Source organism: Acomys russatus, chromosome 20 (assembly GCF_903995435.1).
Source record: "Acomys russatus chromosome 20, mAcoRus1.1, whole genome shotgun sequence".
Lineage (NCBI taxonomy): Eukaryota > Metazoa > Chordata > Mammalia > Rodentia > Muridae > Acomys > Acomys russatus.
In genome coordinates, this window is record NC_067156.1 from 41,794,381 (window position 1) to 42,082,738 (window position 288,358).

Genomic DNA, 288,358 nt, shown 5'->3' on the forward strand with positions numbered 1-288,358 from the left:
AGTTGTGGATCTGGGGTATCACCCAAGGATGCAGTTGTGGAAAACCTCAGTCTGAGGTTATTGGAGGACAGTGGGTGAGTCCTGGTGGAAGGGTTTTGGTGTTTGAGGGCACGCCTTTGAAGGAGATTTGGGATTTTGTTTATTGTTTCTCTGTCTTTCTCTGTCTCTGTCTCTCTGTCTCTGTCTGTCTGTCTGTCCTCCTCCCTTTCCTTCTTTCTCTCCTCTCAAACAAGTTATGAGGCCAATAGCTTCTCTGCATATTTCTCTGAGCACGCACTGCTTTGCCCATGCCAAATAACAACAGTCTGCAACCTGGGACAAAATCAACCTCCCTTTTCAGGTCTGATTGGCTTGCTAGTGTGTTTTACAACAACAGAAAGCCATCACAATCCCTTTATTGCTTAAATGGTTTGATACATGTCAGCGCAGGAATACCATCTTACAAATTAAGATGTAGCCCAGTTGGCTAAGAATGATAGTAACTGGGTGTATTGGAGGTACGGGACATTGAAGTTAAGACCCTCATCAGCTCGAAACCACACAGAAGGTTTCAGATAAGCATAGGCTACAACAAGAGACCCTGTCTACATTTTTTAAAAAAAGAAATAAAAGAGACATAGAAGGAAAGATGCAGAAAGCTAAACAAAAGCAGCAGTAGTTATGACTACTTCTATGGGGTGTTGTAGGGAATGGGAAGAGAGACTAAATAAGGAAATGTCTTCTCTGTACTTTATAGACATTGGTATATCGATGATTTTATGTCAATCACATTAATTAGATCGTAATTATGCACAGGTCTGTGTAGTTCTCGTAAATGACATTTTAATCTATCTACTATCTGGCTGTATAAATGTCTCCACCGGACCTATAACTTTTTAAGAGACAGTGTGGGATCCAGAGGAAGGCATGGGATTTGAGGTCAGAGAAATCAAGTGTTTTGTAACCCATACTCGCTACTTGTATAAAGGTAAGAAAATCATATCTAACCTATCAATTCCATATTTCACCCTGTGCAAGACAGGCAGAGCATCACTTCCTCGGGCTAGTAATGGGGGTCAGGGTATTAATAAATGTGAAATATGCAATGTACCAAGTAGGTCTCTAGTAATTATGATAGATAACCTATCCTCGGACTCCTTCAGACACTGGCTTTATTTATTAGCCATCACCACGAGCACAGAACATGGGGCCTGAAAATAGAGAGCAAACTCAAAGATGGGTTTTGGAAAATAGCAACCTTCAGAAAAGGTTGGGAGATCACTGCAGAACTAAGATCTGGACAATTGCAGTGGCTCTCAACCTTCCTACTGCGGCGGCTCTTTCATATAGTTCTCCATATTGTGAAGACCCCACATAAAATTATTTCATTGCTACATCATAGTTGTCATGCTGCCACTGTTATAAAATGTAAATATCTGATATGCAGGATATCTGATATCTGGCTCCTGGGATGAGGATGAGGGGAGGTGTGTGTCCCAACTCACAAGGTTGAGAAAGACAGTTCTAGACTCTCAGATTAGCTATGAATTTCATGCTTGCTACAATGGGCAGTGACTCAGTTTTTGCTTGGTAACGTAATTTGCCACCACATCTTGGGGAGACAGGGACGCTCAGTCTCTGGCAAATCAAGATAGCTGGTCACCCTATAATTGATATTTTACATGACATTCACCTCTCCACCTCAACACACACACACACACACACACACACACACACACACACACACACACACACACAAGTCTTTTCTGAGATAACCCTGGCCCTTTTCCCCAGGTGCTTTCCCAAATCAGCCAGCAGCAGAGAAGGCAGCTTTTCCCAGCAAGGCCTGCTGGAGGAAGCTTTTCAGAAACCAAGCCCAGTGTCCAGGACCTAATTTGCACGTCAAAGCCATCTGAAAGAGCAGCGCTGCCCTGGCTGGTCCCTCCCAGGGACAAATGGAAAGGTTTGTGTGTGCTTGTGAATGCAGGCCATTCTCTTCCCGTTGCTGTGCTATCTGTCACCTCGGATGGTGAGGGTTAGACAAACAGGCCCTTGATCTGTTTAAAGGAACACTAGCCCTGCCCAAACAAGGCCAGCTTGGATTTTCTCAACCCAGGGATAATGATAAAGAGATTGGACTTTGGCCTGTGAGTCCCATTCCGGGGCCTATTGAGGGATTGAAAGAGAATGTACTTTTCCTTAAAAGTGGCCACCAAATGAAAGGGAGAAAAGGCTTTGTTTAGGTCTGGGCTTGTTTTCAGCTCCTCACAAGCCTGGCTTTCAGGCACACCAACTGTGCAGGTCAGTGGCCACAAAGTGTCTCCCTCAGTGCCTCTCTCCACAGCTGCCTTCCAGGCTGCTTTGCTGGCTACAGTAGGCCCAGCATTCTCCCCTCTCAAAACATCAGCCCTTGTTCAGAGCAGACAATCAGGTTTTTTGAAATCCCCAGCGAAGCCAGCATTCCTTGCTCCAGCCAGGGAGAGGGGAGAGACGGGGTGGGGTGGGGGTGGGGGGAGTGAAGGGGTGGGAAAACACAGACACGACTACACACGTACACACACAGAAATTTTGAGCAGTGACAGTACCCATCCCCCATCCCTCTGCTGTCAGGACCATTTCCCAAAGAAGCAGAATCCAACAAGATGGGGCGCTGTCCTAAAACCTGGGTGGCCCTGCACACTAAACCCCAGCAGGGTGGCAGTGAAATGTCCTGTGCCCCCCCCCCCCAAGATCTATAGGCTCCATTCTTTTCTGTGTTCATCAGGAATTTGCAGAGCTGCTGTGCACAGGCAAGACCGGTTCTTTACTTAAAGGTACTGTCTTATGACAAGCAGCTAGTTTGTCTTATTTAGCAGCCCAGGCGCTATAATGGGGATGCAGGCCCGTTGTTTTTATTAAAGGGGTTGTCAAGATAGATAATTCACACATCATTATCTCCTTCATTAGGACAACAGTAGCCCTGTGGGCCCTAAACTTGTAGATATTTAAAGACAAAGCGAGTGAAGACACTCCTTGTCAAGAAGCATCCCCTACAAAACCTCCATCCGCGGGAATGTCTTAAAAGCTGCTGTTTTCTAGCAGGGGTGGGGGGTGGTAAGGTGCAGGGAGCCTTTCCCTGACTCTGGAGCCTAAATGTGTAAAACATACTCACTTAAAACTGATTTGACTTAAGTTAAAAGCATTACTTTGCAATGAGCTGCACAGTCCCACATCATCCATCAAAACCAAGCCATCACGGGCTGCAATGTGGAGCTACTTAAGCATTTTCATATGCCTGAACCTTTTTGTGGAGTAAAAAAGCAAGACCATGAAATACACAGAAGGGAAAACATCAAAAAAAAAAAAAAAAAAAAATGTGTCCATGGCCCATGACATTGGTATTGCTAGAGCATGGATTTGCCTAAGCGGCATTTATACAAACAGTGGAATCAAATCCTGTTTTTGTTCATAATGCATGTTTTCTCAGCAGTAATTCTGCAGATCTTGAAATGCAATATGGGGGCTCTGGTTTCCCTAGTGAAATCATATGGTTGATCTGTTTTCTCAAAATACAAGTGCCATATGGAGCCGGCCCCAGGGCACGGCTGCCTCAAGCTGAGAAATAGCTGATGGCTCTGTACCTCTTTAGTTCAACCAGCCAATGTACAGGCCAGGGCTTTTCAAATTCAATTCTGATGACTTCTTTCACATGCTTTCCAACTGGTTATTTGTACAACACTGCCTCTGCAGGTTTTTGTTGAAGGCCAGATTCTATAACCAAAGTTAGTCTTAAATGTTTGTATTACTGTTGTTTTGTTTGTTCGCTGTGTTTCCCTGACCAGACTTTACTTTTTGTTGATTCCAAGATGTCCTTCAAAGATTCTTATGTTGCCAACTTAATCCCCAAATTTATAAATTAACCATTTGGGGGTGGCCTGGATTAGATGAAGTCATGGGGGTGGGGCTACCATGATGACATTAGTGGCTTTTTAGAAAGAGAGGTGGCACTAGCAAATATTATTTAGTACAAGCTAATACGTTCTATCTTGCCACGCAATGCCTTTGGCACGCTAGGGTGCAGGAATCCGGCCTCGGCCACCATAAACTAAATAAACATCTGCTCCTCATAACCCCCCCCCCCAATCTGTGGTATTAGTTAAAGTAACAGAAAGCAGACATCACCTCCCTGGCCTTCCCTGCCTTCTTTCTCAGAGGTATACTGGGAGACTGGAGAAGTACATCTCACTACAATGGAGCTGATGCAGGAGGGGAAAGACACTGCTCTTGTGTGTTCTGGGTACCATTTGAACTTAAGTTCAGTCTTCATCCTCCTAATGAAAAAGAATCAAATACAAACGACAGGTCCTAAGGGGTGGGGGGTGGGGGGATGCCATAGATGGATTTGGAGGAGGACCTCTCAGCCCTGAAATCATACCGCATTAGTAACTGCTAGAACAGCAATTGAGTCTCCGTGAGTGACTATACCAGCCTCAGCCGAGAATGTGTGCGAATTTGCCAAGTGGCACCCCCAATCTGCCATTTCAGAAATTCTGAGATTAGAGTCCAGAGACATGATTTTAGACAGCTCTCCAAGTCACTTACATTGCATATCAAAATTTGAGAGTCACAGAACTACACTGATGTTCTAGGTCACCTAGGAGCAGAGAGCCTGAGTTCAGATTCCCATAAGTATACTGGGCCTTGAAAAGCTGCCTCGGTGCTTCAGAGCACTTACTGCTCTTTCAGAGAACCAAGCTTAGGTCCCCAACACCCACATGCCAGGCTCCCAGATGTCTGTAACAAGCTCCAGGGAGGGGACTCGGTATCTCCTCTGCCCTCCTCAGGTTCCTGCATGCATGTGATGTGGTGCACATACATACACTCAGGCGCACATGCTTACATGTAAAACTACATAAATAAATAGTCTTAATTTTTAAACATGCTTTGTTAAGGAGCCCTAAATAGTGGCACATGGTTGTAATCTCAGCACTCAGGAGGCTAAGATAACAAGGTCAGCCTGGGTTGTAAAACAAGACCTTGTCAAAAAGAAAGAAAGAACAAAAAGAAGACATGGAAGAAGGGGGCCATGGAAGAAAGGAGAGAGGAAAAGACAGAAGGAGGGGCTTTGGCCTTACTCAAAGGCAGAGGGCTCTGTTACACACAGCACAGAGAGTCATCCTACCTTGGGCAAAGGAAACTAACTGGAAGGCTTCAGGTTTGGGCTTCAGAGGAATACTGAGGCAGATTTATTAGAAGAGTTGTTAACACCAGAAACAGACAGACAGACAGACAGCATGACAGTGGCTCTGAGGGAGTTTAGGCCCCCTTAGCAGAATGAAGTGGAGTGGGGAGGTGTAGATTTCAGAGGAGGTTCCATGCTAAGGCTGATGGATAATCTGTCATGTTTGCTCATAATCAAGTTTATGTTGCTGCTGGCCAGGCTGCAGGGCTGGGTAAAAGTCTCTCTGGTTCAGGATGGGAAGAGTTTCATGTGTCTTCATCACAGGAGGTGTGTCACTGGTACTTCCTGCTAACTTGGAGTCTGTTAGCCTGGGGATCCTGAGTATAGTCAGCTACCACAGCTGCAGATGGGCTTGGTCGGAGCAGCATCTGGTTTGGGATCTCACACCAATCTTTTGACAATAAATTACGGTTCTTAGTCACCAACAGTGGGGAGGCAGGAAGCCTCTCTCCTGAGCTGAAGGAAGGTCTCAGAGGAAGAGAAAGCTGCTTATCACTGACAGCTACCCCAGTCACAGTAGCCTGCCGGATGACCATGTTGCTATGGCTTGACTGTGTGCCCCCCAAATTCATGTGATGGGAACGTACTCCTCAGTGCAACAGTATTGGGGGAGGGTGGGAGTAAAGGGGAAGTTTAACTCACAAGGGCTCCACCCTCAGAAATGATTGGAAACCAATTATAAACTTGCTCGAGGCTTAGAGTATGATCTCTTGTTCTTCTCCCCTCTCATCTTGTCTTACACTTTCCACAGTTGGATGATGCAGCCAAATGGTCCTTGATTGATACAAGGGCACATTAATATTGGCCTTTCCAGCTCCTAGAACTATAAAAGCTCAATTTCTTGTCTTGATAAGTTGTCTATTTGGTAGTATGTTCTTGAACCCAAACTAAACAGGTTAAGTCAGCAAGTATTAAGAGAAGGTGTGTGTTGATGCTATCACAATATATGGTAAGTTGTGGGGCAGTGGTGGCGCACTCCTTTAATTCCAACACTTGGGAGGCAGAGGCAGGCGGATCGCTAAAGGTTCAAGGCCAACCTGATCTACAAAGCAAGTCCAGGACAGTCAAGGCTACACAGAGAAACCCTATCTTGAAAAACAAAAACAAATTATATACATATACATATACATATATATATATGTGTGTGTGTATGTATATATTAAGCTTGAGACGCATCCATGCCCCACTGTTGTCACAGGGAATCAACTGTTCCTTCTGAGGACCCAGGACTGATAGATCATGGGTCTGCACCATTAAGCGGCTGCCCACTCTCAGCTGAGGAGGGGATTGGACATGCATCCTCTACCTGCAACTCTTTCATGTCACTAAGCCATTCTCTATCATGACTGTACAACCTCTAGTTTAGGGTCTTGCCCAGTCCCTGGCTTCTCCATGGCCCTTGGCTCGTAGGCTATCCCAGACTAAACCACGTGAACTAGAACATCGCACTATCTCCTTAAAGGATACGAAAGCCGAATATCCCCCATGTCCTGTTTGTGAAGGTCATCTCCCTTACTGTTAATGTAAGCTGTCCTTTTGGTCTGTTCTGGTTTTTGAAACAGGGTTTCTCTATATAGCCTTGTCTGTCCTAGAACTCCCTTTGTAGACCAGGCTGGCCTCAAACTCAAAGATCTACTTACCACTGCCTCTCAGGTGCAAGATTAAAGGTGTGTGCCACCACGATTGACTTGAGGAATCATTAAAAAACCAAATCAAAACAAAACAAAACTCTTCTCTAAGTTTTAAAGGGAAGGTTAATCCTGGTGTCCCAGGTGCAATGTACTTTCCCATTTTAATGTTTTCCTACCCATAGGTTTCACCGTGGCTCACGTTGTTCCAAGACTCTATCTTCTAACAATGTTCCTTGAAGGTCGTCAGTGCCAGCTCTTTTCCTGCTATCGTCCTCTCTGTTGAACCAAGTCTATTTGAATGTATGTAAATACGAAGCAGGAAAGACCAGAAAATGTGGTTCAGCTTTGAGTAGCCACTACAACCCTATGCTACTTAGATCATACATTTTGATAACTATAGAATAAAATCCATGTGAGCATGAGAAGAGGCCTCATTGGAACTATCATTCCATCTCATTTGGGCTTTAGTTGCCCTGTATCTGTTTCTCCTTTGGCAAACACGACACCCCAATCCTCTGCGAGCTCCTACCCCTTCCTGTTTCACCTAAGTCTTGGTCAATCCACAAATCATTCTGCCTGTCTTGAGCTGGGTGAGGGCCGGGGTCCCACTCCTTGCCCTGGAGTTGATGGGATGTTTGCTTCGAAATTCAAAGGCTTGAGCAGAATGATCCAATCATGATCGGAGAACCTTCAAGAAGTGATTGAGTCTTGAATCACAGTTTTAGCAGTCTCTTCTACCAAGGCCTCCAAAGCACCTCCAGATCATGAGTACTTCCTTATGGCCTTCCAACCTCTTCGCATTCATCCAATAAATTCTCTCTCTCTCTCTGTCTCTCTCTCTCTCTCTCTGTCTCTCTCTGTCTGTCTCTCTCTCTCTCTCTCTCTCTCTCTCTGTCTCTGTCTCTGTCTCTGTCTCTCTCTCTCTCTCTCTCTCTCTCTCTCTCTCTCTCTCTCTCTCTCTCTCTCACACACACACACACACACACACACACACACACTTTTTTGAGTGTTCCTACTTCTAACAAAAAAATTCTGCCCTGCCTGACACATGTTCCCATATTTCTTGAATTTGGTAACCCTTGTTTTTATGTGTTTTTAAATGTGGTATAAAATCCTGTTGGCATTATTAGTAGCACAAGTCACTTCAAAACCTACTGATGTAAAGCAGATGTTTTACCATGTTCTGGCACAGGGCTTAGCAAAGTGATTTCTTTCTCTTTCAAAATGTTCAACACCCAAACTCCTAAGACGGAGGTGCCTGGGGATACAGGGAATAGTGTTACTCAACAGCTAGGGCCTGGGTCATCATGAGATGTCTGGTTTTCTGCCCTGGTGACTGGACTAGGGTGATGAGACTAAGATGACTCAGAGACTCAGCTTAGCTGATCCACCTCCAGCCTTTCCTTGTCACCTGTGTTTCCTATATATGGTAACTTTATAATATTAAAATATATATACTGGCTCAGGACTCACAGTTAAAGTGTTCTAGCCAATGAAACAGAAATTGATTGCCACTTATAGCCTGGTTTCCAAAATAATAAAGCTTTATTTTCAATTTACCCTATTATCTGAGCAATCAGTCCAGATTTAAGAAAGGGTAACGATGTTACTTCTTTGGAGCAATGGGGATAGCTCAGTGTGTGAAGGACCTGTTGCACACGCAATGAGAACTGAACTCAGATCCCCAACAGAACCTAGAAAGCTGGAAGAAGAAGTATTTTCCTGAAACCCTAGCATCAGAGGCCAAGATAGGAGGATTCCAGGGATGTAGCCAACTGGTGAACTCAAGGTTCAGTGAGAGACCTCACTGTCTCAGATGATCAGGTGGAGAGCAACAGCTAAGATATCGTCTCCATATAGCATAACCATGTTGATACATTTTAAAATAACAATAATAAGGTACAGAAAATGAGTACGTATAAATCACCAAGTGAGGAGTTGAGAAAGTTTATATGTGAACTCATTCATACACTTTTGTCCTTAAGACCCTAGAAAATTTTTCTCATAACCCTGTTCAATACAGCCTAAATATGAATTACCCCTTTATCTAACTACTGTATCCACGTTTTCTGTATGACTCCCCCCCATAATTATCATTTATAAGTCTTTACAGATGTCAGATTACAATGTGTTCAGAGTGACCTCATTTCATTTAACAATGGTCCCAAAGCACAGGGCAAAAATGTGCCAAGGAGGAAAACAAGAAGTACTTCCTCCAAGTCATGTCACCACAAGGGGATGAGTGAAGTACAGTAAGATCTTTAGAGACAGACCACACTCAAATAACATTGATTATAGTATCTTGTTATAATCTTTATATTTCATTTAGGGGTGCAAACACACTTCTTTCTTTAAATTTTCTTTAATTTTTTAGATATATTTATTTATTATTGTGTATACAGTGTTCTGTCTGCATGTATAACTGCAGGTCAGAAGAGGGCATCAGATCCCAGTATAGATGATTGTGAGCCACCATGTGGTTGCTGGGAATTGAACTCAGGACCTCTGGAAGAGCAGTCAGTGCTCTTAACCTCTGAGCCATCTCTCCAGCCCTAATTTTTATATGCATGTTGCGTTTGCATATATGTATGTGTGCCATGTGCATGTCTGATGCCTATGGAGTCTAGAAGAGGACTTTAGGTCCTCTTCTAGATCTGGAGTTACAGAGGGCTGTGAACCATCACGTGGGTGCTGAGAACTGAACCCTGGTTCTCTGGAAGAACAGGCAGTGCTTGTAATCACTGAGACATCCCTCCAGTCCCTGATGTGATGTGTGTGTTTGTGTGTGTGTGTGTGTGTGTGTGTGTGTGTGTGTGTGTGTGTGTGGTGTGTCTTAGAAAGCATCCACATGGACAAGTAGAGAGACCTAGCTTCCAGACTCCTGTCTGAGTCCTCAAGGCCACTCAACACGTTTCTTTCTCACTCTTATTGTACTGAGGTCAACTTCCCCTGCATATATAAACTCAAGTACAATTTGAGTTTTCTGGACTGTCTACCCATCTTTTTAACATGTCCCATTCTTCCTTCTTACTGCCTTTCTGGGCTTTACACTTGGAATGGGTGTTTTAAGGCAAAAGAAAGCTACAGGACCAGCCCTTGATCACATCTCCTTAGCTTTTGCTTTATTGTTGTTAAAGTCACTCAAGTCTAGATGTGGAGAAATCAGGAGAACTGCATAGACTGCTTTATGGGACTGCACACTATGCTAAACAAAATGGATGACGGTATACTGTATGCTTTGATATTAACCTAAGAGTGCCAGGCAGAACTTAATTGATTGATGATATGCCAAAGATCCATCTGAATTTCTGCTAAGCTCGTTTATTTTAGTTCTGCTGACCACAAGAATGGCATGTTTGTTAGCGTTAAGTCAGACTCCAGATAAATCTTATGTCAGCCATGATGTCGTACAGTCTTTTGACATGAGATAGGAAAACTCCTCTCAACTATTTTTAATGGAAATAAATCTCAATGTCAACCTCTATAGGCATTTGTAAGTAACTAGAGTACCTATCTCTCTCTCTCTGTTTAATCATTTTGTAGCTGGTCAATGTAATTATAATCTTCAGGGGAAAATACAGAGAGACAGACTGGTGACAGGGGTGCTCTGATGTGGAAAAAAAAAAACCCTTTAGTTGACAATGAAATACAGATAACTACTTCACTTTGTTGCCTTTGTATATAGGTCAGAAAGCATAATAGAGCCTTGGTGTAATTCATCACAACATGCATGCTACAGAATCACAACTCATGAAAAGATACCATTAGCCCTCATTTAGAAACAATCACAGTGTTTCTTTTCTCCCAAATCACCTCAAGAATCTATTTTATTTTCCTGAATTGGCCCTTCATCTTCCCCTTATTGCTTATGTTCTGCTAGGCCTGATGAGAGTGGGTTCCTCAAATCTCCTTATATTTGTCTGTAGGATGATTGCAACAGCTGCTCATCAGAAGGACCAGGGTGTCCTAACTAATATTCACCACAGAGAGACTCATGGAAAGAGATTACTGCCTTCCTTGACTTTCCATGTCCCCTCCCCAGTCAGTACCACTCTGGGAGGGAAGGAGGGAAGGAGGGAGGAAGGGAGGGAGGGAGGGAGGGAGGGAGGCAGACTGACAGTCATGCTTGTTGATCTAACATCAATTCACCCATTTGCACATGATAAACAGAAGCCTGGACCACCTCTCATATCACAGAAAGAGGGCCTTGCTGACTCTAAGTAGCAGCTAACAGCACTCAGCTTAATTGCCGTGCTTTGATGCTTGCACTGGATAGATAGGCTGATTCTGAAGTACCTTGAAGATGCCCGGCAGTTGCATGAAAATACTTGGTTATAACAACAACGAAAAAAATCAAGAACAATATTCTAAACCATAAATAATAATAGAATGCTTCCACCTGAGACAGTTCAACATAGATGCATAGATTCTGATGCTCCAAGGTTTTATTCTTTTCAGTGGGGCATGTTTTACAATTCTTACAGTGTATAAATTTATTAGCCTTTGAACAGGGCTGTGGGAAGCATTAACTAGAAACTAGGACTGCCTCTTTCCCCATCATTAGTAATACTCCTTGACGGAGACGAAGCCCTACTCTGCACTTGCATGCCATTTAGATTATTCATCCCAGTGTCATATTCAAAATAGCTTCTCCATCAAGTCTCGAGTAGATGTGAGTTCTGACATTGCTAAGGCTACATGCCTTGAACCTTGTCCTGATGCTTGGCCTGCCTTCCTTATGTAGGAAGTCTCCAAGGTTTTCAAACTTTGTGGACACATCAATTGTAGACTGTTTCCAAAGCACAAATATAAGCAGAATCCTTTTAATGATCTGGGGAAATTACTTTACCATCAAGTAATGTTCAGTGATGTTATGATATAAAATGATTTTGTGGACAAGGCTTCCTGTTTGTAAACCATGTAGCTTTCCATCCTGCTGTTACTGCCCAAGTCAAAACCCAGAGAAAGGGTGAAGGGGATGGCTAAAAGTGCTTGCTGTAGAATTGTGAGGACCTGAGTTCAAATCCCCAGAAAGCACATAAAGTTGAGCATAGTAACATATCTGCAAGCACAGTGCTTCTATGGTGAGATGGGAGGTGAGGCTGTGAGAATCCCTGTAAGCAATAAATAAATAAATAAATAAATAAATAAATAAATAAAAAGAATCTCTGTAAGCTAATTAGACAGCAAACCTGGAATAACAACAAGAGCCCTTGTCTCAAATAAGATGCAAGACAAGACAAGGACCATGAGCAGACATTGTCCTCGAACCTCTTTCTAGGTAGATGTGGTGCTTATGTTTCAGTGTGTGACCTGTATTTTCATTTTCTTAATAGTGTATTTGCAGAAAAGAAATTATATTTATGAAGTCTCAATTTATCTTTTTTTTTTTTAAATGTTGGATCTGTGGTGCCATGTCTAAGAATTCTTTGCCTTATGCAAAGTTTCAAGATTGTCTTTGACTGCTTTCTCTAGAAGTTGTATAGTTTCATATTTTACCTTTGGATCTAGTATCTGTTTTTACTATGGTTATGTAGTTTGAATTTAAACAATAGCAAAAAGAACTGAGCAAAGTTGCTAACTGATGGAAGACCTTGAACGAATGGCCCTCACAACTCTGTGTCTTATGGGCCTCATAATCAAAGAGAACCAGGCAAGAGGGAGAACTTGTGGCCATAGAAAAGTGATGAGTGTAAATTTGGGTGCTGAATTTTCCATTATACTTTCACTGAGGCCTGTCTCTCTTTTTCCGGGGTCTATGTATACCCATGAAATTTCCTTTTGGGATCCTTAATTATTCCTTTCCCTGGGTTAACCTTGGAGAGTTTCTGAACTTTGACAAGAGAACAACTTTTATTTTTAAGAGTCTTCTTCTTAAAGATGTATTTATTCATTTTATGTATACAGTGCTCTGTCTGCATGTACATCTGCAGGCCAGAAGAGAGCATCAAATTACATTAGAGATGGTTGTGAGCCACCATGTGGTTGCTGGGAACTGAACTCAGGACCTCCGGAAAAGCAGTCACTGCCCTTAACCTCTGAGCCATCTCTCCAGCCTGGCATAAACAACTTTATACAACTCATGACCAAGAATTCTCTGTGGTGTGTGTGTGTGTGTGTGTGTGTGTGTGTGTGTGTGTGTGTGTGTGGTGTATGTGGTGTATGTGGGGTGTGTGTGTGTGTGTGTGTGTGTGTTGTGTATAATAAAATTTGTTATATAGAGAAAATGTGTATTTTATCCTGTGCCTTTGAATGGCATGTCCCCTCCTAGGCGTTCTGTTGGATATAGCATTAAAGCTGGCCCTGTAAATGATGTTGATTCTTTGAGATTGGCTGGAAGTGCAAATCTGTCAGATAACTTTGCTCCACTTACCTGTGGAACATGCACTGGTGGAAAGTACAGAGAAGAAGGAAGAAAGGGCCAGTCTTTCACAGTCTGATGACACTCGAGCCTAGACAGAAAGAATCTCAGCATTTGAGTGCTACCATCTCCAGTGGCATTTATGTGGAGTTATTAACACTGGCTTCTGTTAGACACACCTAAGATTCTAGGCCCTTTTAGCATTAACTACACTTCCCAGTGGGCCCCAGCTTGAGCCCAGCTTGAGGTCTACAACTTTTAGCACGGGCACCCTGCTTCTACTCCAGCATACCCACCATCAAACTCATCAACTTCCAGGTTCTATAAAAATCAGGAAAGTTTGGGCCTTAACTTCAAAGTACACAGCCCCAAATAGCAAATCCTCAATATTGGAATCCCAGAAAATCAAAATCCCCACGTTTAAATCTAAGAAGAAAAGTAAAACAAAACAACAACAACAAAAAACCCTATGCTGAAAAATGGTTTTCAATTCCTTTTAAATCTTATTTTAAACTATATTATAAAGAGAGTCATTATAAGATGGCGGCGGTGGCACATGCCTTTAATCCCAACACTTGGGAGGCAGAGGCAGGCTGATCCCTGTGAGTTCAAGGTCTACAAAGTGAGTCCAGGACAGCCAAGGTAACACAGAGAGATCCTGTCACAAAAAAAAGAAAGAAAGAAAGAAAAGAAAAGAAAGAAAGAAAATCATTGTAAATTAAAGATCACGTTTTAAAATTTTGTCTTAGATAGTCGATATGAAAATGTCACAATATACTTTACAAGCTAATTTCTGCAATAAAATAAGCAGTAAGAACAAACATATTTTCTCATGCATAAACCTTCAGCTATTCCAAGTCACACTGGTGTCCATGGATGAGCAGATAAGTGACATTTATTTAAAAAAAAAAAAAGAAGCATGAAGGAAATAGAGCTCTATGGTTGGTATGCTCATCAGTTGTTTTCTGTTGACTAGGAAAAGTAACTCAGCTTTTGAGCGCTGCTCCAGATCTCCTTCCAGCTGCTGTCGGGTTATCTACCTAGGCCTCAGCTGCTGCATCAGTCTCAATGAGCTGTTCCCGACTATCTCCAAGATCCAGTTCACAGATGGGCTGTGCCTGGAGGTGGAGGGTGAGATGGTCATCGGGACAAGGCTAGCAGGGATGACTCAGTCACTGGTGGAAATGTGTCTGCTGAGGGCCAAGGGTGACAGGACCAGATGCACAGTAAGTAGCCATGTTGATACTGTCAGGAGTCATCCCTTACCGGAAACCCATTTCACTAAGGAGACCCACAGAAAGCACCTGAGTGGTTACACTACATTAAATCACGCAGAGGAAATGCAAAGAACCGAGGCCAGAGGGAGTAAAGCCCTCTCGGATGGGGGCTGCAGAGCGGATGAAGAAGCTCCTTCTTGCTGATGTCACTAACTCACCAGTGAGAACTGGGAGGCAGATGGCCTGCACTCTCTTCTAGACGACTGAGATGATTGTGTGACTCAAAGAATGATTTTCTTTGAGGACAGTTGAGAAGTGGAAACATGTTAACAAACTGAGCAAATGACTTTGCATCTGTCAACTGTCACCATAACTGGATGCTGCTTGTCAGTCACAGACCATCCGCACACCATGAGGGATACTGATGTCAATGTCACCATGAGCTCCTTTATTTTAACTGGGCTTCATTGAAGCAGAGACCTCCTTGTTGTCATTTGCTTTTATGTGTGTGTTTATGCAGGACTGTGAGTGTGGTGTGTATGTGCACAGGTGTGTGCCTGTGCACTCAAAAACCACAGGGCATCCTGCTCTAGCACTGCTCACCTTATTCCCTTGATACAAGGTCTCTCACTGAAGTGGGGACTAGGCTGGCAGCCAGCAAGTCCCAGCCATCTTACTGTCTCCACCTCCAAAGCAACTGGGCTTATAGGAAGAGGGTGCCACGCTTAGATTTTCACATGGGTGCCGGGATCGGATCTCAAGTCCTCAAGTTTGTATAATAAACACTCTGACCACTGAACCATCCCTCCAGCCCCTGTGCAGTGTTAAAATATATATATATATCATTTACAGTGTCTAAAATTAAAGTGAATTTAAACTCAGAAGAAGAGAAGGTAAAAAGAGGGAGGAGGGAAGAAGGGAGAGGGAGGATGGGGGAGGAGGAGAGGATGTGGAGAGAAGAGGGAGGAGGAGGAAGTTCATTGTTTGGTTTCCAATTTCAGTTTGAGAGAGTGGGTGTCTGCAGCTCTGGGCTATGGCACAACACAGCAGAGGTGTGCGATGAAGCAACTGGAGCAACGCACCTCAGTGCAAGGCAGCTGGGAAGCAAATCAGAGGAATGAGAAAAGCCCACTGTCCCCATTTCAAATGCACGTGTCTCTGGTGAGGTGACGTAACTTCCTGCCACTCCCTCACTCTCATCACACCTCAGTAGTATCATAGGCTGGGGTTCACACCTCCAACACATGCCCTTTAAAGGACATTTAAGATCCCAACTCTCCCAGCTGGATATTGTGTGCACCAGCTTTAGGACTGCAGTCGGCTGTAGCAATGCGTTTCAATGACCCAGTCAGAACTGGAACAATTCCTCTCATAAAGTCACCTTAAGAGCTAAGACTTAGGGGGAGAGGGAGGGAGAGTGGGACTGGGAGGTGAGGAGGGATGGTGCTATGACCAGGTTGTAAAGTGAATAAATAATTAAAAAAAAGAAAAAAAGCTAAGACTTAGCAAGATTTGTATCTTTCACTGCCGCAGCTGTGCAAAAGGAAGGCTACCTCTTCCCTGAGAAAAGGACATTTGACTAAGAATGTCATCGTAGTCACACGTACTCACACAACACTTGCAGGCAGAGTCGGTGGCGCTAACACACTTTCAAAGGGAAACCTTACAGAGAAGAGGAGAATGCATAAATGAATCGCAGCGCTAAAAACACGTCCTTACAGCAGGGATAATAGTCTGGTGTGGCTACTCAGAGTACAGTTGTGTCAGCATCCCTTGTCTGCATGGAGGTAGAACGCCAAGTATCCAGAACAAGGAGGGGCCTGACCTGAAAAAGCAGTTACTCATGCCAATGTGAAATTTCAAAATATGGCGAGTGCATTTGTAGAGACCACCTTTGGGGGGCAGAGGTAACTTCCGGTGTCTTCCTCATTTGCCCCTCCACCTTAATTTGCACAGGGCAGAATTTCTCTCTTAACTTGAAGCTTACAGTGCCAGCTAAACTGGCTTCTGTCTCTGGCTCCTTAGGACTAGGAGAGCAAGCCCCCAGCTTCTTGTGTGGGCCCTGGAAGAGGAGGATGAGCAACCCGCGAATATGGGAGCCATCTTTCCAGGCCCCAGATGGCATCCTTCAGAATTAGGCTCTGCGCTAGAGAGAAGGACAACGCTGTAGGAACAGACTCAGGACTTTTCTCTGTGTGAACGTGCTGGACTACACACTTACCCTCTTGCCTCACTTCTGATGGCCAGAGGCAGGCAGTTTCACCGCCTTTTCACAGGCCCCAGATAAGTGTCAGGAGAGTCAGGCAGACCAGGCCTGCGTTCTTACACTCGCCTTACTCACTCACTCAGGTCAAACAGCCTGAAGCTTCTCCTCCCTACTTCCTCCTTCCCTCTTCTTCCTCCCAAGTGCCTGGAGTTAGAACAGTCACGATGTTGCTATCTGACCTTTGCATTAAGAAGTTGCCTATGGCCAAGTCCTTGGAAAAAACAAAGGAAACCACATTAAACAATTATAGACTCTTATTCCTACCCCCACACCATCACCATAGGACATCTTTACCTACGTCTACCCTCGTTTTGCTTTCTTTTTTTTTAAGGTTTCTTTTCTTTATTATTTATTTTTATTTATTGTGTATGTATATATGTATATACATATATGCACATATCATATATGTGTGGGCGGGTGCCTTCTGAGGCCAAAGAGAGCATTGGATTTCCTGGACCGGGCATTGCAGGTAGTAATAAGACCTGGGAACTGAGCTCCAGTCCCGTGGAAGGGAGTCACATGGTCTCACCCTGGACTGCGGAACCGTCTCTAACTCATTGTGATTCTTATTATAACCTCAAGTAACTGTTAATTTACTTGCCTAGCCCCCACACAGCTCAGGATTGAAAAATTTCTGAGGGCAGGCACCACATGTTGGGTGTTTTTAAATGTCTGTCTTGAGGCAGAATACACAAATGAACTTTACATTTTGACCCCCCCCCCCATCTCCCAGAACCGAAAAGGGCAATCGTTCTAACCTGTGAGAAATTACTAAATGGATTCTAAATAAGCAACATTTGCTGAACTATAGCAGTATGCGGTTCGGCAGCTGCTTGGGAAAGAGGGATGCTCCTGAGGGATGCTCCATGGAAGACAACAGAGAAAGGAGAAGACCACAGCAAGTGAGGGGAAAGCCAGAGTGGAACATTGTGAACACAGAGCTGCCGTTTCACTTTAAAGCCATCCCAAGACCCAAATGCAAACAGGTGAGGTATTTAAGGGCAGCTTTAAGTACTCAGTCTAATGTGGAAGTCAAGACGCACTAAGCAAACAAAGCGGAAACATATCTGAACGGAGGCCCTGGTGGATTAAGCTAAGTGAGCTGCCGGTTTTCTAAGGTGGGTGATGGAGAGCTGCACACAGAAGCTCTCTGCTGTCCCACGCTCCAGGTTAGGCAGAGGAACACTATGTCCTCTTGACTTGCTTGTCTCCGGAGTGATCTGCTCAGCTTGAGCTTCGGGGCAAATGAAATGCATGCATGTGTGGCTTGCCTTCTGAATGTGAAAAGGGGAGCGATTCTTTAGGATGGATGGAAACAAAGGCCACATCCCATGGTTTAGCTTTTCTTTCTGAGGGGTGGAAGCAATAAGCCGTACTTTACAGTCCACTGATCTGATTTCCACCCTGACACTTTAGTTCCATGAGGAACGCTACGGTCATGGCTCAGCTTGGTCAGCAGCTTTGTGGTAAGACAAGTTGAACCGTGGTGAGCCGCTGGAGGTGTGCCACCCGGCTCCAGTCCCTCGTGGACTTTACTCAGAATGCTTTAACTACCAAATGAAGGACTCCTTTTCAGTGAGGAGAAAGCGAAGCACTGGTCATGTCACCAGAGCTGGTGTTGGTCTACTAACTCGTGGGGCACCGGCTCATTTCTTATGGCAATATAATATCTACCTTCCAAAAATATCTGTGAGGGGGAAACACTGTATGTGAATGAAATTACCAAACACATGATGAAAATGCCTGTATGAAGTGGTCTCTTCTTTAGACCCCTGGTATCCTTCTTTTTTTTTCTCTCCCTTTTACTCGATCTGTCTTTTGTCCCCCTATATCCCAACAATAAACATTTCCAGATAATTCTGAGCCTTGGTTTTGTTCTTTGTAAAATGGCCTCTAAGCTAGCTAGTTTTGTAGTTTCAACACCCCCCCCCCTTTTTTTTTTTTTTTTTTTTTTGAGACAGGGTCTCTCTGTGTTAGTTTTGGCTATCCTAGACTCTCTTTGTAGACCAGGCTGGCTTTGAACTCACAGAGTGCTTATATTAAAGGCGTGCGCCACCATGCCCAGCTCATTGATACCTCCTTTTATGACAATAAAATATTAAAATGTGCTTGGGTCTCACTGTACACTGAACTCAAGCAGTCCTTGCTGTTTTCCCTTTTGTGTTTCACTCAGTGAGGGCCCCATGTGACATGGGAGTGAAAGGTTCTTCTACAGGATTTATACTTACATGTAATTAAAATGTACATTTCTGGCTTTTCATAGGACAACCCAAACTAATTTAGCTACATTTGGCTAAAAATAACCATAATCTTCAAAACCACATTTAGATTAGAGCTCAAGATTCTCCTTTATTCAAAACATCCTATGTTCTGGGTTTCCTTTTCCATATATGTGTGCATGCATGCTTATATACATGCATGTACATATACATGGACACATATGCACAATGTATGTCCCCTATTCTTGTTTAAGGTATTTTTTTAAAAGTACATTTCTTATAATACTTCATAAAATAACACACATGATAGGCACTCAATAAAACTTGTTGACCTTTGAATTCGATGTGGGCTACTACTATCTAGTCCAGATAATGATTAAAAATGTTTCTTCCTTCCAGTTTCATATCATACATTTGGGGATGTAGAGGGGAGAGACAAGACAACTAGAAAAGGCACCAGAAGGTCAACCAAAAGCAATGATATATGAAAAAGCCATGAGGAAACTTGGTAAGCTATTTTTAAAAAATTAAGTTTAAACGTAAGCACCCAAGCTGGGTGTGGTGGTGCATGCCTTTAATCCCAGCACTCAGGAGGCAGAGGCAGGCAGAGATTTATGAGTTCAAAGCTAGTCAGGTCTACACAACAAGCCCAGGATAGCCAAGGCTACACAGAGAAATCATGTCTCGAAAAACCAAAATAAAGAAATAAATAAAATAAAAATTAACTAATTAAAAGTAAGCACCCTTCATGAGTTCATGAAGCTTCTCCCAGAAGTCATGAGTTATCAAATAGAAATCCCCAACCAGGAGGGGGCCACTTTCCCATAGGCTACAAGTTAGGGAGACCCCTGACGCTTCAAAACCAATGCACGAATTGCCATTGCTACTGATTGTTCACCAGAACAGCAGGGGAAAACCCTAGTGCTGAAGACACAACTTGCTCCCATCACCGGACATACAGAAAGCAAGCTGGAACTAGGCTAGAAGTGTCTTCTCTGCTGAATATCCCTCATAGTGCCATGAATTATGTGACTCCTTTGGAACACAGGCCATCAGACCAGCAGTGTGCAGGCTGGCATGAAAGGAGAGGTGGGAAGTAAGAGGAGGGGCTTTTTTTTTTTTTCTTTCTTTCTTTTGGTTTTTCGAGACAGGGTTTCTGTGTGCAGCTTTGGCTGTCCTGGACTCACTTTGTAGACCAAGCTGGCCTCAAACTCACAGAGATCTGCCTGCCTCTGCTACCCGAGTGCTGTGATTACAGGTATGCGCCACCACCACCCAGCTGAGGATGGGCTTTGAATGGAAAGGTTGAAACATAGACCCAAGTTCAGCATTTCATAGCATATCCACTCCCTGTAGAAGTGGGACTCTGCATTTCTGGATAGCCAATGGAGCTTGATCTATTATGACAAACTCCATTTCTGGGGGTGTGGGGGGAGTGTCTTTCTTCGCCTGATCTGGGGACCCACATATCCCCGAAGGATCATCACATAGCCCTCAGGGAAGGTGACAGACCTGACCCTTTCCTGAAAGAACCTATTCAACAAGCACCTGGAGACTCCTAGAGATATTCCCACCCTATGCTAATGAGATCTTAGCTTTCAGCAAATGACCTTTGATCATACCTGGAAGTTGATTCCCCAACCACAGAATCATTAAGTACTGTGTTCTCCTTGTTGTGATAGTTCCCCGTGCTACCCCATGTAAATGAGGTGCTGTACCACTGCATGGAAATCAAGTATCCCTAGCACCTCTAGCCCCATCCAATCAAACACATTCACTCTTGAAACCCCGCCCACTGCCCAAGTTCTAGAAATGTCTCTCATTCATGAAATAAACTCTCTCTCCTGCTTGCACCATTCCTCCATCATGACCTTCTGAGACTCTATTGTTCTTGGGAATGGAGACCTCCCCCTCCTCCCTTGAGAATAGCTATTGAATGATGGAACTCCAGTGCCAATCAAGCAGCTACCTGCCCAACCACCACAAGCTTCTGGACCACATGGTCAGTCCGCCATGTGCTGGGAAATGGGTGCTGGTCTCCAGCAAAGCATCCTCAAGACCTGCATTAGGCCTGCCGGGCCTGTGCCTCACCAGACCTGCTTCTGGCTGGTTTCAGGCATCTTGCCTGTACCCTCTGTTGTGCTTAGCATAGCAGCTTAACCAAGGGCCTGTGACAGTTTGGTAGCATCACAGGCCTTTGGAATCAGAGTTTCTACTGCTGCTCATACTGACAATTTCATTCTAAAAGAGCTAACGATAACACCCAGTGGAAAACTTGTTTCTGCCACTGAGACTGGGAGCCTTGCCTAGTGCACGGGCCTCATCCTGAGGTCTCTAAGATGGTACTAAGAGAAGAATGAAACCTCTGACCTTGAGGTTTTCTTCCTGTCTGGAAGCAAGCAGCACCTGGTTCAGCTCACCAGATGTGGAAGCCAGGATACCTCCCAACTCAGGGGAAGCCTTGAATCCATGCCTTACAGATTGTCCTCCAGGGACCCCTCTCAGGTAAACTCCACCCTAACTTCCCCGCAAGTAATGTGCTCAGCTGTGGGGGAGACAAGGCATGTGAACTCATTTTTTATATATATAATTTTTTAAAAGATTATTTATTTTGTGTATGAGTGCTCTATTTGCATGTACACCTGCATGCCAGAGGGAGCCATCAGATCACCTTATAGATGGTTGTGAGCCATCATGTGGCTGCTAGGAATTGAATGCAGGACCTATGGAAGAATAGACAGTGCTCTTAACCTCTGAGCCATCTCTCCAGCCATGTTTGTAGAAACCAACAGTTTCTAGAGGCTTAGACTGGTTTTGCTTTGTTTTTGTTTGTTTGATGATCGGTTGGGTTTTTTGTTTTTGTTTTTGTTTCTGTTTCTGTTTCTGTTTTTTGAGACAAGGTTTCTCTGTGTAGCCCTGGCTGTCCTGGAGCTCAGTTCTGTAGACAAGGCTGGCCTTGAACTCACAGAGATCTGCCTGCTTCTGCCTCCTGGAGGTGGGAATTAAAGGCGTATGCCACCACTGCCCTGTGGAGGCTTAGATTGCTATAGGTCTGGGGTCATTCAAAGACTCACCAGTCAGACCATGAATAAATTTTAATAAATACTATACTTTATTAAATACTGGCCAGGTCCATAGCTGAGACTCATGCTTCAGAATATAGCCCTGAATTGCATCAGGTCAAGGGTTTATAAAGGCAAAACCCGCAAAAGGCCCCTCTTCATCCAAACAGGGGCAAACATACACTCTGACATGCTGCCAACGTGTGATCAAGCATGCGTCCTGTGCAGTTGGAACAACCAAGCTTGTTTACAGAAACCAAGCCACGTGACTTATCTTATATGAACAGCAACTTCCAGCATTCTAGAAAGTTATCTGTCCTTGGGCAAGTGGGGCTTACAGGTTAGAGGTGGGTGTTTTTGTTTCCGTTTTTACTGATTTTGTTTTATTGATCTCCTAAGCATAGTGATTTAAGCTGAAAACATATGCTTAGCATTCACAGGCCTGGCTTTCCCCATACCTGACTCAGCACACCCAGGCTCATTGTTGCTATTTATCTTTGAGCTGTGAATAAAATAGAGATCACAGCCCCAATTTGGCAGTATTAAATGTTAGCAGAAATTAATCTAAGTTCCTTGCTTTAGGTAGGGACATCCAACCAGGGAAATTACGTGAAGTATTGCCAAGAATGTGTGCAAGAAATAATCATGCAGACATTCCTTTGTTATCTATTAATATCAGCTGCCTGGCACTCTATCAGCAATAGGAAAATAAGTGACCCTGATCTTTCAATTTATATATTCTGGAAGAGATAAGATGAAACAATAGTTTCTATTTGGGATCTATTGGCAGGCTGTTATTTTTGTGGTAAACAGAATAGGCCTTGAGTAAAGTCCTGTTATCATCAGATAAAGAGCAGGAAAGATTGGTGGCTGAGATTAGAATTCCAAGGCATTTATTCTGAGTTGAATTGGTAGGAGAGAAAAACAGCAGATGTGACCTGGGACGTTGTTGTGAACGTCAGGAGGACAGGAGCCAGGGGCTGAGTTAGCTCCAAGGACATAAATGAAGAGGGTTGGAGCTGTCCAGACTGCTGGTCCTCAAGGCAAGACAAGAATGGAGGAGCCTGCTCTCTGCCACAGACCACTCAAATGACTGCACAATAAATTACTAGATGTATTTTATGTATTTAATTTGTACCAATATATCAAAGTTGATAAGCACTTAGGTTGAAAGCCGGTTATTCTTACTTCACATTAGTGGGAAACTCTAGCCGAGTCTCAATAAAAGAGAGGAATATTATCCATGGAATACAGTCCCGTGGAGTCTTCCGAAGATCTGGGTAGCCAACCTCAGCCACACCGAGGACGCAGCAGGGAAAGGCGGATGTCATAACTACTTCAACATTCTGAGTCTTCTATATTCAATAAAAGCTGTATATTCCTGAGTTTTAAAAGACACAGTCACACCAGATGCTAATAGGTTAGGAAGAAAGGTTTAGATCTTCTTCTGTATTCAAAATATGACAATGAAAAACTTTCTTTGCTAGCAATAAACTGCATTAGAATACTTTGTTGCTCTTTTTCTTCCAGGTAGTCTCACTCCACATAGCCCTGGTTGGCCTGGAACTTGCTATGTAGACCAGGATGGCTTAGGAACTCAAGACATTTGTTCGGCCCTGCCTCCAGAGTGCTGGGATTAAAAGCATGCACCTCCCCTAGGTCTGAGACCGAGGAGGACCTCCTCCTCCACTATACGGTCACAGGCTATCAAGTCTTATCTTGGTAGCCTGCTTATTCTTTCTTTGAGTGCCATCAGGTCTCCCCACCAAGGGGAGGTGGTCAAATATGCGGCACCAGAGTTCATGTCAGACTCAGTCCCTGCTCTCCACATAACTGGAGAATGTCTTCTCCGTTGGGTACATCAGAGTAGAAGGTGATAGCAGGAAGGAGGGAGGAACGGGAGGATACAAGTGATGGGATAACAATTGAGTTGTAATCTGAATAAATTAATTAAAATTTTAAAAACACACACACACAAAAGGGGAAAAAAGATATCTGTAAAGCTGTTAGCACAGTAACCAGTTGACTAGTGTTCAATAAATACTGCTCAGATTCTTTGTTATACTAAATAAGGCTGTGCAGATATTGTGTTTAGTAATAAAAAATATTTTAAACATAAAAAATAAAAAATAAAAGCATGCACCAATGCTTGCAGCAAAGAATAATTTTAAATTCAGCTTGACTACTCTCCAATACCACCCGTGTTACAAAACAGAGTACAAGGTAGCAGTAGTCAACACAAAAGAGAGGAAAATTATGAGTTTATGATGATGTTACAAGGACTCCAGGGTGCTCAGTTTAATATATATAAATGCCATTTTTCTATAAATTCTACATATTTACACATGCCAGAATGTCAGACTCCCAGGATTTGAAGAAACAAGCACCACTCCTGAACCTATTTTTTATTTTCATAAAGATAACAATAAAAGAATAATATGCTAATAGTCATAAAAAGTATGGAAACACAGGCACAGACATCTGCATAGCCACAACTGTAGCCAAGTGTACATAGCTGCTGTTCTTCCTTCATTTATAGACACATACGGAGTAATATTAATGGGTTCACATTTCCTAACTGGAAAATACTGGGAAGACCTTGTTTTCTGAGATCATGATTTATGAATATGTATAGGGGAGTAAGGAGATGGTTCCATGGTTAAGAGGACCTGAGCTTAGTTCCCAGCACCCACATCAGATGGCTCAGAGCTGCCTATAATTCAGCTTTAGCAAATCTGATGTCTAGCCTCTGCAGGCACATGCTCTCAGGAGTATGTATATTTACACACACATAAATAAGATATAGACAAATTAATTAAAAAAAATAATAAAGTCAAATAGACTTGGGGTCAGACACCTAGCTAGCTGTTGTACCAGAAATTGTACCCACCTACAAGGCTTTTGCAGGGACAAGATAGGTTCAAGTTGATAAATATTTCCTGGTAGAAAGTATAACTCAATACAAGGTAGGTATCGCGCCACTGCTGTGAAGAAGAGTTTCAGTACCCTAGAGTGGTGACATGGGGTTGGCCAATACTAACCAACAAGCAGCTAGTCAGGGCTTGAGGAAAGGCTTCCTGAATGCTCACCCAAACCTGTTTCCACTAAACCACAGCCACCACTTCTGTTTCGTGCAGTTTTTAAGGTCCTATTTTACAAAATTGATGAGTGCGGCCTATCCTGCTCAGCTTCACCGCAACTGTGCAGTGAAGCCATGGGACTTGGGTGCAGTGTGAGAGGAAATTACATCTGAATGGGGTCTTTAGGGCAGCTGGAGAAATTCCTCTTGTGCTCCATTAGTTTAATTATGACATAGTTCAACAGACTCTGAGAAATGTCCAACCTGGGAACACTTGTCCTTGGAGGCATGCGGGCCATGGCTGTGCCTCTTAATCCCATTCCTCGGTCAGGTGTCAGAGCGGCACAAGCATACAAGCACGTTTTGTTTAGAATACTTCCAAAAGCTGGCCAAGTGGCAAATGTGGACATCTGCGCTAGACTGTGGCTGTCCTGTTCCTGTTTTTTCAGTCTAATCTGTCAAGATAACCATTTCCCCATTCTCTTAAACAAACACAGACTTCCTTGTTTAAACACTATAACAGCTCCAACCGAACACACAGCCTTTAATCACTCGGTGTTACATACATTCGCAAGGGCCTGAGAAAAGAATGAAAACATCTTCAGTATAAAGTGGCTGATTCGTGCTACATAGCAAATCCTCGGAAAGAGAGAAACGTGGAATTCCAGATAAAAGGAACACAGCAGCAGTGGGGGGAAAATTATCATGGATTTTTAAATCACAAAAGAATTAGGGGCTAGATACACAATTGCAAGCAAGCTCAGAAGAGAGAGAGGGCAGGGGAGAGAGGGAGGGAGGAAGAGATCTTATATTCACAGTGTTGAGTTTCACCAAGTCCTGGTGCTCCGGCTGTTTTGCATACACTTCTAGCAGTTGTGTTGAGTTTAGAGAGTTGCTGTTCTTTGGAAAGCTATTTAAAATCGAAGCCAGGTTGCTGCTCCCTGTCAGCTCCCTCCAGCAAGCCCTTCAACAGAAAGCGCTGTCACTTTCCTACACATTCTTTCTCACCCATGAGGCGTTCTGGGTCATTTCCTAATATCTGAGACTGGAAGTGTGTAGAGGTGGGGAGGGGAAGGCAGAACTTGGCAGCGCTGACATTCAGGCACCACGCCTTTACCTTGGCTACGCTCGAGTTTACTGGTAAAATAGCCAGATGCACCCTCAGAGAGGAAGTTAAACCCTACATTAAAAAAAACTGAACCACTTTCTATTTATAAAAACAACAAAACAAAAAACCAAATGAATGTTAAATAATTCAAATTCCTCATTGTCTATGCTTGACTTTGAGACTTAACCAGCTCTGTCACATCCAGGATAGTTGACATGTTAACCTCCTGAGACTTACTTTCCTTATCTGTGAGATAAGATAAAAATCTCTACTGAAGTTCTTGAGAAGATGGAAGGACACTGTATCCACACTGGTGAGTGCTTTATAACATTAGCCGCTTACTACATAGGCTGTCATTAACACCTATCGTAATTGGATAACATTCTGACTAACATAAAATTTAGGTTAATAGAGTTTATATATAACATGGATTGCCAGCTTCATGCAATTACAGATTAATTTAATATTGCAATCGTAAACCTGTCTCAGAGATGTGACACCCTGAATGTCAGTCACATGAAATGTCCCTATGGAAGAAGAAAAAAAAAGTAACCAAAATGTTCAGTTTTCCCAGCTGCCCTGACACAGCTAGTCCATTGCTGGCCTCTGGTGGGGCCCAGTGTCTGCACTCTGGCATCTGTCCACTTTGCACAAAACAGTGTGAGAGTACAATCTACTGCCCAGAGAGCAATTAAATTGGGTGTCCCTATCAGATCTCCTTGAAGAAAAAGTCAAGATTGAGTGTCAGCAAAGATCAACCAGAATTAAGTTTACATGGTGGCAAAGTAGGCTCTGGGGACACCAGAGGCCTGTGCTGAGGGGCATGGAAATCTGTCCAAGAGAGCTGAATTCAGACAGTCCAGAAGGCAAACATTGTCAGTAAACAAGATGAGTTTTAATCATACTTTATTGTTTTATGGCCGCATATACCACATACCCTAATTGAAGTAGTCCAGATCGATAGTCACTGTTTTGCAATATGAATTTTCAGTCTTGATTGTATCTTCAATGGCTCTAAATGCACTTGGATACCCTGAAGTCTACATCAGTGGTCACCCAAGTGCATACCTCTTATGGCTTTGACTTAAGATTTTATTTCTGCATGCTGATAGCTGCTACCAAAGAGCAAATGATGAAACTAATCAGGGTCTCTCAGATTCAAACTATGTACTTTAGTTAAATATTAATAAATATTAATGTAAAAGCCACATTGTTAGGTATAATAAACAAGTAAAATTAAAAGTTTTATTTGACTCTTTTTCTTGTTGAGTTGTTTTGTCCTGTTATTCTGACTCGCTTGCTTTAGGTTTGTTTGTTTATTTGTTTTTTCTTATCTTTTCTCATTTGACCTTATTTCATTATTTGTTAGATGCCTATTTCTTTTCTAAAGAGAGACAGAAAGGGTATGGAACCAAATGGATGGTAGGCAGGAGGAACTGGGAATGGTGGGGGGTGGGGGGGAGGAACTGGGAGAAGGAACTGGAAGGAGTGGGGTGGGGAGGAACTGGAAGGAGTGGGGCGGGGAGGAACTGGGAGAAGTGGGAGAAAGGGGGAACCCTAATTAGAATATATTGTATGAAAAAAATATTTTTTCAACAAAGGGGAAAAATGGATCATATACTTTCACCTAAATGCAAAACTATAAAACAGTTAATGGATTTGAGCCTCTTTCCCCTCAACCTCCAGAAGAATGGAAGTCCAGGGAGCAGTGTGCACCTGTTATTTCTCCATTAACTAGTCAAGGCTTGTCCTTAAGGCTCTCTATTCCACATACTTCTGAGTTGTGAGGACTCCTTTCAATTGCCAATTTGACAAAGCTTGTCTATAAGCCAACCCCATAAGTCTATGGGGCGGGGTTTCTTAATTGCTTTAATTTTTTTTTTCTTGATTGATGTGGGAAGAACCTTGTCTGAAAATAAGTGGACGGCACCATTCTCATGGATTTGTGTAAGTACAGACAGTTAGTTGGACACTAAGTATGCATGCATTCATTCTCTCTCTCTGTTCTTGACCATGACTGTGTTTTGACCAGAGGCTTTGAGTTCACGCCACCTTGACTTCCCTGATGTAATGGACTATAACCTGTAATTGTAAGCAAAAATAAATGTTTTCTCTTCCAAAACATGATGATGATGATGATGATGATAGAAAAAAGGGTTTCCCTGCCAGTGAGATGGGTCAGTGGTTAAAGGCAATTACCACCAAGCCAACAACTTGAGTTCCATTCCCAGGACCCATGTGGTGGAAGAGGAAAGCCAGCTGACTTGCACATGGGCACTGTGGCATGTATGCACACATGCATATGCATCTACACTCCCACAAGCACATACTCACATAAACAGTCATACATATAGGCACAGAAAATAAATGTAATTTCCTGTTTAAATTACAACTTGACGGAGTTGATGGGTTTACAAGTATTAGCTGTTAGAGGACAGTGGATGCTTAAGAGGAGAGGAAAACATCTGCCTCCCGGGACCATATACCTGTAAACATCTTGAAATACAAGTGAGATTTTCACAAAGCAAAGCCCTAACTGGGAAGAAGAAAAGGGCTGGGTAAGAACAGTGGCTGTTATTTAGAGAACAGCAAGTGTCATTGCTTGGCTGGTGTACAGGCAGCTTGCAGAGAAAGATAAAGATGAAAGGAAGTTTGGAGCCAGGGAAGGAAGGACTTGCAATGTCAGAACACAGAAGTCAGTTGATTTAGTAGGTAATGGAGTCTGGGTGAGGGTTTGAGCAGGGAATGATAAAATCAGTGGAGTTGGACTCTGACACATGCTTCCACACTTGAGAAACTTTCCTATGAAAATACGCCTTTATCAAGATACCTTTATGAATAAAATAATGCACGCTACAAAATATGAATAAGCAATGGAGGCACAATAAGAACTAAGGGAGTAAATAGTGTAATATCTAGGCACGGCATGTCATCTGTTTTGCCTCGGCAGAGAAAGGTGTCAATGTTCTCTCCAAATAATGACTCCAAATTGCTTACTGCAGCCATCTTCTCTCTTTAAAAGAGTGCGGGGCAGGCTCTTGCTCTTCATTTGGTTTTTCCTTAGGCTGCCACATGGAGTTAAGCCCTACACGGAGAGGAAACTCAGTGTCCATTCAGAATTCCTATGTATAGACTGCCATGGCCTGTTTTATAGTAAGCAAACTGGCATGTGTGGTAAGAGCTATGAAGTCTTCACGTCCACTGGCCCAGCACACCCATGTCTGGATGTCTAGTCCCGGGGAAGGACACTTAGAAACAAACAAACAAACAAAAAGAACACAAAACAAAAACAAACAACGACGACAACAAAAACAGAAGAGGGGTTGTAAAGACAGCTCAGTGCATAGGGTACCAGTGTTTAATTCCCAGCACTCGCGTGGCAGTGCGCAACCCTTTGTAACTCCAGTTCCAGAGGTACTTGGTACCTACTTCTGGCCTTTAGTGGCACAAGGCACAAAAGTAGTGCACAAACATACATGCAAGGAAAACACCTATCGCATTATAGTAATGAGTAAATTAGAAACAAAGTAGAAGGAAGTGATGTGAATTAATAATAGTCAAATATTATGTACCGATATTCATATATTATGTAGTAATCACAGAGGCAATTACAGTAATCAAAGTATTAGTTATACTTATGGAAGAAAGTGAAAAGGAGCTTCAAACATTTTAAACAGAAGGAGTCTTAGATACTGAACTGGGTATTTCACAAACCATTACATACATATATACATACATACATACATACATACATATATACACCCTGAAGACTGGGTCAGAAATATAGCAATATAGCAGAGAGTCTGTGTGAAGAATGGATGTAAAAAGACTGAAGGACAGTTGATTTAAAAGAAAAACAAGCCAGGCGTGGTGGCACACGCCTTTAATCTCCGCACCGGGGAGGCAGAGGCAGGCAGATTGCTGTGAGTTCGAGGTCAGCCTGGTCTACAAAGTGAGTCCAGGACAACCAAGGCTACACAGAGAAACCCTGTCTGGGAAAAAAAAAAAAAAACCCCAAAAGCAATAATACCAGTTGTGTGAGCATTCCTCTATTTTATTTCCAGAAGCTGTTATGTTTTATTGTTTTTAAATGCTAAAGGAGAGGCAGGGGGAGGGGGGAGGAAAAACAAACCTCTTATGACACAACATGGAGGAAAGAATCAAGTAGCCCTGAGTGGTTTCTTTCCCAACACACCACACAGGAGCTCAGAGTGCTGTGGAGGGCCCAGGAGACCTTAGACTGCCAAAGGCACATAGCATCGAGTAAAACATGATTTTCATAACTTGGTTCCCTTTGGTTCTAAAGAGGAGAGTGAAGGGCAAGAGGTGTGCATGTACGGCACATGGTTGGGTTGTAGAGTTAGCATGTGTCTCTCCAAGGCTGCACAGATTATGCGTGGCTTCCTCCTTCCTCTGAGGAGAAACATGAAATAAGCAATCAAACACTGGCAATAAAATCAGCTGCCAGTTGATGTCAGCCCTGCTGATTTAGACACAGCACTGTCTCCTTCGCTTTTTAAGTAAGCCAGGGAAAATGAAACGCTTTCCTCACAATGAGGCCATTAGCTGAAACAATGATAAAGACCCTTAAATGTCTTATCATTTGATAGCCGTTGGCTTCAGATGGTTAACAGCATTATCTGTAGATTTCCAAGAGTAATCTTTTCTAAAGAATTACTGATAATTCTTCAGCAGGTACAGCAGCTAAAAGAACAAGAAAATAAATCATCGCCATATACAATCTAGCAATTTAATTATTAGTTCCCCGGGATTTAAATATTACTCAATTCTTAATGTCCTGCTTACACTAAAGCAGTTTTTAAAGTGAAGGTCTGATGCAAAGACATTTGGTACCACTCAATGAAAGATTCTGCTTTGGGAACTTTTATTATGTACAGGAGATTTTTATCATTAATTTAAACTAGACCTCTGGCAAAGCCGCTACTATCTATAATATATAAGACAGATATTCTACCTTGAGCCTATCTTGTATGTAGCTTCTTCCTGCCTGCTGGAGCCTCAGACCTGGTTCTCCAGCAGTCTGGAGTTACTATCTGTGTGTGGTGCAAACATCTTTAACCCTCTCTCTTGACTATTGTGAGGAAGGTAGAGGGAAAGTAGGCAAAGTCTCCAGGGTTTCACACTTCACGCCAAGGAAGAGGCCAAGGTTGAGAATGAGGAAGCGTAGCCAGGCAGGCGTGCGTGGCTGAGAGAAAGGCTTCCTATTCTGCCAAGGCGTAAGAAAGGCCGGTGAATGGGATCACGTTGGCTTCCTTTGCTTGCACAGTGATGCTGGCAGTCTTTTCTTCAGAAACACAAGCCATCCATGCAGCGCAGTAGAGCCGCATTGTAAAATGTTCCCGTATTCCCGGTGACAACATGCTGACACAGGTCCAAGGAACAGGCCCTAGGCGACTTTTCCAGGCCTGCCCTAAGAGTCCACTAAGTTCTCAGAGCTAGCCCTCTGCATGCCAATGAAATCCAAGCCCCCAGTTATGCAATAGACCACGAAGGTCTGAAAACACGTGCTAAAGGAATGAGCTCTGAAGAGGAAGCGTGTCTTCCAGAATTTCATGATGGTGTTGAGTTCATATGAGGCTCAATGATTATTATTATTTTTTTTTTTTAATGTTCGAGGGAGGTGATTCTGGGAATCTTCGATGCTTATACTCACTCGGGACAGGATACAGCAAAATCGTTTCAGAGATAAACTCTAAGTCAGAAGCAGGGGTTGTGTTGTTGTTGTTGTTTTGGTTTGTTTTAACGTTAATGCATGCATTAGCACACACAATTTCCTTCATAATTCTTGATAAATTATTTTTGTTCTCCCTTGGTGATTCTCTTTAGTTATGACATCAGTTCCCAGACTCGAGATCACAATACCTTATACAAGAACAGCTAATGTTGCATATTACACTGTTGTTTACAGCCAAACTGGCCTCTACTTTACTGAATAATTTAACAGGAAGTCAGATGTCGCTACAGAAATTACACATTAAAAGCAGATGTGTACAAACGTCTTCATTTAATTTTTTGGCATATATGAACTTTTAAGTCTCTGCTGAAAATTAAAAGTTGAAAAGACCTTGTCGCTTGCCTTTTTCCCTTCTCCTTTTTTTTCCTTTTTTCTTTTTTTTTTAAATGACAGCTGACCAGCTGCCATGCTGCCTAGATAAAAGTTGCTGTGGCTAGTTTCCAAGCACATTCCCTTCCCGCATTCAATGGAAGGTACCAGGAAATCAGTTTATTTTCACAGTCTGACATATCCTTTAAAGGTTCCAGAAACAAAGATATTTCTCCCAGGTCATTTGATGGTACAGGAGTGAGATGCTGTTAAATTATCCCCAAGTGGCCAAGCCTGTAGACTAGCCCTGGTTCTCAGCCACCACACACAGATGGCTCATCTCATCACTCACAGATCCCCTCCTATTCTATTCAGAATACCTATGAATACATTACATTTGCTCCCAAATTTGCTTGTAATAAGGTGTCTTTGTTATGGTAATTATATCATCTATTTAGTATTTAAAACAAACAGATAAAAGTGACAAGAAAGTAAGTTGTATTTTCTTTGAATGAAGTTGTTGACTAATGTCACGGATGCGGATGCGTGTGAGTGAGAAAATTCTAAATACTTGCTAGGATAGCATACACATTTCCCCCTCGGTTAGATTAGAAAAAGCTTTAAGCACCTTTTCCATTTTAAAGTGTATTACATTAAAAAATTTTATTTTGTGGGTGCACAACACACACATACATGTATGTATGCATGTATGTATGTATGTATGTATGTATGTATGTCATCATTGCATGTAGTCAGAGGATTTGTAGGACTTTGTAGGAATCAGTTCTCTCCTTCCACCATGTGGATCTTAGGGACCAATTCAAATCTTGCGTCTTGATAGCAACAGCCTCAAAAGCCTCAACCTGTTTTGCCATCTTTGTGCTTACCAGCATGTGTTGTCACGTATTTTCTTAGTAACTGCTACCCTGACTTGGGTTATAAGTACCCTCGTGTAGTTCTAATTGGAATTTCTCTGGTTGCTAGTGAGACTGAATAGCATTTTACATGTTCAGTGGTCACTTATGTCTTATTTGTGGAGAATTGTCTGTTGTTTCATTAGCCCACTTATTGATTGCATTGTTTGACCTCTTGTCATTTAGTATTTTGAGTTCCTTATGTATTCTAGATATTAATTCTCTAACAGATAATATAACTATAGACTATTTTTTACATTTCATAGGCTATCTCTTCACATAATTAATTATTTCCTATGCCATTGGGAGCTTTTTAATTTCTTAAGATCTCATTTGTCAGTTGTTAACATCATTTTCTAAGCAACTGGAGTCCCATTCAGAAAGTGCCTTTCCATGGCTACATCTTGCAGTATATTCCCTCTAACAGACTGGAAGTTTCATGCCTCACATTAAGGACTTTGACCTGTTTGGACTGAATTTTTATACAAGAGGATAGGTAGAAATCAGCCTTGTTTTTCCAGCTTTCCCAGCATCATTTGTTAAAGAGGCTATCTTTTCTTCAATATAGACTTCTGGTATCACTATAAAAAAATCAAGTGACTGACAATCTGGCTTTATACCTGGCTCCTTTCTTCCTATTAGAACATTTCTCCTATAATATACAGAGTGCCTAAAATTATCACACGTAATGCAAAAAACCCAAAGTCAATTAAAATAAGAAGGAATGTGCAACTGAACCATGGTTAAGACCAGGAAGTGGGGCTGGAATGTGATCAGTTTGGAGAGCACTTATCTACTCTTCCTGAGGCTCCAAGTTCGATCCCCGACTCCTCAGTAACTAGATGTAATGCAGCATGCATGTAATAATCCCAGCGCTGGAGTAGAAAATGACAAATTTCTGAACGTTTAAGAGAAAGAGTTAGGAGCAGCCCAAGGATTCAAAATAAGTGTGGGAGATAATAACTTTAAAAGACACAGAGACTCTAAGAGACAAAAGCTCACGGCTCCTATTGGTAATCTGGGGCACGGTGGAATGACACAGGAGGATTACCACGAGTTCAAGGCAAGGTTTTGATGTTGTTATGTGTGTGTGTATATATATATATATATATATATATATATATATATATATATATATATATATATAGAGAGAGAGAGAGAGAGAGAGAGAGAGAGAGAGAGAGAGAAAGGGAAGTGTATAAAATCATTATATATATAAGTATATGTACATAAATTTATATTTATATATATCTGAAACTTAGGAGAAAATTCAGTGATAGAAACACACATTGGTGGGCTGGAGAGACAGCTCAGAGGTTAAAAAGCACTAACTGCTCTTCCAGAGCACCTGGGTTCAATTCCCAGCCCCCGCATGGCAGCTCACAACTGCTTGTAATTCTAGTTCTAGGGGGATCCAACACTTTTACACAGACCTATATGGAAACAAAAAACCAGTGCACATAAAATACAAATGAACAAAAGTATTGGGAAGGGGTGGAAATACCATAGACAATAGCATTTAACTCCAGAGGCTTAAAGAAACCTAAAGGAAATCAAGAAATAAATGGCTTAAGAAAAAAAAAAAAACCTATGATGGAGGGGGAAAGTTTGAGAAGAGCCACTAAGGAAATAAGAGAGTTCAAAAAGCAAAGAGGAAAATTAAAATTCAGAATTCTAAAATCCTGATCTTAGAAACCAAGGGAGCACAGAACTGGGGGAAGTGACAGATGGGCAGGGACATGGTCTTCAGGTAAGTGTCATTTAATCTGCCAATCACCAAGCTCTCAGTGGGAAGATGAGAGAATACAGCAGTGGTCCAAAGGCTAAAGATTTAGTATCAAGTAAGGAACAAAAGACAAGGACAATAGGAAGTTTATTAACTTTGATGATAAACAGAAGAGAGACAAAGATTGAAAGATTAAATAACTAAGATTGTTGAGGATAATGGAATGAGGGTGGGGCATATAAGATGGAGTCATCAAAGGAGAGCCAAAAGAGTGGCTGGGGAGATGGCTCAGCAGTTAAGAGCACTTGCTGCTCTTACAGAGGACCTGGTCTCAATTCTCAGCACACACATAGTGGCTCATGACTACTTGGAACTATGCTTCCAGGGGAACTGATGCTTTCCTATGGCCTCTGTGGACATCAGACATACAAGTAGTACACACACATACATGTAGACAAAACACCCATACACTCCTTTTTGTCCAGATGATCTGTTTATTAAAAAAAGGGAAGTGTTAAGATCATCTACTATTAAAGGGTCAATGTTAATCTTTGTATTTAATTCCAGGCATTTCTTAGGAGATTTAGTGCACAAGAGTTGTTTAGGATAGTAATATCTTCTTGGTTAACTATTTATTTAACTAGAATGAATGCCCTTCTTTATCCCTTCTGTTTAGCTTTAGCTTAAAGTGTTTATCTTGTCAATACCAAGACAGGAACATCTGCTTGCATCCTGGTCACTTTTGTACTCTTATCCTTCCTTTTACTCTAAGGTGGTGCCTATCTTTAAAGCTAAGATGTGCTTTTTGTAGACAACAGATAGATGAACTTTGTTTCTTTATTCATTCAGTCACCCTGTGTCTTTTGGTTGGAGAATAAAGGCTGTCAATATTTAAAGTTATTATTGAAAGGTGTGTATGGGTTAGTCATTGGATTGTTGATTTTGGGTGGTGGTGTTTGCTCTCTGTGGGATTTTTTGTTTTAGTAATAATGGCTTCATATTTCTTTCTACTGTCTCTTGGCTATTTTTATTCCTCTCTAGCTCCAAACACTGATGTGTGTGTGTGTGTGTGTGTGTGTGTGTGTGTGTGTGTGTGTGTGTGTGTGTGTGTGTGTATGTGCGCGCGCGCGTGCTGTAGTTTATTGGATATATTTTTTGTTTGTTTTTTTCAAGAGGCTGGTGTCTCTGTGTAGGCTTGGCTCTCCTTGACTCACTTTGTAGCCAGACTGGCCTCGATCTCACAGAGATCTACCCGCCTCTGCCTCCCTTTGTGCTGGGATTAAAGGCGTGCTCCACCACTGCTTGTCTGGATATAATTCTTTAGACAGTTGATATCATAGAAAGGTTTTCTTTCTTCACCCATGACAAGGAATTTTCTGTGCGTATTAGACTAGGTTAGCCATGATAGTGTCTTAGGAGTTGAATGCATGGCTTCAGACTCCTTCGGTGTTCAGAGTTTGAGTCGAGACGTCAGAGGTTATTCTTATGAGTTCCCTATGTTTTTTTTTTTTTTCTCTTGTAGCTTTAAATACTCTTTCTTTGCTTTGTGTACTTAGTGTTTTAACTATGATTTGCATGGTGTGGCAATTTTTAGTCTTGTCTATTCGATGTTCTTCATGCATCTTGTTTCTGTGTATGTTTTTCCTTAGTTTGGGGAATTTTTCTTCTGTGATCTTGTTGGAGATCTGGTATATGCTATCGATCTTGGATTCCTCTCCCTCATCTGTTCTTACAATATGAGGGTTTGCTTTTACATTGTATCCCACACATCCAATATGTTCTTTCCTGTGTTTAATTTTTTTCTTTTTTGTAATCTTTTATTTCGTCTAGATGCCCTTCTCTATGTTTGAGTCCTGTTTGAGTCTTCTGCGTGTAAGGCTTTCCTTTGAATTTTCTAGTTGGGATATTGGGCTTTTCAATTCAATTTTCGTTTCTGCTTGAGCCTTCCCCAAAGTTTCTTTCTCTTTACTGAAGTCCATTTTTAACTTCCTTTCATGGATTGTCTTTATCATGTCCATTGGCTCTATGTTTATGTTTTCTTGACATCACTCAGGTAGAATTTATTATATTCTTTCTCCTTAATTTCACTGAATTAGCAGGGCATGGTGGCACATATATTTAATCCCAGCACTCAGGAGGCAGAAGCAGACAGATTGCTGTGAGTTCAAGGCCAGCCTGGTCTACAAAGAGAGTTCCAGGACAGCCAGGGCTATTACACAGAGAAACCCTTTCTCAAAAAGAAAACGGACACACACACACACACACACACACACACACACACACACACACACACACACACAAAAACCAAAAGGTTCACTAAGTTGTTCCTTTCAATACCTTGAATTATTTATTTGATTTAATTTGTGGTTTTTCTTTTAAATTCTGTGTCTTGTTGTTCAGCTAGGTAATTCTCACTGGCAGACATTTCTGTAGGACTTGGTGGGATGGGCGGAGATTGAGGGAAATACATACTTGATCTTTTATGTTGTTTGTAGTCTTTGTAATGAGAACTTGGCACATGGACTCCTTTTTTCAGTTATGTGCCTGCTACAGACAGAGCAGGTTGGGGCAAAAGAGAGGATATTTGGGTCTGGTTGGGCCAGGTTGAACAAGTCTTTGGTGGAATGAAATCAGGAGACACAGGGACTTGTAAGTAGACTGTGCATCCTGGTCCAAGCTTAGAGTTTGGGGTTTGGGGCTGGTGGAAATAGGGAAGGATCAGGTGCTGTCAGCTGGCTAGGTCCTAGAGAAGAATGTGTGGGATTTGGCTAAGTGCAAAGGTTGGATGTGGCTTGGGAGGGGCTTGTAGGTTGGAAGCAGGCAGAGTGGATCCCAGAAGGAGCCTAAAGACTGATGGCAGCACAAGCAGTGATGGTCAGACCACATCAGGGTACTGGATAGGGGACCCATCTAAGTCTACAGGGTTGGGGAGATGCAGGTGACTGGAGGGGAGGATCAGGTAGACTCATCTAGCTAGATCCTGGAGAAGGAACTACAGGATCTGGCTAAGTGGAGAGGCCAGGTTCAGATAAGAAAACATATACATTAGAGAGAGAGAGAGAGAGACAGACAGAGACAGAGACACAGAGAGAGAGACAGACAGAGAGAGAGACAGAGACGAGAGAGAGACAGAGAGACAGACAGAGAGAGAGAGACAGAGACAGAGACACAGAGAGAGAGACAGAGAGAGAGACAGAGAGAGAGAGAGAGAGAGAGAGAGAGAGAGAGAGAGAGAGAGATCACAAAAGAGGGCAAGGACTAGCCTTGGCTGCTATATAAGAAGTTCAAGGCTAGCCCAGGTTACATGGGACTGTCTCAGAAGAACAAAACCACAAAACCAAATACACAAGAAGAAAAACTTCAAATGAACTCTTGTGCTTTTTGCCACTGTCACAAAATATATGAAATCAATCACCTTCAAGAATGAAGGGCTTACTTTGTCCTACAGTTTCTGGCATCCCAGCCCATCACCATCAGTCCTCCGCTTTTGAGCCTGGGGGTGGTGGTGAGCAGAGTATTGCGGTGCAGGAAACTGCTCATCTTGTAGCTTCTGGGAAACAAAGACAGAAAGGACACTTGAAGAGCGCACCACCAGTGACCTCACATCCTCCTGTAAGGCCACACCTCTTGAAGCTTCTGCCCATCCTCAATAGCACAAAGTGCTGGGGATCACGTATTTGTGGGGGGTTCCAGAGATGAACCCCTCCTTTCTCTAAAGCAAGAATAAGGGAAGAAACAGGGAAAGGAACAAAGGTGGTTGAAGCTTCCATGTCCACTAGCTTCCATTTTCACACTAACTTTTTTTATTTAAAAGGGGCAAGTTGGCATTTACTGAATAAACATCATGAGTGTAGTATGATTAGTTAAGGTTAAGGGTTGGGGATTTCACCAACACATGGTATATAAGAGATGTATTTACTAAATGGGCAAGCCATTATTAGGTCATGTGATGATATAAATATTCCATCCCACTCAAGCATAAGACAAATATCTTTTTTTTTTTTTTTTTTTTTTTTCCATTCTGGGTAAACATTAGACAATCACGTTGTTGGTAGGCCCAGGAAAAGATTAAATTCAAAGTTTGGGGTTTTTTTTTCTCTTGAAGTTTGGTTAGGTGGCATAGTCATCCGAGTTCCATTTTTCATGGGACAAACACAGTGCAGAGTGGCATGTGTAGCAGCATAATTGTCCGGTGAGGCTTATTTTGCCAATTAATCCCTTCCTTCCATTTTTACATGAGCCAGAGTTTGACATACAAGTTCCCTATAGCTGTAGTTGGCGTTTCTCAATGAAGTTTTGCCCGTCTACAAGGCTGTTTTGAAAAGTAAAGCCTTGTATGAACAATAAGACTCTCCAGCTCCCTCTGTTAAAGCAGTCACCCTGAGGTAGGTACCTGTTGGTCCAGGCACAGCTGCCTACAAAGGCGCCAGGTTTGACCACTAACCAGGTAGACCCAGTTGTGCCCTACAGAAAACCTGCAGAGTCAAGGCATTTGGTGATAAACCTGCAAGGACTCAGGGCTTGCTAGTTAATTTCCATCTTACAGCAAAATAAGCACTGAGTTGTCAGGACGTGGAAAGAGCTAAGACGCAATTTCCGGTGCTCAGGAACAAAGCCCTCCCCGATAAGAGGAGTACATGCATCGTGTTTGAGGCAGGCTGGGGAGCACTCTCCCAAGACCTTGCCTCTCCCACGGGGCTGTTCAAGTCCCACATAGGCTCATTTCACTGTTGCTGATGAAGACACTGTAATGAGTCGCCTCTCTTTATGAGTCACCTTTTAAGAAGAGGAAAGCCCCAGAGAAGAAATTATCATTAAAAACGTTATAAATTAGTGGATCAAATTAGCCTATTGGCTACAGAGACTTAGATCGAGAACAATTAAGGACAGAAAACAAGGGGAGCGAAAACGTCTTCACTCTAGAGGACCCAAAGAAGAGCCATACTGGGTGTTAAGCTCCCTACGGTGGAAGATTCCTGAGTCATCAGCGGGGCTAGGAGTGCTCACATGGGCCTTAGCTGCCAAGGGACTCAGTGGCCTGTAGATTGAGCCCATTCCTGAAGAAACCACGCCTGGCAGTTTTTATTTCTTTATTAATGGAAGTATTCTATTAGAAATCAGAAGTTGGCAAATGTACTTACTCCTTTATCAGGTGAGAAACCTATCTTTTTTATTCACTACTTAATGTTTTAAGTTTTTGTTTTCAATTAAAAGGGTATTTAAAGAAACAGAAAATGAAATACATGGAATGGCTGTTACATTCTTTTTTTGTTTTATGGTTTTTCAAGACTTAACCTTGGCTGTCCTGGACTCACTTTGTAAACCAGGCTGGCCTCGAACTCACAGGGATCCACACCTGCCTCTGCCTCCCGAGTGCTAGGATTAAAGGTGTATGCCACCATGCCCAGTGGCTATTACATTCTTCAAACTCTCTCTCTCTCTCTCTCTCTCTCTCTCTCTCTCTCTCTCTCTCTCTCTCTCTTTCTTTTTTCTTTCTTTTTTTTTCTTTTTTTCTTTTTTTCAAGACAGGGTTTCTCTGTGTAGCCTTGGCTATCCTAGAGTCCCTTTGTAGATCAGGCTGGCCTCGAACTCACAGTGATTTGCCTGCCTCTGCCCCTCGAGTTCTGGGATTAAAGACGTGCACCACCACACCTGGCTCTATTTGCTTGTTTAAGTCTCTTCAAGCCCAGGTGGTTTGGCTAGTCACATTTTTTAGATGAGGTAATAGATGTCGTTGAGGTTAAGTAACTTGTCCAGAGACACAGGATTCAGACTGTAACAAGAATGTTACATACATATAGGGAACATATTCTGTCTCATACTTTAAGCTACAAAATAGACACTTTCCACAAATCACTGTGCATTAGGTGCTGATCCACAAGTCACTGTGCATTAGGTGCTGAAAGTTCCATGTGAGTTGTAGATGCAGCTCTATAATCTAAGACTATTCCTGGCACATGTAGGGTTCTTAGTACTTCTTATCAAATGGGGACGTTTGGGGACCAGTTCTGTCCATAGAATGAAGTCCAATAAGTTGAAATGTGGTAAACCATTCTAGAATGTAAAGTGCTAAGTTGTGGAAATGAAGGTTTGTTTGTTGTGCATGTTAAAACAAAGGTTGAAAGGCAAAAATAAAAATGGGACACGATCCTTTAAGTTGAATGCCATACTCTAACATGTTTCCAGTATGAACAGCCATGCACGTCCAACTCGGATGTTTGAAATAATAATGACCTGGAATAGAAGACTATTCCTGTTCAAATCACCATTTCAAATCTTCCCTGGTGTTTACCTTAAATGTTTACTAAGCTGATAAATAGATTCCATTGAAATATAGTATCAGACTTGCTGGCAATTATATGGTCATTATTTTTTAATCTTTCCTGTGGAACAGAACAAACTAACAAAGTAGGTCATGGATTTCCTTAAGTTAGAAGGAAAGAAAAAAAGCAAATAGGTTGGAATCATCCCATACGATTTGAAAACGGTTTTAAGTGGCATTGAAAAAATATAGATATTTATAACCACCTTGGCCATATTATTTCTCCATTTTTGTGTTTTGTTTTGTTTGTTCATACCTGGTTTATTAGAGGCATCTTTTCACTTAAAAAAAAAAAACTGGAAGGAGTATTGCAAATATTGGCTGATACTTCAGCTGCATACAGGTGTAATCTGAGTCAGCAGCTACTGGATTACTCGAGACACCCACACTTCTGAGGCAGAGTAAAGCAGACCCTGGTCAGTATCACGGGAAGCTGTGCTCCAGGTTGTGACACACCAGACTGCAGGGATTAGGGACAAGGGACCTCTGATGGCAGCAAGATGAACAAAGTTTGCAATTTTGTTTTAGAATCTGAGTGTGTGTGTGTGTGTATGTGTGTGTGTGTTAGGGGAGATAGGAAAGGGAGATTGTAATTTTTAACCACTAGAGAAAAGGAGATGGGAGCACATTTATCCTTGCGTGGGATTTGAGGGGGCTTCAGAGAGCGTAAAAATCAAGGAACCCCAAATGTGTGATTTTTCCTATAAGAAAAAACAAAGGGAGATGAATCATGAATTGTTTGACATTTGACCACTTCTTTGATTCAAAGCTAATTAATTAAAAAAAAAACAAAAAAACGTCCACAAAGCCAGGCACGTTGGCGCATGCCTGTAACCCCCGTACTTCAGGAGGCAGAAGCAGGCAGATCTCTGTGAGTTCGAGGCCAGCCTGGTCTACAGAGCAAATCCAGGACAGCCAAGGCCACACCCTGTCTTGAAACAAAACAAAACAAAAAATATCCACGAATCAGTTCATAGATCAAACCTTACTCCGGGCTCCTTCTGACCCTCTCTAGCCATCTATGAACAGGCTTATATGCCCTTATTTTTAGAATCATTAACAAATCTAGCTACCTCCCATGGACTTGGTAAATGCCTGAGCCAAAAGAGAAAGTAAACTCTGTCCACCTGCTGACACTTCCTAGGCGTTAACCATCCTTTTCTGCAAAGATGCCTTCCAGGTGCATCCCAGAGTGGAGAGAGGCATGCCAAATGCTTCAGAGTAACCATTGTTGTCCTATAACCATTTTTGAGTTAGTATCTTGGGAAATTCTTTACCATGGTTACACATCTGATTTTATAATAGATATCAATAGGGAAATGGGATTTGTTTGTGCAGAAATTCACTTTATAGTCAAATTTACTAGTGTGCATTTCATAAAGTGAGAAATGAATTTACGTATGTTGATATCTATCATTTCTACATGTGCCTGTCTCTCTCTCTCTCTCTTTTTTTTTCCCCCCTGTAGCATCTGACAGGAAAAAATTGACTGAGAGGAGAACATGGTTAATTCAGCAAATATACTGAACGGCAAACGGGAAAGTACAATGCAACCTCCTGACCACCTTGCAGAACCCTAACAGACACAGTGAGTCATGTCATCATCTCCTCACTACATATGGAAAAAGTAAAGCAAACTAAATAAACTGTTATTCCCTGTATGCTGTTCCCACCCTGACTCTACGAATCCCAAGATAAAGCTTTGGCGAGGTCATTTGATCTTCCTGTGATCTTGGAGTTAGGAAGTGCACCAGGAATACTAAGACATGATTTTTTCATGCCTCCTACCCCCAGCTCCTGTATTTCCTTTATCCATGAAACCACATTGCCGGGCTTATTCTATTTAACGGCATACCGACTGTTCTTTCTTCTCTTGCCTACATGCAGACCTGTTTTCCTTTCTACCTACTGAATTTCAGTATTACCTTTTTCACCCACCTGAACAAAGGCACATTCATGAGTCCCAAAGTTCCGAAATACCCACAGTCAGGCTCGCTTTTTGCAAATTGTTCCTAAAGTCTGTCATTGGAAATAAAGTTCTCACCAAGCTTGCATTCAGGTAAGAGCGATCCTTAAGCCAAGCAACGGACTTAAAGCTACACACTTAGTGTAGGGCACAGAATAGGAATGAGGCAGCCTGGGTACCCATATGGACTCTCCAAGTCCCGCTGCCACCACCACGACTTAAGAGTCAGTGAGGAGACCCAAAGAACAGGAGCCTCTCCAAGCTTCAGATTAGTCACTTTCCTAACTAATCAATAATTGTTATAATTAAAATTGATAGCTGCAAATAACATGACAGAAGGCTGCTGCCAGAATACTGATTGTGTCTTTGGCTTGGAAAGATAGGCAGTGGAGTGGAACACTTATTTTCCAATTTGCTTTTAGCTGTGTGCAAATTGCTTTAGCTGTATCCAGCTGATTTAGACCTTGCCTGGAGGTGCACTAGATTAATTGGGAGCCACACATTCATTGCTTACAGAATGGACTCTGTAATTGGTGAAATTTGTTAGTGCCAGTTATAAAATAACTATATAGTTCTGCTTTTAGCTGTCCTTTCATTACTCTTTCCATAAGAGAGGCCACAGGAGGCAATTAGAAGGACTCTGATGATTAAGATGGGCTTTTCCACAAGGACTCAAAGGGACGTGTCTGCAGTCGATATTTTATCCAAGCAAACAGCGGTGTGAATATGGTATTGATTTTTTTTCAAAAGTTGAAAAAAGACTCAAGTACATATAGAAATTTTTCCATCTTTGCTGTGACTGAGAGTTACATAAGAGAATCCACTTTGTTAGAACGGTGAGCAGGTGTTTCCAGTGATTCTCTGTTCTCTCTCAGCTTCACTGGGTTATACAGAACAAGTGGTCTTTCTTCCTTAGCGCAAATGAAAGCAGTAAGAACAACCCTGAGGCCACAGCTGGGTGCTCTGCAGTTTGTGGTTTTTCTTCTCTTTCTTCTTTGAGTCAGAGGATTCCACAGGACCGCCTGGACAGCCTACTGAGGACATCAGGTGAAGCCAAGTGGATATTTAAGTTATTTTGTCAGGAAAGCTTTTCCCCCAATAGCAAAACCTAGAATGTCAAAAATAAAACAGTAAATATATATATGAGCAAAATAAAGGCTCTCTCTCTTTTTTTCTATCTCTTGTTTTTTTTATAAGGATCTCAAAAAGTGCTTTGTAGCCTGGTGTCTCACATTAGTAATCCAGCACCTGAAAGGCTGAGGCAGAAGGATCGCATCTAGGCCACAGAGTGAGAATTTGTCTCAAGAACAAAAAACAAAATAAAACAATAACAGCAACAAAATCCAACAACCAACCAGAGACAGGATCCTATAAGACAGACTTAAACTTGCAAAGTAACAAATGGCATCCCTTGAATCCTCTGGATCTTTAGGTCCATCCAACTACCTCTCTGAGAGGACAGAGCTTCCTTCCCAATGTTCTAGCAAATTCCAGACCCTCAGTGAATAACTTGCATCCTCCTGCAGCAGCCCCTGAGGTCAGAAATGCAGTTTGCTTATTAGCCACATCTGAGCTCTGTGCTCCTCCTGAAAACAGGTGGGGCTCCTTCCCTATCTGACCTGCACTAAGCTTGAATGGAGGGAGGGAAGCTGTCACCGAAATGCTGGAAGAGACACCAAAAGGAAAAGTGGGTGCTAGGCAGAGACAACAGCAAATGACTGTCACATTAAAGATATGTAGTAAGCTATTTGTAAAGCTTTTTAATCTTTTTCTATTGGACGGGGGCTTTGGGGTCCAATTAAATCTAAAGATTGTTTCTTCAGAAAATTGCCTGTGTGGTCACAAAACGGAAAAGACTGCCCACTGTGTCAGAAGGGTCCACACATGCCTAGAGCTCAACCACTAACATGGAGATTAGAAAGACTTTCTTGAAGTGAAAGATCATTCTGTGGGGCTGGGTAGATGCCTCAGTAGCTAAAGGTGCTGAGTGTAAGCAAGAGGACAAAAGCCCAGAACCCAGGCACCCCAGAGCTGAGGGAGTCTAGATAGGTAAATCCCACAGGCTCCCTGGCCAGCCAGCCTGGCTGAAACAGCAAGCTCCGGGTTCAGTAAGAGGTCCTGCCTCAAAATATGAGATGTAGAAATAGAAGACACCTGAAGTTGATCTGTGGGGTGCGTACACACACACACACACACACACACACACACACACACACACACACACACACACACGAAAACCCATCCAATTTCACTTTAAGTGCAAAATTTCTAGGTTTACTTTTTTTTAAAGTAACTCTTTCTTTCTTTCTTGTGGGGCTAAATTGAGGTTAAGTAAGTATATTTTCATATTAAGCTTTAGTGTGAGCCTTAAGAGAAAGAGAGGCACTCAGAAGACAATAAGATACACCAAGAACATAGACAAGTGCTTCTCAAAGAAGCACTATCTCTCCAAGTAATTCTGGGGTGGGGCATTCCTCTTCTGTAGTTCTTTGTCATCGCTGGGCTTTGCAGGCACAAACTGTGCAAATCGCTGTTCTGTCCAAACGATGGATGGTCCAGAGCCAACTTTGCTTGCAGAGAACCAAATCGAGGCCACAAGAGTGATGCCCAGTCTTCTATTTGGCGTAAGAAAATGAGTTTTCTGAGCCACAACTTTGTGCAGAGTGTAATTTAAGCACTCAGATTGAAGATACGGCCGACGAATACCAAATTTGCTTTGATCTTCCAGCTTTATATAGGAATATATGTGATCACTAAGGAGGAAAATTGATGCATAATAAAGCAACTTCTTTTATGGTTAGGATCAGAGGAAATTCTTAGACATTAAAGTGACTGCCCAAGAAAAAGTATTTCAGAACATTTACCTTGGAAATGTTCATTTGAGTGTATTTAAGTTAAAATTTTTTCTCATGATTTGGAAAAAGTTAACTGCATAAAAAGATAAAAAATACTTTTAAAATTTATCTGGTGAAATATCTGTGGGTAAGAGTTCTTACCAACAAGCCTAGTGGTCTGAGTTTGAGCCCCAGATCTCATGCACTGGACAGAGAGAATTGATGCTTGCAACTAGTCCTCTGACCTCCACATGACACAGGAATTCTGTGATATCTGTGTGGGTGCACACTCAGACAGGCACGCAGATGCACACACACACACCCAGAATAAATAAATAAATGCTAAAAATCACTGTTTTATTTTTCGAGACAAGGTTTCTCTGTGTAGCCTTGGCTGGTGTGGACTCACTTTGTAGACCGTGCTGGCCTTGAACTCACATTGATCCACCTGCCTCCGCCTCCTGAGTGCTGGGATTAAAGGCATGCATCACCATACCCAGCTAAAACTCACTTTTATAAGACATAGAGAAAGGAAGGAAGAAAAGGGGAGAGACAAGATAAAACCCCGGGTATTAATAAAAGACAAAATCAAAGTCATAAATTTACATATAACTTCTGATACCCAGCACCCAAATTGGTGCTATTTCTGTGTCTGGAGAAAATATGTCTGTCCTCCCACCACAAAATCAGTTTTTCAGAAAACTGGTGACTGTTGAAAATGGTTTAGAAAACCGGAGACTGGACAGTGTGGTTACAGCCACATATGCAGCACTGGATCTCTCTGACCACCAATGGCAGATCTGCACAAAGAGGCACGACCACCTTCCAGGAAGGTTTCCAGAGACTTTCCCATATCTGATTGTGTACCGAATACGGACGAAAGCAACCTGAGAGATCTGGATAGAAAAGTCAGTCGAGTTGAAAAACCACAAAGCTAAAATGGAGCTATTCAGAAGCTGTGAGCCTCAGAACAACTCACTGAAGATTCCTCTTACAATGATTACTCCAACTTTGACCAGTTGTGGCAACAGCAACTGAGGCGCTACAAGGTCTCCCTTGGGAAGACACACCAGTGGGTCCTGTGGGGCCACGATCCGGCTACTCGCAAATGCCTTCAAGGCAGCCACAGGAGGACCTTTGAGTGCCTTGCTAAGCCTAGAACGAATTTTTCCTTGCCTACTTCCTATTCCTAGCCAAGGGTGGTGATGATTCTTAGTCTTAAGCTCCACCTGTTTCTTCAGCTGAATTACTGTTTATCTTAAAAAATGACTGTAGGTGGAACTTAGTTGCATATGCAGGAGAACAGGAATGTGAGTCAGACGGCAGATAAACAATCTTGGTCTCATCGAACCTCTCACTTTGCCCTAATTACACAATAGCGCAATAAGCAAATACGGATCAAAATCGAACATGATAAAGCATGACCTGCGGATCCAGATCAGTCACTGAGCCCAGCGAGACCTAGATAAATCGGTCTAGGTGGAGCAGGCATGGCCAGTAGCCATTGGTGCCCTCGTCTGCCCATGCTTGTCCACGTCAACCTGTCTGACTTGGGCTTTTATAGTCTTATTGAGGGCTGTCCACATCAGCCCTCTGCTGTATCCTAGAAGAGTTTTTAGCTCAAACACACTCAGGATATGCACTTGCATATTTAAAAGGTAGGGGAGGCTGGATGTGGCAGTTCAGGCCTTTTAGTCCAGGGCCTGGGGAGGGTGGGTCAAGAGGATCATTGAGTTCCAGACCAGCCTGGATTACTTAGGAGGAAGCCATCTTTTTTTTTTTAATATTTTTTTTTATTAATTTATTCTTGTTACATCTCAATGTTTATCCCATCCCTTGTATCCTCCCATTCCTCCCCCCCCCATTTTCCCATTATTCCCCTCCCCTATGACTGTTCCTGAGGGGGATTACCTCCCCCTATATATTCTCATAGGGTATCAAGTCTCTTCTTGGCTACCTGCTGTCCTTCCTCTGCGTGCCACCAGGTCTCCCCATCCAGGGGACATGGTCAAATGTGAGGCACCATGGTACGTGAGAAAGTCATATCACACTCTCCACTCAACTGTGGAGAATGTTCTGACCATTGGCTAGATCTGGGAAGGGGTTTAAAGTTTACCTCCTGTATTGTCCTTGGCTGGTGCCTTAGTTTGAGCGGGACCCCCGGGCCCAAATCTGCCTATCATATTGTTCTACTTGTAGATTTCTAGGACCCTCTGTATCCTTTTATTTTGCTATTCTCCCATGCATCTCTCATTTAGAGTCCCAATAGGATGCCTTCCCCTCTGTCCCAGTTTCCTGGTAAGTGAAGGCTTTCGTGGGACATGCCCCTTGGGCTAGTATGCAGATATAAGTGAGTATATACCATTTGATTCTTTCTGCTTCTGGGTTAACTCACTCATTATGATCATTTCTAGCTCAATCCATTTATCCGAAATTTGTGGATAAGAGGAAGCCATCTTTAAAAAACCAAACAACAATAGTAATAAAAGATGGGAACCACCAATGAATGAAATTAATAGTGTTGTTCTTCCTTTTTTTCTCTCGACTTTTTTCAGCTTATTTATGTTTGTGCTACCTCAGCTCTGCCATTTAATGATCTCCAGAAAAGACACTTTTGTGTAGTCTCTCCGTGATCCAAAGAGGAATAGTTGCATGTTCGTGCAACACGTTGTCATAAGTTGGCTTTAGTATGAAAGAATAGACTGAAAATTGGAAAATATCCATTATATTAGTGAACTTAAATACCGATGTATCCAAAATTCTCCCATTCCATGGTATACCATTTCATGGTGTTTTCTTTCATCAGCATTTTAAAAACTTGCAGGCAAACATAGGTCGCTTTACCATTGTGCTTTCAGATAGATGACCTCAAATTCATATGGATATGTCATAAAAGACTGAAACATAAACTAGGGAGCTATATTTAAAAATCACACTATGATTATTAAATGCTGAGGTCCAGCAGAGCAACTTCTGGGTGAAGATGCTGTTTCCTAGCTCGGAAAAGAGGAGGTGAGACTGCACAGCCCAGAGACAGCTGCTGAAGCAAGTGCTTCTGAGGCAGCACAGGGAGGCCCTTTGAGTGACTGACTAAGCCTAGGATTTTATCTTGCCTACTACTCCCTGGACAAAAACATCCTAGAAATAAGTGTCCTAGAGAAATCTAACCCAGTCAACACACATAGCTAATATTGTGTTGCTATTGCTGTGTGAAGCATCAGCACTATTAACTACATTTGAAACCTCTGTCCTAATTCTCACGGGTGAGTGTATTCCTCTCCCCTCCTCAAGGAAACTTGCTTTGCAAAGAATGTTATAGAAAACTATTGCTGGGTGTGGTGGCTCACGCCTTTAATCCCAGCACTCGGGAGGCAGAGGCAGGCAGATCGCTGTGAGTTCGATGCCAGGTCTACAAAGTGAGTCCAGGATAGCCAAGGCTGACACAGAAAAACCCTGTCTCAAAAAAAAAAAAAAAAAAAAAAAAAGAAAGAAAGAAAGAAAGAGAACTACAACCAACCAACATTCAGAGTTGTGGAGCCCAGCTCCAAGGATAACATGCACAATACAACTCCCGGAACATCGTGGAAGGAGAGAGATTCTAAGAGTCAGAAGAACAGGGAGTTTGCTGTAAGTTATGTATCCTAGAAATGTCAGAAGCCCATAAAATCTTAATAGAAATTTTTTAAATTAATAAAATATGGCCAGAGAATGGGACTAAATTTGTAATAAAAATAATTCCTGGGAGGAGGAGGAGATGGAGAGAAGGAGGAGGAGGAGGAGAAGGAAGAAGAAGAAGAACAAGAAGAACAAGAAGAAGATGAACAAGAAGAAGAAGAAGAAGAAGAAGAAGAAGAAGAAGAAGAAGAAGAAGAAGGAGAAGGAGAAGGAGAAGAAGAAATGAAATAACTATTTCCATAAAGGAAGGATGTTAAGATCAAACAACCAAGGGAAGAGAATACCGCAGATAGAACTTGGTGGCAGATGGGGACAGAAAAAGGAGTTCCAGAAATGGAATATATCACAAACATAAAAGGAAACGTTGTTGAAAATAGTTGAAATTAAACTAACAAAATGAAATAGAGGGCTGAAGGTGTGGTCAGTTGTCTAGCATGCATGACACTTGAGAGACGAAATCTCTTTCAGTACACACACATACACACACACACACACACACACACACACACACACACATGGAATGAGAACTTTATAGAAAATAGTAGTTTTTAAAGACATAATTAATCTAATAGATATAGACATGAAAAGATGCCCATTTTAACAGAAGGAACCCCTCCAAAGAAGGAAAGATGCAACAGACATGTCCTAGTTTGTTTTATATTGCTATGATAAACACAAAAACCACGAGCAACTTGAAGAGGAGGAGGTTAATCTCATCTCACAGCTTAGAGTCTATAATGAAGAAAACTCAGGGGAGCCTGTGGGCAAACACAGAAGCAGAACTACAAAGGAATGTTGTTTGTGGCCTTGTTCCCCACTTACTCAGCTGCCCAGTGGTGTCACTGCTCTCAGCAAGAAGATCCCTCCCACACATGTCACTACTCAAGAAAACACCCAAGAGACATATCCACGGGTCAATTTGTTTGATGGAGACAGTTTCCCTTTTCCCAGGTGACTTTAGTTTGTATCAACTAGACAAAAACAAACAAACAAACAAAAAACAAACAAACAAAACTAATAAGCACAGAATGAGTACCTCAAATGAGCAGTAATGAACTTCCCTGAGGTAACTGAAATAAATTTGTATATTCAAGGAGTAGGGGAGTGTGGATCAGCCAAAGGGGTCCTGACTAGCATGTGGGACAGTGGGACACACACACACACACACACACACACACACACACACACACACACACACACACAGATGAATTAAGTTGCCAGAGAAAATTAAGTCAGAACAATCTACACTAAAACAATACTATTCTTAGTTTATGAAGATTAAAGAAAAAATAATAATCTGTATTGTAAAATAAAATCATTGAGTCATTTTAACAATAAGATTGTTTTTGAAGCATGGAAGATAGTTTTTATTGTATCTTAAACTGTTTTGTTTGTTTGTTTCGAGACTGGGTTTCTCTGTGTAGCCTTGGCTGTCCTGGACTCATTTTGTAGACCAGGCTGGCCTCGAACTCACAGCGATCCACCAGCCTCTGCCTCCCGATAGCTGGGATTAAAGGTGTGCACCACTATGCCCTGCTTATATCTTAAAATGTAATAAAAATCAAGGGCTATGAGAAAGCATGAGGGCTGTATTTGTTTTTTGATTTCTTCTGTTTGGTTTAAGTTTGTGAAACAAGATCTATGTAGCTCTGGTTTGCCTTGGACTCACTGTGGGCAATAGACTAGCCTCAAACTCAGAGAGCTAGCTACCTACCTCTGCCTCCTAAGTGCTGGCTGTGCCATTACATCTGGCAAGGCCTAGATTTGGCTTCCAGCTCCCATATTAGAAGCTAGGTATGCCAGGCATGGGGTTGTATACCTAGGCAGATATATTTGTTAGTTTGAATTGACCCTATTCTATGATGTTTCAAGACAGCCAGGGATACATAGAGAGACTGTCTCAAAAAAAAAAAAAAAAAAAAAAAAACCCGAACTAAAAAGCTAGGAGTGACCACACGTGCTTGTGAACCCAGCTCTATCAGGGCCAAGGGAAACAGTGACAGGAGAGTCAGTGGAGTTTGCTCGCCACCCATCCTACCAGTTGCAAGTTCAGTGGAGGACCTTGTCTTAACAGCAATAAGACTTTGATAGATGGAAGAAAACACCTGATGGCCTTTCCCTCTAAGTGGACCCATAGAAATGGACACACTCAATACACACAGACAGACAGATCTACACACACACATAAATACATATTTTATATATTAATATATACAACAATATGTATAAATATGTATTTATTGTGTACATAAAGCTTATATAATAAAATTAAACAAAAATGTTAATAAGGAGATAGAAAATAGAATATAAAAGCATGTGCTTTACACCAATGAAGCAAATGGGTCATAAAAGTGTAATTGGCCCTATAAATGTGACAAGAAAAAGATGACATTAAACTTGGAGGAAGGACCATACACAGGGAAGAAAGATCGTATAAAGTAATTTATCTCTGATAATAGCATGGGACAGAGAAGACCAGCAGCCTTTCTGTGAAGTGACCTTTGAATGAGATAAACTTTGTGTGAGTGATCCTCTGTTTTTCTTTTGTAGTGCTGGGTGTTGAACCGGGGCTTCATGTGTGCAAAGCATTCGCTCTACATGTGAATCAAAGGCCTTCTTGAAGGAGTATATCTTTAACACATGCAAAAGAATCATGAAACATTTCTACATAAAAATACAAAATATGTGTACACAGTAGATGACTTTGCAGCTATCGGAGGAATCATGTGTATGAAAACAAGTAAAGCACAGACACACACACACAGACACACACACACTCACACACACACAGACACGTACACACACACAGACACACACATACACACACATACTCACACAGACACTCACACACACAGACACATACACACACACACACACACACACACACACGCACGCACGCACGCACACACCAAACTAATAAAATAGAAATAAGCTCTTTCAGAACCATAAATTTTATTAGGTTAAATTTTATTATTCAAAGAAATCAATTTTTAGATCAGGTTTCTAAGAAACTATTTCTCTAGCCTGTGTAAAAGTAACATTCAGACAAAGATACTCCAGGCCAACACCCAATACCAAAAATACAACCTCTCTTCCAGTGTCATAGGAAAATGGATGGGTGTCTGAGGCAGAAGAAAATGGTGCATTGTTCTTCTGAAACAGCTTGCTGAAGAGTGCTTCCGGGTGCTGTTATAGTCGGTCACTGTAGGCCTGGGGAGGCAAATCAGGAAGAAGAAAAAGAAGAAGAAGAAGAAGAAGAAGAAGAAGAAGAAGAAGAAGAAGAAGAAGAAGAAGAAGAAGAAGAAGAAGAAGAGAAGAGGAAGAGGAAGAAGAAAAGAAGAAGGAGAAGAGGAGAAGGAGAAGAAGAAGAGGAGGAGAAGGAGGAGGAGGAAAAGTTTGTGTACCACTGTGGACACTACCAAGCTCCCTCTTCCATGTCTTGCTAAACACTGGAGCCCTGTGTGTTTTCTGCTTCCAAGAGCACCAAAGCCCACAATGCGGATGAGGACATCTGCAATGTAAGTGAGGGAGGCTTCCTCTTCATCATTTCAAAGTAAAATAAGACATATGTTAAAAGATCTTAACGTATATGTCTTCACAATAGCCTGTGCTTTACTGTAGGGTACAAAGCACCACACGAAGGCATCTGTTCACTTGTGTCCCCTTCAGCACTTGATTACTTTGATTTCAGTCATTTCTTCTTTCAGTCACATGAAGCTTGTGAAATGATGCACATCATGTTAATCCCCCAAAATAAAATATCGTTCGTTAATGGGAAGGACCAAACTTTGTACAGTGTATTTTAAATTAATACCACTGACAAGTTCCAGGACGAATAGCTAGTCTCTCTTCGTTGAAGACACACTACATTAATTGTGTGACGATGAGTTAGGTAGAGAGTAGTGTCAAGAAAAAGATGGTGCAGTTACAACAATGCCACATATTGGTAGGAAACAAGTCAGTTTACTTCTAAAGTGATTCTTGTCCATCAAATCAAAAGAACTAAATGGTTGACAATTATATTCATTGATAATAAAAGTTTCTTCCTTCTCTGGGTACTTCCCACACTTTCTTTTAGTCATCATAAGTAGTAATAAACAATTTGAGGCCTTTACCTTCCAGATTTTTCTATCAAATACAAGTATACTGCACAAATGCATGTGTTCATTTATAAATTCAAATATGTGTAACACTTTGGCAAACATATAAGTATATATCTATCTATGTAGAAAAAATAAGATTTTATCCTTGTACCCTATACACAGAATCTAGCAGACTTGTTCACAATATATTGTGACTGCTATGGCATGTTAATTCATGGAAATTCCTTTCATTCTTTCCAATATGGTATATTGTGGTTTCACATGGCTAGGCCACACTGATGAAATTTTGGATGTCTTTCCGCTGTTCAAAATAAATATTTTGTACAATGTCTTTATGCACTGAGATGGTTATCCAAAAAAGAAATTACAATATACAGTTATATATTTTCTTTTTCTTTTTCTTTCTTTTCTTTCTTTCTTTCTTTTTTTTTTTTTCTTTTTTTCTTTTCTTTTCTTTTCTTTTTGGTTTTTCAAGACAGGATTTCTCTGTGTAGACTTGGCTGGCCTCGAATTTACAGTGATCTGCCCGCCTCTGCCTCCCATGCTGGGATTAAAGGTATGTGCCACCATACCCGCTCAGTTATATATTTTCTGAAGATTTGTTTTATTTTTAATTATGTATATATGTTTGTCTGTGTGTGGGTATGTGCACGTGAGTGCAAGTGTCCAAAGAAGTTTAGTATGCTTTTGTTGTTGTTGTTGTTGTTGTTTTTTAGACAGCATTATTATGTAGCCTTGGCTGGGCTTGAACTTGTTATGCAGTTGGGCATGGTGGCATATGCCTTTAACTCTAACACTCAGGAGACTGAGGCAGGTGGATCTATGAGTTGAGTTCCAGTTCAGCCTGGTCTACAAAGTAAGTTCAGGGACAGCCAAGGGCTTACACAGAGAAACCCTGTCTCAGGAGAACATAGGTTCTTTGCCTAAGAAACACTTTACAAATATTTTTCTTCAGTTTTTTTGTTTGGGATTTGATTTTCCTTATGACATTATTTCCTAAATTCAACTTAAATGTCTCTTTAGAATGTGATTAAATCATCCATTTTTTAATGGCTTCTGAATCTTATGCCTTGCACAAAATACCACTCCAATGGGAATATAAGCAAACACGCCCATGTTTGTTTCTATTACTTTAAATTTCACTAAAAGCTTTAGTCCATCTGGAATTCATTTTGTTGTAGAAAATTAAATGGGATTCAAAACTAGTTTACTTTGGTATAACTCCCCAGGGTGCGGAGATATACTTAAAGGAATAACACCATATTTGTTGGTCTGACATTATTTTTAAGGATTACAAAACATTTTATTTATGATTTGTGTGTATGTCTTATAATGTGTATGCCCCTTCACACATGGGAAGGTCAGAGGACAATTTGGGAAATGTGTTCATACTCCCTCCACCATGTGGCTTTCAGGGGTCAAACTCAGAAAGCTCTTAACATACTAAGTCTTATTGGTGGCCCTCAAAAACATTTTGAAATAATTTTTTTTCCCAGAGGATTGCAAACAAGCTTTCAGAGTTGTCCTGTTTCGTAAGTGAAACTGCAATACTTTTACAAAGTAGAAGATACTTCTGTATTCTGTCCTAACTTACTGAAATGGTGGGAAGGGTACAGGTAAAATATTTGTTTGCATATCATTAAAAATCTATTCAAATGGGCCCAAAAGCATTTACAAGGAGTAACTAGACTAAGGTACCTACCTCATAGGGATAGATCAACTTAAGGGCAAAGAAAGGTATGTTAATAAAAGCAACATTGTCTCTTGATCTTTTGTTTGTTTGTTTGTTTTTCGAGACAGGGTTTCTCTGTGTAGCCTTGGCTGTCCTGGACTCACTTTGTAGACCAGGCTGGCTTCGAACCCACAGCAATCCGCCTGTCTCTGCCTCCTGAGTGCTGGTACTGAAGACATGCGCCACCAAGCCCGGCTCCGTCTCTTGATCTTAAAGGTCTTAATTTGTCTCCTACATTTCCAACTCCCTCATTACACTTCGCAAGCGAGCTGTCTCGTCTCTGAGATTGATCAACGTGTTTGTTCAGGCAGTGCCTCGCTCTGTCCTTTTCATCCTGCGAAGGCTGCCTTATCTCATGCTTTCTGTTGGTTTTCTCTTACTAGCATGGTGGAAATCACAATGGCTGGTAGGCAGACAAGTAAAATTAATATTCATTAACCACATTTCTCCGTCTCCCCCACCTCCCCAGGCTAAGCCACGTTCTAGTCGCCTTCCACATGACACCACTCTACAAAGCCCCAGATTCTACCCTGGGTCCTGCTTCCTGCCTTTCCTAAACTCACAGGTATGGAGAAGACGGAACCACACAGACAGCAGCTGTAACATTTGAAACAAATATAGAGGTGGTGGCGCATGCCTTTAGTCCCTGCACTTGGGAGGCAGAGGCAGAGGCAGGTGGATCTCTGTGAACTTGAGGCCAGCCTGGTCTATAAAGGGAGTTCAGGATAGCCAGAACTACACAGAGAAACCCTGTCTTAGAAAAAAAAAAAAAAAAGGAAAAAAATTTACAAGATCCTAGTTAATATTTCACTATCCTAATCACCTTTCATCTCAATTTCTTTCTTTCTTTCTTTCTTTCTTTCTTTCTTTCTTTCTTTCTTTCTTTCTTTCTTTCTCTCTTTTTGGGGGGAGTGGGGGGTTTCGAGACAGGGTTTCTCTGTGTAGTTCTGGCTGTCCTGGACTCTCTTTGTATACCAAGCTGGCCTTGAACTCACAGAGATTCTCCTGCTTCTGCCTCCCAAGTGCTGGAGTTACAGGTGTGCGCCACCACACCCAGCTTCCACCCAATTCTTGGACATCAGACAATGGATAGTTCAGAATAGAGAATATATAATTCTTCTGCAGAAGAGAACAAAATAAATTAGATTGATGGATATACATTTAAATGTGTTGAGCAGAGATAATTAAATTAGTCACCTGGGAAATGCCAGAGGAACAAAGTAAGTAGAACATAGGTATATGAACCTAGATAGAAAGAAATAGAAAAAAAATAACCCAAGTCAACACTAAATACTCATGATACACTAAATATACATAAAATGGATGAGGAATGAATATTCCTTATATTCTAAATATACATGAGGGCATAAAATACTCAGTATCTCTAAGGTCTAATTTTAACCACTCACTGGTGAGCACTGTGCACACACCCACTGGCTCCTACCCTGAAAATGTAAAGAAACCTAACCTGCTCATCAGACCAACACTACACCCTGACCAGGCCATTCAGTAGAGCAAAAGGGTGCTGACTGAAGGCTTTCCTTACCCTCTACTGTGGCCCTGAAACTACACTGTCAGGAAAAATGAGTATGCGACACAGAGGCGCACTGTGTGCTACCCTTGCACACTGCAAAACTTGTAAAGTGTTCATCCATTACATTTCCTGGTACTATGTGTTGGCCAAAACCACTTCTGTAAACTGTGTAACCCCTGCCTTTGATCTATGAGTTCTCTGACTATGGGACAGCATGCCTGGCTGTGTTGAAAGGTACCAGCAAGTCAGGTCTGTGGCACACAGCATCTCATCCATCTCTGTCTCATCCATCACCTGGAGCCTGGCCATGTTGGTCTCCTTGCTTTCTTCGAAACACCTCAAGCACTTCCTTCCCTTGGTGTATCTATACTTACTTTTCCTCCACTGGAGATATGTTCTTGTGACATCCATATAAATTTTCTCCTCACTTCCTCCCAGCATCTCCTCTGTAAAAATTACATGATGTTAGAAGATTGCATAATTTTTACGTGTGCACGCCAGTGTGAATTTATGTATCCCACACTCGCGCAGAAGCCCACACAGGCCAGAAGAGATCACTGGACCCTGGAAGGAGAGTTACAAGCAGATGCGGGCTGCCATGTAGATGCCTGGAAAATGAGCGGGTGTCCTCTGAAGAAGCAAGAAGTACTCTTCCCCTGATGAGCCATCTCTCCAGCCCCTAAATTTCATCCCTTTCTGCCAGTTATATTGTAGTTGAGTGCCAAGTAGATATCGTGAGATTCAGTTTGACACTTGTCGGCTGCTAAGGCAGACCCAACAGGCTAAGTGTTCAATTCTAGAAGGCGGCTCTGCTTTCAAAACCACGACGTCACCAGCGACTCCTGTATCTGCCCCAATGCCTGCAAATATGAGGTTTCCACGACCCTTTACTCTCACGCTTGCATCTGGTTTAACAGTTTGCTAGAACTCACAGAATTCAAGACATGTATGATTTTATCATATATGATATATCCTAGGAACATAGGAAGAGATACACTGGCAGCGTGGGCATTGGGGAGTCGGGGGGGGGAGGGGCAGAGCTTCCAGAGCAATGTTATCAAACCAACCTTGAAGTTCCTTGGACTTTGTCCTTGACATTTATATCGGAATCTTATGCTATAGGCAGGCCTGATACAATCATTGGTCATTGGCCAGTTTTCCTCCTTAAATTACTACCCCACTGGTCATGTGGCTGATTTCTCTGTTGACTAGTCTCCAACCCGAAGCTCAGCTCTTTGCCGTGAATTTAAGGATGGTTGACAGTGGTTTGTTACAAATGAGGAGTGGAGTCAAAAGGATGAAACAGGTGTATTCTCAAAACGGTAGTGGGCCATGACCTGGCGCTCCCATCTTCACCCATCTGCCTGTCTTTATAGAGCAAGTGCCCAATATAGATAGAAAGAGCAATGTTCTGGGCCTAGAGATGAGAATAGTAAAGTGATTAAGTCCATGCCTTTTCTGAGTATCTTCAGAATGGGGAAGGAAACCATAAAAAAAGACTCCGTACACAAACATAGACTGTGTCAGACCATGGCGAATGACAGGCCAGGAAAGCAGGCCAGGGAAGACTGGGATTGCTGAAGGAAAAGAGGGACATTTCTAGCTCACATCTGTAATTTTAAAAACTACATAGTTGGGTTTTTTTTCCCCCTTACACCACTCCCTTTCCTGTCACAGGGCTGCTAAAACCCTTGGAACGTCCTAAATCACAGGCGTGCTGACTGGCCTCAGCTAGATAAGGCTGCCAGCATTTCCCACATCTGCATCAGCCACATTTGGTTATTCCAGTGACAGAAACCCATTACACCTGGCCCGGGAATCTGGAGTGTGTGCGGGAAGCTGGGCCAGTTGGATGACAGGAGCAAAATGAGTCAGAGTGAGCAAGGAAGCTGAAAGCCTGCAACGGAAGCAGCGGAGGAACAATGGTGTGACACTCTGAGAGTTAAGGTACCAGGAGTGGCTGGCCTGTTCCCTTCCTGCCCTTCAAGAGTATCAACTATTGGAGTCTTCCAGTTGTCCTGATTTGTAAACTAGCCGGTTTCAACTGGCTTCTGCTTCTGGCCACCAAAGGACTTAGACTGCAGTGCTGTAGGGTTAACCCAAGGAAGCCCAAACTAGGAGCCAGCCAACCCAGCAGCTTGGTGGTGCTTCTCACTCTTCTGTGTATCTCTACAGCACACAGGACCATTCCATGCTACTGGGCTCTCAGGCTCATCTGATTCTAGCAGGCTTTGGTCCTGCCTGCCTTGAACTTGAATTCACTTTCTACTCCTGATCACTTCAGAACCCCACTGCCCTTGGGATAAATCTATTTTGTTTAGGTTACTACAGCTCTGCCACTTACACCTGCAAAGACTTAACTAAAATGTGATGGCCCTGGTAAGACGAAAAATACACAAGGAGCCCTGCCCAGCACACAGAAGGAGCAGCAGAGCCCGTACAACTGTTCCCATTGAAATGGGATGAGATCAGAGACTTTGCCTTCCATTCATATTTACTATGTGTCCAATCTTGCATGATACAAAGCAAGTTCTTCTAGCCAGCCTTGAAATATAGCTCCATATTTTCCAGAACATCCCAGTTAGCCAAGTCAGAGGACTGTTCTGTAGATTGCCAGCGTGTTGCTGCAGTGGACAGTCAGGAACTGTTTTGGTTTCCCGGAGAGGGGTAACTGTGTGGCATTCACTTGCCTCTGAGCCTAAGCCTCATTCGGAAAGAAACAAGAACGTCTGTTTCAGTTCCTGCCTCCAGGTTTTTACCTTTAGTTTTTGCCTTGGCTTCCCTCAACAGACTGTGATAGATAAGGCAAATAAACACTTTCCTCCCTAAAATTATTTTTGACCAGGTCTTTATCACATCATAGAAAGCAAGCTAGGACATCGTTCTTATAAAACATTTTTTCCCACCTAGAGATTCTGAGTGTAAGATGTGCCCATCCCTTCAGATCAGAGACCCCCAAAAGTGACCAGTTAGTCTTCCTTCCTCTCTCTTGTAAAAGTGCTAGTCACTGTGTAGGAAATCCAGGCAGAACTTGGGAAGGGCAGGGAAGTGTGGCTACTCTTTAGTCTTCTTCTCCACCCAGGAAACTCTACTCTGTTCTCCACGAGTGGACACAGTGTGAAGGCAGGGAGAACAGACCCCTTTTGCAACTAGACCTCTCTAAGACTCAGAAAGCACATTGTTTTTCTCAGATCTAGGCAAAGATCTTTCTTGACTTAAAGCCTTAGTAGCTCCAAGCCCGTGACTCCATGTCTAAGGCTCATCCTGTCAAGGGATCTTCCTTGATCCTGATACAGTGTCATTCTCTCCCTGGTAGTGACTAATGTATCCTTTCTTTTTCCATTTTTGGTCTACAAGACTTCACCAAGTGGCCTGCCTAACACCCATCCAACTCCTGCCCTCTCGTCTTTGTTTTTATATATTTCTTTTTAGTCTCTGGAGTTACAGTTGCTTGATTTGGGTAGAAGGGCTGTCCCTCTTTTTTCCTGTAAACTATGCTTTCTGTGGCATCTTTCTATGCAGGAGGTGGGGCTGTGTGTAGAATGGTGTGTGTGTGTGTGTGTGTGTGTGTGTGTGTGTGTGAGAGAGAGAGAGAGAGAGAGAGAGAGAGAGAGAGAGAGAGAGAGAGAGAGAGAGAATGTTAGGAATGGTGGTGAGAACTAGGATCTCTGTTCTCAAATTAAGTCCTAATTAACTTTGTTGTAAAATAAGAAAAGCAATGTGACAGGTTTGTAAATTTCTCCTTCACTTTTGTTTGGCAGCTCAGCTCCTGTACCTAAAGGAAAATCATCCAAAACCGAGACTGTCTGTGAGTGCTAGCACTTGAGTGCTAGCAACTGCCTGCCACTTGCCCCATAGCCCACAGATTCATACCTGTGGACCAGAGAGGCCTGCAGGAGAACCAGCTAACCCCTTTGGTTTCCAAGCAAAATGTAGGTAAAGCAAGAAACACAGACTACTCTCTTCTATTATCCTAATGCAAACTTAGTTCTTGGCCACAGTTGAAACATCCTCTAAGTATCCAGGGCAGAGTCACGTCCTGCCTAGCCTGAGGAAAGCTTAACAATCATATTCTCATCAACGATGGTTTAGGGATGAGTACATGACCTCACTAGAGTCAAGCAGTGATCAGGAAAGGCTGCTTCTTCCTTTCTAAGAGACTGACAGGAAGACAGAACACTCTGCCTGGATGCTGATGCCTCTGGGTGTCTGATCCACAACTGCCTTAAGCACAGACCAAGCAGCTTAGTTCAGAGTTGTGGGAGAAAGGACTATCTATTGTTTCTGACTTAGAATCTTTAGTGACTGAATAGGCACAGGATGACTTTTTGAAAACTTACCATATTTTGCAACTGCTCCCCCCCCCCATTTTTATTTGAAACAAAGACTTTTCTTTAATCAAGAAAGGAGTTAGACTGGCAACTGCCCCCCAAATTTGGTCACCAGCACACAGAGAAAGGGGAAGCAGGCTATCTGAATGAGACCTGATAGGCTGTGGTCATATTGTGGAGGAGGAGGTCCTCTTCAGTCAGAGGTCTAGGGGAGGGGAAGAGGGAGGGGGGGTGGGAACAGGAAGATACAAGCCAGGGGATAACAATTGGGATATAATCTGGATAAATTATAATAAATTAAAATAAAAATTTTTAAAAAGGAGTTAGAGAGACCATTCAGCTTATTTTTAATTATTTATTTATCTATACAATGCACATTAGCTCACATTATATACGGTTGTGAGGCACCATGTGGTTGCTGGGAACTGAACTCAGGACCTCTGGAAGAGCAGTCAATGCTTCTTAACCACTAAGCCATCTCTCCAGCCTCATGAGACCATTCAGTTTTTAAAGGGCTGGTCAAAACAAGTGGACCAGAATTTTAGATATCCAGGTCTCACAGAAATGCTAGGTGGGCATGGTGATATGCCTATAAGCCCAGCCTTGGGAAGCAGAGACAGATTTATGGAGCAAACAGGCTAGTCAGAAAACTAATGTGAGCTCTGTCGTTAATTACAAGAACCTGCCTCGGACAATAGTGGGGAAAGTGATGGTGGAAGATTCTCAACATCAGTGCCAGGCCTCAGATGCATGTCCACAAATGTGTACATAAACTGTTACATGCATGTAGGCCCACAGAACATGCAAACATGCATATGCCATAGGGAGGAAAAGAGGAAACGTGGAGGGAAGGACGAGGGTAGAAGGAGAAGAGTCAGGTCTTTTTTGAGGCTTTTGTCATAAATAATAAGTATAGAAAGCTAGTCCAACTCAGGATTAGGAAATTCCAGTTTAAGCATTTATTTACATTGTACAAATCAATGTTGCACATGGCTCACATTGCCCCATGCATACAGCATGCGCTGGAGAAGGATCCAGTTACAGGAAATAAATCCTCCTCTTCTTACTCACAAGGCCCCCGGGGCCAGAAGAAGGATGACGTTTGGAAATAATAAGTAGAAAGTTGAGATCCTTTGTCAATACACAGTGGTGACATGTGTTGGACCTTATGACTGTCTACCAGAATCTGACGCTCCATCTTTCTCTCTTGGCCTTAGAGCCCTAAGCCCAACTTTGGTATTCTAGCCCTTTAGTTGTCAGATGCACATCACAGAGTACCCAGACATCATGAAAATGAGGCCAAACACAAATCTTCCAGACACCACTGCAGCAATGGCCTAAGCACACCCCTGTCCCCAGGCTCCTGAGGAGTCCAGGGCGTGAGTGTGGAGTTTAACAGGGGTTGAGCCTTGACTGTGACATAGACTTTGCCTCATTAAAAACTGGAGAAACAACTGAGCTTCCTTCGTCTGCCTCTATGAAAGAAAAGCATGACCAAAGAAAGGAACGGCTTGGCCCTAATTGTCTAGGGAGTTTATGAAGTGTTCCCTGAAGCAGCAGAGTGCAGACATTGTGAACTCTGTCCATCACATGCCAAGGACTTTGGAAAATTACCTTTGTGCTGTGGTTTGAATGTATCTTTAAGTTTAATCCCCAACAGAGTCAGGCCGAGAGGTGGATCTTAAGTGGGTTGTGACCTAGAGATGGGTGAATGGCTGTGGGAATGGATTTCTTCAGGAATGGATTCACAATACAAGGTTGAGTCTGCTCTTTCCCTCTCTCGCAGAAGATGTTTTCCACCATGTAACGATGCAACAAGAAGGTCCTCACAAGATGCATGCCCCCCACCCCGCCCTTGGAGGACTTCTTAGACTCAATAAATATAGGCTAAACAAATTTTTTTTTGTTTAGAAACCACGTTAGCTTGTGGCATTAGATCAGCAACATATGACAGACTACAGCACTTTGGGGTTTTACCTGAATCTAAAACGGAAGCATTTCATAATCTAAAATGCCAAATGAGCAGTGATATCCAACATGCTTAGAACAGCATCCAGTGTGTAGTAGACACTGCATGTGTTATAATGTTACCTGCCAGTTACAGCATTCTGTAAGACATAGCAATATTTCTGCACTCCTAATTAAGCAAAAGGAAAATTCTGTTGGGTTTGTGGTAGACACAAGAATGGCTCATCAAAGATGTCTGAGCCCTGGAATCTATGTGCATGTTAGGTAACATGGTGAACAGGAATTGAGATTGTAGGCAGCAGGGAGTAGGGTTGAAGGGGGTAGGGATGTCCTTGAAAGCTTTAAGGTAGTGAGGCTATCTGCTCTTCCAGAACACAGTCTCTTACAGAGGCGGCAGGCAGGGTCCATGCTGAATGCCAAGTTCAGACTGTTCCGATGGACTATCAGCAAGGCTTCCCTGAGGTCTTACTCATACTTACCTGGACAGAAAGTTATGCTGGAAGTAGCTGTGTCTGCTACAAACTCGTGTTTATAGGATTAAGGTGTATGCACCACCATACAACATGCCATCCTGCATGGAAAGGCTTGACTACACAGGTGGTCAGGCCTCAGTCCATAGTCAGAGAAGACCATATACCTGGACCAGAACCTGCATAGGCATGAGTGTTTATCAATGCAGCATGTTCCCCATCACCTGAAAGACCCATTTTCCCAATTTATCTACTTTCATTCTAGGAGACAATATACTGGGGAGCCAATACAAAATAGTATTGCAAACTGATGGTCTCTTAACTGAATTCAGCCTTAGGCATATTTTTTTTTTTTAATTGCATTGATTTTTAACCTGCAAAAACAGCATTGATTGTCCTATAAAAGTTTAGACCAGGGAAGGTCAGTGGTGCTGAACAGCTTTAATCTCAGCACACAGGAGGCAATGGGCACGAGGTTATCCGTGAGCTCCCGGCCAGCCTGGTCTACAGAGCTAGTTACAGGGCAGCCAAGGCTATACAGAGAAACCCTGTCTTGAAAAACATACAAATAGTCAAACAAAAGTTTAGACCAGGATCTTCAGAATGGCTCAGTGTATATAAAGATATTTGCCAGCAAGCCTGAGGTCCTGTGTTTAGTTCCTGAGACCCACATGGTGAAGGAAAGAATCAGTTTCCATAAAAGTTGTCCTCTGATCTCCACATAATTACTGTGTGTTCTGTGTGTATGTGTGTGCCTCTGCAAATAAAGGAAGGAAGGAAGGAAATAAATAAATAAATCTGGTAGTATAGTCAGAGCTAGAGTAAACTCTCAGAAGCCACTACTGCCACTGCTGCCGCCCAAAATTTGATCCTACTTCATCCATTAGTTTCAATAGCATTACCAGGAGCCATCCATGGTTTTCTTACTTCTGTGTGTACATGTGTGTTCTTATGTGCATGTCTGTGAGTGTGGGTGTGCATGAGTGGCGCTCAAAGAACCACTCCATTTATTGGTCCTCACCTTGGACTCTGAAAGGTATTTTTCTTATCCAAAGCTGTGTATATCAGGCTATCTAGCCTGCGGGTTCCTTTCTTTCTTTCTTACCCAGCAAAAAGAGTTCTACGGCCACAGGTAAGCGGCACTGAGTATCCAACTTTGCGTGGATTCTGGGCATGCAAATCCATGTTTTGCATCTCAGAGAGCCATCTCCCCAATCCAATTTTTTTTTTGGTTTGTTTTTTTCTCAGACAGGGTTTCTCTGTGTCACCCTGGCTGTCCTCTCACTCAGAGATCACCAGTTTTGTTATTTCTCTAAAGTAACAAAAGGACAGGAGGACTCAGGATTCTATACTGTGCAGTGGGCACGGTGGGGTCAGGCATTCTAAATTCCCTGTGCCAGTTGGTGATGATAGCTTATGTGGGAGGTTGCTTTTGCCTGATCCCGGGTGAGCAGCCCAGAGCACACAGACCAGTTTCCCAAACAAAGCCCTCACTGGCTGCTCTAAACAGACCACAGTGCTGAGGCAGAGGCCCATTCCCTGCTTTACTTAGGATTTGTTTACAGAACTAAACTGGAATCCATGGCTGAGGCCTGCCTAATAGTCAGCTTTCAGGGCTTCACTTTGTTTTTTTCCCCTCCCCTAAGTTAACTGAAAGAAAACAGCATTTATGACGCACAGGGCTGCAGGAGCGGGGAATAAAATGGCTGTGGTTAGTGGCACAAACAATCATAAATGGCTTTGCCTGTCTTGTTTCTTTTTCAGAGGAGAGGGACTGGACTGACCAGTAATTATCATTAAACGGGCTGTTTCATCCCGGTCTCAATCAGCTCTATTCATTCAGGTCACTCGCAGAGCCTTGGGCTGCAACCACGTTAAGTCAGGGTCAGAGCCAGTGTGAATGGAAAAGGCCAGCCTTTTCACTCTGCATGTGTTAATGACCTGGGCTGAACATCAATGGCAAGTTTCCATAAAAAAGCCATCTGAGAATCTAAGCTAGAAATAACTGGTTCTATATAGAGCGTATTGCCCTGTTTTGAATATTCGGCATTCAATGGGACCGCAGCTGTAAACAGCTCTTCATTCGAATTTCTCCATGAAGTTAATTTGCACTCCGCCAGCACTGGAGGCTTTTTTTTTTTTTTTTTTTTTTTTTTTTTGCATATGTTCAGGACAAGCTGATATGAGCAGGCCTGAAATGAATAATGTTTAGTAAAATCAATAAACCCTATTATTAGTCACTAAGGGGACTGATTTTATGTCTATAAAAGTAAAACCATTAGGAGCGTATTAATGGCAGATTCATCATAGTAATATAATGAAGCCAAGTGTGCTTGTCTTTGGGGAATCTTTAATTCACCATTCGGTGCTGAATATAGACCCAGGCAGAGAAATGGCGCACACAGTGTCAACGAGCTCTGGCCTTTGGCAATTCATGACCTGGTAAAGGGGAGAAACATTTCATTTTTGTGATCACTGTAAACCAGTCATGAAAAACACTCTAGTAAAAGCCTAGGTCGGAGGAACACTGCTCAAATGGCCTGTGGGTTCAGGCATCTCTCCATGTTTATCAGCATATCTCCCCACCCCCATTCACTGCAAAGGTAGAGTTAAGCATAGTCGAATGCACCTATTTATAATCTATTTAGCCACCTAAATCAGAAGCCTGATATGTGAAAAATGTGGGATTTTACAGCCAAAAGATTGGCTTCATGTCTATTATTTGAAAGAAACGTGCCAAACTGAAAGTTGGAAAATCTTCAGGAACCCACAATATCGCCCAGCTCTCAGCAGGAACGAAAGCGGGCCTACATTCTGCTCTAGGGTTTTGGCAGTTATGAGGTTGATCAGAGACTGGAGTCGCAGGAAATCCACCAACAGACACTAGAAAGCACTGTTTGAACAGAGAAAGCACACATGTGCTTTTTAACTACAGAAGACGGCACCAAGTCTTAAGAAAAGAAGAAAAAAATGGGGAGCTTGGAAACATAACAAAAACTATGTGAGTGGTAGTCAAAGGAAAAACAATCTGAGAATTAAGTGACGTACCTCTCTCTCCTGTGCATGGACTAGACTTGGAAGCCAATGTAACAACAGGTGGATTGGCCAAAGCAGAGGGAATATTACTCAGCAGTGAAAAAAAAAAAAAAAAAAACTATCTGTGAAGCAACAGGCATGCTAAACCAATATATCTTATCCCAACCAAGTTCTACCCACTCAATCACTTGCATAGTCATTGGAGGAAAGTCATGGAGGGTAGAGCTTGGAATGAGATGGTAAAGCCAAGGAAGCTCAAGGGCTGTGGCATGCAGCTCAGTGACAGGTCATTTGCCTGGCATGCATGGAGTCCTGGGTTTGAGCCCCAAGACCAAAAGCAAACAAACCACAAAAACAACCTGTCCCAAACAAAGCAAACCCCCAGTGGAGGACACTGCACTGGCGTTTCCATCTCACCTTAATGCTTCGTTCCCACAAGTTTACACGAACCCCCTTCTTGTCAATTTAGTGGCATCTTCTGAGACTAAGTAGCCTTCCAAACTCCCACACATACTCGACATATCCCCTATCATCCTTCAGTTTTTTCATAGCATTTATTAGACAACCTACTATGTGCATGTATTTCATTGTATGTGTGCACTAATAGGAAATGCAAGCGCTAGGCGTCTGGGAATTTCTGTTATGTTCATTGCAGTAACAACTAGCTGACATTTTATATGTTCTAGCTACCATCCACATGTAACAAAACTTATGTTTAAGCCAGGCATTGTGATACGTGCTTTTAATATGAGCATTTGGGAGGAGGATGAAGGAGGATCTCTGTGAGCTCCAGGACAGTTAGGACTACATAATAAGATCCTGTTTAAAAATACAAAATAAACAGGCAACAAAAGAGGAGCTGGAGAGATGGCTCAGCAGTTAGGAGCACTGACTTCTATTTCAGAAAACCGAGGTTCAATTCCCAGCACCCACATGGCAGCTCACAACTGTCTGTAGCTCTAAGATCTGATACCCTCACAGACACAGACACACATGCAGAGAAAACACCAATGCACGTAAAATAAAAATAATTAAAACAAAACAAAACACACAAAAAAACAAAAGAAACCAAGAAAAGACTTACATGTTTAACACACCATTCCATCCGTGTCTATCAATTTGGGGTGCTATGTGTCCATGTCTAGAGTAAATGTACTGTAATTATGGACATATTCACAAAAGTGAACACAGTGTTTGGTTGTTACACCAGTGTATCATGTATGAAAAGTTAGTTTCTGTGTATTGTTACCTTACGTACTCATAGTGTGAAAAAAAATGCTTCTCTGAAAGTTAGACTCACTCCCAGCCAACGAAAAGTAACATCACACACACAAGAAACCATTGTTTAAAAAAAAAAAACAAAACCTTTTAATTCTGATTGCCAAATTATTTAAGGCAGGTATAAAAAAGGAAAGCATTCAATATACATTTTACATAAAATAAACTAGATTACAGCATAAAACAAGTAACCAGGCAATGGCGGTAAAATCCTTCTCTTCTAAAACTGGGTAATTGTAAACATTAAAGTAAAAAAAAAAGAAAAAAGAAAAAAAAGAAAAAAAAAGACTGCAGGGCTATTCAAGTAACAGAGCGATCACAGATGTCTCTGGTATGCAGGCTATTGGGTTATCTGCCATTCAAGACCATCAAAAAATGACACCTCATTATTCACAGATGCTCATTATTTCCCCATCTTAATTTTTACATTATATATACAACACAGTTTTTGTGGTTCTGGCAACCCCATGCCTTCCAAAAGTATTTATTTCCACAATAAACAAGTACAAACAGTGACTACGGGAACATTTTACACTGATGCGTCTTTAACAGGAGCCACCAATTAGACATCTAAATTGTACCAAGTGTCATCATCACAGTTCGCCTTTCTGAGGGGTTTTATGGGGGAGAGAGATGAAGGATATGCAAGGTTCAGGCACACTGAGACAGAACATTATTTATTTACAATTGAAAAGGAAAAGTATGTAAGCAGCCCGTTGTGGCTAACACTTTCAACATGACAAATACAGTTTTTATTTCCTTTACTGAGTGGTTTGCAACTTGGCAGCAGACCCTGTGTGTGCGAGCCTGGTTACTGTTACAAAAAAGTAAAGAATATATATATATATATATGTATGTATATATATATATATGTATATATACAGATATGTATACGTATATATATATATAAAACAGAAGTTTAATTACAGCAACATTTGTTACTCTGTGATAAAATCTGTAATTTACAAAATGAAATGACTGGTTTTTGCCTGCCATTAAGGCATTTCAAATTAACACCATGGAACTGATGTCTATCTATATAAAGCGCTTCCCCATGTGATCCAGTCACATGACACCGGATACTTCCGATCCTGTTATTCTCTGCAAAAGAAAAGCACACCTTAGCATCAGGTTCTGTCAACAATCAGGAACATGTAAAGACAGCGAGACTGAAAGGTTGTTTTTTTTTTTTTTTTTTTTTTTTGGTAGGTAGTTCTATTTCATTTGTGGAATTCCCCAGGGAAATGAAGAAACACAAAGCAATGAGCTACATTTTCAGAGAGTGTTAATTCTATGTTGATAACATTTTTTTTTCCTTCTTAGGACAGCTTGCAGGAAAACTTAAAACACAAGGCAACAAATGTCACCTTTAGCATTTTGAGATGATGGGATTTGTGTCCTGGTATTTTATGGTAGAGGGCAAAGGCTAGAACTTAGGATCTTGGGCACTCTGGTCAAGGATTAAACCACCGAGCTACAACCCCAGGCCCATGAATACTGTTAACAAAGTTGTAAGGCTGACCTTTTCTAAACCTAAGGACATTACCTGTATCTTAATAGTTTTTTTTAAAAAATCAATCATTTCCTTACTGATGTACAACGTCACATTTCTAGAATAAGGCTCATGGAATCTACATCCCACATAAAACATCCTGCCATGACAGGTTCATGCATTACAGTAAAATCAAGCATGAGGCAGCGAGCGTTGCCTGTGTCTTCTTCCTTGCTCTCTTTATCACATCTCTGCCAGGAAACTAATTCCTGGTATAGGGTTATTTACCTTCTCTGTGCAGGAAACATTCCTGATGCAGACGCCTGGGCAGCCACCTGCTGAGAGGCAACGAGGGCAGCAGAGGTCAAGCCTAGTGGGAGGAAAACAAAGGGTTTCCATGACATTGGAAGAAGAGTGGACAACAGCCTAGCCGGAAAGGGCAAAGAAGCAGTAGGCACGGTTTGTCCTTTCCTAAGCACACACACGAAATGTTTCATGTGGCAAGGGAAGACTACACACCACTCGGTGTCACCAATATCTATTCCTTTATTGAACACTTGGTGCCTTTCTTAATAACTATTGGAGGATATGGCCTTCCGCTTCACTGGCTCTGTATGGTGCTAAGAGGTCTGCATGTATTCCTGAATAGAAAGCTCAAGAGAAAAGAGCAGCCGAGATGGTGGTGCACGTCATTTATCCCAGCACTTGGGAGGCAGAGGCAGGTGGATCTCTGTGAGTTTGAGGCCAGCCTGGTCTACAAAGTGAGTTCCAGGACAGTCAGGACTATTACACAGAGAAATTCTGTCTCAAAACAAAAACAAAACAAAAAACAAACAAACAAAACAACAACAAAACAAAGATATGAGCTAGCAACAGGAAGCAGAAGTCATAGTGAATTGGAGAGGTAACATGCTATTTTGCTTAGAAAACTTTTTAAATGACTTTTGTCACTCTACTATTTTCTCCAGTGACTTAAACATGATGAATCTTATAAAGTACAGGGGATAAATCAATTAAATTAAAAAAAAACAAAAACAAAAACAAAACAAAAAAAAAACCCCTGCACTTTTTAAAGTCTAAACCGCCTTTTAAAAAGTCATGATTCATAAGACAAAAGGAAGGGAGATCTGAACAGCCTCAAATAAAGAACTCGAGTCCCATTAAAATGATTCAGAGAAACAGACAGTGGAGTGAGTGCGTGCCAGTATTCCGGAGGTAGGGCTCAGGGCCAGCCTCAGATCTTTCTAGACTAATGCTATACAAAAAAAAAAAAAAAAAAAGGGGGGGGGGGGAAACAAATTAGTCCCAGGGAAAACACAGTAAACAAAGCAAACAGAGAAGATTATTCTCCCTTCCCATGATTTTTATTTGCATAATTTTTTCCAGAGATAATTTGAGACATTTCAGCAACATAAAAAAAAAAAAAATCACAATAGACTTATTCTGCTCACGTCTGTCATGTGTTAGAAACAGAACTCATTTCCCTTCCAAGTTCTCCTCCATCATCTATCTATCAGTTGATCTATCAATTGATCTGTTCCCCCCACCCTTAAAGATCCTTTGTGGAGGCCCAGATTCCCATTGATTGCATTTGGACTCAAGTGCTTATGAGATGGTAATTAAAGTAGAATGAGGAGCTGAGGGTCACACACTGATCGGACAGCGTTCACGTTCTTACAGGAATAGATTCCAGAAGCCCTGCTTCCCTGGCATGCCCTGTGAACAAATAGTAGGAGGGGCCTCCCCCATGCTACTAAAAAAGTCCTTACCAGGAATGGCCCAGTATAACCCAAACCAGGCTCTCTAGCTACAACTTTTCCAACTGAACTGTGACAAAGTAGAGACAGCTGCCTACCCCTAGTGAGGTCACACAGAAGGGACAGGTAAGATGTAAGTGCCTAGTACATTGTGAATGAGCTGTCTCTCCTCATCTTCAGTGAATGTGTCACATCCATGAAAGGATGAAAAGTACCCTTCGGTTGGGTTATGAAATGTCAGACCTGATCACACTGGTTATTTGCATGGGAAAAGGACAATTTAAAAGAACTGGAGATATCAGAGCAAATGATTTCACCAAAGCCACCTACCATGGCTCTGTTTTCATTGTTTTTTCCCTGAAGCAGCTATCTGATCTTCTGATTGTTATATTTGGTGCCCCAGACACTGGCTTCCACCCTCAGTCTCTGTGATAACATCTCCCAGTGACAATTATTAAGTGGTAGCCACTTCTGTCTCAGTAGACTACAAACAGCCTTAGTTGTATCTCTCGGGAATACTAAGAAATAAGTGTTAGGAATCTTCCCTACAGCTAGTGTTAGTCCAAGTTCAAAGTCTCTATTTTAAAATAGAGACAGGCAGTCATAGCAACTGTTTGCCAAGTCAGAATGGCACCGATGAGATGAGATGCTGACCTTGAAAAGGGTCATATTGACCAGGGATGAGAGGGTAGCCCATGCCAACATGGGTGTGGTGGTGTGTGTGCAGGTGCCGCTGGCCAAAGGGGGAGTGGCGATCCCGGTCCCTCTCCGCCTCCCGTTCCCTCTCTGTCGACGCCTTCTCCACCGGCTGAAAAGGAAAATGCCCTCCTTTAATATACTGACATACAAACACCAGACATAACAAAGCACCTTTCCCTCAATAGCCATGCTATTTCATGCAGGTCACTGAGTAGCTAAAGGGACTTAAAACCCTATACCAATGGAAATTAGTTTCAAAAGACATGCATTTTTTAAAAAAAGAACTAGGCTAACAATAAAGAACCTCCTAGAGTAAGCTAAATGGCACCAGTGTTTTCTGCAAATATTTGCTAAAAAATTTACTCAAGACTAACTACTCAAAACTGCTGTTTAGAAACCATTTGGTGTCTCTCAGAAATACTTTTTATAAATACATTTTTTGTTTGGTTGGGTTTTTTTTGTTTGTTTGTTTGAGATAGGGTTTCTCTGTGTAACAGCTCTGGGTGTCCTGGAACTAGCTCTGCAGTCCAGACTAGCCTCGAACTCACGGAGATCTGCCTGCCTCTGCCTCCCAAGTGCTGGAATTAAAGGTGTGTGCCTGCACTGCTGGCCTATATATGAATTTTTAAAAAGAAGTTTTGAGATTATTTTTAAAGGTTGTTTTTTAACTATTTTTTTAAATTTTATGTACATTCATGGTTTTGCCAGCACATATGTTTCTGTAAGGGTGTCAGATCCCCTAGATCTGAAGTTATAGATGGTTGTGAGCTGCCAGGTGGGTGCTGGGAATTGAACCCAGGTTCTCTGGAAGATTAACCACTGAGACACAGCTTCAGCCCCGAGGTAAAGTTTTCTAATTATACTTTTATTTATGCTTTGTGGAGGGAATTTATCTCATAATTTAAAGAAAAAAAGTATTCATTATAATCGGGTATGGTGGCACACACCTCTAGTCCTACAACTCTAGAGGCAGAAGTAGGCGATGTCTGAATTCAAGGCCAGCCTGGTCTACAGAATGAGATCCAGGATAGGACTACACAGAGAAACCCTGCCTCAAAGAGTAAAAACAGAAAAGTATTCACTGTGCTTGTTCCTACAAAAATGCACACCCAAATTCACAATAATATACACTGCTTGTTTTCACTGCACACATATTTTAATCAATTTATACTTCTTTCTGACTGTATTCATGAGCTCCACTTTTGTGATTTAGCTAGTCTGAATCAAAAATGCTATGAAGGAATCTGGCATACTAAAGCCATTAAGACGTGTTTTATCCCCTTGTTTCTAAACAGTGCTGGATAGGAACTTTTCCATACCGATTTCCTTGTAGTAGATTCTTGGAGGTAATCTGGGGATCACTGGAGATACCAGGATGAATGTAGCTTTATAGGCAAACACTGTGTCATCCTTTTAACAAGGGGACTGGGTTATCTTCAGATTTTGTACCCCAAAGTGGATCAGGAACCAATTCCCTGCATATTCAAGGAGACGCGGACTCGACAGAGACCACTGTCCTGCCCACAGCCCAGAGTCTTCATTTCTGAGCGCTCATCACACATTCCAGCTCATCCACATCAGAGAGGGGTTAAGGACTGTGCGTCTCAAATACATTTCTCCCTCTTAGAAGCTAGCTCTCCTTTCCTGCTCCTGGCACTCTCAGTGTATGTGCTGAATGAAGAACTACGGTAAGGTATCGGACTATGTGTGGGTCACCTTTCCTAGTTTCTCTGTAGTGGCTGTGTTAGCACTGTAGATACTGTTTTAATCATCTCATCCTTTTTCTTTTCCAACCAGGAGCCATTGCTTTTCTTTGGTCCCTTTATAAACAGTATTTATGACTAGACATTGTCATTTTGCTGGAAGAGCATATTTTACAAATACACATTTTTTTTTTTAATATTACTTCCGTGGAATGACAGGGTTAGGATAATTCGGCAAGGCCAGCAGGCAGCAGATGTGGCCTTTATTCCTTAGCCACAGGACTCAGGCTGGCATGTGAGCCCCACATTGCACAGGACTCAAATTTATGTCTGAATAAAATTAATGGTTATTGTGTGTCATGGACCCTCAGCATTTTTCCATATGAGCTTGTTGACTGTGAATATGGACCATGTGAACACCTAGGTTAACAGACGGATCTGAAACTTGGATATCTACTGTGGTTAGACTGGCACAGGGGACCAGTCTTTCTGGTAACTGGCCACTGTTATTTATGTACACATACAAGAAGCAAGGCTGACTGTCTAGTGTGGGCTTCTTTTCCCATGCAGCACTGTCACGTAATTGTGGGCCACATTTGCTACTATCCTGAAAGGAAGCAAGTCTTTCAATTTATATATATTTAAAAAACAAACAAACAAACAAACAAAAAACCCTTTGATCTTTCAAAGTTGGTTCTGAAGAAACCACATTTTAGGTTTTGTTGTTGTTTTGAATTTGTGTCTTTGTTGTTTGTTTTTCAGGCTACAGATGTTGTCCTCTACCACTGGGCTACAGCCTCCATCCTTAAGCACACATTTTGTAAAAGCTCAATCTGTCAAACAGGCCAAGAGTCTGTGGCCTCTTCCAATACTTCCTTTCCTAGTGTTTTAACAACAAACATTTTACACCAAAAGGCACTATAAGTATAAGTTTCTCCCTTACACATCTCCTCCTGGGTAAGCGAAGAACAGCATATTTTTACAACAGAAAGGCTCCCCACTCCCACAAAGGTTTGAATGGCATTTCTCCCTCCTGTGTGACTGATCACATCTTATATTTCAACATTCCATTCTTTATGTGTTGGAATAGAACAGCATACTGAAATCCCAGCTGGGTTCCAAAACCATTTCTCTTTCAAGACTGTTCCGTGGCTTGTCCCCCTTTCCCCCCCAAACATGGCCTTTTAACCACCAACAAAAGGAGGCTTACAGCAGGGGACTTGCTGCGGTATTGGTTGGCGTGATGTTGGAGCAGGTCCAGGGCTTTGGCTTCGCTGGCTATTTTTGTGTTGATGCTGGGGCTGGTATTGACTTTCTCTGCCTCCTCTCTCCCAGACATCTTCCCATAAACAGGATAATGAAATCCTGGAGAGAGATAAGCCCCTGCAGATAGACAACAAATGTCACATCACATTATAGGCTACATCTTAAAAACAAAACAAAACAAAAAACCGGCTGGATTACCTGAATTTTGGGTACGAGTCAGACACCTTAAAATAAGGGGTTACATTAAGAATGGGTTACATCATTGTTTATCTGTGTCTAAGTTCTCTGATTTTCTTCTTTGGTTAATTCATCCTGATGAACTAAGGGTATAAACAGAATTGAGCTTGCAGCTACTTCATCCATTTATGTGTCCGCTTAAGTGAAAGAAACAGTAACTATAATGGTTATGACAGTAAGTGCTTAGAATATTTCCACAGGCAGTAAAGTATCTGTCCGTCTAAACGTCTATAGTAAGCCACCAGGAAGCATGGAAGCTAAAGCCCTAGGACTCTTGACATTTCATTATAAAATATACAAATCTCACATTAAATCAGTTTTGTCTTTGGGACTTTAAGCAGCATTAAAAACAAGCAAAACAAACGTCATTCTCAAAGCCTCTAATTTCTCTTTAGTTGTTAATAGCTATCATTGCACACAGCCTCTTCCCTCCAATGTAGTTAGAACCCATGACACGTACCAGGGTAACTGTGCATTAAGACAGGAGAAACAGCCCGGTATGCAGGGTGGCTGGGGTCATACATCTGTGGGTAAGGATAAGCATGCAAGTACTGTACGTAGGACGGATGCTGACTCATGGGTGAGGACACAGCCACTCTGGTCCCCCGAGAGTCCTTCCAGTTCACAGGAGTCTTCCCATCATCACTCTTCAGCTTGCTTTCCTCTACTGACTGAGAATCGGGGCGCTTGGCCTCTTTGGGCTCCTCTTTGATGTTTGTTAATGACACAGGGAGGCTGGGCGCACCACTCTCTTTGTTAGGAGTCTTCCTTGGACTGTCCTCTTTTAATTTCTTTTCTCTATCAACTTCTTCTGGCTTTTGTTGATCTAGATACTTGGGCTGGTATACATAATGATGCCACGTCCTTGAATCTGGATCCTGGTTTTAAAATAAAGATCTGTCTTAAAATTTCATTGGTTACAGAACAAACCCACTAATTTACATGGCAGCACTATTTACTGTTATCTTATTCTAAGTTAGCAGGTGCGGTTCTGCCTATTCTGATAAAGTACTAATGTCCGAGGTAGGCTTTAACATGAATCCTTCCACCACAGGCTAAAACAACAACGCTTTTAAAGTTCAGCCAATATCAAGGTCACGTGGCAACGGGGTTGAGGAGCCTTACATAACATCCTCAGAGATGCTTAATTCAATCTTCATTTTCCTTTTACTATCTCACACAGATAAAGCAGATTTCAAAAACCCTACCTCAAAATAATAGTGATTACTACAGTTATTAACATCAATTAGGGGAAAAAAAGTCTCTTGGTTTTCTAACACATTTTTTTTTTCATTGACTGCAGCTGAGGCTCACTGTGCTGGCTCACTTCTCATTAAAATGCTAACATCTTAATCAAAACCAAAAATATCAAATTAATGACACATATTATGTTCTACTTATTAGAAAACAAACCCACCCATAAGCCCTTCTAAATTGTCTTGTTCTGCCGCAACCCTGGCAAACAGCAACCTGATTTAGAGCTACAGAAGGCATAGAACTGGGTGTCCAAATGCCCTTAATGACTTGGCACATTGTGATGTAAACCCACCCAGGGGTTCAGGTCCTTAATGAGACTTTGAAGTTGGCCCTTGGTCCCAACTTCGGCCGGATATGCACAGACCAGTAAGAACTCTTGTTCTGACTCACTAGGGGGCAAGCGTGGGGAGTAAAGCTGGAGTGTAGGTGCTGGGGAAGACCAGAATTAAGGCACACAGAGCAGCAGTGAGTCAGGGTGACAGCCCTAGCATGTGTACAGTTTCATGGCGACTGCACTTGCTGTGTTCCAAGCCTGAGACCCACCACCTGCAGCTCCCGACTCCTTGTAAACCCACAGCACAAGAGTTCTACTTGGCTTCTAGGCAGAACATGAAATAGAAATCCAGGCATCTCAGACTCCTTCGTGAGGGATGTCTGGTGCTCAAACTTCCTTAATGCTGAATACGAAGTGGGAACTCAGTGACCCGGGTTTAAAAAATCTTAGAAGGCGCTGTCAAAATTTAGTAAATAAAAAGAACAAGTGTTTTAGAGACAGGATACGAAATCTCAGAGTTTGAGCAACTTTAGAGGCCCTGTAGTGGAATGCCTTCACTTTTGGCTCATGAAGAAATCAGGAGTCCTCATCAGAGTTAGGTTTAGGTACCAGACACTTGCAGGGCGCATGCCCAGAGTTCCTTTAGCTATACACCATGACAGTGAGTAATGTACACTTATAGAGTTGTATAGGAACTCCCGAGGATCTTTCCGGATATTTTTCAAGAGAAGAGGAAAACCCCCTGGTGATGGTTTCCTCCCAATGTTAAGATGTTTAGCAAGATCCAGCCCAAGACATGTACACAACTCGGACTGCTCCCTGTCTGTTGGGACCACACTCCACAATCTTACTTGTTTAAATCTCGAGGTTGGGTCTACACCTGTCTGCTTCATAGAGTCCATGACAGACTTCATTTCTACAGCCTCCTTAATAAGCTGGTGGTTTTCCATCTGCTTAGCTTTGAAGCTGTCGGCCTGAAGCTGCTGCTGGTGACTGGAGAGAAGCTGTGATTTACCTGTCTCCTCAGTTTTATTAGGCACTGATGGCCCTAGTTTAGAATGGTTTTTGTTAGGCTCCGGGGTAGAGGGAGCTTTTGAGATTGTGGCCGATGGCATGTTTTTCTGTTTATTGTCTTCCTTGGCCAGTTCTTTCAAGGGGAGTTCAACCTTTCTTTCACAATCTCCTCGGCCACTCTGGGCCATTTTCTGCTCTGCCAGCCTCTGGTCCTCATAGCACTTCTCATACTGCTGTCTGTAGGCAGGGCTGGCGGCCATCAGAGATTTCTGGTCCATATAGAGCCCGTAGGCATACTGGCCATAATAAAGTGACTGGGCCAGGGCAGGGTGTCTTTGTGTGATGACTGACTGATGCTGAGGCTGTAGAGACGTGGGATTGTGGTCCACTTTCTTAGCCTCTAACTGCTCTGCCTTGTCTTTCTTCTCCGCATCTTCCTCTGTCTCCTTCTTGATCTTCATGCCCTGCATGCTCCCACTATTCCCAGCTGTGGGGGCACCAACCTGTCCAGGGTGCATGTAACTTGGAGAATAATAAGGCTCGTAGCCATGATAATAGGGAGAATGGGACTCTTTCAGCTGAGATGATTGTGCTGAAGTTGAAGAATGCCCTTTCACAACACCGTCTTTATTAGAAATGATATCTGATGGGGAACTGGCCTTTGACCTCATGCCCTCCGACCTGCTGTCAGAACCACCATCATCGGCAGCATCTGATATGTCTGAGTAGGCTGGGCTGCTGGTTTTGGCTGCTGAATTCTCAGCCCCATTCTGGGTCAACACATGCAAGGGTGCCATGGGTGCCTGCCCATTCACCAAGGTGCTGCATTCCATCCGTGAGGCACTCCCGATAGAAGGGCTAGGCGCATTGTCCGTGAACGTGTAAACCTTATCCGCCTCAGCTTTGATGCTGGCCATGCGACTCTCCTGAGACTCTGACAAGCCATTAGCGAGCCCTTCACTCTTACCGAGATGGTCCTTTAAAAAATGCCCAGACAAATCTTTGCCAGCCACCTTGGCGTCCTCCAGCTTCCCCAGTTTAGCATCCATTTTGGGACCTCCAGCCTCTTTCCCGTCTTTGTCCTTTAGCTTTCGCTTCTCCTTTTTCTTCTTGTCTTTGAGCGACACCAGAGCTGGGTTCACCGTGACTGGCTCCCCCATGATTGTGGGCTTTGGTTGAATAGGTTTCAATGGAGGGCTCTTTGGTGTAGCCTGGACCACAGTGGTTGTGAGAGAGGGTAGTCCAGGTATGGTCCCCGTCGTGGTGGATGTGAAGGCTGCAGTCGGTATAGCAATCAGCTGTGGGGGCGTAGGGGCCGGGGCTGGGGCGATTGGTCGGGCGCCTTTCAGTTTAGAGAGGTTTTTGTCCATTTTGCAATTGCTTGCTTTCTTCCCCTTCTCTTTATCCCCTAAACTCTTCTTGTCAATCAGTCCTTCTGCTTCCAGTTTGGGCATTTCCGCAGCAAGACTGCCGTCTGCTGCTGAACAAATGTCTAAGGTGGCCGCCATGTTGGAGATGACTGGAAGGTTGCTCAGTTCACTGTTTGCGCCCTTCTTTTTGCCAGAATTCTTGCCAGTTTTTGACCCCATTATAGAACCAGGGCCATTGCTCATGAGCTCTCTCTTACCCTTGGGTGTGCCAGGGGCGTTCACGGCCCCGGGGGATGCAGGTGCCTTCACCTGGTCATATGCTGACACACTTGTGCTTGGCTCACTGCACTCGAGGGCCACATTACTCAAGGCTTCCTCACAGTCCGAGATCTTGTCCTCACTGTCAGGCTCAAACTCTAGCTTGTTTTCTGGGTCTAAGTGTGCATGTGCCTGGTGGTACCTCAGGCCATTTATGTGCTTGTACTTTTTGTTGCAGTTTGGGTGGGGGCAATCAATTAACACTGGAGAAGAGCAGCCTTGGTCCAAGAAAGTAGTCTCTGGTTTCCCTTGAGGCGTGGTAGGGGTGCTTCTCGAGTTTGTGCGGACTCGCTTCCCCGGTTTACTTTCCTCAGAGGTGGAGTTCAGATCCAATTCCATTGGGGGCTTGTTCTTCCTTTTGTTGGTAGAGGAAGGGCTGGCTTTTATGTCCTCCGCAGCACAGTTTGGGGGTGTCCTTCGTCCACTGGCATTGAGGCTGCCACGCCTCCCTTTCCCATTGGCACCCCCTCTGTTTTTGCTCTGCAGCCCTCTGGACTCGGTGAAGCTGACCTCGGAGCCAGGGGCAGCCGCGGCCGACCTCGCTCTCTTCCCTCTGCCCCGGCCCCCTCGCATCTCCAGGTCACTTGTTGGTGAGTCACAAAACCTAGGGAAACAAGGAATGGGTGTCACCAAGAGCATCTCCAAAAGGTTAGAGCACAGGTTAAACCACAGGGACAAACCACAGGGACACAAGGAAGCAAAGTGTAGCCACCACCCTGGCCGCTTGAGGCAGGGGTGCAGCCAAGGGAAGGACATTCAATTTTTTTCACTGCTACCACTGGATCATATTCACCCATAGAGAGTCAAAGGAATGCGGCTCAGAGAGCTGGCTTTCAATCAGTTCAAATTCCCATTTTTTTTTTTTTTTTTTTTTTTTTTTTTTTAAGGAGAAGAAGAAAACAAAGGAGAGAGGGGAGAGAGAGGACAAGAGATCTGATTGACAAGAAAGCCAGCATCTGTGTTTTACTAGCTGAGGCCTGAATGGCTCATTTCTCTTTTGCCTGGTTTCAATTACAGGAAGAGTTTTATAGATTATTAATTTCTTCCTTGCAGAAACAAGATGGGGGAAGCTGAGGAAGCAGCAAGAAAGAAAAGGCACCTACCTGGGAGGGGCCCAGTCGTGCTTGGTGCAGTCTAGTAGGGTCCCCACATACGTTTTGTTCCTCCACGTGACATTGACCACTAGGACACCTGTAGGGGAGAGTGAGGGTGAATAGGGGTGCACTTAACACCTATGACTTTATTTCCACTCCATTTCTTGCTATTATTTTTAACAGCAAAGTTCTATTCTCACTTGGCTTTCAAAGCTGTGGTTTGCATCCTTCCTCTTTCTGGTTTCAGTGACCTCAAGTTAAAACCCACAGGAAGTGTGTGTGTGTGTGTGTGTGTGTGTGTTCACTCACAAATGTGGTGCAAAGGGTGAGAGTGTGTGAGGGTGTGTGAGGGTGTGATCAAGATATTGCTGACAGAAGGAAATGGTTTTTGCCATGTCCTGCTGTAAAACAGTAACATTCACCTCTTAATTTTTCTATTATTACACATAATTGCTTTCGTTTGGCAGGCAGCCAACATAAACCCAGCCGGAGTTACCGGTGCCTAAGCCAGAGGATGACTGAAAGGAATCTGGTTTCCAACTCAAAAATATAAAACAATGGTGACTTTTTTTTTTATTATTAAGGAGGAAAACATTTGCATGTATGTAACAAATAGGCACAGAGGGAAAAGTGGGGCCTTGAGGCAGCTGTGATTTCTTTTCCTGGATCCTCCCCTCCTTGACTGTATAAGACAGTAATCAGGTTCAGAATGGGCCCTGTTTTACTGTTTGGTCTTGTCTCAGAGGCTCTTAAAATAGCTCTCCTAAGAAAATAAGTGTGCACAATACATTTGCTCTTGGGGTTATCTTCAGTCAACTTTGCTAAGCATTTGCTACAGGGGACTAGAAGAGAACTCAAACCCCAACCCACGTGTTTCCTCCCAGCCACCCTGCTTTTCCTCCGCTGTTCAGCACCGCATCTGTGAATTACTAAACTTAAGTGCGCTTGGTATGCCAAATGTCGCTGAGAAACATCATCTGACGCCCTGCTTGTTCTCTTGAGGACAAGTGCCACTTTAAAAAAAAAAAAATCACTTCCTTAAAACATATTTGTAAAGAAGCTATATTCTGTGCCATACACAAGAGTAGGGTAAATAAATGAAACATTTCCAGGAGCCTTTGTTTCTTTTACTGCCTGTCCTTCCACTCTCAGAGACCCTCCCTCCAAGTCTTTCCTGGCACTGTCTGGCATGTTGGAAACCTTTAAATCGAAGGTAAAAATATCTGCATGGTTAGGACTCGACTACTGGGTAAGGGAAATTTTCTCTCCACCATCTCAAAAGGCGCTTTTTAAATTGTTCCCCATATGGTCCCGGCTGCTGTTGGTTATGTGACAGCTGAATTACTCACGGTAAACCCCACCTACTAGACTGTAGCAGTAGTCTAGTTGGGGGTGGGGGGTGGGGGTAGGGGGAGAGGGCTAGGAGGGACCGCAAGAATTGCCTCAAATCACAATCGATTCCTCTGTGACTCCACTATGGGGGTGGGGAGTTTTTACCCATTAAGTAGGAAAAAAAATCCCACGGCGATGAGACTCAGTGGTAATTAGGCATTTGGTCAAAAATTGCACAAGACAGAACAATCGGAAAGGATTCTTTATGAGCGCACCCCTTCAGGAAAGGGGGGTGGGGCCTGGAGGAGAGGGGCAGACTGAGCTGGCTTTCTCATCATCTGCTCTCTGGGGCACTGTGTGTGGTGTCAGAGACCTCTGCAGCTGCTTAAAATTCTTTAGCATGTCAGCTATATTTACAGCACAGGAATATATCTGTATTGCCAGAAGGTTACTGCATTTTAGCTTCAGAGGCAATAGGCTGAAATCACTGCGTTCCAGAGTCCCTGATGTAGCACAAATGTATAATTAAAATTGCTTGAAAGGAAACATGAAAGAAACAACAAACCCTCCATTCTTGCAGTAATAAAATTAAAAACAGGAAAAGTCTGCACAGACACTTAACATTTGTCTGCAGTGAAAGGCTTTTGTTACTGCTTTTCCCCTAAGGGTTTCGCGTTTCCAGCAAATGCAGGCCGCTGATTGGCCAATGCCTGCAGCGAACGTTTGTATCTGATTGGCTGCACCGATGCAGCTGGCCCGAACACAGGAAGATAGGGCAAGGAGAAAAGGTTGGGCAAGAGAAAGGATTCTCCCCAAGGCTAGAGAACTGAATCATTGCCAGAGCCCCCACCAAGGCCCTGGAAGTTGGAAGCAGCCCCACCCCAGTCCCCCAACGATCCCCACTACACAGCTGCACACAGCCAACAGGCCAAGCACGCAGGACCCCCATAGCCAAATATGCGGCCAAAAGCTGGGCGAGGGTTACTGGGCCAGAGAGAAGGAAGGGCCCCAACACAGGTCATCAATCAGTTGCAACTTCCACATGAGAATAGTTCACATCTGCTACTGCCTAGGAGCCACGTGGGCCACGTTGCTGTCTGTGCTGGGAGGAGTAAAATCCTATAAAGAAAAGCCTACTTTGAGGAAGCCTAAATAAGTCAAAAATTTCTAGAAGCATTCTGAACTTAAAATGCTCAAAACAAATGCTCCACTCCCAGGGATTTTTTTTTTTTTAAACAGTCTTCTCAAGCAGAGATAATTAGATTCATGGGCCTGTGGTGGTCTATCTTTCCTCATGCAAGCCTCTGCACAGTGCCACAGTAGTTAATTCCACTTGGAATTTGCAGTGACTATAGACAGTTGCAGCTCCAAGTTGGAGGAGAGGTTAAGAAATGTTCCTCTATGAACTAAAATGCGTTGCTTGCTTGTTTGTTTTTGTAAGTGGGCCCACTTTTAGAAATCATGCCATCATTAAGGTGCAAATAAGAGGTTTAGCTCTGAAATGTGGAAATTCTTGGGAGTGGTGGCACAGACATTTATTTCCAGCAAAGGCAGAGGCAGGTGGATCTCTGTGAGCTGGAGGCCAGCCTGGTTTACACAGCAAGCTAGGGCTTGCTAGGGCTACATAGTAAGAGCCTATCTCAATCAATAAATCAAGTCTATATTTTTTTTTATTATTTTGTTGAAATTACAAATTTCAAACATTATTGTAACCCAAGGCCATATAAAGCATAGAACTTACTAAAGGCGTAGTGAGTGACAGGAATCAGATGGAAGTTAGTGGTCAGAAAGTACAGATTTGAATTTTATAATGCCAGACTTAAAGTTCTGTTTCTCTCTAAAGAAGTCATACATACACACACATTAGCCCCAGTAGGTTTGTCTCTCCAACACACTTACTGTCCTGCATGTGCGCCTGTGAGCTAGGAGGCAGGGCTCTCTCTGCCAGCCCTTTTTATGTTAATAACAACAAGGACCTGTCTGGGCTTACTGCCCTTCCCTGGCCACCCAAGGGCTATTTGAAAAACACCTGAGGTATGCTACTGTTAATCCTAAGCAAATAGAAAAAAAATGTACGAAGATAGATTGGAAGGCTCATCCCATATGATGTTGTTCTTTGTGTTGTTGACACTTTGTCTCATAGACTGTAACACACACACACACAACACACACACACACACACGCGCGCGCGCACGTGCACACACTGTGACGTCATAAGAATTCATGTTCTACTTCCTACTTCGGTCCATCAAGCATTAGCTGTCTATTGGGCTTTTTATTAAGTACCTATTTGGTGCTACTGAATCATATTTTCTCAGAAGCTCTGTTCACCTCCTGTACTTAAAGAATCTACAGTCTTATAAACAGTCTACACATAGATCATAGTCTAGAGGTAGAGACACAGTTCTGCACATTACCTGTGCTTACAGACTGGTAATCCTAAGCCTGAACTTCTATCACTGGGTACTCAAAGCAGAGACAACCAGACACATGCATGCCAGGAATCTGGATTAGTATTATGTAAATTTAGAAACGATGATACAAAGCCGGGCATGGCGGCGCAAGCCTGTAATCCCAGCACTCTGGAGGCATAGGCAGGAGGATCTCTGTGAGTTCGAGGCCAGCCTGCTCTATCAAGAGAATCCAGGAAGCCAGGCCTCAGTGTAGCAGAGAAACCCTGTCTTGAAAACCAAACCAAAACAAAAAAAAGAAATGACGAGACAAAGTGAAGTCTAAAGACCTAGGTGTTAAGTGAGAGGACCAGGATGGGCAAGAGCCTCAAATATGTAAGAGCTAAGAGATGAAGGTGGCAAGTGCTGGCACAAAGCTTCAATGCATGTCAGTGTGCACTTGAGTGCACACATGCCTGTGTACACACACACACACACACACACACTCACACACACACACACACACACACACACACACACACACACACACACACACACACACACACACACGTCCCCTCTTCCTCTAGACTCATCACCAGTAGAGGATTCTATCAGCACCTACTCATGGACTACCTAGATATTATGCAGCCATCTTGTTTTTAAAAGTGTTCCTTGTTTTACATAAAAAGAAAAAATCTATCAGTGAGTGCTCCTATTTCCGCCTTCTGAAATCCTGAAGTGGTTCACTCACCCACCACCCAAGGCCTTGTTTCCTGGCAGAACAGCACCATCTTGTCATTATTTCCCACCAGCCCATAGGACATGTCACACTTTAAAGCAAGTATTACTGTGTGTGTGTGTGTGTTTGCACACCATGTCACACATTAGGAGGTCAGAAAAAACTTTTGAGAGTCAGTTCTCTCCTTCCACCAAGAGGGTCTGAGAGAGCAAATTCAGGTCATGAGGTTTGGCTACAGGCTCCTTTACCCACCCTACCATCTTGCTGACCCTCACATCACAATGGACTCCCCAAAGTAGGCTTGAGTGCCTATACAGGTTCCTCAAGGAGCTCCTAACAAATCAGGAGAAACTCTCGTGATAGCACCTGTCCATCTACTGATACCATCTTACCCCCAAATTATTCGCTCTTGGGCCACAAACTAGACCATGATGGATGCTCACCAGCATCCGTGTCAGTCCCTTTCCTTGCTCTGTAGCTGGATTCCCTCTGCCTCCTTCTCTGGGGCTGTGATCACACTCTACTGTAGGAGAGCAGCTTGTGAGAACTTCTAGGATACATCCTAGGATACACGCTTTCCTTTCTGTTTGGCTGGCATAGAAAAGACTGGAGTGACTTTGAAGGCTACAAAAGTTCAAGATTGCAAAGCCACCCACATGTGAGAACTTGAGAGTAGAAGGCTTTCCACTCACTAGGAACTCTCAGTCCTTAGGTGAGGAACTCATATCATGCTTGAGCATGCCTGAGAATGTGTGTCATATCTTGATAGGATGATCCTTTAGCTTTTCCCTCTACTCATGTGCACACTGAGCTGGTCTCTTGCAAGAATACATCCCTCCCTTTGTATTTGGTACAGTATCTGCATACATAACCCTGAGAGACACTGCACTCTAAGTGCAAGGTCACTGAACACTTTGGAACCTTCAGGACTCTCAACAGAGCCCTGAGTTTTTTTAAAAAATAATTTATTTATTTAATTTTTGTTTTTTGAGACAGAGTTTCTCTGTGTAGACTTGGCTGTCCTGGACTCACTTTGTAGACCAGGCTGGCCTCGAACTCACAGTAATCCACCTGCCTCTGCCTCCCAAGTGCTGGGATTAAAGGCGTGCACCACCACCGCCCAGCCAGAGGCCTGATTTTTGAGGTCTCGCTGCTTTCATACTTTTTCAGTATGTGTAATCCCCCACTAGCTTATAGGTGTCAGACATTATCTGTGGAGAGATTCTACTTCAAAGAGATTACTATACATGTGGCTTATGAATTATTATTTCTCATATTTGTGGAGCTGTTTCCTCAAGAACTGGGCAGATGCTGATTGTGCAGTGGATCTGCATATGTTTGTTTATATTACAATTTAAAGAGTGTCTGGGTCTTAAAAGAGCCTCATCCTTGGGACCAAGAGCATTGCCAAGCATTGCAAATGCCAAATTTGGAATCATACTGTTTTTCTGAACTCCTTTTCAGACTGCCACATCTGGATGGACTTGGTGTACACTGTGGCAGAAAACACAAACCTCCTTGTAGCAACACCAAATTGTAACCCATTTGTGCTGTAACCCTCTCCCTCTACAGTTACACTTTTTTTCCTTTATTTTTCTAAAGAAACACCAATGAAAATAGAAATGCCACTATTTCAGATACCTTGTTACCCTATATTGTCCCAGTGAGACCACTGCACAGGGTGGGGCTTATCACATTTCTTTGTGCAGAACTTCTCTCCATAATATGTCACTGGATTTGTTCTCTTGAGTGTCACCTTGGTGCCTTTTCTGAGCTGAAGTTTTATCCTGCTTTTATTCACGGATCTGGCTTCAGACCCCTTTACCTTTGGCTAGGTTCTCTTTCAGAAGACAAAGTTTATAATTATTTGTGAAAATTTTAAATTTACAACTAAATTTGCCCATAAAATACCTGGCAACTAAAGGGGAAAAAGGCTTTCCTATTATCTACACTAACGATGTATGGTGTACCAGAGCAAAAAAAAGTCAATGCTGTCACATGACCAACTGTAAACAGTGGGTGTTTCTCTCTCTTTCTCTCTCTCTCTCTCTCTCTCTCTCTCTCTCTCTCTCTCCCTCCCTCTCTCTCTCTTTCTCTCTCTCTCCCTCCCTCCCTCCCTCCCTCCCTCCCCCTTTCCTTTTTCTTCTTTTTAAAAAGAGCCCCACTGCTGGGTTGAATGGTTGAAGAGTCACTTTAACCACATCCTGTAATCAAACCATCTGGAACACAGTTCTGCGATTAGTCACCCTGAACATTGGGCTTTATCTGAACAAATAATGTACGGCAATGGAGCTTGCGAGATAGGGCAGGGCTGACAAAAGGAAGTATAAAGAAATACTTTATGCCCTAGTGTGCCGCCACCCCAGTCGTAAACCCCAGAGACATGCTGTTCTGGCGTTAATGTACTACCTTGTGAAAGCACAGAGGGCTTAACGATTAAAGGACAGCAGGGCTAGAATTTGCTGTTGGCGGCTGGACTATGTTGGCATCGTTCTACTTTGTTAATTATAACCTGTGTTTGACAGTCCAGCATTCTGCTTTGGTGCTATTTCCAGGGCATTAGGAGCAGAGTTCATTCATGGCAGAATAATTTGGGCTGTTTGCCAGGGGTTAATGTGGCTATCTAGACACTTGCTTGAGTTCATCTAAACACCACCATAAGTAAAAAGGGGTGGGGGTGGGGGTGGGGGAACCAATCAATACTGAAAAGCCAAGATAGGCTTTTGCTCTAAGCTACTTTTTAAAAGACAAAGTAGTCTCCTCACTCCTTTTTGTTCTTCTAAAATACTTGAGCATCTATATACAATCTATATAGTTCTTTTTGTTTTAATCTGAAAGGATTTCCCTTCTACAACTATACCTAATAAGTGTTTAAGACCACACACACACACACACACACACACACACACACACACACTTGCATGCAAATCTACAGCCAGAGAACCCTTGTTTTCCCATGGGCCTTATGGTTTAATACACAAAAGAACACAGACCCACTTCCATCACTGTCACCTCCCCTGCAGCCTTTGTTCCGAGGCCTGATGAGCTGTATTGATTTGGGAAAATCATTGAGCTTCTTGGAAAACTAGACTCTCACTTACTCACTGCCATCTATTTCTTTCCCATGAAGACAGGTGGTCAATATCCAGCTGACTGGTCAGCTAAAGGAACCTCTTGCTGGTTTTCTTTTCCTTGCTTCCCCAGTAACGACATTCTCTCTCCTGTCTACAAATCACAATAGCCTGTTAAGAAGTCTACTGGCAAAGAACACGGAGCAGAAATGAGGCTTTTGTCGGGCATCACCAGAAACACTAAAAGGCTGTCCCATGCATTCACTGCATTTGCTGCCTGTGAAGATAGGGACAAAACTTCCTTTGGCTGAAAACCACCCATGTAGAAGGATGAATGAACATCACAACAGCACAAGACACAACTTAAAAAAAAAAAATGCCAGGCCAAGGGTGGGCATGGTGGTACATGGATACAATCCTAGTGCTTAAGAGACAGTAGCAAAATTGAGAGTTCATGATCTGCCTAGAATGCATAATGTGTTCAAGGCCAGCCTGTGATATCAGAGTGTCTGAAAACAAAATCATTCCCTGATAGGTGGTTAACTGTAAGTTCCTATTGATTGATTGATTGATTGAGAGAGAGAGAGAGAGAGAGAGAGGGAGCTTTGCTTCTTTTCAGTAGCCAGGATGTTGTGCAAGCAAGTTTCTTACTTACAGAATGCCATAGCTTTTACAATATGCTTCAAATGTAATGAAAGGTATCATAAATGATACCACATGGAGGTCTTTAGAAAGCAGTTTAAAACATGATCAATAACAAAAGCCTTTGCCTTTATGTTAAGCAGACAGGCGTGGCTATCCCAAAGCAGGACTGATGGCTGGAGACGATATTCCCTCTGTATACAAGCAGCACTCTCGTCACACCCCCTGGCAAAAGCCCCTCTACCAGTTTCTGCTAAGGTGTCCAGAGTCCCTCCTTGAGGACAAGATGGAAAACAAGTCTGAGATGACAGTGCCAGAACAGGAAGGAGAAGACCTCTTGGGGTAGCTTCTACAGCACAGCAAGCCAGGGACACTTCACTGGGTACCGTTCCAATTGCTGCAGGTCACAGCCCGCCAAGGCACAGTCACCACACAGTGGAAAAGAAAGGACAAAGTAGCTTAGGGTTGATGGAGTCTTCTGAGGCAAGCATTTCAAGTAATAAGTGAAAAAACAGAACAAGCAATGCCATGCCATGAGTACAGTGTCTATTTGTACAAAGAGGCTCCATTTATGGCTTTTGAGTAAGCCTTCCAGTAACTTTTTCTGGAGGCTTGACATCATGGAGCCAATGCCACTCTGACTTCTGATGCCTAATTTTTGCACTTGGACTTTCCAGGCACTCTTTATGTAAAATCTGAACTTCCATGATGGACTTCCAACACGGCCTCCTTACGCCCTTTAATGCACTTTCCTCATTAGAGAAGGAAAATGGTTTCTCGCCTTCTCGCCCCTCCCCCTCCCAGGGCTTTTATTAGTTCATCAGGAGATATTTTTCTTCCTTTAAATAAAGGCATTCAAGAGTGTGGGAAAGGTATTTTATAAATGTTTGCTGAGCCAGGCTTACTGGCTCTAGTAATATCACCTCCTGAGAGCCACTCCTTTTTCTTAAGATTGGTATTCAAGACACCACTATGTACAAGTGACCCTGGGCACACAGCACATGGCCAGGGTCTCCCAGAGTGGGGTGGACACAGCCTTCCCTCCATCATTGTGAGAACCATTAAGACAGACAACTGGAGGGCTGCAGCTCATCAAGTAACTGCTCCCATAGTTCCCTGCGCTTCATGGCACTCCTCTGCATCACCAATTCCCCCGTATCCAAGCTCGTCATGTAGTCATGGCTTTAGCTGAGACACAGGCAAAGGGGGCAGCCAATGAAGATGGGAACAGTTACTCAAGATAAAAAGGCCCCTCCAGATCATTCCTCGTCAAATGAGAGTCCACGGCCCCCAAAGTAGGAGAGGGCACAACGCTGTGAGTAGAGTCCTGGAACAGACAGCTTTCCTGTTTTTCTCCATCAGGCATGTGGGATGGAGAAGCTGGGAGGAAAGACAAAGTAATTCTATAGATGAATGAAGCAGACCTCATGGGCTTCGGAGATGAGTGGGCAAGAAAGAAGGAGGTGGTCCTCTGGGCACCCATTCTCTCTCCAGCTTATAGGGCCTGATAATCTGAAGAGTTTTGGGTTTACATACTATTGAATTGCTTGTCAAAATATGAGTATCAAAATTCTAGATTATGGGACTGTGTTTAAAGAAGTTGTTTTTACCAGTCCTGGTCATGAGTTATAAGGGAACAGTGGGAGCCAATTGACAATTATGTTTCACATCAAAAGGCTGCTACTGATCTGTATATCTCACTGGGACCGAAGAACTAGGCTTCCTATAAATTAGGATGCTTTATTTAAAGTCAGACTGCTTATTTGCTTTTGTGCCAGCTCTGGGCCCTTTTCATCTGTAGCTCACCAGGCCCAGGAGAGCACAGATTCCTATAGCTCTGATGCCCACAGCTGTGTCCTCTGTAAATCATAAAGCCTCCGAAGGAGCCATTCTTTACAAAGGCCAACAACATTTGCTGGGGATGATCACTGAGCTGTTATTCCGCTCACCGAAATTTAAAATAGCAATTTACAACAGCAGCTCAAACTGGGAACAGCCTCTCTGAACTGCGGGGGGAGAAGGCTGGAAGAAGAGGTTTTGCAGACATAAGGCATACAAAGAGGAAAGCCACCATCTTGGCCAATCTAGAGAGGAACCAAAGGACAGACTATCAGAGAAATTGGATTCAGCACTCTCTTGGATAAGGAAAAGAGCTTGATGGAGGTTTTTGTTCCTATCTACAGTGGCTATATCCTACAGGCAGCATGACAGTGGGTCGCTCTGGTAATGGATCGCTCTGGTAATGGAGTCACATAATATGGCTTAGATTTGGAAAGTAGTGGTGTTGGCATACAGGCGATTCAGCTGGCCTGCCCCCAGGGTCCTAGCAATTGCTTATGTCATCACCTGCCATGCACAACACCAGGTGTGCCAGGTGTGTGCAGGGCATATAAGGACCCCTGACATCCCAGTTACTTTCCCCTCCCCCCTCCCCACCCGCTCTGTCTTGGGCACCCTCTTTCTCTTCCTGCCCCTGTCTCTCTGTCCCCAGGGCTCACTCACCATCTTTATCCGTTTCCAGGCTTCCTCCTGCTTCCGACAATAAACTTTCCTAAATAGGATCTGTTGAGTGGCTGGTAACTCCTCAAGAAGGTCCACCTTGGCATGGGCCCACCATGGTGCCACCTTTCATCATCTTTGCATATTATTTACAGGAGTGTATTGCAGCCACGGGTGATCTGCAGTGAATTCCGAAGACTAGGCAGGAAGAAAGGGCGTACCTTGCCCCTTGCCTCTCAGTCCCCTCTGGAGCTAACCTATATTTTTCTGAGCCCCCGGTTTCAAGTCAAGTGACCACATCATCTTCTAAACTCTCCTGTAACGCTCAGTCCACAGCTGAAGAATAGAGGCAGATGTTTAAATAGAAAGAGTTTCACACTAAGACAACTTCCTAGATTCCTTCCAGGTGTAGCAGCGCCTGCTTCTGTACCCATTAGCTTATTCTTAGATTCTTAGCAACGGGAGGCCACAAGACGTGATTTATCTGTGTTTTAGAATCTTAAGGGTTGCAAATTCCAATCTTTTATTGCTTCTGTAGACACTGTGCTAATCTCAACCAGTAGGAATTTATCTCTGCAAAGAAACATTCATTGTTTAAAGCAGACATTTCCTCACCTGACTCAACTACAACTAGAAATCCCCAAAGCCACTCCTTCACACTATTTTTAAGGAAAAGAAGGCTCATTTCCAGATTTTCAGGAGCACCTCATTTTTTTTTTTTTTCAGGTTACAGAAAGGCCAAATTAAAGATTCCCAGTTCAGTGAGGACAGACAGCAAAGAGACCCCAAGGCCTGGTTCTGAGGGTCCAGCCTGGTTCTGAGGATACAGCTCAGCACCGAGGCAGCACCTTAAATACCAACTCATCTTTTCAACTCCCATCCAAACAAACCAGTTCCCTTGACAATGGTCTAAGGTATTTTTGGGCCTCCCCCACCCCCGCATTCCGAAGGTCTTATCTTTCAGGGAGGGAAGTTTTGTTTTGTTTTGTTTTAAAGGCCCTATGGAGTTACAAGGATTTCAATACCCTGCTTAGAGACCAGGTCTTTTCTGTAAACAAAGCTAATGAAGTGTGACTAACAGTGCTCTCCTAGTGCAGGGCGGAGGTAAAGGGGCCTTTGTTAGCACTTACTGGAGCAAACTGTCATTTTGCAGGAAGAGAACAGAACTTAGCTCGGTATTGATTGAGCAGCCCAGCTCCGTGTCGTTGCCTTACTGTCAATTTCTAGGGGCTGCATGAATACGCGTTCTGTACACATGTGTGGTCATGCTCAGCCATCGATTTTTTTTTCTCTGAAAACCAGACAGAATTTCCAGGCCTCTAGCCCAAAATCTAGTTCCTCTTGGACACAAGGCTCTGTCCCCATCCTTGGCGTTGGCAGACATTTTCTCTCTGTTGGCGCTGCCCCAAGACTTCAGATTTGTTTGTTAGGGACTTTCAGCGCAGTACTCAGAACTGTTTCAAAGTCATTTTGGTTTTCTCTGACATTGTCATTACATTCTAGAGGCAAATCTGTTTTATAGTATCTGTAAAATTGTCTTTACCCATTCTACTGATAGATTCTGAAACTCCTGAAATCGGGCCTCGTTGCCAACTGCGAACTAAATACTCCACAATGACTTCTGTCTCTTTTTGAGTTTACATTTATCTTAAGTGTTATCAAGCACAGCCAATGATGCTGTTGGCAGGAAGGCTTTAAGTTCTTTCACACTTCAGATGGGGCAAGGAATGCAAGTCAAGACCCACTCTTCTTGCAAACTTAAGCACAAATCTCTGTATAAATTATTGGCTGCACTTTGGCCTCATCAGAAACATTAGCCCCACAGGCTGATAAGTTCTGACCCCAGGTGGCACATCAAACCCTCTCAGAGGAGGCAGAAACATTAGTCCTCTGCAGGGAGAACTAGGGCCTGTGAGGCGATCAATCATGCTCTCCCACAGTTTTTCCAGCCTTTGAGCATTAGGCTCGAGTCAACCCCCAAGATGCCTATTGTCTGCATTATTCTCTTCTTCTCTGGTCTGATGAAGTTAGGGTTAAGTCCAAGGCTTCAGCAAGAGAGAAAGGCTATTGTTAGTAACTCCAGCTTTATTGACTCTGACCTGCAGGGCAGCCAACTTGAAGTCTTTTCCAGAAAGTAATGCACTGTTAATTGGTGCTCGTCACTGGGATGTGTTTTATACACCTCTTCACACTGAAAGATCTGACTAAACATTTCAAATGTCTTTGTAGGTTTATTGTACTTCTTTTGTGATGGAGCGCGCGCGCGCGCGCGAGAGAGAGAGAGAGAGAGAGAGAGAGAGAGAGAGAGAGAGAGAGAGAGAGAGAGAGAGAGAGAAGAAAATTTTGATTCCTATCCTGAATTGCTAAATCAAATATCATTGCAAACAGAGGCTGTCTGGCTAGGCAGAGCTACTACTAGGAGCTGGCACAGGAAGCAATAGATAACATTTTTTTGTTTTTGTTTTCTTAACAAATAGCTGTGGGGTTAGTACACACGACAGGAAAATGCCCAGTGGAGGAATGAGGTGCAGACCTATTATTTCCTTCTGATGTCCTTTGCTTACAATAACTAAAGCTGTTTTCAGTAGAAACCGGGAGCTGTATTTATGAGCAGCTGGCAGCAGAGACATGGCCTTGGGGTGGGGAGACCAGGATGCCGCTCGGCTTTGTTTGAAGAATCCAGCACTCTAAAGCTGTTGCAGAGTTATTGGTCCAAAGGCTTCCTGGCTTTCTTTGAAAGAAAAAGCAAGCATGCCATTATCTCTTCTCACCCAAGCAGACTGCTCTGGGAGAGGGTGGGAAAGCAGTGGCTGATGGCAGGTAATCATCAGAGGGCCCTGCAAAGCCTACTTCCTCTTACATCCAGGCCCAACCAAGACTATTAACTAGTATACTCTGGCCCTGCCAGGCCTGTTACAGTCCCAGCAAATAACTCTTGTTATTGAAAGCAGTAAAGAACAGGGCAGAATTTGAGGGAAGAAATCATACTTTGACATTTGGGGAATCAACATTTTTTAATTCAGGTGGGGAAAGCAGTAACACTAATTAGCCAAGCAAGCCTTTAATTAAGTTGGGTTTGTTGTTGTTGTTGTTGTTGTTTTGCCACAAAGGCTGTTGACATTTAGCCAAAAGATTATGCCGTGTTGGGTGGTGTGTTCCAGAGTACGGGTCAGCACACATCCATTCACATATACTTTTCCAAGCAAGGAAAGGTTTTCGCAGAAAGCCACTGTGCAACTGCCATGTTAAAGTCTGTTCCACACATATCCTGGTAAGCTATGGACACGAAACAGGACTCCTCCAAGTTGTGCTTTCTGGAAAAAGTGACGTCTTAGAGAAGAGTGGGCGAGTGCTATATTTGTCCTGTGAAAGCCTCTGGGCACAACTGATTATATTCTTGGGGAGGGGCACTGAGATCCATGCAACTTGAACATTAGAGAAAAATGCGATCAAGGGAAACTCAAATTTGCAACAAAGCCTTCTTCTTTAGATGATTCTCTTGTACCTAAAGCTTCAATGTGTTTTGTAAATCCTTATGTGCGTTTGCCCGCTGTCACGTTAGACTCCATGAATACAATGGGCTCCAAAGACCAAAGTATATTTTGTGAAGGGTTCAGAATGACAATGAGAATGACTGAGTAGCCCAGTTTTCACATAGAAAACTTTCCTGGTCCTTTTCGGTTCTTCCGGTTGTTTGGTTGGTTGATTGATTGGCTTGGTTTGGTTTTGGGTTTTCATTGTTGTTTTTGCAAACCAGAAGTAAGTTAAGAAAAGAACCAGAGAGAAAGCAAGCAAAATATACACATAGCTGCCTGAATAAAATCAGAGGAAACGAGTAGACAAGGCTTCCCCTGGGGTCTGGGGGTCTGCTTTTAGGACAGACTCCTCTTCTACTACAGACCATAAAAGCTTTATACACAGGGGCATAGTGCTTACATAAAACCATTGCACAGCCTCTTATATCCTTATAATGCCTAAAGAACCCAAAGATGATGTAAATAGCTGTTGCATTATCTAAGTGATGTGACAGTTAATCCTGGTTGTCAACTTGAGACACCTAGGAAGAGAAAAGCTTGCTTGAAGATTTTCCTACTGAATCTTGATAGAGTCGAATCTGGGCTGGTGTATCCACTGAAGCATCAAAAAGGCAATTTAAAATTAATAAAATAACATTATCTCACATATCGGGTGGTTAACATTTGTGGTACAGTTGCCAGGAGGGAAAGGTGAAAACAAGTGCAAGGCACACCGAGTGAGGACTTGCCATGCGTGAGTCACGAGAATGAATATTTTTACACAGATCATCTCATTTGTTTTCCCAGAGCTTGTGTGTCAGGTTCCTTAATTATTATATTACTAATGAGCAAATTAACTCTAAGGATGCTTAACTGATGTCCCCTGGTTAGAAAGTCAAGAGACTTGAACACAATATGACTTCTGTTGTCCTGCTCCCATGTGTATTATTACGTAAGCTTACAGAACATGGTTTTATAAACGGCACAGTTTCGTACAGGAACTACATGAGCATGGACAGAAGGCCCCTAAGGGTAAAAGAGGATGCCTCGATGATGACCAGAGGCATGCTAGAAACACGTGGTATAGGTGTGAGAATCTCTAGGTTTGGTGGCATCACCTTAGAAGGTTGAAACTGACCATGATTGTGACACATGGACAGCCTCAAAAGCAGGAAATACAACCGGGCAGAACACTCCCTCTGCAATCCCCATGCCATGGCCACATGGTTGATGCTTACTTTGGCATTCTTGTAGTTTGGTTTGGGTTTTTTTTTTTTTTTTAATGTTTATTTATTTATTTATAGAAACTTGTGTGGAATGAGCAATCCTGCAAGATAAATAGGCCAGGAACCTTCTAATGGGATTTCAAAAAGAAACCACTTTTCTTTCTTTCTCTCTTTATTTCTTTCTTTCCTCCTTCTTTCCTTTCTTTCTTTTTCTTTTTCAAAAATATTCCAAAAGCAATGGATAAGGAACATTTGCTGCTCACCTGACATAGAGGCTCTAAACACAGACCATAACCTGCCCAGGCATGGCAGATCCGGACTGTTAGCCTCCCCGACTACTTGCAATTTAATGAACAGTCATATTCAACAAATCTCATCCCAATAGCCTGCCAGTGGTTATTCTCCCAGACTCAGAGCCCAAAAGAGAGATCTGTCATTGCTTAAATAAATTTTCCAGATGTAATAGATAAAGGCAATAAAAAGAAAAAAACAGAGCCTTTTCTAAAACATAGTTGACAAAGCAGAAAAGAAATCTTGCCCTCCATAATGGGCATGTGCATTTGTGCCTACTAGGCTGCTTATGTGTACCAAAGAGAAAGACACAATGAAGGTTAGGAAGCATGAAATGGCAGCCTTCTTTGCCTTTCAGGGAACGTAAATTTTATTTGCCGGATGTAAATATTCAGAAGCTGTGGTTCTCACCTGCGTGTGTCATCAGCAGAAATTGATTTCAAGGAGACACAAAATTATTCGGCTTCTTGTTTGGCAATGTGAAGCTCAGAGCCCACATGCTCACAAGCATCCGCGTCGGACAGCTCAGTGGGTGCTTTCCTGTCGTGACCAGTATTGGCACAGATGGTTTTGTGTGCCTTTGGTAAGTGTGCTCCTGCCAGACAGAAGTGAGCACAGCCATCACTTGTCAAAGACAAGTGCCTGTGACTTCTAGTAGGTGTTCCCTTCACAGTCTGCTTCTGGGGACTTATGCTCCAAATAATTCAAACACAAAAGGTTTTTTGTTTTAAATGCCATGTAGCCAACCTGTTAGGAACCATGTACCTGGACCCCAGTACAGGTGACAGATGTGGATAAGAATTAATGTTAAATTCTTGTCCACATGATATATAGTAAAGGCATATTAAGTTAGGTTTGCTCTGTGTGTGTGTGTGTGTACTTCTTAGTGTGAGCATGTTTAATTCATTTAGCAAAACATGGCCTCTAATACTTAATCAGCTAATTAATTAATTTTATGTGGATGTACATTTAAAAATAGAAACAGTAAGTATATATGGAAACTCTCGTATCATGTGTTTCACAGAACAGAACAGGAAACATTAAAAATAAGCATTTTTTAAATGAAACCTTTCATTCTAAAAAAGAAAATGGTCACAATAACATCTCATTGCAGATGCTGATGCAAATCTGGTCTTTGCTGCCTCGACCTCTTTCCAGAAGATTACAGAAATGTAAATTCCACGTCCTTAATCCAACTCAGACCCAAAATGAACTGCCTGATGCCTGGCTGCTGAAGGAATTTGGGGTCAACCTTATAAAATCACTTCTCCTTGGCCTGTCTTCACAACTCCAGGCCTCACATGAAAGGGTGGAAGCTGGAATAGCAGCAGAAGCGAGAACAATCTAAATAAATTTTACAGAGCAATTAGCTGTCCAATGTGTCCCCAGTCACAGTTTCTGCAATTTACACTTCACCTTGACCCAGGGAAGAGCTATATGGGACAAGCAGAGGAACTGAGGCCCTGGCACAAGGACTGCTGCCTGCACGGCTCTGCTCACAGCACCCTCATCCGAGCTTTGCCCTCACAGCACCTCTGTTCCATATGGAGTATGGCACTAGCATCACTGTTAGTCACTGTAACAAGTCCTGAAATATGAGTAATCTGAGCATAAGGAACATGCTGGCTGGCCTGCGAAAAGCTCCTTTGACTGTTTCTAGAATAAATGTTATTACATACAACACTGGTAGGCACTTTTGTTTGATTTAACAGAGGGTATAATGTACTGACTGTGTGTTAAGGAAGCCCTTTTCAAAGAATCTCATAGTAATTTACTTAACCCTACTACCAATCTAAAAAGAGAGTCCACCCTCCCCCAAGTAAATCAACAAATAAATAAACAATGACCTAAGTAATTTTAAATCACAAAAGCATCTTGGGGAATCTTTATTGAAAAGGAAACAACTTTAAGGCCCAGAGAGATGAAAGGTTTGGTCTTGGCTTCCAAGACTAATGAGAACAGAGGTGAAACAAGGACAGAGACCACCAGGGCATCAACCACAGCACTGTGTGGGTGCAGACATTCATCTAGGCCCCTTAGTGTTTCCTTCTGAGTATGAGGTTTTCTTAAAGCCCAATATAGTGGGGAGGCCTGGCTCATAGCCAAGAGCCCCAGGAACTCTACTCTAGTGAGGCTAACCTACAGGGATGGAATATTGCTTTGGAGAACAGGTTTCTTGGACTCAGGATGTAGCACAGTTGGCAGAATGCTTGTCTAGCATATGTGATGCCCAAGATTCCATCTTTATCACCACATAAGCCAGAGCGCTTCACATTATAGCCTTACCACTTGGGTGGTAGAATCAGCAATATGAGGAGTTCAAAGTCATGCTCAGTTATTTAAGTTCAGAGTCAACCAGGCTACATGAGAAATGCTGCTGAGAACAATTATTTTCAGGAAAAAAAGGAAGAAAAACCCTGGACAAAGAACTGCACTGGCTAGTACTCAAGTTCTGTGGTAGGTGACTTGGGAGTCTTCACTTAACAAATCTTAAATTTCTTGGCCCAATTAGCAAGGAAACTAAAACGAAAGAGGGTTGTGCCAAATTTATGGCATATAAAATGATTTAAAGTGACCATAAAGATTATTCATTGCAATAAATACGCTACAAAATTCAATTTGTTTAAAGTCCCATTTAGAACTTCAAGGAACAAACAAAAAAGAGAAAGCAACTCTGAGAGACAGGACTTCGTGACCATGGCCACAGACACCTCAAGACAAAACTGGATGACACAGCGGGAGACAAGTTGTTTCATCACTCAAGATCACAGTAGGAGGCAGGATCTCTCTGCCTCACACCAGGAGACTCTTGCCTACTTTTGCTTTTATCACAACAACCAGAAAGTAGTTACTGATGGCTAAAAGGTGGCAGTCCCATCTTCAGGGATGAACTTTGCCTGCATTTCAAAAATAGAAGCAGAGGTGTTTTCAGAATGGCAATGAGCTAGTACTGTCACTTGGCAACTATTCTAGCAGGACAGAAGCCAAACCAAATGGCAGTGTCGTTGCCTGTGGACACTATAGGATTCAAGGTTCTAGCTTCCTCTAGATGGTGAAAACCAAGGTTCTGTCCTGGATGGACTACACAAGTGAGTCCCTTCTGAAAGTATTTGTATTTTAGCTCTAGGCATATTGAATGTTTTCCCCAAGCTCTCCAGATGCTAAACAATCCCCATGGGGACTTAGTGAAGACACTAATTGCTAGTTCTACCCACAGGATGTAAAGTAGCTCTTAGGTTCACCAGGCTAATGGGCTTGAAAGAAAAAAATGTATATCATATACAATAAGATATACATACCAGAGCCGAACATTTCCAGGAAAGAAATGGGGAGCCAGGATTATGACTAGTTCCTTTGCCACACTCTCAGGGTGAGGGTGGGGTGCGTTTTGCTATTCCCTTTGGGGAAATTTCCAAAGGCACTTTAACAGAGGCTAAGGACTTTTAACTGCCGGAGGCTTTGACAGAATCATTAGCATAGCAGTTTCATTTGATTTAAGCAGAGAATTATTCCACCATCCACACTAATGTCTTCTGGCAAGAGGCAGAATACCAACAATGGCCTCTCACAGAAGATGACAGGGCCTCAGCCACTCTTTCCTTTCATGGATGGCAACTCGGAAGTGTTCAAAAATATTAACATAACCTCACTTAAGAAAACAAGGTCACAGAAAACCTTACATCACCGAAGCTATCTATTCTACTCACACATAATTTTTTAACACAATGCGTCTACAGCATGCCTATTTTCTTCAGACCCTGCCACACATACACACATGCTCATGTCAGTGTGAGTAGTGCATGCATGTACACCAGCACCCACGGGCTACAGGAGGAGTTCCGGTGTTGTGTTTCATTATTCTTTCTACCTTAGTTCCAAAAGACAGGGTCTCTCATTGAGCCTGGAGCGACGCTGGCAGCCAAGCCAAAGCGATCCTTCTGTTTCTGACCCCAGAGTGCTGGGGTTTTAGGTGAACATGTCCAAATTTAAAGTGTCAATTTAACCTATTGACTGACGTGCTTATTGTGTGTTCATATGTATGCAGATGGGCTCCTGCCCCGGCACATGTGTGAAGATCAGAAGACAACTTCTGGGAGGAAGTCCTCTCCTTCTACCACGGCAAAGGCATTTACCCACCGAGTGATCTCACTGGCGCCATGCCCAACTTTCTTATGAAGATGCTAAGGATTTCATCTCATCTTTGTACTTGCACAGTGAGTGTCCTTAGACAGGTCACTGTGAGTGATAAGCTAACCCTGAGACCAAACAAGTAGCACGGCTTGCCTTCCACATTTGCACTGGGCACACCTCTGCTGTGTGGGAAAGCGAGTGTGCCTCACAGGCACACTGTGCACACCTACTCACCCTGCTGGGAATTTGCTAACCGGAACCCGTTCCACTACAGTTATCAAAGACCTTTCCTTTCAAAAAGACAGAAGAGAAAGAGAGGAAGAGAATAGAACAAGCTTGCCTTTTCTACTCGGTTCTACGGTAGAGACCTCTTGTGAGTGCTTCAAAAATAACAATTCAGCAAAGTTGAGCCAAAGGGGCAGCCACCACGTCAGGCCTCCAAGTCCTTTTCAGAAAAGCTGCTTTCAGTGAACATGCATCCAATGCCTCTGTAGTTACTCTTAGAAAACTTTCTGCCCCTCCCCTGCTCCTCTGCAAATTTGGTAACCATAGATGCTGCATCCTGCTGCGGCTTGATATGTAGAGCTACATTCTACCTGCTATTAAGCGGCTGATAGCAGTGTTTCTGGCGCAATTTATGAGCAATGTCAGCTGAAGGCAGAGAGTATTGTACACACTATATTTTCCCAGCTGGAGATCTCCGTGGATGGAAAGCAAAAACATGAATACACATGCAACGCAGGCTTGAGGGAATAAAAAGGCGAGCGGTGTGTGTGTGTGTGTGTGTGTGTGTGTGTGTGTGTGTGTGTGTGTGTGTGTGTGGAGTCTTTAGGCTAAAATCAGGTGGGTGGTCTTGATTATAAACCAAGTGGATAATAAAATATTCAAGGGAAGTGCCCACTAAATGGTCAAGAAATAGGTACACGAGTAAAGGCCCAGAAAAGCCCCTCTCTATTTGAACCATGCCAACCTAATTCCTAGATGTGCCAAGACTCATCTTCCTGTTTAGCTGACCGTAAATATCTGACCATAGCCAAAGGTCACTTGAAACCACAGAATCGAAACCCACTCTACATCAGGTGCCCATGAGCTACCTCAGCAGGCACCATGACAGCACAGTGAAGCCCACACTTTTCCTCAAAAGGCAAACTGCTCTTACTAGAAATATTTGACATGAAGAGAGAAATGGAGTTCTGTTTGTGGTTACAAAACGGATGCCTCCAACTGTCCATGGGCCTTCAAAAAAACATCATGAAGTACACAGAGAAACCACCAGTTCTCAAAAATCCAGTTCTACAGAGAAAGGTTCAAATTTTCTTCTGTTTTTTGTTTGTTTGTTTTTTTTGTTCATTTTTGTTTTAGTTTTTTTCTTTTGGTTTTTTTCAAGACAAGGTTTCTCTGTGTAGCCTTGGCTGTCCTGGACTCATTCTGTAGACCAGGTTGGCCTCGAACTCACAACAATCCACCTGCCTCTGCCTCCCACGTGCTAGGATTAAAGGCATGAGCCACCACTCCTGGCCAGAAAGGTTCAAATCTTGAGTCATGAAACTGACAGGCAAAAATCACTAGAAAGCTGTTCTTTCTCTTTAAAACAAACAAACAAACAAACCTACTGGAAATACAACAGAAAATGTTGCCAAGAATCTAGTTAAATAAAGGTCATTTGACTTTTAGCTGAAGAAAGTATAGAATTGGTTGTCTGTCTAGGTAATTGGTTCCCAGTTCTGCTGTGTCTCATACTTGTGGGGATTTGTTTTTATTACCACCTTCCTATAGCCTGATCCCTAAATAGCATGGTTCAGTTGATCCAAGTTCCAGGCCAGCTTCTAAAGGCATGAGTCTAATGTGGGGGCAGAGCTGAAATCCCCCTGCCTCAGTTCTTCCCTTGGAAATCATGGATCTCTAAAGAACTACACAAATAAATGTAACTGTGTCTCCATTACTGAAAAATACAGAGTAAATAATAATACAAAGAAAAAGGATTATTCACTTAAAAAAAAAAAACAACACAATAAACAGTTTAACAATGTGTAACACTGAAACAGATCTTCAAAGTATTCATCTGTCTTTTTAACCCGAATTTAGGTGGTTTTGATTCAGAAAAAATTCATCTCACAGTACTAACAAAATAAAAATACTGAGCCTCTGAAATTTATCAAACTCAGAGCTAAACTGGGAAGAAAGTACCATTTAAATATAGCATCATGAAATTCTTTGAAGGACTAGCCTTTTGATGTTGGGTCTCAAGTACCAAGAGGCAAAAAGTCTCTGATCCTAACATATGTTGTTCAGAGGAAATCTAGAGAAAGCAAATGTGTATCCTGAGACTTCTTTCTCTATAAAGAAGTATGAACCAATGTCAGCACATGGTCTTATACCAAGATTTTACAAATAATTGCGGACCCTCTAAGAAAATCCAGGAAAAAGGGGGACACACTGGAGAGCTGACACTCCTGACTCTTCTATTATATTTTCATGAATTTTGCTTTGTAGAAACACTCAAAGATACACTGTGTGTGTGTGTGTGTGTGTGTGTGTGTGTGTGTGCGCGTGCACACACACACATACCCATGTAGCATGGGTAAGTGGACAGAGCACCTTCTATTAAAGGCAGCAGTCCTTAGCAAGTGCGGAGGGCCCCTGGAATCCCAACACTTGGGAAACACCGTCTAAGACTGCCATCTACTAAAGAAGATTACTGCAGTGACTATGACCCCAGCCTCCTTCAGCATCAGAAGACTGCTATCCTTTCAGATCCAGCATAAAGCTAGGAATGCTTGCTATTCAACTTGGATTCTTAACACACAACAATGGAACTGTCTTTGCCAATGGTTGGAGATGTCTTACAAATGATCAGAAATGCAGGACAGTGCAATACCTGTGGATGGAGGTAAGATAGATTTCCCACTAGTTCACAAGTTGGTGGATTAAAAATGAATTTTACTTTTATAGTTCGTGTTCAACCATAAGGCACTGCCATCTTTTTTAATCCTTTCCTAGTTGCTTACACAATATTAGGAAAGTAAAATAATTCAGTAAATTGTATTGAATATTCTCAAGTTTTCACCTTTACTTTTTGTTTGCTCACTTTGTTCTCTTCTCCTCCTCCTCCTCCTTTCTCTCTCTCTCTCATTCACATGTATGTAGGTACTTGCATGTGCACAGTATGTGATCATAAAAACACAAAGTGGACATCTGGTATCTTCCTCAGTCTCTTCTCCCTCTCCTCTCCCTCCTTTCTTCTCTCCTCTCTCTCTTCTCTCTCTCTCTCTCTCTCTCTCTCTCTCTCTCTCTCTCTCTCTCTCTCACTCATATTTATTGAGACAAGGTTTCAATAAAACTTAATCTTACCAATTCTGAATAGCTATGAAGTTTGGCAGAAGGTTTTCCTATCTGTTTCCCAAGTGTTGGGATTCCAGGGGCCCTCCGCACTTGCTAAGGACTGCCGCCTTTAATAGAAGGTGCTCTATCCACTTACCCATGCGACATGGGTATGTGTGCGCACGCGCACACACACAGTGTATCTTTTAGTGTTTCTACAAAGCAAAATTCATGAAAATATAATAGACAAAACACAAAACAGATAACTCTTTAAAAAAGACAACAGGAACAAGGAGGTAGGAGAATCCTCAAAAGCAAAGAGTCTTTTTTATTAATTTTGGCTTTAATTACCTGTGATAGCTGTACTCCATAGAATACTCCTTAGGATTTCCCATATTCTTATGATAAAATACTTATCTCTAAATAGGCTGTTTATTTCAAGGATTTACGTAGCATGTAGTTTATGATAATTTAACTACAGAAAGAAAGCAACCGTAATTGTTCTTTGAAACAGTATAATTGACACCTTTTGCAGCTTTTCTACATTTTCCCTAAATATCAAAGTCTTTAATCTTAATTATTCAAAAGGCAGCATATGTCTGCAAAGCAGGTAAATTATGCAACAATTTGCTCATAATTACAATATAGTAAGAATATCTTCAGATTTACATTACAAACCATATGGGGGGCAAGGAGGGAGAGGGAGAGAGAACCTGGAATTCCCAGAACTTCTCTGTGGATAAAGAGCAGTGTCTAGGAATATGCATGACCAAGAGCATTACAAATAAACTATACTGACAGGTGACATCAGGAAAGAGGACACTATCTCTAGCAGTGAAACCTGTGTTAGTGTTAGTCACTCAGACACTGTTGCTCATTAGGACTTTCTTGGATCCTTAACCAGTGACTAAGAATGGCACACTAAGCATTGGCATGTTTCAATATCTAGGTTATTTGACAGGAAAAAATGCATTCATGAACTGACACCCTAGCCTAGATCAGTAGTCGTCACCTCTGGTTGCTCATCTGAGTAATGTGCAGGAAGCTAATAACTTTAACAAAAATGAAAGAAAGAGAAAAGAAAGTGAAAAACATCATGCCATCTTAAATAAACACAAGCATTTGGTCCAGAAACCTGAACCAAACACATTTTTTTTGGTCCTAAAACTATCTGAATGGGAAATTCAGATTGAGAAGAACAGTGGATTTTAAGGTTAATAAAACATACTTAGTTTATAACAATTAACCAAGCACACTTTCTCTGTAAAACAGAGGACTATGCCTTGTCAAATACGATATACTTAAAAACCAAAAGCATTTCTCCTAGGTGGAAACTGAGCTCATCTGGTAAGATAAATAATATACAAAGGTCAAAGGACAAGAGACTTTTACAAATATTCTGTCAACAAGGGTGATATTTTATAGAACTCAGAATGCCTGATGTGTTGAAAAGAAAATACATCTCATATTGGCTAAAGGCATAAATCATCCAAAAGTGTCTATATACTAAGGGAAAATATTTGAAATTCATTTGGGAGGGAAGGGTTTGAAAGAAAACATCCTCCAGAGTCTTCAGATTTGACCCTTTCTTTTATCTTTGAAGAACGTCTTTTTTTCCCCCACAGATGAGATCCACAACATGTTCAACCTAAAAGCCTTCCTGAAGAGCTAGTGTACCCTCCTATAATTTACACACCACCCTTCCCATTTTTTTCAAAGCCTTATTTTTAATCTGTTACCATTTACTACTTTCCAAATCCTTAACCCCATTTTGTAGATAAAACAAAGACTTCATGCGATTAATGGCTTTGTTACACATCTCTTGTCCCTGCTAAGATTCATTTCTATGAAACCACAGACATTTGTTATTAGAAATATCCTCAGTCTATTTGTTCTTTAGGTGAAAGTAATTTCCTAGGCTTGATCTGATGTCTTACTCTCTTAAAGGCTTAGGCAACACAGCGAAGATGGACTATAGCCGTATGCAACAAGACAGATCATCAGTATGGGAACAGCTGCACTTCTAGACATGATGGCCCTGAAAAAAAAATTAAATGGACAAGGGTTTGGGAAGGGATCGAAGAAAAGGCATTTCAGGGTATCAGTCAAGGAATGCTTTGCTTGGGAAGTAATATCTGAACCAAGAGCTGAAAGCCATGAGATGGGAGGAGGTCATGCCATGCTACAGCTCACAGGCAGCACAACAGAGGCTGCAAAATCCAGGAGACGCCACCAAAATGCCCCTGGTGAATGCCACTAGAGATGTGAGCAGAATCCCAAAGGAGCAGATGAATACATGCTCTCGGGACCTTTGCAGAGGTGGAAATAGCATTGCCTCTCTCTCTCTCTCCTCTCCTCCTCTCTCTGTCTCTCTATCTGTCTGTCTCTGTCTCTCTCTCTCTCTGTCTCCCCCCCCACCCCCCCAGGTCTTACAATTCCACTTGACTTCCCAAGCTGTGGTCGGAACAAACACTAATGCAATGTACTTCGCAGCAACAACGGCTTTTTCTGGATGGCTACAAAGAGGAGGGAAGCCATGCTATGGTGCCCTTCTGCTGCTGAGTAAACACACGCCTCTCTTTGAAGTATGTATTAAGTGATTGTCTTGTAATCTGTAATACCTGAAATACTTGGTGACGTGCCCTCTTTGCCAAACAAACCTTAAGGAAAAATAGCAACGTACTGTTTGAGGGAGATTGGTTTGTTTAAACAGGAGCTTGGAAACCAAAAGGCGGCATTTTAAGCAGCAAAGAACTGGCTACAGTCCAAAAATCCATGGGCACAAGAAAGAAAAAAAAAAATAGTAAGGATGCATTTTGGTCAGTCTGATAGAGCAGTTGTAATGAGCTCCAGGTCAGCGCTAAGTGAAAAGAGCAAGCCAAGGAAAGACTCTGTGTATTACTCTGAGTAAGAACAGCTAAGCAGCATCTCATGTAGGAGCTTAGGAGACTGTGATAACACATGGGAACAAACCCCACAAATTTCAGAATAGAGATTATGTGATTACATGGGAGGAGAAGACAACAGACTGCAGAAGCTCACCCAGTAGCTTCAATGGGCAGAAACTCTTCTTAGTCCTATATAGGGAGATGGATATTTGTTTTCATGTTATTCCTTATAAGTGCTGCATATTTTAAGTAATACTTTGCGTATATTCAGCATTAATAATCAAAAGATTTTAGATTCTTCTTTTAGCAAGAGTCCAGATAGTGACACAAAAGACATTTCTGCTTATTCCATGCACCAAAATCCCTCTTTTAAGGCTTATAGACATCCTTCTTGTGTTTACTCTATGTTTTAGTGAATACAGTGTCAAGAAAAGGAAAAGCACTCCCATTCTCTGAAAACAAAACAAAACGAAGCATCCAGAGTTAATTGTGAAAGAAAAGTATTCAGCCAGGAGAAACTCAGATGTGTGTATCCGTCTCTTAGTTTGTTTATTTGTTTTATTTTATTTTAGTGTTTTGAGGCAGGGTCTTGCTATGTTGCTCTACCTGTCTTAGAACTCACTATGTAGAGCAGGCTGGCCTTGAACTCACAGAGATCCTCCTGCCTCTGACTCATAAGTAACTTGAATTAAAGGATGTGCTACCAAGTTGTATATTCATCTTTGACAGAGCAACCTATGGTGTCCTGAGCTAACTGACATGTAACATAGCACAGTCTTCAAAGAACACGGCAACTACATCCATTTAGAACAGTGTGTTTACAGGAAACTCATAGGCAAGTACTTCCAAAAAATATAAAGGAATAATAAAACCATTACATAGCCATGGCAAATCAAAATCCACAGAAGAGTGGCAGGCAGCCAACCCCACTATTTCAGGTCTGCTGTTCCATCTGCTTGGGCTGTTAACTGTCGGAAAATACGAGCAAGTCACTTCTTCTGCAACTAATTCACAACAGGGTTCCTAAAAACCAGACTCCATGATGCAACTTTAATAAGACCAAACAGCTTATTATGATCAATAAAGCAAAGCCTTGCAGCAGTTGAGAGGCAAAAACTGGATCAAATGCCTCTTTGGTGGACATGGGTCACAAGTGCCAGCATCCTTGTCTGGTACTGTAGCAGGCCCACAGCCAGGAAGCCCTCAAACATGAGGGAGCAGCTCTCAGCCTTGATTCCTCTCTACATATAAACCCAAAGGCATTCTCTTCCTGCTAGACTCTATTAGCCCCAATATGTGGTAATTAATTTACTGCAGGCTTTTAATTCATAAATGGATCAAATAAAGCTTTCCCATGACTTTTGGCAGCCACCTCTTACTAAATTATGGTGACTAGAAGTTGGTTCAAATGCTGCTTATAAGTCAGACCATTCAGCCTGTAAACTTCAATTAGGGAGTTCTTAGATTATTGTGTGTGTGTTAAACCTTCAAAGAAGGAATTATTCATGCATTTTCCATTGCCAATAAAAAAGGAAAGGAAAAGAAAGAGAAAAAAAAGAAAGAAAGAAAGAAAAGGAACACAGAAAGATTGGCAATGAAGCAATTCCTAGAATGTTGATCCAGGAATTACCAAGAAGTAAAAAACTGTTATCCTCAATAGCCAAAGGAAGAGAAAGCCTAGTAAAGTATAATACACTAAAATTAACAATGAAAACAACCACCAATGAAAGTTTTGAACAAGCAAACACAAACAAAACCATCTAGTTGAATTTTGTCCTCTGTAGTCCCCTGCTCAATGCCACAGATAAATATAGTCGAGATTGGACTTGGGACTTACCTGGCAACCAGGGAAGGGAGCTTGAATTGATATCACCACTACAGGAATGCCACTCAAACCTTTCTTTGAGTGTATCCAAGGCTTGCCCTGAGAGCACTAGAAAACTGAGGATGACTCTGAAATCCTACTATACTTGCTTCTACATCCTGAGCACTGGGATTACCAGTGTGTACCACCAAGCCTAGTGTATGAGTGAATTACCAATATGCACTACCACACCCAGTTAATGGGTATTGGGACTTGAACTCAGGGTTCCATGAATGCTAGGCAAGTACTTCACCAAGCAGCCTCAGTTCTTATGTGTATACCTTGACCCACTGACCAAGCCTAGCTAAGATCAGCTAACAACCTACCAAAGTGGTGAACCTAACTAGCATGTCAGCTGATGAGTGTATTTTCAGATTGCTGTCGCCTTCTCCCAGGCTGAAAACAACTCTGCTCAGGCCTGGGGGGTGGAGGGGGTGTCAAAATCCCTTGATTTGTCCCTTAACAGAAAGTTGGAGGACTTGCCTCCAGCTCTCCTTTCTGTGGCCAGTCTGTGGTTAGCCTAAGATATAAAAAAGATGAGTACATCTTTCCCAAAACACACTAATTCAAAAATGTTCTGTGTAATGAATCCCCATGTCTATCAGTAAAAGAAACATTTGTCCTACCATTCTGTAAACACCCCAGCCTTCCCTATAGCAGGGCATCAGACTTAGAAGAAAGAAGAGGAAAAGAATTCCACTGCGTACCCCAACTGCCAGGAAGGCCAAGGCTCTATATATCCTTGAGACTAAAAACAAATTAGCAGCTTTGCTTGCACTGACTTGGCCATGTAAAAAGTAGCTTCTCTTCACCCTAGCATTACAAGCCTTGCTCCTCCCAAGATAACACTTTTAAGAATATAAAAACATTCCCCTCATCTTACTGGCACCTATTGACTTGACTGAGAGCAAGAATCTCAAGCCTACCACACGAACACAACACAACTCAGCCACTCAGTCTGTGCCAGTACAGATTTGAACAGGGTGGAGGAGAGGCATGGGAAGGAGAAAGAGATTTAAACACCACCTGGTAGGTTGGAGAATAAAGTCTTGGGATAATAGTCCATGTAGATAATCTTGGGACTGAGACCTGACCAGATGTCCTGCCTTGGTGAAGGAGACAGACATCTCCGCCTCAGATGTCAATGTGATGTTCATATCATCATTCTTGGTCTGTATGCTCAGGAAATAAAAGCAGGTAGCATTTACTACTCTAAAGTGGGTAGACCAAACCAAACCAAACAGGACCTTCCTAGACAAACAATAATCCTTGCAAATACTCCAAGTAGTTGTATGTGCTGTGTGTGGTTAAGTGAGCAAAGACTCTCAGAGACACTCCAAACACACCCGTCCAAGTGTGGTTTTGCTATTTTATACAAAGGTGGAACTTGGTTTGCTTCAATACAGCTTTCTCTTGGAGAAAGAAAGTACTTATGAAACAAGCCTCAACTACAACTTCATGGAAGTTCAACAAAGAAGAAAGTAAGAGGTTTACAACAAATACTGAAAAGCATTTTGGGAAAATGAGAAAAATGTCAGTGGTGTGGGAAACCTTTCTTGCTAAATAAAAGTAAAAGGAGCAGAGCTTTGGCCAAAATAATGACTGGCAGGTACCGATGGGGAGGTGGGCAGGTCAAGGGATGCAGAAAATTCATTCCAACCACCACTAATCTTGCTTTAGATAATCGATAACCAAACAACAACAACAACAGAGAAAGTTTAGTGACATTACAAGTTTCACTTCCTGTTTTAAGTTCCCAAACAGGCTCTGTATGAGAACAAAACACAATGGGGGCCACATCTGTGGGGGTTAACTGGGACTATCAATTTACAATAACAGATGGGCCATAACCCCAGCACATGTGTGAGTCTGAGGCCCCAGGACGCCAAGATCCAGGCCATTCTAGGATATGTGGAAAGACTTCAGCTTCAAAAAATAGCAATAATCTTGAGAAAGAAAGAACTGATTGCTGTACATAAGTGAAGAAAAAACTGATTGCTGTACATAAGTGATAATTATGGTGACTCATTTCATAGCAACTGATCAACTGTGAATGATCTCATAGTGGCTACCAGGCATTCTCAGCTAAAGAACTTGGGGCTCTGTCAGAACATTTTTTCATCTGTTATATGAAGACAATATTACAGTTAGACACACACACACACACACACACACACACACACACACACACACACACAGAGAGAGAGAGAGAGAGAGAGAGAGAGAGAGAGAGAGAGAGAGAAAGCCAGAGAGATTAAGCCAACTTTGCATAATGGACAGAACTCCTTCAGCTTTTGGTTCCCTAAAATATGCAGCAAAAAAGATGCCAGTTGAGAATGTAGAGAAAACTTTTCTTGGGAAATTGATAAAAGCAGACTAAAGTTACAAGGCAATTCACAGCTCAGAGGAACTCTGGAAATGACCCGTCTTGATTGTTTTATTCCATCATTGAGTCCTGCCAAGGTCCTCGCACTAGGAATTGGGATCAGACAGCTAAGGACCTACAGACATTTGAGGAATGTCACCACTGTGAAATGGAAAGCCCAAATTAGATACAATCAAAAGAGAAAGAAATTAAAAATAATGCTGAGAGAAAAATAAAAAAGGGGGAAGAAGTATTTTGAGAGAAACAAGGGAGCTATTCATGAAACTAGAATAGAAGGCTTAAGGGAACAATTCTATTTTTTTTTTTAAAGCTTTTAGAAATGAAAGATACATGAGAACAGATTTGTCAGTGAAAAAACAATGATAAATTTGGGAAAAAGTCTGCTGAAAGCAAAAAATACATAAATACCTATAAACTAGAGTTTTGAGAAAGAAGGAAAAAAGGAAATTGTAACAGGAGGCTCTAAATAAAAGGTCTAAAAAGAGACAGGAAATGTAAATCCAGCCAGTCCACGGGAGTCTGTCTACACAGTCTCTAAAAGGACCTAACTCTATGCAAAGGACCAAGCTTAGCACAACAGATCTTAAAAGGACTCATAGCAAATGATGTCAATAAGATATGCCAGAATACTGTAGACAAAGAAAAGATGAAGGCTTAGGGGACAAGCATCAAATACAAGGTCTCCAGTTGGGGTAGCATCACACATCTCCATCACAGGGAGGGGCGTGAGGTACCACGTTCAAAGCCCAGAGGTCAGGCAACTTCCAATGGGCTCTTCAGCTATCACAGTATTACTGAAGTGTGAGAACAGAAGGAATACATTTTTAGAATTTCATAACTTTGACTTCCCATGAACCCTACTGGAAGATAGACTCCCCCCAAATTAAGGGCAGTCCAAAAGAGGAGGGAATCCAACAAAACAGGGCATAGTATCTTTAGCACGGTGAAAAAATAGCAACCTCAGATTTTTATAGACATGAATCATGCCTATGTAATCAGTCCAGACTGGAGCAGGTCAGAAGACTAGGAAAAAGTAGCCCAATATGTAAACCGTGTGGGATACTTGATGCCTTTCAATGTAATGAGAGGCAATTTAATTCTGGCAGGATAATGTATGGTGAATTAATGATGGGCTCAGAGAGCACTAAGCAAACAAAGTCAAAAATTAACTTCAGGGAGAAAGGTAGATGAGAAAGAAAGGTAATCACAAATCACAGTACACTGCTGTGCTGTGGGCAGTATATTCATAACCGTAACAGTGTAAACGTTCAATACTCATACAACAGAAAACGACTTGTGGTAGGCAGCTTCTGTCATGGCCCCTAGTTCCACCACTTCTTAGTATTCGCACCCTGCTTGACATGACTACAGCTGAAGAGCTATCTTGTCTAACACTAAGTTATACAAAAGGATGGATTCTATTTAGGACTTTTGTTTCTTTTGTTTTTCGAGACAGGGTTTCTCTGTGTAGCCTTACTTGTCCTGGACTTGCTTTGTAGGCCAGGGTGGACTCAAACTCACAGAGATCCACCTGCCTCTGCTTCCCTGAGTGGTGGGATTACAGGTGTACACACCACACCAGGCTGTGGGACTTTCTATCATCTATCTATCTATCTGTCTATCTATCTATCCATTCATCCATCCCTCTATTATCTATCTATCTTTCTATCTATCATCTATCTAATAAGAAGTTCTGTAAAACATCTAACTCAAAAAACAAAAATATATATCTACCTATGTATCCAGCGATCTATCTATCTATTGACTGTACCTATCTATTTATCTTGATGGAGAAGCAAGCTGCCATGCTGTGAGTGGCTCTATGGAGAGACACATGTTAAGGCCTTTGGCCTAGTGGGCCACAACAGATTAAAGCTTGCCAGGAACCACATGAGTGAGCTCCAAAGAAAGTCCTTCAGGTTCAGCCAAGTCTTGAGCCAACAGCATGCCTGGCCACAGTTTGACAGAAACCTCTAGAGACAGCTTGGTCAGAAGCAACCAACTAAGTTGCTTTCACATTCCTGACTCAAGGAAACTCTGACATAATAAATGCTTGTTATTCTAAGGCTCTGTGTTTTAGAATAATTTGTCAAACAGCAATAGAGAGCTCATAACTCATAATTATATTGGGTGTATGGGTGGGGTAGAATATATTTGTGTTGGAGGGAAAAAATGGGCTTAGTCATTGTGCTTCCAAATAAGAAGTTCTGTAAAACATCTAAATAAGAAAAAAAAAAAAGAAAAAAAAAAGAAAAAGAAAAAGAAAAAGAAAAAGAAAGAAAGAAAAGGAAAGAAAAATAAAAATGTCACCTAAGAATTCAGAGAGGTTAGTTGTCTCTGAAGAACAGAAACTGGGTGAAAGGAAAGCTGGGATATAAAACTATGGGTTTTTTCCCCCTTTCTGTTATCAGCCTAAGAGAATCCTGTGACCTATTCAACTGTGCGTGTTGTGGTGTGTGTGTGTGTGTGTGTGTGTGTGTGTGTGTGTGTGTGTGTGTGTGTGTGTCTTGGATAGAAGTTAGAAAGGAAGTGAAACTGCACTCCTATGTTAACTCTCCTGTTTCACAGTGGTGCACTAGGCTTCAGGACCCGCCAGTGAAGCTGTCCCAGGCTGGAACTTAGTTTGTCAGATGAGCCCTTCAATGAGCTCTTCCTCAAAGGGAGTGAGCTCCAGGAGTCACTTCACCTCCAGAAGTGCTAACAGGTCTGCTTGTGCTTTGAGTAAATGGAGAGTCCTAGAAATACCAGGTTATGAAGACTCGAATCAAGCTTACCCACTCAACAGGACCTGGCACTAGCCCAGAGTGTCCTTAAGAATGATGCCATTGGAGTGATCTGCTAAGCATTCTCTGCAGACCCCTTCAGGTCTGGCATAATGTTGTCATGAACACCCAAGAGCATTACACTCCTTTGCTACTGGATCTTGCATTCTAGCCCACTCCATTTGACCCCTTGGGAAAGGCAGGCTCAGGGCCAATCAGAAAACACCAAATAATGAGAAGTGAGACTGTAACCCAGTGCTTACATTCCAACAACCCCCCCCCGTGTGTGTGTGTGTGTGTGTATGTTTCCCTCTGTATCTGTCTCTTTCTTTTGTGTGTACAACAGGCTAGCCTTAAATTCACAGTCATCCTGCCTCAACTTTCCACATGTTGGGATTACAAGCATATTCCACCAAACTTAGCACTGGGTTGTTGACATCTAAGCCACAGCTGTCTTTCAGGGCTCCTTTTATTAATTGTGACTTATTAATCTTCCCAAATCCCAGGGCATGTCTGATCCACATCTTATCATTTGAGTTATTTTTAAAAATGCATCTGTTGTCAAAGTAAAAAGGAGGGATTGTGCCTACAAAAGCAGGGGAGGCAACAGGAATACATTCAAAGTACTTCACCAAGCTATTATATATACAAGTGTATATGTAACAAATGAGGAAAGAAGGATGAGATGGGCCCCAACCTGGTCTTTCAATCCTACCACTTTTTTGGGAGGGGGGGCATGTTAGAAGAAGGTCCAACTGTGTCTTTAAATGCTGATTTCTGTGCCTTGAGATCTTGTTACCACCTTGCCATGGACATTATTATGAATGTTGAATTATCTCCTGCAACCATGTGATGATAAAGAATATTCCCTAATTATCCCTGCTTGGCTACATAAAGACCCTGAAGCATATGATTGGGTAGGAGGGAGGTAGGCAGAGCTTTTAGGTTCCCTAGCTTGGGGGTTGGCGGGGGTGGGGGGGGAGAGATGAGAGAGACAATGTGTGTGTGTGTGTGTGTGTGTGAGAGAGAGAGAGAGACAGAGAGACAGAGACAGAGAGAGAGAGACAGAGAGAGAGAATGCGCACAGCAGAGCAGCAGGAGGGGAGGAAGCCAGAGAGAGAGCAGTCCCAAGAAAGTGAGATGGCTGTGAGCACATGGCTGTGAGCACATGGCTGTGAGGGCAGACTAATGGAGCAAAAGCCACTTCTGGAGTCATCGATTGGCCAAATGATTGGCTTTTATGTGGGTTTTTAAGGCACTAGGATTAGAGCAGCTCAGAGTCTGCCCAGCATAGTGCTTATAGCTTAATAATAAATCATAGTCTCTCTGTGTCAATCATTGGTGAACTAGCTGGTTAAAGAAAATTGTTGTTGAAATTATTTACTGAATTATTTAATATAGAAAGAATAATTCCTCTTTCTACAACAAGGGCAGGCTATCACAGTGTAGTTGCCCTCAAACTCACTCAAGCTGAGGTCAAACTCATGGCAATCCTCTGGCCTTGGCCTCTCCAAATGCTGAGGTGTGGCCCAACACCTTGCTTTAAAAGCAATGTATTATCCTTTCCTTAGAGCTGTAATGATTCTGCCACTTTGCTTTTGGTTTGTTGTTTTTTGTCACTGATTTTTTTTTTCTTCTTCTTAGTTTAGCTATCATCTTTTCTCAAAAACTGTGTCTGGGAGTGTCAGGACTGCACTGTTAAGGACTCTTGAGGATTCTGCCATAATGTATTTTCTTTAAAATATGCTAGATGAAGAGATAATATTATAGGCAATGAAAACAGAGTATTTCATTAAAAAATGGTATAAATGTTTCCTGAGCTATGGAATCATGCTACTTTAGGTCTTGGCAGACACAACCTTTGTTTGAAGTATGAAATGCTCCTTCTGCATGGCTATCACAGGAGATGAAGGCCCAGAACTTGTAACTTGTAGCCATGCCTTCTTACTAGTCGAGAAAGAGAGGGGGGGGGGGTCCACATGCAGCGGGAAAGGTTCTGGCTGCCTTGGAGGAATTTCCACGTTTCAATGTGATTATGCTTACCAACAGACCAGGCAGTCCTGTTACCCTTTCATCATTGTTCATTAATGGCCAGAAGGAAATACAAGAGAGAGTGACATCAAACACTGAACCATAACCAGTTGGGCTGCCAGACTTCATAGTCGAAGACCACAGAATCAGTCTTCCTGACAATCTCTCCTGCTAACTGGTCCTTCTATTTTGTGAAACACATCCATGATTTTACTCCGATGTTCAGAGGACCACCAAGCTCTTGCTGGAATATCTGCACCCCCACCGATCAAGTGAAATGTAAAGGGTGATTGTGCTAACCAGGGCGGTCGGGCAAGGAGACAACCCTAGAGGGGAACTGTAACTCCTAACCAGCAAATCCAGAACTGGGCGCCTAGGGATCAGGCTTAGCTGCCAGGATGACACTTCAGGAGCACTGTGTGGTACAGCCCACCCTCTCCTGGAAGATGTAGGCAAGCAAACAAGACAAGCAGATCCCTCCCACCACTAAAACCTTGGAACTTTGTGCCTCTAAATTCTCCTTGGATCCTGTGTTGACTACACAACAGGTCATAAACTCCCCATACTGGGTTTTGTTGTTGTTGTTTTGTTTTGTTTTGTTTTTTGTTTTGTTGGTTTTTCTAGACAGGGTTTCTCTGTGTAGCCTTGTCTGTCCTGGACTTACTTTGTAGACCAGGCTGGCCTTGAACTCACATCACTCAGCCTGTCTCTGCCTCCTGAGTGCTGGAATTAAAGGCGTGCGCTACCACTCCCGGCTTATTTTGCTTTCTTCAGTGAGAGAAAATAAAGATGGTGCCATTAAATCCATCTCAAAGACTTAACAATTACATCCGACACATGATACGCTTCGTTGAAATTCCATACTTAGAAAACCTGGTGCTTGCAAGAAACTGCAGGCTCAGGGGGACTGGGCCAGCTGATGATATTTATTTCAAGAAGATATTTAATCCACAAGCCAGACATAAAATGAGATCTCCTGGAAGGTATGCACTTTGAGAATTTTCAAGTGTCTGACTCGGGGTTTGAGGCAATGGCTTTCTCCTAAGTTACTGAAGATTTCAAAGCAGTCAATATAATTTTAAGTAGCTCCCAACATTCCGAGTCTTAGGAAATGGACCCCTTATTTTACCAGTCCCATTAGGTTTATTTGTCCCTGATATCAATTCAAAACTAAAAACAACAACAACAACAACAATAATTTAAAACCACTCCTTAGCAGATGCACTGCCTTCTAATCTTCCTACCAAGCAGGGGCTGCAGAGAGTTTGATGTGACTCTGGCTCAGTCTGCACTTGAGTACTCAAAATGTCAGTGGAAAGCTAGGTACCTCTTACACAACCATCCAGCCAAGGCAAGCTGATTCTGTTCTGGGTCCACCAGGCTTGGGTTTGGACCCCCAGAAGTCTGTTAGAGCAAGCAGTCAGTCATTCCGTATATGCCAGGAGAGGTGCCAATGAGAAGAGCCCCCTTTGTGAGCTGTGTGGAACAGGCATGCTTTCACATTCTGAAAACTGACCCTGTCTCTTTGGGAAGCTGAGGGACACAGAGGAAAGCAGCCTGTGTTAGGTCTCCTTAAACAACTTGGCCTCTGCTGCTGCTACAGTAAAATGAGATGTGGTGTGTGTTCTCAGCCAGCTTTTTTGACTTGAGTGACTTCAAAAGTTGCCTGTCAATGCAGATGTCAAGAAGACATCTACATGGCAAAACAGACTGCAGCTGTACACGGGAGTCTCTGAGGAGCTGGCAGGATCCAAGCCTCCCGCCAGCCTAGGAGAACATGTGGTGTTCCCTCTCTGAGGAAAGGAAAATGGATGCTTGTTTTTATTTTTCTTGTTATGAAGCACATAGCTGAAAACTACATTTAGGGTATTTTGTAAAAATATTTAGTGAATATTAAATTTAAAGAACATTTCTCTCTATAAGCCAAACTGAGTTCCCATGTTTCAGCCAAAACCTTAACAGAGAGGAAAGTGTTTATTTGCTTTTTGGCAATTTTTGAAAACTAGTTATATTCATCCATGCACTCACAATCAGACAAGACTAATTACTTTAGTTAGGAACCAGAGATTCAGGGGCGGGGGGTGGGGGGGATATGGCCAATAGTCACTTTATGTTGATGTTCTGCTATTCTATTAGAACAGTCTTCCCTCCAAGGCCCGGGAACCATCATGAGGGAAGGAAAAGCTGTAAGAGCCAGAAGCTGGGGAGGACTGGGGCAAACCAGTGTCCTCATGCTGCTCTCACGAATGGAAGCATCTGAGATTGCCTGCCCCAGACCTGCATAAGACCCATAGTCCATGGTCCAGCAAGGTGGAGATAAGGCACATTAACATCCATCCCTACTGAAGGGCCCCTGGTGGATGATCATGCTCTAATCAATGAATGGCCATTGTCTGTGCCACTGGTTCTCAGCCTCCCTAATGCTGCAACCCTTTAATAGTATCGTGGTGACCCCCAAGCATAAGATGACTTTTGTGGCTACTTCATAACTGTAATTTTGCTACTGTTATGGATCATAAAGAAAATATCTGATATGCACGATGGTCTTAGGCAACCCCTGTCAAAGAGTCATTTGATCCCCTAAAGGGGTCAAGACCCATAGGTTTGAGAACTTCTAGTTTATAAACAGTACAAATGGGAGTCAATGGGTTTTAGAAAGAAAATGCGGTGGGGGAGGGGAGGGGAGAAGACATGAACCTGGAAGAGGTGAGTCTGGGAGGAGTGTAGAAGGGTGAATATGCTTGAAAGACATTATACTCTTGTGTGAAATGGTCAAACAATCAACTAAAATATTGTATATAAAAACATCACGCTTTGTCATGGGAGCCTTCCCCATTAAGGCTATGAGGCTCATTAGACGAAAAGAGCTTCGCGAATATGTGCTACTAGTGTTCTCATTGCTGTAACAAAGTGCCCAGTGGAAGCCACGCAAATGGGAAGGGTTCGTTTAACTCACTGTTTCGGGAGATTTCAGTGTGGCCCAGCAAGGAAGGCCTGACAACATTCCCAGTGGTGGCAGCATGTGGTCCCTCATGTGGAAGCCCAACCAGGAAGTAGTCTCATGCCTAAGTGGCTAACACCTGCCAGCTATGTCCCAAAGGCTCTGGGACTTCCCCAAAAGGGCACCACCCAGTGCTCAAAATGTGAGCTTGGCAGGGGGTTGGCATATTCAAACCTTAATAATAAGGGGTCTCCACTCCCTACAAAAGTGATTAAGGGCACAGACACAACACCAAGTGTTGTCCTATGTCACCTAGTATCAGGAGCCACCTTTCTAACATACAGAGACTGAAAAGCCACAAAAGCACCTCAGCTACTTACTGAGTCAGGAGGCTTAATTATGAAAAAAATAAATAAGTACAAGTGTGCATGTGACTACTCAATTTAGTATTCAGTTATAAGAAATTACCAAATGAGCAATTAGGAGTTTGTGTACCTCGCTGCACTTTTTATCTACCCCTCTCTTGAGTCTCCTGAATGGGCGATGTCAGACCATGCTAGATTGTCTGCAATTGTGCCCATGAGCCTAATTCCTGCAATTTTCTCTGCTGAGAACAGCTTTCTGGAACCTATGATATGCCTTCTCCCATATTACGGCTTATTTTCCCTTTGCCAAGGAAATACCAGCCAAGCTTCTTTTTGAACAGGAAGGCTGGAGAAGAGCGTATGGGAGTGCTTTGGTTGACATTACTGTTAAAAAGTACCCTGATAGTTCTACCTGCCAAGGGAGGAGACACTATAAGAGGAAGCATAGGAGGCTGGCAGAGGGGAAAGGCAGGGATTGGATGTGCCAGAGAGAAATCTGTACACTGCTGGAATATACCAAGTGAAAAACTGTGCATTATAAATGGGTTATGACACACAAGAGGTTTTCTATTAATATCCTGTCCTCACTTCTTCCTGTCTCTGAGGTAACAAAACTGAACAGAGACATGTTGGGAAGACAAGTCTAAGTGACTGAGGTCCAGGGAACTGGATGATGAACTATTTACCCACTGTGGGGTGGAATCCCTGGTGCTTAACAGTACCTTTTAATGTCCTTCACTTTTGGGGGTAGGGGGATGGTTACTATTAAGGCCATTTTAGAAGCAAGCAGAGGCCAAAGCCAAACTTTCCTATGAAGTCCCAGGACTTCAGCACCACAAGCTGGACATTGGAGCAGAATCTCCTTTGTTCTTAAAATGAAGGTGGGTCCAAAGCTGGCTAGAGTGAGAAAAGCACTCACATCCTTCCATCCAGGATGTTCACACTGGTCCAGGCAATTCCAGGAAGGAGTTAAACCATGTGTACTAGTATATTACACATGTTTGTTTCTATAGACTTAGCAAGCCATTTCTGGGAAACCTACACCAGCACTGTAATTCCAAATGTATAAAACAAGCGACTCCCTCTACATAAAGATATGTCATCTATAAACTTAGGTTCATTTAAAACTTGAAAGCAATGTGAATAAACACTGGAGAAACGTTAATTAAACCAATTATATATATTCCATAGCACAATCTATACGAATGAAAACTGCTCCTTGGAAAGATAGAAGTGCTTTCTTTTCTGAAATGTAGCATAGGCTCAAATTCATAGGCCCTTTGTTCCCTTCTAAATGCTGAGATCACAGTCATATGTCACCACACCCAGCTTGGAAAATGCTTTAATAACAACAGAATAGCTTACGTGCTCAAGGACATGTAAGAGACAAAGTATCAGGAAATCTGCTGTGTCCCTAGAAATGACAGGGAATCTATACTCAAGATATTGCAACTATATGGCTGCCTAAACAAAACCCGAACAAGCACCACCCCTGGCCCGACACCCAAACAAACAAAGAACAGGGAGGCTTGGTCTTTCTTCTTTTATGTTGTTTTAGAAATAAAATAAAAAAATAATAAAGAGAAAAGATTTTACATATATGCGCTTACACACACACACACACACACACACACACACTTGGTTCTTCCAGGCAGGGTTTCTCTGTGTATTCCTGGCTGTTTTTGAATTCATTTTGTAGACCAGGCTGGCCTTGAACTCATAAATCTGCCTGTCTCTGCCTCTTGAGTGTCAAGATTAAAGACCTGTGCCACCACTGCCCAACTCTATGTAATGTGAGAGGGAAGGAAGGAAGGAAGGAAGGAAGGAAGGAAGGAAGGAAGGAAGGAAGAAAGGAAGAAAAGAAACACTTAATTTTACTGTGTAGAACTAACAGGTGATGATGCCAAGGCACAGGGCATAAAAAGCAGTCAACCCCAAATCTTAGTAATAAATAAATCTCAGTGGAATTTAACATTCAAAACACTTGGTTGCCGAGATGGTTCAGCAGGTAAAGGTGCTTGACCACAAGCTTGACAACGGACATTTCACCCCTCAGTCACACTGTGGAAGAAGCGAACTGACTCATTCACTTTGTCTTCTGAACTCCACATGTGCACCACAGCATGCCTGTGAGCTCCAACGTGCATGCACACACATGCTCACTAAATAAATGGAACTTTTTTTAAAAGACTAAATTTAAAACATATCATTTCCATTAGTATCACAAACAAAATAACTAATAAACATATACAATATCTACATAAGGAAAACCATAAAACTTGACTAAAACAATCTAATAATTAAAACAGATAACATCACATTTGGAGGACTTGTTAAAGTCAAAATGTTAACTTCTCCCACTCCATGTATAGATTCAGTGCAATATTAATCCAAACCCCAGGGTTATTTCAGGGACACTGGCAAACGTATTCTAATGTTCACATGTAGGAAAAGAGAGCCAAAGGAGCTGACACCAAGCCGAAGGACAACAAAGCTGCTGACCACAAGGACATAATCTCAAAGATTACTTTACAGTGTATACTCTATGGCAGTGGTTCTCAACCTTCCTAATGCTGTGATCATTTAATACATACAGTTCCTCAGGATGTAGTGACCCTCCAACCATAAATTTTTTTGCTACTTCATAATTTTAATGTTACCACCATTATGAATTATGATGGAAATATATGTTCTCCAACCGTCTTAGGTGGTCACCCTGAAAGGGTCATAAGAGCCACCACCATGCCCCAAAGGGTCACAACCTACAGGCCGAAAACCACTGTTCTATAGTGTAACTATAGTAATGAAGACAGTGTGGCTTTGACTGAATGAACAAAGACATTCCAGCATCAGAGAACACAGGCATAGACACACATTGATATAGTGAACTGATCCTTGGCAAAGGAACAAAGGCAACAGATCTAGAAAGGTGCTACTACAATAGCTGCATACAAAAACATCTAGACACAAACCTCATACCCTTCCCAACAATATCAATATGGACTACAGACCTCAACCTAAGTGCAAAACTATAAAACTGAAAGATAACACAGAAGAAAACCTAGATGAAGAGGAGGAAGAGGAGGGAGGAGGGAGGAAGGAGAGAGGAAGAAAACCATTGTCAGAGGAATAAAAGACAAACTATGGACTGAGAGAAAGTTTCTGTTATCTAAAATGGGTAAAGAGCTCTTCAATTTCAATAGCAAGAAGAAAAAAAAAAAAAAAAAAACCAGGGTTTCAAATGGCCCAAAACATCTTAACAGACACAAACCATCACAGAAGACATAAACATAGCATAGAAGCCATGAAGCGGGCTTTATCTCACCATCCTCAGGGAACTTCACCTAAAACAAGATGCCCATTTCCTGGGTCAAGATTCAGAACTTGAGAATACTAAGTGTTAGTGGGTATAAAGTAACAGGAGCTGGTGAAAATGTGAAAACGGGTGTTTGATGGAGCCTTTTAATGAACCATAGAAAGTGTGTCTAGTATGTGAGTACAAGTATTCTTTTGAATGCATAGGAAAATGCTAAGCAAAATGCAAAAACAGATTAATGAAACATACAACTAAAAGCTCCTTCACAGCAAAGGAGATGCTGATGGGAAGAGAGGGGCGGGGGCAGGAGAGAGCTGCTGTGAAACCTGGATTTGACCAGGCAGGGAAAGGCAGGAGCCTTCACATCATCAGCCAAAGACTTGAATGTGCATTTCTTCAAAGCATGAGCCAATGGCTAACAAGTACCCGACCACCCGGAAAATGTCGGTCAAACCCCAGGGCGGCACCCTCAGATGCCTGCCAGGATGGCAACTATTACATAGAAACCAAAAGACAGGGCTCTCACAGCTGGATGCTTGCCCCGCAGCCTTAAGTCGGGATCTCAGGGTAGCATTTGCACCCCTTCCTTTGCCTTACAGCACCAAGATGTGGAAACAATGTCACTCGATAAACCAGTGAGTAAATGAGGCATGTATATGCACGTGGACTATTATGCAAGTCTAAAAGAGAAATGAATCCTGCCCCTTGTGCAAGCATGGATGAACTCCGAGAATTCCTGGTGAGTGTAATAAACCTTGAGAGAGTCCTAGAGACTCTTACACAGCATTCTACCTATAGCTAACAATCTTAAAAAGCTCAGAAAGGTAACTGGCACACTAAGGGTCACCTGAGTCATGAGTACAGGTTATTGCTCGTTTTGCCTCTATTCCCAAATGGCCTACATGAAGCCATCCAGAATCCATATGTAGTCATTTTATAACCAGAAAACAAAAAATCGTTTCAAGGGTAATAATGAATGACTAAATCATTGCATTTATTTATATAGTGATTTACTTTGTGTATTTTTTTGGAGAGTGGTGGACATCCCATGACTTGAATGTGGAAGCCAGAAGATAATTTGCAGGAATCAGTTCTTTCTTTCTCTCCATATGGGTCCTGAGCAGGGATCTCAGGTCTTTGGGCTTAGAGACAAGTGCCTCTCTCCTCTGGAATGGGTTGCCATCCAGGAATAAATAACTTTGATTACACTTTCCTTTTGTTCTGATGTCAAATAATAGCAAGGTTAGAAGTTTAATTCATTTTCTAAATCTGATTTTTCAATAGATTTTTTTTTAAAAAAAAATCAGCAATAATGTATTTCTGAAGATATTTTTTATTGTCTAGACCAAACATAATTCAAAAATAGCATGTTCCTGGGCTGGAAAGCTTCATGACTCCAACTTACACTGGTATTTAGCCTGTGTCATTTTGTTCATGGATTTATTCAACAGTCCATAAATATGTATGTTTGGACTTGTTGTATGCCAGGCGAGGGGTGTTCCACACTAAAGGAGTGCATGACTCACACTTAAGCAGCTTGCAGAATAGTGGGGCTGGAAAGGACAGTGTGTACGCATCAACCCAGCAGAAGTTTGACGACAACTGCCAAAATCAGACTACAAAGAAACTACAAAGAAACTCTTATCATTTCACACTTCAAATACAACCTCTAGTTACCACACTCCCTCAAAGCCCAGCGCCTCTGGAAATACGGGAAAACTCTGATGGAAGGGTCTCAGAGTCTAACTGTGAGGAGTTCAAATTCAGACTCTCCCACTCGCCAGGCATGCCATGTGGCACAAGTGAATAGAGTCCCCCTCTCGATTAGAACAGAGATGGTGAGTGACAGTGAGCTTGCTTTGGTTTAAATGAAATCAATGCCTAGTCAACACCCAGGTCAAAGAAAGTGCTTACCGATTCAACCCTTTATCTTACCCTTTATCTTACCCTTTATCTTACTCAAAACCCCACATGTTTACCCAGAATTCACCGAAGAGTCAAGAACAAAACAATGAAAAAGTCACTGCAGGAGGAATAAGGTCCTGGTTTTCATTTGGGATGATGGAATCTTTTGAGATTAATTGTAAGGATGGCTGCCTGACTGTAAGTGTAATGAGAAGCCAATGGATCACACACTTTCAATGGGCAAATTGCATGTTATGTGAATTAAATTTCAATAAAGCTATGAAAATTGTAAAAAAAAAAAAAAAATTCAATGAAATGCTGCAATCACTGTGCCTGGATGGGTCAGTAGCCACTCTTTGCAACTAGTGAGATCATTTCTGTCTTGTAATTATAAATTTACCTTTAGTTCAAATTGTCTATAACATTAAACTCTTTCAAATTGTCTTTATAAATTCCTCCTTTTAGAAAAAGAAATTAAGTACATCAGTTGGGGGAGGGGGGGTTAAGAGTGGCATGCAAGCCTTGCAGGGCTCTAAGTCCTAAGAAAAATTTACTTATAAGTGCTTGAAGGTCTATATTCAAATTAGGTTAGTTCAAGGTGCCTGCTTTATTACTTAACACCCGATGTCCCCACAAAAGAATAGATAGAAATAACTGAAGATTACATGTTGATCTAAGACCAGGAAGCTGAGTCCTTCTTGAAAGTGTTGTGTTACTCACACTGATAACAGGAAAGGCGGCTGTAGTGGGGCTTTCCAACAAGACACACAGTCCCAACCCTCCGTTGTACCCAATTTGCCCACATCACTTCCTCAGGACAGCATTAAGTGCACTTCACAGGGTTCTCCTGCTATTACAAATCTTTTCTTAAAGATGTTGGGTCAATACAGTGGGTCCCACTTGAAACTCCAGCTACTTAGCTGCAGCAGGAGGGTGGCTTGGTCCTAGGACGACTTAGTAAGACTATCTCAAAACGGAAACAATAACCTTGCTCTCAGAATAGCCTGAGCTAAATAAATGGTTTGTGTTCGGCAAACACATGCTTTGGTTGTTGACTTAGGCTTCTTTTCCACATGGATATGCACTCTGGAAGATACAACCTTTGGGATGCTCTGCCACCAGCTTTCAAGGGACAATCTCATTGGTAACCAATGCTCATTGGTAACCTCCCTGTAAGCCAGGCAAGGAAGTCTATGGAAAGGGTCATGGCCAGTCCACACAATGGTGCTAAATATAATTAGTAGTTCTTTCGGCCCTTCAAAACCTCTGTGGGGTTCTGTTAAGGATCAAGGCTAGACTATTTTTCTTACCAACATAGAAATTAAACAGTTATTTATTTATTTATTTATAATTTTAGTTTTTTCGAGACAGTTTCTCTGTGTAGCCTTGGCTGTCCTGGACTTGCTTTGTAGACCAAGCTGGCCTCGAACTCACAGTAACCCACCTGCCTCTATTTATTTTTGACAAACAGCTGAGTTGGTAACCCTCAGCTGAGCACTGGTCACCAGCTCCAGCCACCAGCTTTCTCAACGTTCCCTGTGACGGCATGGATATCAGTGACAGCAGTGGATAATGAAGGATGTAAGTAAGTCACCAGTGTCATTTCATGACCCTGTGCATAACAGATAAGTTTATAATAACACAGCTATGAACTTCAATAAACAGTTTCTTACTCTGCAAAGCATTGCACAAACTCCACGTTTAGCCACAGAAAGCACGGTGTAAGCCTGGATTAGTATGTAATCTCTTCTCAGATTAATCAGAAGTTTAAAAGAAACGTTCTGTTTGAAGTGGTGTGATCAGTAAGTAAATACTGTAGAATAAGAATCCTAATACTGTATCTTAGACTATCCTCAATTATGCAGATCATTTGCCTTTTAATGAGTTATTTTGAAACTCACTACACTGCACATTTATGACTTTGGAGATCCAAGAGAAGTGAAATTTACGAACATCTCTAGTGGTTTTTAAAAAGAGACATTTATTTCTCCAGTTAATTACGTTTAAAACAATCATTTCCTAAGTTTCCACGCCCCCCCCCCTTGGAAAGCAAAGGCACAGACCACCAGGTGAAGAAATTCCAATATGGCATTCCTCCCTTCAATGTGATTCTGTCTTGTTACATACTCCCTGTCCCCCTGGCATTCCACTGTCTCCTAGGAAATTCCTCATTGATGATCTAAGCAAGGTGGGTTGGCTTGCTTGCTTTGTTTGTGGCCAGGATCTCCCTGGAGCCCAAGCTAGCCTCAAGCTCACATTCCTTCTGTCTGCAGATTGCTGGGTCTGCAAACAAGATCTACTTTTCCCCAGCATATATGCTACATTAACGTTACTGTTGGTTTCTTTCTGGACGATTTTGAAATTCATTCAGCAGAAATTACAAAGAAATAAACCTAGAGTGCCTGGCTCATTTGAGAACTCAACAGTAAGATGTCTCCCATCACATTAGGAAGAATGGTATCATAGCTTGCTCCTGAAGACTGTCCCTCAAATCCTCTCTGGTACATCTGGATGTTCAAGGCTCCCACTTCCCTCATGACTATGCTCCCTGCCATACTACAGCATCTTGGCACGTCTTATCAACCATCAGGTAAAGGCAAGTGTGCCTGTCCATTTTATCCTGGGGCACTTGGGACAATACATTACCATGACTCCCTTATAAAGAAGGATCAAGGAACCCTACAAAGGACCCAATGTCCTCCCTTCCCCTTTTTCTCCCCTACCCTGCAATCACCTTTGGAATATTACAACAACCAATGGCAGGCCATTAGCCAAACCAGACCAGTACCAAATCCATGCCAACTCAATCTGACCCAAAAAGGCCCATTAAGAAACATGACTGAGAAGGCGGAAAGCTGGCTCAGCAGTCAAGAGTTCAGTTCCCAGCACACGTGGGGGCCCTGCCACTCACAGCCACCTGTCACTCCAGCTCTGCGAAATCCAAACCCCTCTTTTGGCTTCCTCAGGCACCTGTGCTCATGTACATACGCAGAGATCCACTCGAGTACATATCATTAAAAATAAATATAATTGTTTAAAATCCCCACTTCAATATAATGCAAAAGAAAACACACTCAAGACTCCTAAGGCCAACTTCTACACATGTATTTACACACAGTGCCAAATTCACCATTTTTTTAAGGAGCATATTTTCAAACAAACTCTTATACTTTAGGCATGTGTGCCCCAAATGTCATGAGTGAAATGCTATGGAAATTCTTCCAACAGCTGAGAGTAATTCCCTACAATCCATCACTGCTCCTAAGCATTCACCTTGGAGAAGGAAGAGCAGCACAGAATGAGCAAACGCCCACATGTAGTAATAGTTTTTCTCTCCTGTTAATAAGCATAGTTAAGTTTTCCCAGCAATTCTGTTACTTTCTTTCCACTTAAAGTTTTCTCTCATAAGCATAGTCTAAAGCTTGCTCAGTTTTCCCAGAAGCAACATTCCTGTTAACACTTTCTTTCCACACACAACTTTCTTTCTACACACAACTTGGTTCTTGAACCAGCAGAAATTCACGTGCTGGAGACAGACGAACTCCAGCAAGCAGACCCCAGTAAGGGCTTCCAAGGGCAGGAGGTAGCTGAACACTTGACTCAATTTCACATTCCAGTCTCACTATTCCTCTGTTCTCCAAGAGGTTGCAAAAATATCCAATATTCCCTAAAGACTGTGACTATGAATTCTTGAAATTCTATGGTCTGAAAGCACAGGCATATACGACCTCCACACATGTGAATGAACTATCAGATTAAACTTGGGAAACACACAACTGGCGATACTTGCAATGGAGGCATTTGACTCAACTCACTTTACAGGCCCTTGGTCCCAGTCCCTGGACAGTTTTATAACTTCGAGGATAAGCAGCTCTTTCTTTAGTCAAAGTTCATAGAACAAACAATTGCATCTTTTTTTTTTTTTTTCTCCTACCATTCCTCTTGACTTTTTTTTGAAAAGAATAGTTGAAAAGTTGAAATAGACCTTAAACACACCAGACCAAGGTAAGAAATAAAAAAGTAAACGACCTCTTCTTGAAAATGGGTGTATATTATATACACGTCTTAGGACCCAGGCCTTCGTAAAGATGACTTCTTAAAATCTGCGAGGCCAGAAATTTAGTTTATAGTTCTAGCTCCTTCAGCCATACAGTACACAGCTGCACATGCCATGTCCTGGCCCATTCAGGCGGTAATGAGACTGGTTGGCTACTATGCCTTACTTCTATAGCTATGGGTCAGCGCAGAGAAACCCGCAGATACGGCTGGGTGGAGAATAGGAAACCAGTTATACCAAAACCTGGAGACTACCATGCATGGCAGCACATGCTTGAAATCCCAACACTCATATGGTCGAGGCGGGTGGAGCATGAGTTCAGTGCCAGCCTCCAGAACAGAGTGACGCTTTGTCTCAAAAAAAGAAAAAAGAAAGTTTATTTAAAATCAAAAAAACGTTTTTAGAGGCTAGGGTGGAAGTGGTAAGACTTTATTTGTATACTTTCAAAACAATTTCTTCAAGCTCTTTAAACATAGGGCCAGGGTATCAGAATTCCGCCTCAATTCATACACTAGCCTTGGCTTTTAAGCACGACCGGTCAACCCCACTCCCCACCCCTGCTCCAAATAATCCACTTTTATTAGAGGCCAAGGTTAAAAGTCAAAACTAAACAGACTCCCAGGCAAACTGAAAAATAACCCAAACTGTCCCAGAAAGCTTGTGGCTAATTTTATAACATCTACCACCCAGTGAGGTTACACCACAGGAGGCGCGTCCTACTCCACACTTACGTAAATAAAATCATGACAAGCACTAAGTCCTTTAAGAAACAGGAAGACAGTAACTTACTTTAATGAGTGAATTTTCCAAGAAATCTCAATTTCAAATTTAGGGAAATAAAACCCTATTTTCTCCAAACCTTTTCCGCCTTTTTCTGAAAATCTTCATGTGACGAATTAACTGTGATGTAGTGCACATCCGGTCCTCTTCCCACCGGAAGAGGGGTCCTCTTCCCACCGTCCCACCGGAAGAGGGGTCCTCTTCCCACCGGAAGAGGGGTCCTCTTCCCACCGGAAGAGGGGTCCTCTTCCCACCGGAAGAGGGGTCCTCTTCCCACCGGAAGAGGGGTCAGCCTCAACTTCTTCTCCACAACTGCCACTTTCAGGGCTAACTCCAGGGAGGGAGGTTGTCCAGCCTGAGGGGTGAGGTCTGGCAGAGACTGGCCCCTTGACTTTAGAAATAGGTTCAGAACAAACAGGCAGGGTGAGAAAAGTTTAAATCTATCTGCTCTCACGTCACACCACCCTGCCCTATATTCTCGTGGTATTGTTCCAATTGGCTTTTCAGAGTGGTGACAAACCCAGACTAAGAGTGCAAAGATGGGGAAGACGAAACAAAACTAACTCCAATTTCTAAAGTCAAATTAAACTTCAGGAATCGTTTCTACTAAAACAAACAAGAACTAACCCCATAGCTGCTATTTTTCACTCTCTTTTGCTGTATAATTCCTTCTCTTCCTTACTGGCACCAGCTGCAATCTTTGCTTTTCAATTATTAATTAAGAAACAAGTCACACAAGAGTGCATTTAATGTCATAGTGGAATTTAAAGATTTTTCCAATTTTTGGTTTTTTCTGTAGCAGTCAAAGCTGCTTCTTCCCAGCAATAAGCCCTGGGGGGGGGGGGGGGGTGCACTCAAGCCTCCCTGGCACATATTCTACCTTCTTTGAGTTTGCATCCTCAGCTTCCCCACTTAACTCAGACCAACCCAACCAGTGACTGAGTCTCAGCCCGTTCTTGTCACTCTCATCCTTGTCCTGACTCTTCTCACAGCTGCCCAGATGTTTGCAGCTGCCAACCATCTCCTTTACACATGGCCAACCTAGCTTAAAGGAGAGGAAGGTTCCCCAAGCTCATTTCTGCTGGTCCTCTTGAAAAACTGGTGTGTTTCTTCCTTCAACTCCCCACTATTCTCACTGTACGTGCAGCAGGCTGCTCTCTGTCCCTGACGGTGGCTTCACAGTGTCTTCTGGCCTGTTAATGATGCATGCCACTTGAAACCCTCCACGCCATGTGCTCTGAGACATGGCGACCTGATCTGGACCCACTGTCTGCATGAGTACCCACTGGTACTCCGACTTATATTCCCAAAGGTAGTGATAGACGGATCCAGTTTGCCCGGGGCAGTGTTTCCCGGGTGACTAATGGGCTGCACTTGCCAAGCAGCTTGATGAGTTAAGGGACAAGAAATGTTCTGTCTAGGGACATAGAAGAGATGACTGGCTCAACTGGGCCTTAAACCTTTAACCTTAGCGTCATTAGCTCTGAGCACCAACCAGCCTCTGCTGCATCATGACGATGGCCCTGGCAATGAGGAAGGAACACGGTTGGATTCAGAAGGTAGGTGGATAAATTAAATACAAGACCGCACAACACAGAAACAGACAAATTGACTGGCAGACCACAAGTAAAATGAACTTGAGCTCTGTCACCTTGGTACCATTTAGGAGAGAGTTGCTTATGACCCCCACTTCTCATGGGTCCTCCATGGTATCCCTCAGCATGGAGAAGCATTTTTAAGGCTCTGACATATCTTTAAGGTAAAGGCAGCCAGGAACACGGCCATTAAGCACCATTACTTAACAGAGAAGTCAGAGAGCCTGCCAACCACCTTTCTGTCCTCTCAAACCACAAAGAATATAAATCCCCATCACAGATGGACAGAGCTACAAAACAGAGAAGAGGGCAGAGGGAGATAAATAAAAATAAATGATATTTACCTTCTTCTGTTTCATGCCACACGATCCCTTCCAAATTGACACTGGTCCCAGGTTCACAGGGCCCAAGACACTCTGGCTCTGTCACTACTCCAACGTCACACGTATTGACACCCACGGACCGAGTCCGAACCAAAAGCTGTTCGACTGGTGCTGCAATATTGGATGAAGATGGGGAAAAGTAGGAGGGCAGAATCTGAGGTGCGAGACTGCTGGCAATCGGCGGCGGTGGTGCCGGCACTGTAAACAGGGGGTCAACCTGAAAGACAGACAGGCTTACTGCAGGGGTGATGCATTCTGGGAGTTCTCTGTAATGCAATCTGCTTACATCGCTTCTAGAACAGAGCATCATTCTACATTCCATTGCAATCATCCTAGGCTTTGAGTGCTTCCGTGGTGCCAAAATATAAGCAGAACAGAAGTGAGCACTTTGTGGTTTCCAGTCCAAGAAGGTGAAGAGGGGAACACTAGCTTCCTGAATGAGAAGCAGGCCTCAAAATTCACCAATGGACAACCTTTCAGTCTCCAGAAATGTGAATGAAAAATGTTTTGCAAAATTAACACTACTTTCCACTCATACCGAAACCTCATTTTCAAAATTATAACATTATCAAAAGGAAAAACTCCAAAAAATACTAATAAACATCAATATCTATATTATTGGACATTTAAATAAAGGAGATTGACTACAATTATTCCCAGAGTATTTTATAAAGCATAATGAATTAAATCACTACTAAAATATTAACTTACTCTGCTGAATATATGAAATTTATTACTTGATTATACACACTGGAGCACATAAACTGAATATTAGCCTGTGTTAAGACCCAGTTTCTAATTAGATGTTCTAGCATGAAGTTTAGCAGAAATTCATAAAGAGAATAAATAAATTGTGTACCTGGCATCAACACAGCCTGGGCTCTACAACCTACAAAGCCTTCATGTGACTCATCTTATCAAGACAATCATATCAAGAGGAGCAAGGGGCTTGGCCAAGGCTTGGCAGTACCCCCTCTCAAAATGGAAAAGAAATGGATATTGCAGCAAGTACAAGACCTTGTAGCCCAAGAGTGCCCCCTTTGCACCCCTAAGAGGGCAGCAAAGGTGTTCTTCCCAAGTTCAGATGCCCAACTGTGATGAAAACAAAAGCCACATATGTCCTAGACAGATCGCCAACTATTCACTGGGCTCACTTAACTAGGATTGCCATGAATAGCTTTGATTCATCATTGGGAACAAGTCATTTTCTGTGAAAAAGATGCAGAAAAACACGCCTGTGTATTGAGACTCCAGATTACCTATGCAGTGTGCACAGACAGTGCCTGAATACAAGCGACAACATCTTGAGTTCGTTATCTGTTGGGCTAGCAAACAGTAAATGTTAAGAAGGACACACAGATGGTTGACCTAGTAAAACTCCATCTGCCATGCATACACTCCTTGCTTCATAAAGCCTACTTTGCAGTCTTTAGGATACAGATTTAATATTATATAGTCTTTGTTGCTTTAAAAAAAATTAATAAAAAGAGTATTTCAATAGTCAGATGAGGAACTGCGCTCCTTCAGTGGTGGAGACAGTCCTCTGTGTGGGCTCCTGGATGAAATGGCCAGAGGACCATCTATGATTTGCATTCCACCAAAAACAATAAACTGACGTTCACTTGTCTGAGCGATTCTAGATGCCTTCACCCATCTGCGTGCTAAAGAAACTTAATTTCCTGCTCTCAAAGCTGCCATAAAACTTCTTTTGCACCATACTTTTTATTGTTCTGCATTCCTTATTCTGATCGCTGAGTCCCAGAAAGAAAAGCCCTCAGCAGTACCAAGTCTTAGTAGATACGGTGATTTATGCCTCCTAGAAACTGCGGCTTAATACGGATCAAAGTTCCCATTGAAAGTTCCTATTTTAAAACAGGGGCTGATGAATGAGGAAAGGGGCTCTGTAGAGGGAAATTATTGGGGGCTGGGGGGAAGAGAGAGAGAGAGAGAGAGAGAGAGAGAGAGAGAGAGAGAGAGAGAGAGAGGGAGGGAGGGAGGGAGGGAGGGAGGGAAGAGCCCAATCCTAACTACAATCTTTTTTGCAGCTAAAAAACCTGTGTGAAATTTGAATCACTTTCCAAAATTAAAAACTGCGAGATGATGTTAGGTGCTATAAAGCTAAAGGGACAAATTAGAGCAATTTTCTGAAAACAGCCTCAGGTGGCCTGATCCACAGTGCACACTAATACTGAGAACAAAGACAGCTTGAGGTGACGTGTAAGGAAATGGACCAAAATATAAGAAGTGGGGAGTCCAAGAGAGGGGCCATGATTCAGATTTTGAAGATGAGGACGATGAATGGGACCTTTCTGAGTGTGTCATGTGTTCACACTAGGATTTTGGCTCCAGATCGGATACTAATTAGGCTGTGACCTTTCCCTATCTTTTAACCTGTCTGAGGCCCGCTTTCCTCAGTTGGAAAATGGATTCTTCAGCCTTTGAATATTGCTATTAAATCTTATTACACCTGTTTCTACATTGAGTCCTGGCTTCAACACAGCCCTGCTCAGAGAAAGATCTGTGACACACTCCATAATATTTGTGATACTTATATAATTCCAAAAATCCAATTTTCTTTTTAAATTTTTATTGTTGGGCTGCTTGCTGCTGGGAGCCAAACTCAGGGCCTGCTGTAGACTCTATCACTGAGAAACACTCACAGCCCAGAGTTCAAACTACTGAAGAACTTGGGTGTCTTGAGACCGATGGCCTCCAAAGAGCCTAACTCTGTGGATTTCCAGTGAACACAATCCAAATGTAATGACCAGAGCTGAGTCGGTGATGATGTAGAAGCCCCATCCACCACATTTTAAAACAAGGAAGTGAAGGTTCACAGACTTTGACTATAAATACTAGCTTACTCAGAAAATGACAGTAGCCTAAAGCCCTTAACACCTGGTAGGCAGCATAATCTCAAATATTCAAATCTCTGATTGACACGAGGCAAGCATTCTCACTTTTCCTCATGGAGCAGAAAAACCAGATCTTTCCCTACACTGCATTCTCCCCCCAAAGCCCCGAGTCCTGCAGAGGAGGGGCACCAAGACCACCCATGTGTCCCCACAGCAGACCCTTCTCCCTAAAGGTCAGCAAATGGAAAGAGTGTTTTGGGGGGTAGAATGACAGCCACTCCCAGAGTATTTTACTTGGCAGACACACTATTTTTAAAAGCATCCCTCTTATTTATTAATACTTAGGAGCTTAGAGAAGAATCTGAATTTCCATTAGCTCATATAATAACTGGAGACTGAGTGTCACAGAGCCCACCCACATTCCTCACATTAGCCACACGCAGCTCTGTGTGTCTATGCCTCCACTCTTTGCCCGAGACCGTCACAGAATGTTCCAGCAAGAAGGCCACTTAGATGAACCCACTCAATTCTAGGGAAACTTGTGTCCCATTTGGTGGCAAGAACAACAAGCTGGCTCAAGTGTCAGCCAGGACAGTGGAGAAGAACACTCTGCAGTGGGAAATTCACAAGAGAATCACCTACCCCAGGAGACTAAAGTAGAGCGGACTCTACAGGGAACATGGCCAGTAATTTCTACCAGGTAATTCCCCAGTGGACCTGTTCCTCTGAAAGGGTTTCGGTTCTCTCATGTGTGTCACGGTGTCACCCACAGAGCACAGGTATGATACAGAAAGCAGGACCTTAAAAGTTAGTCAGTGGTTAGTTTAGTAATTGTTGAGGCAGAGCTCCTTAACACACACAGAATCTGGCTTCAGACTGTGGGTTCTCTGCTTCCCTAGTTCTGGGGTTGTAAGCCTGCACTATCAAACCTGGCCTTGGCGGTTGTACAAGAGATCACATCTGCTATGCTCTGATTTTCTCAGGTCACTCATCTACACTGAGGCCATAATTTCTTCAGGCAAGGATGCTTGTTAAGGCAGAGGACTGAAAAACCATTCCACTGGCCTGCCTGCTGGGAGACAACAGCTTCCCAGCTGGGCAGCTGAGAAAGGTAGGGTTTGTTAGCAAGGGGCCAGGGTTCAAGTTCTGGCTCTGCCAGTTCATGTTGTGTGGGACCCTAAGCCAATGCCAGAACACCCAACAGCAGGATCAGCATCTAAGAAATGAGGTGGTGGTGGTGGGGTGTGTGGGGGGTTGTAATGGCCATTACCCCGACTGGGTTGCTGGGAAGACTGCAGTAGCTCTTGCAAATGGATCTCTAAACACCAGGTACCTCCCAGGAAACACTATCTTGAAAGGCAGAGTCCCCAGTCACATATTCCAGTTCTCTAAATGCTACCCACAACCTTCTAAAGCTGCTTTCTATACACTACCATATTTAACATAAATCTGTAATCCCCTCTAAATGCATGGCTAAGTGTTCTTAAAGTGTGTTAAAAGTATAAGAAAAGGGGGCTTAGAGCAGAGAAGCTCACCCTGCGGAAATACAGCCTCTTTCAAACACGGACACCTTGCAGCGGTCTGCCTGCACAGCCCAACCCCATTTTATAGTCTCATGGCAGTGATGAGAGAGCCTCCCAGGCATCCTGGGGACCCCTGAATTACTCCAAGAATTCTTCTAACCTCCAGTTGCACCTCTTTGCTCACACAGACTCCCCCAAAGTCTATTGCTGCTCACTTCAACACATCCCACACCCACAAAAGAGCTACTGCTACCTGCTAAACTCTGTGCAACCTGCTAAAAAAAAAAAAAAAAAAAAAAAAAGGCCCCAAGCTCCTGTCCCCCAAGGCTGCAAGATTCATCAAGAGAATCAATCAAGCACTAATCAAGTAATCATAAGTGGACTAAAATGACAACTTCATTTGTAGAGCTGCATTCAAGGAAAGGGTGTAAAAGGCAGGACATTTAGGATAAACGGTGTGGTGCAAACAATGGCCCTTGGGGTTGGAATCCTACCTTGGTCATTCCCTATGGAACCTCAGGCAAGGCACTTGATCTCTAAGTAACTGTCTTCATCTGGAAACACACACACACACACACACACACACACAAATAGCACCTAGCTAATGCGACAGGGAATCATACAAGCAACCTAGTTCAGGGCATAAGACAGAGTAACACTCAACATATAGGAGCTAGTCCTACCGTCAACACTATTGCCATCTTATTGAATGAAAGGAAACTGATGGGTGGCTTGGTCCTCGGAGGCCAAAGGTTACGCTGTACTCCAAAAAGCAGTTCAAGAGAAGCAATTCTGCACACCTTCCTAGGGGAAGAAACATGCTTCTAAAAAGACAGTCCTCATTGAAAACTCACTTGGGAGGCGGGGGCAGGAATAAGGTGCTGGACTAGTAACGAGAATTAAAGGTCAGAACAAAAGTACCGGCCAGTTTTAGCAAGGGTTCCTTTGTCAAAGCTCTTGTCTGTCATCTTGATGGGACACTGATGTAACCTATTAGAGCCCCAAAGAGGAAAGCGGCCATCTCCAGTGGGGAGAAGGAAAAAAAAAAAAAAAAGAACCAAAAAGCTCGTAAGTCTAACAGCTGGTGGTGGCAGCCTGTCAAACTGAGGAAAGTTAAGTCAAGAACAGACGCGCCGCAGTCTCTCACTGTTATTTTTGCATGATTATTCCCAGGTGTTGGTGCACGCTGTGCAGTAGCCTGGCTATTTATCAAGCCAGAGAGTCTAAGAGCAGGGGGCGGGGGGGAAGCAGAGAGGGTGCAGGGAGGCGGCGAAAAGACGGTTATTTACACAGATAGCGGGCACTTAGTGTATGTAATCAGAGGGCGGGGTGGGGGGTTGGGCTACTCTGCAGAGATCCTGGCAATATTTTCTCTGTACACCTTATTTCAAGGGCTTCCTGAGTGCTGATGAGCCAAGAAGGCTCCAAAGCTGGAGTGCCCGTGGTGGCTGCTTCTCATCATAGAGCATGTGACTGTGTCAGCCAGGGAGGGTCTGCAGTACCAGGAAACCCAAAGCAAATACAGAGGGGTCTCCCGGGCAGGGCTGAGGGGCACTGCAGCAGGCACTCTGGACCAACAAAGAAGCATCCACGTGGCTCTGCTGCAGGAGGCAGCCGGTGAGGGCAGCCAGGACTGAGAAAGGAAAAGCTCAGGACTTCCCAACAGAGGAGCCTCTTCACTGCAGGGACCACCCTAACCCCCAACCCCAATTGGCCTGCATCAGGGCTGATCCCGGATGCACCTAGGGCACCGTGCCCTAGGTTTGTTTCTTCTGTTCTCACAAATCTCCACACAGGTCCTGCCGTTAACCCCTCAGTCCTGGGATTCTCAGACTGCCAACTGCCACGGGCGGGAAAGAGTGGTGCTTCGTTTTGCACAGAATCAATGTTTTGTTTGATTCTCTGAGCTTGCTGAGGCATGGGTACTTAAGGCTCACATTTTCTTCATATCCTGGTATTTGGCTGTTTTATTAGATTGCCCACAGTCACCTCTAAATTTAAAAAAGCATTAAGCAGAAGACTGTTCATCCATAAGTGGAAATCCCGGCTTTTTTGGAGGTGACCACAGCCTCGGGTGGCAGCAAATCTGTGCCACACATCTGCCCGACGTCACTGGTTCATTAGCAAAGCCGGGTCAGTTTAAAAACATACTTCTTAGACTCTTATCCCCTTTCCTAAAATGAATCACGTTTGAATTTCCATCTGCGGTGGACAACCCTGAACAGTTCCAGCTTTGGTCGTTAGTCTTAGTTTGCCCCCTCCTAAATGTGGTAGACCCTCCTGAGAAAGGGGATCAAAGCAATTTATGCTTTGGAACCTGTTGAAAAAAATAAATAAATAAAGGGGTGGGGGAGGGGGACGAAACTCACGCTAATGAATTAAGGCATCAGTTCTCTTCTTCTAAGCCTGAGTCCCCACCATTGCCACCTTACAGAGGCAAGGTTCCCCAGAGCAGGGGCAACATATCCAAAGAGCTAAAAATTCAAGCCCAGAGCCCCGCCCGCACAGGTACTTTTGACTTGTTTGTACAAAGAGTTCACATCCTGAGCTACTGTTTAACACACACAGCAGCATAAAAGGATTAGAATAGTTTTCAAACAGACATCATAGGCAGGATTATACTGTGCCCTCACTTTTTTTTTCTTTCTTTCTTTTTCTTTTTCTTTTTTTTTATTTGATCTTCACAAAACTGTGAGGAGATGAGAGGAGGGTAACTTTGAAGAGTCTCTCAGGGAGAGTGGCCATGCCAGAATTTCAAGCTACCTAGGCCAAGCAAAAGCAACTTGTGCTAAATGTAAAACAGAACATGAGATGGAAGAAACACCTCCTTCGAAGGGAGTTTCTTTCCCTGCTTTTTGTACACAGGAAGCCACACACCCAAATTTAAATGCCACACACCGTGATCCCTCCAGAACCCCCACCCCTACACCCCCAGAGGCAGAGGAGATGATATAGCATGTAAAAGCATCCTGTCCATGAGTTTTGATCTCCCCAAGTCCATGCAAAATTGTTGGGCACGGTTGAGCACACACCTATAACCCCAGTGATGAAGATGGCAGCGGGGTGCGGTACTTTACAGAGACATAAGGATAGCTAGGACTGTCTGGGCGTTATCTTAGCTCAGGTATGATTAAGAGACCTTGTGTCAGGAAATAATAAAGAAGATGATGAAGCGAAACATCTGCTGTGGCACATATTACATACAGGTACACACGAGAGCACATGTGCGTGTGCACGCACACACACATGCATACACACACACATGCATACACACACACACACACACACACACACACACACACACACACAGTGGAGGATGAGCTCCATGGTAGAGTACTTGGGGGTAGCTAGCATGTGTGAAACCCTGAGCTGAATTCCCAGCATGTAGAGGGAGAAACAGCCACCTGAAACTATAGGTGAGATGCAGCCAAAGCCTAGGAATGACAATGACTCTGGTCCCCTGGGGCCAGGAAGACTGCTTCCATTTCCAGCCAAGACTAAAAGAATGCTGGGCATGCAGAACGCCAACAATCTAGGCTTTCCATGATGCTGATTGTGGGGGAAGGGTGTCACCAGCCATCAGGACTCCCTCTAGAAGTGTCCCTACGTGTGCAAGTGCATATAGAAGATGTGCTTAAACCACAACATGACTTTAAACGTCCTTGTCTAGTCTTGGCTGTTTTCTAGACACCATCAAAGGCATAAGTGTGCACCGGATGGTGTGATTACACCACTCAGCCTGATGCTTTAATTTTTCTTTTTGTTTTGTGACTAAGCTAAGTCTCCCCTCAAAGATGTTCAATGTGTAATTTCATACAGATCTGGGCCTCGAGCACTTTCTCCTCATCAAATTTGTTGCCACTTACTTGGCCTCATGTGTGTCCTCAGCAAGACTACTGCCCCAACAGCTGAGCCACACGCAACCTAGTCTGAAAGTGCCACTTAGAGAGAGGGTGTGCTGTAGGGAGTAGCAAATGGTTGGTTTTGTCATCGCTGGCTCCAAGGAGTTCTCCGATTCCCTCTGACCCTAGTTCCAAAGACCCTTAGAACATGAAAACAAACCCCCAGGGAAAGGTGGTGGCAATCACAGAAGGTACTAGAGAAGCCGTCTTCATTCCGGGAAGAAGCCTTTTACTGTCTCCTTGGGTATAAAAGTTCCGAGAAAAGTCCCACCCGAACTCCATTTCTACCAAGGAAGGCTCAGTTCCACCGCTTCACGAAGACAGCTCAGAGGTGACCCAGGATGCTGCTCATCAGAAGGTACCTATGGGAGGAGCCAAGGGCTCAACTTCAACTCAGCTCAACAAGGCATGCATTTCAGTGGCCGGGGGTCACTGACATGCACATTGCCTGTAGTTCCAGAGTTCCTAAACTCTTCTGAAGCCAGGCTGAAGCGGGATAAATGGCCGTGTCTCATTCACCCAGCCACATGTGGACACAACTTCTTGAAGGATGGAGAGATGGGGAAGAAGGGAAAAGAAAGGCCGCTGGGGGGGGGGGGGGTGGGGGTTGGGGGTAAGGAATCCTTCTTACTCCTCCCAGGTGACCTATTCCAACCATCCAAACAGAGCCCTGTAAAAATGCAGGCATTCAAATTACACAATAAATGCTGCTAGTGACAGATGACAAGGGGATGTGAGTCGCGTCAGCGCCCTCGGGGAAGTATCTTGCAAATGGTCAGAACTTATTTTACCTAAGCTTCCTGGGCCAACCACAGAAGGTAACAATTTTGACTTTGCCTAGCTAAGTATCAGTGCCTGGCTATTTTTAAGGACACATTGCAGCCCATTCATTACTACGCACCTCTACTGAAAGCAGGTCTGGTGCCTCTCATTTGATTTTGAAAAATGAAAAAACAAAAATCAATTGAAGTTCAAAAGAGAAAAGCTGGCTGCCTAGGTCAGAAGCAAGGGTGGGGGAGAGAAGGGCTGGGGGAGGGGGAGGAGAGGGGGGAGCTGTAGCCATCCATCTCCCAGTAATCTTCTCTGGAAAGTTCTCTACATAGCTCACCATCACATGAGCTCTATGCATGTTTGGTTTTGAGTGTCACACTCACCCAGGGTTTCACACTTATTGGGTAAGTCTTCCCTCAGCCCCATAACACAACTTTCTAAAGTCCTACATGAGTAAATTGTAGTTCCCAAGTGTGGGGTTATTTTCCCTTTTGAGAACAGAACAGCTTTTAAAACCCAAAAAGGTCTCTCTCTAGCAAAAGCATTTTCTCCTAACAGAGATCGAATATCCTCTGAGAAACGCTATCCGTATGACACATAGGTCAGGAGGAGATGCCTCAGCTATAGTCTTCAACGTTAATGGGATAGTAACAAGAAACATGTGTGTCATTAAAAATAGTTCTCTCAGCCAGGCGCGGTGGCTCTTGCCTGTAAACCCAGCTCTCAGGACGGCAGGGGCCAGCCGATTTCTGTGAGTTCAAGGCCAGACTGGTCTACAAAGAAAGGCCAGGACAGCCAAAGCTACACAAAGAAACCCTGTCTTGAAAAACCAAAAAGATAAAAACAAAAATAAATAAATAAATGAATGAATAAATGCTGGTCAGTGGTGGCACTCAGGAGGCAGAGGCAGGTTGATTTCTGAGTTCGAGGCCAGCCTGGTCGACAAAGTGAGTCCAGGACAGCCAGGGCTGTTACACAGAGGAACTGTCTCGAAAAACCAAAAAAAAAAAAAAAAGCTCTTTCATTTGCTGTACAGAATGTCTCACACTACAGCCTTAGGCCAATCTGAAACTATGTAGCCTAGGCTGGCTGAAAGCTCTCAGTTTCCAAAGGACTAGGATTACAGGTGTGAGCTAACATACTGTTTAAATTTTTTTTTTCCATAAAAATGATGCTAAACCATTTCACTTTGAATAAAAGCAAGTATCTGCATGTAGAGGCTCATGGTTGTGATCCCAGGATTTGGAAGGTAAAGGAGGGAATATCAGGAGTTCCATAGAGCCTAGGCTATGTGTGACTCTGTCTCAGGAAAACAGAGGAGGATTAGAAGAGCTACCAAAAGCCAATGCCAAGGAAGAAGGCTCATAGTGAAAGATTATTATCTAGCTCCCCATATTGAGCAACAGAGTGACGCAGAGTATAAAGACCTAGTCTTGTGACAGAAGGACCTTGTGTTGTTGGCCCCACGCCCTCCCCTTTGTAAGAGTTGCTAATGAAACCTCACTGTTAGGGAAGTCATCATCCTCTCATCCAGTATCTTTCTAGCAGGTGCCTCTATGTGGCAAGCATTGTTCCAGGAGAGATGAATAGTCACTGCAGAGACGACAATATGGTCAGGGTTCAGGTGGTCAGTTAAGCCCAAGGCATTATGGGAGCATCAAGGGGGTGGGGCAGGGAGTGTGCTGAGGGAGATGTAAGCTTGTATAGGACTTGGCCTAGGCAAGAAATGAGAGGCTAGAGTACATCTAAGCCATCCTGAGCGCTCCATTACTTAAGGGACTGATATTTAGGAACCTAGGAAGAGCTAGAGGAAATTCAAGGGTCCAAGCAAGGATAACTTAGCAGTTTCTGTGAGCCTAAAAAGTAACATGGGGCCTTCTGGAAGCAGGGGTATAGAAGCCTCAGCTGGCTCATCTGGTAAAACCCACTTTGGACTCAATATGAAAACAGATGAGAGGGAGCAAGGGGGAGGCGGGAGGGGAAGAGGGAGAGGCAAAGAGAGAAAATATGAAATGAGTATGTGTCAAGATGCCATGGCAGAACTCCAAGGAAAAGACACAGCCAAGGAGAAGATGGGAGATGAGGAAAAACTCAAAGATGGGTCTCAAGTTAGGAAAGAGAGAGCCAGTCCCAGGGAAGGGGAACCTAGGCAGAGGGATGTCTATAGGGAAATGTTTACTGCATGGGCACAGGACCCAAGGGGCATGAGCTAGTCTTGAGGAATCACCAGCACACAAAGCATGAAGCCAATGGAGGGATGAGATGCTCTCGGGGAAAGCAGGAGACGATGGATCTAGTAGATGCCAAGAGAACTGTGAAGGAATGGGAGAGAAAGCTCAGAATGCTGGCGAGGTCCCAAGTCACCAGGAGGTGGCCTGATCCAAGGGAGACTGGGTTTAACAGAAAGTTGTCCTCAGAGGTCTCACGTGCAATACCACCAGGAGCAGCATTTTAAAGCACTTCCCATTATTTCACCTGAACCACGCAGGTGTGTGGTCCTTTCACCAACCAGGAGCCTCTATTTCAAAACAGACTAAAGAGTATGATTCAATATCGGCCCTCTTTATTCCACCAGTGACCCACAATCTGAGAAACCCTTAAACGCCTCAACTTTTTGTGTCACTGACAGCCAGGAGGGAAGATAATGTGACCTTCCTCTCAAGAGGAGTCACAGAATTTGTGGGGATCAAGCTATTTCACGCTCCTGTACCAGCTTCTGCTCCACCCAGTGATCCCTCAGGCACCAAGCACAGTACAGTTCACGGTCTGTTTAATTTGTCACAAGGCTAAGGTGGTTAAAGTCGCATACGACAAACTTGCTATTCTGGCTTCTGAATACAGAGGTTGCTTTTCAACAATGATGAAAAGTGGCACTGGGGAGATGGCTCAGCAGTTCCAAACACTGGCTGCTCTTCCAGAGGACCCAGGTTCAGTTCCCAGCACCCACAGGCGAGCAGGCAAATGTGCAGGCAAACGCCAGTGTACACAAAATAAAGATAAACAGGTTTTTAAAAAATGATAAAAAGTGAAAAACTTAAAAATACCTGGAAGTGGATTTATAATTAAATATTTACTGTTACTTAGAATCTGGTGTATGTGAGATCTGGACAGAGGGGGATTTATTTACTTATTTATTTAATTTTCTTCCTCTAGAACCTATATTCTGGGAAAAACCCTTTATCTGAAGACTACAGTCAGACTCTTCTGACATCAACACCTTTAAAATGGCACTCAGAAAGCCTGTCACAACTATACCCCAGTAGCATCTCCAGAAAAAAAAAAAGAACCTTGATGAATCACAAATGCAAATAAATACCAAAGTTATAATCTAGTTATACTTTAACACTTACTAATTTTTTGTTATAGAGACTCAGATGAGGGAGGAACTATCAGAATCACATTTTCTGGACATCCATATTTCCAGGACTTTTACATTTGTTTTATTTCAGAAGATAATTTAGATGAGAAGAAGTTACATAGACCAGCCCTAGACAGCTCAGCGGTTGAATGCTTACTGTTCTTATAGAGAACCCTGGTTCAGTTCAAGCACCCAGTGGGGCAGCTCACCACTCTTTGTAACTCTTGATAACACTTTTCTGGCCTCCATAGTTACTGCTTGCACAGGGTGCACATAAACTCATGCAAAGCTAGGCATGGTGGTGAACGCCTTTAATCTCAGTAATCAAGAAGTAGAGGCAGGCAGATTTCTGTGAGTTTGAAGCCAGCATTGTTTACAGAGAGGTTCAGGCAAGCCAGAGCTATATAGGGAGACCCTGTCCCAAAGCCAACAACAAAAACTCCTGCAGAAGCACACATAAACAAATGTAAATCTTAAAAAGATAAAACAAAACAAAAGTAGAATTTTAGACTATCCTAGGGGGCTGGGAAGACAACTCAGTAAGTGTAAGTGGAAGGACCTGAGTTTCTGTCTACTATACCTTGGTAAAAAGCTGGGTTTGGTGCCTATAATTCCACTGCTGGGAAGCAGACACAGGACGACACCTGGGGCTTGATAGCTTACTTAGTGTAGGCTGAAATTAACCTCAGCCTATACATGCACGTAAACACAGAGACTCAAACACACATGTCCATACTTGTGTACACACACACACACACACACACACACACATACACACACACACACACACACAGCATCAGCGGTGGTGATGGGACTGTTCATCCAGTCTCATTCATATGGAAGTAGAAGAATTGACTTCCAAAGGAACATGTAGCTACATCTTTCAGAGCGTTGTTCCAAATGTCCACGATCTTTTAAATGTGTAGTTCAGATACTTCAGAGACTGTGCCTTTCCAAAGATGGCAGGGACTTATCCCACCCACTATTATTAAACTCCTAGCACACTGTGGCCACCAGAGTTGCTGTTATCTATATTAAGATATAGTCACAGTCAATAAACACCTGCAGCTTTAGTAATAGCCTCAGCTGAATTTAAATCAAGCTGACTCGAATCATTATTTAAATCAGTGAAGAAAAACTGCTATTTTTTTAAATTAAGAATTCATGTTTATTTTCATCATAATAGCTATAAACTTCATAAGGTGCACAGGTGTATTATTATTTAAAGATGAGATGAAAATTTTTTCTTCAAATATTTTCATTATTTTATTTTAAAACCAGAATCCAGCCCATCTACATGCACACGTATCATTATAATGATAACTGCACTCCACACCTCTTCATGTGTTTTTTCATATTTTGCAGCTATTAGAAACCCTACATAGCTGGTTCTATAACGAAATTAAATGAAGCATCTATCTAAATAGCCGAAGAACTATCCTCTCAAAGTTAATCATGGGTATTTTTCCAGTGTATTAAAATCTAATAACCTTAACCCAAACAACTTACAACTAAATTGTTTTTGTTTAATAAAAAACAGCATTACTCTGAATCATCAATCGTGGTAAGATAAGCAGCTAAGATAGTAAGTACCTTTGTTAATCAGCACTAACACTTATCAATAAACATTAATTCCTTGATGGTAGTGCTAATTTTAATTACCGCATTAAAATGTACTAGGAAAAAGGAATGCTCATGTCAAGCCACTATTGCCAGATAAGGACCGTGCTTGGTACCTAGGATTAAAACATAAAAACTGAGCTGGAGAGATGATTCAGCAATTAAGAGCTTGTGCTTCCAGGGAATTTGAGTTCAACTCCCAAAATCTATGGCTCATAACTTACTTGTAATCCCAGATTTAGGGGCTCCAGCACCTTCCTTTAGCGCACGTACACACACACACAGAGTTCTTATTAAATCTTAAATAATAATAAATTACCAAAATTTGTAGCAAAACTGAGGTCTGCATGGCTTTGGTTTCCTTGGCCTGGGTGGGAAGGATGGGCTGGTGGAATTAATTTCAGTAGCTTTGATATTAAGTACATTCTCATGGTTTGAAAGAGTTTTAACAGCTCTTTCAATTATCACAATAGACAAATCCCTATTCTTAGTATTTGGCACGTGATTTTTACCCCGAATAAACAAAAACAAAACAGATAAATCAAAACAAAACCAAGATTCTTATTTGTTTGGATGCGGGGGTGGGGGGGGCATGCATCATGAGCCATCCAAATGTGGACATGTGGGAGTCAGAGAACAACTCTGAGGGTAGGTCTCACCTTCTGTCATGGGTCAAACTCAGCAACTCAGGCATGGTGGCTGTTAGGCTTGAGTCCTCCTACCCGTGATGCCACTGCTTACCTGCCACAGGGGTGTGGCCCTGCCCAGGGTGATATAAAAGAACAGACTCTCCACAAAGTCTCTCTCTTACCCCTCTACCCACCTCCTTCTCTCTCTCTCTCTCTCTCTCTCTCTCTCTCTCTCTCTCTCTCTCTCTCTCTCTCTCTCTCTCTCCTCTCTCTCTCCTTCTCACTCTCTCTCTTATTATTCATCCTGTCTCTGTCTCTCTCTGAGGTACCCCCTCCCTTTTCCTTCTCCCCCCCATGCTTATTTAATAAACTCCTCTACAAAATATTATCTGCTGCCTGGTACATTATTATGACCTTTATTACCTTACATCTTATTGCCTTAATCTTTATACATAAAATTGGTGAGGCACCTCATTGGCCACAAAGTTATACATTTTGGTAAAGTAACTAATTTTTAGTAGACCTGAAAACTATGAAAGTTTCTCTGTAAAACAGTATGTTCTTAACCAGTCATCCCAGCAATCAGGAATCTGAGGCAGAAGGATCACCAATAGTTCCAGGTTATCCTGGGCTACAGAATGAAAGCAAAAGCCTATCTCAAAAACACAACAACAAAAATCTATCCTTAAATATCACAATTTTAATATAACTATTTCCTTAAAATCTAAAAATTTGCAATTTTTAAAATTAGCTTGTAAGACCTTAAGAGTTTATGGGGACAAGTCAGGTGCAGTGGTGAAGTTGGGAGGTAGAGGCAGGAAGATCTTGGTGAGTTCAAGGCCAGCTGGGACTACATGGAGAAACCTGTATCTCTCTCTCTCTCTCTCTCTCTCTCTCTCTCTCTCTCTCTCTCTCTCTCTCTCTCTCTCTCTCACACACACACACACACACACACACACACACACACACACACACACATTCTTTAGTAAAAAGACTCTTGGAAGCTTTGTAAGAACACATTCAGAGGATATACACTATTTACAAAAAAGCAAGAAAATGAGCTAAGAAATTTAGTCCTTTTGTTTTTCATTTTTCTGTATGGTGGAAGTTAGCTCAGAGCCACAGGAGACTGTGGTCAAATAAACACCCATGACTTAGAGGAAGTTCCCAGTCATGGCCCACTGTGAACATGCATTCCGCAACCTAGTTTCGCATCTCCAGAGCAGATGGGGAACTCTGGTTGTGTCTGTGGCCATAAGTATCCTCCAGTGTGTGGCGAAGAACGGCAGACAGAAGCTCTGTGGCTGTTACCTTAGCTTGTAAGACCTTCTGGCTTCTTCCTCTTGGCCTTCTGTAGAAGGAAGTCATACCTGACACACGGGCTCACCACACACCGTGCCTGAAGGGTTACTGGAATCTCACAGTTCTGGTTGCCCTGCCCCAGAGCCCTGTCACAATCTGCACCCAAGCCCACATTCTTAGAACTTCTTCTGCTCTTTGCCTGTCACTAAGCCATGGGCTGGACTCCACTCACCTTGAAGGATGGCAAAAATAGAGAAAATTCCATCTGCTACCCCAATCTGTACATCTTCCGGTAGAAAACAGGTCATCTTTCTCTGGTTATCATCTATCCTCCAACTGCCTCGTTAGAGAAACAAAACAAATTCTCTTTCACTTGCGTTAGGGAGCCTAATATTTTGTCAAGCAGAAATGAAAAATAAACCCAATCTAAGCTGTCAGAGAATCATGAAGTGCCCCTGGCACTCTGTACAGACTCTTTGAAGAAATGAAACTTCAGTTTATCAAGTGTGATTTATAAGCAGCACAGATTTAGCTGGTAGATAACACTGCTGTCTAATCATTAGTAGTCAGACAACAACCATGTGAACACATCAATTATGGGCCTCTGCCAAAAGCCCTTGCGATCTTGGAGATTAAGAGCCAATCCTCTGTTTTACAAGCTCACATCAAAAAGAATATTAATAAGAGGAGGGGCAACGTGAAAGCTTGTCAGAGTAATTCAGCCACTAACACAAGGCTTTTCTTTTTTCTTTCTTTCTTTCTTTCTTTCTTTTTTTTTTTTTTTTTTTTTTTTTTTTTTTCTCCTTTTTGCCTTCTCTGTTGAATTGGCCCCGGGAAGAAGCTGGCATCAGCTACAAAGTGCAATCCTGCCAATTTCTTGGAAAATGTTTTTCACTAACATATGGGAACTTGTAAGGGTCTGAAAACTGCTATTTAGTGAATAAAGACAAGCAAGACTTCTTCATGTCCCCTTGTAAATGCCAGAATGACACAAATAGAATTGTTGTTGAATTATTTTTAAATTAGCATGAACAGTAGAAATAACCACTGACTTGCCTCCATCAGAAATTCTGTAAGATCTCCTGTGTATTCTATTCCGAATACTCCTTCCATCCACTGAAATTTAATTAAGAGGCACTACTAGTAATAACCTACACATTAATGCGCTTCTCCAAATTAACACAGTGCTTCCTATTGTTGAAGAAATCACAATGTCTGCTCTCATAGACTTCAAGCTTTTCTCTCTAGCTCTCTGAGGAATATAAATTCACTGATATTTCTGGAATTTGAATTAAACCAGTTTCACCATCCATATTGATAGCATTCACCAAAGTGTGTCTCACTGGCATACCATGCATTTTAACTCAGTATTTACTACCCATGAGGACTGCTGTATTTTTGTAAATGATGGGATTAAAGCAAACAGCTGGCAATTAATTGTTTAGTGGGGGTTCCAGCAGGCTCCCTAATATATGAACAGAAGTTACCACAAAAATGTGTGGCCTGGGTTTCCCTGCCACTTACAGATTTGTTTGTGCTTGGATTTGTAAAACCCTCTATATTTACAAAGTGTTTTCCTATTATTTCATCTGTTGTTCTTCATTTGAAAATCAGCAGGGGGTGTGGGGGGAGACCATTAGGGGAAGGAAAGAAAGCAGGGGGTTCCTGTTACTTCTCCATAGTCAAGCTGTTTGGTCCCTAGTAAGTCACTTAATTCAAGGGCTTGTTGACAAGTAATTCTAAATCAAAAAGTCTGCACTTGGTTTCAAACACTCTGTGGCGCCTAAGAAGCGCTTCAATCACGGAAGCTTGGGTTTGTATTTCAGTGTGTTTTTGCCTTTTTTCTAAACCACAGGTGTTCAGAAACAACCCTAACTTGTTAACTTAGAGGCAACTGCCTAGTCCGCAGGAGACTCAGGCAAGGGTTGGGTCACTTTTTCATTACAGTGCACATTCCAAGAATTGCTTTCAGCCCACCAAGATGGCACTTGCCTTTAATACTAGCACTCCAGAGGCAGAGGCAGGTGGATCTCTGTAAATTTCAGGCCATAGCCTGGTCTACATAACAAATTCCAGGACACCCAAGAAAGAAAGAAAATGACACAAAAACAAAAAAGAATCTCTTTCTAGACCCAGAGTTCTGACATTTATTCAAAGCCTGAAAAACAGAGATAATGTCTTCTGATCTTTGAAGGTTGTCTTAAAGCCAACAGATTATAACTTCAAAAGTCCTTAAACATAATTGCATCAAGATCAAAAAAGTATTGAGTACTTTTACTTATTAAAAAAGAAATCACATGTCGGGCGGTGGCTGGGGCACACCTTTAATCCCAGCACTTGGGATGCAGAGGCGGGTGGATCTCTGTGAGTTCGAAGCCAGCCTGGTCTACAAAGTGAGTCCAGGGCAGCCAAGACTACACAGAGAAACCCTGCCTCCAAGACACAAAAAACGAAAAGAAGTCACTTTCTAAATAAATGATATACCTGGGAAACGCAATGGGTTAAGAGCGTCAAGATGGCGGGTCTCCAGGCCCTGCTGAAACTGTCCCAAGGAGGCATCAAAAGATGCACAGATTTCCCATCAAAGGGCTCTTTCTCAATATTTACCACAAGAATTCTCTGCTCTGCCAGTTTTGCTCAAACAATCTTTTTTCGTTATACTATTGTGGCCCAAGCTGGCCTTTGACATGCAGGGATACTCCTACCTCAGCCTTCCCCAGAGCTTGGATTACAGTCACGGGTTACTTTGTACAACTAAAACCATTAAAGGTTAAAAGAGGTTAAAAGAGGCAAGAGCCATGGCAGTTTCCATTCAATACAGAAGCAGCAGAATTCATTCAGCTAAAACAGACTTTTAATCATAAACACGCATATCTTTCATCAACTAAATTTATACTGGAAAGTATAATTTAAAAAAGAAAAACAAAATCATAAAACCATAAACTGGGCAGTGGTGCAAGCCTTTAATCCCAGCAGGAGGAAGGTAGAAACAGATGAATCTCTGTGAGTTCAAGGCCAGTCAGAGCTATACAGTGAGACCCTGTGTTAACATACTTCCTCAGTCTGCCTAGCAACCTATGATGTCATTAGCAGTCTACTACTAGGTGTGTCCCTCCCTATCTCCTACTGTCTCTATTCTCTCCCTCTCCCTCTCCGTGTCTCTCTCTCTCTCTCTCTCTCTCTCTCTCTCTCTCTCTCTCTCTCTCTCTCTCTCTCTCATGCCCCTCTCTCTCCTCTCTCATGCTCATATAATAAACTTCTTCATATCATATGTGTTGCCTGGAATCTTATTTGGGGGGAGGGGTTGAGACAGGATTTCTCTGTGTAGTCTTGGCTATCCTGGACTCCCTCTGTAGACCAGGCTGGCTTCGAACTCACGGCGATCCGCCCTGCCTCTGCCTCCCGAGTGCTGGGATTAAAGGCGTGCGCCACCACCGCCCGGCTGGAATCTTATTTTTTTAATCATTACATCCTGGTTTGAAAAAACAAAACAAAATAATAATAAGATAATGTGCTGAAATAGCATATTGAGTTTAATGGGTAACTTAAAGGTAAAAAGAAAACCACTGTTCAACTCTTTTTTTCAGGCAGATCCTCACTATGTAAATCATTAGATTACTTGTAACTTGCTATAAAGACCAAATTCGCCTCAAATTCACAGAGATCTACCTGTCTCTGCCTTCTGAATGCAGCATACTATCATTATTGATTTTGGTTTTTTTGTTTTGTTTTGGTTTTTGGTTTTTTGGTTTTCGAGACAGGATTTCTCCATATTAGCCTTGGTTGTCCTGGACTCGATTTCTAGACCAGGCTGGTCTACACCGATCCACCTGCCTCTGCCTCCCAGGTGCTGGGGATAAAGTATGTGCCACCACCCCCGTTATCAATAACATGAGTACAAACAATGATGACATATAGAAACTCTCAGATAGAATCACGCTGCAAATTCTTTCCTGAGTTTTAGCATAGAGAAAAAGGCCAAATTCGTGCTCGGGCCTATGATTTCATCACACTTCCAACACCATGGGCTTAATTTTTCTTAAATGCATGTATGTATGTGCATAGATTCCAGCGTGCACATGTGTAGAGAAGCCTGAAGCTGTCACTGGGTGTCTTCCTCTATCACTCCCTCACCTTACTTTTTGTGATAACATTTCTCACTAAACCTAGAGCCCTACATTTCAGCTAGATTGGCTGGCCAGTCATACCCAGAGAGTGCTGCCTGTACCGCCACAGGCCAGAGTCACAGTCATAGCTGTGATGTCACTGCTGCCTTTTTGATTGGTTGCTGAGGGCCTGAATTCAGGTCCTTACACATACACATTAAACTTTTCACTCTGGAGCCATCTCCTCAACCCCTATTTTTTTTTTTTTTTTTTTTTTTTTTTCAAATCAGATTTGTTTGGTTCTTATGAGCATCTTTCTTTTTCATTTGACTATTAAGGCATTTGTTGTTTTTCTGTTTTTCTATTTTTGGAAAAGTAGCTGTTCATTTTCACTTTGATGGTTTTGTAGCTAAGAAAGAAACCATCAGACAGAAGTCTCCCTCCACACAGGATATCATTGTGATTTGTTATTCTGAAAACAGTATAAACTTTCTGAGTAAATCATCTTTATCTTTGTTTTTTGAGATCCAATAGACAGGCCCTACTAGACTTGGGAAGCAGATACAATCCAACCAACTACACAAATAATGACACTTTGGAAGAATTAAAAATGCATATAAATGCAAGCTAGACAAAAACTTAGATTATTTCCAACAGTGCTTTGCTTATGCTTTCAGAAGAGAAAAACAAAAACAAAAAGATCTGGACCCAGGGCTGCCACACTGAAGACATCCCCTCTACCCTGTGACTCCAGTAAAGAGACATACAAGTATTGACAAGGTTAAAATAAACAAGTGTCCTCAGGGGTTCCCCAGTTCACAGGAGAAACATGTATGCACAGGTCACAGAACAAAATGAAAGAAGTATACATAAGAGACATTCACCTGCAATGCATAAAGTACAGGTAGGGGCAGATGGATTACAGCACTTTGAGAAATAGAGAGACATTCAGAAAATGCAGTCCCAGAAAGAAAGAAAAACAAAAACATAAAACAAGATCGGCCAAACAGTGTCTTTGCCCATTATCATAAAAGATGATAGAGCCCAGCTGAACCAGAAGAGATGGCCTGCACAGTTAAGCCTGTGGAAAAAAACCAATGCACTCAGTGTTTGGGCACTTCCTAAATAGCGCCCTTGCCATGGCCAGTGGCTGTAATGCTAAGCCAAAGGGGCCAGCAAAGCACAGCCGCCCACCTCATCTTTACTACTTAAGTGGTTCATTTGTGCTGTGAACTTTCTGCCCCAGGATTCTAGGAAGCAGGACTCAGGGTATCCTGGCCATAAATCTACTTGGGTCTAGACCTGCAGACCTGCACTGTCAGTGCTTACGGCTCCATCTTCCATCCGCTAATTAGCCACCTGCAAAACGCCTTAATGAATTGGTATTTAAAGCAGAACTATGGTTGTTTTTTTTTTTAAATCAGGGGCTATCTTTTTTAAAAAGTAGATTCAAATAACCAGGAGAGAGAGAGACAGAGACAGAGCAACAGAGAGAGACAGAGACAGAATATGAATCTTCAGGTTAATTGTCTGAATCTGTTTGTTTGTTTGTTTGGTTTTTCGAGACAGGGTTTCTTTGTGTAGCCTTGGCCATCCTGGACTCACTTTGTAGATCAGGCTGGACTTGAACTCACAGCGATCCGCCTGCCTCTGCCTCCCGAGTGCTGGAATTAAAGGCGTGCGCCACCACGCCCGGCTCAATTGTCTGAATCTGTATTCAAATGCACATGAAGGAGGATTAGGGCAGGGGACCTGGGAGATGGGGGAGGAGGGGATTAAGCATTCCTTAGGTCATTGAGAAATACAGCTCTGATCAAACTATAATGTTTAAACCAGGCAAGGTGGAGCATGTCCTTAATTCCAATCCTCAGGAGGCAGAGGCAGGAGGATCACTGTGAGTTTGAGGCCAGCCTGATCTACAGACCAATTTCCAGGACAGCCAAGGCTACATACAGAGAAACCCTGTCTCAAAAAACCAAAAACTGAAAAATAAAGAGATGGGAAATAATATTTGCAAAGCATTCACCATGGAGGCTGGTTAGACCTCAAGGGAGAGTGAAAAAGTGGGTGCAGGCAAGAAATTTGCAAAATGTAAAAAATTAGTGTGATTAGTTAACGTACATCTGAAATATTTAAAGTCAAGAAATGACTGGCTCGCCATAGAAACCAGGCGAAGACTACAAGTTATTAATCCATGCTCATGAAAAACACCAATTGAAATGGCAAGTTCCTATCAGATTAGAGCCAGAAAATCATAACCCACAGTGGTAAATTGTAGTGAAATTCACATTGCATGTTCTAGGGTTGGGCAATCCATAACATACATTTGGGTTGGATGAAAATTCAAGTTTGATATGTATGTGCGAAAAGATGTTTATTAGAACATTTCTTATAACTGCCACAGGCCTCCATGCTGCCAGACCAAACTGTGGAATCCAAGGTAAAAGAGCAGTGTGTGATTTTCAAACCACGGCTGCATGTAAGGGGCAATGTGCACGTCAGTTTCTTTAATATGCTCTCATTTATATAGGAGATGGGAAGTAAAACTCCATATGGCTGACAAACAGACAGGGGCCCTGTCAAGAAAGATCTGGAGCTTCAGCCTAATGGAGGCTCACTGGGGAGCAGGCTGGGAGTGGTGACAGATTCTAGAAAGGAATGCCCTGTTTCCATGATGGACCAGATGCTCACAGCTTCAACTTCTAAAGCCTCCTCTCTACCGATCTTTATTTTTTAAGTCATTTTAGAATTACTCTAAGCCTGAGGCAGGAGGCTCTCCAGTCATGTACTAAACACAACTAATTTACTCAGGCAGGCCTCAAAGTAGGAGACGCATTCTTTTGTATTAGGTTTGTTTGTCTGTGACAGGGCCTCACTGTGCTGCCCAGGCTGTCCATTGACTTGTGATCCTCCTGCCTCAGCCTTCTCAGTGCTGCACAACACCCAACAGGCAGACAAGGGAGTAAAACAAAAGAGATCATCAGTCTTTACATCCGTACCCCATCACTTTTTAGTTCTGTTGTTTGTAGATGTAATAATAATCAGCCTTATTTATAGTGTGACAGCACATGGGGTGTGTATGTGAGAGTATGTGCATAGGTTATGTGTGAGTGTATGTATTTTTAAGATGTGTGTATGTGTTTGTATGCCTGTGTGTGAAGTGTGTGTGCATGTGTCATTGTGTGTATACAAATATGTTTATAAGGTGTGTGTGCATGTGTGGTTGTGGGTGAGAGTATATGTGTTTATAAAATGTGTGTGGTTGTATATGTACATGTACGTATTTATAAAGTGTGTGTGTGAATGTGTGAACACCTAGAACCAGGAAAACATCCCCTCCAGAAAGAAATCTTTTCAATCAATGTCTTCTGGAAAAGGTTCTAGTCTGTCCACTCCCCATATCCCTCAGGACTTGCAGTATTCCATGTGGAATCAGCAGGTGTCATTCACACAAGATAATACATCTATCTCCTTTAACCACATAGCATGGAAAATCAAAAGGCATAGGCATGGATGGATTCAGAAGTTGAGCTCAGATGACAGATCACAGCTTGCCATCTGCCACTGCAGCTCCTTGTGCTCTGTTCCCTCCGTCAACCAGCTCCAGCCACACCGGAGGCTTTTATGGCCTCAGGTTCACCAACACTCCCCACTTCCCGGACTGCACTCTGGGTCCAGGAAGACTCCACCCACAGGTCCCTGTCTGTGTTCAGTTCATTCCGTTTGCAGCACAAACACATATAAACTCTCCCTTCTACCACATCTCTTCCATCCTCCCCTGCTACATTCCCCCCTACAACAGTCAAAACAGTGAAACAAAAAGGGTTTCTGGACAGAGACTTGGTTTGCTCATTACTGTGCCTTGGCGACCGAGACACAGGCATAGAAAAACACTTGTACGAAAAAAATGGATACAGTCATGAATGGAAAAATAAATTGAAACATTATATATGTGTGTGTGTGTGTGTGTGTGTGTGTGTGTGTGTGTGTGTGTGTGTATCTTCCCTCTACTATTTGTACCCTCACCCCCCAAAAAAAATTGTCAAAGATCCCTAAACCACAGGGGAAGGGATGAAAAAAAAAAGTGGATACACAACACTTGTCTACAACATCTCTATTAAAGAAATTCTAAGTCCCCTATGACCACAACAGTGCTGCACAGATGGTAAAATAAAATCTTTCTGGCTAGGGGCGTAGTTCCCCAGCATGCTTAGCATGTGCAAGGCCTGTGCAATCACCAGCAGAAATTTGCTTGATGTTGCTGTTGTTTTAATGCAGAGGCGTTGGTTGGTTTTCTTAGGCACCAATTCTATCAACTCTCTGTGTGTTACTATACTCCATCTTTCCGTGCTACAATAGAAGACTTGTTCAAAGGCAGCCCCCAGGTACCCAGTCTCCCCTACCTTGACCCTCATGCCTATAAAAGAGCATTTATTACCTTCGCTCTAGTATAATTATCCACCCTCATTCCGCAGCAGAACACAAACAGGCTACTAACTGTTCCTTATGTTTTGAAAAAGATGGATATTTATTTTTCTCAGCTCTTCTAGAGATAGGATCTTATGTATCCTAGGCTGTCTTGAACTTGCTTTACAGCTAAAGGAAGACACTGTGGATCCATCCCAGGGCTTTGTGCGTCCTTGGCAAGTACTCTACCAGCTAAGCTACATCCACAGCTAAGCTACATCCACAGCTAAACCATGCCCTCTTGGTAAATATAAATATTTAGATTAATATTTCTGTCCTTCTGTAAACCCTTAAAAAAAAAAGAATTGATATATTCTGATTGGTTTCCACCATCTACAAAATAACCTAAGGCTTTCAGTGACATCCTCTTCCCCTGATCCTGTGTTTCAGTAAGGACAAGGATTGCTGAGCTTAGCAGCCATTGATTCTGAGTCCCATCTTAACCTGAGTTCTTGGCTGCATTTGGCACAGATGCTCAGAGCCACCTGGATGGAATTTCTAAACGTGCTTTCCAGAAACACCAGATTGCCTGGGGTTTCCTCTTCCATGGCTCCTGTGCCCCTGGCTCCTCTTAATACTCCTGTAGCTCAGCTCTGCTCTTGTCTTTCCTAAGGGCACTCACTCTCTGGGTAGTCTTTCTCAGCCCACCAGCTTCCAAGTCAACCTGCACAAGTCTATCCTAGTATGTGCCTGGACCCTAACCCAGTCACAAACATCAATTTGCCTCAGGCTACGTCAGTGTGTGGTACATGCCTTCGATACCAGCACTCAGAAGGCAAAGGGAGTATGATCAGTGGCTCGAGGTCATCCTCAGCTATATGTTGAAGCCAGTCAGGAATACACGCTACACTCTTTCCAAAACCAAACCAACCAAACAAAAGCGACTCGTAACTATTGATTGCACAGACCACACCCCCATCTCATCCAGTTGTTATTCTTAACTCTCACTATTTCCCAATTCCTGATCAAATCCCAGCCTGTCTTTACCTTTGGACAACATGACTTCTTTCAACCAAACTCTATACTAACTAAGACATTTACTGTGTCTCATGGGGACGTCTGAAAAAGTCCTGTAACCGATTTCACTGTACCCCTACCCAACAGCAGTCCAGAGGAAACATTTTGTTTGTTTGTTTGCTTGCTTGCTTGTTTTTACGAGACAGGGTTTCTCTCTGTATCCTTGGCTGTCTTGGACTCGCTTTGTAGGCCAGGCTGGCCTCGAACTCACAGTGATTCACCTGCCTCTGCCTCCCAAGTGCTAGGATTACAGACGCACGCCACCACACCCAGCTCAGAGGAAGCATTTTAAGAGGCACGCCAAACTATGCTATTCCTTCTCTCAAAATTTGGAATTTCAGTTTTCTCCAACTAGAATTCAAACTCCTTAACCATGGACTACAAGGGCCTGGCATGACCAGGCCTAGGCCCAGGTCCCACTCCAATCTGGACACGGTCTGTTCAAAACACATGCCTCATGTATTATCTAAGGGGATTTAACAGTGTGTGCAGTCAGCCAAGAAAAATGGCTAGGAAGCACATCCAGAAAAATAGTGCTTGTGTCCAATTCAATCAATCCAGTTTTCAAACTTAAGTCCCCTCTAGCTCAGCATCACTTGCTCGATCTGCTGGCACAGCTCTTTCTGCTCCAACTGCTTTTCCTCTTCCGTCTCAAGCATACACTTGACAAGGCTCTTTACCCTGTAATATAGCTTCAAACCCCAGCTCTCCCCACCTCTGAGATCCAACCTCTTCCTTATTGGACATGGTGTGTCTCAGACCCGGGACAAAGAGCTCCAGGTTCTCCCAGTATTCCTCAGTCCCTATCTGCTGCAGGGCATGGCTTGTAGACCCTACTCTCTCTCTACCCTGAACTTTCCAGGGCATGGGTCCCCTCCTCTCCTTCACCATATAATCCAGACATTTTGGTTCGTTCTCTCCCCCACCCCTCTTTCTCTCCATCCCCCTTGCATGGTGGCCAAGAGCTGCTTTCCAAACTTGTTTTGCATGAGAAGCAATCTTTTCTGAACACAACCTCATGCCCACCTTGCCACCTCTTCACAGTTCCTCCTTTGTTTTTGGTTTTTGTTGTTGTTGTTCTGAATTTTTAGAAAAGAGAGGGATGTTATTTTGGTGTGCAGGCAATTCAACTGGCCTGACCTCAGGGGCCTTTAGAGTCCTGATAATGCCCTCTACCATCACCTGCGCCAAGTGCTCCAGAGATGAGAATCCAGGTCCTCCCTCCCTCCCTCCTTCTCTCTCTCTCTCTCTCTCTCTCTCTCTCTCTCTCACACACACACACACACACACACACACTTTGCTCTCCCTCTGTCTGTCTCTCTCTCCACTATCCTCTCTGACTATCTATTTCTCCCCCCCTCACCCCACTTCATACAATAAACCTCTTTGTATTAGATCTGTTGCATGGCATCATTCTTTATATATTACAACAGGAATCACTGAAAGTCTTAAAGAAACATCAAGAAAAGTAGTCTAGTCCACAAGCCAAATCTACAGTTTTCCAGTGACCTCCTTTTTCACGGTGCCTTAAGATAGTCCAGAATTTCCAACAGAAAAACACAACCATGGGTTCTGTCATCCCCAACTCCCTTTCCTCAAATCAAGGTTTAGGGAGGAATAAAATATACTACTGCTCGCACAAATTCTGTCTTCTTCAAACCCCACTGTGTCCTTGGGACTCCTCTAACTTGAACTGTGTAAGGCTACCCTGATCTCTACAGAGCTGTGCACTATTCTTATTGCCATCCCTGGAATTAATTTATCAGGTCCATGAGAAATCTGCAATAATTTACAGAAACTACAACATAACTAGACAGATAAATAAAATTCATAACAAATACAAAATACAGAAATAAACAACATGACTATCGCTCTCAAATCGTGTCACTGTCTCACACTCGAATGGCACCGCTCATCCTCAGGGGCTCACGCTCTGACTGGCTCTCTAGTTGAGTCATATGCTCTATATTAAGTTATAGAGGGCTTTTAAAAATCAGGATCACTTTCATTCCTGTTACCATATTAAAAGATAGGGGAAATGACTTAGTGATTTCCTAACATGAATGAGGACATAGGTTGGGGAGAAGGAAGGGGGAGGATACAAAGGAAGAAGGAAAGAAGAAAGAGAAGAAGAATAGAGCATAGGAAACGTGCTACTGAAGACAGTGGATGGCCACATTCTCCTGGCTCTTCCTACCAGACAGTCCCTACACTGGAGCCTCAATACCTCTGGCCTTTATCAGTCTATTCATCACGGCCTGGAGAGTACAATCTCTAGATCACCATTGAGAGCCATCCAATGGATTGCTAATTGAGGTCAAAGCTCTTGATAAATAGAGGGAGAAAAACCAGACTATAAACAGATAGGAATCTATCAGAAGATGGAGAAGAGATTTTTTGGAGGGGAGGGGGCAGGAATTTAGCCAAGGGGAGCAAGGCAAAGATCACTTCCTTGCTAGGGTAGAGAACCTTCGGCTACCCTTGCTCTCTGATGCCATTAGTGTAGCCTAACAGACTACTTCCACACAGAAAGCACTTTCTCCTGACTCCTCTTTTTATTCCTCTGTACACATTTACATCTCTAGTTGACTGCACGGTTTCCCTCCCTCTACTCTTTCCAGCCCCACCTCGCTCCCCCAGATCAACTTCTTCTGTTTCCCTAAAAAAAAAAACTGTTTCCCAGGATCTCCACTGAACATAGCCTAACAAGATACAATAGCCTAGACACAAACTTTCATACCCCGATGGGACATGTAAACCCAGGAAAAGGGTCCCAAGCACAGGCAAAAGAGTCCCAGACAGCCTCACTCCCACTGTTAGGAGTCCCACAAGAACACTGAACTTCACAGTGATAAGGTATATGCAGGGGACCTAGCTCAGGCCTGTACAGCATGATTGTCAATTATATTTCTGTGAGGCCCTATGAACCCTGATTAGTTTATTTTATGGAATCTGTTCTCATAGTCTAACTGAAAATAACCATGCCAATATACCAGGCCCTTTTTCTTTCCTTTTTATGTTTTCTTTTCATGTAAAATAATGCCAATCTCATTCCTTGAGCTGTTTTTTGTTTTTTGTTCTTTGTTTTTTCCAAAACAGGGTTTCCCTGTGTAGTCTTGGCTGTCTTGGACTCGCATTGTAGATGAGGCTAGCCTCCAACTCACAGAGATCCACCTGCCTCCGCTGAGACTAAAGACGTCCGCCATCACACTAGACTTGTTGGGCTGTTTTAAGGTGCTAAAGATCCTACCATCAAGTAGGAAAGCAACTGGTGGATGGTAAAAATAACACACGGATTTAGTTCCATTATCTCACTTCTCTACACTTTCTGACGTCCTCATACATTTCTATTCCTGTGCAAGAAATGTGCTTATGGCAGGGCGTGGTGGTGCATGCCTTTAATCTCACCACTCGGGAGGCAGAGGCAGAGGCAGAGGCAGATGGATCACTGTGAGTTCTCGGCCAGCCTGGCCTACAAAGTGAGTCCAGGACAGCCAAGGCTACATAGAGAAACCCTCTCTCAAAAAACAAAAACAAAAACAAAGAAATGTGCTCATGTTGCTTCCTTGTAGACCATTTTCCAGAGCATGTACACTTAACAAAACAAACATCAATAGTAGTATGGCCTCCCCTTCTGTTTGGAGATTTCCTGAAGCCATTGGCACATCACTTGTTCTCTCCCTACAAATCTAGGGAACACATTAAAAAAAAAAAAAAGTTCCGTATACAGTCTACTAGCCTACCAACTTCAAATAAAGCTTACTGGGGGAAAAGATAATTTACGAGGTCAAGATTTAGGTCATCAGTACCCTGCCTACAGAGCACAAGAGAGGCACTACCTGTACTTTCAGCATCCGCCTGCTGCATGAGACCTGGTGGGAAGAGGCAGGTCTTGAGTAGTTTTGAAAGCATCCACGCTGGTTAGTTTACTCATTCTGGCACGGCTGTCATACGCAAGAAGTGGGAAGAAGAAATGGCTGCTGAAATCAAACGTCCCACCTCTCTGGGTTGCATAGAGACAGTGTGAGTGGAAGATACTGGCCCAGGTTTCCAGGCCAAGTCTCAGGCACGAGCACATTCCACTTTAATGTCCAATGAGTTACTAACCATTGACCTTAACCAAGAACAGCCAGCGCTGAGGAAGTGGGAGCTCTCCACCCTTGTGAAGAAGCTTGTTCTGGGCTCAGGAACGGCTGAACACACATGTGTTAGGAACAGAACACAGCACAGTTCCTCCGCTTCTAGATTCTATACCTTCGTGCTGCTGTAATCAGCTCTTTAAGCTTTCCCCTGCCTGTATATACATACATGTATGTGCGTGTTTAAGTATATATGAGTATGTGTTTATAAATATAAAATATACATATATGCTATATTTAGTGATTCCTGGTGACTTTTAATTCTTTTTTGTTGTTTACTCGTTTCCCACACTCCCCCAAAGGGTACTTTGAAATCTTTCCAGTTTTTACAATTAAACCTAACCATCTGGACAAAAATCTTCACATTCACTAAATTAGTCACAGATTTTGTGGGTAAGCTGAGAAACTAAATGCTACGCTCAATGCTAGGATTTAAACCACATCTACCACAGCAAACCACTCTCTCTCCAATAATCTCTCCAATTATGCACGCACAGTCAGGCTCAAATAACATGGAGGCAACTGCACCCTAGTACACAGAATTATTTATCCAGTTAGTTTCATTCTTTACGTCCTAAAACAAAGGACAACAAAACGAGGAAGACCCCAGGACCTTTTAGACTTAGAGCAGACACAGGATGACCTATTTCTTCACCACCGTTTAACGCCTTCCTTCTACTGGTGCATGGTGACAAGATTAAACAGCAATTGAGGGGCTGGAGGAAGAGCTCAGGTCAGCTCCCAGCTCCCAGAACCTGTGTCAGGCTCCTCACAACTGCCTGAACCGCCAGCTCCTGGGGAGGAGATCCAACACCGCTGGCCTCCACAGGCAAACACACACACACACAAGCGCGCGTGCGCGCGCGCAATGCCACACGCACATGAGCATAATTTTCATAAATAGAACAAATCCTTTAAAAATCGACTTGAAGAAATCTGTATGTTCGGTGTTGAGCTCTAGTATAAAGGTGTGGGCTAAATAAATAGTTCAAGTGTAAATGTCTTCTGGCTTCCTCGGTGTCTACAACTGTCAGAAACTCAATGTGTTTAAGACTTACTATATAGACAGCTGAGCTCTAACAAGGCAAACTATCTCGGGTTATCTGATCCTTCGTACAAAACTGCAGCCAGTAAGAGCTCCTGTGACTCTAAAACTGGGCAGGATTAGCCCCTGGAAGTCACTGCAGCTGCACTAGCTCCAGTGCCTGGAAAAGACTGGTTGGTACCAGGAAGTAATGCAGATCTTGCAGAAGCATGTGGATTCACGTGGTAGTCTTTCAAAGTGCACCTTAAGCCTTTAATATAAGCTAAGATAGAAAGTATTAGACTTGGTATAAGCAGATTTATAAAAATCATTTGCAGAGCATCTTAGGTTAGCTCCTCTCCCCCCCCCCCCCCTTTTATACTGGTAACAAAAAGGGTCCACCCAAGCGACATATAAAACAGGGTAAACAGGGCCAGCAGGACCCAGGAGGAAGTCACAGCAAGTTATAGGAACAGAACGGAGAGGGGGGAGAGCGCAGAATAGAGGGCGCAGAATAGAGGAGTAGAAGGCAACTTTAGGTGGTGGCTTTTTAAAAAGTTTTGCAGGTATGTACATCATGGAGGAGGTGACAGCTGACAAAAACAAAGAAAAGGAAAAAAAAGGAAAAGCAAATAAACAAAAAAGCCAAAAAAACAAAAACAAAAAAACAAACCTTTCTTTCCAGGAAAGCTTAAAGCTATAGAAGCATTCATGCTTACACGCCCTCTGGGCTTTCCCACGGGTGAAGGGAGCCATTTTGTTTACTTATTTATTTTGTACTTACATTTTGGTTTGTTAAGGAAACCTAGACTGAGCACATCTTAACATTTAAACAAAGAATGCTCGCCTAAGAATCAAATCTGGGTGCACATTTGAAGCAATTCAATGTGTTGATAAAATTCTTTTGTTTTTTGTTTTTGTTTGTGTCTTTGGATAGGTTCTCACATCTAGCCCTGGCTGGCCTAGAATTCACAGAGTTCAGCCTCTATCTCTCAAGTACTGGGAATAAAAGTGAGGTACCAGGTCCAAAAATTCTCCACATTGAAAAACACATTTTCATTTAGTCTGTTTAGTGACAGTTCTGTGGTAAAAGTGAATATTTAAGTCTACAGTTTTAAAACTTATGCTGAATTCTCACAGACATAAAACCCAGTCTCTTCCCTCTTTAGTATAGACTATATTACTAGAAAAGCATCTGATATAAGTAATAACACGTTTTTAAATGTCATAGATCTGATCTTTTATATACTATTTGTTGTTCCTCAGTTCCTTCATCCCTGTTATGCACAAGTCTCTAACGCTTGAAATAAAGCTACCAGATTCCACTTGGGTGGGAAGTCATGCCATGTCAAAAGGATAAAAATATTAAAATAATAATTCCGAAACTTGAGGGAGAAAACAACCAAGATCACTTTAAGCAGACTGGGTGGCTCAGTGGTTAAGAGCACTGCTGCTTTCCTGGAGGACCAGGTTCAATTCCCAGTACCAGGGCAGCTCACAATCATCTCTAACTCCAGTTCCAGGGCATCCAATGTCCTCCTCCAGTCTTTGTGGGCATAAAGCCTGCATGGTGCACACATACAAATGTAGACCAAATGCATATACACACAAAATATTAAAGAATACATCAAGTAGTGAACAAATGGCTTTAATGTTTCATTGGATTGGCTTTGATTGTGGTCAAATGGATCAGAGCCAGTAAAAATATTTGGGTCTGGAGTTAACAGAAAATGTGGCTTTGGAGCCAGGTGGCGCATGCCTTTAACCACAGCACTTGGGAGGCAGAGGCAGGCGAATCTCTTGAGTTTGAAGTCAGCCTGGTCTACAAAGAGAGTTCCAGGCTCGAAAAACAAAATTAAAAAAAAAAATTAAAAAAAGAAGGAAAGAAAGAAAATGTGGCTTTGTAGACAAAGGAGCAGTTTCCACTCACAAAACTGATGTAAAAATAAAAGTAGTGAATGAGGAAGTGTTTAGACTGACAATTCTAGTTTACTGGAGACATCCCTAGGTCTTTTTACCCAAAAAATTAGAAGGCTGAACTACAATTACCATGGAAACAAAAGCTGTTGCTTCAGGTATTTTTCTGTACTAAGAAAAGCTGATCTGTCCTTTCTAAAGAGAATCACCCCAACTTCAAGCTGCCGAGCAACAGCTCTTTGGCCCTTTGTATGCTGTGTCACTGCCTTCCTCAAGAGCCCCCTTCTACTCAGAACCATGCCACTACCCAATTAAATAGGGGATATTTCTGACAATTGTCCCAACAGTTCTGGAGAACATGTTGAGTAGGACCTTGGGGTACCAAGAGCCCCCCACTACCCATCCTCTTGTCCAAACCTTTTTTCTACTCCTTGTCGACCCCCCTGCTTGATCCTCTCCAGCACCAGCCCAACAAAACAGAAATCAAAGCACAGTAAGAGTCCTGCATCCCCACCTCTTTTTTGTTTTTTTGAAACAGGGTTTCTCTGTGTGGCCTTGGCAGTCCTGTACTCATTTTGTAGATCAGACTGGCCTCGAACTCACAGAGATTTACCTGCCTTTGCCTCTGCTGGGATTACAGGCATGTACCATGGCACCAGGCTCCTACCTTATTAATAATTTAAGACATGTTATTAGCCCAGCCGCCTCACCATTAAATACTTAAATAATTCCTCTGTTTTTGTTGTTGTTGTTTTGTTTTGTTTTTCTCTCTCCTTTGCATGGAAAGAAAGGCCTTGGAGTAAACAATTGAGTGTGGTCACAAAACACAACCCAGGTATTCAGTTCCTGTACTTTACAGCCTCATTTTGTCACCTACCAGTCTGTAGGATTTAGGAAGGAGTATTAGTCTATAAACAATTGGTTTGCTCTACAATTAAAACATTCATTCATCTCTGTTGTTGTTGCTGCTGTTGTTGTTGTTACTGTTGTTGTTGACAGCTTGGCTACTGCCCGACCCACAGACTCCTAGGTCCATCCACTATTTTGCTCTCCCAATGGCTGAAAGGCAATAAGCTCATTTAGAGTTTATAAAACTATGCACCATCAACAAAAGCCAGTAATGCTTCCAAGATGCACTGTGGCTTCCACACACACAATGAGAGGCTGTGTTCAGCAGCCCCTCCCCCACCCCCAAACACAAATGTCAGGCCCCAATTAAGCACTCTGGGGGCCTTCAAAGCAGTTATGCTAAGTTGCAAATACAGCAAGACCCACTTGAAATCCAACTATCCTGTGTGCTTTTCCTCCCAAGATGGGGAGAAAGACTGGGGCAGCCTGACCTCATTAAGGGGTGATTAGAGAACCTCAGGACTGGAGGGGCTACCATATTCATGCCTATTGTGAGGTTTCAGTATAGAGATGGTAATGTTTTTTAAGCTAGGGGGTCCCCACAATCCAAGAGGACTATGTTTTAAAACTTTAGGGATTTCAATCTGCCAGTGTTTCTTTTTTGCTACTGGACATTAAAGGAGAAAAAAGGAAGCCAGGCAAAAGAGTTGCCTACAGCTTTTATGGAGTTTGTACATAGTTTAAATAAAGGGTTTCTGTAAAATCACTTGAATCTTTTATTTCATAGATAATAAACATTAAGAGTTTTTGTAAAATCATCTAAGTAATTTATATTCCATATGTAATAAATAATGTAAAAGAAGGCCTGTTTAAATGCACTGAAATAATCTCTCCCTCCTCTTGATTACACAGATTGAAAATAGCACATAAAAAGGATGGTTTAAAAAAAAAATCAATCAACATGGGCTTTTTATTATTCTGTGACAATGACCTTGAAAAGACAATAGATGCATCCATTTACTCATGGAAGTGTTACTTAGAAACTAAGATCAACACAACCACTTTACCATCAATAAAATCCTTCACACCTCTTTAAAGCCCATTACTGCTGTTGGTATCAATCTGCCAAGATGCTTGAGGATGGAACCGTACTATAAAATATGCCAGTAAATCCCACTGTTTACATCCTTTAACGTCAAGAGTACCACCTCTGCACCAATGCTAAGCCACAGGTCCAGTGTCATGTATACTAAAATTATCCAGTACAGTATTTGAAAAAGTGGTTTCCATGGGATGTCATGAAATAGTGTTCCTTGCCTCTCTTTCTAGGGCAAGATTTAAACACTTCCAATATTTATACAAATCAGGTGGATCAACAATGTTGTGAAAATTCATTGAAAAGGAGGAGCTAGAGTAATGGGCATTAATATGTAAAGATTTCCCCTGAAGTAGAACCAACCACTTCTCTATGGGCTCTGGGGGTTTAAGTCTTGGGATTCCATGGATGGGAACACAGGGGCACCAAGAGCCCCAAGAGCTTGTGCTCCAGAGACTTGGACACAATTGAGGGTACTTGTTAGAGCCTACAATGACATCATTAATGCAATCCTATTTATCAACCCAAGTGAGGACCCAATTCCTCTTTCTGGGGCTACATTTTAAAATGTAGCATATAACTCTGTGTCTGGGTCAAATAAAGCTGTGCTATATTAAGAAGTAAATATATATTTGTGTTCTATTAAAACACTCTACATGGGGCCCCTATTTAGCCAAATATCCTGTTTTGTTTATTTTAGAAATTCTACTATATTTTTTTCCAAAATGTAAACATATGCAATACATGCTAGGGAATCTTGAAAGATGGCTGGGAGGGGACCCCTAGCCGAAGGAGTTCTCTTATTTTAATATATCCCAGATACGAAGGTGGAGGAGATGCGACCCCTGGAAGTCATTCCTAATAGTTGGGAACTCTTCCTTTGAGTAAATCCAAGGACTCAAGAAATAAATAAACAAATATCGAAGGGCATTAATTTGTTTCTAGATGTGTGCGTGTAAGTAAAACAGCAGTCATAATGTGGAAATTTCAGTCACATTTTACAACTAATTGGAAGCAGATTAGAATTCCGCCTCAGGGGAACGTTGTCAGACTAGAAGCTGGAGCAAAGGAAGAAAGAGGTGAAGGCGTCCTGAAGAGCTGACAGATTTACTGCGCTCAGGGCCATAAACGGGTCCCTGGCTGCAAGGAGGGTGCTCCCCCATCCCCCCCCCCGCAGTCCAGGAGCCCCAGCCAGCCCCCAGGGAACCAGGAGGGATTACGGTCCAGTCACACACACACAAAATAAAGGGACAGGCACACTGACACACGAGTGGATGCCCTAGTCCAAGGGAGAGGCCTTTCTTTGACAGGTGGGGGAGGGGAGGAAAAAGAGAAGCAGCTTGTGAGGACCGATAGAGCCATGTAGTAAAGGAAACAGCTGCCGGCTTTCGACTTCAGAGTCTGGCATCTGCTATGCCATCACGGAAAAGACTGGGGAAGGATTTGGACGAGAAATGTAATTGGAGATAATCGTCCAAATGGAGCATGGAGCTGGGGGTGCAGGGATACCAATTCTGCTCTTGTGAAATCATGTTGCTCTCTTTGGACAGTGGCACCACACGTGAGAGACTTAACTCAGAGTGTGCCTTCCAGCAGCTGACAGATCTGGGAATGTTCAGAGCGTTTCCATCAGCTACCAAGATGTCTGCATGGTTGACCCGGTGTCCACTATTCCCAGGGTTCTGATCAAACTTCCTCACAGCTTCACACTGAGTTAAAATGGACTACTCTCTATTTCACTCACTTGGATTTCTGAAAACTCACCACGGCTTTTGCTTGTGAACTAGGTCAGGGGTTCAGGTCTGATTTGCTGTTGCCTAGTTTCTCCTTTGCTTCCTAGACTTGGGGCTAATTTCATTTCTATCACAGAAGATCTGGAACCAGGAAACGGGGAACTAAGTGACACTGTGCTAATCATGAACCCATAAGAAAGCCCAGATTTGATACCATTATCCATGTACTGTGGTGAGCCACATGCAAATAAACAGTTCCCCTTGAAGAATGAAAGCCCAAGGTTTTGGTCCTTCCAAGTCAAACATTATTGTTTTTAATATGAGCTATCCATAAAAATCAGTGAAGGAGATGACAGGAAATTCTAAAGTAAACTGGCCTCACTGAGCAGTTTGTTACAGGAAAGGAGGGGTGGACAGGAGGAGGAGGAAGAGGAGGAATGCTCTCCACATGCCCCTCCTATTTTAAGTGAGGAATACGCTAAACTGTAAAATCGATGCAGAAACATAAACAGTGACTTTATGCTAGCTGAATTCAAAGGTGTGCTGAGGCTTTGGCCTAACCAAAGGGCAGCCCTCCAACATAGGTTGCTAACCAAACAAGGAACAACTTGGACGTGACCTTTGAACCTTCAGTGACTAATGTGAAGGACACAGAGGTGGCAAGGAAGGCCAGATGTGCTTTCATGCCAAATGAGGAGTTTTCTTTAATCAAAAGTGCGAGCAGTGACTTCCAGGAGTTTTCAAAAGTGTGACCAACTGGAACTTCGTCGTCTGTTGCTAATTGAAGCATATAAAAGAGTCCATTTCTTAAAACATATTACAAACACTTTTTTAAAATGTATAAATTTACTGCCAGATGACAAAAACCAGAATCAAGCTCACTGGTAGAAGATAAGTACAACCAAAGACCATGCTATTATTTCAAACTGTCAGGGGAAGGCAGTAAAATTGCTACCAGGTCTCCTTAAGTTACCCTTCAATAAAAGGAATCCATCAGGGAAATAAGAGAAAAAGAAAACACCATCAAAACCTTAAAAGTCCCTTTAAGTAAAATTATACGTCTGTGGCACCGAGCCATCTGCTCTCTGGTTAACATAATAAGCCCATTCTCAACCCTAAACACGTGCTTTCTAAAATCATTACGAACAACACAAAAACATAATCAATATGTTTTCCTTCACTCCTAAACTGTGAAGCCTACATTCATTCATATGGCATTATTGGGATATGCCTAAATGCACTTTTTTCTTACGGTTCTAGCTGACAATGAAGAGGCCCAGGAAGAAAAAAGCTGGGTGATTTTGAGTCATAGTCATAGTGAATAATAATCAGAAGTGGGGTGATGAGGTGGAAGAGAGGAGAGAGGCTTTGAAAAAGTCAGCAGTGCTGCCCGGTCACCATTTCAAACCCATTTGTCCTAATCAGGATATACTCTCCTTTGAGTTCTCCAGTAGAGCTATAGCATAGACTTTAAATTTTTATTTGACTTCCCTGGGGATAAACAACTCCTTCTTAAATACCAGATGAGATTTCTATAGTTTAAGGCCCATTGGCCCTACCAAGACACAAGTATTTGCTTTGTGACCACTTCAGTTCTTGAAGCAGAACCCCATAGTCTCTTCTACTGCAGTCCCAATGGTGTTTCTCTGCAAGATTTAGCAGGCATGTAACATTCAGCTTTCAGGACAAAATGTCAGCCTCACCATCTTGAATTCCCCTGCAGCTCTCAACATAACAGTTACAAACAGCCCAGCTGCTGGTCAACCAGCTGAGGGCAGTTTAACAACCTTTCACTCGGTTGCAATGGCTTTGCTCCAGTGGCCAAAACCTTTAGCTCGAACTGAAAAGAAGTTAACAGAAAGCAAACAGTCACTAGCGAAATTTCAGTGGAAAGACAAAACTGGAAACAGAGGGCGGGACCTCTTCTCTGTAGTAGAGTGAAATGCAAAATTAGTGGTGCTTTTTTTTTTTATTTCTTTTTAAATTACATTTATTTGTTTACTGGTGTGTCAGTCCTCAGTGTGTGTGTGTGTGTGTGTATGTGCGTGTGTTCGTTCCTCTGCCACAGGCCACAGAGGACAAATTATAAGAGTCAGTTCTCCCTCAATGAATGTGAGAAGGAACAAACTTAGGTCATTAGTCCTGGTGGCCGGTGTCTTTACCTTTTGTGCCATCTCAAAACCTTGTTTTTCTTTGTTTGCTTGTTTGTTCATTTCATGTTTTACAAATAAAGCTCATATCACCCAAGACTACCAATCCAGCGTCTACATCTACAATTACATCATTGAGAGGCCTCTAACAGGGCTCCACTATGATCCTTACATTATTTACTCTAAGCCATTATGGAAGCGAGGGTTTCACCTGTTCTCTGTCCCTACCATATTCAATGACGCAGGGATCAGGCAGGTTGTGGTGCACGCTTTTAATCCCAGCACTCTGGAAGCAGAGGCAGGCGGATCACTGTGAGTTCGAGGCCAGCCTAGTCAACAAAGTGAGTCTAGGACAACCAAGGCTGCATAGAGAAACCCTGTCTCAAAAAAAAAAAAAAAAAAAAAGAAAGAAAGAAAAAGAAAGAAAGAAAGAAAGAAAAGAAAAAGAAGTGACAGTCTCCCTGGGATGCTGCTGCCAGGGGTAACCCAATGTTCCCTTAGTTCTGGCTTCTACATGACAGGAGGATGCTGAACAGGTAACTCAGAAAGAAACTGTTTAGTGTTCAAGCAAAACCCTTGATGTTCAGATCACTGGCAATCAAAACTATGTTGTGTTACAGTAATTACTATGACAAACTTTCCAATGCTTAATATTAAAGAATATAAGACCATGATCCCTCACCTCTTCTGCACCTCTAGAGTGTGTTCAACGTGGCAATTATCCCTGTTCAAGCAGTAGAGTTTAAATTGCATTGAAACTCAATTATACCCATGACTTTTTTAAACATACACTTCAAAAGGCAGGTTTCATCACACTCAAATCGCTGAGCGAAATCTCTTTCCCAGCTTATAAAAAAAGAGAGATTTCTATCCCGCCTCCCACAAGACATCTTCAAATATAACACTGACTTCCCTAAAGCTTTGGACCTACTTTTTTTCTCCTTTGTGAATGCAGAAGGACAGCTGAGCCATGTGTTAAGACAAAGAGGATTGCCCACATGATTTTAAAACAAACAAACGCTTCATCCCTCATTTCTCCCCAAAGCCGTTACCAACAGCGTCTACTGCCACCACCTTCAAAGAGCAGAACAGACACTTCTTAATAAAAAACATTTTTTACTTTGCTCCTCTTAAAAAATGCAAAGGAACTAGATGTAGTAAATTTACGATTTAAGTGCTTGTGGCTAAAACAGCTTCCCAATTATCAAGGGCCTCTTAGGCTGAGCAAGAATGCATTATGTGTTAATGATCACAACCAGGGGTCCCTTCTCCACTTCTTTGTCAGAACCCAAGCAGACACTCCCCTACAGCTTCACCATTAACATGTCTGTTTCCTGTCAGCCCACTCAGAGATAATGTCATTTATCTCAGGAAGGCACAAGCACAGTCATTAGCTTCAATAAAAGGCCTCAAACAATGGCCGGATAATGTTTTATACCCACGGTTCTCACTAAGCCCAGAACCAAGAGTCAAAAACTCAAAAGTTCTCCTTAAAGGAGTATGCTGCTGTGTACCAAGGGTTCTGGAAGGTGGCTCTGAATGGGAGAGAATATGGCATCTATATAGCAAACCCCAGTAGCCAGCACTATCACACAAAATTAGATTAATGAAGAATGATGACCCGGGCTAGCCCTGGGGAGCCTTCCCCCCATAGCCTCCAGGAGGAACACTGACAACCTCATTTAGATCTTTGAAGAACTGACCCCCCTTATTGTGAGGGTCTGTAGAAATGGAATAACCCATAGGAAGTGGTCAATGGCTGAGCTTCTTTCTGGATATGCTCAAAAAAGAAAAAAAAGGAAGAAAAATAAAATAGTGGAACTAGTTAAAAGAAATGTGGGAACATGTGTTGTCACAGTGGTGCCCGTATTACTGCAATTCCAAACTTTCTATGAAGTACCAGGTGAATTTTTTTTTAATTAAAAAAAGCACAGACATCGTCAAAATTGGGGCAAATCTCAGCCATTCATTCAATCCCCGTGCTTCGTGCTGAAAACGAAGAACAGATGGTACTGTCCATGTTGTTGGAATCTGGTTATTGAACACCTCTGTGGCTAGGGGGATTTCTGCTTAGCACTTTCAGCATCCACTTAATTTACTAACTATAAAATTGCTGCTTAGGAAAAAATAAGTCTTTATAACACCCTAATTAAAACCATCTTGCACCCAAGCAATTTCCCTTGGAAAGCATATTCTTAACCTTAGGACATTTGGACATCCAGCCCCTCCCCCTGCTCCTCTCCGCCTTTGTATGCTGGGTTATTTTTCAAGTTCTTAAAGTACCTGGACATTATCTTCTTTAGCTCAACCCGGAGCAATAGTGCTTATTTTTACTTTTTTTTCCCCCCCTCCAGCAAACCTAACAGATTTCAAACGCTAAACTCAAAATTCAGTGAAGGAGCAGATTACGGAAGTACTCCAAGATCCATGTGGTCTCACAGATAGCTCTGTCACCCTCCCAGGATGTCTATTGGAGAACCAGTGCTGACAGGAAGCCACCTTTAGCTGAATCCATATGTAACGAGTCCAGCTACAATGGACTAGGTTTGGTTTTTTTTTGGTTTTTTTTGTTTTTGTTTTTGTTTTTTTTTTGTTTTTTTTTTTTTTTCATTAAAGCTAAGGACCCTCCTGCCTTTCCATTCCCTCATAGATCAAATGCACTCCCTAATTCACAGGGCACACTATATTGTGGGGGTGGGGGACATAGCCACAAAAGTCATTAATCAAAATATGTTCTTAAACTGCTCGCACTCACTTAGAGAATGTGTCAGAATTCCCTGGTGAAGTGTAAAAAGGCTTCTACAGGAGAATAAAACAAAATGAATGATGTCCTTTTATAGACAGGTCCATTTATAGACACCATCTTTCGGAAGACAAGGCCCATGGAAATGAGTAGAGTTTATGATGTTACCGAAATAACCCATATTGTAATGCTGTACTGCATAGAACCCTAAGACACAACTATCTGGCCTGTCTCTTTCATTTATTTCTGTTTAAGTATCAGCTGGTTTTATGACTGTTTTTTTCCCCCTGTGTGTTTCTCAATATTCTAGTGATTGAATAACCCTGCTGAATGTAACAGTACTCAGCATAACTATTTAATCCAGCCCATGGCTCCTTCTCTGATACATGTAAAACAGTAAGAAGATGAAGGGAGGGATCTAAACAGCATCAGTGCAAGAACATTATGCTGTGAAAGGAAGGAGGAGGAAGGTGGAAAGGCAGGTTTTAACAACCAAAAGCTAACCCATCAACTCCACTTACTCAGACACATCACTGGTGGCATAACCACAAAAATGGGCTGTAGAAATATAGCTTGAACGTCTTGGAACTGTGTTGTGTTTTGATTTTTTTTTTTTTTCACATATAAGGGAGTGGCGACTTTTACAACATACTGTGGTTGCCACATAAAGGAGCCAGAACACTCATTGATTTAATTAGGTTTCATAAGGTCCAATTTATCATGTTTTACATGACTCTGTGTAGTGCAGAAACAGAATAAACAGACCAAAAATAGACATTATAAGCATGCTGTGAAAATTAACCAGGGACAGTAAGTCTCATGAAGCTCCCTAACCTTCCAACCAAGGGAAAAAAGGATGCTAACAACACACCTCAGGCTGTGCTCTCCCCTCACAAGAGCCACCTATAATTGCTGCTTTTTTTTTTTTTTTTTTTTTACTCTGAGGGCACTTACTCTTTACTAATCTGGTTCTTCAAGAATATTGAACTTAAAGCATACGAAATGTTAAAAATTTTTTTTCTTTAAAGATGTCTCCAATGTGAAGCAAATAACCTATTACATTTTTGCTTCCTAAGCAGGCATCCTTCGGCCACTGAGAAGTATTTTCTAAAACGAAGCCTAATTTGACATAACCAGTAAGTAGTTAGTGAAATTAGGCTTGCTTCCTTGGGTGGTATTCATGCCAGAGAACTGGGAGCCTCTGGGAGCCAAGGATGGACGTATTATTAAGTCAGTTTCGGGGGATGGGGAAGACAGTACTTAAGGAATATTGTTTAAGATCCCTCGCCAATACCTCGGCTTGACAAGAGTGGCAAGCAGAGTAGGTTCCAGGCTCTGGGGGGGTGGGGGATAGGGGTGGGGTGAGGGGTGGAGGGGGTGAGGAGGGGCGTGGAACATCCTAAAAGAATTTCTGGGCCAACTCTGGTGGCTGAGGCTGGTGCCTAGCTTCCACCCTGCAGGGCAGTGTTCTCTGTCTTCCCTTCCCCCACCTTGGCCCCCGCCATGACTTGTTTGCTCTTCGTTTATGGGACTCATATGATCCCATTTATACTGTTCTGCCTGAGGATGCATTGCATGTGTGTGAATAATTTAGTCCTTCCATTCCTCGCCCACTTCCCTCTGCGACTGGAGAGCGAAAAGAACACAGAATCTGGAGAACCGACACCGCTCACTAATCTCAGTTGCCATGACAGCAGCCTTTGAGATCCTGAAATGTTCCGATCGCCAGCTAAACAAAATTGTTGAATGTGAACATTTGGCTGGAAGATTAAAAGGCTAAGGGGGGGATGCAAAAGGGCAGAACCTCCCACATTCCCAGCAGCCAGCGGATCCAATCAAACAGCTCTGACTCCTTAACCACAGCATTGTGAGCACTGGATTAGGGCAATTCATCCACATAGTTAAGGCAGATTAGAGCTGCAATTTGAAGACTATTGGCAACAAAAGTAAATGCCCCACTGTACTAAGTAAGTAATAAGAAGATTTCAAAACGTCTCTTAGTAGAAATTCTGTGAAACCACACATTTAAAGTAAGAAGCAAAACCTGGTGGTGTTTTTTTGTTTTTTTTTTTTTAAGGTTCATTTAAATTCGTCATGTAAAAGGCTGTCTAAAAGGATTTGGATTCAAAGATACTCAGTGGCCTTTTGCAAGTTTGGCATTGTTGTCTGCACCTTTCTCTGCCTCCATCAACGTTCACAATCAGAACTTTACTCATGTGTTCCAATTTCAATTTTGAGCACGTGAAGTTGAAAGCAAAAAAAAAAAGAATCAGAGACCTGTGAACCACTCCTTGCAGAAATAATTCCTGGGAGACGTCTCAGCATCACTCAAGCCAAAAAGGGCAAAAATCACATCATATAATAAGCATATTTAGAAGAAACCAGGTTGCTACAGCGGCTTGATAGAAACACTACACCTGAATGCCACAACTTGTGGAATGAATTAATCTAAAGATTAATTTCATAGAAACAGCACTCTCACCCCCCTATCAGTGTGCCTGGTGGACACATAACCATCAGTTCCCAGACAGTACCCCAAAGAAACTGCACTCAAGACAAGCAAACCACCCGCTCCCACCCTCTGTGCCTAAGCAAGGTAATGCTTGGGTAGCTTTTCCCATACAGTGTCTAAGCACAGACTTTAAGACAATGACCCATAGGGGTGCAAGGGTCCAAATGGTCAAAGTGAAACATTGATAAAAGTGCAGCACACGTTTCTAATATCCCCTTCTCTGCTGCCACCATGCCCCCTTTGGTTACTTCGTCACATTCCAGGAACACGAGCCAAGTGTGTTTTCCAGTTCTTACTAATCTTCCAACTGCTCAGGCAAGCTAAAAACCCAAATGATAACAGTCTCACAGCTCTAGCTGTTAATAGGCGAGAGAGCAAAGATAGAGTCCTCATAGCCACCAAAACCATCACATTTTGGCTGCATAGCTACAGAATCAATGACCAACACTCCAAGTCTTTGAGAGAACTATTTCGGGGAAGCAACAGAACAATGAGTGTAAAATAACCCTCTGCACTCCTTTCCACAGAGGGAACTAGAACCGTGTTCCTAAAGACAGATTGTTAACAACGCAGACGACAATTCTCATTAGGGAGGAAACCAGGACGAAACTCAAGCTAGCGCAGCAGCAGGTTTCCTATACAAAGCGCACACGGACAACTTACTGGCTGGCCAGGATCCCTTACAAGGCAAAAGGCACTTGGAACATCCGGAGCCTCCCACCCCATGACCTTTCAAAGGCTGGCACCACAAGCAGCAGAAGCAGAAGCAGCAGAAGCAAGAGCCAAACGTTGCACTCAGGATAGCATCCATAAAGGATAGCCGTCCTAGAAACCTCACAGAGAACCCGAAAGCACTAGGAAGTGTAAGACACCTGGAGGCACATCCCACATCCCCAAAGAGATGCACACAGAGTGGAACACACAAGAAGGCGACCGTATCCTACCTTCTCGGTTTTCAGTTTCTTGATTCGCCTGTGGCTTTCCTCCTCCTCCTCTTCCTTCTTGACCAACATAGAGTTTCCCATGAGCGCTGAATCCGGGGCACTTTTGCTAACTTCCCCCGCAGCCCCGACGCTGCCACTCCCAGCGCCCCCGCAGTGGAAGGGGCTCGCGCCACTTCCATTACTCTTGGCCCCAAAGCCATAGAGGTGACCACCGGAGGGGGCCTGGCCTCCACTGCCATTCTGGTGGCCCTGCAGCAGGTCGTGTTTGTCTTTCCGAGATCTCGCAGCATCCTTATCCCGCTTGGTGCCTCGGCTGCTATGGCTTTTCCCTGGCTTCTCTTCCTTGCTTTTCCCACAAGAGCCTGCCCCCGCGGTGGCAGCCGAGGTCCCGGTGCTGGTACCGTTGCTGTTTGGGTTGCCGCCGCCGCCGCCGCCGCTCACACTTTGACCCAGCGCTGAATTCATGCCAGTAGCCTCTCCAGGGCGCCCTTGGACTTCCTGCCTCTTGCCAGTGCTGCTGATCTCGGGAATTCCATACAAGGCAGCAGAAGGCAGAGATTTATTAGCATCCTTAGAAGTTTTAGCCCTTTTCACTTTTGATTTGCTGGTCTCTTTGTGTGAATTCCCCTGGGGAGCGGAGGGCTGAACAGAAGCAAATTTTAGGCCATCAGCTAAGGCTGAGGTAGCACCGGTCCCATTGGAGGCCGGACCTCCACAATCCTTAGTGTTGCTGTTGGTGGTGGTGGTAGTGGAATTATTCATTTCAAATTTCTGTCTGTCCTTTTCCAAATCGGCGTCCAAATCAATGATTAAATTTCCAACCCCGATTTCCCAATCATCGCCACTGTCATAAGTATCAACTGTATTTGGATCCACACCTTTTCCAGCAGTGGAAACGTTCACGGACATCCTGAAGATGAGCGCTCTAGATTAAAAATCCGATGAACTTTCCTTGGGAGATGAGGGGACATTCGTTTAGCTCCGCTGGGCTTTCTTTTAAAGAAAAAAATTAATAATAATAATAAATCTTCCTATCTTTCCACTTGTTTTTCTTGCCCCAAGAATGTGTTCAGGGATTTCACACTCTTCACTCCAGGTCCGCCTTCTCCTGTGGAGGGGGAAAAGTCGAATGTTTCTTGTCTGGGTCTTACCAGAATAAAAAACAAAACAAAACAAAAAAAGATTTATACTGGGGAGTCAGTAAGGGGCACTGGGAAGGAGAGGAAGTAGGGGTCCATTACTGTCTCCACAGTCCAATATCAGGTTTAAAGTAAAGCGGGCCGACTTGAAAAGCACCCCCCCCCCCGACAATAAGCATCTTACAGTAGCTAAAACGAAAATCCTTCCCAACAGCAGGGGGATAGCCAGTTCTTTTAAAAGCATTAAAACATCTCCAAGGATCTGATTCAAGCCCAGAAAGGTTTTTGTGGCTTTTTTTTTTTTTTTTTAAGTTGAACATCTTTGCCTGGCACATGAGTTATTTCAACCCCAGGAAAAGATTCTGGACACTCAGACAAGAAAAACACAATGTTAAACATCCCTAAAACATGTCCTGGTTCTTGCAGTGTTTAAAAAAAAAAAAAAAAAACAGGCCCTGAAAGTTCTCTGGGACTAGTGTTTTAAATGATGTCACTAAATTTTCCTTTCCTTATTTCTAATTTTTATACCTCTTCTTACAAATTGCTTGGACAATCTAGGTTTTGTTCTCCATAAGAAAAAGAAAAACCCAAAACAAATGAACATTAGTCTCCCTCACACACTCCTACCACCCTCTTTCCCAAACAGCTACACAATTCTTTCTGAAATATGTACAGATCTCTTTAAGAGTATTTCTCTCAATAAAAAGACAGTGTGAGAGGAAAGGTTAAATATCTGCCTTCTGAGAAAGAAAGAAAAATCCATCTAAACAATTTTGCCATACCCCTGGGTCACAGAACTGCTTAGTCTGTTAAATATGGTGCTACTGACTGTAGGGAAACTGATTAAGACATACACTTTAAGTGATCTGCACCAAGGTGGCCTCAGTGACCACAAATGAGTGTGTGTTTGACAAAGAGCAGTTAAAACAGTTTTTAAAGGGATCAGCCCCCTTTTAACAGTTGATTGTCAAGCAAATAAATAAGTACACATACACACACACACACACAGACACACACACACGCAGAAAGACAGGGCGAATGCTTACCTTTTAATCCTTTATCATTTTTTAATTAGGCTGGCAAACCAAAAAAGCATTTCTCACTCCACTCGGCACACAAGCCTGTGCCTCATTTTACTTAAACACCAAATGATCAAAAAGGAAGAAACCAAGTAACACATCTCAGCCAAAATAATCACTCAGTAACATTAGTCCACTTTCCCATCCCCCTTTTGGCAAAAAGCTGTGGAGTCCTTTTCTCCTGAAAAAAAATGTGTCACTGTGCAGCTGGGAGATGCTTCACGTTCACAACCCAAGCACCGAAGGGTGTTTTTCCTCTTAACAAGCATTCAGAATAATAGGGTGTTGAGAGAGAGGGAGAGGAGAGGGGGAGGGGGAGGGAAGACAAGGGAGGGAGGGGGAGAAAGAGAGGAGAGAGAGAGAGAGAGAGAGAGAGAGAGAGAGGAGAGAGAGAGAGAGAGAGAGCGAGGAGAGAGAGATAGAGAGGGGGAGGGAGGGAGAGGAGGGAGGAGAGAGAGGAGAGGAGAGAGAGAGAGAGAGAGAGAGAGAGAGAGAGAGAGAGAGAGAGATTAGAGAAAAAACTTTTCCGAACTTCTCATTCCGCCTTCAGTTGCAGACTTCAGAGTCACCGTGATCAGTAAGTAATGATCTCATGTAGCAAACCTACAGGCGTCCTCTAGTAACGAGACAGAATGTGCTAACATCGGGATAAATTAGTGAAAGGGAAGAAAGAATAAGAAGAAAGGACTGAAAATCTGGGCTGGATTCCGCCTGTTAGTCGGGAAGTGGCATTTTTCCGCTCGTCCTGACATTTGATTTCTCCAACTAACTTAAGGAGGGGGTGAAAGGGTGGGGTGGAGGAGAAGGAAAGAAAGGGTAGCATGAGGAGCTGGGCTGGAGGAGAAAAAGAAAGGTGTGGAGGAGGAGGGAGCGGATGAGGCAGGGAGCTGATAAACCAGTTTGAGCAGCTTTCGCCCAGGGCGGGGGGCGGTGGAGCGGGGAAAATAACGGCGTCTAAAAGGGACTGTCTTGGAAACCTGAAGGATGTGATGTTTTCCTGTTTTATGTTGTTTTTGAGAAAGAAGAAAAAAAAAAGAACCGAGTTCTTAGAATAGTCCCCGAGGAGGGGTTAAAATCCTCCGCCGAGCCAGCCGATCTGTCATGTGGTAATTCGATAATTAGAGTCAAAAAGATTTTTTTTTTAAGGCGACCTTTTTCCAGGACAATTTCCCCCTCTCTACACGCAGCAAACAGCGCGTCTCTATTTTTTTTTTCTCCCCTCCCTCCACCTCTCGCCCACCCCCTCCTGTGTTTAGTCAGATGGCCTCGGAGCTTGGCTTAGTATTTTTAATTAGCTGGCGTTTGGAAGCTAAAAGCAGTAATGAATTGTTGATGGATTGGAAGTGGAGAGTCGCTTTGCTGGAAATGTCGGGGCTGGGAGAGGGGGATGGGCGCGTCAGCAACACCAACCATCTAAAAGGAGCGATTTTGTTACAGTGCAAGCCTTTCACATCACGTGAGGATCAAGGGCTCAATTGGTTGTCGTGAGAACAAAAATGGTGACAAGCGTATCAAGAAAATACTGATCTGGTCTTTAAAAAAAAAAGCTGAAGGTTTCTCCCTCTCCCCTCCCCCTCCCCCCGCACGCCCTGCAGTGGGCGAAGCTACAAGTTATGAATGTGAAACATTTCTCAGCCATCTAGGCTCTCGGAAGTTCGGAAGGAGGGAAATGTAATGGCCACAAGAGCAAAGCAGATGTTTTAAAGAAACAGCTTATAAACCTTTCCTCAACTGATCTCCAATTTGTCGGCTTTCCCAAGGGGGCCAGGGCGGCGGACGCCTGGGGGGGAGGGGCGGGGTATCTCAGAGTAGCATAGATTTTAGGGAAACCCCCCTCCCCTCTTCGTGTTTTAAACAAAGAAAAACATTTTGCTAGCTCCTAAACGGGTCTTGTAATAAACACACCATTGTTACTATTTGTGGGTTTGTTTGGGTTGGGTGAGGCTCCCCCTTCTTAGTGGTGGTTTTCCCCCCTGCTTTTTTTTTTTTTAAGAAGGTGGAAAATGGTAGTTATAGTCATTACATGTAATGGATGAATATTCCCTAGTTTACTATTAAATTACTGAGCAGGAGGATGTGACAGGAGAGAAATCGGCTTGTTCTACCCCGGCTCCCATTTGCCTGGCTCTGTCTGGGCGGGGGTCTGCTCAGTTCCGGGAGAAAAAGGAAGGGGGGAGGGGGAGGGAGAAGGTGAGCTAGAGAACTGACACGGAGGACCAGGGTGTGTAACTGAATCACTCTTAGTCTCCTTTGGGTTAGAGCCCAAAAGGTAATTTACTCTAAGTTAGCCCAAGTGCCCAGTCAAGCTTAATTTGTCTAAAGAAGTTACAAAGTCACCCTCTACTGAATAAAATTCACCCTTCTTGGGTTGTTCTAAACGCAAAGCCAAACCCTGTAACTAGTTCCTCATTTCAATGCATAAAAACTCGCACATTCCCCTGCATGAAAACCCCACTAAAGTGCTATATAGCGACACACCACGCAACCGTACTTACGGTCTGTATGGGAGCGAGTTGACCTTTTCCTTCTAACTGCATTGAGTGTGTTTGGTGGCAGCCGCTTAATTTTGGAAATTATAATTTCTTCAATTTTTTTTATTAAAGATGGACCAGCAAATGTCACAGACCGTCCCGTGTATTTTTTTTTATGAAAATAAAAACAAAAAAAACCAAAAGAAAACAAAAACCAGAACACAGAAATCCCCCCGGTGCACACACACACACCAAGCTTGTTCTGGAACAGTGGAATCAGAACCGAAACACAACACACGCACAGGGGAGTGGAGCCAAAGGAGCTCTCAGCCCGTATACCTGAAAGGGACTTTTCTTTGTTCCCAATGCCCTTTCGCACCGAGCCAATCAGAGAGCAGCTTTTATGAAACTCGGCTCTCTCATTGGCTAGCTGCTTTCTCTTGGCTACTGTAGGGGGTTGAGATATACACACGTATAAAACACACACTGAGCGCGGGTGGGGGTGCGATGGGGGGTGGCAGTGGAGACAAAGCGTTTTATTTTCCAAGCAGATTGGGGTTGCGGAACCTCCCGCAGGACGAAGGGGAGGGGTGGAAATGGGGCGCCTGTTTCAATTACTACATCATTCACATAAAACACTTATTTATTAAAACACATCTCAAGCAGGCTGCAAAGAGAGGATGTTGGTAAATGCAAGTTTGATTGTGTTATCTTGGGTGAAATAATGTATGTGATCGCTCGGTGGCAGGGGGAAGCCAGCTGAGCCACCGGCGCGGAGCGGGGACGCCACTCGGTGGAAGCCCACGCAGCGGTTTGCTGTTGTCCCTTCCATGTCCCAAGGACTCGGCAGCCTAGCTCTGCAGCGTCTGCCTATTATCCCTCCCCCACCACTTTGCCCTTCCTGCAGTCCTACAAAATATCCCCCCCCCCCCCGCGCCTCTCCCCCTCTCTCTCTCTCTCTCTCTCTCTCCTCTCTCTCTCTCTCTCTCTCTCTCTCTCTCTCTCTCTCTCTCTCTCTCTCTCTGTCTCTCTCTCCCCTCCTCCTCCTCCTCCTCCTCTTTCTCCTCCTCTTCCCTCCCGCCCCCTCGCTCTCCATTAAATAAGAAATATCAGTGGGGGGCGTGGGGGGGGGGACAAGTAACCCTATTGTTTCCACGCTTTGGGTCTGAAAGCACTGAAATGTGGACCCCAGGACCACTGAGCAAAACTACTGAATGGCTCTCCTCAAATTAGCAACAAATCTCTTCACCTGATCTTATGTGACAAATAAATAAATATATTAACATCTCAGATAAATCGATTTTGTGAAAGTTAAAATATACTAGGCATATTAACCTCTTAAACGGCCTCTTTGCTCAATTGTTAATCATCTGGATTATCTGTCAAAATTCTTTTCTCAAATCTTTACCTCTTATGGGGGCGCTGAGGGGCAGAGATTCTAAATTCTCATGATTCTGTATCCACAACTCACAAACATACAAAATATTCTCGCGTTTATGGTAAGACAAATACAGGCAAGTTAATGGGACTCATTTTCCAGGACAGGAGGCTAATGTGAAAACAACTCGTTAATATGTTTAAGCTAATGTAGTCTTACATATTAAGCCTTTAGAACATGGTTTAATTTTAACTTTGCATTGTTATTTCCAATAGTAGAAGCCAGAATGTGGAGGTTTTAAAGTCACCTAGTCTGTGAATTTTGAGTAAACCTATTACAATCCCACGTTTAAAGGAGCAGGCACTACTGGGGTCTTTACAGTTAGAGTTTTAGATGTGCCTTAGCCTAGGCAAATGGGCACACAGTAAATTACATCTGGCAGATGACAGCTATGATGTAAATGTTTGGTGGTGACTTTATGGATCAATAAAAACATTTATGCCACATGTTGTAAGTAATGGCTATTGACTAATGTTTGTGTTTTTAATATATTTAGTCCATTTTAAAAATGCCAATTAGTTGTTTCACTAGATGAACTAGGCAAGATTCTGCAAATAAAAACAAACAGCAATTTCTGACCTTTATTGAAGTAAGACAGTGAAAGCGATCTACAGGAGTACTTAGATTTCCCAACTCCACTTTTACTCAAGTTGAAGCTACACATTAACAAATAATCTGGGGCGAATAAAATACCTAATGTCCACTCATCTTCTATGGGAGCTTTGCCGTCTGTGGAGTATTTTTGACTGTACAGCTTTTACATTTCTGTACAGCTCCTTGGTAATGGCATAGTACCATATGGAGAGTCATAACTTTTCTTCTTTTAGAAGTATGGTTCCTCAAAAGACCAGCTCACGGCTGTGCCTTCCTGTGTCCCTGGGGTGTTGTCTCCATTTCAGGCTATGGTTAACCCCATATGTTAGGTTAGTTTGGAAAAATTAGTGCTTATCTCTTAAAACAAAAATTCTTTGGAGAGTATTTAAGCATCATTATCTAGCGGCACCGGGGAAGGGTAAAGCTTTTCAAGATGCCTCCTAAAAATCACAGAGTCAGACCACAGGTTTACCAGACCCAAATATTACACCATCCAGAGGTGTAATTGAACCTAGCCCCTTCTTTAACACCCAGCTCTAAACTTTAACCCTTTTTAAATAAGCATCATTGGCCAAAGATGAAGGTTTATGCCCAACGTGTCTACATACTTACCTCAATTTTGGCAAATCAAAGCATTTTTCTTTCTATCTTATCATTTCCAGAAGCCTTTGATTCCCCACGCCCATCTCTCCCACCTCCCAAATTCTTCCAGGCAACATTTGAACAGACTTCTATTGTTATACTGGCTTTGCACGTGTTTGCTTTTTGTTTTGTTTTGCTTGACAAGGGGTGGGAGACAATCAAGAGCAACCCCCCCACCCCCCACCCAAGGACTCACAGTTAATAGAAGACTGAAAGATAATTAGCTACCAGCTTTGAGAAGTGGAGTTACTTCTGCTACCTCATAAAATTGGAAAGTTTGGTCTTTTGTTTTGTTTTGTTTTGTTTTTGTTATTTGTTTTCTTTTGTTTTGTTTTACAGAGCTGAAATTTTTCATTTGATTTATTTGCACCTATTTTAACCTGAGAATTTCACACATGAGCACATAATTTGTACCCCTCTCTCTCTTTCCCTCCAACTCTTCCTGTGCCCTATATTCCCTTTCAAATTCATGACCCCTTCTTTACTATTTCGTATATTTCTTATCAAAATATTATGCCAGGGAATGTAGTTGTCTTCCTCATGACATAAACTGCATTTACTTGGTTACCCCAGCACACTCTCTCAACGCGTGCCCTTTGCAATTTTACGTTTCACTGGGTGTCTATCCAAAGACGTGAGAGACAGAGGAGATGTCTAGAAAAAAGGACAGTGCTCAGAACTGAGGGGTTGGGGAAGCATGAGGTTAGTGTGAAGGAGGTAATTAAAGACTGTCATCCTACCAGCAAATAGCCACCAACACCCCTATCTCCTGGGGCCCCAAATCAACTCAGCACCACACATAACACATCGTTAGCAAGGAGGTGGAACCATCCTGCCCTCTTGGCAGGAAACTTGGGCTTTTTTCCCCCATAAAAAATAGCTCAAGAGGAGGCCATGGGCTTCAAGCAGCACATTAGAAAATCAAGGTGGTCTTTATTTGTGACTTTTGAGTTGGTGTGTATTATTAACGGTCAGAAATCAGAATCAGTTTTACCCTTCCCCATACATGCACCCTTTTTTTTTTAAACAAACATTTCACTAGGTAGCCCAGGCTAGATAGGAACTTGATATCCTCTGCCTCCCAAGTGGTAGGATTATAGGAATATGCCATCATGCCCAGCAGACATCATTTCTTGAGTTTTTATTTACTTGGAAGCAAATTAAAGCTTTTCTAAATCTACATGTGCCACACACTTGGGAGTCCTTGGGACTTCCCAAGACCACAAGAAAATCTACAAAGAAGAGATCCTAAAATATTAATTACATGAACTTAATTTTTCAGGAAAGGGACCTAATTTAGGTGAAATAAGAAATATATTGGCAGGGGCTGGAGAGATGGCTCAGTGGTTAAAAGCACTGCCTGCTTTTCCAAAGGTCTTGAGTTCAATTCCCAGCAACCACATGGTGGCTCACAACCATCTGTAATGTGATCTGGCCTACAGGTATCTGTACATGCAGGAAGAACACTCAATCCATAACAATAATAAATAAATATTAAAAAAAAAAAAAAGAAATATATTGGCTACTCAACAAAACTATAGGGAAAGACTGTTATCCACCTGGAACCCTTGAGCAGTGATCGGCCTGATGGCAGTGGACAGGGGACCTGCTCTCTTCCAGAGAATACAGAGTTGATTAATGAAACACCCACGAAAACATTAAAAGGTTTTTACTCTTTTCATTTACAGATAATTGCTCCTACTTGCTAAAGCGCTTCGGGGGGGGGGGGGCAAAAAAACCAAAACAACTGAGCGTGAAATTGAGCTAGAATTTCCATTGAGTACTTTTACCGATGTCTATCTCTGGATAAATGTCATCAAAAAGACCCAAGCGGTGTTCTTTTGATCAAACATTTGATATTTTACATTATTCTGAAATAATCTTAGACCAAAATAAAGTGCCAAGGGGAAAAAGATCTTGCATATAGAACCATTTCCAGTCCTTGATAGGGCGTGGTGGCACACACCTTTATCCCAGCACTCAGGAGGCAGAGGTAGGGGGATCACTGTGAGCTCGAGGCCAGCCTGGTCTACAAAGCGAGTCTAGGACAGCCAAGGCTACACAGAAAGACCCTGTCTCGGAAAACCAATAAATAAATAAATAAATAAATAAATAAATAAATAAATGAAGTCCTTGATTTAAAAAAAAAAAAAGTGAAGGAAGATCTGATGATATCCATTACTGGAAAAACAAAACAAGACAACAATTACAACAAAAACCTACATTTCTGATAGCTATCCCACAAATACAGATATTCGCCCACATCTTCTAATATTGGCACATTAGCTTTTCAGGTGGGTTTTACGTCCTGCTAACTCATTTTAGCCTAAAGTATCACAAAGACAGAATGACGCAGTCTTGACAGCCCTTTGTGATCTAGCTTAGTTTAAGCAACTGAAGATGATTTAGGGCAAATGGATTTAACATGACAGTGGATTTTAATAGTAAAGAAATAAAAAGCTAGAAAAAGGTATGGTTCCATGTGTTGGCCTAGCCTGCTTGAGGGCATGAGTTCGATACTAAGACAAAAAGAAAAAGAGAAAGATGAGGGTGGCTTCTCCCTGTTTTCTTGTGCAGTTCCAGTCCCTTAATAGAGAAGAAAAGGCAGCAGCCTGTCCCTGCTACGCTTCACTTTGAGAGAACCTAGGTTTTTGCTTGAAGAATAACACTCGTTTAGTGTGTGTATTGAGAGAACAGCAATGTAGGTCAGTGTTACGTGTCTGAAATCACACCTCAGCTTGGCCCTAGGCACCATTGGGGTAGTGTTGGCTACTATGTCTGCACAGGTGCCCTAGCAGGGTCTGGGATCAGCTAGCAATGTTAGGCAATTTACATCACATGCAGTGAAATCATTCCTAGGAAAAGAGTTCTCTTTTATGCCTGTGAAGACCGGGTGCATAAAGAAGATCAAAACACAAGCTGTGTTTTTTAGAACTACTTATTGGAGATTGCTGTTGCTGGTTTTATTACAATATGTATTTTACAGATTTAGGTAATAGCTCTGATTTTTCAAATCGACCTCTGTTTAGACACGTTTCACTTTGGGCTGTTTCTTGTCTGCAAAATTACAGTCATTTGCACGTTATTACAGTGAGTAGGAGACAGATTGTATTTAGCGCTGGGTGGGGGGAAGGGTTATTGTGGGAAGTGATCTGCTACGGTCAGCACATAATTTCAGCCTGAAGAAAATTGCTTCTGAATGGCTGGTCTGTTAGCCAGCCAAGGAATGGCCACTGGGAAAGTCTGCAAAATCCTTCTGCCTAATCTGCATTACACTGGTAAGTCTCATTGCCAGACCGAGAGAAAGCCAGTAGTGAGAAAAGTATTTGTAAAACAAAATTGAAAATCTCGTCGGTGAAATGTGGCCACTACTCTGTGTGAATTTGAAACAACAGAGTAATTTAGCACCATGTTGGAAAAGAGCAAACGTCTGTTGGATATAGCCATTACGTTCCTTGACCTCTCTTGTTCCTTGACCTTGGGCCAGGACTCTCTCCATGGTTTACTGGGAGCAGATAGTTACAGGTAGAAAAATCTGTGAGAGCATTATGAAACACAATGAAAAATATGTGTCTAAATTTTTCACATATATACATATATATGACTTAAGGAGGGGGAAAAAAAACCTACCCAAGACAGCTTTGCTATTGAGGTTGGCAGGACACCCTCAACTCTGAAAAGAGTATATGTAAGAGGATTTTCATCCTCGATGAACTGTATTTGTTCAAATTTCATAAAGTTGGCACACGTTTAATAAAGCAATGATGGCGCTCATCAAACTCAGCAATCCCTAATTAGTGATTGATGTCCCTCCCGCCTCTCCTAGACAAGGTCTCACATATTTGTTTAGAAGAAATCAGAAACCTAAAGTTGATTTATAAAGAAGACTTCCATTTTGCTCAGCTTCTTGGCCGTTGAATGCCACTGTTGTTGAGAACAACCGTGCCTCTTTTGTTTTCTAAGCAAGCTTTCCTAAAGGATGAATCATTACAATCATTTGGAGAATACGCAGTAAACAACAGAAAGTTGTTCTGCTATTTTCTCAGGAGAGCATTTTCTTCCCCATCCTCTTGCTGCTCAGCCAGCCTCCAGACTACTAGCCAATCATCGTTATGGAAATGTGGCTTTCGGCCCCCTGATTGGCTGGCGCCTGGGCCTGGGCTGTTCGGCTTTCTATAGCTCGACATAGGCTGGCAGGCTAGCATGTTGGATGGATCCTCTTCTTATAGAATTACTTTAACCATTTCTCCTCTTTCTCATCCCTCTTTCTCTACCCACATTTACACACACACAGACGACACACACACACACACACACGCACACACAGACCCACACACACACTCCTGTAAAGCAGAAAACACAACAATCTTACTGAGAAGCTACTAAACCTAGACTGTTAAGATTTATCCTTATTTGTGTATGTTTCTGTGTGATTGCATGCCACATGTGTGCAGGTACCAGAAAGGACATAAGACCCCCTGGAACTGAAGTCACGGTTCAGTTTGTTTTGGTTTGGTTTGGTTTGTCTGTTTGTTTTGTTTTGTTTTTCATATATAAAAAAATAAAGTGGCAGCTTTAAGCTACCCTACATGGGTACTGGGAATCAAGCTGGGGTTCTCTGGAAGAGCATCAGGTACTCCTAACCACTGAGATACCTCTCTAGTCCCTAAAAATAGGTTGCAATGAACCTTTCATCTAATGTTTTCTGTTTGTTTAGATTCTTACTGTGTGGCTTTGCTCTTTAGTGGACTCTCACAGAACTTAATAGAACAAATTAACATTTGTTTTCATTATTATAATTTTAAACATTATATATTCTGTTCTGGAATGTTTTAGCTTAAATCTGTTTAGTTTAGTCAGGCTGTGGTGGTGCATGCCCTTAACCCCAGCATTTGGGAGGCAGAGGCAGGCAGATCATCTACAAAGTGAGTTCCAAGGCAGCCAAGGCTACACAGAGAAGTCCTGTTTTGAAAAGCAAAAACAAGCAAACCAACAAAAACCATTTGTAACTCAAGAAAACAGCAAGTGGAAACATCTCCGACTTACACATTCCAAAAACTCTCCTTAATTCTTCACGTGCGTTAATATATTTAACCTTTACAGCAGACCAGAAAGCTAAGTACAATGATATCACATGAAGAAATTGAGATTTAACCCAGTAACACTGTGGGCTTCACTGGTATATTGGCCTGCCACAAAAGTGTGTGCCAGCATCATAACCTTTTTAAGTTAAACAAAGGAGCATTGGGGGATGAATTCTTTTCCTGGATGAAAGAATTCAAATATTTTCATATGTATATGAAAAAAATATATATGCATGCAAAGCTTCCATTAAAAATCTATACTATGTCACATAGAAATTATAACAGTGATGAGGTAAGCAATTGTGTGACAAAATATATTCTCTCTGGTCCTAACATTCAGAAACACATACATGTGCATGTGTGTTATATATGTGCACATGGTTATATTACATAAAGAAGAGGGCTCATTGCCTTCAAGATGAGGCTAAAGACCCAAAGTTTGATCTTAAGATTCCATGTAAAGTGGGTGGGGGTGTTGTCTGCGCGCGCCTGTAATCCCAGCACTTGAGAGGCAGAGGCAGAGGCAGGCAGATTTCTGTGAGTTCAAGGCCAGCCTGGTCTACAGAGTGATTCCAGGGAGCTAGGGCTACACACAGCTTGAAAAAAAATAAACAAAAAAAATTGAAAAACTAAAAAACAAAACAAAACCCCCAAGATTCCATGTAAAGCCACATGGCATGGTGCATGCCTGTATCCCAGCAGTCAGGGAGGCAAAGGCAGGCAGATCTCTGTGAGTTCAAGGTTAGTCTGGTCTACAACGTGAGTTAAGTACAGGCTACATAGAGAAACTCTGGGGAAAAAAAAAATTCCATGTAAAAAGCTAAGTAGGGGCACATATTGTGAGGGAAGGCAGAAAGCAGATCATCTATTTGAATTTTCAAGGCTGCATCAGCACAACAGCACACCAAAACCACAACAACATGGATGGTGAAAGCTGACACCCAAAAGCTGTCCTCTAGTCTGTACATGTAGATTGTGACTTGCACATGCCCCTATAGCTAACACCTTCCGCCGCCACAGCAACGACACACATATACAAATAAATAACTATTCTTCAAAGAATACACTATAACTAACACTGCTCATACAGAGTATGTATAAAACTCCTCATGCTAACATTGGAAGGAAGAAAGGCTGTGGGGATTCGGGCGGGGAGGAACACAACTCAAAAGCACAATTTAACCCTTAGCATTGGAGACGCTTTCACATCATCCTGATATGGTGCGATAACCTAAAATGACATTATAACACACATAACACGTGCACACAAGTGACAGGTCACATCTGAACCCTATCCTGTATTGACATGGCTTGTTTTTCTCTTCTTGTTTAGGAAACCAAATGCACATCGAGCCCACAGAGGGTGAAAGCCTACAATGGTCTACCTGACGGCCAGCATGCAGCCTTGAGACTCAGTGAAACACTGTATAACTTCCCTCCACAAAGAACATTTCAATCAAGAAGTAAAAATATCAGTCCCATAAGGGGGATAGAGTCAGTAGAAATTAAGAAATAAAGCAGCAGTATTTTATTACAAGCATATTATACTTTGGAATAAAGGAAAAAAATTGTAATTTAAATTTCCTCAGTGCATGCCTTCTTTTTCGTTCAAAACACAGAATTGTAGAAATGAGGCCTGCACAGTTCAGATGAAGAATTAAATTCTTCAAGTAAAATAGCAACATAGAGTGGAAGACACTTATATACGCAACATTGAGCAGAATCTGACTAAAGGAGGAGAAGAAAATGTTTAATCTTTTCACAAAGAGGACTAAAACACTGACACCAAAAAGAGCATTGGAGATAAAATCATGGTAACAGTTACTGTTCTTAACAAATAGGATATAATTTTGTGAAATAATGAGATTATAATACAAGGAGTTGCTGATAAAACTGTTACAGCAGAAAATGGATAAATCATTAAATATAATGAGATTTAACTATCACTGGGAGAGAAATGATATGTAATTAGAAAAAGGAACAGAATACAAAAAAGAAAGCCATGTTTCCATCCATGGTTCCACATTCGTAGGAGTCTGGTAATAAAGAGGAAATTATCTGAGCCTGTTAATAAATTATAGACACCATTTCCAGTAATTACAGTAACAATAGTCTCCCCAAATCCAAGCTTACGTCCTATCAACCCTTCATTTTATTTAACAAACACCTGTATAACATCCTGTGCATAGAATTACACTAAACATTTGATAAATATTAACTCATTTTCGATGATTAAGCTTCTGCCGTTCATCTGGCAATTATGAGGTTCACAGAAGACATGAAAAGGCACAAGACGTTGTCATCTGTGCCCTTGCAATGATTCACATTTCCTAGGTAAGATAAGATACTTGCCAAACTGAAAGGGAATTGATTTATGGTAATAAGTACAAAATGTGTGACTTTGGGAAAGAAGAAAGGTTCGCTTTATCTGAGGAATCATTCCAGGCTATGGGGAAGAAGCAAGTTAAATTGACTGCCATGCTCAAATAGAGATGGGGGGAAAGGTCTGCGAGCAGAAGAGATGAACACTGATGCAGAGGGAGCAAAGACGGAACATCAGCATCAGTATCCGCTCAGGTTGGCTGACTCTGAGAAATCTGGAAGGAGAATGACAGTGTATACAGTGAAGTCCTGCTGAAGAGGTGACTATTGTGACCTGATAGAAAACTCTCCTCAGGGGGCAATGGGAGCAACCATCTGGTCACTTGCCAGCCCTTGGCTCTGTGCTGTGTCAACCAAGGGCATGGCTGCCTCATGTCACAGGTCCTGCAAAGAGGAGTTTGAGATAATCATGGGGTGGTGGCCTACCCTGAATAATACCTGGGAAAGACTTCAATCTCTTCTAATTTACAAGCTTTTATTGATATATATATAAAAAGTATTCTGAAAAGGTCAAAGAGTTAGTAAATGAACTATATAATAGAGGTCTGAACAAGTTTTTAGAAATCAGGTTATTAGCCATGTTTGGTGGTAAGATGTATAGAGCTTCCATGTGTGTGAAGACTTGAGAGAACAGAGTCCCCAAAATTGCAGGGAAAAGAAATGAAAAGTGAGCAACGAAAATGAGCCGAGAGCCCATTCAGTGCACAGGAGATGATCAAGTTGGGGATGGACCTCAGTCAGTAGGGCTGGGTTTGATTCCCAGCACTGAATAAACTCAAAAGTGGTGGCACATACCCATAATCTCAGCCCTCAGGGGGCGGAGGCAGGAGGATCGGAATTTTCACACCATCTTCAGCTATGTAGCAACTTTGGGGCAAACTTGATATACACCATGCCCTGTCTCAAGACAAACAAAAAACAGACAACTGTTTTTCAGGCTAAAGAAATCTTGAATCTGGAAACTCTCAAACCAGAAGATGAAAATTCTATAAGGATATTCTACAGCCTAATTACAGTAACCAGAGCGAGAAAAGGGCTGTGTGAATGTATTTCTGAAGAGTGAAAAGTACGTTTATTGAAGAAAAGCTTAAAGTGAATAAACAGAATATAAGATAATGGACTGTCAGAGAAGACCAACATGTAAGTATGTGGCAGCAAATATGAAGGCTCGAGTAGCATGGGATTATGGTGCGTATCAGTACCCCACTACTCACCAGGCAGAGGCAGCGGATCGATAAAAGTTTAAAGGCAGCCTGATCTATGTAGTATATCTGCACAGAGTTCCAGTTAAGCAAAAAAAAAAAAAAAAAACAAAGAAAGAAAGAAAAGAAACAACAACAATAATAAATAATAGAAAGAAAGGAGAAAAAGAAAACATAAGGACTTGAACAAATAAAAACAGGTAAATTTAATCAAAACCAACAAACAAACCAAGGAAAGAATTGGGAGTATGTCCAAGGCATAAGTAATCAATGACTGTGCAGGATTCCTGAAAATCAAGTGATCTGCAGACCGAAAAAGCCTCCATTGGTTTGATTTCAGGGAAGTGTGCAATTAAATGAATTTTAACACAGAGCCTTGCAACCATCACCACAACGTAATTTTAGAACAGTATGATTACTCCAAAAAAGAAACTGCATGTCTATTTATAGTGGCATATGGGTTTCAACTGGTAACATTACAAACCACATTGACAGGGTATGACATGGTAGTCACATAACAGTTATGACTAGAAAATAATGGGGCTGGAGGATGGCTCAGCAGGTAAAAGCCATTTCTGAGCAAACCTAATGACCTGAGTTCAATCCCTGGACCCCATATAAAGGTGGAAGAAGAGAATCACCTCCACAGTGTTGTCCTCTGACCTCTACATATGTGCTATGGCATGCACACATCCCCCATACACATGTCACACACAATTATTAAGAAGAAAAGAATAAATTTGGTCACAATACAGGACAATCACTGGTCAAGCATTCACCTTTGGAAAACATCGGAGTAATCCTTCAGAGAAGTTGAAATAAGAGGTTCAAGCTATCTATCATAAGGTGAAATCCTGGCACATAGCAGACTGTAATTCCAGTTATATTTTCTTGCCCTCTCTGCACTCAGCTGACCCGTTCTATCTGCTAGGTGAGATGAATTTGAGCCTTTAAATGCTTTCCCTTGCTGGCAGGCACAATGTTAAGCATTAGTAGCTGAGGTGCTGAAGAAGAATTGCGGAAGGAAAGGGATGTGTGTTTTGGTTTCTGGGAGTCCTGGTGGGAAGTTTCTGAAGCCTAGGAGGCCCCTCCAGTACCAGCACTCAGCAATGAAATCCCATGATCCTTCAGTGGAAAGCAACGAGCAGCATTCAATGGCCTATTCTCACACACTAGTGTCTGCCTCAAGGCCTAGGGGCTGTGTGCATCGAGGGTTACCTGTGGTTAGCTATGAAGCACTGTGTGTATGTGAGCATGCATGTGTGCATGCATGTGTCCATATGAGTGTGTGTGTGTCTGTCTGTCTGTCTGTGTCTGCATGTGCTGCGTCTGTGTTTATGTGTTTGGTTGGTTTGTGTTAACTTTGTGGATAATAGTATTATGTTGTAATGTCAGAACACTGGCTATGCCTGGGCCTTCCAGCTTCCCTTGGTATCCGTCCTAGACAGTATGGAAGCTAAAAACCCCTTTAGGTGTACACCAGAGGGCTGAATTTTCCAGCAATTTCCTGAGGAGAATTTGTTCATTCTTCTTATGTGACTCCAGTGGACAAGCCTTCCTCATTTTAAAGATGTTAGTCTGACTAAGAGAAAGAGAGCTCAGTTTGCAAACGCCTAATGATGCACACCTGTAACCTCAGCACTGAGACAGGGCTGAGGAGCAGAGTAGATCCCTGCAGCTCATTGGCCAGGCAGCTTAGCCAAATGGTTGATCTTCGTGTTCAATGAGAGGCCCTGGCTCAAGGAAGTTAAAGAAGGAGAGTGATTGAGAAAGACACCAGACACTGACCTCTGACCTGCACACCAATGTGCACCTATGTACACATGTACCCACATTGCCAATACAAGTGCCATATAGCACGGCACACAGGTTTGGTTTGGTTTTATTTTGAGACAGGGTTTTACTATGTAGCTTTGACTGTTCTGGAACTCACTCTGCAGACCACCAGGCTGTCTCAGACTGATCTAGCTCTAACCATGATGTCATCAGTGGGGAACAAAGCAGAGGCTTTAAGAGCTCTACCGGACTCTAGGCAAAAAATTCATTGCAGACCTAGGTAGAAAATAGATAAATGTATCAATAGAAAATTTTTTTTCTGATTTACGTATTGTCCTAGTTTGATTTATATGACTGTGATAAGGAACATGAGAAAAAGCAACTTGGGGAAGAAAGGGTTTATCGGACTCACACATACTGACCGCAGTCCCTCACTGAGGGAAGCCATGGCAGAAACTCAGTCAGGGCAGGAAACTGGAGGCAGGAACTGAAACAGAGGCCATGCAAGAAGGCTGTTTAACTGCTTCCCATTTCTTGAGTATATTCTTTCTGCCGTTATGTTTATTTTTACCTCCCTGGAAATTTTATTGAATAGTTGTTGTTGTTTTTAATTGAGGTGTTTCTTAGCCCCTTTTCTCATACTTCCCATGGTTTTTTTGTTTGTTTGTTTGTCTTGTTTTTGTCTTATGTTTTTTTGGTTTTTCAGGACAGGGTTTCTCTGTGTAGCCTTGGCTGTCCTGGACTCACTTTGTAGACCAGGCTGGCCTCGAACTCACAGCGATCCATCTGCCTCTGCCTCCCAAGTGCTGGGATTAAAGGTATGTGCCACCACCCCCGGCATATATTCCATGTTTTGTTGTGTTGTTGTTTGTTTGTTTTTCCCTGTATTGTTTTGCTAGGGCTGAGCTATCAAAATGCTACAGACTAGGTCTGTCTGTCTCTTAGAAGCAGCAAAAAAATGCCAGTCATCCTGGGGTGTTTTGAAGCATCGTTCCTTGCTCTCCTCATATAGGCTTTCACTATGAATGCCCACATCTGGTCTGTCTTTTCACACATTCAGGCTTCGTCCTGCCTCAAGAACATCAGTGAGATTGAACAAGGCTCACTTACAGGACCCCACTTAACCACAGTTACCTCTTCTATGACCCTGTTTCTAGACATTCACACTTTGAGGTAAGAGGCCTTGCGGCTTGCACATCTGGATTCAGGGTATGCACAGTCAGAGCAGTACAGTGTCCTTTCGCCCTGCACTTCAGCAGACCACTGCACTCAATTTTCTCACTCATTAATTTGATCATAAGCCTACCCATTATGCCAGCTTTTCTATTCACAGAGACCTTCTATTTCAATAATCTTAATTTTTTTTTTATTTCTAAAACTCCTTGCTTGTTTTCACACCAGCCCATTCTTTCACTTATGCAATATCTTCTCAAATCTTTTACAGCATTAATTTCACAGCACTAATTTCTCTAAGTATAACTATATCCTTTCTCCCTCAGGAGTTATTCTGTTTCCTGAATCCTGAGTCTGTCTTCCAAGGTATTTATACCTTCAAATCACTGACGACGACGCCTTTCCATCGGGGCCGGAAGCTCAGGAAGGTCATGTCCCTGATTTATCCTCTGGCCATGGTGTCTCCTCTTGGCATTTATGAAAATGCCTGGGTAAGCCCTGTAGTGACCACGTTATAGAATCTCTCCCTTCAAAGATGTCAGTTCAAGGGTTTATGCTGGGCTGTCTCCAAGCTCTTTGATGATTTGATCCAACACCTCAAAGAAGGAGGCATTGTATTAATCAAGACCATCAAATAGCCTATATTGCAATATAAAATATTATTAGACCACTACTAGATATAGAAAATGGAGAATATTTCAGGGAACTTACTTAACTTTCTCACTTAGGCTTATGATTAATATTATTGGGTAAGGAAAGCCCCTATGCAAAAGTAGGCATGGCTGAGCATGAACACAAATACCACATCAAATATCTGCTTTCCATGGCTTGTATAAAATTCTGTCATCTCTGAACACAAGCCTAGGTCCTCCTCAAGAACAGTCAGTGCCCAGCGGGGCAGTGGTGGTGCATGCTTTTTAATCCCAGCACTTGGGAGGCAGAGGCAGGCAGATCTCTGTGAGTTCAAGGCCAACCTGATCTACAAAATAAGTACAGGACAGCTAAGGTTACACAGAGAAACCCTGTCTCAAAACAAAACAAAACAAAACAACAACAACAACAACATCAACAAAAAAATAGTCAGTGCCCTTAGCCTTGGAGCCATCTTCTCAGCATGTATATTTCATTTCTAGTGAAGTCCTTTTCCTGTGTCTGCATGTGGAGAAGGAAAAGAGAGGAACAGGGAGAGAAAATCTCTAGCCCCTCGTCGTTATAGGATGCTGTTTGTACAGGACCAAGTTCTAGTCTTATGAACTTACTTACCCTAACTTTTCTTTCTTCCCCTCCCCAGACATAGCTACCCTAGGGACTCCAATATGTGAATTTGGGGAGCTGAAAACCTTTAACGCCCAAGTAGATTTTGGGGGTGTACCTGTTTGTTTACTTGATTTTATCTGTTTGTTTGTTTGTTTAGTTTTGACACTGGTTCTGAATCTAAAAATCCTCCTGTTTCAACATCTAGAATGCTAGGATTAGAGGTGTGCACCACTGAACCCTGGTAACAAGTACTTTCTTGGATGTATCTGTCTTTCAAGACTTCAAGTGATCAAATGCTACTTCCTAAATCATTTATGTTTCTTTCAGAAGAATTAAAGTGTGGCTAGACATGTCAATAAATAAAATTTGATTTCACTATTTCATGTGTATTTAGTTTATTTATTGCTTATTGAACCAGGGCTCAAGCTTACCTAGTGCACCCTACCACTGTGCTACAGACTTGGGCTTGGATTTTACAAAAGTACAACTCAAAAGATACAGAAGTAAAGCTGTTATAACACATGAGAACGAGAGAGAGAGCAATGATGAAAGATGGAAGCCAGATGAGACATTTTCAAACTTTTAGGCTTTTCTTGAAAGAGAGTCCTAGCAATCGCCAGATTGTAGCAGTAGTAAAGTTAGGCAGGTATGTTTAAGTCGGCAAGAGTGAACACCTGACCTCATGATTCATTCCAGGTCACAACTAGAAACAGTGGCCATTTTTCACCGTTTCCCCGCAAACAGCAATGCTACTCACTTATTCACTAAAACCCCGGTGCTTTGACTTCTTTAACACTGAGTGTTCCATCATCTACCACACTAGGAGACATAATAGAGGACACAAATGTATACAAAAGCAGAGCACAGGCTAGGGTGTTAATGTCCAGGAACACATCACATCTGCAACTGTAAACCACATCTCTGTAACTCCACTAGCTCTCCATCTGAATGGACGCATACGCATGGATGTGTTTTTACATACGTAATTCTAAGACCAGTTCCTTATGAAGAGAGTCGTGCGGCCAGTGGGCAGGAAAGATTTCTTCCTGCTGTCAAGATTTGGCGATGGACACTTTGTGGGGTGCATCAGCTGCTAAGAATGGGGCCCTGCAACATGGAAATAACCCCCGATTGGGACTTAGAAACCTGGGTTCCTGTCCTACTTGTTACTAATCGGCCGTGGTGCCTAGGGCAAGCACTTCAGTTTTCTGCTGTGCCCTAGTTTTTCTTGTATAAATTGGGACAATAAGCTTGCCCTACATACCTCGTTAGTTTGTTGTGAGGGTCATAGGAGTCAGTGTGACTTAACGTACTGTGAGTCATGAGGCTCTGGGAGTGGGAAGGAACAATGCCTCTCCTGTCCCTCACGAGAGTTACAGCTGTCACCTCCATAAGCAAATGCAAAGCAACATGAAAAGCACACCAGATTTATTCACTCGTAGCTCCATGTGACATAGAAGCCTTTAGAAGGAAGACTCTGGGGAAAAATGTCTATGTCAGGGTTGGGTTCAGCGAAGCAGGGTGAGTCGTGCGGAAATGTGAGTGGATGAAAAGAGGTGGGCCACTAGAAACAAGCTGAATGGGTCAACTAGAAAGGCCTGTCTGTCCAAATTTTTCTTGTGTGTGTGTGTGTGTGTGTGTGTGTGTGTGTGTGTGTGTGTGGTTTCTCTGTTTAGCCTTGCCGATCCTGGACTCACTTTGTAGACCAGGCTGGCCTAGAACTCCAAGTGATCCCACCTGCCTCTGCCTCTCAAGTGCTGGGATTAAAGGGGTGCCTCACCACCGCCCAGTGGAGTCAAGTTGTTATAGATACATGTGTGTACACATGCCAGATGGTCAGAAGTCCATAGCTGCAGGAGATGTTGAAATAGATCAGTGCATAGGAAACCTCTGTTGGGTTGTCTAACATTGGAGAAAATGGTGTGATGGGATACCTTGTTATAGTAGAAATTCTTTGAAAATCTAAATTGCAAAGGTATGAAAGGAAAACATTTATTTGCATTATTAGTAGCATTAGTACTAATAGTAATAGTAGTAGTGGGTTTTTTGTTTTGTTTTGTTTTTTGTTGTTGTTTTGTTTTGTTTTGTTGAGGCAAGGTTTCTCTTGTTAGTCCTGGCTGTCCTGGACTTGCTTTGTAGACCAGGCTGGCCTCAAACTCACAGAGATCCTCCTGCCTCTGTTGGAATTAAAGGTGTGGACCACCATGCCTGGCTTATTTGCATTATTGAGTCAAACATTTTTAGCTACAAATAACTTTTAGAAGCTCTCCTTGATTTTTCTTTTCTATTTCTCCCCTTCTCTTTTTCCTTCTCTTCTTCTTTTTCTTCTGTGCTGAGAAGTGAACACAGGGTATGCTGGGAAAACACCTCAACATTGAGCTGTACTCACAACCCTCAGAGAAGACTCCTAACCCAACTCTTCATTTTACAGATGAAAACTTAGAAGCTCTGCTAGCATGTGGCTCGTCCACGGCTGCACATCAAAGACAGTGACAAGATTATCCTGATGTTTAAGCAACTCGTAATTTTCTCTTGAACCAGTTTTCAGGTCCAAAATAAGAGACTGAGAGAAGGTGGTAATTAGATTCAGAATCTGATTCTGGAGCCAGACAAGATGCACAATGCTGGTGTGCACACGGATTCATTCAAGCGTTACAATGGTTGTGCGAGTCTTTCCATTAAAAGACCAGATATCAACCGAGGCAATTTCATAAAAGAAAGTCATCCAAGCTAGCTAAAGGGAGACCTCAACCCAGAACAATAGAGAGAGGAGGAATACGTTTCAGAAGTCTAGTCTGTCTGGCTAAAATGGGCTTGGAAATAACAGAAGTAACAATGCTTCCAGCAAGAGTGATTTTTATCAAATGCTATCTACTAGGCATGATACTAAGTATCTCACCTAACTCTCATCTTAACATTTCAAGGAAGAAGGAGGAGGAGGAGGAGAACAAGGAAGAGGAGAAGTAGTAGTAGCAGCAATGATGTCATTTTTGATGAAGGAACAAACCAAGGCATTATGGGAGGAGAACCAGAGCTTGATCCGCAGAAGTTCAAATTCCATCACCGAAGTAGGGAGAGAGAATAAGAAGATGGTTATTTCTAATATTAGCAAGTGAGGAGCTAGGACTCAGGGTGTACAGTGTGGGGCTCCCATACACTGTCAATAAGTCTGAGTATAACAAGTTACCTAGAACCTACATCTAAAATTGTCTTTAAGTTGTATCTTACGGTGTAATTAACATCTTCTTTGTTTGACTTCACAGTTATGCATTTTACACTTACATTTCACTGTAGATGTTTGGAAAAAAAGGTAGCCCTGATTGAATCTTGTCAAACAGTTTGTTTTAGAAGGCTAATGCTTATGCAAAACAATAATGAACTAATTTAAATAGCGGTTAAATACTTACAGATTATAGAATCTTTAAAAAATCTATCACATGTTAACATACATGTTTAAAAATCCTGTGATTAATTAACTGATTCTTTCAATGAGTATTTATTGAGTACTCATGGTATATCAAGCTCCATTTTAGATATGAAAAATACCACCGTCTCTATTTTTATGGGACTTACATTCTAATAAAGTTGCAATATAATAACTAAACAGCTAGTAAAATACGGTGATTTCAGATAGTGACAAATGCTTTGAAGAAAACAGGAGCCAGAAGCAGTCGAGAGGCAGAGGCAGTCAGATCTCTGTGAGTTTGATGCCAGTTTGCTCTACAAAGAGAGTCCAGGACAGCCAAGGCTACACAGAGAAACTCTGCCTCAAAAACAAAACAAAACAATAACAACAACAACAACAACAACAACAACAACAACAAAAAACCATAAAAAACAAAAACCAACCAACCAAAAACAGGGAGGAGGGACAGGAGGTATTCATCTCTTTATCTGCTTCCCTTTCATTAACATAGAATATTCCTCAGAATTGGGTTTACTATTTTCTTTATTTTAAAAACTTTATTATAAAAAATGCCCCACAAATAAATAGAAACATCACACACGAACATCAACCAGACCCAAGGTCTATACCATCCAATGAACAGCTATCCTCACCTTGGGTTCTCGACCTTTCTAACACTGTGACCTGTTAATACATTTCCTCATGTAGTGGTGACCCCCCCCCCAACCATAAAATTATTACATCGCTACTTCATAACTTGCTACTGTTATGAATGGCGCTATAAATATCTGATAAGCATTACAATATCTGAGATGCAACCCACAGAGGGGGATCCCGACCCACAGGTTGAGAACATCTAATCTGCACGTTTAGGCTGGGTGCTTGGTGCTGAAGCTGCGGTCCTTTACACTAAGTTGTACAGTTTCAGTGCAGGACACAGTTCATACACCCATTCACTGCCAAAACCAGAAGCTCCAATGACAGAATCGGAACTAGAAAACCACTCAGCTTCGTAGTCTTTCATAACTTGTTTCTATTACCTGCATTCAGTTCTTGCTAGGCCCTGGTACTGAACTTTTTCTGTTTTTTTTTCTCCCTTTTATACTGTACTAAGCATAGAACAGTAACATATGTGTATATATTGTTGCTTAGGTTCTCCAGATGAGAAAAAGAATATGCATTTATTTTCCTTTTGAGAGTGTGTAACCTTGCTTAGTAATGATCCATTCTAAGCCCATCCATTTTCCTGCAAATATTTTAACTTCGTTTTTCTTTAGAGTTGAGCATGTGTATATACTAATAAGAATTGAGTTTGAAAAAATTTCAAAATTACGCTTTAATCAAATGGCCTGCTTTGTTTATGGCCAGCCCTGGAGAAACTGTGCCTGGACTCTCTGTGCCTGGGGACGTGGCGGGAGTAGGGTTCTTTGCTTGGTTTCCACGCCACCATTCATCTTTTGCAGCATCTTCTTTCTCAGTAACTCAAAACCTGGATCCATATCAGCTGTTAAGCCAGGTGTGGTAGCGCACACCATTAGTCCCAGCACTTGGGAGGCAGAGGCAGTGGATAGCTTTGAGTTCGAGGCCAGCGAGTCCAGGACAGCCAAGATAACATAAAGAAACCCTATCTCAAAAAAAAAAAAAAAAAAAAGATTGATGAAGTAGCTGACTGCTGTGGCCAGCTGAGTTCACACAGTTAAAAGCACAGCACACATGCAGCCATAAAATTAGGCCAAGTTGAAAGATTAGACTGGTGCCCTGATGTTATTATTAGGAAACTCCCAATCTTGGCTGTATCATTTTTATAACGTTTCCATTTCATTTTCATAGCAAGGATGCTATGTATGGGAAATCTCGGCTGCCATACATCAGCACAGCACAGTACAAAGCCTTTACTGCAGCTCATACACACACTGCTATAGAAGTATGCATGTCTTACTTTGGTTAGCTCCTGTTGTGTCTCTGTGGTTAACACACAGTTTGGTCCAAGGTGCTGCTTTTGCTATGCACAAGAGCACACGCCTGTAATCTCAGCATCCAGGAAGCTGAGACAGGCAGACATTGAGTTCCAGGCCAGCCTGAGATGTATGGGTAACAAGACTCTGCCTCAGAGAAAATATTATACAACAACAACAACAACAAAAAGCTTTAAGATACCGTTTTGCGGGCGGACGGAGGTTACAAATGAATGGTTGGGGGTAAACAATAGGGAATAGGAAAGGTTGTGGTCAGGGAATGGAGAGTCAGGGACTATATAGTAAGGTGAAGTGAAGTGAGTGTCCCACTGGCGGGGTGGGGGTGGAGGGTGGGGGAGTCTTGAGAGCACAGATGCATCTTGCTTACAACAAGGAAGTTCCTGCTATCAGATTCACAGAGACCTGGATGGCTGTCACACCCTCTATGGAAAGCCAGGGAAGATGGTGTACTTGGAAAAATCTCATTTGGCTTGGACCAAAATCCATAGGCTTCCATTAGAGAGCTGTCCCCAGCGTTCTTCCTTGGAACCAGGGCAAGCAATGCGTTTTCTTTCAGTTGATCCAGAATCCCTGTGGGATACTGACTCCATCAAATGCAGATTGACATCTATTTGCAGTGCAAGTAGAAACGGCAGTCTCACTCTGAATTATTTAACATGGCAACATTTTGCACATATAAATCATGTCCAGCTTTATTAGATTAGGCCAATTGAGGAAATATATACACCTGCCTGTCATGTAAAGCCCTTCATCTTGGGGAGCAGACTCCCCAGGGGGACATCCCAGGAAGTAAATTGAATACTGAGTGGTTTACCCAGTGATAGGTCCAAGTTGAAAATTGAAATTCTTACATGGACATGGAAACTCCCATCAAGAACGAAAACCTAGGTATCTCTCCTGGGTTACCAGGGTACTAATCACCGGAGAAGTTTAGATTGGCGTGACTGTGGTGCTTGGCTCTGTGCCTTTATGTTGGAGCTGAGCCCTGTCAATGTGATAGTGTGCCTAAGGTCCTTTCAGGTCTTTAGAAGAAAGACATCCTACAAATGGCAGCCTACCGCCTGCGTAAATCAACCAAATAGCTTGATATGCTTCCCCTGCATTTGGGGGCTTGGCAGGAAGTGGGGGGGGGGGGCTGACAAGTGTTTCCCAGCGAACTAAAGCACAGAGATTAGCAGGCGGCGAGTTTTTATTCAGACAAGGATAGACTTGGTTTCTATTACAAGAGGCGCGGGAAGGGTGGGGGTGGGCGGGGGTGGGGGCGGGGTGACACCCAGGCCTGTTTCTCACTGTCCTTTTGAAATCTCAGAGGAGAAGCTCTCATAACAACAGACTGCATCTCAGATAACAGCCCCATGTTAAAACTCTTCCCAATTTAAGATCAGGAGGGGGGGAAAATCTCTTAGTGCCACATATGGGGACAGTGTGGAAAAATAGCATTGTCTCCACAAAGCACCTCCCCCATCCCCGCCCTAGTTAAAGGGAGAAGACTATTTCTCTGAAGGGAAAAAGCGCTGTGAGGGGACCAAGCGCCATTACTCTGAGAGCTGAGAGGCGCAAAATGAAAAGGCCACTGGTCTCAGTTTACTACCACAATGGCTTTTTATGAGAGGGGATTAGACACGCTGGGAGCTGGTGCAGCCTTCAGTGGTGCCCCTGACGACAATCTGGAAAAAAAAGATGATAAAATCAGTCTGTCGTAAGGTTAAATCACCAAAGACTTCCTAGACTGGCTTTTGGAAGTTTTTCCTTTGGAAAGAAGATGAAAAAAAGGAAGAAAGAAATATGGGCTAAAGGCTGTTTCTTTCTTTCTTTCTTTCTCTTCTTTCCCCACAAGATGTAGCATTCAGAAAACACGTTGAGCGAGTTGAGGCATTAAAAAGATCAGTCTTCGGCTGCTGAATGAAATGCTGCTGCGTGTGTGACTCACATACTAAACGGAACTTGCCTTCAAAGCCCATTTTACTGCCTAATTATATATACACAAAATGTAGCTGTCTGTTTCAGTCAAATCATAGGAAAAGGAATAAAACTCCTCTAAAGATGCAATTTTCATGGTTTGTCATAACCTTAGAAACACTGCTCACGCCAAAGGAGGAAGCGCAGCTGCGTGGTCCTGATAAGGCTCCAGCAATTGTTTTTCTTTTAATTATTACTTTATAAAGACATTATACCTCCTCCTCCTCCTCCTCGGGAGAAGGGAAGTCAGTGCTTTCCTCCTCTCTTGCTCCCTCCCTTCCCATTTTCACAGGGAGCCTGTTGAGATGCATTTCAGCTGGGGCTGGAAGCCAGCGTAGCTATGGAAATAATATTTAAGTAACCACATAACTACAGGCTTTCCAACAGTTCCAGGGAGGAAACCATTTTGAAATTTATGTTCTAAATTGAGTGGAGCTTTCCAGAGCACAGATAGAGCAGGAGCGCGCAGATAAAGTGCTCAGACTCAAACAAGGTCTGCACTCAGACTTCACGGGAGTCCTTTCCGCACAGAATAACTAATACACTTATGTTTTTAAATTATTAATTGTAGAAACATTTCCATTCTTGTCAGCCTCACTGAAGAATGATGTAATAATAAAATACACAAAAGCCCCCCACCAACATTTTTGATGTGGAGATTTTTTTTTTACAATAACCCAAAACTGTAACGTTTAATAAGCCATTACTAATTTACATATTTTCATAGATTCAAATCATTAAAATGCAATGATATTTTAATGGCCTAATATATATCTAATTGCAGACTAAAAGTTTCTAACACTGGAGATGGTACTGAACACACCACCAAGGGACCCCCAAGTGTTTAAATCAGAGCACATTGGCTCCTCCTAACATTTCCCAGAGAATTGAGGTTCATTGCTGGATGTGTAAACTGATTATCTTATAATGGGCATCATTCTTAAAAAGTCATAATTTTAGCTACCATTCCCTTCCTCCCCCTTAGCTTCTCCCCTCTCACACCCAGTATTAGCTCGAGCCCTATGAAGTTTAGGCACAGAGTAAATAATTTGATTTGAAACAATGGATGATGATGCAGATGTGTTTGCGAAGCAGCTCACAACCATGCTGAGCCCTTCCAGAGAATAAGAGAAACTAGAAAACCAGAAAGGGAAGAAGGAAATGGACTTTCCCTCCGGGAGGCACTGCTTGCACCCCAGACTCTGAAGTGGAGCTTATGGCCTATGACAAGTGAAGTGGGCATGATGTCCCAGCAGCATTGCTCTCAATAGCTCAAAGTTGAGCCCGTCCAAACGTCTGTCCAATGAACGGTTAAACGAATTATAACATGCACACACAATGAAATATTATTCAGCTGTAATAAGGGGCAACGCTCTCACAGCCCCTATAATGTAGATGAACCTTGACACTATGACGCTAAATGAAAGAAGTCAGGGAGAAAGCATCGTATGCTAAATTATTTCATTTATATGAAGTACGCAGAATGGTTAGATCCAGAGGCACTGAAAGTGGACTGACAGTTGACAGTTGACTGAGGGAAGGAGGGAATTGCAACAGTTAACAACAGGTAGAGCCAAGCCGTTACATGTCAATGATGACACTGTTTTAAAATATGGCATGGTGGTTGCAGAACACTGGAACACACTAAACGAAAAAGAGCTGTTTTCTCTTAGAACTGTTCTGTTATGAATTTCACTTCAATGAAAGAAAGAAACAAACAAACAAGACCTCAGTCTTCACTCACACATTCACTCACTCACTCACTCACTCACTCATGTATTTTTTACTTCAAAGAGGATCTATTTCCCAAGCACCTTGGTAGGCACTGGGGACTTACTGCTGAGTCAGCTGAACAAACCTCACATTTTAGCCAAGGCTAAAATACAACAAAACAAACATGACATTTACACTTATTGTTTGTTTTTAAGGCACTCACTATATGATCCAAGGCCAGACACCTCCACATACACAGCTGGGGCTGGCTTCCAATTTCTGAGCCTCCAGCATGTACACTCTGACATGATTGGAAAATGTCTAGCATAAACTTTAATGACTCAGTTGGTGGCAGTGGCATGCCTTACTTGGAGAGGCCAGTGAAGGTCTTTCTCATATGCTGCTTTTTATTTATTTATTTATTTATTCATTCATTCATTCATTTTTTACTATTTAATTAATTTATTCAAATTACGTCTCAATTGTTATCCCATCCCTTGTATCCTCCCATTCTGGTGGGAATGCAAACCTGTACAACCACTTTGGAAATCTATCTGGTGCCATCTCTGAAAAGTGGGAGTAGGGCTTCCTCAAGACCCAGCTATTCCACTCTTTGGAATATACCCAGAAGATGCTTCAGCACACAACAAGGACATATGCTCAATCATGTTCATAGCGGCCTTATTCATAATAGCCAGAACATGAAAACAGCCTAAGTGTCCCTCAGTAGAAGAATGGATAAAGAAACTGTGGTACATTTACACTATGGAATACTACTCAGCTACTAAAAACAAGGAAATCCTGAAATTTGTTGACAAATGGAGGGAACTAGAAATGATCACACTGAGTGAGTTAACCCAGAAGCAGAAAGACTCAAATGGTATATACTCACTTATAACTGGACACTAGCCCAAGGGGCAGGTCTCATGAAAGACTTCACTTACCAGGAATTGGAGATAGATGTGAGGACTTCCTATTGGGAATTAAAGTGAGAGAAGTATGGGAGAATGGGGAAATAGAAGGATCCTGAGGGTCCTAGAAACCTACAAGAAAAACATTATGAGGGATGGGTCTGGGCCCAGGAGTTCTGCTCAAACTACTGCACCAACCAAGGACAATAAGCTGCTTTTTAAATTCAGACATGAAACATAAGGAGAGAAATGGCCGAGAGAGTAACAAATGACCTGCAACACAACAAACAGGACAAGTAGACATTTGTTATGTTACAGGGAAAGCATAGTCCAGAGCAGGGAACAATCAGTGAGACAGAGATCGCAGGGGAACTCCAAGGAGACACGGAGCACTGCATGGCTCGAGGAACATTGCTTATGCCTGCAGCCCAGGTCTTTTCAAACTTCTCCTTACATCATGGTTTCTAGATCCTTCACTCTAGTTTTTATAGCACATCATGGCACTTTGCAAACTGATAAGAAGAAAAGCATAGCCGGGTGTGGTGGCGCATGCATTTAGTCCCAGCACTTGGGAGGCAGAGGCAGGTGGATCACTGTGAGTTGGAGACCAACCTGGTCCACAAAGTGAGTCCAGGACAGCCAAGGCTACACAGAGAAACCCTGTCTCAAAAAACAAACAAACAAAGAAAAGAAAGAAGGAAAGCATTTTGAGGAAGAAATTTTCTTTTCTTTTTGTTTTTCAAGACAGGGTTTTTGTGTGTGTGGAGTCTGGCTGTCCTAAACTTGCTTTGTAGATAAGGCTGGTCTCGAACTCATACAGATCTTCCTGCCTCTGCCTCTGGAGTGCTGGGATTAAAAGTGTGTTCCACTATCACCTGGCTTGAGAAAGAAATTTTAAAAAGAACTGGGTAAGAGTAACCCAGAAAAGGAAGTGACCTTGAAACTTGACAACCAGAGACCACAGAGGAATTTACTAAAAGGTGATTGAGTGGTGTCAGGATGAACTCTAGAAAATGGAAAAGGGGTTGTAGAAACTGCTCTGAGGAAATTTCCAGAGACCAGTGTAGGCTCAATTTTCTTAACCAATATATTTTATTAACAACGTAGTAACCGAGCATATGTCACTTATAACCCAACTAACCAAAACAATAGGAAAAGAGGATTAAGGAACACAATAACAAAACCGTAAGGATATCAGTTCTGAGGAACGATTCTCCTGGCGTAGTCAGCAGGATTTCTTCTGCTGGAACCTGGAGTAACCAGAACCCTGAACCTCAGCAGGAGTCGGAGCCCCGAAGCCTTCCCTGGAGCATGGAACGATAAACAGCCAAAACTATCCCAAGTCTCCAAAAGGCCCCACCTCGGTTCTGGGCTCACTTATATATCTCTTCCCAGAGTCTGGTCACAGGATCTTTTCAGCTGTCAACAATCAAGCTCCCACACGAGATGATTGGTCTTCGAGTGGATTAACCTCACCTGCTCTCTCACAAGACCGTTCCGATCCCACACTTGGGATCCTAAAAAAACAGGTTTATCTCTCCTTCAGACCGGTTTTAGAAATCTCTGAAAAAAATCAAAGGAGAGGTTTTTTTGTGTTTTTAGAAAATTAGAAATATGTTAGATGTTATCTTTAACCCCAGCACTTGGGAGGCAGATACAGGCAGATATCTCTGAGTTAGAGGCCAGCATGTTGTCTAAGTTATAGAGACTGAGGCTCCTCATATCTATATCACTATATATGATCTCACATATATAATACCATTATATTATATATAATCATATTCACACACCACAGACCCACACACAGACCCACACACAGACCCCCCCACATATATAATTAAGTTGTTGAGTCTCCAAATGTGATCCCCAGCAACATTAGCATCATCTGGGAACTTAATGGGAAAAGAAAAACCTTAATTTCAACCCCATTCTTATACACACACACACACACACATATATACATGTATATACATGTATACGTATATATATATACATATATATATTCTCTTTTTTTAAAATTTATTTTATGCGCATTGGTGTTTTGCTTGCATGTCTGTGTGAGGATGTCAGAAACTCTGGAACTGGAGTTGTTACAGACAATTGTTGGCTGCCACGTAGGTGCTGGGAATTGAACCCAGGTCCTCTGGAAGAGTAGCCAGTGCTCTTAACCTAATTCTTGCTGAAAACTCTGGAAATGAAATGCATCAATTGGGTTGAAAGAGGCCTTTGAGTATCCTGAAGGGATATGCAATGTGAGAGTCAGTGGTGTAACAGGATGAACATGACTTAATGAAGAAAAGAGACTGATGTTTCCGAGTGGATGGATGACTATGTCTTCAGGAAGACTCCCCAAAGGTAATAGATGAAGTCTTCAGAAAGAGTGAATTATTGAATGAATTACAGACATTTTACCCCAATAAAGAGATCAGTCAAAAAAAAAAAAAAAAAAAAAAAGATAAAATAAATTACAAAAACCCAAACTTTTCCCCATTTGTAGGGATCAAATCCAGGGATGGTGAACACTAGGTTTTCAACTTTCCTCGTAGCTGTTTTTGTTTGTAAAAATTGGACTAGTTAAGTCAAAAGAAAATTATGATATTTTGACTACAGAAAGACAAGATAAATTGCAGATGACATGCTAGGAAAGAATGAGAGATAAATAATGGGTTTGACTTGAGGTGTGACTGGTCATCACTCCAGAGAAAATTCTAGACATCTCCAAGTAGCAGGCATCTATATTAGGACTTCTCTAGCCAATATTTTGTCATCTACTTTGCAGAAGACAGGAAGAAGGAAAGTTGAGGTACCACTAGGAAGGCAAGAAAATGTCTTTGTTGATATAATGTGGATTCAGACAAACTAGGATTAAACTGTTAGTAGTGAGAAAACTGAACAAGGACAAAGATTATGTATGTTAGGATAGTTAGTGACAATTTAGGGAGGGGACAAAATTAATATTTGTGTCTGGACCAGTTTATGGGAGGAAATCATAGAAGATTTGACTTTCTATAAAATCTTATATCAATTATAAATTTGATCTTAGACCACATCAAGGAAGCAACTGGGAGGAAATACTTCTCTCTTTCTTTTCTTTTCTTTTCTTTTTTTTCTTTTTTTTTTTTTTCTTTTTCAAGACAGGGTCTCTCTGTGTAGCCTTGTCTGTCCTGGACTGGCTTTGTAGACCAGGCTGGAGTCGAACTCACAGTGATCTGCCTGCCTCTGTCTCCCAAATGCTGGGATTAAAGACGTGTGCCACCATACTTCTCAAGGAGGATTATGCTAAATCCTGGAGGACATAATGGACACAAGAGCATTATGCATCAAGTTATAGGTGTCTGGAGTGAAAAATCCAGAGACCTTGCAGCAGGGGATGGTATGAAATTGCTTGAACTGCATTTAATCAGGATCTTGTTGAACTGGGGACAAAGTGGGAAACCAAAGTTGATGCTCTCTCTTGTAATGCTTAAAATTGAGTGGATGAAAATAGATCATAAATATAAGAAAGCCAAGGAAACAGGTAATTTTACAGATGATAATTACTAAGAGGAAAAGGGAGCCGTAGAAAAACAGGCAGCATTTGCTAGAGGCCTTTCTGAGGCTGGGGCATGGAAAGGCCATTGAAGAGGAAGAACACTTGGAATCTGGGACAAAGCTCTCTGTGCAGAAGGAACAGTCTATGCAAAGGTCACAAGGCAGGTGGGGATGGGCCTGGTGTCTTGAGGCAGAGAAAGAGGACAGGAAGAAAGGGAAAAACAGAGGAGGAAGGGAGCTGTGCTGTCACAGATGTGGGCTAGGAATGAGGTCAGTTAGGCTCTTCCAGGCCATGGGTTGGAATCTAGATTTCATTCTAGGTGAAAAGTGAAACCACTGGAAAGTACTAAGAGGGAAGTGATAGCATCTGACTTGAGTTCTTAAAACACTGGCTGGGCTCCTGTCTAGAGAATGCATTGTGGACCAGATAGAAGGCAAGATGGCATGAAGAGACGAGGTGGGAGATGAGGGAGGATCCGAGCCACAATCCCAGGGTAGGTGGATGGTAGCATGGGTGCTGGTGGTACCGGTAATGGCCTCAAAGAACAGTGTTGTTTCAGGCTGTATGCTGGGCAGCTTACAGCCATTTGCAAACAGAGCTGAAAAACCACAGACACTGCAACTGTGGCAAAAGCCATCAGATAAAAAGGGGAGGAAAGGAGACCTGTTCATGTGGGGGAAAAAAACACACAGAGGTGAACAGATGTGATGAACAGCTGTCACTGTAAAAAAGGTCCTTAAACTTACACGGAAAAAATTTGATCCACTCACACACATTAAAAATAATACTGATACCATGTGTTAGTCATCCCCAACGTCAAGAGGATCTTGACTTCAAGGCCATCCCTGGGCTACATAGCAAGAACTTGTCTAAATCACAAACAAACAAACAAACAGAATTTGCTCCGTATGATAAAACATTATTTTCCTGGTTACATGTCACTCTGAGACATGATGGGAAACTTGACATGTGCTACAGCTGTTTAAACTCCTTTCAATGTCAATACACTGGTCACTGTCTCAGTCACTGTTCTACTGCTGTGAAAAGATACCAGGCCAACTCTAATAAAAGAAAGCAATTAAGCCAGGTGCTAGCGGTTCAGGCCTTTAAGCCCAGCACTTGGGAGGCAGAGGAAGGTAGATCTCTGAGTTCGAGGCCAGCCTGGGCTACAGAGTGAATTCCAGGACAGCCAGGGTTATACAGAGAAACCCTGACTCAAAAAACAACAAACAAAAAGCATTTAATTGGTCGCTTGCCTACAGTTTTACCGTTTTAGAGGTTTGGTCCACTATCATCGGGCTGAGAGAGACAGAGAGAGACTGGGTCTGGTATGGGCTTTTGAAAACTCAAAGCCCATCCTCCACTTACTCCAACAAGGTCATAACTTCTAATCCTTTTAGTTTTATCAGAGTTCCACTCCCTGGTGACTAAGCATTCAAATATATGAGCCTATAGGCGACATTCTTATTCAAATCATATTCTTTTTTTCACAAAGGAACGACTCTAGGATTTCAGAATTCTAAATATCCCCACAAGAGGCCCCATTTTTTGGACAAATAAACACCTTTTATGCTGCCTTGTCTTTCTGCTTATAAAACCATTAAATCTCAGGTACACAAGCTGTGGCCTTTGATCCTCCTCTCTTCTTCACCCACAAGGTCAACTCAGTAGCTATGAACTTTGTTCTACTGCCTTGGATTTTAATTTGTTTTATTGTCCTTTTCTGTTTTCTTCCTTGCAGCCATATCTGTTACTTTTGACCAATTCAAATTGAGTCCCCAAACTTTTTCTATATATAACCGTAGGGAAAGAGAACTAAATAAATTCAGGCCATGTGCATGTGGCATCTTATCTCTCCCGGTGCTTAGTGTAAGTTCCAGTGCCTCAGCTCCTACCATGAGACTGTCATCTATCCTGGCCCACTCCCTTTTCCTTTCTGTGCCCCAGTGATCCAGGCAACAAAAAGGATGGAGGCAACTGATTTCATAATCACAGTGATGCTGCAGCCTACATGTCAGTATCCCCATCTCATAACCAAGAGTATTTGTTTGCAAGAGACCGTCTAGAAGTGATCTGATGCCCACACTCCCTTTCACTAGCGTGATCCCTCTCTTTCCCGAGGGACGATTTCTTTGTCTTGACATCTAGGCTTAGCCAACAGAGTTGCTTTGGTCAGTGGGACATTAATGAATGATGAAAGCACAAACACAAAGTGGCTTACACATGAGGTTACCCTCTCTTGCTTGTGGTTATACTCTCGAGGTCATAGTATGAGTGAGTCTAAGCTGGCCTGTCACTCATGGGCAGGAAAATGGAGGAGCCCAGAGAGACAACCATAAAATGATATTTGTTGCTACTTCATAACTATAATTCTGCTACTGTTATGAAGCATACAGCAAACTTCTTTCTTTCTTTCTTTCTTTCTTTCTTTCTTCTTTCTTTTTCTTTCTTTCTTTCTTTTTCTTCTTTCTTTCTTTCTTTCTTTCTTTCTTTTTTTTTAGGTATAGGAGTTTGTCAAAAGGGTTGGGACCCACAGGGTAAGAACTTTTAAAACTCAGATGGCAAAGTGTCTCATGGTTTGTTCTAGCTTCCTGTCTGATCTCAAGATAAATAAGCAATTCCTTATGAAGTCTCTTTAAAAATGCTGGCCCACATAATTTTCAGCCATAAGATGGAGATTGTTTTAAGTTTGCTTGATTTGGGGCTGCTTTGTAACACAGCAACAAGTAAAGAACTGCTTGGGGTGGTGGAGAGGGGACTTGGAGGGTTGCTCACAGGTCACAGGGACTGAGGTCTCCAGACCACAGCAGTCCATTCTCTGCTTTGAATCAAGTTTCACTGTTGCAATAAAATGACTTAAGAGAAGAAGGAGTTCCTTTGGCTCCCAGTTTTGGAGGTTTTGGTCCATCATGGTGGGAGGGCAACTAAAACAGCATCATCCCTCATCCTAGTGGCCTGGAAGTAAAGAGAAGTAATTTTCCCCCACTTCACTGCTTAATCCATCTGGGCTCCCAGGTTATGGGTGTTGCTACATTCAGAGTAGATTAACCCTTAGTTAATCCTGTCTTAAAATTCCCTCAAAGACAAACAAAATGTGCTTGGTTAACCTTCTAGCCACCTCTCAACCCAGTGAAGATTAAATATCACACTGAGATGCACCCACTGTGTTTCCCAAAAGCCAGCCATGAGCTTAAATTGTGTGCGAGTGAAGAAAGGATGTTCCTGCAGATTCTGAATATCCTAAATCATGAGATAGCTTTAGAGACCTCAGTTCTTAAGAAAAACAATGCCTTTTAAAGTCTTCAACCAAAGATATATGATTTGTTCTACATTTGGGAAAAAGCCCTGGAATCCACTTTTATGTTTTTCTAGAAACCAAAACACATCTGTCAACCGTCCTTTTTCTAAAGCTGGCCGTGGGGGCACATGTCTTTAACCCCAGCACTCAAGAGGCAGAGGCAAGTGGATCTCTCTGAGTTCGAGGTTAGCCTGGTCTACAGAGTGAATTCCAGGACTGCCAGCGTGCTATATAGAGAAACCATGTCTCAAACAAACAAACAAAAAAAACCCAACAAAACCCTTTTCTATTATTAATAAGTAAATAAATGTTTAAAAAACTTTTGAAGGCTCCAAGCAACTACATCAACTCTGAGCTAAGAGTTATCCCATCCTTTTCCTACTGGGGCTAAAGGGACAATTTTTCTAATGGGGTAGCATGGGCCTAACCCAGAATGATGGGGAAGCCAATTGGCTGAAGTCAGGGTTATATAATCTGTGTGTGAATGGCCTTCCCTGGGGTTATACAGATCATAGCTTTCACAATAAATCACAAAATAAACCTGACAGTGGAGCCAGGAGATGAAGGAAGGGTGCCTGATGCTAAGCAGGAACTCATTGTACAGGGTCCAATAACAGGAGAGACTGATCCGCACGGGCTGTTTGATATATACACATATTTTGTGGTTCACGCAGGTACACACACACACACACACACACACACACAACTTAAAACTATGTACCGAGTTTGGGGCATGACAGTTCAGTGAATGCATGTTAAACAAATGAAATACTAGGGGCTGGAGATATGGCTCAGTGGGTTCAGGTCCCAGCACCCACATGGCAGCTCACAAGTGACTATAACTCCAAGATCTGACATTCTCACATAGATGTATATTCAAGCGAAACACCAATGCACATAAAATAAAGGTAAAATAAAAATTAAAAACTATATGAATGACTACCAAGAAGAGACTTGATACCCTATGAACTTATATAGGGGGAGGAGGTCCCCCTCAGTCACAGTCATAGGGGAGGGGAGGGGGGGAAAGAGGGAGGGAGAGAGGAATGGGAGGATACAAGGGATGGGATAACTATTGGATGTAATATGGATGAACTAACAAAAAAATGTAAAAAACCATATGAATGAATAAATTACTATATGAGTGACTGAGTTACTATATGAAAGAGTAAGTTACTACATGAATGAATGAATGAATGAATGAATGAATGAATGAATGAATTTCTATATAAGACCATTGGAATGCATATGCTCTCCATCTAGGTTTTAACATGCAGAACTAACTTTTCAATAGTATTTCCTCAGTGGACAATAACCAATTCTTAAATTTTCAATATTGATGAAGATGAGGCCAGTTCAACCTCCTTCTTGTTCTATCTAGCTCTGAAGGAAAATCCAGCTATTGTAAAGCTCCAGGAGCAAAACCAAGACCATTTCCCTCCATGCAACAAGATACACCATCGCCCGACTCTGAAGAATCTTGGTAAGTTGTAGCTAAACTGTAAACACTAACTTCATGTATATTTTTATGATTCAATTTCCCCTTTTTATGAGAGTGTAAAACGTATTTAAAAAAATAAATAAATCTTTAATGGAAGTGTACTATGGTTGACATGGGAAGTGTGTGAATCTGTCATATACAATGTGAGTACATATTTAAATATGCATATTATAAACATTTAAAACAGCCATGGCTCAAGATAATGTTAAGCCTCCTATTTGAAACATTACTCTCTAAATAGGAACCCACTAGCATCTTAAATACAGATTGCATTACATGTATAGGCAAACACTGTAAAATATTTTAATCTAATGTTTGTTTTTGAATTTTCTGTCTTTTAGAAAATATTGTCCTATGTGCCAACTTTACTAAGATAAAAACATAAAAATTCCTCATCTGTACTTTTTGTCTTAATGTTTAAAAAAATCTATCAAGTAAATAGAAAATAGTTTCTCTCCCACAATTCCTTTCCTGGGCTCTCCTTACTTCTGTTTTTATGGCTTTAAATTCTTATCTTCTCATATGAGTTAATCAAATGTAAGTCAATATTTTTTAGCTCCACTGCCACTCATCAGTGCCTGGCCTAAGCCCTAATGGAAATAACCATGTAAATATTATCCTGACTTCGTGGACAATAGCCTTGCCATCTGTACATTAAACCTAATGAACTAGCTTGGCATCACCTTGTCTTGATTTCCCTCCATGCCCCACACTCTGGCTCTCTTCAGGGACTCAGGGGAATGGTCCCTTCCTATCTGCTTCCCCTGATCTTCCCGATTCTGTAGCCACAGTGAAGCTGTTATGACCACTTCTCAGGGTGATGGCCTCATCACCTGATCTGCCATCAGTCGGCCCAGTTCTCAAACTACAACCAATATGTAATACAACCAGGTGATCCTAATTTTTTCTGCATCAAATTATCCAAGGACTTATCGTTGCTCTTCAGATATGGACATGCTTGTAACCCTTTGTATTTGCCTCCACCCTCCTCTCTAATCCCATTTCAGGCCACTGTCTTCCACATTTTAACAGGGGCATGGTGCCCCGGCTATCCTAGGACATCAGGGAAGCTCTCGGCAGCTTGCATGCTTTGTGCGAGCACGCCCGGGCTTCTTTGTTCCTTTACTTGGCTGCTTTCTCCTTTCTTCCAAAGTCAGGTCCAGTGAAGTGTTTTCTGACTTCTGGTCACTTTAGGTCATCCTCTTCTGTTTTCTCATGGAGCTCTATTCTGTTGCACATGCCTGGTGCCAGCCTACCTGAGTAGAGCTCACACTTCTGGAGGAGGGAGGGAAGAGGATTTTGTGTATATACTGAAAAAGAAAAATGTTTGGTGAGTGAATGTTCATTTCAAATCTTTGGAAAGACCTGATATGGAGCAATAAGCTTCCAGAAATTGGAAAAAGAGGGCCTACAGGCTTAGGGGGTTATATGGCCGCCTATGTTAAAAAACACGCAAGCTATGTCCAAGGCAAACTGCAGTAAGCTAAGCCCTGTCTGCGTGTCTCTCCTTTGTGTTTTAACAGATGTCTAATTTTAGATCCTTTTCACCTGCTCCCCTCCCAAGGTCTAAGGTTTGTGATTAATCTGGGTTTGGCTTAATACTGCTGAGACTGTGTCAATGACCTCAGCTGAACTGGCAAAGTGATTAATGCTATATGAACTGAATGAGGAGTGTGTGTGTGTGTGTGTGTGTGTGTGTGTGTGTGTGAGAGAGAGAGAGAGAGAGAGAGAGAGAGAGAGAGAGAGAGAGAGAGAGAGAGAGAGAGAAATCTCTAGATCCTAAACAAACACAGTCATTTAAGATTCTGTTGTAGACCTTTGCTCAATGGAAGATGCACCATGATTCCAAAGAGCAGTGGCTCGGGCATAGCGAACAGCATTAAAAGAAGCAGAGTCCTTGTTAAAGAAAATGCTGTTTCAGGCTAAAGTCCCAGAGATCATAAAAGATGCATGATGTGATAAATAAAACGAACCAGACAGGCCTGTTCGGTGACTAGCCACTGACTGAATTTTCCAACACGCCTGGACTGTCTGAGAGATAAAGCATTCACAAAAGGTCCATGTTAAATATTAGGCTGTCATTTTCCCCCCTCCCCACTGCCTTTTTAAAAAATGTTTCTACTGAGGTCCAAGAACAGTTGAATATTTTCCTTCCTCTTTCAATTCTCTTCTATTTCTTCCTCTTATTGGTTGTTTGTGTTTTTGAATTTTTTATGATGTGTGGAGACAGGCAAACAGTTGCTATGATTGTCAAATGCCTTAAATCAAGAAGAGAAAAATGCAATAAAGCAGTTTCCATGGCAACCCACTGCAACTTAGTTCCTCTGGATTATGAGCCAGCTCCCATCCATGATCATTACTTGTTGACAGGCATAAATCGAGCCTAAAAGCATTAATTTTGGAGATAAAGCTGGGATGTAGGGCTACACTATAATAAGGTTTCAATATTTCGAAGGCAGCAACAGCAAATGGACACCAATTGTGCCACCATTGAGATAACGTTAATAAACTAAGCAGAGCATTTTGGAGAAACTGGCAAGCTTTTCTCTCTAGGTGGCACAGCAAATGTGCACTCCACTCTTGAAGCTGCAAGTAGTAGCAGACATGTGCTCGATGGCGTTAAAGGAACTGTGCTTGATGGAACTAAAAGAAACCTAAAGCCAACAATTGTATGGCATGATAGCCAGGCATGTTAATGAATGCATACCTCCAATATGAAAGTGATTCCTTAAAATGTAGAAACTCTCTTAGAACATAAATATGCAACATTTTAGTAGGCATAATCTCTTCTTTTTTTTTCTTTTAGAGATTTTAAATTGTGTGTGTGTGTGCGCGCGCACGCGCATGTATGCACACATGTGTGGGGGTGTCAGAAGAAACTAGAAAAAGGTTTTGAATCCCTTGGTGTAGGAAGTAAAGGCGATTATAAGCTACCCAACATGAGTGCCAGCAACCAAATTCCCCTTCTCTGTAAGAGCCTCAAATGTCCTCAACCTCTGAGACATCTCTTCATCCTCCTTCTTCTTTCTTTTTATTCTTTCTTTAAAAAAGAATAGATTCAGGTGGGACAGATGGCTCAGTGGTTAAGAGAACTGGCTGCTCTTCCAGAGGATCCAGGTTCAATTCCTAGCACCCACATGGCAGCTCACAACTGTCTATAGGTCCTGTTCCAGGGGATCCGATATCCTTACGCTGATATACATGCAGTCAAAACACCAACATATATAAAAACAAATAAGTTATTTATTAAAAAGAAGAGATTCAATTGGAGAGATGGCTCAGTGGTTAAGAGCACTGCCTTCTCTTCCAAAGGACCTGGGTTCAATTCACAGCACCCACGTGGCAGCTCACACTTGTCTGTAACTCCAGTACCAAGGGATCTAACACATTCATAGTAATGCACATAAAATTAAAAAAGAAAGTAAATAAGTTATATATATATACATATACACATATATATTCAATTAAAATATTAACAAGCAACTGGGTGCGGTGGGTGCAGTGCTCACACCTATAATCCCAGCACTCAGAGGCAGAGTTGGATCTATGTGGGTTTGAGGCCAGCCTGGTCTACAAAGCAAATCTGGGACACCCAAGACTACACAGAGAAATCCTGTCTTGAAAAAAAAAAATGTGAACAACCATGTGTTTTTCTACACATTCACACCCATATTCCCAGCAGCAGCAGTCACACTATCATCAGATATTTTAATGTTAAAAACACACACACACACACACACAGATACACTGAATATAGCTGCTTCCAGCTGGCTTCCACAGTTGCCACTAACCAATGTTATCAACAACTAAAAGACAACATTTTTCAACGCTGTGATATTTCCAAATATATCTTTATGACAATCCATGAAATCTGAAAGGATTTAGTGTGATGTTATATAGTAAAATTGGTCCATTTTCCCAACATTTAGGTATTACCTAGAAGATAATTTCATTTCTCTGAAGACTTCTGAGCCCCCTTTCCCTCCAAACACTGTTCAAGTAAGAGATGGGTTTCTGGGCCAGTGAGAGGGCTCAGAAGGCAGAGTGACTGCCACCAGGCCTGAAGACCTGAGCTTTATGTTTGGGATCTGCATAGTGAGAGGAGAGACCTGATGCCTACAAACTGTCCTCTGGTGTCCACATTCATGCCATCACACACACACACACACACACACACACACACACACACACACACACACACACTACAATGGAAGAAATAGAAAAAGAGAAAGGCTGTTGCTGCTGGACGTGGTGGCTCATGCAGTTGGGAGTTGGAGGCAAGTTGATCTAGAGTACAAGACTAGCTTTGGCTGTTCATCAACTCTGCAGCCTGGAGTACATAAGACTCTGTCTTAAAACCAAGTGTGTTAGATGGAGGGGAGAAAGAGAAGGAAGCAGAGTGGGAGAAATTGCTTTTCTTTAGTGTTTTTCATGATCTCATGTCTCATATTCTGAGGGAGTAACTGTCAAGCCTCAGCTTGATGTACAGTGCACATGTACTCTTGCAGTTAAATCTCCATAGAAGGCTATCATAAGCACTTACTCAGATGGAGATATGCCAGGGACTTTGAACAGTACTTGGTGCAAAAAACATTTTTAGAGCCGGGCTTTTAATCCCAGCACTTGGGAGGCAAAGGCAGGTGGATCACTGTGAGTTCCAGGCCAGCCTGGTCTACAAAGTGAGTCCAGCACAGCCAAGGCTAACACAGAGAGACCCTGTCTCGAAAAACCAAAAAGAAAAGAAAAGAAAAGAGAGAGAGAGAGAGAGAGAGAGAGAGAGAGAGAGAGAGAGAGAGAGAGACTGTTTTAAGAGCCGCACGTAGTAGCCCACACCTTTAATCCTAGCACTCCAGAGGCAGAGGCAGGCCAATTTCTCTGAGTTCCAGGCCTAGTCTACAAAATCAGGCCAGCCAAGACTGTTACACAGAGAAACCCTGTTTCAAAAAAACCCTAAAAAAATTTTTTTTTGTAATTAGCTTTGTTAGAATATGTGAGATCTTGAGGAAATCTGGTTTTGTGGTCTTTCTTCACTTGCTCTGTATCCTCAAAGACTCAAAAATCACTTGTTAAGGGACCTGGAGCTCTTTGTTCAGGAATGCTATCTCCTAGTATTGCCAATTTGTAAAATTAACCCCCTAGGAATACTGCCGAGGCTCTGAACCAATGCAACACTGGCTATGTTTAACCTACTGATCTGAGTGGGCACATAGTTAAGAATTCCCTTTATTTTCAAGCAGTGATTTAAAAACTTGCCAGCTACTTCAATGTTTTCAATTAGTTTTCTTTGCTTAGCTTTTAAGAGAATATAACCATTTTCCAATACAAGTAATTTTTTTTTTCCATTCTAAGACTGTGGATTATGGCAACACAGCATTTAGTTTGTCTTGAAAAAAAAAAATGTAGACATTGACCTGCCCTTATTTTGTTTTCAGTACTCCTTTCTATTAGGAATTCTTTCCAATTATTTCTAGTCTTTTGTGTTTGCCTTCTTCCGTGTACATACTCTTGAATGTAACCAGCCTCCTTGTCTTTCTGTCTGTCTCTGTAGCTGGTCTTTGCTACTTTGTAAATACTCTCTTTTTTATTTTTCCACCCTTTATCCCTCTCCTTCCTCAGTTTCACTTCGCCCCTATCACTAGATGGGGGGTTGGGGAGTGGGGGATGGTGGGGGGTGGAGAAGAGCTTTGAAATGAATTTCTTCTTTGAGCATGACTACTAACAATCTGCAAACAGCACCCTCCCCCCCGCAACGAGCACCAACCCACAGCCCTGCCTTTGGGGATCCTTGCAGTCAGATGCCCTCTGAAATTTTTCCAGAATTCTAAAAGTCACACAATTGAAGAAACTCTGCAGCTGGCAAAACTATGCCTCTGCTAGAGCACGCAGCAAATAATAGTTGCTGGGGACAGTCCAAAGCAGCCCCTTATCCCCACCCATGGAATTCAAATAAACACATATTCTTGTAATATTGCTGTGGGTTTTTTTTTTTTTTTTAAGAAACCAAAATTTCAGAATTGTCACTACAGTCTATCCCTCTGCCTCTCTGTCTCTCCCTCTCTGCTTTCTCTCTGCCTCTCTTCTTCTGCTTCCCTAACCCTCTCTGCCCCTTGTCTCTCAGCCAGCGTCCTTGTTCTACAAACACAGAGAAAACAAAGGCTAGAAGGGACCAGTGTGTGCCCAGGTCTCCTAAGGCATAAGAACTTGCTGGTTCATGATTGCTGGCAGCAATGGAAGCTACTAAGTAATGTTTGTTCCTTATCTGAAGGAAGGGGTTTCCCAGCCTAGAGCTAAGGGGTTTTAAATTGTTGTTTGTTTTCTCTGTGTTGCATTGTTGGCTTTTTAAGACAGGGTCTCATTGTGCAGCTCAGGCTGTCTTCAAAGTGGTGACTCTCCTGCATCATCTTCCCAAGTGCTGCCACATCCCAGCTTCTGTGGTCCTCATCTAGAATAGTTTATGATGGTTAGCATTAAAAAATACATTTAGAGAGGGTTTTATGTGTTGGGTGTCCTTTCACTATTGACTTCTCATGTTAAGGATTGTTATTAATGTACTTTTTACATAGGAGCAAATAGCTCCAGGAGGTTTGTCATTGTAGGCACCACCTTTCTCTCACAATGATTTCTTCATAGTCACCAATGCTCTCTCTCTCTCTCTCTCTCTCTCTCTACATATATATATATATATATATAATATTTATATTAATATATTTATTTATATTTATAAATAATGCCATATATTTATGTTAAATATACATATTTAAAACTCACCATTTTGGGAAGCAGGCAACTTCATACCACTATTTATTTACTTTTAATTAGCATATAAAATATTAGGCATCATTAGGACATTTCCAAGCTATATTTGTCATAGTTGACTCTTTTCCCCTTCCTCTCCTGCCCCAATATCAGTTTCCTATTGGCTTTCATGTCACATATGTCCTTCTGCCTTCCGCTGTTCTTCAGCCTCTCTTTTTATTCTCTTTTGGCCTCCTTTTTTAAAAGGCTTTACCCACATCCGCTCCCATTTATATGCATGTGTATATTACAAGTTAGGATCCACAGATGAGAGATTACATGCTTTTTCCTTTTTCTTTTTTTGCCTTTCTGAGTTTGGGTCATCTCCCTTAATATATTACTCCACTTTTTTTTCTTTTTCTTTTTGCATATCCCTTGTGTAAATGTGCCTCATTTTCACTATCCATTCATCTGCTGATAGCATCTTGGCTTCATCATATCTTCATGAAACTCTATTTCATAATTACTTTGGATTCCTGTGTAGGAAGAAGCCCAAGGAGATTTCACTGCCAGACACAGCATGGCTGTGCTGACTATGGACAGGAGCATGCAAACAGTCAGCCAGAAGTGATGAATTTTTTTTCTCGATGATTCAGAGAAGAGTGATCTCAGCTTTGGGGTGCTACTGTTCACTCCAAATCCCACTCTCCTTCATCGCAGGGAAGAGTGTGGCCTCAAGGGTAGTAGGAAGTAGAGCAAAGGATACTGACCTTTCCTGGTCTGGTCAGCCAAAGGAGTGCTTCCTGCCCCTGCGAGACCTTTCAAAGGGTCCCTGGAGACAACGTCTTTCTCGCTGTGCATTTCCATACTTTTTTCACCACATAAGAATGATTGTACTTAATGACTGTCTTCTCTGTACCCTGGGACGGTGATCACACGGCATACTCTGCACTTTTGCTATGCTCACACAGTTCCCCTGTTATGGAGACTTTGAAAGTTTGTAATGAAAGGAAAGGGGGGGAAAAAGTCAGTGGCCCAGTTTGCCTGTCAGAGCTTCTGTTGAGGCTCAGAAAATGATCTCTGAAAATTGACCCCTCTCAACTTCAAAAGGAGAGCAGCAGAGGCAGGCAAGGCGTTCCTCTGAAGTTTCCTTCTGGGCCTCAGAGGACAGATTTTCCTGCAGATAGTCAATTGCTGTGACTCCCTTCCCAAGGCAGCTAGCTCATTAGGAGAAGAGACTGATGTGTGTCTTAACCACAAGTGGAGTTGATGCCACACCCAGAGCCCAGAGAAATTCATGACAGGTCATACCATCTTTCCTCAGGTCCATCCATCTCCCCTGCACTCACTGTTTTTGCCCCCTTCATTAACATCTTCTTTCACTTTTCCTTCAGCAGAAGAAAGCTTCTACATCATTTTCAGTGGTTTACTTTTCACCCTACCCAGTAATAAATTTGCACCACTTTTCTCCTATTGGTCTACTTCCATGCTATTCAGCACATCCAATTATTGACGCACCAGTGGAAAAAAAGATGGTCCTTTTGTCTTCTGCAAATTTGAGAACAGCTTCACCATCGTTATGAGAAGGAACAGAGAGAGAGAGGTTTGGAATCCAGGTCTTTGGACGTGAATGAGGAGAAGGAAGAACTACTTTGCCTTCTTGCCCGACAGGTGCATAATCAGCAAATCTACCTTTATCTGATCCTACAGGGACACACGATCTCAGTAGCATAGGATCACATCATGGAAAACTCTCCACACACAAAGGAAATGAAAGGAGGTATCCTCACCCTGTGTCATGGGTACAGAAATCATGGGCCTTTGCCTCATGTCCACCTCTACTTATCCCAGCTTTGTCAAGATAAGCCTTTTATTGCACTGTTTCAAGGTTTGATAGAGGAGGTAATTTACATGACAGTAATTGTATTGCTATATTTAGAAGTGTGCTCTTTGCTTATCCGTGCTGACTTGCATTTACTTAGACATTCAGTGGGCTTTTGAAAACTCATAGGGCACGTATATGTTACTATTTAAAACTTGACACTTTGATGAAACAACAATGTTGGTATGTCTTCTATACCTCATAGGATCTGGGAAAGACCAGAAGAATACTAACTCCAAAGGTCATTTGTAAATAATGTGACATAGAGAAAGAAAAATGCCTGTGCTGGCTAGTCTTATGTTAACTGGAGACAAACTAGAGTTATCTGAAAGGAGGGTACCTCAATTGACAAAATGCCTCCATAAGACCCAGCTGTAAGGCATTTTCTTAATTAGTAATTGATGGGGGGAAGGCCCAGATCGCTGTGGGTAGCGGCAACCCTGAAATGGTGGTCCTGGCTTCTATAAGAAACCTGACTGAGCAAGCTGTAGGAAGCAAGCCAGTAAACATGCCTCCATGGCCTCTGCATCAGCTCCTCCTGCCTTCAGCTTGCTGCCCTGTTTGAGTTCCTTCAGTGAGGAACCGCAATATAGAAGAGTAAGCCAAACAATCCCTTTCCTCCCCAACATGCCTTTGGTCATGGTGTTTCATCGCAGCAAAAGATACCCTAACTAAGACATTGCATTTCCCTGAGTTATATATTTATTTTTGTACAGAGGAGCATGGTGTGACATTGGCTGGCCTGTAAATGTATATGTAGACCAGGCTGCCCTTGAACTCACAGAGGTTCTCTTGCCTCTACCTCCCTAGTGCTGAGATCAAAGGCAAGCATTATCCCACCCTACAAACAATAGAAAAAATTTAGAAATTGAAAGGTAGAGCCTACATCTTTATTTATTGTGTGTTTAACACAAAATGGGAGCTTGTACACAAAGAACCAAGGACACAGATAGCGCTGTGCGCTTTAGCTCTGGGTTGGATGGAGAAGTAGGCAGATGTGGGGAAGCATGGGTAGACCAAAAGCTTAATGGTAATAAAGTGGGGAAACTAAGTCATCAGACCTATTTGTTGAGATTCCTTCTCTAATGAGGTTCTTTCTTTGGGGCTCAGGGGGTGCTCCCCAGCTGACGCCCCATGACATACTTTAGAAAGTCAGAAAATCTTCCCTAGGCTTTGTGACCAGCTCTAGAGGAGAAAAGAAGTCGGAGAGGTTGTCCTGATTCTGGAGTTTACTCAACTCCCTCTACTTTAAAATAGTTAGCATGCCACAGTGCCATATTTTAGCACGCCCGGAACCCTACCCATGTCTCATTAGAAGGCCGCTTCTATGGGTCTGTTGGTCTTTCTCTTCAAGTATTTTTATTACTTTTATGGGGAGGGAAGTGGTACCAAGCTATTACAGGTTTTTGTTTGTTCTGGGGCTTTTCTTACTTTTCTTTTACTCTGCTTTTTAAAATATATTTTTTCTTTGCTCTTTAAAAGATGAGATTGCAGCCGGGCGTGGTGCGTGGTGGCTCATGCCTATAATCCCAGCACTTGGGAGGCAGAGGCAGGTGGATCTCTGTGAGTTCGAGGTTAGCCAGGTCTACAAAGTGAATCCAGAACAGCCAGGACTATAAGAGAAAAAAAAAAGAAAGAGAGAGAGAGAGAGAGAGAGAGAGAGAGAGAGAGAGAGAGATCGCCAGACACAGTGGTTTATAGCTTTAATCTAAGAACTGGACAGCTTGAGGCAGGAGGATCACAAGCTTGAGGTCAGCTGGGACTACACCAAGAGAGCCTGTCTCAAAATAAATAAATAAATTTTAAAAAGAAAAGAAAACCAACCTGACATTGATGCATTTTTCTTAATCCCTGAGGTTCAAACAATAAAAACGAAAGCAATTATTTTGTGGGACATTTATCTGAAACGTTGACTTAATGCAGGCCTTACTAACATTTATTTCATGGTGCTAGTTTGTTTAACCTTTGGACTTAGCAAACACAGTGAGTGAGGCCCACCGGAAGTTGACTGGCCATCTGTGCTGTGTCACATAGACAAAGCATGGGACTTTTCTTCTTTTTCTGGTATCCCTAGTCTCAAGGATTTAGTAAAGATAACAACGTCTCTCTTTTGTGTTGATATATTTCAGTGTTAGAGTCACTTCTAGAAGGGATCTCTCTCTCTCTCTCTCTCTCTCTCTCTCTCTCTCTCTCTCTCTCTCTCTCTCTCTCTCTCTCACACACACACACACACACACATTTCCTTTTATTGTCTCTCACTGTGTCACACTCAAAACTTCTAGAACAAAAGCAGATCAAAAGAAAAGGCCAAGGTGACTGATTTGCTGCATATGCTGCAGCACAAATACCCTCACAAGGAAATGAAGAAACAGGTTAGCTTGTATAGTGTTGTCCTTAGGCTCACTGTGGTGGCAAAGTAAGATTGGAGGGTGAAAGCTGAATATTTACTGGTAACAAACAGGCCTGTTGTTTTGGTTTGAAAGTGAAAATGCCCCCAAAAGCTAGTGTGCTCAAACATTTGGTCACCAGCTGGTGGCTTTATTTGGTGTGGTTGTGGCAACTTTAGGAGTTGGATGAAGTGGGTCACTAGGGTGGGCCTTGGGGTTACACAGACTGGTCCTACTGTCCTGTTGATTCTGTTTCCTGAATGCGATGTCACGTGACCAGCCAGCCTTTTGCCCCCGCCATCAGGCCTTTCCTCTTATACTGCTGTGTCTTTCTAGCCTTAAAAGACTGTATCCTTCTACACCTGAAGAGAAAATAAAACCCTTTGTCCCCTACGTTGCTTTTGTTAGGGTATTTTATTACACAACAGAAAAGTAACCAAGACACTTGTTAGTTTGGATTTTTATAGTATCCTTGTGTCTGTCTTTAGCGACAAGGATGTTTCTTTCACCAAGGTACAAGGACAGTCCTCTCACATGAGAATCCTATGATCTTTAACGGAATCCTTCCTAGGCTTTATGACTTGGTTCATGAGAGAGACTTTCCTATTGTACTTTCTCAGATTTTTTTTTTACACCTTAAAATGTTTAGTATGCCAAGGGATCATGTTTCAAGTTAGTGTGTCACTGATCCCACAAAGCCTTTTCCATTCCAAAGGAAGGGAAGTTGTGCTTCCCTTCTGTCTCGTGAAGCTCATCTTCCATTTCCTTGGAGCTATTTTACATCTCTGTAGGTAATTCATAGACATGCAAATCTTCCTTATCTGGTAAAAGAAAAAAAAAAAAACTAATTGACTTCACTCTTCTACTACTGAGGGCGGGGAAGGAACCTGTTGTTTTGTTCTCTTCCATCCTCATTTTATCCTCCTGTCTTTCCATGCATCACTTTCAATTTTGTTGAAGAGGTGACAGTATCTGCTGAGCTCCTCTTTGATTAATGAGTGGAATTAAACCTTGAACATGTGTTCATTTTTATATCTGTAGGAAGGTCATGATTTTTACCCTCCTTTTGAAAATGATCTTTTAATATCTTTATCCTTAGCCTTTAACCGTTATTTTTATCCGCCCTCCCCACCACCACATGGCAATTCTTTATGTTTTTAAATTGGGCAATTATGTTTCCTGAATTTGGTAGTTATAACCACTTTTGTGTGTGTGACTATCTACAATACTAGGGCCAGAATGTTCCAGAAAATCTGGAATGTGTGGCTGCAAAACAGTATTCGTCATAGAACCATAAAGACCCAAAAAACAAAAAAACAAAAACCTAACGTTCCTCTAATCTCCTCCCACTGCAAACTGAAGCCAACCAAAGATGAGAAAAATGGGGGCTATTGTAAAGATTGCACAGATTCTGAGTTGGATTTGAAGGTACTGGTTTATAATCCCAACACAACAGAGGGGGAGAGGGGAGATAGTGACAGAAGTTCAAGGTCAGTCTCCATACAGTTCAAGGCCAGTCTGGATGTGACATACCCAGTGCACACATGAACTTACTGCAGCTTTGGTTACATGTACAAGATGTATACAAGCCCTCTCCTCATGCAGGAGAAAGCAATTGGTGAAGTACAACTGCTCCCTGATGGAGATGTGGTTTCACTGTCTTCAGTGATATAAGCACTGAGAAATTGTTCCTCTTTCAGCAAAGAGCCTTCGCTTCTTCTGTCCATGTGAGCAGCCATCACTACACTCAGTGGAAGCAAGCAAACAACCACAAAAGTTGGACGGACCTTGTGGAGAAGCAGGGTATCATTGGGGAAGAGGACTACAAGAGAGGAATTGGGAAACTGAAGGTAAAAATGACTAAAATTCAGCATATCATGTATGAGATGATCAAAAGATTAAAAAAATAGCCCACAAACGAGAGAGACAGCACAGCGGTTGAGGTCACTTGCTGCTTTCCAGAGGACCCAAATGCAGTTTCCAGCACCCAAGTCGGGCAGCTCACAACTGCCTGTAACTCTGAGCCTGACGTGGTGGCACACGCCTTTCATCCCAGCACTTGGGAGGCAGAGGCAGTAGGATCTCTGTGAGTTCAAGGCCAGCCTCCTCTACAAAGTAAGTCCAGGACAGCCAGGACGACACAGAGAAGCCCTGTCTCAAAAAAACCAAAACAAACAACAGCAAAAACCCACAAGTGCCTGTAACTCTAAATAGGTGTTCTACTCACCATCTCTTGGTCTCTGCAGCCACACACTTGCATGTGCACAATCACTCACACATAAATAAAAATACAAAATAATGTTTTGTAAAAATCAACTGAAATTAAAGCCAACCCCCCCTGCCCCTCTCCCCACCCCCACCCCATTAAAGTAAAAAAGATTGCCTGGATTTAAGAGTTCTGTCTGGTTGGACACAGTGTTTCTTCGTCCAAACCCATGTGAAAGCTTAGTTGCCAATGTGTCAATATTGAGAGGTGAGGTGATCTTTAAGAAGTATCAGTTCTGAGGACAGAGCCCTTATGAGTGGCTTAGTACTTTTCTCATGTGACTGGATTTCCCCTTGAAAAAGTTTAGTCAGCCCTTCACGGACCACGTGCTTGGCCTTGGTGAGGAGTCTCTTAGCGGAAGCTGAGCAGAGGCAGACACCCCATCAGGTACCTTCAGCCTCTAGAACTGTGAGCAAAATACACATTTCCTTCTGTAAGACCCATCTTGAGCTAGGATAGCATCAGAAAATAGACTAAGACAGATAACAACTCAAGCCAGAATAATTCAGATGCCAAAATCTAGAGGGTCATACTACATTTCTTCTTTGAGAGGCTGGAGAGATGGCTCAGCGGGTAAGAGCACTGGCTGTTCTTCCAAAGGACACAGGTTCAATTTCCAGCACCCACATCCCAGCTCACAACTGTCCGAAACTCTCCTTCCAGGAGATCTAACACACTCACACACACTTATAAGCAGAACACCAATTTACATAAGATAAAACAAATAAATACATTTTAACAACAAGAAAGTGGGGATTACATGACAAACCTAAAAACTGTCAGAATTACCAACACCACGGGGGTCTCTGGTGCTCTCTTGGGTACGAAATGGAATGATAAAGGGAATAGTAAAATGTACGCATCTGATTGGTCTCCTTGCTCCATAGGTACGCTTTATATGTCACTTATATTTCCCATAATGCCTAAGCCCATAATAAATACTTAATAACGTTTTATTGAATAGACTTGATTGGAGCTAAATTAGTTATTCAAACGAATCTCAGCTGATTTCCAACAAAGCTCCCTTTGACTGTAGCTCTTGAAGGAGGGAGCATGGTGCTTTGTGACTAGTTGTAGCCTAACCTTTCTTCCAAGCACGTGTTCTAAAAATAGCCCAAGCAGGTGAGCAGTGAATAATTTAGAATCTAGAACAATTGTTGTAAGTGAATACCGTGGACCGGCTTTCTGCCGGGAAAAAAAATCACTCCATGTTCTGATTTGCATAGGAAGGCTTCCGAGGAAGCAGCTGTCCACCTAAGCAATTCAGTGGCTCGACTTTACACTGGGTAACTGCTTCTTTCCCCCAACACGTATTCCCAGGTCAGAATCCAGCTCAGGGGCCCCGAGGCAGGCCAGTCTTAGCACACCGAGAGCCTTTTAGGTGTGTGCTAACAATATTTTGATAAACTCGGCTTTTCCTCTCCCCCAAGCTGTTTCCTTTACTGCCTGAGCTGTTTGGTCATGTCTCAACTGCAGCTGATGAAGCCTTTTCTGGCAGGCTGCCCGGGGAGCAGCCCGCTCTAGATTCCGCCTCTCTCTAGGAGTTGCCTGCTCTCCGGTATAATGGGCAACACTGAAAGCAGCAAGGCGGTCGGTTGACAAGGTCAAAGTGCCTTTCATTCCTGCAATAATCAACCAGTGTAGCTCTTCTGGGGACCAGGAGAGAGAGAGAGAAAGAAGATAGGAGTCAAAAGAGCAATTACATTTCACATTGACTCCAGAAAAGGCTTGGATCACAGGACAGAAATGGAAAAAGTGGATCCTAGCCTCATTCTTAGCCAGTCCTTTTCTGGTCATCTTTGTATTGACACAGCTTTGAGGCCATAGCAGGTTTCAGCTTGATGACACGAGAAACACATTTTCTGCCTGCAGATGAGACCCTTCTTAGACATTTAGCTCTGTCAGCATATTGCAAAAGAATGCAAATGAGCCGCAGGATCTATAACCAGAGACAGTAAGCAAAGGCCATTAATTATGTTTTTAAAAAAAATGTTAACCCTAGCAGACTGTATAACAAGCAATTGTGCTAATTTCAATCTGTAATCAGTCCCTACATTAGCATAACTTTATTTATTTATCATTAAGGCAACAATTTAGAGAATATAATTTGGTTGGAAATGTCAGTAATTTTGCAGTGGCAGATTGCTGTTACACAGCTACCTCTGTTTGACCTTACAGCTGCCAGGACTAATTACTTTAATTGCATTAATTGCACTGACCATTCTGGTAGTTAATGTAGTTGCTGTTACTCTTTCACCGTTGAGCAAATCAGCCTGGCTGCATTCTTAGCAAAATGGGCCAATACACTCCTGGAGAGAGGTCTCTGCGGATTCTTTTTTTGTGTTTGAGAGCCCAGATGAGTCACTTGTCATTTCATCAAGTCTTCTCATTGACAGCATGGATTTTGAAGAAAGCCCCCTGGAAGCTGAAAAACAAACCCAAACAATAGCAACAATGAAAGGGGGGGGGGGGAGAGAGAGAGAGAGAGAGAGAGAGAGAGAGAGAGAGAGAGAGAGAGAGAGAGAGGGCAGACAAGCTGTTATAGTTCTAACAAATTCTCATTGCTTGTTGGAAGTTGACTACAGTGGTTTTGACAGTAAATGAAAACCTCTTCATCAAACATTTTGGCATGAAGTCTTACTGAAAGCTCAATGCTGTTGTTTGGACCATAGAAACTGAGCATACAGCTTTCCGGGGATTAGATTCACCAGAGATTTAAGCCTACAGCTGTGATGTCACTGAAAGACCCATGGTCCCCTGAATCTGTAAAACATATACTTTCTCCTGCCAAGAGCTGTTTCTCAGGACATTTGATAAATAAGTTACTGGAAGGAACATATCGAAGTCTGAGTGAAGTTACCGAGGAGTCTGCAAGTCAAAAAGCTGGATCACTCAACTCATTAGCTTATTCAAGGCAGCAAACAACCAGCTGCTCCTTCCAGGTGACCACCCAACCTCTGCTTAAACACCAGGTACCTCATTCTGGGTTTTGTTCTTGTTGTTTGTTTGTTTGCATTTATTTATTTATTTATTTATTTATTTATGCTACCAGGGAATCAAACCTAGAGCCTTGTGCATTCAAGACAACTGCTCTACCACTGATCTATGTCCCCAAACCCTTTCAGGTGTTTTTAAGTTACATCGTTCTATAACCTGATTTGCAAAAACATAGCTTGATATACAATAACCTGCCTGTTAGGTGTCCAACCTAGGCCCAATGACTGTGGTGCCTATTTAACATATCGAAAGAGGACACTGGCCACATGGTTGTCCCTGCATACCTCAGTCCCTTCTTGTTAAGGGTCCTCCTGGCTGACATACCCCACCTGCTACCCTGACCGCTCCAGTACAGGGGGCTGCTCTTCCCTATACAATCCGAACTTTTTGGTCACCCCACTATCTTTGTACCTTTGGACCTGAACTCTCTGTTACTGCACCAGGTTCCCCCACTCCTCTCTCCCTTTCCTCTCCCCTCTCTCCTCCCCTGGCTCAGAGTCATGACCATTCTGGACTCTCCCAGATGTCCCTGACTCTGGCTATGCTCTCACACATACCTACAATACACGTTCTCCTCAACCATACCTAGGAGCTGTCATGTCCTTGCCTTTTTATTTATTTACTTTTTGCATTCATTTGGTGTGAAAACCTGGGACCAGTCATACCTTTTCTCTCCTTTTTATTTCTTTTTTTCTATTCAATGTGCTTATCTGTTTTAGCTAACAACAAAAATGCTGCTCAAAATGGCCTCAGATTCAAGTCAAGAATGGCTTAGAATTTTTGATCCTCCTGCCTTCACCTCCTAAATGCTGGGATTATTGGTATCTGCCACCATTCCTAGTTTATGAATTGTTGGAAAATGAACCCAGGGCTTTGCACATACGAGGCAAGCTCTATGCCAAGTAAGCTATATCCTCACCCCTGTGTTTGGCACTTGAATATATTCATTCATCCTTCCCAAGAATCTGTGCAAGACACACTATTCATAAATGCTACCCAGGAAGCACAAATGGTACCTAGGAAGTTGTACAATTCATGCAGGATCAGGCTTCCCCAACCCTAGCATTTGGAGAAACCTTAATTTTATATATTATCACTAGTGGGGTGTGTGTGTGTGTGTGTGTGTGTGTGTGTATGTGTGTGAGTGCACATGTATGTCAGTTCTCATCTTCTTCCTTGCCGTGTGTTGGACCACTCAGGTTATTAGGCTTGTAGATTATGCTAGAGCTCCTTACAATTGAACGGATTCTTCCTGTAAGGCGGCAGCGAGCTGATGAAACAGCTCTTCTGCTCTGCCAGTAACTCCTAGCTAGCTGTCTCTGGTTTCTCATATCATGGAATTCCAGTTTGGCAATGTGTCTCCTTAAAGTGAAGCAGCTGGATCTGAATGAATCTTAACTCTCAGAATGCCTGCGCTGTTGCCTCAGGCTAAATTCTACTCATCTTCACGTTTTCAGACCATCTGTCACTTCCATGAAAGAGCCTTCCTCACCTCCAGTCTACCTCCGAAGCTTCATCATGAGTTCCCCTGGTAACTCCACAGCAACTAAATAATTCATAATTCAGATCCCTTGCCTTTAGTAAGGAAAAGAGAGATAGCACTGCCCATTTGCAGTAGTTTTACTGTTAACTAGTAGATTAATTAGTTAACTAGCAAGTTAAAGCCTATACATGCTGAAAGAAATTCACAGATTCTTCTGGGTGCGGAATTACCCTAGCTTGCTTTGTAATGCTGTGCTAAAGGCCATGCCCACGCCAACTTGGGGAGGAAGGAATTTTTGTGATTTACACATCCCAATGACAGCTCATCACTGGGAAGTCAGGGAAGGAACACCAGCAACTTAAGCATCTGGAGGTGGGAACTGAAACAGAGACCATAGACAAATGCTACTTACCAGCTTGGTTCCCATAGCTTGCTCGGCCTGCTTTCTTATACTACCCACAACCCCCTGCAGAGGAGTGGCTCTGCCCACAGTGTGCTGGGTCCTTTGCGCATCAATCCAATCAATCAATTATCAATACAGTTCCTCACAGACCTGTCTATAGGCCAGTCTGATGAAGGCATTTTCTCAACTGAGATCCTCTCTTCCCAGATGGTGGAAGCTTGTGTCAAAAAACAAAAAACCAAAAACACAAACACAAAAACAAAAAACAACCTTTAACTGTCACATCTCTTTTTGTGCTCATTTATTTCTGTTTTTGTTTTAAGACTGTATCTCACTATGTAGCCTTGCCTGGCCTAGAGCTCACTATGTAGACCAGGATGATCTGAAACTCTCAGAGATGCCCTGGACTCTGCCCCCTGGGGGCTGCAATTAATGGCATGAGCCACCGCACTCAGCTGTTGTGGGCTTTTTAACCCATTCCCATAGTAAAGTTTATTTATAAACTAGTTAGAAAGAGTTCAGTAACTGGAATAAAATATAACAACTATAACAACATGGTATAATAGGCTTTATAGCTCATGAATTGTTTATTCTTGGAATTTTTCATTTAGCCGTTCAGACCAGTGCTAACCATAGGAAAAATGAGTGACAAAAAATGCAAGTGGCTGAAGGGCATCTGTACACACTTAGCTACATAGTGAGAAAATACACGGTGGAGGGATTTTCGGAGACAGGACCTCATATAGCTCCGGCTAGTCTGGAACTTGATATGTTGCTGAAGTTGGCCTTTAATTCTTCTTTTTTTAAAAATATATTTTATTAATTTATTCATATTACATCTCATGGCCTTTAATTCTTGATCCTCTTGTTTCTACCTCCCAAGTGCTAGAAATAAACCCCTGGTTTATGTGTTGCTAGAGGAGGAACCCAGGATTTCAAACAAGTCAGAGAAGCACTGTAGCAACGGAGTTGGACCTTCATCCCATGAATGTCTTCTACTTAGACACCCTCCTTGCTAAGCATGGACATGACTGTCTGTAAGCCCAGTGATGGAGGCTTTGAAACAGGATGATTTTGAGTACCAGATCAGACTCGGGTATGGCAAAAACTTTATTTAAAAAAAAAAAAAAAAAAAAGACCAGATTTCGTCTAGAACTTTCCCAGGTGTGGAGCGCTTATTGTAGACCTTAAGATGGGTGCTAAGCCCCTTAGACCTAATCTTTACTCCTTCCTCTGTCACCCCTCTATACGAAGCTAATTCCTTAGCATTTTGTGATTCTGTCAGGTCTAGTGTCAGGTCACTGTGCCTTAAATGTCCCCCAACAAAGAACAGGAGCAGAGGGCAAGAGAGCCAAAGAGAAAGGGTACACAGGGGGAGAACAACACTGCAAGTATAGAAATGCTACAACAAAACTCATTAATTTGAACAATTAATATGTCTCTCTCTGTTTGTTTTTTGTTGTTGTTTTTTGTTTGTTTGTTTGTTTTTGTTTGTTTTTGTTTGTTTTTGTTTTGTTTTGTTTTGTTTTTTGGTTTTTCGAGACAGGGTTTCTCTGTGTAGCCTTGACTGTCCTGGACTCACTTTGTAGACCAGGCTGGTCTCGAACTCACAGCGATCCGCCTGCCTCTGCCTCCCAAGTGCTGGGATTAAAGGCCTGCGCTACCACGCCCGGCCTTGTTTTTTTTGTTTTTTGTTTTTAAATCACAATACAAAACTAAAAACCAAAGTGCTAGGGGAAGTGGGGGAGAAACAACCTACTTTCCATCTCCATCCTGGTCAGGTGTGGGTGCTCTGAGCTCTCATTCTCCACAGTCCAGCTGGCTTTCTCCTTCTGGAACCCTTTTCAAGACTCCCCTCAGACAGCGTATTCTAAGTTTCTGTAGTCAACTCCACCTTCTCAGAGTCTCGCTACTCTCTGTCCTGCAGCATGGCCTGCCTCTGTTCTTGGTTGGTCTAGACTCTCTTTGCAGACCAGGCTGGCCTCGAACTCACAGAGATCTGCCTACCTCTGCCTCCCGAGTGCTGGGATTAAAGGCGTGCGCCACTATGCCTGGCCTAAACTTAACATTTTTTAATCTTTTTTTTTTTTCTTTCAGCAGAATTGACTTTAAAAAAAAAAAAGAATAGTTTGTTTACATTTATACGCAAATTTATGTATTTGCCACAAGGGTGTGGGTGTCAATGGAGTTCAGAAGAAGGTATCACATCCTCTGGAACTATCTAACTGGGATGCTGGGAACTGAACTCAGGTCCTCAGGAATAGCAGCAAACACCTTTAGTTGCAGAGCCATCTCTCCAGCTTCTTCTTTTTTTAAAACTTCATTTCTTTTTAGTTTTTATTTGTTTGTTTGTTTTCAGACTAGATCTTATGTGGCCCAGGTGGGATTTGAACTCACTATGTAGTCAAGAATGACCATGAACTTCTGAACTCCCTGTCTCCACCTACCAAGCGCTGTGATTATAGGAACATAACATTTAGCTTTAAAAAACAAACAGCAAGCTGGGCGTGGTGGTGCGTGCCCTTAATCCCAGCATTTGGGAGGCAGAGGCAGGCAGATCTCTGTGAGTTTGAGGCCAGCCTGCTCTACAAAGTGAGTCCAGGACAGGCAAGGCTATACAGAGAAACTCGAAAAACCAAAAAAGAAAACAAAAAACAAAAACAACAACAAAAAACCAAACAACAAACACAAAACCCAGGCAAAACCAAAACAATAACAACAAACTTTCTTATTTTCTTTCTTTCTTTCTTTCTTTCTTTCTTTCTTTCTTTCTTTCTTTCTGGGGTGAGGGTGGACAGAAAAGGTTTTATTTCAGTTTACATGTCTGAAGCACAAGCCATCATGAAAGGAAGTCAGGGCAGGAATCTAGAGTTAGGAGCTGAAGCAGAAGCCATGGAGGAACCCTGCTTATTGCTTTGTTCCCTGTACTTTGTTCAGCTTTCTTTTGTTTTGTTGTTGTTAATATATTTTTTGAGATCATAATAGATCATTTTTCTTTTCCCTCCCCTCCCCTCCCTTTCCCCTTCCCTTCCCTCCCCTTCCCTCCCCTTCCCTTCCCTTCCCTCCCCTTCCCTCCCCTTCCCTCCCCTTCCCTTCCCTTCCTTCGAACTCTCCCGTGTACCATGCACTTTGCCTTCTTTCATATTCGTAGCCTCTTTTTCTTTAATTGTTGTTACGGATGTGTGCCTGCTGTTTGTGTGTGTGTGCTCCTATGTATAAAATACACAACCTTCTTCATAACCTTCTATGGGGAGGAGTATTTCTCCCCCTCTCAGGTTTCCTTAGTAGCCTGTAGTTGTTTGTCCAGGGCTGAAGCCCCCTGCACTTGCTTCCTTCTGTTATCCCGTCTTTTGCCATCGTCCTTGTTCAGGTCATGTTTAGGCAGCCATGTTGGCGAGCGAGACTTTATTCTTTGCGGCACCTTTCTTCTAGGGGAGCGCTATTGAATTGCTTTTTGTTCTTGGCTACAGGTTCTTTGGGCTCCTAAGCAGACCTTTAAAAGGCTGAGCTCAAAGGAGCATTCTCTAAGCAACCGTATTGATTTCTTTAGTTTTCTTTCCATCTCTAATAATTTTTATTGTATCTTTAGAGTTTAATTTTCTCCTCCTTCTGGGTCTATCCAGATTCTGAAAACACAACAAAACAAAACAGAAACAGAAACTCCCTCTCTGGACCTGGGACAAAACGTGTTGTCTTTAAACTTTCAAATTTTCTTTTTCCATGCTGTGGGATGCATGGCCAATAAAGCTCAACACCTCTGCCTTCTCAACAGAATCTTACTATGCTCCCCCTTCTCCCAAGCTTACTCCTTCTTTGTCCTGTGGCTGCCTTTTCTTGAAGATCTGAATCAAGTTCAGAATAAACATGTCCAAGTTGACAAGTTTCATTTCTCTATTTGTTCCCGGACCTCTGGTTTCAGAGACCAAAGGGTTCCCAAATCCTATACTGCTTAGTGACGGTCACACAGAGCTTTTCTCTGATTGCATAGGCATGAGCCAGAAATGCTGGTGGACCAAGTGGTCTCAGGAGAGGTACCCAATCTCCTGACACTGGGCTGAAGGCTACAAGTCACTCTCATCACAGTAATGGATGCCAACATCCCTCTTCTGTGGTCTGCTTTACCCAGAGGCATTCCCATGATGCAGCAGAGGAGACAAAAGGCCAAAATGAGAGAAGTTGCAAACAAGGAAGAGAAGAGGAGTAGGTAGTAGGTGTTACGTATGGAGACTGTGCTGTGAACCAGGCCCTGCACTAAGCACCTATATTTCTTCTTTCTTTCTTTTTTGTGTGTTTGTTTTTGTTTTGTTTCGTTTTATGTTTTTTGGTTTGGTTTGGTTTGGTTTTTCAAGACAGGGTTTCTCTGTGTAACAGCTCTAGCTGTCTGGACTTACTTTGTAGACCAAGCTGGCCTTGAACTCACAATGATCCACCTTCTTCTGCCTCCCGAGTGCTGGGATTAAAGACATGTGCCACCACGCCTGGCTTCTATGTGTAGTTCTTATTGCTAATATTGTTGTAACGTAGGGAAAAAAAAAAACAAAACCTAAGTGATACATTTATCATTTTTGCAACATCACAATGCCAGGGAGAGTCTTAGGGTTAAAAAAAAAAAAAAAGAACAAAAATATAAAATTACTAGAGCTGAAGAAATAGCTTAGTGGTTTGGAACACTGGGTTCTCTTGCAGATGACCTAGTTTTGTTCCTAGCACCCATAAGATAGCTCATAACCGTTCATAAGCCTAGTTCCAATGCCCTCTTCTGGCTCTGTGGGCACCAGGCACATGCACATGGTGAGCAGTTTTTTGTGCAGGTAGAGCACTCACACATTAAATCACATAAATATAAAAGGGACAAAGGTAGCATATAGGCACCTTATGTATGCATATTACAAATTGGAGGACTCAGCTGAGGAAGTAGCACTCTCAGATTGGTCTATAAACACGTCTAAGGGGCAAGAGCTTGATTGCTAGTTGATAGGGCACACCCTAGCCTTCTGTGAGTGTGCCACACCTGGGGGTGTGGTCCTGTGGGTGTGTTAAGAGAAGTAGCTAAACCAAGCAGAAGCAGGACAGCGAGGCAGTAGTGTTTCTTCACTGTTTCTGCTTCAGTTTCTGTTCTGGGTTCCTGCCTTAATGTCCCCTGATGATGAATAAAAAGTAAATAAGACGGAAAAAACCCTCTCCTCCCCATGTTGCTTTCTTCATGGCATTTAGCACAGCAACAGAAAAGCAAACTAGAGCATCTTATACGTAATGAAATATTCATGCTGACCTGTGGTGGCACAAATCTTTATTTCCAGCACTCCGGAGGTAGAGGCAGGTGTATCTCTGGGTTCAAGGACATCCTGGTCTACAGAGTGAGTTTCAGGACAGCCAGGGCTATACAGAGAAACGTGTCTATTTGTGTGTGTGTATGTGTGTAGAAACATACATACATACATACATACATACATACATACATACATACATACATGAGATGTTTGAATTTATGCCTGTTACAGAAAACTTCAAGAGATCAGCTTCTTGGTTTGGGTATATTACTAATAATTTTGGTATCTATGACCAGGCTTTTATCATATTTTCTCTCTTGGAAAACCTACTCTTTATATGAAAATATTTTTGCTAGGCAGCTTTTCGTTTGTTTGTTTTTAGCTTTGAATTCTATTGATGAGATTCCTAAGCAAAATGCAGAGAGAAAGATGTGTGCCCAGCATACTGGAAGTCATGGAATTTTTGGTCTTTAAAGGAACTGGGTTTCTTGGTACATACTGTCAGCTAAACAAATAAATGTTCTTTGAAAAGTCCGCTTTTAAATGGTAGTGGAAATATTTTTTCACCTCTGTTTTGTTTTTTAACCAGAGAATTTGTATTTATCTCCCAATCTCCATTTTGAATTCTTCTCTCTTAAGTATCAGTGTCACAGGCAAGTGCTAAAGCCAAGGTGACTAAGTGGCTCTCAGGCCAGTTGCAGAAACAGAGGAAAGACTCGACTAATGGCATAGGTCTTCTGAGTCAATGGACCCTGTCTCTTCTAATTTCATTATCAATTCACCACAGGAACCTGAAAGAGTCAGATGTTAAGTCAAATTTAAAAGCTTAAAGACAAAAGATTGGGGAGAGATCCAATTTCAGAGTCAGGTAAAAAAACATCATAATTCAGAGGAAATCTTTATTATTGATTTATAGCCACAGACTGCTGTCCAAAGGTTTCCTCTTTAAATTAAGACTACTAATGATTTTGCATCTTGAAATAATCCAAAAGCTGTAGATATTAGAAAAAGGGATTGAATGTGTTACTTCAACCAGAAAGTGCCAATAAGTGGATACTGGGTCTGTTTCCTCGGCAACTGGCCAGCAACTTGAGAATGCCTGGTTTCAAGGGAATGAGATTTGTGATGGAATATCCTGTTTGCTGAGGCTCCATCCTATAATATCAAAACACAGTGACTTTCTGATAAACAGGTTGATTGAGAGTACAAGTTCTGGCCTAAGTAGTTTGGAGACTGGGAGAGGTGACATAGACCCCTGGGAAGCCTGGGTTGGGCAAAGTGCTGATTCATTCTAAAGAAAACCAGCTGTTGCAAGGAGTGGGGGGAGGAGAAAGAAAGAAAAAAAGGAAGAAAGAAAGAAAGAAAGAAAGAAAGAAAGAAAGAAAGAAAGAAAGAAAGACTTTTCCTCCTCTTGGGGAATATCAAATAAATATTACTAGGAAATTGCTATGGAATTGGTTTTACTACTGAGGGTCCTCCCTCTCCCCCACCCCCACCCTCGAGTCAGGATTACCCCGTGTAGCCTTGGCTGTCTTGGACTCACTTTGTAGACCAGGCTGGCCTCAAACTCACAGCAATCCTCCTGCCTCTTCCCCACCCCGCCCCCCAGGTGCTGGGATTAAAGGCGTGCTGCTACCACGCCCAGCTACTGCTGAGTATTTTAAATTACACAAACACATCTGTGATGCCATGGGGTTGGAGGCTTTCTTTCCATCATTAAGCAAGTAGTTTGTTCTGTGGCAGCAGATGTGCACTGGGTGTCCCTAATGCAGTTAGTTAAATGCTGACACTGTGTCCTGGACACAACCTCAGATCCCCATCCAACAAACTGCCCGCTAAGTTGAGGTACCAGCCACAGTTGTTTGGGTTTTTTTGTTTTGTTTTGTTTTGGTTTTTGGTTTTTCGAGACAGGGTTTCTCTGTGTAGCCTTGGCTATCCTGGACTCACTTTGTAGACCAGGCTGGCCTCGAACTCACAGCGATCCGCCTGCCTCTGCCTCCCGAGTGCTGGGATTAAAGGCGTGCGCCACCATGCCTGGCTCACAGTTGTTTTTTATCTGGACACCTGACTGGCCATCCATGGGAGGTCCCATAATTCCCTCAAAGGGCTGTTCAAGGCGTTTACTAGTTTCCCATACAGAGCACAGAAAATGCTTATAAAGAGACAGGGCAAGGAGTGAGAGAAAGGCACCGGAGCCTCTCTCCCTCCGGACTATATCCTACCACAGCCTGTACCACAGTTCAGCTCCTCAACGGTTCCCAAGCTCTGTGGTTTGGATTCCTCACTTCACAGAGCCTTGACTGCAGCATGGATGAGTAGGCTGAAGTGACACTGGACAAAAGGGCTGTACTCTAGTGCAACTAGACCTAAATGAGAAGCTCAGGCGGGACCCGTCTGTCCAGATTCTTGTAGGCCCTCTGTGTCACATTCCTTCCTTGTGGGCATGGGCCAAGGGCTGCTTCTCAGATAAAAGTCTTATCATTGAGGTTTTGTGGCCATCTCCCAGGCAGCCAGGCAGGAACCCCAAGCTAGAAAGGAAAGGATTAGATTTGAGTTTTGATAACATGCCACCGAGAAGAGGAGAGATGTCTTAGCCAGTTTGGCCTGCCTTGCTCAGGGAGAATAATCAGGAACTGTGGTGAAAAAAACAAAAACAAAAAAACAACTACAGCAAAATTGTACATAATTATGTAACCTTAATATCACAGTTCTTTGGGGATCACAGGGTGATGGGGGTGTGTGGGGTTTTCTCTGCATATTTGACATACAAAGGGATTTGTCACGTGAGTCATGTGCAGTTCAAAGCTCATCTTGTGTGAAGGACAGTAACACAGCTCTGCTGACACAGGGTCTAGTTCAGTCTTGTGAAATGACTGTTGGGCTGGGACTGAATTTCCGTTGCGGTTCCTTCAGGCCACAGCCAGCTTGGAAAGCCAGCAGGAGCTATTCCCTTCTGGAAATAGCGCCTACCATTTGAAAGGTAGATGTTTTCTGACTTCATACTACCTTTAACGTGCTGATCCTTAGAGTTACAAAGTCAAGGTGCAATAAAGCCTCTGGTGACTTCAAAGAGGCTTTGCAAGTGCTCTCCACCCCCAGCCCCAGGATGCACTAGGATCCGCAGCATAGCCCACCTCTGGTCTCTACCCTAAGGCCTCTGTACTGGATGATGACAAGCAGAATGCAGCTGCCCTCAGTTACAGGAGATCCCACTGCCTCGCGTCTCCAAAGGAAGCTGAGCATTTTCTGTAGAAGTCTTTTCCTTTTTATCAACAAGACACTGGTAAAGCCCACCCACCCCCAGGGTAGGGGGGTATCTCACTGTCACAGTGTGTGCCTAGCTGTGTGAAGACTTGGGTTTGAGTCCCAGTACCCCAAAAAAGGAACTAAACAAAGCCCAACCTAACAAAAACACTCTACTTGTCTCGTTCTTTCATTTTGGTAAGTAAAGTGTATTCGAGACTATGGTCAATACAGAAACCAGAGAGAGGGGACCCAGAGTGTTAGTCAGATCTTGGAGCTGGTGTCTGGGAGCAGCGTTTTTATTCAGGAAACAGCTTGCTTCCACACAACTCTCAATGAATATAAAACCAGCAGTTCTCAACCTTCCTAATGCTTCTACCCGAACTCCAACCATAAAATAGTTTCACTTCTCCTTCATAACTTTGATTTTTCTACTGTTATGAATCGTAACATAAGTGTGTGTGTGTGTGTGTGTGTGTGTGTGTGTGTGTGTTTTCTGGTGGTCTTAGATGACTCCTGTGAAAAGGATCGTTTGGACCCCCAAAGAGGTCTCAACCCAAGTTTGAGAACCGCTGATATAAACACTGTTGCCTTGAGAGTATCCAGTTCAAAGCTTGAAAATTAGAGACTAGTTGTTCTAGGCCCTGGCTGTGCTCCAGATACATTGGTGTCATTAAAAGGGATGGCTGGGGAGATGTTCAGTGGGAAAGGTGCTTGCTGCCAAACCCCAAACCCTGGGACCGACGTTTGATCCCCAAGAACCACATAGTGAAAGGAGAGAACCAAATTCCCCCCTAGTTGTCCTCTCATTTCCACACACGCACCATGAGGCACGCACGCTCTCGCGCGCACATGCACACACACACACACACACACACACACACACACACATACACACACACATGAAAGGGGGCCAAATAAAGAAGTGTAGTTTAAAAAACTGAAACAGAAAAGGGAGGGGAGAGATGGAGAGATGAGAATAAATACGCTTGGTTAAAAACACCACTTGATCAACTTGTAGTGAGCAATTGCTCCCTGCCCTCTCTGCCTTTAATTATCCAGTTTCAGATTTCCTCTCTGTAACTGAAAACTACATGGATTCCAAATTTCACCTCAGAGCTTCTGGGATTTTTTGGTGTGTTTCTAATGCGTTCCTGAGGTGATCCTATTTCCCTGGCAGGTAAAGAACCTCTGAAGATGAAAACGTGACAAATGGTCCAGGATATCTCATTGTAGTAGATACAATGTGTGCCACTTGGGCTGGTGAATCTGGTTGTAGACCACGGACATCAGAGATGGAAAGCCATCCCTGTAAAAGTACTTGTCAGAGTGAGAAGATGTCTTGCTTTGCAGATGGTGTTTGACTTCACAATGTCTCACTCTCCACGGCTTGCCTGTACAAAGGAGTAAACTCAAGAGACATTCGATGAATGCTCAGCCCCCTTTTTATTTTTTTCGATGCTGGAGACCAAATCTGGGCCCTTGCATATGCCAGGCTCTACCGCCAGACTGAGTCTCAGCCTCCATACTTCTAACTTTGAGTTTTCATTGTTACACAGGCTGGGATGTTCCATGCAATACTCTTGGAAAGCTTAAGTATTACTTCATTGAGCATTACAGCTAGGCTCGGCCAGTTATTCGATCAGTACTAGGAGGAACCAGCTAAATACCGAAGTGCAGCACACTGTCATCAGTAAATTGTATGGATTATTCAATAGTGTAAAAGAAAGTCTGTGCTTGATGATTTTGTACAACTGTAGGTAAAATAAGCGTGTGTCTTGGTTAGAGTTTCTATTGCTGTGATGAAACATCATGGCCAAAAAACAAGTTGGGGAGAAGAGGGTTTATTTGCCTACCATTTCCAGATCAGAGTCCATCGTTGGAGGAACTCAGAACAGAAGCTCAAGCAAGGCTGGACCTTGACAGCTGGAGCTGACGCAGAGGCAATGGAGCGGGGGGGGGGGTGGGGGGGGGATGCTGCTTCCTGGCTTACTTGCCATGGCTTGCCCAGCCCAGGGATGGCTCCACCCACAGTGGGCTGGGCCTCTCCCCCATTGATCACTAATTGAGAAGATGCCTTACAGCTGGATTTCATGGAGGCATTTTCTCAAGTGAGAAACTTGTGTCAAGTTGACATGCGAAACCAGCCAGGACATAGTGACAGGAGGTAAGTTGGGTTGAACCATGAAAGTAGATGTATCAGCAACACTTTTTGTTTTCTTTCTTTCTTTTTTAAAGATTTATATATTATGTACACAATGTTCTGCCTGCATGTCTGCCTCCCCGCCAGAAAAGGGTACCAGATCTCATTATAGATGGCTGTGAGCCACCATGTGGATGCTGGGAATTGAACTCAGGACCTCTGGAAGAGCAGACAGTGCAGTGCTCTTAACCTCTGAGCCATCTTTCTAGCCCAGCAACACATTTTCAATGTGGGGACTTTCAGCTTACAAGGGTGTCCTGAGTTCTAATCTCATTGGAAGTCCTGCAGTGTCTGTACTTAATCTGAAGTATAGCTAAGACAAAATAGTCTAACAACAAAATAGGCTTAGAACCTTGGACCTAAGGGAACTATCTAGATTTGACTTCACTATTCAGTTGCTCATCGTTTGCCTCTGCCCCCACAGTTGAGAAATCAGGGGTTGAACACTATGAAATCTGTAAAGCTTACTTTTCTAATCCTCTTGTGTGTAGACAGATCAAAAGCTTGTTCTGGATCCATTTATACTTCTTCCTTAAAGAGCCTGACTCAGTTCCGACGCGAAGGATCTACCGCAGCCTGAATACGTCAAGGGAGCCTGACTTCCCTGTGGCTGGCAGACTTTTTTTCCTCCCATGAAATAGGGACAAAAAGTAGGGTGGTGATGAGAACCATTCTGGCTCTCCTGTGACAGAGGTGAAATCAACCTTTGTCCTGAGCTGACACTGACCCAGCAATGAAAGAACTGAGACCTGTGTCAACGGATTGAGCTCAGCATCCAACAGTGCTGTCACCCTCACTCTGCTGAGCTTCCTGATGTACGAGCCAATAAATCTATGCTTTGAGTAATCTGGCACTGAATTTTCTGTTACTTGAAACAGAAATCCACCTAGATAATCCATCTTCTTTAAGTCGAGACCTCTTATTCAAGATCTTAATTCATCCTTCAATTTGGGGTGTCTTTTATTAGCTTCTTGGCCTTGTCTTTCTTTCTTTCTTCTTCTTCTTCTTTTCTTTTTAGCTTTATGACCCTCAGATAAGTTAGTACCTATTAATTTGCCATTTTTAAAAATTATTTCTTCACTCTGCTCGTGGTCTCTAGCAAACTGGCATTCAGAAGCATTGACGTTTATAACATGTGTACCCCGGTTCTTATCCATCCTCCAGAACTCTCTCACCAGGTGACAAAAAGAGAGAAAGCTCCCCATAGCCACTCGTTTTGAAAATCCACTTGTATGAGATACTGTTAATGTTCCACTTCTAGAGGAGCAAAGGACTTTTTGAATCTTGATGCTGATAGAATGAGAAAAAGTTGCAAATACAGAGAATTCTTTCTTTACCCTGCGAAGTCAATTTTACAGGAACTCAAAGGAAGGAATCAATTTCTTCTTCTGTCTTATGTCTCAGGGTTCTTTCATATGCAAACAGTTAAGTCTTAGAAAAAGCTGTAATGGAGGGTTTTTTGTTGTTGTTGTTGTTGTTTTAATTTTTAATCTTCTTATTACATTGGGACATTGAAAACTTTTTCTTAAGGCCACCCCTGCCTATACAAGAGCCAAAGCCAGCACAGCCATCTTTAATCCTTTATCTGCCTCCCTGCTAACTTGTTAGGACTTTTGCAGTCCTGGTAGGTGGTGTGACCTTGGTGAGCCGCTGGTGGCCTTCACAGCTTCTGGCTTTAGGGATTTATGGCTTCAGTCTCTCCATAGCTCCTCTTAGGAGGGCAAAGGTAATGTCCAGCTGCTTCCTTCCCATGCTCGAGCCCATAGAAAACACATGATCCCTGAATAAATGGCTGCTTCCTACCACTAGTTCCCTTGTTTGACCTTCTTGCCATACTTGGGTGGTCTTTGTGGTTCCTGTGTGAAATTACAGCATTGGTTATAGCTTCCAGTGTTGTAGATTGCTCACAGTTGCCCACAGTCTCATTTTTATACTGCATATTTCCTCTTTTTTTTTTTCTTTCTTCCAAGTAATCCATCCCCCCTCTTACTGGAAAGTGACATGATGCCAAGGAGAACATATTAGAGGTACTCTCTGACATATCAAGCTTGGGGTGGAATGAACTATGCTGCTTTGGCTTGATATAGCCAACATTTACACTTCTGGAAATTATATTTACAGGACAACAGCTTCATAAATTCCGGACAATCCAGTCCAAAGGCAAAATCTAGTTCTTTAGAGTTTGTATGTGCAACAGGTCATTGCTGTTGCCAAAGTCTATGTGTGGGGGCTGGGGACCCAGCTCAACTTGTAGAGGGCTTGCCTGCCCCGCATGAGGCCCTGGGTTCTCTGACTGCAGTACATAGACCGGGAGTGGTGGCACATGCCTGCAATCCCAGCATTCAGAAGCTAAAGAAAGCAGAGGGATAATAGTTCAAGGTCATCGCTAACTGCACAGTGTGAGGCCAGGCTGGACTACATGAAACCCTGTCTCAAGGGAAATAACCATCTAGGTTATCACTAGTCTTTTCCCCATAAATTGAGGGAAAGAAATAGACACCCACATTTATTTGCCCTTCCTTACATGTCAGATTCCCATGCTTATGAATGCATTTGTTCATCAGAGAATCTTGGCAGTGGAAGGCGGTGGAAACCATTTCCCCTGCTTTTTATAGGGATAAGTGGCACAGTGGTGTTCAGAGAGCTTAACTGGAGCTTCCTCTTGTGAGTAACTAAGTAAAGACTTGAACCCGGTCTTGGAGCAGTTCCTTTGCACTCATTTCATCCACAGAATAACTAGTGGCCATAGTTATGGGTGAGAGGGCAAAAATCTAAACCCAGAGTGTCCTCAGGGTCAAGCTCCTTGCAAGGATGCAGGGATGAAGCTAGTTTGCATATTCTGGCTAGTGGAGGTGCCTGCCATTCTCACCCTGGTTTATGACAGCATAGTTCTGAACCCAGTCCTTTTCTTCATAAAGCATTACCTGTGGATCTTTTTTCTTTTTCTTTCTTTCTTTCTTTCTTTCAATTTATTCAGATTACCTGATTATTACCCCCTCACTTGTATCTTCCCTTTTCCCCCTCCCTCTCTCTTAACTCTATTTCCCTCCCCTAGGGCCCTCCTCTCCCACCACCCTGCAGATCTTTCTATGTACTTCTGTTTCTCCTAGGGTATTCGTTAAGTCAACCTCAACTCTAATCTGATAAGATTCCTACAGTCAGGTCCTTGAATATCATGACGTAGTCTTTCTATAAATTAGATACTGTTCTGAGGTTTAGAGTAGACTATTACTCCATCCTGGACAGAAGTCAGAAATATTCTATGTATGCCTGTGTGGGACAAAGATCTAATTAGGACTCAAGGTTAGTTGATACTAATTCTTTTTTTTGTTTTTTAAATTTTCTTTTTAAAAAATTTTTATACTTTTATTTTATTACACATGTATAAAACAAACTACATACAGCAGGGAGAACCATATGACAATCATGAGAATAATGAGTTCTAAAAAATATGGAACGCTTCATGAATTTGCATGTCATCCTTGCGCAGGGGCCATGCTAATCTTCTCTGTATCATTCCAATTTTAGTATATGTGCTACTGATGCAAGCACACCAATTCTTTATCACAATTTCAGAAACAGCCCTCAAGGATTCGAAGTAGTAGGCATTGCACAAGGTCCTAGGACTTGAAATAGGCCTGGGAAGGAGAGTGAGAGAAAAAGGTAATTAACATGGCTCCATTTGGAGTTTGCCACTTAGCAAACTTGATAGTACAGAAGTGAAAAGACCCACATGAGCAATTTCAGTGAGAGTGATAAAACAGGAGAAATAGATCTTCCATGATGTGATGGCTTGAAAGAAAATGACCACTGTAGGTTCACAGGAAGTGGCATTATTAGGAGGCGTGGCCTTGTTGGAGTACGTGTGGCCTTGTTGAAAGAAGTGTTTCGGTGAGGGTAGGCTTTGAGGTCTCAGATGATCAAGGCAGGCCACTGGCTCACAGTCACTTCCTGCTTCCTGAAGATCCGGATGTAGAACTCTCAGCTTCTTCTCCAGCACCATGTCTGCCTGCACCCTGCCATGCCTCCGCCATGACGATAATGGATGATGGACTAAACCGCTGAACTGTAAGCCACCCCCAATTAAATGTTTTCCTTTAGAACAGTGGCTGCGGCCATGATGTCACCTCACAGCAATAGAGATGCTAAGACAGCGTAAGTTCTGCTAGAGTGTGGTATGGGGCAATGGTGTGGGAGGGTTTCAGGAGCTCACAAACAAACTGTTTGGTTTTGTTTCTTGAGACAGGATCTCTCTGTGTAGCCTTGGCTGTCCTGTACTCACTTTGTAGACCAGGCTGGCCTCAAACTCACAGCAATCCACCTGCTTCTGCCTCCCGAGTGCTGCAACCAGTTGAAGATTTTTAAGCGAAGTAGTGAGCATTAGATACTTGGGTGCTCTGAAGCAGGTAGGAAAGTCACAAATAGAGATTGGAAAGTAATTTTTTGGCTGTTTGCCTTCACTTGAGATATACCTGCAAACCAAATTTATTAATGAATTTATAAATGTTATATGCACATTATATAGAAGCCAGTGAAATGTTCTAGTTAGTCTGCTAAGGGTTTTTCTTTCTTTTTTTTTTTTTTTTTTGGTCTTTTGAGATAGGGGTTTTCTGTATAGCTTTGGCTATCCTAGACTTACTTTGTAGACCAGGCTGGCCTCGAACTCACAGTGATCTGCCTGCCTTTAGCTCCCGAGTGCTGAGGCACTACACATGGCTGGGCTTTTATTTTTTTAAGTATTGCCCAAATCAGGGAAGAAAACAATGATTCAAATATTCAAAGAAGAGGAGGGCTTGGTGGCCCTCATCCTTAATCCCAGCACTCACTTGGAAGCCAGAGGCAGGTGGATCTCTGTGAGTTCAAGGTCAGTCTCGTACACAAAGGGGGTTACGGGACAGGCAGGGCTGTTACACAGAGAAATCCTGTGTGGAAAACAAACAAAAAAGCAAAAAAAAAAAACAAAAACAAACAAACAAAAAAAAACCAAAACAACAAAAACAAAAAACAAAACAAAAATCAAAGGAAGGTCAGAAATGGGAGCAGGGACAGGGCATCTACCCTCCAGCTAATGAGAGGCACGGGCCAGAAATCTGATAACAAGGAAATCAGATTTACAATGGTGAATTAAATCTAAATTTAAAAGTTGACCTTGGCTTCTTCTCTGTGAGATGTGTTTACTTTGGCCTTCTCACAAACTCCCTGTCCTTGGTAAACTGCAGCCTTTCACTGCCTTTCACCATAGACTGCCAGGATCCTACAGCGAGGCATCCACTGTTGAAAATGAGTGGCATTTTTTCAGTCAAAAGCAATGATCACATGGCAATGCTGCTAACCTCTATCACTCAGAGACTTACCCCACAGAAGTCTGGAGCCAAAGCCTATATATGGAGGCTGGAGAGGAGGGGAGCAATGGGGTGCTGTGCAGCAAAGGGTGCAAAGTGTCTCTTAGATGAATGAAGTAAGTTTGGGCACCTGCCCTGAAGCATGGCTATATCAATAGCAATTTGCTGTGGTTTGCAAAAGAAGAGTGGGCTCGAAAAGTCTAATTACGCTGGGCATGGTGGCCCATGCTTTTAATCCCAGCACTCAGGAGGCAGAGGCAGGTGGCATCTGAGTTCCAGGACAGCCTGGTCTACAAAGTGAGTCCAGGAAAGCCAAGTCTACACAGAGAAACCCTGTATCCATTCATCAGCCTCTATGTGATTTCCCATACTATATACAGTCTTGACCTGTCAATCAAAAGCAATATTATTGATATTTTTAAAGTCTTTAGTTACCTTAAAAAGACCTTTAAATACACACACACACACACACACACACACACACACACACACACACACATACACACAGGAGGAAATACAGGTATGGAGAGAGTTGGGGGCTGAAAGGGAAAATGTGTTTCCCACTTCTTTACTATTGCTTGTTAATAGAGAGAAGAGAATTTTAGCTACAAGTTTGAGTTCAGGATTAGAAGTCTTCCCTGTTCCCTGCTTTCACATTTATAGTCCTGCTCTGATTCCTTGCCCCCCATCAAGTTAGAAGGGAGTTTTCAGAGTCTTGAGAAGTCCTCAGTGTTTAGAGATTGGCACTGAATTACAGGAGATTTCACAAGTGAAAAAAAAAGGGGGGAGGAGTTTTCCCCCCTTTCTTTCCTACTCATTTTCAAGCAGTCTTGGCAGAACATTTAAGAGAAAGATAAATAAAATATCAGGAACATTTACAAAGGAACAGAACAACAGAGAGGCCAAGGTGTCAGGACCAGAATGAATGGCTATTGTCCCAGGGATGGTGGCCTGTGCTGGAGTGGGGATATAGTGGGACTGAGTGTCCTTCATGGACACAGGGCTCACTTCTGAGAGCCTGAAGAGGGGAGGCTGTCTTTCTCCTCTTCTCAGACCCAGGAGGTAAGTCATGAAGTTGCTTTCTGTGGCTCATGGCTATTTCCATGCAGAGAAGCTGTGAGAGTGAGTAAGAGAACAAATGTCCAGCTTCCCTAATCCCCAACTTCCCTGGGAAGCTTCAGGACAACCTAATAAGAGTCCAGATCTGCCTGTTCTAAGCATCCACAGATGTTTCTCTTGGCACAGATAATAAGGATCTAAGATTAAATGTTAACGTTCAATAATTAACACCATTCAGGCTCTCCATCCCTTCTGTTGAAAGCTGGCACTGTGGCACAACCGCTGTTGTGCTGGCATTCTGTGACACCCAATGTGCACATCCCCAGTCTCTTGGAATAGCACATCCGGGATAAGTGTTCTTTTAGTTTTTCAGGATGTCATAACCATATTTTTCAAAAACTGGACCAGATGTTGGAATTTGCTCATATACAGTGTTGAATCTGCACTTAAAAGTTGTTGATATCTTTCAAAGAGATTAATATTCTTTGGAATTATTATCATCATTCTTGTTGTTAGGTGGAGTTGGGCTTTGCACACAGTAGGAGAGTGCTCTACCACTGCCCTATATTCCTCCAGCTCTTATACCAAGTTAATGATAACTGAAATTCTCGTCTATGAAATATTAACACTGGAGAAATCTGAAAAAGGGGTATCCAAGTATCTTCGTGTGAGTGTGTCTTTTTCAGCTTCTCTGTAATTCTGAAATTAGGTCATGAAAAACACTCTTAGAAATTTCTACTTATCCAAACTTGCTTTATACCAAGGGCTGAGGATACAACTCAGTGGTAGAGCACATGCACAGGGCTCTGGGTTAAATCCCCACCATTGTTAAAAAAAAAAAAAAAAAAAAAGTGATAATAGAATGAGAGAACCTTCCCTACCACCTACAGAAGCACTGACTAAAGGAAATCTTTCCATATGCAGAAGCAGAAAGCAGGTAGATTAAAACACCCCCCTCCCCCCTCCTCCCTCAGCCACCCGCCATCCCCACCCCACCCCTGCCCCCCTGAGCCCCACCACCACAGGAATGGAGAGTATCAGTTCTGTGTATTATGTGGCTAACAAGGTCACAGGCTGTTCAGCTGCCGGAGCAAACCTGATTAAGACCGTGATAATCTTCTGAAAGACTGTAATTCATCTCCATTTGAGGGACATTATCTTAGCATTTCAGCCATCTCAGGGAGCAAGGTTAACAAATATTCAGTGATGAATTTTTGAAGGCGGTAGTCAAATCTTGTTCTCTTAAGTCCCTTTAAAGGGCTGTCAAAAGGCAAGCGAATAAAAATGATCAAATTTGTACACAGAGCCACACAATGGCTGCTATCTGAGAAGGTGGTTTATGATTCATACAGTCACTACCTTTACTTAAGTTTGCTTTAGATTAAAGACAAGCTGTTCCCATTGCTCACGTAGGGTAATTTACCACAAAAGCGTTTGTTTACTTGAGATAAGAAGTTCCATGGAGAGGGGACTATACTTGTTTAGTGTTCAGATACTCCAGTGAAGGGTCACATAACTGATCACCTCACCAGCTTTAGTTGAGGTAAATGTGGACATTAACAGCTACAAATAGCTTTGAATCTTATTTTTCAGACAAGGGAATAAGAAATAATTGAAATTATCAAACATCTTTTTGAGGTAGGAAATTTGCTTATTAACAGGTTGGTTATTCACACTGAGTTCTCTAAGCAACCCCTATGAAGTAATATATATATATATGCATTCATCTCAAAGATGTGTATATATAATCATGGAAAAATAAAGTACGTACCACTAATTCACTTCGAGGCCATTGGGAACTGAATTGAGGGAATACTTTCTGAATGGATGTATCTTCCACTGCTGTCAGTGGTACAAATCTGTGGGGTCCTGCCTGGCCATTCATTCCACTGACTGGTTCTCTCCAAGTTTCTTTACAGTGGACTACTGTTGTGATATAAACATCCAATGGGCTCAAAAACCTTCAGTAACTCTTATTTTTCAGCAGCATAAAATGGGAACGGGATCACGGAGGGGTTCCCACCGTCTTTCCAGTTAGGATGTCCAGAGCTACTAGCACACTACTCATGCAATTTAACTTCTTGCCACAGTTATTTTGGGGGATATTGAACAAAGAGAGTTTGGTTCACATAATGCAAGAGAAATACAATGTAGTTATTAATAAAGAAAATGTATCATCCATGCCCCTTTCCCTTTTTGTTTTCTCTCTTTCTCGTCTTTTCAAAATACAGTTATCTATGAAACCTACTGCATAATTGTGATATGATCTCTTAGTATGAGAGAAACCAGAATGTTCTGGCTGGTTTCATGGGTGTGATATGATTTTTAAAAATGAAGTATGGATAGCATAGGTAGACATAAAAATATTAATGGATATTTTAGTCTTACATTGAACACATTTAAAGCTTGTATTTGCAAAATAGTAAATGGTTATTTGATTAAAAAGGTCATTCATAACGCAAGACAGAATGATCAGTAATACAAGGCAAGCTTATAATTCTGTGACCATAGTGGTTATTTTTGTCAGAATTCATTAGATATTATACTTTAGAAACATGAATTCCTCTGAAGCAAATCATAGCTCAACACACCCAACCTTTAGAAAAGACTGCAGTCTTGTCAATACATTTCTGTGACTATGTTACCATTTTTGGAGACATTACCAGAAACAAACGTGCAAGTCCTTTTTAGAATGTTAAATCCTGGCTAATTATGTCTACTTATGTCTAATTATGTCCCTAGCCTGCAGGGAAGACTTCATCTTCTTTACTTAGTTGTTTTGTTTTGTCAACTTGATATAAGCTAGAGTCATCTGAGGGGAAGCAACCTCAAAAAAGAAAATGCCCCCATCAGATTTCCTTGGTAGATGATTGATTATGGTAGTACCTAGCGAACTGTGGGTGGTGACATATCTGGGAAGATGGACTTGGGGTGAGTAAAGAGCAAACTGGGTAAGCCAGGGGGAGCAGGCTAATAAGCAGCATTTCTTGGTAAGCCTCTGCTTCAGTTCCCACCTCCAAGTTCTTGCCTTTGGACATGTAAGCCAAATAAACCCTTTCCTCCCCAGGTTGCTATGGACACGGTATTTTATCACAGCAATACAAAGCCAACTAGGATTCTAAGTTATCATTCATTGTCCAGCAGGCAATGGAAGGCACTGCTTGCTTCTGGTGGAGAAGGACATACATTGAGGTCAAAGGTTTGGTTCCTCTCTCAGGAATGGCTAGAGCACTTTAGGGCAAGCAAGGCTCCCGGGGTCACCAGGGGAACTAGAAATGATATCCCACAGAGTGTTAGAATTTAGCTCTTTTAGAATGAAATTGCTGGTATCAGATGGCAGTGGAAACTCAGGATCTCCACAGGTCTGTGATGATCTCAACAATCTTGCAGCCCTTTGTCGAACTGCTGTGCTTAGCTGGGCCGAGGAGCTCTCTACCATTGCTGCCTTGACAGCCTTCACCAGCTGTCAAGCCCTGGGCAGCCAGTGGCAATTCTCCCGAGAATAAATGGAGTCTCAGAAGGTCATGGGGGAGAAATGACATGAGCATGAGACAGCAATCTAGGCTAGCCAGCCTTTATTTACAAACCTTGGGCAGTGGGGAGGGGTTTGTGGGTGAATGTGTCTGACTCTCTGGGGCTAGGGGTGCCAGCATACTTCATCTATATGCAGCTGCATAGTACCTCATTTACACATGGAGCCCTATCACAAGAAGGAAAACACAGTACTTATTTATCCTATGGGGGGAGGAGGGGAGAACTTCTAGGTACAATTAAAGGCCATTTGCTTAAGACTAGCATCTCTTTAGCACAAGGGCCAGTACTTCCAGGAATCCCCAGGTACTTGTTAAACAGGTTTTATCATGAAAGAGGTGGGCCTCTAATCTTCCTGAGGGCTATGTGACACTCCTTAGGGGTTCTGGGGGCGTCCCACAGATCAGGCTGAGAGAGAACCCCTTTGCGAAAGGGAGTCAGTCATAGTAGACTGAGCTCAGTTGGATATCCGGATAAGCCAGACTTCAACCTCTCCAGCAGAGCCCCACACTAAGCAAACAGCCTTAGTGTTTGACAGAATTGCAGCCCACAGTGGAACTTATTTCTGCTTGTTGATAGAGCAATGAAAGTCCCTTACTCTTGCCACAGGCCAACGGATGCTTTGGAGCTCTGTATCATTCTCTAGCCAATGTGCCCTGCAAGGACAGCTGCTCTGTAGCTCCCTAAAGTTGTTGTTTTGTTTTTGTTTTTGTTTTAAATGGGTATTGGTGGTATAAGGATGGATTGGCCAGACCCATAGGATGGTACACCCTGGATCTTCAGGACTTTTTAAATATCCTCTTTCGTTTTGAAAGTAGTAGAAGGGTTTTCTTAGAAGCCCAAGTTTTTGGTTTGTTTGTTTTGTTTTGCAAAAGAACTAATGACCTTCTCGAAATAGACTGCTACCCTTTGCTTGGAAAAACCAAGGATCGGAGCCAGTCCTCCTGGAAAAGCATGCTTGTTCAAGCATTCTTTTTGTTGTGAGGTGGATAATTACTTTAGGGACTCCTTTCTGTTTCATTCAAACAGATAATTTTGGAGTTAATTATCTTGCAAAACAAGGCTTCAAAAACAACAACAAATCCAGTGTAGTGGCACACACCTGGGATTCCAGCACTGGGAATGGGCAAGCAGGAAGATCAGAAGTTCAAAGCTATATAGTAGGGTTCAAGGCTAGCCAGCTTGGACTACATGAGACCCGATCTCAACCAACAGTAAAACAATAACAATAAGAACATCTCAGCATACTGGAAACCATGGTTTGATAAAGTGAGAGGTAGAGTTCTCAGTATCCGTGGGCCTCAGTTCAGGATTCTCCTTCCATTCCTACCATTACAGAGACTGACAAGTGCTTAAGGCCCTTGTATAAAATGCCTAGTGTTAGCTGGGTGTGGTGGTGCATACCTTTAATCCCAGCACTTGGAAGGCAGAGGCAGGTGGATTACTGTGAGTTCAAGGCCAGCCTGGTCTATAAAGCGAGTCTAGGACAGCCAAGGCTACACAGAAAAACCCTGTCTCAAGAAACCAAAAAAAAAAAAAAAGCCTCAGTATTTGCATCTAACCTACACATAGCTTTGCAAATACTTCAAGTCACCTCTAGATTACTAATAATATCTAATACAGTGTAAACATTATATAAATAGCACGTCGGCTAGGGAATAATGACAAGAAAACAATTGTATGAGTTTGGTATGGATTCACTTTTGTTGTTTGTTTGTTTATGATTTTGTGTGCAGTTGAAGGATCCACATGGAACTTGTGGATGCTGAGGGGCTGTCTGCACATGCAAAGAAACTCCTTTGAATCAGAGAAGTCCATTTATAGCGTGTCACTTTCCTAATTACTCCTATTATTAATTTTGAAATCATCTTATTATGTAAAATTCATTTGAGGAAATACTCTTTTCAGCTAATAGAAAATTATAAACATAATGGATGTTTCTAGCTATTTATAGCTTAATATGCAAATTGAATAATATTAGAACTCAATCTTTATATCATGATCACAAATAGGTTAAATTATGCCATCACGTTTTCCCGGAAATTGAGTGAACTGTTTTCATCTGTCAACTAAAATACATATAAACAAGTACGAGTGAACACTACTGTCTTTTGTGATACTTAGCCAACTCAGAAATATTTTCATAAATGTTAATTGCCCACTAAATTTCTAAAATCATCCAGTGTGACTTGAGTGATTTTGGTATTTTTCTCTGAAAGATCTGCCCTGACTGATCTTTTTGTAGCAGAGGTGGAGTCATTCTCATCTCTCTCTGTCTCTGTCTCTCTCTGTCTCGGAATGCTCGTAGTTTTAGCCTGAGCCACATCATCCACTAATAATTTCTCCAGTGGAACAAATCTGGAGGGAAATTCCAATAAACAGAATGAATTGTTTCTAAGAACTAATTATTATATTTTTGGATTGTGGCAAGTTAGTAGTTAAATAGTCATTTCCTTAGAAATTAAATTATGCAAATTTATAATTAAATAAATTGTATTAAAACAAAGAGATACATTAAAACCTCCCACTTCTTCATTATTCCCTGTTACCTATACTCTTGAGGTTGTTTACACCCATTGCATGATAAAAAGATTAAATATAAATGGTGCACTCTAGTATATCTTCCTACCTCCACGTTCAGGGGTTTTACCTCAGTAACCTGGAATTGGTTATGGTTAGGTCTCCATTATCTTGGGACATCAGCCACACTACAACTCAGAAACGTCTATGCCCATTCCCCAGTCACACACCCTCCTCCCACAAAAGCTTGAAAACATTTACAGATATATTTAATCACTTTTTAAATTGAAAGTAATTAGAATAAAAAGTTCTTAAGCTATGTCTCTAATTCAGGAAGACAAATGCATTGGAGGTTTGACTATGATACAAGCAATATTCAGAGGTGGGGCTTTGGAGAAGGAACCTTACCATCTGCCCCGATGGATCCACAATTTAAGAACATTTAGGAGAAGTGGTGAAAATACTAGCAGGTGAAGCTTGACCGGACAAATTAGGTCATCAGGAAGTGCTCCTTTGAAGGATGGAAATGCCTTGTCTCCATCATTCCTGAAAGAGATGTGGTGAGTTGACCATGAAAGGACTCTCTAAAATTACAAGCCAAAATAAGTCCTTCATCCCTTACATTATGTTTTCCATGTACTCCTCACAGATATGCAAACAAAACAAAACAGGAACATACTTTCATTGAACCAGTAAGTAGTCACAGTGGTTTATACAAACACTGTACAGATGGAGATAGATACAGGCAAAAACCCCAAAGAAATGCTGAGTGCTAGCCAGCTCACAAGCTTTGGATTCAGAAGGACCTGCCATGTGGACCTGTTGAGGCAGGAACTGTTGTGCCAGGAGTCCTACTACAACTGTGAGCTTCTAGGGTGTAAAACACTTGAGCTTTGCATTTCTGAGCGTCACTTTCCCCAAGTGTGAGATGAGGAGAAGAAAGCTAATTTTCCAGGGCTCTTGTGAGGATTAGAATTATATGGTGGTCCTATGAAGGACATAGTTCCATTGAAGAAAATAGATAAAGGACACTTTTCTAGGAGGTGGGGTGTCAGTATAAATTAAAATTTAATCAATTTGGGCCACAGAGATGGCTCAGAGGTTAAGAGCACTGGCTGGTCTTCTAAAGGTCCTGAGTTCAATTCCCAGAAACCACATGCTGGCTCACACTTATCTATAATGAGATCTGGTGCCTTCTTCCGGCCTGCAGACATACAAGTAGAATACTATATAAATAAATATAAATAAATAAATCTTTTAAAAAAGTAATCAATTTGTGAGTGTGTGTATATGTGTGTGTTTGTATATGTATGTGTATATGTATGTGTGTGTGAGTGTATGTGTCTGTGTATGTGTGTGTCTTTGTGTGTGTATGTGTGTGTCTGTGTGTGTATGTGTGTGTGTGTGTATGATGGCAAACTGAGAGGAAATTTTGTGAGAATTGCCCTTGAGAAACAATTTTACTAACATATTATTTTTGTTTCTGTAAAATATAAATTAACTGGGCAGACAGGCTTACATTCTGCAACCCAGCCTTTGAGTCCTCACTTCAGAAGTCACAGCCTGTCTTTATGGCCTACTTTGCCAGGCTCTGATTTGATGAGGGAGATTTGAGAAGGATTTATTTTGGCTTACAGTTTCAACTTGTGGGAGTCAGTCCTCCCACCTGTGGGTGCCTGGGACTGAGGTCACATCATCAGCCCTGGAACCAAGCACCTTTATCCCTTCAGCCATCTCAAAAAATTGGATGTTTTTAGAGTAGCCTGGTAGAAGCTGCAGCATTTCCTTGTGACCTGTTACCCAACTTTCAAACTGCTAGGAAACGCAGTAATTATTTCCCACCCCTGCTCTGACACCTTGTGCAACTGGACAGAATGACACAGGCATTCAAATCCTGTTCTCGGAAAATTCCTTAACCCAGTGATATCTTTGGGTTGCACACTGGTGGGATAAAATTCAGTGAGAAACAGGAAGTCATGTTAAAATACTTGCATTGCAGCTTTTCAGTGAGACTCAAAAGAAATGAAGTTTCCAATCACCAGTTAAAATTTCCATTTCTATCTTTTCTATTGCTTTCAAAACTCTAACCTGTTGATAAAATACTATGTATCAAGTATATTATTGATATTGAAAAATGTTCAAGTTAATGGCTCATAATGATTTGAGTGTCTTGAGGACGAAAGCACCATAGTATTTTGTGGTGGAAGAAGAAAAAGTCCGCATAGAAGGTGATTAAAATACGCACACCAGCCATCAATGAAATCATAAAGGGGATAGAAGAAAAATGCTGCTCAGCCTGGACGCCATTTGTATTGCAGAAAAGAAGCAATTTTGAATAAATGTTCACTCAGATACGTTTGCAGACATCAATCTTGTTGATAGGTTTTTTTTTTTTAAAGGCTTCCAATCCCTTTCCTTTTGTTCTTTCTTTGTTTTCTGATACTACAGTATTCTGATAATTGCTACCTATATTGCTAAGGCTAGCTCCCCATCTTGACAAGGATAGGGGAAATTAAATGAACCCCCAGAGAGAGACTTTGGCAACAAGGTAGAGATCTGATGTCTAGTCAGTTTCATGTCCTTCATGTACTCAAATGTGGCCATTCTCCTCAGAGTCAGAGCCTGGCAGAGTGACTTCGGAACCGATGGCTCAAAGGTTGACTTGCAGAATGTAATCCAGTCTGCCCAGTCAAGTTGAAAATTTCTAGACACAGGCAATATTTTAGTAAAGCTGTATCTCTCATATTGTATGCTCTGCATTTACACTAAAATTATCTGCAAATTAGATTCCAGTAGGTGTTGTTATGATATATCATTATGCAACAGAACGTATCTGTATAAGGAAGTTTATTTTGGGGAGGAAAGGGGAGAGGTGTTAGAGCCTCCAGGGGGAGTGGTAGAGGCAGATGATTGGACAGACAGACAGACAGACAGACAGACAGATAGACAGACAGACAGACAGACAGAGCCATGCAGGCAGAGAAAGACAGAGAGAGGAATTGTGGGAACAGAGGAAAGCTAGGAGAGAGATGGGGGAGGGAAGGAAGTACAGAGAGGGAGGGAGGGAGGGAGGGAGAGAAGGAGAGCTGGCAAGGCTGGTGGGTCCTTTTATCCCTACACACCTGGCATACCTGACAGCTGAATTGTCTGTATACTAACAAGTGTCCTATATTTTAACTTGGTAAACCTTGTAAGCCTATGAAGGGCATCTGGCTTCGTCTACCTTCATCCCTGGATTGTTTACTTAAGGGTGTTCCTTGAAGCCTGTGTGAAGAGAAGCTCAGACCTCCTCCACTGCAGCATCATCCAGCTGTGAACGTGAAAAAGCAATCTTGAGGCATTCTGATCGCCCCGCACATACATCTTTACATATTCAAATGAGCCTCATTCTTCTTTTCTTGTTTATTGTTGGTCTTCTTAGCCGGGCCTTTCCGCAGGTTTCACCACTCATTTCTTGTTTGTTTGGTTTGGTTTGGTTGGTTGGTTGTTTTTTGTTTTTTGTTTTTTGTTTTCCCAAGACAAGGTCTCTCTGTGTAGCCTTGACTGTCCTGGACTCGCTTTGTAGACCAGGCTGGCCTCACACTCACAGAGATCCACCCGCCTCTGCCTTCCAAGTGCTGGCATTAAAGGCGTGCACCACCACCGCCTGGCTCACTACTCATTTCTTAGTCTTTCTTTGTTTTCATTTTTTTTTTTTTTGTTTTTTTTCTTTTTGTTTTTGACACAGGATCTTACTATGTACCTCTGGCTGGAACTTGCAATGTAGACAGGCAGCCCTCAAACTTAGAGACCCACCTACCTCTGCCTCCCAAGAGCTGGGATGAAAGGCATGCCCCACCATATCTGATTCTTTTTCCTTTAAAAAATATAGTTAGCTGGGCATGGTACTGCACACCTTTAACATCAGGAGTCAGGAGGCAGAGGCAGGTGGATCACTGTCAGTTTGAGGCCAGCTTGCTCTATAAAGCAAATCTAGGACAACCAAGGATACACAGAGAATCCCATCTCATACAAACAAACAAATGAAGTTTTGTGGGGGGTGTGTGTGTCTGTGTGTGTGTGTGTGTTGTGTATACCTGTAAGGAAGCTCAAGCCATAGTAGTTGAAAAACTCCACCCCTTAGCCCACTTTCAGTAACTTAGTGACAGCAGGGCCACATCATCATTAGCCACAAAAACGCCAACATATTTCCACCAGGAGTGGTGTAATCTCCTTATTCACATGCACTATATGCCCTTATATAAAGCCAGTGCCCGTCGGGCGTGGTGGCGCATGCCTTTAATCCCAGTACTCAGGAGGCAGAGGCAGGCAGAGCTTCATGAGTTCGAGGCCAGCCTGGTCTACAGAGTGAGTCAGCTAGCCAAGGCTACACAGAATCCCTGTCTTGAAACACCAATAAACAAGTAAATAAGTAAATAGCCAGTGTCTTCTCTTCACACCCTCTTTCCCTTTCAACCCTTGTTCAGAGATAGCCTCTGCATACCCCCCTCTCCTCCAATAAACCTCTCACCTCACATGCAATCAGTTGCATGGTGTCCCTCCCACCACTTTAAATCATTTTTCCCCCACCACTTAAATCTTAACAGCAGGTGGCTTGTGGAGGCCAGAGGACAGCTTTTAGGGTTTGTTTACACCTTTGACCTAGCTGAGGCAGACTCTTGTTTCTGCCACTGGGTCCATCACACTCCAGGCTTTCTGGCCCTTGACCTCCTAGGTCATAGCTCTGTCTGTGCCTCCATGTTTGGGTAGGAGTGCTGGAATTAGAAGTGAGTGTCACAATACCCAGCCTTTTATGTGAATTCTCGGGACCAAACCCAGGCCTCCAGGTTTGAGTGGTAGGTGCCGAGGCATCATCTCAGGCGCACCCTGACCTCCTTCTGCTAGTGTCTCATAGGGTAAGCGAGTTTGGTATCAATTGTTGATTCTCCTGCCTCAGACTCCCACGCGCTAGCCTTTATCTGTAAAGTAGTTTAAAATGGTTTCTACATTGTAGGGGTGGTGGCAAAGATTAAACGAGTTCAGAGGCTCAAAAATGTGCCAGGTTCATGGGAGGAGCTCAACACACGAAGGAAGAGCCTTCATTAGCTCAGTGATTAGCTTGTATGCAGAGTCAGCTGGAAGCAGGGCTAACACTCTGATTACTGGGCCTTATTGCTCCCTAAGTTTCTGATTAAATAAGTCTGGATGTGGCCAAGTGCTATTGCTGCTGCTGCTGCTGTTGCTAATTCTGGGACTGAGCCCTGCCTTTGCTTAATGCTTTCAATGGCTGTGGCCTTGCTGGGAGAAAGCTTTCTCATTTCTGTTTATAAATGATTGGTGTTGGCTGGGTGCAGCTCTCAGCCCAGGCAGAGCTGTCAAGAGTGGGAAGTCTGATTTCTCTTAACTCAAGCAGGCACAGAAGTTTCTGATTTATTTCTGGCTATAATCAATACCTCGAGGCAAGGGGGTGCTCTTAGCCAGCAGGAAGTCTAGAAGAGCAGAAAGACAGAAGCCGCTGTTCTAAATTCAGAAGCAATCTCTATTCCACTACAGCCGTTCTCCAATATCCCAGGAGGTAGGGAGTGGGGGAAGACCAGTTCCAGGAACCTCCCCCATTTCTTTTAGGCCCACATCTGCTGATGTTCAAATTCCTTATACAAAACAGCAGTGTCTGTATATAAAGCATGCACATCCTCCCCAATACGTTAAGTCACTTCTCGGTTATTTAGAATACCTTACACAGTGCATTTGCTATATAAACAGTTATCAAACTCTATTGTTTTTTTTTTAACAAAAAGAGTTTGGGTATATTCAATGGAATTCTTTTCCTGAGTGTTTTCCATCTGTGCTGGCTTGAGTCTGTGCACAGCAAACCATGGATATTTAGAACTGAAAACAGGGCCATTTTTGTGGCTCCTGGACCCTTGAGTGCAACCCTCATGAAACGCTAAGAATTCAGTTAGAGAAGGAAATGCTAGCATTCAGGTAGTGACCTCACTTACTCAGGCATGGGAGGTGGATTTAATGTAAATAATCCTATATGGGCTAGGAGCAACCATTTTGATTCTCTTTATTGGTACACTTTGTGTAAAATGAATAGCACCTTAAGTTCTTTTCTGTCCTTCACCCCTTTGTCAATCAGAAACTCATCTTAAAGTAGCATGGAAGAGGCAAAACTGTACACTTTTTACACTTTGTTTTGTTTTAATTGAGACAGTGTTTCTCTGTGTAGTCCTGAATATCCTGGAACTCACTTCATAGACTGGGCTGACCTCAAACTCAGAGATCTGCCTGCCTCTGCCTCCCAAGTGCTGGGATCAAAGGCCCACTAATACCATGCCCAGTTAAAACTCCCCTTTTTCAAATTATCTGGAAATTAAGTGACAAAAGACAAATGAACAAGCGAAAGGAGACAATGCTCTGTAGGCCCAATTTTCTTATCAACTCTATTTTATTATGAACTTATTAAACTAGCCTACCCCTCTAATAACCCAACTAACCCAAACAATCAGAGACGGATATTAAAAAACACTACAATGAAACCATAAGGATATCAGTCCCTGGCGTAGTCCGCAGGATTTCAGCAGACCAACAATTCCACCAAAGTTGCTGCTGGAACCGGGAGCAGCAGCTGGAACCTCAAGCCTCAGCTGGAGTCCAAAGCCTTGAAGCTTTCCCTGGAGCAGTTCTCTTTAGGAGCCTCTTGAAGTGCAGAGACGAAATACCAAGTCCCAACCAAAAGCCTCCTCTCCTGTTTTGGGCTCATACAAATATATCCTCTCAGTCTGTTCAAGGGTGTTTTTCACCAAGCTCCCCGAAAAACATCCTGCTTTCTCACAGCTAAGTGGCAAACATCCTGCCCTCTTCTCTGTCATGCACTTGGGATCAAAACAGAAACAGTTTTATCTCCCCGTCAATGCTCTGTTAGCATGCTCGCATGCGCGTGCGCGAGGTCTTTCCAGAAAAGCTGTGAAAATCAAGCCAGGCATAAGGAGGGCTTCCACATCAGTTCCACAAAGGCTGAAGAACTGTGCAAAAACAGTAAGAGATGGTGTTTTGAGCAGTCAATTAGGGCAAGGTGAATAGGAAGTATCTGCTAGTGAGGGCTGCTGCTCAGTCAAATTCCTGACTCAGAGTTGCTTCTGGCCCTAAGAGCTGTCCTCTTCCTGGTAAGGAGAAGGGCTATCTCTATAAACGGAAGTCCATTCCCTAGCTTTTAGGCTGAAAGAGATACACCACGGAATACTTCCTGTTCCTGCAGCTTCTCAACTGCAGTCAGCTAAAAGTAATCCTGCTGGACTGGCGTTTAGGGCAGCATATCCTATCTCATTGCTCCCACCCCCCCACCCCTACCTTACCTTCACCCCCAACCCCTACCCCATCCCCACTCCCCCACGCGCAGCAGGTTTTTTATCAGACTAAAGTGTATTTCTAAGATCACCTGGAGGGTTTGATCCAGCGCACCCTCTGACTCAGCAGGTCTCCACTGGAGCCTTATCACCTCACATTTCTAAGCCACTGTCACAACTGGGAGGCTCAGCATACCTGAGCAGGAATTCATGCCGGGGGGGTGGGGGGCGAGGGGGGTGGGGGGTGGGGGAGAACCGGTTGCTACATCCTGCAGCTCAGCGCTTACTATTAGCCTTGCTACTTTCTTACCTTCCAGGTAGCCTGAAACTGGGACAGCTTTTTAATTTCTATAGAACCCAATACAAGTGTGATCTTGGCCCATCAGGTACCCATTTTAAATCCAAGTAAACATTACTCTAGAGACTAAACTACTGCACAGACTCTTGGAGAGAAAACGGGATGTTTCTTGTTAATTTCCTTAAGCAGAAAACGTAGGACAAACCCTTGGAGGTCAGAATGCACTGCCGTTCACTCAACCAGCCTTTATGGAATGGTGTCCCTGCTTCAAGGATGGAGCACACAGCTATTATTTAGTTTAAATATTTAACTTAAGATGTAATGGCTTTGCTAAATACTGCTTCAGAAGTTCAGCTTTAACAGCTTGTCCTTCTTGGTTTTGAAAATGGTATGCCCTAATTTTTAATGTACCAAATAATGTAAATTTTACTTTTTTTCCATCATTTCCCCCCCAAGGAATGAGGGTTAAAAATGAACATCTTTGTTCATGGAAACTGCTGCTGGAAGAGAAACAATTAAGATCTTACACATGGGAAGCAAAAACGCATCTGATGAAACTAAAGAGAAATTTAAATTATGATTTACTGCTTATGAAAATGGCTTTGTTTATGAAATGGAGTTTGGCAATCTCACTCAATGAATATAGTAATTTAAGCAAATTTTGCATTAAGAATGAGTCACAATAAGAATTCTCTATTGTGACATTGTAAGAGTTTAATGGCCGTTTGTTTTACAGCAAGTTTCTGAAGGAATTGGTCAAGGACCAGAAGCTCACTGTGAAGACAAATGGCTCACAAGGAATTGCTTTGAAAGAAAACACTAGGTTTTGTTTTTGAAACAAATTTGTGTAAACACCAGACATATTCCAGTATCTGTAAATCACATGCTTTGACCAGAAACTTCAAAAGGCCGGTTTTGTCTTTTAGGCATTTCTTTAAAAAAAAAAAAAAATTACCATTTATCTATTTATTGTATGCACACATGTCAGAACAGAGCTTTCAGGAGTCACGTCTGGAACTCAGGTCATGGGGCTTGATGGCAAGTACCTTACCTCCTAAGCTTCCTCCAGGCCTTTTCTAAGCCTTAGCCCCATGTCTTCTAAGGCAGCAAAGGGCTAGGCAGTATGTTATTGAGGCATCTCTCTCCACATGTTTTTCTTAAGCAAACAAGCATTGTGGGTTGGCTCAAGTTTTGTAGCTCTTCAGTCTGGTCATAAAAATATGAGCCTTTTCTTTCTGTGAGGCCCTTTTTAATGATGTGGAATTGTCCAAATGTTACTTATGGGTCATCCTCAGAGTTTTACTGTGGTTCTTCCAATAAGTGGGAGGCCTTCATCTCAAACAATCACAACTCTACATTGACTTACAAATGTAACTGTTGGTATGATTGTAATGGCCTAGTTTCAAGTAATGTTATTTATAATATGAATCGTATAAAATCAATGAGCTTGCAAACTAATGTCATCCATTTTCAAAAAGGAGTAAGATGGCTGTCAATTTTCCAATTGCAGAACATGTGTCTTCATTTGATTAAATAGTTCTAGAATTATTTCCAGATTTAAAAGAAAGAAAGAAAGAAAGAAAGAAAGAAAGAAAGAAAGAAAGAGCGGGCGGGCCTGGGAAAGGGTGCTCAGTCATTTCTAAGTTTGTCATTCTTCTGGTGTGGCTGTCCAACTCCCAAGTTGTTCTACATAGATATACATGGACCATCTCTGGAGCTGGAGCCAAGTCACACAGGACTGGGTGTTGATGCAATTTCACAGGCTCCTTTAAAGAAAAGGTTTTAAAAAATATTTTACTTGTGTAAGACTTACAAAGAGAAATAACCAAAGAAACTCGGCATTGGAGCTACTCACTAGCCCAGATGTAGACAATGAGCCTGATGGATTTTGATGGTTAAGTTCCACCACTGGACATAGCAAAACTGGACCAGGAAACTCAAGAAACCTCCTTATCAGAACATGATCAATTTGTGGCTTCTGGAATTAGTTGTTATATATGGAACAAGCACTGTGGTGTGGAAAGCTATTGTATTAGTAAAACGTCTTTTCTTAGTCAGTATTCATCAGAGAATGTTGTGGTCTCAACCACAGCACGGTCAGTTTGATTTTTTCCGAAGGACTATCAGAATGAGCTCAGAGGACTCCAGTGATCGCTCGTAGGGTCATCAAAAAACAACACCCCAAATAAACTTTAGAACAGCTAATTTGCTGTTTTGACTCTAAGCTTACATGAAGATTTTTTAATCCAATTGCTCACATTTATGAATAATTAATAACAGAAGGTAGCACATAAAACAGGCAAATGAATGGCAGACAAAACCCAAAAGATGGGAGAAACCGTGTGTGTTCCTCACAGTGGAGAAAGGGCAGGGGTACAGTTCAGCCACAGATGCCATCTTAGTATAGATGGCAACATCCCTAGGAGAATCAACAGAAAGAAGCCTTTCACTTTCAGAGAGATTCGCTCAGCAATCCAAAGCTACAGCGTGAGAAGAAAGGTCATCAGCACCAGATTGACAGTTCGGACTCTAGCCTGGCCAGTCTCACTGGGAACCTGTTAGATATGCAAATTATCAGGCTCCATGGTGCCCCTCCCCCTGAGGCTCAGGATGCTCCCAGAAGCCTGTCCTAGAGCTGACCAAGTACTCCTGCTCTCAATACGACTAAACCGTAGACTACCTGAAAGAACATGAAGAAGGGACATTTCTGGAAGATGTAGGTGGCAGCTGTAGATTAGGTATAGTGCATAGAGAAGAAGCTGGAAGCTGGGAAGTCTGTTTATCGGCATGGCGGATGTAAGTTACAACGTTTGCTGCTGCATTTTAAAACAGCTCTTGGTTAAGATTTGGCATCTTCGTTATGTGACAACTTATTAAATTGTGCCAATATGCTGTAGTGAGCCTACCTTGAATTATTTAATAACCACCTTAATGCTTTCATTTTATTATGATAAGAGCTGATTTAATGACTATTAGTAACTAGTCAGAGAAAACCCCAACTTACAATAATATGAAGCCCAATATGACTCCAGCCATGTTATGAATACCCATCAGATATAGGGAGAATCCTTTCATGTGAGAGGATCTGGGTGTTTGTAGGAAGATATAACTGGGAATGCCCTTTCTTAGACATAATTTCAAGCAAAACCACCAATTTGCAGTAGAGTTAGTTAACAGAAAGAAAGGGACCCAGAGGAGGGGACAGTGAAGGACAGAGAGTAGCTGTTGTGAAGACTGAGTGACAGAGTGAGAGAACAAACTGAAGAGAGAAAAGGAGAGACAGAAAGAAGAAATACTCATCTGGGAAGTATTAAAAAAATGCATCTCAAAAGTCCGTCCGCAAATGAGCAGAGAGGTGAACCCTGCCACAGGGCTGCGGGGGTTCGGTAATGATTGTCACCCAGCAGGCCCTGCTACGATCTGCTCAGTGCCTCTGGGCACAAGCTGACTGTAATGCCACTGGACGGCTGCCCTGTAAGTGTTTTCTTAAGTTCGAAATCTTGGCACTTTTTATACACCCATCCATAGGGAACCTGCAGAGTGAGAAACACACAGCAAAATGTACTTATGGGACCCCGTGTGTGAAGCGATAGTGTTTACATAAGTCTTACACAATTTGAGAATAACGCAATTTGACAGAAGAGACAGGTTGATGAAATGTCTGAGCCCTTTTTTTTTCCTTTCTGGCATTATAGTTGAGTAGGTAGAACAGAACCATGGGAAAGCCGAGAGCTGGCTCCAATTCCTGGCTCTGTGGCTGACATCCTGTGATTCAGGGCAAGAGACATGGCTTCAGCCCTGAGTTATTACAGAACTGACTGGAAGGAGAGTGGTGCGAAGGTTTGTACAGGCTCCAGCCTTCTGGGCTTTCAGAAGATTGGGATTCAGCAGACAGCAGCCAAGCCGTACACACCCCAGCCAGTCTCTTCAGGTCAGGTTATAAAAAAGAGAGCTTTTGAAGCCCAAACCTTAAATGGTGTTAGTGTTGGAGTCATGCTGGGCAGTTGGACAAGGAAGCAGGCTGGAGGTCTGGGAGAGTGTGATAAGAAAGGGCAGTGCTTGGTTTGGAAAGCCATCAGACTGTGGAACCAGCGCCTGAATGCATTAGGCTAGCTTCAAGGGCCTGGAGCCAGAAAAGAGGTTCAGAATTAGATGACGCATGTGGGTTCTATCATCAGCAGAGGTAGTGGGAGTAAGGCCTGAGAGAGAGAGGGTCAGAGTCATCAGTGCTCAGTACAGGATGGGAGTCATCACCTAACAGGTTCCCAGAATTCCCTATGGGTCACTTAGACACCCACCTTCATCATTGTCCTACAGAACATGCACGGGCAGTGCCGTTGGACTCTCCCCTTACAGATGAGGGAACCAAGCTGCAGAAGTTAAGAGGATGTTCCCAGACAATGGCCCAAAGGCTTACCATGAGCATTTATGTCCAACGGCTTGCTATGGATATTTTGCAGGAATGGAAGCGGAAAGTGATAGGAATCTTGTCATATTTTAGATTAGAAACGCAGTTTTTGGCACATGGGTAACAGCTGCAATCAGGATGATTTCTCCATGCATCCTGCGGGGAATCACAGAAGACTGAGTGCTAGAACGTAGAAGGCTAGAGGAGTTCGCCCTAACATCCATTCCGGAGAAGAGCAGTTGAATGCTCTTTTGCTGCTCCAGGTTGACTATAGGTCCAGGATTACTGGCCTTGACCCTTGAACAGGGGGTTGGCTTGATAGCATTATAGAACCACAGACGTTAAGTAAGCTCTGTTTTCTTAATGGAAAACAAAGAGGAAAGTTTGTGGTTACCAATTTGTTTGAACCAAGTAGTCCTCCAAACTGGGTAAAATAAAGCAACAAATGGGGAAAACTGAAGATGTTTACTGCATAATTTAGAGACCACCATCATTGATTGCTCTTCTCTGTCTCTGTCTCTGACTGTCTGTCTGTCTCTGTCTCTCTACCTCTCTCTCACACACACACACAGATATCCTGAAAATCTAAAATGCAAAAACCCCTGGAAAATCTGATTTCAATAATGTAATGTTGAAACTCTTTTAGTTAAATTTTATTTAAATGTTTTTTTAAAAGATTTATGTATTTATTATATATACAGTATTTTGCCTGCATGTATGTCTACACATCTGAAAAGAGCACCAAATCTCATTATAGATGGTTATAAGCCACAATGTAGTTGCTGGGAATTGAACTCAGGGCCTCTGAAAGAGCAGCTGATGCTCTTACCCCCTGAGCTATCTCTCCAGAGCCCCCATTTAAATATTTAAAATGTATTTTTATGCATATGTGTATGTGCCTGCTTGTGTTTTTGTGCACCATGCACATACCTGGTGCCCACAGAAGTCAGAAGAGGGCATTGGGACCCCTGAGGTTGAATTATAGTCAGTTGTGAGCCACCAAGTGGGTGCTGGGAATTGAATTCCAACACTCTGCAGCAAGTGTTCTTAACTGTTAAGTCATCCCTCTAATTTTGTCAAGTTCTATTTTAAGAAGAACAAGGCAATGGGCAATCTTGAGGACACATCAATGTATAGATGAATCTGTTTCTCCTTTTAGAAAGGTTACTACCTGTGATGATTGGTGCCCTAATTTTCTTCTCAACTGTGTCTTTTGAAAAGCCCTAAAGCTTTTAAAAAATATTTATTGATTTGTTTGTTTGTCTTTGTTTTTGTTTTTTGTTTTTCGAGACAGGATTTCTCTGTTTAGCCTTGGCTGTCCTGGACTCACTGTGTAGACCAGGCTAGCCTCGAACTCACAGTGACCCACCTGCCTCTGCCTCCTTAGCACTGGGATTAAAGGTGTGCACCACCATACCCAGCCTAACCATTTTTTTTTTTAATCTTAATTTCTCTTTATTACTGGGGAAAATCCACATCTTGAAGAGTGAGCTTTGAAAACAATGCCTCCAATTTTGCAGCTGGTCCTGGACCGTCATATAACACCATAGTGCAAGCTATAAAGCCACAGTCCTCGGCTGCTTAGTGTTTAGACTTAGCAACCTCACCATCAGTGCCCTTGTTACACAGATAAAGGAAACTGGAGAATAATCCTGTCTTAAAGCATTGAACTCTGGGAATTCAGAGATAAAGCTGTATTTTGCCCTACACTCTGGCTTGGTGGCCCATGTATAGTAAGATTTCCCTGCTATTCCTAGATTTGTTTTTTTCTTTTCTTTTTTCCTTACATGTGAAATGAACACCAACATCCAACGTTCTTGCCAAAAAAATTTACCAGAGACCGAAGAGTTGAAAAGAAGGATTCAAAGAGGTGTCCGTGAATACTTGCTCACAGTGACATGACATTCAGGAGTCAAAAAGAGAAGCAACTCAAGTCCCTACAGGCAAACAGCAAGTAAACAAAGTGTGGTGGGTACACACAGAGGGCTGTTCAGCTTTTAAAAGAAAGGGCTTTCTAATACACACCACAGCACAGATGAATCTTGAAGGCAAGTTAAGCTCAATAAAGCAATCATGAAAGGATAAATACCAGCCATATGATTCCACTTACAGACTAGTCAAATTCATGGAGACAGGAAGTAAAAAGTGGAGAAGGTGGGGATAGGAAATCATTAATTAGCAACTAGGGAAGATGAAAACATCCTAGAGGCCTGGATGGGTGATGATGATGCTGGGGAACCCGTGAGAGGGTGTTTTCGTTACTTTGCTCAATGCTTCGATAAAAACACCATGCAGTGGGGCCTGGAGAGATGGCTCAGTGGTTAAGGGCACTGCCTGCTCTTCCAAAGGACCTGAGTTCAATTCCCGGCAACCACATGGCCGCTCACAACTGTCTGTAACTCCAAGATCTGACACCCTCACACCAATGCACATAAATTAAAATTAAATAAAATATTAAAAACAAACACCATGCAGAAGTGAATTAAGGTTAAAAAAAAGGGGGGGTGCTTATTTGGTTCATAGGCTGAAGATATTAAACATCATATCAGTGCTCAGCATAGACACTTCTCAGCATAGACAATTTCTCTCTCTCTCTCTCTCTCTCTCTCTCTCTCTCTCTCTTTATTTAATTCATTCCAGAATTCCATCTGACCTACTCTCAGGGTGGGTTTCCCACCTTGGTTAAACCATTCTGCAAACACCCTCCTATAAAAGCCCAGAGCTGTATCTCTTAAATAAGTCCACACTCCATCACCTTGACAACCAAGAGTGATCAGCATAGGTGGTAAATTATATGCTGTGTTTACTATGGTACTGGGCTATTTTATTTATTTGTTGGTTTACTGTACATGGGGGGGATCTGCTTTCTCTGAATGTTTGAAGACTGGTTGTATCATTGTTTTATTCTTTCTTTCTTTATTTTGTGTTTTGAGACAGGGTCTCTCTGTAGCCTTGACTGCCTTGGACTTGCTTTATAGACCAGGCTGGCCTCAAACTCACAGTGATCCTCCTGCCTCTGCCTCCCGAGTGCTGTTTTATTTTTTTAAATCACTATCCCTCATATGCTTTTTAACAGGTTGCCATGGAAATGATGTTTGTAGCCTATGACGTAACCTCAAGTTTGAGCACACACTTGATCCAACAAGTAGCTTCACTTGATAAAGTAGAAGAGGTCAGTGGTGTGTCTACTTATTCCTGAGGACAGATGGTATGAGAGTTTGAGAGTACAGGATCTTGCTCAGAGCTCTATGCTTACTCTAACTGCATTTTGGACAAAGACACTTAAGCTGCCTGTGAACAAAGATCCAAAGCAAAAGATGGAGGATTCTGGTGTTTTCAATGGAAAATAAGCAGTTGGGAATCCTGGTTCAGTGGCTGGGTGTGGGGGTGCATGCCTTTGATGATCCCAGCACTCAGGTAGGCAAAGGCAAATGAATCTCTGTGAGTTCCACCCCCCCAAAAAAACCTTCCTTCTTTCTTTTTCTTTCTTTCTTTCCTTTCTTTTTTTCTTTGTCTTTTTCTTTTACTTTTTCGAGACAGGGTTTCTCTGTGTAGGCCTGGTTATCCCAGAACTCACACTATAGACCAGGCTGGCTTTGAACTCAGAGATCTGCCTGCCTTTGCCTCCTGAGTTTTGGCATTAAAAGTGTACATTAGCACTGCTTGGCTAAATTTCTTTCTTTCTTTCTTTTTTTAATTAAAATTTTATTTTATTTATGCATATGAGTGTTTGGTCTGCACTCATGTCTATGCACCATGTGTGTGCCTGGTGCCTGTGGAGACCAGAAGAGGCCATCAGATCCTCTGGACCTGGGGTTACAGATAGTTGTGAGCTGCCATGTGGGTGCTGGGAATCAAGCCTGGATCTGGAAGAGCAGCCAGTCCTCTCAACATCTGAGATGTCTCTCCTGCCTCTGAAATTTTTCTAATGATTAATTAAAATTTTGAGAAATTTCTCATTAAACAAATGTTTAAAGTTGGATTTTCACAATTTGATATTATATGGCTGTATCAACTCTTTCCACAAAAGTGCGAACTTACGACATATGTGAATGTCCGAACCAGTGTTAAACCAACATTTTACTGTTGCCAGCTCTGCAGACAATCTGTGTGTTCCTAGAAAAGGATGTTGTACCTTAGCTTAGAACCTCACCAAAAAAACCCTGCCATCAAAGTGATAACTCCAGGAGTGCCGTCCGTGCTGATGTGAAAGGCAGGAATGGCCATGCCTGATCATCAGATGTCAAACAATCTTTCCATTATGGACACATAACCCATACAATGCCCTCATAAAGAAAGAAAGGCCCAACTAGTCAGAGAAGTGGAGGTCCAGATATGATATGAGAAAAATAACATCGGGGTACCTTGGTCAGAATCTTCTTTTTTGAAATCATAGGGTCTGGGCAAAACAGAAGGTTAAATAAAATGAACAAGAATGCTTTAGGGATAAACAAGAAACAGAGCGATCTGAAATAATAGCAATGTCCTTTCAACCCTCTTTCATCATTTACAGGATGCTCACTGCCACTCCTTTAGATTGATGGCTCAGGGCAGTGGTCTATTGTTCAGGTTCATCTGCGTCCAGCTTGGGCATCTACCCAGACATGGATTTTTGTCTCCATTGGCCCACAGCTAGCCAAGCATGCCTCTATGCTCGCAATGTCTCTCACAGAGGGTTTTGATGACCTTTGTTGGAGAACTGACTGCAGATTTTGATTTATTTTTGAGACAGGGTTTCTCTGTGTAGCCTTGGCTATCCTGGACTCACGTTGTAGCCCAGGCTGGCTTTGAACTCACAGCGATCCACTTGCCTCTGCCTCCTGAGTGCTGGGATTAAAGGTGTCAACATGCTTGGTTGACTGAAGTTTTTTTTTATTATTATACTTATTTACTTTACATATATGGGCACTTTGTATGCATGTACATCAGAGGATGGCATCAGAAAGTTGTGAGCTGCCATGTGGTTGCTGGCAATTGAACTCAGGATCTTTGGAAGAGTAGTAAGTGTTCTTAACCACTAAGCCATCTCTCCAGCCCGACTGCAGATTTTTAAAAAGAGGCTTCTATAATTTTTCAATGATAGTCTTTCTTTACCCTTCTGCACGCAGGGATACACAAGACAGTGCTGATGGCTTGCCTGTCCTTCCATGTCCATACTCCTGCCCCTTCGCTTTACAGACTCTCTAGTCTCCACAATATTTTGTAGCTAGAGGTGACCCCAGGACACTTGGGATCACTGCCATGTAAGTGAAAATTGCCAGTAGAGTGTGTTGACACCTTGGAAAGTGTCTTAAATTTTAGCCCCTCTGCCCTTGGCCTTTTCCTTCAACTTCCTCAAGATTGGATTACAGGGCAGCCATCTTGGGATCCCAAAGAGATGAACCCACCTCAAGGACACACAGAGCAGAAAGATTTAAAAGCCTATCCAGTTCTGCAGAGGTGTATCATTAGCTCTGGTCAGCTTACCTCCAGACACCAGGTTATAACTAAGACACTAGATTAATCATAGCCTAAAGTTGTTTAAAATGTACCCTTTTGGCTTCTTGTTACCTACTGGCTTACTTCCCATTCACAGAAATGTTTGTGAGCAGAAATTTCAAAAGCAAAGCAACACTAGAGCCTTTAATGAATGGTATTTCCCTAGGCTAACTTGCTTAATTATGAGAGTGTTTAGTTAATATACAAATTATGAAGCTTGAAATAATTGGCTCAGATCAACACATCCTCATTATTATCATTAAAGAGATTTTTATTCAGTATTCATTTGCACAAGGAAATCTGTTCAGCTGTTTACCTGGTGAATGGCTTTCTATGTGGGGAAAGTTCTCTCAGGCTGGAAGATCATTGAGGAAATGAATGACTTTTCTCCAAGCTGCTACTCTCCGTTAGAGTTATTTGCGTCAGGCCTGTAACAAATGCTCCCCATAAGAACAGTTATTTATGAACATTCACCATAATTGAATATCTATGTAAAGCAAACTCAAAGCCGTCACCTCATTACATCTTTTATAATAAAGTCATTTTCACTCTAAGTCCTGAGTGATTTCTTGAGGGAGATGGAAAATGGCAGAGCCGTGGTTAGCATGCTGGGGGTTCCCTCTCACTGTGGGCAAGCCCATGGATGGGTCACATTGTGAATATCATCTGTTCCATTTGTGGAAGCAGAGAAGAGTAGTTGACAGTGGCTTTAAGCACAAAGAACAGAGCCCCTTCGTGTGCACCAGCAGCACTTTGGGCAGCTGATGGAGTGCAAGTCTGTCTATTCTCAGTGGATATGGGCTTGGGGGAGTTGGCTTTTCATCCTTCACCATATCAAGAGCAAGGGCTGGCACCCTTTTCCATATTTATCAGAAGTGGCATACAGTAAATGTTAACAATATTTTGTCTCAGACTGCATTTGGTCCAAAGAACTGATAGTGGTTGCATGAATTTTCTAAGTTTGGGAAGTTTCTGGAAGCTGTGTTCAGCCTCCTTGCAGGGAGAGTGTTGTGATTACTTTCATGGCCTTCTGCTTGGTGCTCCTTGTCCCCCAGCCTTGTTCTTTTCCTGACTTACACATTCAATATTGGTCACTATTTTCTGTTAGTTTGTGTAAACCTTCGCTGACCAGTCCATCTGAGGCATTATATAAATCTGTCTTTGTTTTTAATCTGCATTAGTTCAGATTTGTCTCCTTGTAAACAGCACTGTACTTCCAGATAGCAGTTGCTTAAGTGATAGAAGTGTTTAATTCTGCCTTAAGTAAACTAGCCCCAGAGGTGGTAAATATAGGGCTAGCATGAATCTTTCCAGTTCCCGAATTTTTCTGGTCCACCTTGCCTAAGAAGGAAAAAAAAAAAAAAAAAAAAAAAAAAAGAGAGAGAGAGAGAGAGAGAAAATAATGGCTCATTTCCCGTCTTGTAAAGAAATGTTCAGTAAAGACTCTAAACAATTTGGTTTCATGTCATTAACCAGATCTTCTTCACATGACCACATGTAACTTCAAGGGAAGCTGAAAAATAAAGGCCTGTGCCTGGATTCCTGGATGCCTCCAAAGCCAGACTACCCATTCTGATCCTAGGCAAGAAGAGAGAGACTGTGGAGAAGAAATCAACTGTCATTTGCAAACAACTGTAAATGAGGGTGTGGCTACTTGTGAATATGCTGGTTTCTGACATATGGGCTATAACCTTTGTCACATTTAGCACCTGAAGTGCTTTCTCCACTTCCTGGGGGTTTATGGGAGCCAGATGGTGGCCACTTACCAGCTATAAGGGTATAGAGTTTCTCTCCTGCTTTGGTGTGTTTGATTCTATGGACAACGAGCAGGCTCCAGTTTATCTTATTTTGTTTATAGACCCCAATTTATGCAATGAAGTTGCTTTCCAGTAGGCCTCACCTTGCCTTCCTTGCTTATTCTTGAGACTAGGATGTGTTTCAAGTATAAATCCCACCTCAGGAGACAGAACAATTGCCTGGTCATGATGCGTATTAAAGACTTCTGCTTTCAGTTTACAGATAGAATTTTAAAAATCCCACAGCTGTGAAAGTAGTTAGAAAAAAAAATCAAACAATTCTTCTAAAAACTTCTCCCTCTATAAAGAATGCTACTTTAGTGATGATCATGGCAGTGACCAGGCACAGGACCCCCTTTTGTGTTAATTGGGACAATGACATCCTTTTGTGCAAAAGTGACAAAAGATTGCCACTGATACCCAATGACTCATTACTGAGAAGTCACGAAGGCTTAACAATTAGATAATTTTAGTTGAAACTTCTTGATATCTCCTAACAGGAGGTTTTATTATTTAAAATATTTATTAGCAAAAGTTCTATTCTTAGGAGGAACGGGACTTCAGGCACAGATTATGGTATAATTCTCAAGATAAAAACAGTATATATGCCTACTTGTTATATATAAAAAAGAGAGGTTTTCTTTTCTTTTTTCTTTTTTTTCTTTCTGGTTTAACTTTCAGGAGAGCTGTGGCAGTGTAATTTGTTTCTTTTGGACATTTGGATGAAATAGCACCGCTGTGCTTAGAGACGTGAGGCGATTCGCTGTCTTCAAAGATTATAAGTCTTTCTGTTTTATTGTAAAGACCACGATGCTGAGGGCACCGCAGTGCCACAGAATAAAGAGATGTTAGCAACTGCTCAGCGATTCCCATATGACTCTCTTTAATTCAACTCAATTCAGCACACTGCAATAAATCAATGGAATTCAATTTAATTAAACCCCGATCAATTATATGGTGGAAGCATAAAGAGAAGCCGCTTCTACTGGGAAGACCTTGTATGTATGCTCACACAAGGAGAGCATGAGTCACACTGTTTACATGCCAAGGTGCTTGACATGGGAAGCAGTTGAACCTGTATCATAGTGTTTGCTTGACTTTAATTGGATTTGCAGAAGGTGTTCCCGAAACACCCTCGGGAGATGATGCCTGGTACCCGCACATCATCCTCTACAAAGGTGAAATCTGAGATGATTATTTACCGAGAAATAAGTATGACATCAAAATTTTATCTATGCATGTCAAGATAGAAATAATTAATGTTTCTTCTTCTTCTTCTTCTTCTTCTTCTTCTTCTTCTTCTTCTTCTTCTTCTTCTTCTTCTTCTTCTTCTCTTCCTCTTCCTCCTCCTTCCTCTAATTCTTCTTGTATCTCACGCTTTTCCATATCCCCTGAGTAATTTGTAGTGACTGTATTATTTAATCTATTATAAAACCACAAGCACAGGTTCAGCCTTTGGTAAACCTGAGCATCAACAATGTCCTAGAAGTTGTTCATGGCTACTTTTTCATGTTTTGCTTTGTTCACTTTTTCTCTTATTCCTCCCTGCGCCCCCCCCCCATTATTCAATTTTGTTTAACAATTAAAGAAAAAATCTCATTAAGTATAATGGATGTAATAAGATTTGGGTCCCAAAGTAGGAATTGTTGAATTCACTATGGCTTCCAGACAAAATGTCCTTTGGTCACACCACGGCCCTCTTGACTCTTGTAAGACTGCTAAAATGAGGTGCTTGCAACGGATCCCATGCTTGGGATTTGAAGCCGATGCCAGACACTCAGGACGCCCTTAGCCATCTTCATTGTCCAGTCTCGTTCATCCTGGTGGTTACTTTGGGTAGACAGAGTGACACACACCCACACACACACACACACACACATATATACAGATATATATCCCAAGGGCATGATGAGGGAGAGTGAGGGATGGAGCCAGGCTATCTGGCTTTTGAGAATACTGATGGACAAGGAAGCAGGGTGGCAACAGTTTTCAACTAGTCACAGTTGCTAAGTGGATTTCTTAGCCTTAGCTGCCTTTATCTGTAAATAACAGAGCTGATGATTGTCTCTCCACGCCCCCCCCCAAGGGAAACAAAAATTCTGTGAGGATAAACTGAGACAATGGATGAAAGAGTTCTTGCAAAATGTTGAGCTCAAAGTAGGCAGCCGCAGATGTCAGCAAAGGACGGTGATGACTACTACTGTTTGTTCAGACCTTTGTGTGTGTGTGTGTTGGGGGGGGTATGCCTGGGTATGTCTGTATGTTTCACATATGTGTCTGTGCTCATTTGTGCATGTGTGTATGGAGGCTGGCAGTCAACACTGAGTCCTCCTCGATCATATTTACCTTACTTTTTTGAAACATTTTTTTCTCCTCGAACCCGTGGCTCAGGGATTCTGCTAGACTGGCTGTTCAGCCATCCCCAGGGTTTTTCCTGTCTCCATTTTCCCAGGGATTACAGGCATCTACCACTGCTCCTTAGTTTCCAGTAAGTACTCGAGATCTCAACATAGGTCCTTACACTTGTTCAGTAAACATTTTACCAGCTGAGCCATCTCCCCAGACACCAGGAGAGATCATTAAGGTCAATAACATCCTTTGCTCCATTTCGTCTGCTTTAAAATTCTTCCTGTCGAACCTAGTGTAAACTTTGAACACACCAGCTATAAGATGTTGTGGTAGATTTAGGACAGTGGATGCAAGTGCTTTGCATGTGCTAAGCTCCAAGTAGACAGCCAGTGGATATCAGCTAAGGACAGTAACTAGGAACAACTATTTGTACAACAGTTTACGATTGGGCTTAAGAATGCATATTAACTTGTTTACATCTTTTGGATAGCAGTGCCAACCTAGATCTGGGCCTCAGACATCTGTGTTCAGAGGAAGCACCACACAGTTATTTGTTGATGGAGCAGCAGTTCCTCAGTGACCCTTCTTCCCACATGTTGTGGGCATCATGCAGCTGGTTACAACTTTTCCTGAACCTGTTTATTATGCAAGTTGTAATTGCTCTCACAGTTATAAAATGTAATTAGCATTTATGCAGCCAATAAAATATCAAATTGAAAATAAACTAGTCCCAATGAAAACTAAGTTAAAAGTGTTAGAAATATGTGATAGCACAGCATTGCCATAAAGGGACTACATTTTTACCAAGTACGGTGATACAACTATGACTATTGGGAAGAGCTGCTCCTAGAAACCTAGAAGGATTTTGCTTTCAGATGTGGAGATGTAGTTTGGATGTAATCTCTGTAATAGATGGTACTCTGGGGCTGGGCTGTAGCTCAATGTTAGAGCACTTGCCTAGCTTATGCAAGGCTCTGGGGCTTCTCCTCCAAAGCAAAGAGCCAGTGTGGAAGTCTATGATCTTAGCTCTACACGCCTCCCCATCCCCAACCCCAGCTCCACTCTCACACCCTCCCCCAAAGGAAACTAACTGTACCAACCTGTGAAAGAAATGTGCTGCATTTGAGGGATGTTTTCCTGACCCAATTTGAACTCAGCAGCGGCCCCTCCCCAGAAGCTTTTCTGACAAGGCATGGCTTCCTGTTTATGGACCTTAAAGTCTTGGGTCTTGCACCACTGTTGTCCTTGTTCCTGCTACAAGACTTGGGAAATGTTGATTCTTTTAGGTTCGATTCTGCCTGGATGTCAGGTGGTATTTACCTAATGGAACTGAATAACTCACTGATCTTCCTGCCCAGGGCCTAGCACACCTAAATGTGTTCTTTTTCTGGAATTCTCAGATGTGGGTTCTTTCTGCTTAATCTGTTCTTGGAGCATTAGCTCAGTGAACCCCTAGTGTTTTCTCTTTACAGGTGGATGCAAGTGTTTCTTACTTTTTGTCACCATGACTAAAATATCTAAAAGAAACAAGTAAGAAAAGGGTTATTTTGGCTTTTGATTTGGGAAGGTTTGATCCAGAGTCGTTTGTCCCCATCTGCTGAGTCAGGTGTCATGGGCGGCACTGGAGAACTACTCACTCTGTGGCTAAGGTAAACAAAGGTAAAGGAGCAGGTTGGCACACCTTGACTGTCTCCATTTTGTCCTGTCCAGGCCACCAAGCCACCAGACAGTGTCAGACACACATGCTGGATTCCTTCCTTGGCTAATCCTCTTTGGAATCCCCCCCCCCCCATACACACAGACCCACCCAGAGGTGTGCCTCCTCACTTCCTAAGCCCTTCCAACTCCAGAGAGGATTAGCTAGCACAATAGGCAACATGTAAATAACTCTCAGTCTGCAGGGTGACAGGAGATAGTAAACCTTGCTGGAAAAGAATAACGCTCCCAAGACAAGAGTGAATTGAGAGGAACTTGTTATGAAGAGGGAATCCGATCAAGTGGCATTTCAATGTTGACGACACCTAGAGCTGGGGCACTCCAGACATCCGAGGAAGAGCTCTCTAGACTGGGACGCTTAAAGGGAGGTCAGCCATGGTCTCTGGAGTTCTGCCTGAGAGATGGGTGTGGCTGAAGTACAGAAGTCCAGTCAGGGCTGGGGGACAGAACTCCTGTCAAGGCCTGGAATTCACTAGAACTTTTGGAACTGCCCAGAGCAGTAACAGAAGATACACACACACACACACACACACACACACAGAGTTTGTGTAACATATATATGCATATATGTATATATTATACAGATATACTATATATTACACACACACACACACACACACACACACACACACACACACACACACACACGTCTTGATATCCCAGGCTGAACGACCCTCCCATCTCTACCTCTCCAGTGCTGGAATAACAGGCATGCATGCATCATCATACCTGGTTTCTGAAGAGCTGAGAATTGAACCCAGTTTTTGTGTGTGTGTGTGTGTGTGTATATACTGAGCAAGCACAATGTGAATTGAGCTAGCTACATCCTGAGTCCTCTTTGCTTGTATTTTGAACTCCTTCTTCCTTTTGTGTAAAGATTAGCTAACAAGCAGATCAGAAGATGAATAACTCCCTTTACTTATTTGTATTCTAGCTTAAATTTTAAGTGCCCGGTGGTTGATATCTCTTACTCTTTCCCTACAAGTAAATATTAATAACATGAGGGCAAGGTTCGTGTTTGCTTGTAGTCACTTCATCACCGGCACCTTGGCAGCGCTGGGCACATGGGAGTGTTTAGTAAATATCTGTTAATGACAGGAAACAGAGCTACACAATTGCTGTGAGGAGGTTGAGCCTGAGTGTGAAGGGAGTGGGTGTCAGCAAACTGTTGCGTGGAGGAAAAGGAGAGGTTGACAGCCTTTATTACCCACTGAGGGTCCCTGGTGGATGTGAGTCTTGCACCATGACTGGCTCCTGGTGGATGTGAGGTTCAAATGACAGCTTGAAATAAGTCAGAAAAGAATTTTGACATTTTTCCAGTGATTGTGAAAATGCCAGGGCTGCATGAAAACTCTGTGTCTGGCATCATTTAAACATGGCTGTTGCAGTGTTTGGGCCAGGGTGTGACTCTGGGTGCTCCCCTGATTTCAACACACTGCGAGCTTTTGGGAGGAAAGAGCTGAAGAATTAAAGAAAGGGTTCTTCAGCACAGGAAATGGATGTCATAGCCTTTGCACTGGCTTTACTGTATGGGTCATTTTGCAGTTAACACAGAGTCTATGGACATTCTCATTTCTGATAAGAACACAATGAAATGTTGCTTGCGAACTATTTCCCCTCCTTGCCTCAAAATCCCCAAGTTTCACTTATCATGAAACCTTGCAGCTGCTTCCTGATTGATCTCACATGGTGCTCATTGCTGGGTCTCTGTGTGTTGCTACCAGCGGTGTGGATGCGTCAGCTGTGTTCTCCCGAGGGTAACGCGAGTCACAGCACTGCTGCTGTCCTTCGTACTACCACTGCCGTGATCCTCGTGGTTCTGTGAGTGATGCTTATGGAAGCAATTTGCATCATGCTGCGCTATGCAGAATCTCTGGAACCTGCAGTATTTAATAGTACCCCCCCTATACACATGCTAAACTCCCACAGCCTCCAGCACAGGTAGATTTCTGTTGCACTTCCTGCTCAGAAGTAAAGATGCACTCTCAGTTAAAACATACAAACAAAAACCTGCTTGGGGGGAGTAGAGGGAAACTGTGGTAAGAATGTAATATATGAGAGAAGAATAAAATTAAAATCAAACAAAACAAAACAACAATAAACAAACAAACAAACAAAATCTCTGTTTATATGGACTCTTTCCTAGAAGGGAGTCTTGTATACTAGCTAACAAAGGGCACAGAACCAAAAGCAGCCGCATCGCTGATTTACACTCACTGCACTCACAGCCGGCCAACCCCTTAACATGTTGATCATCAGAAGTATGGCTTCAGAAGACGGGCAGGACCGCGTTTGCTTCAAGCCTCTTTCTATCACATTTAGTCCTGAGAAGTCTCCAACAGCTCTTGCAAAATGGCGACTTAAAATGAATTTTAGGACAATATTTGTGTGGTGCGCTCACTGCACACGTAGCCCAGCTTCATCCGTCATAGACCGAGAGGTTAATGTGATCTGACAGAAAATTGATGTGAGGATGCTCTCTAAGTTACAAGTGAAATCGGCCACTCTGCCTCACAGAATGGCTGTGCTCAGGGTGAGTGAAACATTTCATGGTAATTAAGATGGTTAAGGTGATGACGGCGTCTTTAGGGACATTGGGCCAGAGTCTATCATTAATTGGAACTGGAGAATATCTCAGAAATTTTAAGACCAAAAAAAAAAAAAAAAAATCCTAATGTGGATAAATAAAAGACACAGAATTTGCTGCCTCATAGTTAATGACTTGAAATCTGCCCAGTACCCCTGAGGCCAGTAGCATCACCCGCATCACTGTAATTATCTTTGAATTTCTCTCAAGCTCCTGCTGTGCATGGTGGGACGGTAGCTACTTTGGTGCTTTCTATTGCTCAAAATCCTGGCTTATATAGAGCTTGTTAATGGTATCATCTCGTTTTTAATTGGTCAGCTGTCAAAAGGTTCGAAAATGTGAATCATCTCCCTGAACAAAATTGGAGCCTCTCGGAATCCGACTTGAGTTCACCGTGCAGAGGGGACAGAAGCTGTCCAATGTATGGGGAGCACCGGGGGCTGCGCCAGCTCTAAGGCGTTCTCTGTCTCCTCAGTTCTTTATCATCAAGGTGATGAGCCTGTCACTGTCCATATGCTGCCCCAGGCAAAGGGTTAGTGCTGCTGAGGGTGACATACCCTGCAGCTGCAGCTGTGGCAGTTATCTGTGAGGTCCATCACATTTGCTATGTTTGGATGGACGGATGGAAGAGGCTATAGGCCACCATTACATCTCTTGGTGAGACTTACTGAATACAGCAGTGAAAATCTGACTAGCGCAGCCATTACAATCTGAGCTGTTATAATCTTCTGTCTGTGCACCCTTGACTATGCCCTTCTGTATCTTAAGTTGTGTGTGAAGCTACTCATGTGATTATGTTCCACATAGGCCTTTCTTTCCTCTTGGTGAGGCAGGCTTTGCTGAAGCTTAAGGCGCACGGAGAAGGAGGAAGACATTATAAACCGACTACAACAAAAGCTGCCAAAGAAAAGGGCTTAGGGGGATTTCATTTAAATGAACTCAAATAATAGAATAAAAGCAAACACGACAAGATGGGGAAAATGGAAAAGAATGCTGGGATGCCAAGAATGAAAGTGGCAGAGAAATTCACCCAGGACACAGTGAAGGCGAGGGACGGGAGAAGGGAAGCGCAGTAGGCTGCCTCCTTTGGCGGGGGCCCAGGTAGGGAAACAGAAACCTGTTGAGACAGGACTTGGCTCTGCACAGGCAGTAAGAACAAGGGTCTCTAGTAAATCACAAGCTTGTTATGTAGCTGGAATCAAGGAAGACAGTGATGTTGTCAAACACCCTACAAAATATGGAAAAGGCATGATGGGAGAGTGGATAAACAAACATGACCATAAGAGATGACCGCTGCCCTGACTGGACAAACAATACATGATCATCTCTCTGGCTGCGCAAAGGAGAAAAGCAAAGGTTGTGGAGGCCACTCACTGCTTCCGTCTGTGATACGATGATCAAAAAGGATGATCACTCTCAATAAAGATACATTGGCCTCCATCAAACTCACATCGTAAGATTCACAATGCCCAGCAGGCAGGGCATCAAGCAGAAGGCCCTCTCTTGAGACGGCTCTCCCTCAGGAGCTTTTCCTGAGTAAAAGTCCCTTTTCCCCCGTGCTTACTTCTTGTCCACCTTTCTTATTTGTATTGATCCTGTCACAGTGAACTGGGAAGCCAGTGACTCAGGGTGACTTGGGTGACATGTGATTATCTGATACCTTAAGCTTCTCAGTTAAGCTCACTAGAACCAGGAGATTCTCCATCATTCTAAGAAAAATTCCACATCGGTGTCCGTGACGGAAGCGCACAGGGCTGGAGAGGTGGCTCAGTCAGTTAAAAAGAACATTGGTATGTCTGAGACATAGACCCATGGGAATAGGGATTGCAGGGGAGGTAGGAAACTCAGAAGTACAGACAGACACATTGGACAAGAGTAGATGTAGGAGAAAAAGCAATGGGAGAGCGCAGCTTTCAGCTATGTTACAAAAATCTTTAGGGAGCTGGAGGGTCAAGTCAGTGGTTATGACATCATTTGCTCTTGCAGAGGACCCAGGTTTGGTTCTCGGAACCAACACAATGAGTCCAAACTTCACTTTCAGGAGATCTGACACCCATCTTCTCACCTCTAAGGACACTGGGCACATATGTTAGCCACACACATTCATTCATGCAAAAGACCTATACACATAAAATAAACACATCTGAAATTATTAAAAGCAAACAAAAACCTTCAGGGAGGGCTGTGGTATAGTGCTGTCTCACATCCAAGCATTTCATAAAGCCAGGGGAGGAGGCATATGCTTATGTCAGCACTGGAGACATGGGGCAGAAAGATCACACGTTCAACGTCATCTTCAGACATATAGCAAGTTCCAGGCCAGCTTGGGTTGTATGAGACCAAGGCCGCAGGTGGGAGTGGTAGGGCAGGGAACAAAACACCTCAGGGAACAGGTACATATTTCGGGCAACCCAAACTCAGGTTCTATTGATGTGGGAACTTAATGGAAAGACCTTGAGATGGTCCCAGGAACAAAGGCAGCTCTTGTAAACAGATCTGTAACTCACCCATGGCCTGTACCAGTCCACACAATGTATCTTATTATGCCCTTTATGGTATTCTCTGTTACTTTTCTCTTTTCTTTCAAAACTTTATGGTCATGTAACTTTAAATTACAGGTCCCCTCTGATCCTGGGGAATTGAATTCAGGACCTCTGGAAGAGCAGGTGGTGCTCTTAACCACTGAGCCATCTCTCCAGTCCCATAATGACATACTTAATAGTGTCTTTGTCCTTTGCTTCAATGAGTATATTGTTTATTCTGTCTAAATTCTCATTTCTGGGCTGGTGAAATGGCTTGGTATGTAAAAACACTTTTACCAACCCCGATGATATGGATTCAATCCCTTGGATCCACATGGTTGAAGGAGAAGAACCAATTCCTGTAAGTTGTCCTCTGACCTCTCCATGTTTTCTCTCACTGGCTTGGAACTTAATGAATAGGTTAGGTGGTTAGACAGCCAGACCCGAGGGTTTATCCGTCTCTGACTCCCTTGTACACCCACCCAGGCTCCTCCCCAACCCCTCCATCTCCCCTGCCCCCAGACAGAGTTTCTCTGTGTATCCTTTACTGTCCTGGATTCACTTTGTAGGCCAGGCTGGCCATGAGCTCACAGTGATCAGCCTGCCTCTGTCTCCCAAGTGCTGGGATTAAAGACATGTGCCACCACTGCCTGGCCAGTCTTTCTTTTTAAGCATTGGATTTGAGGACTGGACTCTGATTAAAATAGGACAAATTAAAATAAATAAATAAAAACTAAAAAAAAAAAATTCTTCAAATGTTTAAATGGCTCAACAGCAATAAGAAAAAGAAAAAATCTTTGGAGTGGAACCAAAACAAAATTAAATCCCAATATTTATTAAGTAGAGTGTCTTTTTGACTCCTATACCCCACCCGACATGTGTTGTACTACCTATCACAAGAAACGACGCATAAAAAGCAAGTACTTGCTCATTCCACTTCTAAGTACATACACCAAAGGGTTGATAGCAGAGATGCGAACAGGTGCCTAACACCGTCCTTTATACTATCCAAGGATTGACAACTACACAAATGCCCACCAGCGGATGAGTGGGCCATCACACCGTGAGAGGAAGTCAACCTCAGAAAAGAAATGCAGCGTCGATACAGGTTGAATCTTGAAAACAACGAGCTAAGTGAAACAAAGAAGACACACCAGAACAAACATTGATTTCCCATCTAGGAGGGTCTAGCTAGGAGTTTGTAGGGATTATCAGGGCCTAGAGGGGAGGCAGAGGCTGGGGCTTCTGCTTGGACTGATGAAAGCATTCTGCCTAGAAAAAGAGCTGAGAATGGACAACCTCATACCACTGAAAGTACAAAGTCCTATGTGCCTTCCTCCTCCCCCACCCCGGGCCCTTCCACCCACGCATACCAGAAGAAGAACAATGAATACTATATACTTGGGCTGGGGAGGTGTTTGGTTCCATCCTAAAATCCAAGAAGAACTGCAGTTGAGGCAGTGTGCATCTGTAATTCCACCACTGGGTGCGGAGACACATGGGGATCCCTAGTGCTTGGGGCTCTGCCATTCTAGTTGAATCAGTGACTTTAAAGCTACTAAGTAACTGCCTCAAAAAAATAAAATAAAGTGACAAATAATCAAGGAGGACACCTAACATTCACCTCTGGTTTTTACGTACATTACAAATATGTGAAGATACACATAAACAGAAAAACAAACAAAAAACCATATTCTTTGCTCTAGTGTTTCTTGGCTTAAATTACTGCAGTTTCCATGGAATCATGGGAAAGTAGTCCCTACTGGGTCTTCTTACAACTGTGCTACTGTAAACGGAGGCATGCTGTTCCCTCCCCAGGACACCACACACACACACACACACACACACACACACACACACACACACACACACACACACCCCACTTCAGTCTGTCCCAGAGAGCAGGCCTCACACAGTATCTTTATAGTTGCATCATTGTTAAGTATCTGAGCTGCTATATGCAAAGGCACATTTCCTTCACGGGGAACATCCACTGCTTATTCCAATTTTTCTTCTGTTTTCCTTTTCATGTATCATAAAGTTTGACAGGCCCATGTGAAAATTGTGCAAGTTTTTTAAAAGCAAGAAGCTACAAATATCAGGCAGAAGCAAGATTTCCTGGTCACACCCCCCCAGCTGCCCCTCCCACCCCAGCTGCCCCTCTCCACTATTACTTTTCTTTGAAAGATGAAGTTTCCTCGTAATAAAACTGAAATGTAACTCTCTTAGCCTCGAATTTTATGAAATGATTTCTGGCTATGGCTAAAGAGGCGTCACATACCACAAAATAGCAGCTGCTTAGAAGTTTTAACATGGGAGTGGGGTTCGGGTACACGGCAGATCTTTCCCTTACAACGATACAAGGTGCCACTGTCCCAACCATAGGCGTTGACCCAGAGCTTCTGTCATCTTCAGGGTAAAGGCATGCGACTGTTTGGAACGCTGTCATATCAGCAACAACATAATGCTTCTAGTATGGTAGAGTTTTAATATTTTTAATTTGCTTTTAGTTTTTTGCCAGTGGTTTTTATTATTGACACCCTAGCTTTTTTTTTTTTTTTTTTTTTTTTTCTGTTGGTTGGTTTTATTGTTTCTGGGTGGAAACCTTTGAAGTGAAGTGCAATTGCAGTGCTCAAACACCCTTTCATCTTTTCCTTTCTCTCTTGCTCACTCTACTCGCTTCCCTTTTCTTTCCATCACGCCCAAAGCCAAATACCACTTTCCTGCTGAGAAAATTTTCAAGCCACCACCCAGCTCTAGCAAATGAGGGCTGTCATGGTTTGGGAATGAGAAAATCTACTGCAGCTCCCACAGATCCAGAGTTGATAGTGGGTAATTGACAGCCAGAAGGACTTGGTCTCCTGGCAGAGTCAGAAGGAGGTGAGCCCTGTGGGCTTCATTTGGGCAGAGATAAAACAGGTTTTCATTTGGTACTCACAGAGAGAGCATAATTAACCTTTTAGAAGTTTAAGGATGATCAAATTGTTATTCATTTTGCAAATGAGAAGAGAGAGCTTCCTTCCTGCCAACAAAATGCCAGTGCAGATTTCAAGGTCACTGGATGATCTCTTTGAGGAAAAGACACACACACACACACACACACACACACACACACACACACACACACACACACACGTACTTGCACCCACACAGATTGAGAGTGTCACCGTTAAAACACTCAAAGATGAAATGGAACAAATGCTCTTTTTTGCTTTGCTCCATGCTAAAAATCAGTGCTAATGTTTAGCACACATCTACTTGGGCATCCTAAAATACAATGGCACTGGCCTGTTAGAAAACAGAATATAAGCGTCCACCAGGTACTGGCAATGTGTTCGTTTATCTTGATCCTTTTCAGAGATTAGAAGGAAGGACTTTTTGAGGTATAAACACATTTAATGATGACCGGCGTAACATTGCTGCCATATGAGAACTCTGCCTTGCGAATGACAAATGCTACTAATCTAAATGGTTTTGTTTTGCTTCCTTAAGGGTTGAGCTAAGTTGGTGGTTGGAAGGACGTGGTTGTCACTAGCCTGTTGGTACTGTTGAGATGGCTGTGGTTGTTATGTGAGTGACCTTGTTTTGTAGCTGTGTGCTTTGCCACATTACACACACTTCATTTACTTTCCTCCATTAGGGAAGGAATACTCTGTGGATATTTCCATTAAAAAAGAAGAAAAGAAACATACACATATGCACTAAAATTTATGATAATTTCAAACATAAAGAAAATGCTATATTAAAGTACAAAGAAAAACTATGTAACAATTCATACTATTTCATCAGGTTTTTTTTTTTTTAACATTTTGACTTATTTGCTTTACTACTTTACGTATTCCTCTATCGGTTTATCCATTCACCCACAATTTATCCTTCATAAGTATCAGTGTTTCCTCTGATGCACAGTGAGCATGGGGTAAACACACATGTATATTCTGATCTATATAACATTGTTATTACATTTATGAACCATTTAAGAATAACATGTGGAGGCTGGGCATGGTGGTGCATGCCTTTAATCCCAGCACTTGGGAGGCAGAGGCTGGTGGATTGCTGTGAGTTCAAGGCCAGCCTGGTCTACAAAGTGAGTACAGGACAGCCAGGGCTACACAGAGAATCTCTGTGTCGGGAAAAAAAAAAAAAAAAAAAAAAAAAAAAAAAAAAAAAAAAAAAAAAAGAATAAAATATGTTACCTGGGCATGGTGGTGCACATCTTCTTTAATCCCAGCATTTGGGAGGCAGAGGTAGGCGGATCTCTGTGAGTTCCAGGCTAGCCTGGTCTCAAGGATACACTGAGAAACCCTGTCTCAAAAAAAAAAAAAAAAAAAAGAAAGAAAGAAAAGATCCCCATGGGCAGT

At 42.5% G+C, this 288,358-nt stretch overlaps 1 protein-coding gene, 1 long non-coding RNA gene and 1 other non-coding gene across 7 annotated transcripts; 1 reads left to right on the forward strand and 2 right to left on the reverse strand.

Moving 5' to 3' along the window:
* Nucleotides 1-68,373: 68,373 nt before the first annotated feature.
* On the reverse strand, nt 68,374-180,693 carry Znf608 (zinc finger protein 608). 5 transcript variants are annotated; one of them, XM_051163192.1, is made up of 10 exons: nt 180,375-180,693; nt 175,662-176,769; nt 130,969-131,224; nt 80,587-80,674; nt 77,633-80,087; nt 75,711-76,128; nt 74,958-75,130; nt 72,000-72,153; nt 69,877-69,958; nt 68,374-69,197 (listed from the first exon to the last, which is right to left on the reverse strand). In XM_051163192.1, exons 2-10 carry the CDS (start codon nt 176,568-176,570, stop codon nt 69,191-69,193), a joined length of 4,542 nt encoding a protein of 1,513 aa, XP_051019149.1. In that variant the 5' UTR covers nt 176,571-176,769; nt 180,375-180,693; the 3' UTR covers nt 68,374-69,190. The 5 variants fall into 5 exon arrangements, with proteins under 5 accessions (XP_051019149.1, XP_051019151.1, XP_051019150.1 ...); XM_051163194.1 differs by having other exon boundaries at nt 175,662-176,807; XM_051163193.1 differs by lacking the exon at nt 180,375-180,693 and adding an exon at nt 177,847-178,191.
* An 8,754-nt stretch (nt 180,694-189,447) lies between these two features.
* Nucleotides 189,448-195,615, forward strand: LOC127204463 (uncharacterized). Its single transcript, XR_007832472.1, has 3 exons — nt 189,448-190,442; nt 194,529-194,641; nt 194,968-195,615. It is a non-coding gene; the product is annotated as an uncharacterized LOC127204463 (long non-coding RNA).
* A 50,893-nt stretch (nt 195,616-246,508) lies between these two features.
* On the reverse strand, nt 246,509-246,615 carry LOC127204849 (U6 spliceosomal RNA). Its single transcript, XR_007832537.1, has one exon. It is a non-coding gene; the product is annotated as a U6 spliceosomal RNA (small nuclear RNA).
* Nucleotides 246,616-288,358: the final 41,743 nt, after the last annotated feature.

Bases quoted from the DNA above. Each gene is read 5' to 3' on its own strand.
- Znf608 (XM_051163192.1), bottom strand. From the start codon at position 176,570: ATGTCCGTGAACGTTTCCACTGCTGGAAAAGGTGTGGATCCAAATACA. The intron at 80,675-130,968 runs GTAAATATCATT...TCTCCCCTACAG, and splicing joins GTGGCATGAAACAGAAGAAG to GTGTCCTAGTGGTCAATGTC. The intron at 69,959-71,999 runs GTCAGCATCTCA...TCCTCCCACTAG, and splicing joins TCAATATGACCCTTTTCAAG to GCTTGACCTCTGCTGCCCTC.